Source organism: Phodopus roborovskii, unplaced genomic scaffold (genome assembly GCF_943737965.1).
Source record: "Phodopus roborovskii unplaced genomic scaffold, PHOROB, whole genome shotgun sequence".
NCBI lineage: Eukaryota > Metazoa > Chordata > Mammalia > Rodentia > Cricetidae > Phodopus > Phodopus roborovskii.
In genome coordinates this window covers 1,331,563-1,573,923 of record NW_026126567.1, presented here as the reverse complement: position 1 = coordinate 1,573,923, position 242,361 = coordinate 1,331,563, and the positions used below count along the sequence as shown (strand labels likewise).

The following is a 242,361-nucleotide window of genomic DNA, read 5'->3' as shown; positions in this document are numbered from 1 at the left end:
AGCCCCGAGTTGCCTGAGCAACGCAGTGAGGACTGAGAGGGGCGGGGTATGGTGGTGGTGGAGGTTAGAAGGGCTCTGAGGACTCAAGCTCAGCAGAGGAGCACTAAATACCTACTTAAAACCTTGTGTTCCCTCCCAGCACTGCCCCCCCCCCAAGGTCACGAAATGCAGTAGTTTAGCTGATAGTATTTGCCAGGCATCAAGAAACCCCAGGTGGTTCACGCCTTTAATCCCAGTACTCAAGGCAGAGGCAGGTGGTTCTCCTGAGTACGGGCCAGCCTGGTCTACAAATTGAGCTCTAGGGCAGCCTAGAGGCTAGAGAAACCCTGTCTAGAAAAATAAACAAACAAATGAAATGTGTGCACTGTGTTTGTGAGCACCAGGAGTCTGGGTAGCAGTGGGCATTGCTGCTGCTCATCACAGGGAAGATGGACACCGTGGGCACGCCCTCCGAAGTGGAGTGAGAAGTAGGGAGCCCCCGTGTGTCTGTGGATGGGATCCAGGCAATGCAGCTAAGCACTGCAGTGTGACTGGCCCTTTGCCAGCAAGCCAGCCTGACTTCATTTGTAAGAGTTCCTAAGCATCCAGGTGTGCCTCCGGGAAGCCGAGGCAACGTAGGAGGCCCTGCCTCTAAGGAAAAGAGAGCTGTCTTTGTCAGGAGCCACTATTCTACGCTCAGCAAGGAAGTGATAGCAGTCAGGGCTGGTGTGGATCAGGGCACGCGGCTACCTGTGGTTCCAGAAGGCCCTCCCGGCAGTCACATTTCATTCGGAGGCCCACAGCTCCTTGACTGCACAACCCTGGGGCCTGGAGGAAAAGCCTTCAGGCTCTGCAGTAGGATGGAGGCTGGGAAACTTTGTTTCCAGGCAGGATAATCTCAGCAATGCTCAATTGTGTCTCTGCTGAGGCCCAACACTGCTCTCTGCTGGTGGAAGCATGCCATTGCGTCGTCTTGTCTCTCGCCTTCCACTGCGTTTTAATAAAGTCCAGGGTTCACACGCAGTCGCCCAGAACTAGGGTGCACAGTGCCCTTTTCCAGGGTGTGGCCACCCTCTCCTTCGCTGTTGCACCACGCAGAGATCTGCAGCCCAAGCCAAGGCCACCATCCCTCCCTCTGACATTTTTATCTCTAAGCCGCCTGGTCCCCCACCCACCAGCAAAGCTGGGAGTGCCTTTCCCCACCTCCACACAGACTTCTTTCTGGCCTGCAAGCCAGGACTCACTTTACAGGAACCCTGAATGAATGCCTCTCTTGCCTTCTGTGCCGGCGTGCCCCCCCACCCCCGCCCCCATGAAATCCCCACTCTTGTGTTGGGTCTACTGGCTCAGGCTCAGGCTGAGACAGTGAAGCAGGCCAGTCTACAGCTTAGCACACGGTACACTCACTCCCAGTGTTGATCAATAACCCCCAGGAAAGGGGGGAAGAGAGCCTGAAAAATTGCAGAAAACGTGCTCCAATACCATAGGGTCTGACGGATCCAACCTTAGTCCCTTCAAGAAGGTATGGTGTTGAATATTTGTAATTCTAGCACTGAGACTGGCGGGGGGGGGGGGGGGGGGGGCGTGGTGGTGCCAAAAGTAGCTAGGTGTGGTGATGTGTGCCTTTAATCCCATCACTTGGAAGCCAGAGACAGGTGGATGTGGGGGGGGGGGCAGCCTGGTCTACATAGTGAGTTCAAAGCCAGACAGAGCTACATAATGAGATATTGTTTCAAAATATGTATTATGTTTTAATATATATTAGGAAGAAAAAGGAATCAGTTAATTTGAGTCAAATAGTACTGAAGTTTACTGATGGCAGTTCTCAGAGCCTTCATCAGTGTAGGAAGAATCCTGCTTCTAGAAGAGAAATAGGAATTGTTCCTTAGTCCATTTTCTGTTTCTGTAGCTGAACATCACAGCCTTAGTAATCTAGAAAGATCAAGGTCTGTAGATGGCTCAGCAGTTAAAAGCACTGACTGTTCTTCAAAGGGATCTGAGCTCAATTCCCAGCACCCACATGGCAACTCATAACTGTCTGCAGTTTCAGTTCTGACACCCTCACACAGGCATGTAGGCAGGCAAAACACCAACACATACAAAAATAAGATTGTTTTTTAAAAAAAATAAAAACAAATATCCACGGGTTGGCTTAGCTCAGGACTGTGGAACACAGCCCCAGGATCCACTCAACATGGAAAGAACCCAGCCCTGAGCTATAACAGATAATATGCAGCCTGTCCCCAACACACTTGCCCAGAGTCCTGTTGTCCTCAGGGCCATGGTAGGCTTTCATATGCTATGATTCTCAGCATAAATTGTTGCTTATAGGCAGGGTGGTGCAGGAGAGGCAGGCAGATTTCTGAGTTTGAGGCCACCCTGGTCTGCATAAGCCAGGGCTATCTTGGGGGAGGGGAGTTGGTGTTGTTTGCTGTTTTTGTTTTGAGACAGGGTCTGTTGTAACTCACCAAATAAATGGCCTTGAGCTTCCGATCCTCTTGCCTCTACATTCATGGCCACGCCTGGCTCCTTCCTTCCTCTTGCTTGCTTACTACCTATAAACGTGTGTCACCACGGCCAGCTGCTCCAATGGCATTCGATCACGGTAGCCAACGTGGACTGCAACAGTTTAGTGGGCTCCCATGGTAAGAAGGGAAGGGCTGGAGGTGTATCTCGGCAGGTAGAAGTCTTGCCTAGCATGCAAAGAAAGCCCCGGGCTCTATCCTTAGTGCCACAAGAATCAGACATGATGCCCCCCCCTCCATTATCGAAATCTGAGCACCGAGGAGGTGGAGACATGTGGATTGGGAGTTCCGAGCCATCTTCAGCTATATGGTAAGTTTGATGCCAGCCTAGGATATGAGACCCAGTTTCTAACTAAGTTGAAGGGTGGAGAGATGGCCCAGTCGTTAAGAATGAGCCACTTCAGAGGACACAGATTTAGTTGCCAGCAGGCAGCTCAGAACTCCAGCTCCAGGGGATCCAATGCCACCTTGTGAACACCCTGGTGTCTACACTCATGTAGCTGTACAGACACACACTCATAACTAAAACTAGAATAAACCTTAAATAAAATGCAAGTTAAAAGAAAGATGGGAAGAGCCTTGCCCTGTTTTTTGACAAGCAAACTGGATAGCCCGTGACAGAACCACCTCGTGGGCCGTGAGCTTGCTCTGCAGTCACAGTGGAAAAAAACCGTGGGATCTCGGGTCTCAGCCACCTGTCCTAGGCACTCATCAAGGCTCCAGATGTGAAACTGAAGCAGAGGGGCCACACAGCTGGCTCTGACCCCTGCTGCCTGCTGTGAAGCACAGCATGTCCAGTGGGACACCCCTCCCAGGGGATCTGTGACTGCCTCTGGGCTCTTCCTCGGTTCATTCATAAACTGCTAGATGTTAGGTCGGCACCTAAAGTATTACGTTGGTTTCAATCCTTACAAAAAGATAACTTCTGGCGTTTGTAAATATTGACACCTAAAAATAAAACCGTCTTATCACTGAACCACGAAGACAGATGGGATGTAGACAGACGGGTGCGGATTCCCTGTGACTCATCGTTCTTAAGGTCCCATCCTTTGCTGTGGAGACCCTGACTGAGCAGAGCTTTAGCCCTGGGAGCTTTCACGGCCATCTTCTCCCCACAGGGGACTCATTTATCTGAAGGTCAAGTGTCCATGGGACACATACCTGTAGTTCAGCACTCAGAGGCAGACACAGGAACATCTCTGCAAGTTCCTTCCTTCCTCCCTCCCCCCTCCCCCTCCCCCCTCCTCCCTCCCTCCCTCCCTCCCTCCCTCCCTCCCTTCTTTCCTTCCTTCCTTCCTTCCTTCCTTCCTTCCTTCCTTCCTTCCTTCCTTCCTTCCGAGACTGTGTAGCTTTGGAGCCTCTCCCGGAATTAGCTCTTGTAAACCAGGCTGGTCTCAAACTCACAGAGATCCGCCTGCCTTTGCCTCCCGAGTGCAGGGACGCCTGGCATGTCTCATTCTCTTCTGAGCACCTTTCTCCTAATGCCCACAAATCCTAGCACTTGGGAGGTAGAGGCAGGAGGATGGCCACAAGTTCAGAGCAGTCAAAATTTCATTTCAAGACCTTTAAAACAAAGTTTCAAATGACTGGCATCTTAAATGAACGCTGAGCACACCGAGGACACTGGCGTGGTCATACATGTTGGGACGTGGCCTGGGTCAGAGCAGCAGCTGGTGCATTCCGTAGCCTCAGAAGGGCCGTGTGCCCACGAGGGAGTCTGAGCCACCTTGTGGTTACTGGGAATCGACCTCTGGTTCAGGACCTCTGGAAAAGCAGCCAGTGCTCGTAACCCCTGAGCCCTCTCTCCAGCCCCCGAGTGGGAGTCTGAGGCTTCTGGCTCTCCATTCCTCTAGAGACAGACTCTGTCCTGGCAGGCGCGGGTACTCCCAGCGCCCCAAGGCTCAGTTCTCACCATGCCAGTGCGCTGAAGCCTGCAGGGCCTCCTGCTTGTGAGGAACCAAGACCCCTGGGGCCTTCAGTGAAGTGTTCTGTGACCCTTGGCATCTATTCAGGCAGGTGTGGGCTCTATGAAGTGGAGGCCCAAGGCAGGACCCGCGTCTTTCCTAGGCACCTCCGCTGCTCTCAGCGGCCTGGCTGCTTGCGGATGCCGCCCACCATGCTGCTGTTTCTGAATAGCAGACCGCTATTGAATGATGACCTAGAAGCCCCTAGCTCCCATGTTCCACAGATGCGCTTGCACCCAGCCATCCACCTCATCTTAGTACAAAGCCAAACATCTCTATGTTGCCATAGGAACAGATGTTCACCAGGCAACTGGCGATCAGGCACAAAAGTGCTGAAGAGGAGCCTCCACAAAAGCAGGCCTTGGTGGACTCGTGGGTGCTGTCCTTCCAGCAGGTGACGTCAATCATCCAGGAGGGCGGGAAGGGGGCATGGTGTTTACAATGCACTCTACAGACACCAAAGGAGATGGGGACGAGTAGACCCCCAAGTCAGCGACCCTGGACAGGCTCTAGTTCTCCAATCCTCTGGAGAATGACTATGCGGGGTCCCCATGAGCCGACTTGAGAAAGCACCAGGTAAACCCACACAGGACGGATGCCACAGGCCCACAGCCTATGGAAACAGTGTCATAAGCCAGGGGAGGTGGTGGTACATGCCTGTGGTCCCAGCATTTGGGAAGCAGAAGCAGTCTACACAATGAGTACCAGGAAGTCTGGGATACATAGCAAAACTTGTCTCAGAAAAGGAAACTTTTCCAGGCAGTGGTGGCACACACCTTTAATCCCAGCGCTCAGGAGGCAGAGACAGGCAGATCTCTGTGAGTTCAAGGCCAGCCTGGTCCACAGAGGGAGCTCCAGAACAGTCAGGGATACACAGAGAAATCCTGTCCCTAAAAGCCAAAAACAAACAAACAAAAAAAACCAAAAAGCCAAACAAAAACAAAAGAAACAAAAGGAAACTTTAAAATCAGGCCGGACCCTGTGTTAAGACCCTGACTGTAAAAAAACATAGCAAGCCCCAAGGGCTTTGTGATTAAGGGCATCTACAGTGTACAGCATACTGGCGAGTGAGTGTATGCACCCCTGTGTAAATGCCCCACATCGGCTACTCTTGGGTGAGCCCTGGAAAGAGATACGAAATGTGTCCAAACTCGAGAGAGACACAGACAGATAATAAAACAAGTCACTATCGTTTAATGGTATTCACTTGTGGTGGCACATGCATTTGATCCCAGAACTGCTGAGGCAGGCCAGCCTGGTCTACATTATCAAGTTCTACATATCAGCCAGGGTAACATAGAGACCCTTTGTCAAATTTTACTACCACATGATAGAACTGATGTGTCCCCTGAACACATATAACACAGAATGTGTACAATGACACACACAGACACACACACACACATAGAGAGAAACAAACACAATGGGATTTTTGATTTGTTTAGCCAACTACTTTTGGGGAACCAAGCCCTAGGGTGTGGTCTTGTCTTTGTGACTGCTTAAAAGTTGAGGGAGAGGGGTTGTATTTTCTACCTCCTTCCCTGCCTCCCTCGCTCTCTCCCTCTCTCCACTCTTCCCTCCCTCAAGTGGTTTGAGCCAAAGCATGGTGTGGTTAGTCCATGGGCAGAACAGCAGGGCACAGCAGCTAGATCATGGGGTTGTCTAATCTGTTCTGTATCAGTGTTTAGCCATATCTTATACCGAAATAAATTATTGAGACCCTTTAACAGACTCTCATGGGCTTGCATAACACACAACACAGTGTCAAATATTTTTAATTTTTAAGTAAATAAAAGGGAGGGGGTAGTTCAGCAGTAGAATGTTTCCCTATCACAACTAAGGCCCTGGTTTCTACCTTTACATAAGATCAAACCAAAACAAAAACCATACCCAGTATAGAGGCACATACCTCAGAGGCAGGCACACACTCTTAATCCTATCGTGTAGGAGACAGAGGCTCCTCCCCAGCCTGGTCCCACAGCTGCACCAGCCCCAAATAACACACAGAGACGCTGCATTAGATATAATGTTGTTAGCTTGTTATTAGCATTTCTTATTGGCTAGCTCTGTCTTAAATATTAACCCATTTCTATTACTCTAAGTATTTCCACGTGGTCTTATCTTACCAGAGAGAGAGGTCTGGAGTTCTCTCTGTCCTACATTTTGAATCTTTTCCTACCTCTCCCTGAAGTCTCCTTGTCTCCTCGTCCCGCCTATCTTGCTTTCCTATTGGCCAACAGGGCTTTATTCATTAACCAATAAGAGAAACATATTTACAGAATGTCATCTCCCATCAGACAGATGAGGTCTGAGTTCTGGGCCAGCCTGATCTACATATCGAGTTCCAGGACATCGAGGGCTACATAGTGAGACATTGCCTCAAACAGGGGTGAGGGACTGGAAAAACAGCTCAGTGGTTAGGAGCACTTGATGCTCTTGCAGAGGACCCAGGTTTGATTCCCAGCACCTAGATAGTGACTCCAGTTGTAGGGGATGCAATCGATGCCTTTTCATACCTCCGTGGAAACCAGGCATACATATATGCACATAAAATGGAATAATGTATAAAACAGAAGTTAATACAAACCCAACACAAACTAAGACCTCAACATAACCTTACCATATAAGCTGGAACACCAGGCAGACAAGATGGCTTTAACCAGTAAGGGCATGGCTCATGACCTGAGTTTCATCCCCAGAATCGACATGGTAGAAGAAATGATGCCGTGAAATTGTCCTCTGACCCCACACATCATGGCTATATATTTACTCAAAACACTCTTAAATCTTTATTTATTTATTTATTTATTTATTTATTTATTTATTTATTTATTGAGACAGGGATTCTCTGTATCTTTGGAGCCTGTCCTGGAACTCACTCTGTAGACTAGGCTGTCCTTGAACTCACAGAGATCCTCCTGCCTCTGCTTCTCAAGTGCTGGGATTTAAGGCAAACACCCAGCTCAAGCATTTTAAAAAAGATTTAAAAACAAACATTTCAAGAAAGACACAAGAAGTTCACATGCTTTATTTTAAAGATGTATTTTAAAACTGTGCAGTGGTGGTACACATCTTAGATCCCAGCACTTAGGAGGCAAAGGCAGGCAGATCTCTGAGTTCGAGGCCAGCTTGGTCTACAAAGTGAGTCTCAGGACAGCCAGGGCTCTTGCACTAAGAAACACTGTCTCAAAAAAGAAAACAAACCAAAAATGCATTTTAAAGATGTCTGTTGTCTTCCAGCTGAGTATGATGAAACACTGTTTGTGTGACCATTCCTCTGCCAGCTTCTCCTTGGCTGTCCTAGAACTCACTCTGTAGAGCTGGCTGGCCTCAAACTCAAAGAGATCCACCTGCCTCTACCTCTGCCTCTGCCTCCTGGGTGCTGGGATTAAAGATGTGCACTACGACCACTTGGCTAAACAGAGAAGAAAATCAAATGACTGAGAACACTTCAAGAAATGATCAACATCCTTAGCCATCAGGGTAATGCAAATCAGAACTACTTTGACATTTCACCTGGCACCTGTTAGAATGGCTAAAATCAATGAAACAAGTAACAAGCCTGATGGTGGTAGCTCACATCTTTAATCCCAGAACCTGTGAGGGGGGAGAGGAGGGACACAGAAGCAGGTGGACATCTGAGACAGAGGTTACCCTGCTTTGCACAGTGGATTCCAAGACAGCCTGGAATGCACAGAGAAAGCCTATCTTGAAAAACAAAACCAGTGACAGCTCAAGCTAGCAAGGATGTGATGTGGGGTACAGCCAGGACTACTCAGAGAAACACTGTCTCAAAACAACCAAACCAACCAAACAAACAAATGAACCACATCTCAAGCTGGGAACACTTAATCCATTGCTTCTGGGAGTGCAAACTTGTGCAGCCTCTTTGGAAATCTGTGTGGCGGTTCCTCAAGAAGAAGGGAATTGATGTAGCTTAAGATTCAGCTGTACCACTCTTGGGCACTCATGGGCATATACCCAAGGGATGCTTCCTTCTACCTCAGAGTCACATGATCAACCATGTTCATTTACTGCTCTATTTATAATAGCCAGAAATTGGAAACAACCTAGATGCCCCTCAACAGAAGAATGCGGGTGGGGGGTGGGGATGTGGTACATTTACACAATGGAATATTACTCAGCCATTAAAAAAAAATGACATAATGGAATGTTCGGTAAATGGTTGGAACTAGAGAACAATCACCCCGAGTGAGGTACCCCAGGCCCAGAGAGACAAGTATGGTAAGTATTCACTCACATGTGGATAGCAGCTGTTACCCCAGTGATAACCAAGCTACAACTTTAGAACCAGATATGTTGGGTATAGAGTAAGGGACTGGGGGGGGGTACAGACAGCTCTCATTTAAAAAGGGCTGGAGAGACGGCTCAGAAGTTAGGAGCACTGGCTGCTCTTCCAGAGGTCCCGAGTTCCATTCCCAGCAACCACACGGTGGCTCACAGCCATCTGTAATGAGACCTGGAGCCCTCTTCTTCTGGCCTCCAGGCATACATGTAGGCAGAATGCTGTACACATAATAAATAAATAAACCTTTAAAAAAGTAGGAGGGGGGATACAATAGCACGTTATGGATGGATGGGAGAATTAGGTGGCCAGTGGAGAGGAGAGAGGGATGATGGAAGGAATACGAGGACAGCTAAAACTAAGGACAACTTGAGGGATAGTATGGAAACGTAATACAATGGAAGCTTCCTAAAATATACACATATATTAAGGAGATTTAAATAGAATTGCCAGATAATGGGGGGGGATAAAACCCCAACTAGCCATCTCTTGTTACCAAATGAAGCTTCCAGTACTGGGGTTGGGTTACATCTAATTTAGCTGTTGGCCAAAGAGGTTCCATGGGAATCAGGATGCTGCTTTCTGAAAACTGACAGCGAGATCCCATTGCTGAAGACAACACCTACACAACTCATTGAACATAGGAGAAGTTGGGCTGGCACCTACCTACTAAAGCCTTTATTCTAGTGTCTCTGGTACAGGAAGAAGATACTCTGCACGCTACCAAAGAATCGTAAAGACCAACCCAGCCACAAAGCCTCTGATCAACAAAGGTGCCCCGCCTACAAGATACGTGAGGGCAATGGTTGGCACAAAGCTTCATGGAGTAACCAACCAATATCTGGTTTGACTTAAGGTCCATTCTATGAGATAGAAGCCACACCCGGCACTGCCTGGGTGACCAAGAATTTGTGATTAGTAATGACATTGTGCCTTTATCAGAGAAGCTTCCTCCTGTGGTTGGGAACAAAAACAAAGACCCGTGGAGTGTGAGAGACCGGATGTTTCTACCAAATCTGCCCCCTGCCCCCTTTATGGGGCTCGGGGAACCCCATAAAGAGGAGGTGGAGAATGTAGGAGCCAGAGGGCATGGAAGATACTAAGAAAACAAGGCCCTATCAACATGAACAAAACTTGTATGAACACAAGAGAGCCAGGCAGCAAGCACAGGGCCTCTGTGTATATACTGTCTGTCTTCCAGGTTAGTGTTTCCACGGGGTTCCTGAGTGTGTGAACCAGTGGCTCTGACTCTTGTGCACTCTCTTGGATTTCTTTCCTTCTGTTAAGTTTATCTTGTACAAATCAGATGTGATAGTTTTCATCGTATTACACTTAGCTGTATTGTAAAAGAAGTGAACTAAGCCGTAAGGTTCACCACTCGGGGGGAGGGGGGGGCTAAAGCAGGAGCACACTGCCATGAGCATGAATGAGGGTAGCCTGTGCTACATAGCAAAAAAAAAAAAAAAAAAAAAAAAAAAAAAAAAAAAGACAAACCCCTCACTGCATAGGACCCCACGGAACAAGCCAGCAGACAAACACAGCCACCATTCAGGAAGGCAGTGGAGGCCAGAGGCTGGGAGAAAGTAAGAAAGCAAATGCCTCACTAAAGACTGGCACACTGAAGCCGACACCTAGTACTCTCCCTGTTCCTGCTGGGGAATTGAACCTGGGGCTTCACAGAGGCTAGAAAGTGCCTTACCGGGGGTGGGGTGGGGGGTGGGGCTATCTCCTCATCTCAGTCCAGTAAGTGAGGCATGATGAACCAGAACGCTTGAAATCCTAACACTCAGGTGGTAGAGGCAGGAAGGTCACTACATAGCCTTGGGGATATAATGAGTTTGAGGTCAGCCTGGACCGCACGAGACCCCTCAGTCCCTACGCCCCCCAACCCCCCGCCAAAAAACAAAAAGCCCACATGGAAATGGTGAAATGGGGCTAGGCATGGTAGCACATGCCTGCAACCCCAGGGTTTGGGAAGTTCAGACAGAAGGCTTGTTACCTGCTTGAGACCAGCTAGTTCAGTTTTAACAGACTCACCAACAGGTGTTAGGTAAGTCTGTGGTGACACTGGAGCCATGGACTATTACCACAAGGAGGAATGACTTCTGGCATATAGCATATAGGCATTCAAACGATTGTTTTGAGGAAAAGAAGCCAGAAATGGAAGAGTGTAGGAGGGGCCCAGGAGCAATACACAAAGTGCTGTGTGAAGGTATGACACTTCACTGAGCGGTTCAATAAAGAACTGGAAGCCCTGCCGTGAGCTCCACACTGTCCTGAGTTACAAAGGCCAAACTGAGGCTGGAGAGTTAGCTCAGCGGGTCAAAGCACTTGCTATACAGGCTGACCTGAGCTCCGTCCGTGGAATCCATAACTGAGGGAGACAACTAAGTCCTCAAAGTTCTGTTCTAACTTCCGTTTGAGCAATGACACACTGACACACACACACACACACACACACACAAGAAAGAATAACAAAGTAACAAATATGTTCTAAAACCCAAACCAAACTGGGTATAGTGGTGTGCACCTTTAATCCCGGCAGAGGCAGGGAAATCTCTGTGAGCTCAACAACAAATAACAAAACCAAACAAACACAAAACTAACCCCCTTAAAAAAAAAAAAGTCAAAACAAACAAAAACCACCTACGGCCCTGACAGAATGGAATAGCAGGTTAGGATGGTCTGCCGTCTATGGTGGAGTCCTCCACTTTTGTGCAGTGCAAGTGAGTTTCTCACAGCTCCCCTGAACAATCTTAAACGAAGACTGCCCCACCCTAAAAAAGGCGACAGCAACAGACACTTTACTGGCGCCACCTTTTTAATAGGTCAGAGTAACTGTACAATTCATTATATTCTTCCTGAGAATAATTTATATCCCTTGACAAACTAAAGGGAAGGTATGCTTTCAAAATTGTCTAACAGAGTGCACGGTGTGACACTGGACTTGTAAAGAGAACCACACCCCTGTCTGTCCTGTGGGGGTCCTCCCTGTCTGTCCTGTGGGGGTCCTCTCTGGGAAGACAGACGCAATGAAGATCAGTTAGCTCTAGTGGCTGTAAGAGTCAACATGGCTTTAATCATTCTTATAAATTATATAAAAATGGAGAACAGGGATGGTTCTGGAACTTCTTGATGCAGTTGGGAGTGCTCTGGTACAAAGCATTTCTGCTCCCAAGAAAAATTACATTGCTACAAAAAACTGGCACAGAATTCTGGTGAGGAAAGATAAGAGTTTTTCCATCAGTTCTACAGACAGTTCACAATTCAATGCTTCAGTATCCACTGCAAAGAAATAGGTGGAGACAGGGAGGGAAGAAGTTTTCTTCCGAAAACACTTAGTCTTCAAAATATAGCTTTTATGCACTTTCTCTGTAAACGAGATTAGCATATTGCAGCCCAGCCTGGAGAGGGACCCTGGCAGGAGGAAGGCCCACCTCTGCGGCCTTGGGGAGCCCTCCCTCTTCAGACAGTCCTCTTCCACCTTGCAGCCACGGTCAGTAGGAACTACCACTCCCAAGAGCACACATCCCAATTCCAACACCAAGTGTTTTTTAAAAGCTTCTTAATGTACAATCTTCATTCTCAGAAAAATGCCATTTTGGATCCTGATGTTTCTGAATATTATTTAGAAAAATAACAAACTCAAAACCACACATAAGTGGTTAAACTTATATGAGAGAGACTTTCAGATAGCTGTCATTCAGTTGGAGTTGTGAGTGCAGGCGTCCGAGGAGGAAACGGTTACTTCCTCACTGCTGGTGGAATGCTAGAGAAGATCTCCAAAAGGGCAGAAAGCCGTGTCCAGTGTCCAGTGGCTCAATGTGGCCGTGTCTGCCCGAGCATCTTCAGTCTTGCTTGATCAATGACATCCAGGAGATTCTTGGCGTCCACAGCCAGGGCATGAGCAGCTGTCAGCATCTGCTTCTTGTACTCCTGCTGCAGACTGGTCATGACGTACTGCTGAGCCAGCTTCATCTTGCTGATGAGCTCACCCAAGTCAGAGTTCAGCAGCTTCTGCGCCATCTCAATCTGGGAAGACAAGAGAGGGTCAGGAGAACAGCGCTCAGGCATCTGTCCTGTCTTTCTTTGGGTCTCCAAGACAAAATAAAACTTTATTTCCCTCTAATAAACTTTCCTTTCCTTCAAGGCAACATAAGTTGGTCATGGTGGTGTGTCCCTTTAATCTCAGCACTCAGAAGGCAGAGGCAGGAATATCTCTGTGAGTTCCAGGCCAGCTTGGTCTATATAGCAAATTCCAGGCCAGTCAGGGTACAATGAGAGGGGAAAAAGGCAGAGGAAAAAGTAAGATTTCAACAGGGTGTGAACTCTGTCCACTTTGGAAATCAGTGACTGTAGTGTGGTGTTGTGTGCCCGCATACCTGTATGCGTGCACATATGTGCTGGCAGCCTTTCCAGTTTCAGCCCTCATGCCACCATGACTGGCTCTCCTGTACTCTGAGCTTGCTGTTTGGACTCTTCAGCGTGTGGTAGACTCTGCTGCATTTTATAGTCACAGAATCTGGAAGAGCCTGAGATAATCTAGTCCAAACATGCACACTCGAATGCAAGCACCTTAATACCAAGTGACCTGATGAGGGCCACACAGGATAACGGTCACGGCCAAACCTTTTCACTATGCTGTGTCTCTTTCCAGGCATTTTCTTGGATTTTCTTTAATATTAAAGTAAATTATGAATTAAGTGTGTGCATGCCATGTACAGGTGACTAAGGAGGCCAGAAGAGGTCTTCAGACTCAGAGCTGGAGTTATATTTGGTTGTGAACTGGCCTGTGGGTGCTAGAACTAAATGAGGTCCTCTGCAAGAGTGGCAAGTGCTCTAAACCACTGAGCCATCTCTCCAGCCCTCTCTCTAGGCTTTCTACATCTTGTCTTAGTAGTCTAAGCATAAGTGTCCTATACCTGCTGCTTCCTATTGCCAGAGTCGGGGGACGTCCTCACGCCACACTCTGTCTGTCCAGCTAGGCTGGGCTGTGGAGCACACGCTGCCCTGCAGGGCTCACAACTTTTTGCTAATTATTTGTTTGAGACAGGGTCTCTTTATGTCATCCTGCCTGTCCTAGTATTTGATATGTAGACAGGCTAGCCTCAAACTTACAGATTCACCTGTAAAGGTGTGCACCACCACACCAGCCTTCCTGGTCATTCAGTAAATGGTAAGTAGGACTGAGACATCTGCCTTTTTTGATGAACCCAGGGTAATGACAACTTTGGGCTGTGGATGAAGGAGGAAATTAGACCTGGTGGGAGAGGCCTGCAGGGAAATCCTGAAACTCACATGGAGAGCTAGTCCTCTGCCTCAGAAAGACCTTACAAAGAACAGCTGGATTTGGACTAGACTGCACAAGTAGGCAAGTTTCAACTACAAAGACTATGCCAAGCTGACCTTTACCTTGCTCAAGCTGATGTGTACAATCAGGGAAGGAGAGTGATAAATCTAGACAACTGTTCTAGAGAGATGGCTTTGATAGCAGGATGAAGGCTGAATGAAAGGATGGGACATGACAGGCTTCACAGTTCAGGGGAAAGGACAGTGCTGTAGAATGAGATGACCTACAGTGACCAGTGACATGTGGGCTAAGTAACTCACAACCACATGGAGTGTTGCCCACTACGCCCTCTTCACTGGGCTGAGTGGTTTTCTATGACAAGATGGGGCATGAGGGATGGATGTCTCAGGTGAAGACACTGCCTGGGGAAGAAAAGGGGAAGAACATAGAATCCTTTAGCCTGGGTTATTAGAAAATGCCAGTGTCAGCTGGGTATGGCAGTGCACACCTGTAATTCTGGCCCTGGGGAGGCTGGGAAGGAGGGGTTCAAGTTCGACTTCCAAGGCAACGTAGGCCACATTTAGTGAGGACCCGCCTCAAAAAGCTCTATGCTAGTAAGACGATGGACGTAGCATCTGGTAGTCCTAGGAGAGAGGTAGTCTCACAACAAATTCCCTGTTCTCTGGCTCTTAGTGCTGCCTACACAGGAGCTGAACAAGGATCACAGCAAGAGATGTGCTAATGTGAATGGCTGGGAAGCCCATGAGGCCGCATCCCTACATGAATAACTACAGGCAACTAAGGAATGCCCAGAGTGTGACAAGTAAGCCTTCCCCAGAAAAGGGCAGACCAATTTGAACAGCCTTGAAAACATACATACAAGTCACACACACACACACACACACACACACACACACACACATCACCAACAACAAAGAAAAAAAGTTTTCCACACTCCAAAATTTGATACCACACAAGAGAAGGAGAAAGCAGCCATTTTCCAGATGAGCAGAAGTTACATAGAGATGGACAGACAGGACCATTCAAAGCACACGACCCAAGCAGCCCCTGACTTACAGGTGAGAGGCTCTCAGCATACCTAGCAGGAAGAGGCTTATAGTAACCTATAGTAACCAGAGGCTCAGAGCTTACAGATGCAGGATGGGTATACAGTAGGCCATCCCTGGTGTCATGGTTACGTGGATGGCTGGGAGAGAGGATGCAAATATGATGAAGTGCTGACATGTGCATTACACTTGCACTGCAAACAGAGGATGTTTGAAAATTTGCATTATTAATCTGGAAAGTTTTTGTAAGTCTGAAAATCTTTTCAAAGTAAAGAGCAAGGGGATGGAGATATGTGTCAGCATTTCACAGCACTGAGGGCTCTTCCAGAGTCCCAGGCGCACTCACATGGCAGCTCACAGCCATCCCTAAATTCTAGGAGATATATCACTCTCTCTCCTGGCCTCCAAGGGGACTGCACACACACATGCAGGCAAAACAACATACAACATAAAAACCTTTTTACTTATTATTATTAAAGAAAAAAAAAAAAAAAACCCAACTCTAGGCAGGCCAGGTTGAAGGAGGAAAGGGGGCCAGGTGGTGTTGGCACACGCCTTTAATCCAAGCAACTGGGGGGCAGAGGCAGCCTGTTCTATAAGGTGAATTCCAGGATAGCCAGAGCTATATGGCAAAACCCTGTTTTAAAAAGCCAAAAGGGGAAGAGGAGGAGAAAAAGAAAGATGAAAGGAATTGGTGGAGAAGGGTTGTGGCGCCTTTCATTTAGAACTCACACAGATGAGATAAATGTACTATATGGACGCCAAGGATGAGCATGGTGGCAGCTACTTTGTCATCTAGCACTCTGGCCAGTGGAGCAGGAAAGACGTTTCAGTGTGTACCCGGTCTGGGATACATGTGACTGTTGTGGGAACAGTATCCCGGATGAATTTTGGGTCCTTAAAGCAACTGGAGACTCATTAAGAGGACGTTGGTATGTCGTTTACAGGGAAATGCTGAGACATGTGGATAGGAGGAGGTGGTGCCTGGTGGAGGTGATCACCCAGAGAGCTCCTTCTTGAGGGCGTGTCTTGTCTGAAGGCTTGCACTCTCCCTGTCCTTCCAGACTAGCATGCCGTTGTTCCGTCATGCCGACACTCTACAGGACAGACACAATGGAGCCAGGTGCGCATAGGTTGGAATCTCTGGAACTTAAGTTGTTTATCTCCGGCACTTTGCTGACTAAGCAGCTTTAAACCTGTGCTCTAGCACGATCCCACCCATCACTGTGCCTACCTCTCGATGCGTGCTGGCTGGGAGGATTGGAATGGTCTCATCCACAGTGGCTAGTAAGGTCCGCAGGGCCAGGCCAACTTCCTAAGACAAGAATGGTATAAGGATTAGGGAAAAAGGAAGATGTCAGGCCAACACTGCTATTTTCTCTCGGGCATGTTCCTTGCTGTTCTCCTTTCTGACGGTTGTGAGGAATTTTTATTTTAGATAGGGTACCACACTGTAGCCAAGGCTGGCCTAGACTCACTGTAATTTCCCCCTTCAGCCTCTCAAACACTGAGCCACCATACACAGGCCATATCTAAGGAACACATAAGTCTGTGTTTGCTGTGAACACTGAAGGGACCAGACCCTCACCAGCCCCTGCTTTAGCATCTGTGATGGGCTGCAGGAAAGACCTAACAAGCCAGAGTCCCTGACTCAGTACGTGTGCTTGGTTTCCCGCCTTCTAACCTGGCTGGAGCTGCCCCAGTCACTAGGAGGTCAGATGCCCTACATGTGACAAGGAACCAATCAGAAGTTAGCTGGTGGGCTCTGGAAACTCTTTACAGTAAAAGTGGCATGCAGGACATAACAACCAGGTGACCAATCAGCACAGGACAGGTTCTCCAAGCCTGGAAGCACACCAATCCTGAGATTGCACCCCTAGGGACTCCCCTTATGCTGCCCAGTAACTTCCCCGCCTTGTGGCTTCTTGGGGCCCTTCTCTTTCCACACTGGCATGAACGGATGAGGGGCCAGAGTTAAAAATAGCTAATTCGTTAAACAACAGTAAAACTCTTTGCTTTTCATCGGAGTGGGTCTCTGGGGTTTTGGGGTTCAGAATTTGGGCACAACAGTTATGAGGCTCCCAACCCTGAAGACTCAGATCTGACTATCCTTGGCTCTCATGTCCAGGGCAGATGCTCACATCAGAAGCTCCCACAGGTGTTGTGGAATATTACTTTAAGGTGTGTTACATTTGTTTATGCTGTGAAATATTTGTTTTAATGATGCAAAGATGTATTGCATTCTTTTATGCTGCATTTGTTTAACTCTGTGAAGCTGTGGTTTTTCTGCCTGTCTAAAACATCTGATAGTCTAATAAAGAGCTGAATACTCAATACCGAGGCAGGAGAAAGGATACGCAGGGCCGGGCTGGCAGGTAGAATAAGAGGAAGGATCTAAGAGCAAGATAGAATGAGTAAGACAGAGCAAGGGGGAGGATTTCAGGGCCAGCCACCGAAGAAGCCAAGGTTAAGAGTGAAATTAATACATACACAAGTAAGAAAAAGAAAAAGCCCAGAGGCAAAACATAGATGGGTTAATTTAAGCTACAAGTCAACCTAAGGCCAGGCATTCATAGTTAAGAATAAGCTGCTGTGTATGATTTATTTGGTAGCTGAGTGGCAGGCCCCTCCAAATAGAACAAGAGTGGAAAAACAGCACATAGGCAACATGGAAAGCAACTCTTTCCCAAGCAGACTGTGGCACCCTCGCAGTTCAGACATGCTGATAAAGGGCACGCCTTTGTTCCTGTGCATTGAATCTGCCTAACGAGGAGGTGCGACCACGGGGAGGCAAGGTGGACCTACTTGGGAGCTCATTTTGAATTTTACACACCACCCAAAACTAAGCAGAAGTAGTAAAGAAAAGGGCAGGGGTGTGGAGACATTCTCCTGTAATTCCAACACTTTTGGCATTGAGGAAGGAGGGAGAGGAAAGGGGGGGGGGGTGGAAAAATGCCTGAACGGAAGAACTATGTCCCAACAAACAATGGGCCAAGTATGATGGCTCACATGTGTACACCCATAACGCCAGCACTTGGGAGGAAAAGAAGAAGGATCTATGAAATCCATGGCCAACCAGAATGGGTTATACACTGAAACACTATCAAGAAAGGACTCTCTTGCCTCTCCCTCCAGAGTACAAGGATATCAGGTGCACAAGCTGGAGTTACAGGTAGTTGTAAGCCACCATGAGGCTGTTGGGAATTGAACCTGGTTCTTCTGGAAGAATAGCAAGTGCTCTTAACCACTGAACAACCTTCCCCTCAGCCCCAACTTTTTAAAGAAACTTTCCTTTAATTGGAAAAAAAAAATGTTTTCATTCAATGTATGTACGTCACCTTTTCCCCTCTGAAAATACCTCCCAGATTTCCCCTCCTTTATTAATTATTGTCATTCTTTTCATTTATTTATGTTCCTGAGACAGGTTTCTCTGTATAGTCCTTGTCCTGGAATTTACTCTGTAGATCAGGCCTTAAACTCACTGAGATCCATCAGCCTGCCTCAGCCTCCCAAGTGCTGACATTAAAGTCATGCACCACCACGACCCAGCCAATTATATCCACTCTTTTTTTGTTTTGCCTTTTCAAGATAGAGTTTCTCTGTGTAGCTCTGACTGTCCTGGAACTCACTCTGTAGAGCAGGCTGGCCTAAACTCACAGAGATCAACCTAACTCCGCCTCCTGTGTGCTGGGACTAAAGGTGTGTGCCACCACTGCCCAGCTTTATTGTCACTTAAAAAAAAAAAAACATTATTGAACTTTTTAATTTCATGTGCATTAGTGTGAGAGTGTCAGATCCCCTGGAACTGGAGATACAGGCAGTTGTGAGCTGCCATGTGGGTGGTGGGAATTGAACTTGGGTCCTCTGGAAGAGTAGCCAGAGTTCTTAACCGATCGATGAGCCATCTCTCCAGCCCCATTTCATTCACTCTTATGAGGGTCAAATGCACAGGTACTGAACACCAAACTGTAAATATGAATACAATGAAAATGATCCAACAACAACAAACTGTGAGAAATGACATTTATGCTTGGACCAGAAGACAAAAGTTTCTGCTGGCTATCTTAGTCTGATGCCTGACCTGCCAGCAGTAGAGGTGCTCTAACAAGTTACTGGGCAGTTCTGTCCTATCAGGGCCCTCATGGAGCACAAACTAAGAGGCAGCAGTGCCACTACACAACAAGCTGCTGCCCCTGAAGCACACACAGCCACGTGTATCTGTGCCCTGAGCACAGGGATTAAAGGTGTGCACCACCTGGCTGAAACATATTTGAATATATGTAGAAGTTTGTTTTTTAGATTTAATATTTTAATTATTATTTTTTCTTATTTTACATGTCGATCCCAGTTCCCTCTCCCTCTGTTCCTCCCATGGCCCCTCCCCCTGACACCCCCCTCCCACCCCATTCTCTCCCCCCACTCCACAGGGAGGGTGAGGCCTTCCAGGAGGGATCATCAAAATCTGTCAAGTCATTTGGAGTAGGGTCTAGGCCCTCCCTCCTACCTCTAGGTTAAGAGAGTATCCCTCCATGACGAATGTGCTCCCAAAGTCCTTTCGTGCACCAGGGACACATCCTGGTTCCATTGTCAGAGGTCCCGTAGACTGCCCAGGCCTTGTAACTGAGACCCACGTTCAGGGGGTCTGGGTTAGTTAGATTTTATTTTTATTTTATGGGTGATCTTACTGCATGCTTGTCTGTGCACCATATGTCTAAGTGCCCTTGGAGGTCAGAAGAAGGTACTGGACCCCTCAAATTGGAGTTATAGATGTTTGTGACCCAGTATGTGGGTGCTATGAATTGAACCTGGGCCCTCTAAAAGAACAACCCCTGCTCTTAAGTGCTGAGACACATACATAGTTCTTTGCTTTTCCAGCTTGGCTGTGGTTCATGTAAGAACTTTGGCCAGGCCTTTTAAGGGAACATGGGGCATTAAGTGCAGCGCATCTCCTCATCAGCTTTGCTAGCATTACAAAGAATGCCTACACCTAGACTGAGATTGTGTTCAATCCCACAGCTCCATCAAAACCAAAAAAAACCAACCAAACAAAAAACCATGTATGTATGTATGTACACACACACACACACACACACACACACTTAAGACACAGGCAAAAAGTGAGCATTTCTCTAAATTTATCTAAACGACCAAAAAGCACATGGAAAGATACTCCTTTGCATTTGCTGTGCAAATCAAAACCACAATGAGACAGGACCTCATACGGCAGGATAATCAAATCACAGAACACAGAAATGACACCCTTGAGCACTGCTGTAGCAAAGTAAAAAGGTACAGTTGTTGTGGAAAGGCTGGCTGCTTCACAAACAATGAAGCACAGGCTGAGGAGATGGCGTGCCTTGAAAGCATCCCATTTCCAACATCCAAGTTCAACTAACGCTGTGCTCAGTAGCATGTGCTTGTAATGTGGGTGCTGGGGAGGCAGAGAAAAGGGCTCACCGGCCAGCTAGCATGGCCTGTTCTGTGAATTTCAGGCCCATGATGGATGGCTTCTAAGGAATAACCCCTGAAAAATACACTCTCCTTTCCCACGTTCCAGTATCACGCACATCATCACCTGGGAAGCTGTTACTGTCATACCTTTGTTCCCTTATTTATTTCCCCCCTCTCAAGACAGGGTTTCTTTCAGGCTGGTCCAGAATTCTTGGGACTCACATGGTTGCTCTGCCTCAGCCTTCTGAGTAAATGGGACCACCCAGGACAGGATTATTATTATTATTACTTTTACTCACTCCTTAGTTTGAGAAACACAGGGGCAGAGCTGATAAAGCAGGTAGTTAAGTACTTGATTTGCAAGTAAAATGGCTTGCATTCAATCCCCAGGACATACTGAGAACAAGGTGGCCGCACCAGACACTGCAGTGTCCCGCTGCCTCAGAAGGGCGTCTAGGGACGGAGGCACTGCCACACTGCTTCCTTCAGTCGAACACGGGACAGCGACTTTATGCAACATTCCACACAACCTGTGCAACAGTAATCAGAGGACTACCAATTCAGGTTGCATTCCCAGCCTAGTACTTGCTGGCAGGAGCAAGTGAGAGCTACAGCAATTTCTAAGGATGCTTCTCAGTGACACCGTCACCATCTGGCGGTCCTTCACATCCAGAGCATCAGCTCTGGCTTCCCTGGAAAGGAGGTCACCCTCACCATACAGAGTGGCTGTATTACCTTCACCATAGGGACATACTCCTCCGGAGGAGCTGGCTGGATTTTGCTGGACATCTCGATGACAGCTTTCACTAGGCCCGTCACGTTCTCATATACCTTGTCATTGGACCGGTCCAGGTTGGCAGTGGGAGGAGGGCTGATTTCCTGGGGCTGAAGCTGATAACACAGAAGCTGGTCATTTCCTGCTCCCCAGAAGACAGTGAGGTATCACCACAATTAAGCTAAGGGTCTTTAAAAGAGATCAAAGCAGATGCAGAAGGTAATGGATTTTCTTGTTTGATGACAGTAAAGCAAGTCATCCAAGGGACAACACACGAGGCACTTAAGTCCTCCAACTTTGAGCTCAGTTAAAGGAAATGAGATGAAATCACACACACGAAAGTCTCCAGATTCAAAGTGCAATTAAGTGCCCAAGACTCCCAAGTCATTCACAAGGGAAACAACCCACAAATTTATTTTAAAGATTTATTTATTATGTATATAGTGTCTGTCTGCATGTATCCCTGCAAGCCAGAGGAGGGCGCCAGATCTCATAACAGATGATAGTGAACCATCATGTGGTTGGTGGGAATTGAACTCAGTACCTCTGGAAGAGCGGTAGTTTTCTTAACCACTAAGCTAGCACAACCCACAGAGTTTATAACCAAGGAGTCATTGAATTTCAGGACAGTGACTAATGCATCACTACATGATCACTCAGCATCAACACTAAGGATCACCACTGGTTTTAAGTTCTACTCAGCTTTGCTGCCTTCATACACTAACAGTTAAGTACTGCCTTCATGACGATAAATGTGGACTCACATGCACTTGCTTTAGGCAAACACCAGCTGCTTACATAGAGCTACTCATATTCAAGTAGCAGAGAAGGGACTTCCTGCCAGTCCTATGCTGACTGTTGGGTAAATCAAGGACAGCAGGACCCAGCTCCTCCAGCAGTAACGAGGACAAGCATATTAAGCCACAGACTGTAAACATGACGCAGGGCCTGGGCACAGAGATGCCACAAATACTACCTATGATGTCCTATATGCTGAGCACAAAATGGCACGGGGCCCATAGGAAAGGCTGAGTAGTGCTTCAAAATTTAAGAGAGACTAAATTGTATAACACAATCCAATTACGGGTCTGCTATGGTCCTCAAGCTATGCCAGTTTCTGGATGCCTTGGCAAGGCACGCTGGAGCAGACACTTGCATCTGAGTTCACTGCAAAGCTGGTCATCTCTCTGAAAAATGTGAAAGCTCTTTTTGGCATCTGCCTGTCATGAGAGATGACAAACAAAGCAAGTGTGTCCTCCCACAGGGCTATCCACATGCCTGTCCAGAGTCACATGCAGAAAGCCGGGTGTGATAAAGCAATCCAGACAGACACACAGATATGATGTGCTTACCCTCCACGGCTATTGTCGAACAGAAGGTGAGGAAAAGTTAAAGGAATTTATCAGAGAAAGGGAAAAAAGAAAAACAATATTAATAAGGCAGCAGAAAACTCCCATATAACACATGAGCAGAACACCTGGGTACTAGCTACAAGCCTGACGGGTACTCTCTGCTCACTGGCTGTCAGAAGTGCCTGCACCTGCCATCAGCTCTTTGCATAGCACATTACTTGACCCCTGCCATGCAGCATTCATTCCCATGAGATAAATGACCAGCATGCAAAAGCCTGTGAGTGGCAACCGGTAGCCGTGCAAGAGTCTAGAGAGCAAGCTCTTTGTGAGCAAGGGGAAGGGCATGTGTCATCAGTGATCTACCACTTGACAGGTGTCTTCAGTGATCTACCACCTGACAGGTGTCTACAGTGATCTATCATCTGACAGGTGTCATCAGTGATCTACCACCTGACAGGTGTCTACAGTGATCTACCACCTGACAGGTGTCTACAGTGATCTACCACCTGACAGGTGTCTTCAGTGATCTACCACCTGACAGGTGTCATCAGTGATCTATCATCTGACAGGTGTCATCAGTGATCTACCACCTGACAGGTGTCATCAGTGATTTACCACCTGACAGGTGTCATCAGTGATCTATCATCTGACAGGAGACTGGGGGAAACCATCCATCCTCAGTCACTGCACATGATCTCTCAGCCTTCAAGTCCTTGATGTCTAAGTTGGACTTCTAGGCAGGGGCTGTGTCTACTTCAGAAGCTTATCTTTACTCTTAACCACATTTCTGGAGTTATGTTTTGTGTGTATGAGTTTTAAAATCTTTTAAAGACAGGATTTTATTATGCAGCCTAAGCTAGTTTCAAATTCTCAATCCCCTTGCTTCAGTATATCAAAATGTTTGGATTATTGGTGTAAATCAGGCTCACATTTTTGTTCTGTAAAGAGGGTAGCTTTGCTGTTTTGTCTCCTCAGTTCAACCCCTGGCTATCTTACTGTGAACAGATTGGCATGGGAAGTACAGCAGCCTGCCACCTATGGACCTGTGTAAAAGCCACCATCTCACCATACACCTCACAGAGTCTTTAGTTCCGAAGTGTGAACACCCAGAGGTTTCCTGGGCACTGGGAATTACAGTGTAGTTAGTATCTGTTTCTCTTCACAGGCAGTGCACTAAAACTATACTAGCACAGGAAGGTGCATAGGCTTCCTGGAGGCTATCCAATGGAAACTTAGTGTAAGTTGCCTAAAGTCTCTCTTCCTTCTGTACAACATTCTTTGCACTGTGACCATTCTCTAGGACCTTCACAGTAGCATGCCAGAAGTCAAGACATGGCTAGAGAAACATTCATTACAGATTTTTATTGTCCAGAGGTGCTTCGTTTTGTTGTTTTTGTTGTGGGGGTTTCTCTGTGTAAACAGTCCTAGCTGTCCTGGAACTCACTCTGTAGACTAGGCTGGCCTCAAACTCACAGAGATTTGCCTGCTTCCGGAGTGCTGGGACCAAAGACGTGAGTCACCACTACCCGACTATTCAGAGTTTTGATAACTTAGAAACTCCTGGGTTGACAGTTAAAAAAAAAAAAAAAATCACCACCCATCAGAATAGTCAATTCCTACTCTGCTTAAAACCCAGAGAAAGAAAAGCACAACATGTGAGCTCAGTGGTGAATTGCCTGCCTAGCACAAGCACTGGGAAACAGTAGAACTACAAAAAGAAAAGCCCACAAAGAAAACTGGACACTTTTTGGACTAAATGTTATTTGTGTGAACTATTTGAGTTACAAATAGTTCAAGGCAAACTTTTTCTTATCAAAACATTGTTTAAAAACAATATAAAAAAAAAAGCCCAATATTGTTCCTTTAGGATGGGTTTAACTACCTGTACTAAGAAAATAATGAAAAAAGAGATAAAAGATACATAATCTTCATCTGGATGAACTTATCTATTTCTTCCTTTTTCTTTTTTGGAGACAGGGTTTCTCTGTGCAGCCTTGGCTGTCTTGGAACTCATAGAATCGACTGCCTCTGCCGCCCAAGTGCTGGGAACAAAGGTGTGTGACACTACCACCTGGCAGAGTCAGTCTATTTTTCTCACAAGATTTCACCCTATGCAACATCTTGTATGAATGGTATTCTTAGGTACACTTCATTATGATATTACTCTCATCATGAACTATGGAGTAAGATAAGGGCCAGCTATTCATTGTAACACAAGACAGTTCAAAGGTCTGCTCTCATCTTGTGAAAATGCGAACAGTTTTTTTGCTCTAACTTCTCCTTTCTCATTTAGAGCTAAACACACAGTATTAGGAAGATTTGTGGGTTTGCCTGTTTCTTCTTCAAGAAGATGCAGTGTTGTGGGTAGCTGCTGAGAAGCTGCTTGGTTTCATGGAGCTGACAACAGCTAGCAGGTGTTGTAGGACCGATCCCCTTAGCAGGGGTACCCTAGTCCAGCTGTGTTTACTCAATATAACTGCATGAGTATGCTAATCTGTACCATAGTAAATCTATGGGAATGGACATGGTGAGGGTCCCTCAGAGCCACAGACCAACCTGACTCTCACTGAGATGACATCACATCACTCTGATCAGTATGCAGTACATGGTGCCAATTACTGGCTCTGTGTGACCTTGATAAACTGTTCCACTTGTGTGAACCAAGGTTATTAATATGAAAGATGTGACCACCACCAACCGTGTGAAACTGATGGCAAGGCTCAATGGGGAAGTCTGTCACTGCAAGCGGTGGAGACAGCACCAAACGGCTGCTCATACTCATCAGATCTAAGGTGCCATCCATTACAACAGGCACCTTTTCCTAAAAGACAATAGTCACTCTATACAGCCCAGGCTGACCTTGAAAACAACCTTCCTGCTTTGCTTCCTGAGGGCTGGGATCACAGGAACATGCCCCCACATGAATGACGTATCATTTTGTAGTGTGCATGATTTTATGCACACGCATGGAGACCAGAGGTCACCCTTAGCTACTGCTCCTCAGCTGCCATTCATCTTGTTTTGTTTTTGTTTTTTACTATTTCGAGACAAGGTCTCACATTACTGCACTACTGTCAGGCTGGCCTTGTACTCACAGAGGACTGCTGCCTCTGACCCCAGAGTGCAGGATAAAGGCTTGCAACACCATGTCCATCTAGCTTGTCTTTATTTTTCTCAGACAGTGGCTCTTACTGGGATCTGAGGTTCACTGATTGTGCTAGTGTAAATGGCCAGTGAGACCTAAATATCAGTCTGTCTCTGCTCCCTACTACTAAGATTTTGAGCACATGTTACCACACCTACTATTTTGACATGACTCTGAGAACTGAGCTCAGATCTTCATGCTTAGGTGGCAAGTACCTCACCAACTAATCCATCCCTCAGTCCCTCATTAAAAAAAAAAAAAAAAAAAAAAAAGCAAGCAAGCAAATAAACAAACAAAATAAAAACAAAAACCTAAACCACCAAGAAACAAATCCTGCCCCTATTTTAGAGCTATTAAAATGCAAAACAATTTGTGTAAGACTGAAAAATGGGACCCAGGGAGAGGGAGCCTGTCATGATGTGGGGAATGAAGTGGTCCCACCTGAAGCGCTGGACGAGAAGACAGGGGTGAAGGCTGTAGGGTGGGCACTTCCTTCCTGTCCTCAGAGACAAGGGGACCCAGGGAAGCCAGATAGTGATGTTTGGTGACACAACCCTAAAAGGGACTAAGGAGTCCCTCCAAGAATCAAATGCTTGGTGTGGTTTGAGGAAGCCTCCAGCAGTCCTTTTATAAGCACAATCCTGAGCTGAAATGGAAAATACCTTTCCACAAAGCTGTATTTATAATTATGTGTAGAAAATAGTGAGGACCCACTTATCCCAGGCATCCTGGCTTCATGTTTAAAATGAGGAGTATCTGTCTCGTTTGTTCCCATCTGGGAGGGGATGCTGGTATAAAGCCCCTCAAGTCTAGCATGCTCAGAGAACAGCAGAAAACAGTTCAGTTAATACTGTTTGAAGCTCCAGAGGTTCAGAACAAGGGATGTTAAATCCTGTCTTTTTATGGTCTCCTTGGGGACATCCCTGACCACTACAACATAAGTGTCACATGCGGAGGACTCAGTGACCCCACCAACCTGGAACCAACTAAGCTGCACAGGCTTAGATGCCCACCTTGACACCCTCATTGTAGCTGTCCCCAGGGTTGCTGATGGTGGCCAGGTTGCTTAGGTGACCAGGCGCTCCAGGGCGTGGTGGTTTCTTTGGTGGAGCTGCAGGATCTGGGAAAGTAAAAGGGTCCTCATTACACATTGGGCAGACTTCCAAGCACCCCAACCTCATTACTAGCAGCACTGCTACAGCACACAGGATGCTCATGCTCTAGGAACGGGCCTCTGACGGTTTATGTTAGCACGCCCAGCTTTCCGGCACTCTAGGCACAGGCCTAATGTAGTGATCACCATGCTGGGTGTAGAGGGAGACTGTGAACACTATAGGGCATTACATTCAAATCCCACTCCTGCCAGACCACACATACTTACTCACACCAGTGTTTTCTTCACTTACCTGGTTTCCCCACAGGCTGATAGATGTGCTGATTTCCAGTCTGTGGAGAAGAAAAGCTCGGTCAGTGTACTGCTGTGTGCCAGATGTGACAGCCCACATCTCTTGCCCTGCTCTTCTTCACCGTGAACTCTCTGCTAGAGTCTCAGGATGCCTGACAGCCTCAGCTGGGTGTGATAGTGCAAGTAACCACTGCATTTGGGATACTCTCAGATCGAGCACAGCATCTCAAGTTCCCATTGTTCATTACGTGCTGGCTGCTTAGGGTTCCACTTCTCCGGCTGATCTCTCAGATCACAGTAAGGATACAGTCACAAGTACAGTAGCAGAAGACATGGCTATTTATACGAGTTGCTAGATGTCCCAGTGTCACTGACCCTGAAGCACTGTGCTGTCAGGACCCAGTGTCATCTAGGCCACTGCACAGGCCTTGTCGGGAAATTCAATTCTCAGACAGTCCTGAATCTTTTTATTCACTGAGGGATAAAAAGACAGTTCTACCTAAGACAAGTGCTTCTCCAGCTGTACTGTCTAAAACTATATAAATGTATGCTTCTATCTGTGACGGCAGGATCTTTTTATGTAGTCTAGGCTGTTTTTAAACTTGACTCTCCTGTCTCTACCTTCCAAGACCTGGGATAAATGCTACTACATCCAACTTCTGAAACTATACCTGAATTAATAATTAATGCCTGACAGAATGTGTGAACATCTGGGTTGAATGCCCAACACTGGAGAACAGGGAAAAAAATGTATTAAAGTCTAACTAAATGTGATGAAGCTCTTATTAGGCTATACATATACATATGTACATATACACCTACACATACATATATACATAGAATATCCTAGAGAGACCCCCCCCTCTCAAAAAAACAAGGGGGAGATGAAACACAGACCATTCCTCCTCAAGACTGAGATGGTCAGGCCTTGTTGAAGAAGTCTGTGTAGCCTGGTCCTCTTGCAGGATGCCTGGCAGAGGGAACAGAGGCTGTCTCTCACTCTGTTGCCTGAGCCGGCCATTATGGGAGAGGAGGTGCCTAATCTTGCTGAAACTTGAAATGCCATAGCTGGCTGACATCCATGGGAAGGGAGAGTGAGTAGATGGGGCTGGGGTGGGCAGAGGGACTGGGAGGAGAGGAGGCAGGGAAGGAAACCAATTGGCCTGGGAAAAATTATTTAGTTAATTACTAAAAGGAAAAGTGTGTCATTGGAGACAGGCTTTGAGAATTTATAGACACCACACCATTTCTAATTTGCTTTCTCTGCTTGATGCTTGCTGTTCCAGCTGCCACACTGCCTTTACCATATGGATGCTAACCCTCGGAACCATAAGCCCCAAATAAACTTTTCTTTATAAATTGCCCTGGTCATGGCATTTTATCACAACTAAAATGTAACTAGTATAGTTAGATTTTTAAGATAGATTCTACTATGATGCCTAGTCAGGGCAGAAAATCCTAAGCTTAATTGAGCCTTCCTCCTGCCTCAGCATCATTTTTTAAAAAAATGATTTTTAAGTTTTAAAGTGTGTGTGTGTTCGTGTGTGTGCGCACGCGTGTACTTGTGCATGTGTATTTATAACTGTATACATACGTGTGACAGGTACCTAACAATGCCAAAAGAGATCCTTTGGAACTGGAGTGACAGGCATGACATGAGGCTGGGATTTGAACTTGAGTCCTCATAACAGAACAGCAAACACTCTTAACTACTGAGTCATCTCTCCAGGCCTCTGCCTCAGCATCTTAAGATTCCAAGACAACAAGCATGTGTCACCACACATGGAGAAACTCTCTAATTTTTAGTGGTTCTGGGAAACAGACCCAGGACATTAAAGGGCATAGCTGTTTAAAGAGAACACAGATGTTTCTGTCCATACAACCAGAAAAACATATTGCTTGAACACACCTGTCATCCCAGGAGGCAGGAGGGAGTTTAAGGTCAACCTCAAATGGCGAGTTTGAAGTCTGTCTTGGTTACATGAGACCCTGCTTTAGAAACCCCAACCAAACCAGAAAAACAAAGTGTATAAAAATTTAGCAAAATCAGAACTGTGTGTAGCTGTTATTCTAGTCCTCACAGTAGAAGAGCTCAGCTTACTGCTGTAAGTCTGTATCAGCAATGGGGCAGTAGTCAAAGAATCTGGTACATGGCATATTTTGATGGTCTTAAGATAACATTCACATTATTTACACAAAGGCCATTCTATCTCAGGTCATGAATGTCAATATGCCTGGATGCCTTACAATGCAACAGCAAAGTACAGGCAGATGCTTACCGGACCCTGAAAACTCCCGTCCTCCCTGTCGATGCTGCCTCGAGAGAGCCTCACGTCAGGTTTCTAGGGATGAAAACAAAAGCCAAGATAATTTCATTTGGTATGTGTATGTTATTGTCAGATATTTGAACTTAAGTCTATCATTTTATACCCAACTCTCAAAGATAGTAATCCCACCTCAACTACAGTATCATCTACCCAGATGGTTCTCTACCCAGAACCATCTCTAGGAGAAACTGTCATTGTGCTGTTTGTGCTCCCAAGTGACGACAGGAATGTAACACGTTAGACACGTGTCCTACCAGTGAGTTTATGTCTACCACAGTGTCAAATTTTAGGCGCACTTTGGATGATTTCTATCTTCCTTAAATATTAAGTAACTTTCATTATACTTAGTGTGTATTTAACATGTGCATATGCACATGCCATGGAGCATGAGTAGAAGTTAGAGGACAACCTGAGGGAGTTGGTTCTCTCCTTGAACCATGTGGGTCTCAGGAGTCAAACTCCGGTTTTCAGGCTTGGTATCAAGTGCCTGTGTACACTGAGCCATGTGTGGGTTAAGGCCCTGCATTTCTTCTGCCAGAGTCATATGCCTGGTCAGAATTGCCTTCTGATGACTGGGATGGGGATCTGCTATGAAGTTTGGGGTCTTGCACTATTTTGGCTTGCTGCTTCTACCTGAGTCTCAGCAACAAATAGGTCAGCTCTTGATTCCACACGTGTGTTGCTAGAAAATACCTAAGGCTTTCAACACAGAGGCCTTCTGCCCAGGACTCCTGTTCTCTGGCAGGCAGCCTTTTGTTACTATGCTCTAGCTCCCTCTCTGTTTTTTCCATTGGGGCTGACTGGGTCTACTGTGTGTGTGAGAGGAACACAGAATAGGCTTTATGTAGACAGGACTTCCACATTTTAAACTTTACAAAAAGTCCTTTTTTAGTACTGTGCACAGTAATAAGCCAAGTCACTATTTTAAGCAGTGCTCAGAAGGAAAACAAGGTTTCTCATCAGACTGTAGCTCTGCCCTGGCTGCCAGCATTCTGGAAAAGGAGTCTGTTAGCGAGAGCTGTACAGCAGTGACTCACATGCACAGGCCATCTAAGAAAGGTCACAGTCTTGATTTGGGGATAAGAGAAGTACAATTGAACAGAGAGCATTTGCCATTATGAGGGCATGTGACCTCAGGCAGGAGATGCTGTCACCAAAATTATTCTGTGCAGGACTACGATCTGAGGAGAGACCCCTGCCCCACCCAAACACTTGGTAAACGATTCAGTGGCTGACAGTAGCAGCCACTAGCAATAACCTCAAAACCTAGTACCAGTTCTGGAAACCTAAGTCTTCCAAGCAATAGTCATCCAGTGAAAGAAAATTTGGAGACTTATGGACAGAAATAGTCAACTTCCAAGTAACAGAGTCTATCTGCTCACAATGAGGAGTGCAACCCACAAACACTGCCCAGTTCACCACAGGGGACATGGTGGATGTCTTCGGAAGCTTCCACAGACAGTTATTTTTTAGGATGCCGGAGTTGATAAGGCAGTCTGGGCCTGTGAGATGGTTCAGGAGGTGGAAGTGCTTGCATTGCAAACCTGAACCTGAGCTTAGGCCTTGCAGTCCATGGTAGGAGTTGAGAACCAACTTCTCAAAGTTATCTACATATCCATTGTACATAGCAAGCAGGAACAAGTCCACATTCACACGCACACACATACACAAAGGACAACATTCAAAAGAAATAAGGAAATTTGGCTTGTGTATTTTATTTCTTTACGAATACTATTTTTCTATTAATTGATTTGTATTTCGTAAGAGTACTGATCGATAATGATCTACACACTCGAGAAGACTCCCATTTCCTGCAGACACAGCACTCTAAGAGAGGCATACTCCATTTAGACTGCTGATCCAACAGAGGGCAGTTCTTGTACTGTCTTTTAGCATGGTCTCTTAAAGCAGCTGCAAACTCTTACTAGCGCCTCTATGTTCAGGGTTTGGGCACAGGTATAATGTGCTTCAAGAAGGTACATGGCTAGCCGGGTGTTGGTGGCATAGGCCTTATGTCCCAGCACTCGTGAGGCAGAGGCAGGCAGATCTCTGTGAGTTCAAGTCCAGCCTGGTCTGCTAGTTCCAAGACAGGCTCCAAAGCCACAAAGAAACCCTGTCTCAAAAAAATAAAACAACAACAAAAACAAACAAAACAAAACAAAAAAGAAGGGACATGGCTGTGTGGTGCAGGAGTCCACAGACAGATGCAGAGGGAAAGGAGGTGGGAGGAGTATCCTCTGCAGACAGACAGGCTCTGCTCTCTCCTACTCATAAGTCACCACACTCAACCCTCATTCCGCTCAGATGCACTTCTGCTCAAGGACCGGTGGGTGCATGGACCCAAATCCCAGTGGTGGCCCACCAGAGTGTATCTGTGCCCAGACACATGGAGGGTAGGAACAATCTACTGCTCACTGACTCCAGTGCCTGGCATCTTCTATACTAAGCACAGGGCCTGAATGGTGATGGGAGGGACACCAACTGTCCCAGGAGCCTGCAGTTTAGTGGTGAAAATACGGTCAAGAGTGACAGCATTTCAGAGAACATTTAATTGCTACTCAAATGGGCCAGTAAAGCTTAGTTGTCACTCATCTAACAGCTTCTCTCCACCACCCACTTGGATTGCTTGCCTCTCCTCCTTGAGTCCTTCCTCCTTCAAGGGATCTACACAGAAATGGCAGACAGCCATTTTGAAGACCGCAAGAGGCAGGTAGCAGGAGACATTCTGATTTTTTTTTTTTAAATATTAGGTTAAGACAGTGTCCATTCTGTGCTCTACCCTGCAAGTTTGCCATGGGACCCTGCATCTGTTCCCTCTCTGGGGCTGAAAGGCACCCCTCTCTCCAGATTCTTTTCAAAGTACTTAACTCTCTACTTCTCTGACCACTGCTTAATTCGCTGTCACTTTCTCCTCACCATAGGCAAATGGGCACTGCAGCTGTCTTACTGTCTTACTCATTAACACATGCTGACAGACCTGATGGGCCCGTGAGGCACCTGATATGGTTAGAGAAGTGTGAGGTTGGCAAGACTCAAAACTAATAGATCTGGTGAGGGTGAATATGGGAGAAGGCGAAGTGTATAAGGGAAATGACTTGAAAACCACAGAGGAGGGGGTGGGTGACTGCTACAAAAATACCGTGCCAGGATATAACCATGCAACAGATGAGCATCAATCAATCAAAGCTGTGGATGAACTAAGCCCAGCTCAGCAGGGGTTTGTGTGCAGAGAGAAGACAAGGTCACAGTTTCCTCTCACGATGAGCAGGACGTGTAACACACAGTCATGCTTATGGGAAATAGACATTTTTAAATGAAAGCAGGCAAAAAACACAAGGCCCAAGCAGGCAATTCTTCAGGAGGAAAACGAATATTGTACCAAGAACTGAAAACGAAGAAAGAAAATCCAAGGAGCTTTGACATGGGGTCCCACCCAGAGCCCAGGTTGGCCAGGAACTCACAGCAACAATGCCTCCGTCAGCTGAATACTAGGATGATAGGCGTGTGATTTTTTTCTTCCCTATATGAGGGTTGAACCCCAGTATCTTACACATATTAGTCAAGCATCTTACCACTGACATAAATTCCCAACCTAATTAAAAAAAAAAAAAAAAAATGGAAAGAGCAATTCAGTTGTGCACTTAGAAAATCTAAGTGGACAAAGAGAGCCTTCACAGGGTGACTGTTAGAAGACAGAGAGCAAGCTGGGTATGCTGGCTCAGGCCTGGGACCTCACTCACTCTGAGGGTAGAGGGCTGCAGGTTTGGAACCGTCTAACCTTCATAGTGAGTAAATTCAAGGCTATCTTGGACAATTTAGTGGCTCCCTGTGACAGCAGCAGCTAAAGTCCTAACAACAGAGTGCATCACACAGAAATGCACAGCTGGGTAGCTTAGTGTCGAGGACCTGAGACAGACAGACAGACAACACTTTGCTCAGGCAGCAAAGGCAGCCTCTTCCTCAGAGATTACAGAACCTATACTGGATGCATTAGAACTGAAAACACTTCAGCAGGCCTTGCTGCTACACATGGAGGGAGACTCAGGAAGGTGAACACTGAAGTCAGGCATCTGGGGTGATACTCAGCTCTGTAGATGAGCTCTGCACACACAATGCAGCTAGCTACTCACTGGAGAACCCTGGGACCGAGCATGTGCTTCAGAACAGGAGGTGTGGCACATGCACACAGTCTCCAAGAGAAACAAGAAGCAGAATGCAGGCACCCTCAGCCTTCTGAGAATTCCTCAGCTCCCTCAAGAGATCAGCTCAGGTCACATCTGGCTAAGCCAGGCCCATGACCCCACGTCATTACCCACGCCCTTCCCACTGCCTGGAATGTATTTCCTGTGCCTGTTTGCTCTGCAAATTCCAGTTTTTCTTTTAAGCCTTGGCTCACACATCATCTGCACTGTGCTGTCTCCCCAGCACCACAGGAGGCATGGGGATCCTCTTTTCTTTGAAATCTGGTGACAGCATTCCACAGTGATCAGCAGCAAACCTCTACTTAGTGTAGCCACATACACCACACCTACACTGAAACTTATCAGCAAATACTTTCAGTTTTTAAAATATAACAAATGCTGTGGTGGTGGTATGTGTGTGTGTGTGTGTGCGTGTATGTATGGTGGAGAAGCTTTCTGGACCAAAAGATGAAAAATAAAATAAAATAAAATAAAATAAAATAAAATAAAAAAAGCATAAGACATGTCACAGAACAATTGGTGTATTATTCTTAGATTCATTCCCAAATTGACTGCCCTGATTAGGAGAATTAAACCACAATTACTATTATTATTTTTATTTTGTGGCATGAGTTAAAATCTAGATCTGCTTAACTAATTGAAGATCCTGAAAATACAGGATACTCTTTTTTCTCCAGAGGGATATAAAGTGTAAATCCATGTGATGAGGCACAGGGCAGCTCAGCACAGTAAACCCCAGTCCCACAGAGAAGAACATGCAGCAATACTGGAGAGCCACTCTGTGTGGAATACAGGTTCCAGTGCTGACACACCACTGTTCTACATCTGCACACGTTCATTCACTCAGCCTTACCCCCAAAGTCTAAACTTTCATGTTTTACTTTAAAGGTATCTGAATTAGTAGTAAAACCTCACCAAATGGAAATAAACTAAGTTTATTTCTCTGTAATGTATTGTGAAGAAATGGATGACTCTGGGATTTTAATGGAGAATTAGAATAATAACTTGTGTCATACTTTAGCTTTCTAAGTGGTTGAAAAAAACCACAGTGAATTCTGAGGCACACATGGCCCCCAAGGAGTTGGACAAAAGATTAAGGACATGTTCTAATTGTACAGGGTGGCTGTGAAAACCAAATTATTTTATACAGGAACATTGTACTTTAAAATGCCATGTGAATACAAGCAATATTACTATTTACTATCCTTATTACTCACTGTTAATTTTCATAAGAACATGTGTTAAGAGACTATATACTGTCCTGAAGGGGCAGACAGGTGAAATGTGAAGTCTGAGCTACAACTGAAGTTGAAATAGAAGTAATACTATAAAAGCTTTCGTTGTTTTAACTTCAGTTTAAACAGAGCAGCCTTTGCGTTCAAGCTGGTAGAGCATGCTTTAACCTGTGTAGATTAGTGTTAGAGCAATTAACATGCACGATGCTCTGGATTCAACTGTTAAGAGACAACCCCCCCCCCCAAAAGAAAGAAAGCTATATACAACAAATAAAGTTAGAATCACCCTGATGAAATCTGTATAGCTGGAAACCACTGCCTTACATGCTCTAACAGCTTCCAGCCATAGATCTCAGGGAGTGTGGGACCAGGGCTAGATTCTCCCTCCCTGTGCCTTGTCTCGTAGCATAAAGTGCAACATTAAGGTGGTGTCTTAGGTTTCTACTGTGATACACACCACGACCAACAGTAACTTGGGGAGGACAGGGTTTATTTCATCTTATGACTCTCGGTCAGACTCCACCTGGGGGCAGGAACTGAGGCAGAGGCCATGGAAGAGTTCTACTTGTTCTCTATAGATTCCTCAGCCTGCTTTCTTACACCATTCAAGACCACCTGCTTAGGGATGGCACTGGCTGGGCACTGGGCCTACACACATCAATCACCATTAAGAAAATGCACTATAGACTTGTCTACAGACAAACTTTATGGAGGAATTTTCTCAACTGAGAGTCCCTCTTCCCAAATAATGCTAGCCTGTGTCAAGGTGCCAAAAAAAAAAAAAAAAAAAAAAAAAAAAAACTAACCAACGCAGGTGACTTGGTTAATCACTACTCAGCAAAGCATGAGGAACCAGGTTTGGGTTCCCCAGGTAAAACTACTTCGAAAGGCTTTGTGGAAGCAGCAATCACCCTTGTTCTTCCCAGCCACATTGTTTCCTAAAACCGGTGTGCCGGAGTGGAGGAGGAGCTAGTCTCAGACCCCGGTAGAAGGATCAGAGCTTTCTATCCTGAACGGACTTCTGAACGGGGTTGTCATGTCAGCAAGAGATGCCTGCAAGACTGTTCTCATCAAGGTCCAGATTGGTGTGTCAGACCCTGCAGCAGGGGTAGGAGGCAGACAGGACTTGTAGTCCGTAGGGCTGAGATGCAAAGTTCTACCTTCACACCAATGCTGAAGTCTTTTCTGTGTAAACAATGTGGCAAAGAAAAAACAAAAAACAGAGAACCCTCTGAGCCATAATACACTGCAAAAGTTTGGAAATGGATTCCTAAAATATCATCAAAAATAACAAGCAGCCCACGATGGCAAGAGTTTGGGACCGCATGTAAGGACAGTCTTGTGCTTTAGAAATGGAGTTCTGCGGTAACGTGTGAGGTAGACATGGATGGGGCTGAGTGTTCTGCAGTGTGGTTACCAGAAATCGCTCTTCCTTCTCCAGCCAGCGCTGGTCCTCTTCCATTTCCTGTTGCTGTCGGATAAGGCGCTCTTCCATCAGGTGAGGGGGAAGCACCTGTCCCATCCCTCGAAGGTCCAAAGCTGCCGAGTCCTGAAAAGCATTGTAGACAGAACATTCAGTTTCCGGAGTCCACTCTCATATTCCTACTTTGTGCTGCCGTGCTTTCAAAACTGTTAAGCCAACTCGTACTCCAGATACCTCTCTGAAGGCCACCATTTACTGTGTCTAATATTCATGTATATGGGTTGCTTCTAAGAAATGCACAAAAGACTGACTGCACTAGCATTTAGGAGCAGAAACATAAAACTAGCAAAGACTGAGTAGATGGGGCATTTTAATTTTTGTTAAAGATTTATTCATTTTATGTCCATCATTTTATGTCCACTGGTGTTTTGCCTGCATGTGTTTATGTGATGGTGTCAGGTCCCCTAGAACTGGAGTTATAGACAGTTAAGAGCTGCCATGTGAGTGCCGGGAATTGAACCAGGGTCCTCTGGAAGAGCAGCCAGTTCTCTTAGCCCCGAGCCATCCCTGCTAATCCCTTAGATTTTGTTTTTATTATAATTATGTGTATTATTATTATATGTTATTATTACATGAAGATAGGGTCATAGAAAAACTTTCAGGATTTTGTTCTCTCCTTCCAGTATGTACTGGGAATCACCTCAGGCTGTCAGGCTGGCTCTGATAAAGCACCTTTATTTGCTGAATCATCTCTTCAGCCTTTGTTTTGTTTGAAATAAGCCCAGGTTGTCCTGTCTCATCTGGAATTCTTGATATGGACTGATATAACTGGCTAAATGGGTTATCTAGATTTTAGAATTAAATTATCACAATCAAGCAATTTCAGATTTACAAATGACTGAAACAACACTATGTCCATAGCCATAGCCAACAACACTCTGATTACCTCCACACCCGGCTGCCACATGGACATCTCCTGGGGTCTATGATTCCACAATTCTGTCTGGTCCAGAAGAGATGCCTGACCTGGGTAAATGCTGCCTGCCATGGATGGGATTCCATGGGAACCCGGGTAGCCAGAAACCTGTGAGTGTTTCAGGAGGCAGTATTAGCTTCTGACAGAATAGCGATTCTGCTAGATCCAAAACCAAACAGTTCTTTTAAGGAAAACACACACAGGAAGTAGGCAGAGCAGGCACCACATCCAAGTTCTGGTCCCCTGAACATTATTTTCTGACTTGACAGAAGGACCTTGTAGATGTGCCTCTAAATCATGGACACAACTGGACACTCAAATTATCTGGTTGAGTCCAACATGATCACGAGAGTCCCAAGAGTCTTCAGGTGCAGGATGGGAACAGAATACCGAGAAGAAGAGATCAGAGAACCAACACTCAACTTTGAACTTAGAATAAACATGGAAGAAGGTGACCAGTAACTCAGGAATGCAGGGAGCTGACAGGCACACAAATTACGTTTCGTTTTGTATTGAAATTTGTTTTATGAGACAGGATTTCTCTGTGTAGCCCTGGCTGGCCTTGAGTGCAGAGATCCACCTGCCTCTGCTTCCGAAGTGCTGGAACTAACGGTGTGTGTCACCATTGCCCTGGCCAGCTTTTTTTTTCTTTTTTCTTAAAGATCATTGTTTTCTTAATTTCTATTATTTTAAAATTATATATGTGTCTCTATATGGGTGTGTACATCAGAATACAGGTGCCCACACAGGCCAGAGGCATTAGATCTCCTGAAGTCAGAGTTACAGGCAGTTGTGAAATGCCGACAGAGATGCTGGGAACTGAACTAAAGTCTTCTGCAAGAGTACCACACTTTGAGGCATCTCCGCAGTCCAGAAATGTTTTGCTGTTGTTTATTTGCGGGGGGAGGGGAATTGACACAGAGTTTCTCTGTGTAGCCTTGGCTGTCCTGGAACTCACCTTCTGGGCATCGTGGAAAAAGCATATAATTCTAGCACTTGGAAGCTAAGACAAGGGGCTAAGACTCTGAGGCCATCCTGGGCTTCGCAGTGAGTGCCTGTCTCAAAAAACAAACAAACAAACAAACAAACACACACAACTCTATCATACAGTAGAGCTGGATATAGTGGTGTGTGGCCTATAATCTTGGCACTTATAAGCCAGAGGTCCAGCTTTATCTACATAATGAGTCCCAGGTTAGCCTACAGTCACACATTGAGATCCTGTCCCGAAAATTCCAAACAGGCCAGGTGTAGTGATACACACCTTTGATTTCAGCACTTGAGAGGAAGAGGCAGGCAAATCTCTAAATCTCTAGGCCAGCCATGTCTATATAGTGAGACCATCTCAACCTCACCCCCCTCCCAAAACTCACTCCCAAACGAGAATAAAAACCACAATAAAATTCCAAAATGTTTTCCTCCAGTGAACAAGAGACTGGTGGTGGTGGGAGAGGCCATGTCTTTTATTTCGGAGGGATAACTATAGCAGAGAGGGAACATGGCAAACCCAGGCAGAAGGAAAGCACAAAGGCTCCTGAAATGGCTTCTCTTCAACAGCTGAATCAGAATGCAATCATATGGCCAGAGTGGACTGTTAGTTACTCGGTGAGATGAGACAGAGATAGATCCACAGTGAAATTCACATTCCCATCCTTCAGCAAAGGCTTGTCTACATTTGGTCTCTGGGAAGTGGCAAATGCTCAAAGTCCCCAGGGATGGCATGGAATTAGTAACAAATCCTATTGCACACAAGTGGTATGTCACCGTTTTCATTTTCTAATTGTATATATTTATTTATATGTGCCTGCTTGTCTGTATGTGGATCACTTATGTATAGGTGCTAGAGGATAGGAGTTACAGTTGCCAGCAGCTGTGAGCAACTGAAGTGGGCGCTGGGCACCGAACCTGCGTCCCCTGCAAGAGCAGTGCTTCTTTAACTGCTAAGCCCCCCCCCCCCTCTCTCTCGCTACATCATTAACAGAACTTTCAGAAATTTTTACCATAGACGTTTTCTAAACCACCCTCTGGGATTTCCAAAGCAGTGGGGTCAGACACAACAAACGTCCTCAGGTCTGTCCATGCTCCTGCATGCCTTCGAGGACATGAAGAACTGATAGTTATCCCAAAAAGCAGGTGCTGCCATCTATTTCTCCCAGGGTCAGCTGAGTGCTGACTTTCAGGAACCAGGTAGGTAGGCCTGGCTCTGTAGTGAGATATTCACTTTGTCTCCTTCTGTGGCACTGACCACGCCATTGGGGGTGGAGTCACGGGCGGAAGTGACCTGTGGAAGGAGGCAATATGGCTCTTCTCCAGGGTGACTGTGTTGTAAGCTACCAGTGAGAGTGAGTGTGCCTCCTGCCTATCCACATACCCGCCTCTGCTCTGATCCTTGTCCTGGTCAGAGACTCAGCTCTTTTCCCTAGCTGAAAGGCACCCCACTATGCATTCTTCCAGGAGGAGTGGGAGACTTTTTTTTCATGTTCTAAGGTCTAGACAGCAGGTAAAGTGAACTCAGGGACCTATCCGAATGGTTGCAGAGGGTGGTCAGAGTAAAGCAGTGACTGTCAGAACACAGGCCTACTCATCGCCCCTCAACTGGTTCCTAGTGGTGGGAATCTTCTTTGGCTGTACATGAGAATCAGTGTGCAAGGGAGTGAGGTGCTGAATACAGAGCCTGAAACTTACCCAGCACCCACTGCCTAGACTACTATAGATTTATGGCCTTTTGTTTTCTAGCTTCCCTACTATCCTAGCATCAGCTAAGCATTTTTTGTCCACATTGGCCCAAGAATCCTTTAAATAAACCTGCTCTCAGAAACCTTTGGAATGTCTTCAGTAAATACAATCACAGACAAAAAAACTGAATCCTCAACTACACATTCCACTTCACTTACATCAGATTCCATAACAGGCAAAATACACCTCTGCTAGCCAGGTAGCAGAGATCGGAAGGTGGTGACCTCTAGTGTTAGGCTGACAGCTAGGAAGAGCACGGATGCATTCTAAGGAACGGGCCAAGGTATGTGTATAAACACTGTGGTGTTGGTATTCATCAGCAATGGGGCCTATCCAGTTACAGCTCAATGTTAGTGCATGTCTTTCCCTTGACTGGCCATTCAGACCCTGGATGGCCACTCCAAACCCGGCACTCTTCACACACTCATGCAAGACATCCTCTCATCTACCTGCACTTACAGTTACAGTGCTTTATATTTTATTTTTGTCTTCTTAGAGGCAGGTAGGAGAGAATGAGTCTAAGTACTGCCACAGGTGCTGGCCTGCCGGCTTTAAGATATGACTGATGAATGTTCTGGGCCTGTGGGAGGTTGGAAGGGCATGAAAATTGAGGCAAAGCCCAAGGTGATTTGTTTCTTAGCTTCCACTCATCAAATTCAGTAGACAAACCAGAGACGAGAAATGAATTCAAGCGTCTTCCTACCACGTAAGCGCTGACAAGACAAGCAACATGCTGTATATCTGTAACAACTCATATACCTGGTAGTGATTGGTCTGGACCATGTGCTGTGGGCTGGGATAAAATCCTTCACTGGACCTTGGGCTAGGATAACCAGGTCTGCTGGGCTGTGAACAAATCAACAGAGCAACGTAAGAATGCGTCTTCTGATTCTGAATAAAACAATGTCTCACAATTAAGATATTGCTAACACAACTTAGTTGATTGAAAAGAACAATCAAAGGAAGCCAAGACACTTCAGCAAGAGAAAAGTCTTCAACAAATGACACTTCCCTACAACTTACCTGACAGTTAAGTCAAAATGCCTCACAGCCTAAATCTAAGAGGCCAACGGGCGGGCACCGGTGTCTTAGCTATGACACCAAAAACTCAATGGACAAAAGGGAAATCAAATATAAAATGTACATGACCAAAGTGAAAAACTTGTGTTCCAAGTGGCACCAGAGGAGGAAGACCAAACTAAAGACCAAGCACAACAGTTCCCAGTTATTTTAGTAAGTACTAAAATAACAAGTCCTCTGAGGAAGTGGACATAGCTAGCAACACAGAACAGACCCAAAGAGAATACAGACTGCCCCCAAAAGATGCCCAGCACCTTTGGGCAATCCAAACCACCATGAGTGACTGTATTATGACCTCCAGGATAGTAATAAAAAAGACACAATAAAAGCAAGGCCAGCGGTGGAGGAACAGGGCTAGTGTACTGGGCTGGGAACAAAAACTGGAGCAGCTGATATGCACAGCACTAGGCCGATCCCTGAGAAAAGGAAACACAGAATTACCATAACGTCAGCAAACCCACCAGAGAAGTGAGGATTTAAGCCCACACAACAACACGCATCCTTAAGGACACTGCTCATAACAGCCAGAAAGGGGAGGAAAAGTGATGAGTAGATAAAGACAGTCAAACAGCCCAGGAAGGGGGTGACTAAAAGACTGATGTAGTGCATTAACTGTGTGGGACAGGTTGCTGAGGCCAAGAGGGGGCAACAGGCATACGGTAATATCCACTAAAGTGAAGCCAGTGGCATGGGAAATACACGGTGTAACCTGTACACCCGGAATGGATCACTCTGCCAACAACACTGTAAAGCTATGCCACCATCTTTACTCTACTTTAAATAGGCTCAGAACAGTCGAGAGCAGCAAAAAAGTTCACAAAGATGACAATGGTGGAAACCCAATTCTTCCATGTCACAATTCTACTCTGCTAACAAATATATTCATACCTCACCAAATAAAAAATAATAGGAGAGAAATCAACCTGATCAAGGCAAAACCTCTACTAAACATCAACCACTGAGTAGAGTCACATTCTTAAATTATTTTTGGATTTATTTAACGTATATGAGTGTTTTACCTGCATATATGCATATGTACCAAGTGCATGTCTGGTGATGGGTAAGAAGGGGGCGTCAGATCCCCAGGGCTGGAATTATCGATGGATGTGAGTAGGCAACTGGGTGCTGAGAATCAAACCCAAGTCCTTTGCAAAAGCACAATTGTGAATGAATATTGCTTCCTAATACCACACCTTAAATCACTAAATGAATCTCTCTCTTTTTTGAAAGATCTATTTATTATATGTACAGTGTTCTGTCTGCATGTGTGCCTGCACGCCAGAAGAGGTCACCGGATCTCACTAACAGATGGTTGTGAGCCACCGTGTAGTTGCTGGGAATTGAACTCAGGACCTCTGGAAGAGCAGCCAGTGCTCTTAACTGCTGAGCCATCTCTCTAACCCAAATAGATGTTTCTTAAAGCCAAGGGCCAGTGTGTAATCACAAACTTATTACTAATTTGCTTTATTAAAGTCCGTGACTCTGGCTTGTATTTTTTGTTAAACTTTTTGAGACAGGGTCTTGATATGTAATTATCTTCTACATTAGCCCTGGGATGTGGGATGGCAGGCATGAACCACCACACCTTGCTTCTATCTTAGATGGACTATTTACCCACGTGTGATCTGGGCACATTCCCCCAAGTCATCTAGAAAGCACTGGTTCACTAACTTATGTAGATCATCTCAGTGTGATACATTATAGAAGGCAGGGCATCATTCAATTGTGAAACACTGTCCTCTAAGCAAACAGTCACCTTCATGAGGGCTGTTGATTATACACTCATATAATGGGTTGGGGAGAGTCACAGACTCTTACCTGAGATACCAGCCACTCCCTCTGCAGCCCCCTGCCAGGCATATATAATTCAGCTACAACTGCACACATGGCCTTAGAGTATAGTGTGGAAGGTTAACACTTCAGCTCCAAGCTGAAGCTTCCATGATCTGTGGGACTTGGCACACAGCTATTTCAGGGTTACTCATGCTCCTGTAAGCAGCCTCTCCCCACACTCAGTAAGACCAATGTATCACCTGGTCTAGCAAGCTGCACTTGACCACTGAAGCCCTTTCTGGAGTGAACAGATGTCTGCCTGTATCTCCCAGGAAGTTAACACAACAACTTTTAGCAATCACATGTTAATGTTGTTGTGATACCTCCAAAACAGCCTGGAAATTATCATGGTCAAGTTGCTAAATTACTTAAAATTAGAATTTTTGCTTGAAAATTCAAGTTTTACTGAATTTTCAAGTAAAGGCTTTATTGCCTTTACTTTTTGAGAAAATGTCCACCAAATGCACCAATCTGCATAACATGTTTCTCTAGTGCTGCTAAATAGGCTCAATACTGAGCCACTTCATCCGGGCCCTTCTGCCATAAACCGTGAGTTTCCCTTAGTGGAGGAGTATGGTGGTGGGGGCGAATATGGTGTTCGTTGGTGAAATTTGGTGACACTGACTGATAGTCCCACCCACGCCGCTGTCAAAGCAGTAAAACAGGAAATAACTGTTGGCGTGACTAGGAGCACACACTACAGTGTGTGAAGCTGTGTTCTAGTAAAAGTGCGATGAACTGGACCAGGCAACAATACTGATCTCTGCTTTAAACAAAGAACTGGGTGGGTGGGTGGGGGGTCCTGAAGAATGCCTCCGAATGTGAATTTGGAAACACCATCAGTGGCAGACCTGTGTACACAGGGAGAATACTTAAAAATTTATGAGCTACTCTTTTTACTTAAGATCCAAAAGAAGCAAAACCACATGAGCCTAATTTAAAATAAATCTGCCAAAATGAAAATTATTCAATCACAGATGGGCAGTGGTGGAACACGCCTTTAATCCCAGCAATGGGGGTGGGGATGGGAAGGCAGAGGCAGGAAGATCTCTGTGAGTTCAAGGCCAGCCTGATCTACAGAGTGAGTTCCAAAACGGTGACAGCCAGCACTCTTAACAGAGACAAACTCTGTCTTGAAAAAACAAAAACAAAAAACAATCAACCAACCAACCAAACATACAAAAAAAAAAAACAAAACAAAACCAAAAACAAACAAACAAACAAAAAAACCCAAAGACCCAAAACCCAACAGAGATTAGGAAAAGTTACAGATACCTAGGCACTGGCAGCCTGGACTCTGTGGCAGAGCTACTCTTAGCTTAGAGAGGTGCCACCTGGTGCATTTCCAACTCCGTCTCCAAGAGGCAGGAGTACTAACACCTCCATCCTATAAACTAAGAGAGTGAGGTTTAGAATAATGCACCCTGTCATTGTCTCTTTCCAGCCAAGCCTCAGATGAAGAGACTTGCTTGACCCCAGGCCTGAGAACTAAGTGATGAGATTTCTCTCACCTCCCAATATGGGACAGCTTTGTAGGTGACACAGGATTAAAGCAGGAAATTGAGAGGCTGAGGTAGGAGGCAAAAGACAAGAACCCCCAAATCAAATTAAGACAAAAGAACACAACAACAGATAAATGACAAACAACCCGCAAAGGGATGTGTTATGGGCTGAATTGTTGGATGAAGTGTGGAATCTCTTCTGTAGGTGAGGAGGTCTTGCTGTTCTTGTAGGCCGAGCTGAGCTCATCCCCTGTGCCCATACTTCACCTATGTCCACTTGAGGGAGTGTGGGGTCAGCAACTTCACAGCTCAGCATGGACTACCACAGCATTTCAGACACCATGGTAAGCACTAGCACAACACACCGTCCCTGTGTCCCACATGCCAGTCTTCAGAAGAAAATAAAATGGTGCCAAACCTTTTAGCTAACCACGCATACCATTCAGCAGGGAAAAATTTTTTTTTTTTTTACTTTTCAGAAAAAGATCTGAATTGGATTATTTATTCAAGCTGGTGCATCATGAAGGGGAAGTGAAGACCCTTTACTGTGTGTGAAGTGACAAAGGCCATCTGGTCCCCATATTCAGCCACTCAGCCCGGCTATTGAGAGAGACAACCCGGAGGCCCAGGTGCCTGTCAGGACAAAGACTCCAGAGCAAGTGCAGTGCCCTCCACCAACACCCAGCCAGCAGCCACAACCCAGAAGCACGACAGAAGGCCCTGCGAACCAAAGCCACAGGCCGGCAGGGCCGGAGGTGAAAGTAAAGCAAACCCTTAGCGCTCATGGGCTAGTCTGCTCTTTTAACCCTCAATGGACTGGGACATCTCTAATTCTCTTGTCAACAAGAGAAAGTCAGTCCCAACTAACCCTCCGGGGAGCGCCACAAGGAGGGAAGGGTAACTTCACATCAGGTCTCTGACAGCCGTCGGCCTCCCCAGTTTTTATGGGCAAACTGCACACTGAATAATTCTGTTAGGGAGGAGGGTGAATATATTACAGTGCATGCTCCTCCAATGACTTAGGGGCTGATCGCAGACAACAGTATATACTCCACAGAGTGCAGGTCAAGAGGACCCTCAGCGCTGAGGCAGGGGTGTCAGCTACCTTGGGTGGGGCTTCATCAGACCCTCCAGAGTCCCAGGACACTGTCGCCTGTCTTCTGGACTCCATCCTCATCCGTTCTTCTTGCTGCGCCTTCTCTTCCTCCAGGATTGTGCTGGAGAAACAACACACTGTGTTAGGGGGGCTGACAGCCAATCAGCCACCCACTCATCCATGGGCACCAGCTACTCTCAGTAGAAAGAAGGCAGTCACAGAGAAAGGAGTCTACATACACTACAGTATTGGGTTTCTAGCCCTACACAAAAGGATTCTAGAACAGCCATGGTATCAACTGGCAAGTGCACTTAAATAACAGCCATAGGTAGGAAAGGCAGCTAGTAAGAAAAATAAAACCTTGGTGACACAAAGGCCAAGCAAGAGGAACTGTAGGCACACTGGAGTCTCTTCTGTGCAGAACAGAAGGACCCTGAGAGATCCCAAGCACCACGGTATCAAGCAGCTACACGCCTCTGGCAGACTGCTTGAAAGCAAACTCCCACATAGCTTCAACTCACCAGCACATGGTGATCAACTCACAAGGGGCCAAGGTCTCCCCCAGCTCAGCACAATAGTACACTAACTTCCACACAAGAAAAGAAGGAAAACTGCAACAGTACTTACAGGTGCTTCTAAAGCACTGCCTGCTCTAAGCCAGAAACGCCTCACTTACCACCACCAGGCTGCACAGCGGCCTCCGTGGCAATGCGGGCGGCGTCTCAGTCCTGGCTGTGTGCCATCCTATAAATGCCTCAGAATGCAGCCCCAGGAGCGTGGCCCGTCCCCCTACTCCCCACTGCCTCCTTGGGGCTCAGTAGGCGGCAGATCTTTGAAATCTTCATCTTAACTGCGGCAACAATCGGCTCTTCCCTCCATGCCTGCAACCTGGAGCCCTAATAATGAGGCTCACTCACAGACTCTGGCTCTTGGCAGCCAGATACAGTAAATAATCACCCAGAACTACTCAGGAAATAGTGACATCAGCTGCATAGACTCCTTCTAATCTGGGAATCTGCCTGTCTGTTTAGAAAGACATTCCTGCCGGCTAGAGGCTGGAGCGTCTCCTCTCAGTCACCTCCCGAATCAGGAACAGACAGACAAAATTCATTCCATAGCTGGCCCTGAGTCAGCAAGCCATCACTGCATGCTAAGGAAGGTTTTATCCTCAAAGAAAAGACCCACTGCCTCTTTAAAAAAGTTTTAGTCACAAGACCCATCCTTCCTCCAAGAAGATGACTCTGGTTTCCTGTTGGCACCAATTAGAAGGAGCAATGGTGCGCGCGCGCGCGCGCACACACACACACACACACACACACACACACACACACACACACACCAAGTTTCCTTAAAATTTAAAAATTCCTGAGCAGCACAGGATGCAGCTGAGTGGAAGAGCATTTGCCTACAAATGTACAAGGCCCTGGGTTCAATCTTAACCACCCCTTCTCTTTACAGGCTATCCATAGCTCTGAAACCTGAGCAGCTTTTTCAAGTGTGTAAAACTATGACAACTTCCTATCAAGTAATGTCCCCAGCAGCCAATGGCTACCTTGCCCCCATAGTGGTCAAAATACAATTAGAGTTTAAGAATAAAAGGCAACCACAGCTTGGCAAATTTACCCACACTCTCTCTCTAAGCTGGCAGTGAATGTTAACAGGCCTGCTCCACAGCCACTGACACGCATCTTTGCGTGCACTGCTGCACTAAGAACGCATGACCTCGGCAAAAGCTAGTACAGCTTCACTGAGCCATGAGTTCCCCGGTGGGAACATGGGCAGTTCAGGTGGCAGCCTCCCCAAGGCTAAGGGAGGGTATGAGTAGAGATGAGTGGAGACCTGTGTCACAGCTGGTGGACACCACTTTCCTAGAGGAGGACTACTTGATGGGGGCCCAGTTTGAAACCAGAGAGGAGCATATTCTGGTAAGCTCTCTTTCACCAACACCAGACACAAGATCTGACACATTACAGCTTAAAGAAACCTGAAAAGCCCAACAAGCCCAACAGAATCAAAGCAAAAAATTTAACAAAACAAAACAAACCAAACAAACAAACAAAAATTAAAGTCTTTTCTTCTGCTTCTTGAGCCAAACTAAAACATAGGTATGCAGCAAGAAAGCTAAGTGGGACCTTTCTTTCAAGCAATGGGAAGTTCCCATGGCCTTCTAGGTTACATGCTTCATGAAATAGATTACCTGACCTACTGTCAACCCCATCTGCTGAGACCTCACACAGATGGGTGCTCTCAGCCTCCCCCTTCTGCCTACAGCTACTACTCCTTTCTCTGACCACCTTCAAGGTACTGCCTGAATATTCCTTTCAGCACTTAACCATACAGTGAGAGTTTTCTGTGTGGTCCAGCATGGGTTAAGCCCTCCTGGGCAACTAAAGAGCATCTGCACACTAGTGAGGCTCCAATGTGTGATCGAGCATGCCAGACTTCTGTCTCAAATAGTGCACAAATCACTGAGAAGCTGTTCCTTGCATCTCAGCATTCACTCTCATACCAGAAATAGCATGTCAAATGCTCCTGAGAATCCATAACTTGTTGTTCAGAGAAGCCAGGAATATAAATAAACCCTAAAGATCTGTTTGACATTGGGTGGCTAGGGCACAGATGGGGCCCTACAGAGTCACTCTCTGCAGCTGCTCAGAGTCAAGGCAGCAAAGGAGGACGTGTAGGGTCATGGAGGTCAAACTGTAGCATATTTTCCCAAACTCACAATATTCCACTGGAAAGCTTTTAGCTGCCTAATGTACACGGGCAATGAGCCCATGGTTTTTCCTGGATAGAGGTTTACAAGTTGTTAATTTGCAAATGGATGGAACAAGAAAAGCTGAGACTTGTCGCTTAGGAAACTTGAGGATTATGCCTGCCTATTTGTGAACCACAGCTAGAAAAAGAATCCTGAAAAGGGAAATGAGAATTTTATTTAATATTAAATTTATTTCTTGTTTTCCTCACTTGAGAAGAAAATAGTCACCAAAGCAGGCAACTCATTGTCAAGGCTACAGGGATTATAGGAACTGTGCTGACTTTCTTCTCTGGCCTTCCCAAATCCAATGACCGGCAAGTAAAGGAATCTTCTAACTTCACTTTCTGGAGCAACTGAACGGAGCAACCACAAGGAAGTGGTCTGCTGGGCCCTTGTTTCCAGGACAAGTCAACTCTCTAGCTGAGGATGTTTCATAACTCCCGACTTAAAGGCACCAGAAAAGAAGAACTTTTACCCTTCCCTTTTACCCTTTTATGGAGCTGGGGATAGAGCCCAAGGCCTCACATGTGCCACCCCTGCAGTACCTACCCAATGGGTTGCCATGGGTTATTGTGGTAAAAACTCTTCGTCAATTACAAAATATTTATTTTTAAGATAAGAAACACTTTGCTTTATTTAATATGGGGAAAGATTTTTAAAAAAAAAAAAAAAAATGAATTGAACTCTAACCACCAAAACAAAAAGTTGAGATCACAACATTTGCTTTGAATACAAACTCAGTCTGAGTCTGTAATTATTTAAGTGGGTCTGGAAAATACCCAGAGAGAAAGAGAAGCAGTAAGTCCAAAGGGAAGGGTTAGAGGGAAGCAAGGGCTTGCTCTGGCAAGTTCACGGGAACAGCAGTTCTGAAACATGATCTCTTACATCGCCTCACCACAAAGGAATGGGTTTGACCTTTGCACAAACCGGGGGTGTCCTTGCAGGAAACAAGTCTATAGCTTGCACTGGGCTTGTGAGAGCAGACAGACTGCTCCAGCAGTACTGGCACCTGGTAACCGTCTCTTCCCTGATGCCGGAACTTCAACTTTGGGAAACAGGCACTGCTATTCACTTGCTGTATTAACCTCCTCAAGACTGTTTTTTCCCAACTTTTGTTTTTATTATTATTTTATGTGTATGGGCATTTTGTCTGCATGTTTTACCATGCATGTACCTGTGGTGGCTAAAAGAGGATGTCAGATTAATTGGAATTACAGTTACACAAAGTTATGTGGGTGCTGAAAATTGAACTTAGGTCTTCTGAAAGAGAAGACAGTGCTCTCAGCTGCTGAGCCACCTCTCTAGCCTTATTATTATTAATTATTTTTAAAGAAAACCACTCCTGTTAATAACTTATTTGGCACAGTGTCCTCCTGGTTTCAGGTGTGTCTGAAAGCTTTTCAAGGACCGAGATTATTGCACTGGAACTCTGGGTGGAAGAAAAAAGCATGTGGTGGCTCAGAACAGTCAGCAGTCACAAGCAGCTGAGTAGAACCTCGCTTTTCATGTCAGTTAGCAAGTGGATCTGGATCCTTCCAGCTTGAAGAACCAGAGGGCTGAATTTGGAACAAACAGCTGATTGAAAATGCCGGGGGAATATATATCAGAAAGAAAAAAGTTGGAAAATCACGCTCGGCTTCTGAGTAGAAATTCTGGCAGTATCTCTGACAGACCCTAGAACTATCTATGTACACAGGAACTCCAAACAGTCCAGTAGGGGCTGAAAGAGGAAGAGACCTGACCTGTAATGTTCTCACTTGGTAATGTAAGAACAGCCAAGGTAATGTGTTCTAATATAATCTAAGCATCCATAAGAGGAATGTAATTGAACACAGAATTTCTACAGCCTGTTAGTCATAATGTCCATAACATAATTCATCTAGAATAAACATGAAAATCACACAGACACACACACATCCCTACCTACATCTTTTTGGCATATATGTGTATATGCAGTGTATGTGTGTACTGGAATGCATGCAGAGGCCAGATTCCTCAATGGTTCCTTACCTAGTGTGGCAGGGTTTCTTGAAACTAGAGCTTATTGGTTCAAATAGTCAGCGTGCTTGTTCTGGGGATCGTCTCTCCCTCTTATGTATCAGTTACTGAGGCTACCAATACTTATTTGGGTCTGGAGTTCCAAATCCTGGCCCTCACATTCATACAAGTACCTTACCATCTACTCCTTCCACCTCTACATGGACTCCAGGATTGAGTTCAGGTCTCCAGCTTGCATGGCAAATTCCATGGAAAGTTCCTACACTGGCTGAGGTACTCTGCCTGACCTAGAAAAATGTGTTTTAAAAAACAACGCAGGATGGGAAAGAGTGAATAAAGAACCCATAAAATATGGGGCTAGTGACGTATTACACGCGCGCACACGCATGCACACCCACAAATACATACACACATACAGATGAATAACAGAGCATAATGGACTAAGGTGATGGTAAGCCAGCCACTGCATTTTCTTTTTCCCTTTTGGTTTTCCAAGACAGGGTCTCTCTGTGTAGCCCTGGCTGGTCTCCAACTCATGGAGATCTGCTTGCCTCTGCCTCTGCCTCTGCCTCCCGAGTGCTGTGATTGAATCTGATTGCTAACTTCACATAGACAATCCCCAGAGTGAGTAGACACTGGAAGTTAACACAGACTTGGGAGAGGAGAGTGAAAGAGGAGGTGGCTTCACAGGGCCTTATCTACTCGGCCACAGAGACTCCCTCTGCTCTGGTCAGACTTCAGGACTTTCTTCTCCTTCCACAGCCCCTTACAGGTTCTCACCATGTAGACCAGGCAGACCTCAAACTTGCAACCTTCCTGCCTCCACCCCAATGTGCTAGAATTGCATGCTTGACTTTTCCTTTCCTATTCCTACATTCCTGTACTTGTCCATCTCTCCATCTAATTTAATTTCTCTACCCGGCTGGCAAGCTCAAGTATAGAAGAAATCACCTAGAAAAGACCCCAGCACTTCACTTTCCAGAGAGGAAGAGGCACAGTATCTAAAAACACTAACTCCTGAGAAAAAATTCAGTACATGGTATCAAGACAAACTAAAGACTGTGAGGGAAAGAAAATGGAAAGGAACCATGGGAGTCACAGGAAAGCAGTTTGATAACTTCACTGAGGTCCATTGGGGTTCAAGTGGCAGACAGCAAAAAAGCAAGTCACAGCTGAGATACTACTCCATTAGGCCAGAGGTCTCCTGCTGCAAACTGGATGGGCAGTGAGCAGTGCTCAGGGCAGAGATAAATACAGAAGAGATGAAGAAATTTGAGGATAGGCGGGTGCACTATGGATGAGGTAAGAAAACAGGGTTTTTGGAGGGTGAAGCAGGGTGAACTTTGATTCTGCCCTTTGGGAAATGTGTAGGCTAAGACAAGTCACATGACTCCTAAGCCTCAAGGAGTGTCCATTCTTTAGATGACTGTGTAATCCAAGTAAGCAGTACCTGTGACAGTCTGGAGTAGTGGTTCTCAACCTGTGGGTCATGAACATTTTGGGGATGGCACATCAGAAAATCATGCATATCAGATATTCACATTACGAATCCTAGCAGCAGCAAAATTAGTTATGAAGTAACAATAAAATAATTGTATGGTGTGGAGAGGTCCCTACAACAGGAGGAACTGTATTAAAGGGTCACACCCTTAGGAAGGTGAGAACCTGTGGCCTGGAGCTATGGAAGTACTCAGAAGTAGATGCTATGAAATTCAAGTCTCAGTGTTCTCAGACCACACACACAGCCACACTAAGGGCAAATAACCAGGAAGAGAAACACTGTGACTATTTAGGTGTGGCAGACCCAATGGAGGCAAAGAAGGAATTAGGTAAGATATATAATTTATGCATGAAATTCCTCATAAATCTGTTTGGCTGAAGATGCTGCAGGCAACTGAGGAGATAAGAAGAAGGATTCAATGGGAAAGAAACAACAGACTTTTCTTTTGGATAGTAACTGTCCCACCGATGATGGTATTGAGGAAGAACCTATAGGCATGAAGTCTTTCAAATTATTTAAAAAATGCACAGCACCTTCTACCATTATGTCTACACAAGCACTAGATTCAAAGCTTGCCATGAGGGACTAGTGGAGGACCATAAAGGGCTAGAACACTGCTTTATTATATTGTGTATAGTTATACCAGTAGCAAGAAAGACTTGTCTTAAAATTAAATCCCAGCATACTATAAAAAAGGGCACTGTATCTCTTCATTTTGGATCTGAAAAAACTTTGCTGTTAGTGTTGCCTATCAGGCTCACAGCATGTGCCCACACCTGAACATGTAAGGTTTTGATACACTGTCTCATCTCATCTTAAACAAAACAAATAAACAGTATGGGATATTACCTGTGATCCTGCTCCTACAAGAAAACTAAGTGATTTGTCAAAGCTTAACCTCACCCTTTACAGTTACAACTCCCCACCCCTACTAACTAGCTAGCATAGCAGTCTCAAAGGCCAAGTGAAGTTCACTGAGAATTCCTGAGGTGTCTTGTGGGTATGACACCAAGACACAATATGGAAGTAAGCACTTTTTGCCTGCAGCCACCAGGCTAAGTTGTAGTCCATACCAAAAACATTCTTCAAAAGGTCAGAGCCGATAAAGCTGAGCACAGAGCCTCACAACACAAAGCTACACAGACTCCAAAGCCCAACTCTATGTTGTAATCACAACCCAATCCCCAGTAGCCTCAAGCTGGGATCAAGCTCTGGATACAGCCCTCGTTTAGAGTAGGTTCCCAGCTGGCACGAAGTCACTTCTGTAGACTCCACTTTGTTGTCTAAGATGACTGGGGCTGGAGAAAGAGAATGTAGAAATACAGTACTTTTAAACTGCCAAGAAAACACACAGCCCACAGCAAATACCCTGAAGTGGGCAATGCTGCCATGCTGAGACAGGGCTTCCCTGTAGCTTTGGTCCCTGTCCTGGAACTTACTCTATACACCAGGCTGGCTTTGAACCTGCCTCTGCTTCTCCAGTGCTGGAATTAAAGGGGTGCACCACCACCACCAGGCTCCTATGCCATGCCTTCTAATACTCACTGTGCAAGAGCATGAGCTCAGCTACATCTGCCTTCCTTTAACCTCAACCTCAACTGAGTGCTCTCTGGTCTGAAAAAGACAGCACCTTAGCACCCGCTAGCCGTGTGATATCAAGGTAGCAGGAGTTTACACAAATGGCCTCGACGGCCTCCTAGTTGTAGCCTTTGCTCAGGTCAAGTGCCTAGCTACAGATTTTTAGTTTTAGTGTCCTCTTTTTTTGGGGAGGGAGTGGGGAGATTGAGACAGGATTTCTCTGTAAAGTCCTGGCTGTCCTGGAACTCACTCTATAGACCAGGCTGGCATCAGACTCAAGAGATCTGCCTGCTTCTGACTCCTGAGTACTGGGATTAAAGACATAAGCCACCATTGTCCAGCCTAATTACAGCTTTAATCTTTTAGTATATAAACCATCTCGGACTATAGTGGTATCTTGTTTCGCCAGTAGACTAGCAGTGGTGGCTGCATCCTGGGAGGTGTGGCTTCAGACCCTTTATGAGGAACAAGAGGGGTTGGCTTGCTCTCGTGGGCGGTAGTTGGAACTCCTACTGCATCTTCAGGAGCAGGAAGAGTATGGCGGTTATTTACTATTAATTGCGTAAATGCTTCCCTAATAAATACCTGTTAATCACATATCTTGGGTCATGTGGACTCATTTAAACCCCGCCTTCATGGGACAATGCTGACTCCCTAAGGAAGGGCAGCAATTTGGATTATGGCACAATATTGAAGTAACACAAAGTGCTCAATAACTGTCAGTGTTTGATGTTGTGACCCTTGATATCAACACATATGCTCTTTTTGAAGAGCTCAATGACAGCAGCAGCTCAAAGCACATGCTACCTTACTCAGTGGACACTGGCTTTTTACAACACAGAGGTCCTGGTAAATGGTTTTACACACCACTTACATTCTCTTTGTGTGAACAGGGATTACTAAGAAACAGGTGACAGTTTCCAAAGGTTAAAAAACAGAATAAAAGCTGAAGAAAAACTACTGTCACCGCACCTCAAGTTCTGCTACTGCTGGGAGCAATGTAGGTGGTATGTTCGCTTTGAAAACTGTCAGTGTCAACCTGTGGGGAGCACATGTACAGCTCCAAACTTGTGAGCATATACAACTAACAACACAGCCTCCTGTTCAAATACTGCTGTGTGTGTGAGCTTAGCCTCTCAGCCCCAAACTGAAAAGCATCCCAACTTCCACCATCAACATGGGCAAATTAAGAATAACTAGGGCATTCACCATTCAAAAACATCAGTGACATGGGGAGGGGACAGTACTACTGGAACACCAGATGTCCACACATGTAACATTCAAGCAAAAGCCACCTATAAACATTATACGCCCACCGATATCCGGAACACGTAAAGCAGGCACTGCTAGGACGGTGGTAGGGAAGGGAAGGGCCGCTCTGGTACTGCTCTAGACTGCAGATCTTTGGACACTAGTTCCCAGTCTAGTCAGCGATGGCACAAAGCTAGACTGGTAGTTTTGCTTGTCTATTGCTCTCATTATGTACAAAGAGCTCGAGGAACTGGCTATGAGTCAAGCGCACCCACAGATGCTCTTTATTATGTGGCATAGACACTTTATTCCACCATGTCACTGCTAGGAAATGCTCATTTTGAGTGAAGCTCCAAATGCTATTTATTATGGTTTCTTGGCACAAGAAGGATTTTCCAATACAAATGTTTAATGCACATTATATCTTCGAGTCACAAGACAACAAAATGCTGGGGGCATATGAGAAACTTTACTGACCATGTTAAAATACTGCCATACCTTATAGAAATGCCAACAGCTTATCTCATTCTGCATCTCCATGGAAAAGGAAACAAAGAGGATGGTTTCCTTGGATCTCAGGGACCCTAAGAAACCTTGCTAAGCCTTGGGCTAACATGCACCTGCAGGTGCCCTTTACTAGCTCTCAGTCACAGTGGGTGCACAGGTCAGTTATGGGTGTTGCAGTTATTACTCTGCTCAAAGGGTAGTCAAGAGGCTAGATTTGGGAAACATTTCTTGGTGGCGAAGGCCTACCTGCTTCTTAGTAAAGCTTTGGGTGTAATAAAAATGAAGCTAACCTCAACAAGAGAACTCATTTAATTATTGTGGCACACCACTCATGGAAAACCCAAGCAATAAGCTGTATAATAAAGTACACACTACAAATGTTCTATGTAGGCCATACTACAAATGTTCTAAAGGTTAAGTCCAGCTCCACTGTAGATGCGTTCACTCTGTACAAGATAGCCACGGCTACAGCAGAAGCATGTGTGCACTGTGCTCCTGGAGGGAGGTGAGTATGACGATCCCTGTCCTCAAGGAGCCTCAGTCTAGTAGGAAGGAGACATACTAGACTGTGAGCTCCTCGAGGGCAGGAAAGCGCTCCGTCATCTGTGCCCCATGCCCAGCATCTGAGCAGTGCAGGTGCAGCTGGCTGGAGCATGGCTAACCCAAGAAAGCTATGCAGACTTGAAGAACAGGCTACAGAGTCACAGAAGGGCCAGGGCCAGAGCCAAGAAAAAAAGAGAGTTCTGTTGGTAGAGGAGATATTTCACGTGTATGGAAAATGTGACCTTGGAGTGAGGACAGGGTCAAGATATTCTCAGGCCCTAAAGTTATCCTTTCACCTTCTGGGGGACACAAAGGGCACAAGAAGCCAGTGAAAGGTGCTTCCGCTGCAGCAGAGTTACTTTCCTAGCAAGTCATACCAAACCAGTTAGTGCTAGACAGATGAGAAGAAGTGGAGGGCACGGAGAAGGCACGCACTGCTTCTTGTCGGTACGATACCCTGTAGCAACTTACAGTGGGAATCTGAGACTTGTGAGGAGCAGGGCAAGCTGAGAGCTATGGAGGGAGGGAGAGGCAGTGCCCGTGTACTCATGGCCAGACAGTGGGGAATCGTACAGACAGCACACAGGAGGTGGGGCGGGGAACTGGCCAGTCCAAGAACAGGACACGGAATACCATGTCTATAAGGAAAGGAGATAGTAGGTAGTCAGGAGGCAAGAACATCAGGCTGGTAAAGTCTGCAAAGAAGGCCAGATCTGTCAAGATCAAAGAGCAATTGAATAAAAAACAACTAGCCAAACAAACACAACTGCTGAGCAGAGCAGTCGTAACAGCAACAACACAGACAACAAAAGTGAGCCTCGGGTTAAGTGGGAGAAAACACAGAAAGGCAGTGTAGAGCTGTCCCAGAGTGGGGAACCACACCCAGGGCTGTGAGCTGAGGTGACCAAGACAGTAGGTGGTAGCGAAATGGAACCTCACTGCATTAAGTGAGCACAGCTGCCACTATCTCTTCTATCTCTTCAGTGGGACTATTAAGTGTTCCAGGACGAGGACACAAATGTGCTTAGCAGTCACTGCTCACTGTATAAACTGCCCACTTCTCCTCTGGGGTCTGACCTCTTTCACACACTTCCTCAAGGAGCCTTCCTCTAAGACTGAACTCTTGAAGGCCTACAGCAGTGGCAGAGAGGGTAATTAGATGAATATTCTGGCCTGTGACAGCTGGAGATGTTTTTGAAAAAATTCAGCAAGTGAACAAAGAACCCAAACTCAGGGAAGTCCCCTAAACATAAGAGGTGAGAATATACTGAGCCAAAGTGGCACGTGTGTGGCCAAGCTGCACATGCTGCAGATTATATCATACCACAGCCTTACCACAGCTCTCTTTCAGTCACTTGGTACTCAGTCCTCACCCCAGCACCAAGCTACAGAAGTGATTAGGACAACTATCAGGGAAGTCATGCTAGGGACAAGATAAGCTGCCAGGTAGTCTGCAGATGCTTCTTTGAGGTAAAGCACAAATCTGGTTTCCGTGTGAGCTTTCAAGGGACTGGAAGCTCCTAGAGACCTGGTGGCTACTAGCACCTGGCACAAAATTCCTGAACAAACAATAGACATTTTAAATACACAGAAGCTGTTCTTCAAGGTACCAAAGGAAGGGCTCTCTCTCTCTCTCTCTCTCTCTCTCTCTCTCTCTCTCTCTCTCTCTCTCTCTCTCTCTCTCTCTCTCTGGGAGATGGGTTGATGAGGGAGGTTTATTGGAGGAGGAAACATTTCAGCTAGATTCTGAAGACTGAACAGGAGCTCATCAAGTAGCAAAGGGAGACCAAGAATACAGCACGTGAAAAGGTCATGAGCTACAGCAGGAGAATTATAAAACAGGCATATGCATGGTGCACAAAGTGCCAGGAAGGGGTTGTGAGAGATGAAATTGGAGATGCAAGCTGGGTCAAAATAATGACAGGCTTGATGAAGCCATGCTAAGTCAGAAGCTAGGGGAAAAACTGAATCACAATCAGCTTCAGTAAGAATTGATAATCTGATTCACTAACAGCTCTGGTAAAGTAACGAGAGACACAAATCAAATCCCAAAGTATCTGTGTCCTGAAGAAGCAGTTCCAACTTAGACATGCTGACAACCATCTCAGAGCTATGAGTGCAGAGGAGGAGAAGTAGCAAACCGGGCCCCACCCCAGGCCCCACCACCCCACTCCTACCTGAGCTGAGCTTTAAGTTCAGTAAACCTGGGCCGCCTGCTGGGGTCATAGGCCCAGCACTTCGTCATAAGGCTGTAGAGGGTGGGAGGACAATTTGGAGGCATTGGTAATCTTTCCCCATTTTCAATTCGCCCGATCACATCATTGTTCTTCACGCCTTGAAAAGGCTTCACGCCGTGCATCAGTATCTCCCACATACACACACCTGTGGAGTGGGAAGGAGAAAGTGCAGTGAGCTCAGCACCCAAACACAGGAGAACAGCAGAGCTAGTTCCTATGGCAGGAAGAACAGAAGAGCCACAACTTTCCCAGCGAACTATTTCTGAAAAGTCTCATTTACCAAGTAGTCCACTAGCTACTGGTTTAACCAGTGCAAAAACAAAACAAACAAAAACCCTAAAACAAACAAACAAACAAAAATCCCCACAGAAAACAAAAAACAAATCCCCAGTGAATTTTATAGGCCAGCCCCACCAACTTACAACCATGCTGATTTTAATGAGTCACTAAGGCGTAACAAAAAAATCCTGTCATTTAAGCCTTGAGCTGAAGAAAGCTTGGATTCCTCACCAAGATGCATATGGGTCATTATCATCTTGTTTACACAACATCACCTCCATCTAAAGGCACAGCTGGACCTTAGAAAGTGCACCCACTCTGTAACACTGGGAATCAAGGATCTGTCCATCACCATCTTATTCCCCAAACAAATGAACAAACCTAACAGCACTGACAGGAACACTGGGGGCATGAGACAGAGAAATAACACAGGAGGTGGGGTGCAGGTCTTTTCTTAGCATCCTTCTAGCCCTCCTGACGTCTTGTACCTTCTGGATAGGGCGCTTGTAAGGACCCTTCCCTTTGTCTCAGCCAGTAAGTTATGACTGTTTTACATCTCACCTATCTTCAAGCACAGGTTTACAAACAATGCTTTGGGAAGAGGGTTCAGACTGGGCAGAGTAAAGCTGACCTCTAAGGAGGCAAGCAATATTCTGTGTTCACTGGAATCAGATTCTGATATTGGCCCCAAATTTAATTCACAGAATCAAAAGTTCTAAAGAGTCCCTGACAAAAATAACATGCTGCTACTGAGCTGTTCCTCAGTGGGAACCAGGACAGTAGTATCAGCAAGTTCTAGCACAGCCAGTGCTACATACTTGAAAAACCAACCAAACAAACAGTAAACAATACTATTTTATATGACAAAATGGGAAAACACTACCAGTGTATCTATGTGATCTTGTCTTACTGTTTAGATTTTATTCTTACCAAAAGAACTTTTATAAACAATCATACACTAAAAGTAACAATACAACTCAAACTGACAAAGCCCACATGAAAACAGAAAGTACAGCTGCATTAAAAAATGTTCTGATGAATGCCAACTCTAAAATCTTAACATATTCCAAAAATGCTAAGTGCACAGAAATGGTGAAGCAGAGTCCCTGAGAAGGTGAGCATCTAGCCTTGAGGTCTGCACACCCAAGTCCATCTTGCACCTGCACTGACTGGACCCTGAGCCTTGCTAACGCTGCCATAGACCTAAATATATTAAAACCAACAGCATTCAGGCAGAAGAAAAATTAAGAATGCTTATTTTCAATCTGTGAAGTTAATTTTACTTACAGAAAAAGTTAAATAAACTTAATTATATTTCTCCTCCAGAGATAATTTCACTCAAGACTACCCACAAGAGCCACAGGTGAGTATCAGGGACAAAAGGAAACGCAGAGCACAGAGAGACACCTGCTACGAGTAGCTTCCTGAAAAGGTGGACATTTTAAGTTAGACAGGGTCCAGCTGGAGAAGAGGGTGTAAGAATCAGGCATTCCAGGCGGAAAGAACATCAGGAAAGGGGGTTCTGGAGGTGGTGAGAAGAGTCAGTCTCTTCACAGTCACAGAAAGCTTGTAGGCAGACCAGAGAACAAGAGGGAAGGAGTGTGTTTAAAGGCCAAGCCACAGGAGAAGAACGGCCTGCTCCCAAGCCTGGAGACAGGAGGCCTCAGTACAGACGCTCTGGGCCAGCTGTGCCTCGCAGAGCCAGAAGAACGTACATGTTGGGAGCAGTAGGAGAGCATGAGAGAGAAAACAGGAAGAGGAAAGCAGGCAGCTGTTCCCTCTGGGGAAGGCAGAGAAGAGCAGGGACAGTGACAGAGACCACACTGATCACAGAGGACACTGCAGCATCTGACAAAAGAGATGCTCATTCTGAAGACATGATGCTAGCTTTATTTTGCATAATACAGCAAAGTTAATTAAAAAAAAAAAAAAAAAAAAAAAAAAAAAAAACTCACCAAACATCCACACGTCACTAGCTGAGGTAAAACGTCGAAAATTGATTGACTCTGGAGCCATCCATTTAATAGGCAATTTCCCTTTGGAAGCTAGAAGATTAATTTTAGAAAATGAATTTTCTTTGTTAGCTGCTTTGAGTACCTAATAGAGCTAGTCAAGATTTTCAGCATCAAAATAAATAAAAAAAAAAAAAAAAAAAAAAAAAAAAAAAAAACATCAGCTGACCCATAAACATCCATTTGTTTGAGAGAATGACTAATTTACTTTGTACTTTGACAGTTCAGAAGTGGCTAGCTTGGGATAGGGACAGAAAAGTTGGGTGTCATTCCCCTCTTCATTTGAGAAAGATCTGTGTATGGTGGTAACAACATACAGTCCATTACATGAGCTTCATAGTATATCGTAGCACATTCACCTGCAGTTGGGACCCTTGTTCTACAAATGCCCCATGTAAAAAATATACATAGCACTCCTGCTGAAACAAATTATGTTCTTCCAAGCTGGCCCAGATACAGACCCTATGCTCCCAAGAAATATATATAAACACACCTTGAAGAGATTAAACATTAAATCCTAAAATGAATCATGCATGGGGGTAGGTGGGCGTGGGTCTATTCTTTATAAACAAGGCTCATACCTGATTCATGGGTTTACTTTATTAATAGAAGCCAGAGCTTGGCTCTGCATCCTACCCAAGTCCTCTGGCTCAGAAAGACCTCAGATGGAAATGCACAGCCTGGTTTGACTACTCTGTGCATGCCCCGACTGACTACGAAATCACCCCAAGGACTAAGGTGGAATTATCAGCTTTAGCTAAGAGGAGAAGGAACAAAGCTGGAATCGATGGAGGATCAGGACTGATGACACCTTCACCAATATGTGCAGAGCAGGACTATCGTTCTTGAAGGCAGGCAAAGAAGCATAGCCACAGTGGTCCCAGGAGTAAAAGATGAAGACTAGGCCAACTGTCCCACAAACAGGAGAAACGTGGTGGGGAGCACAGGGAGGGCGGGGCACAGAGCAGGAAGGAACCAGCATAAGCTCTACAGGCCTTCCTCTGTAAGTAGTAAGTCTCTGCGTAGACTTTCCATTCTTAGAAACAGGGCATTTCAAAAAGTCCCAAACCAAAGAAACTTAACTGGATTTGCCAGCTGACTATCTTAAATGTTCAAATAATGTAAAATCTTGGTCAGCATACAAAGGATCTTGGAATTCAGTTTATAGTGAAATTTTAGGACTCAGACTAGTTAAGATTTGAATTAGACATGAAATGTATTTCAAAATAGTGAAAAACATAGTTTAAAACCTCAAACTTTTTCTGTTATAGGATCACTGTCAAAATAGAAGCAGTTCCTCAAGTGTCAAGTCTCCATGGCAGAGAGAGGGTTGAGGGTAGTGAGAGCATTTGAGGTCTGGTCTGGTGGGAACCCAGGTCTCATTTCTCTGGTACTGCTGTCACTGGGAGCTGTGTGATCACCCTACACTCTTTCACTCTCGTCAGCAACTCATGAATAATCAGGTTCTCTGTATCCACGTCTCTCTCCACTGTTTCCTTTCAGCAATTCTGATGAGGGTGGAGTGCTGTCTCATGTGGACCTAACTTTCACTTACCACCCATCCAGTCTCTACAGTCTGTGTGTGCTCAGATTTTTACTCAGGGTTTAAATGCTTTGTTTACAGTTAGCATCCTTCCTATATTCTGGAGACTAGTATTAGTCACATATATGTGTAACAAATATTTTCTCCTGCTCTGTACCTTGTCCTTCATCCTTTACAGAGCAAATATGTTCAATTTCAATGTGGTGGGATCTACCAGTTTTATCTTTTAATACACTTTGGTGGCATGTGTACAGACATCTGCTTAATTCTAGATCTCAAAGGGTTACTATGTGGTTTCTTCTAAATTTTATAGTTGTATTCCTTATAACTAAATCTTAGGCTGTTGTGAGTTATTTTGAGGTGAGGTCTGGGTTAAGACTGTCCAAAAGTTGCACCATCTGAAAAGGCCATCCTTCCTCTAAACTGCCTTGGGTTTCAGTAAAACACATTATGACACAGCCTGCATTAAAATCTTGGTGTTTTTGTGTATACCTACAATTCTAGCATTTGGAGGCTGAAGCAAAAGGACTACATGTTTGACACTACTCCACGCTACATAAGAAGGCCCTGTCAAATAAAAGAACTCTTCTCCAAATATCAATGATTCATAGCCCATTTCCCAGTTGTTGTTCTGGTTTCTCACCTTTATAGTAAGTACTGTCTTCCATATATCGGGATAATCCAAAGTCTCCTAATTTTACACAATCATTTGAGGACACCAGAACATTCCGAGCAGCAATGTCCCTGATAAAGCAAAATTGGGGACAGTAAGCAACAACAACAACAACCACATCAACTTATGATTATTATACACAGATACACAAGTAGGTATTTTAAAAGATAGCTTATTCACAACATGAAGAGATTCACAAATACTTGTCACTTTGATAAAGTCACACAGTGAGGGCATGATGGCATCATACTGACAAGCAGTGAATATGTGGTCAGCACAACTGGAGATCTCCACAAACAGAATTCCCTGCAAGCACTTGTGAATAATTTCTATGATGCAGCCTGCTGTAATACTAGACATCAAAACAGTAACTCTGCTGTGATCCTTAGAAAACACATTAATTATAGGGACTTTAACTTGTGCTCCAACCCAAAGCTGTAAATTCCAACAAGAATGACAACAAATGTCACTCACAACATTTAGATATTCTGTAAAGTCTCAGGTCTGCTTGTAGGCCACTTCTACAGATTATCTGTTCTGTAAGTATAGGCTCTGGATTACGTTTGGGGAAGGAACATACGACTTGAAAGCATCATACAAAAGGGACAGACAGACCTCGGGAGTGCTTGCAGGGAGCAGCCTTAGACAGGCTCATTGCAGTCTGGGCTGCATGGAACTCCTCTAGCATCAATCTCTCAGGTGCTGGGATCAATGGTGTAAGGCAGCATGCCTGTATAAAAATCTCTCGTCTGCTAACAGGCCATGGCCCTTCTCTCTGAAAGGACATAATATACCTCGAGTCCCCCTCCAATTACCTCCCCCAGTACAGTTTCACTCTGTAGATCAGGCTGGCCTGGAACTCACAAAGGTCTGCCTCCTGAGTGCTGGAGTTAAAGGCGTGCAGCACCTTGACTTTTTTCTTTTTTTTTGGGGGGGGGGGTTTGAGACAGGGTTTCTTTGGTAGCTTTGGCTGACCTAGAACTCACTCTGTAGACCAATTTGCCTGCTTCTGCCTCCCTCTCAAGTGCTGGGATTAAAGATGTGTGCCACCACCACCCAGCAGGCTCAAATGAAGACCAAGCATCTTGTGTGGGTGCAGAAGTAACTTCCTTCCTTGTTTGTCAGTTAACCACTTAGTGCCGAAATGGAAACAACCAAACAGATTTGGTTGAGCACCTGGTCCCCAGGCTGGTTTGGCAATTTGTGGGACTTTATGGAGACGGGACCTAACTGGCAAAGATCACAAAGGCAGGCCTTCTTGGCTGGTCCCAGGCTGGCCCCTGACACTATAGACAGAACTGCTCCTATTGCCATTCCTTCCCCACAATGATGGCCAGAGCCCCCGAAACCAAGAGCTAAAACAAACCCTTCCTTTCTCAAATTGCTCAACCGCACAGAAGGCAAAGCAGCAGCTTCATGAATGCCTTACCTGTGAACAAATCTTTTGCTTTCCAGATACGCGAGTGCTGTACTAAGCTGATAGGCATATAGGATCAAAGATGCCAGATCCAAGCTGTACTTCCTTACTTGCAAAAATGACCTCAGCTTTTGAAATAATGGCCAAGACAAAAGAGAAGTAATTAGAGACAGAGTATAGATATTAAGAGCACAAAAAATACACTCAGCAACACTGTGAAGGTTCCCAAATGCCTTTTTACTTTATTTATTATTATTATTATTTTTTTTTAAATGAGACAGGGTCTTATTATGTAATCATGGTTGGTCTGGAATTAGATGTGTAGACCCGGCAGGCCTCCAACTTATAGAGATCCTCCTACCTCTGCCTTCTAAGTAGAATTAAAGATATGTACCAATATGTTCAGCTCTCTAAATGTATTTTAAATTGTATTATACTTTAGCTTTTCTTTGAGAAATAATAAAACAATTATTATTCATTTGAGACCCCTTTAAAACTTACAATCTTTGTGACTATAGACACACTTCTAAAACATGTAAAATATGGGCCTGGGGAAAAGAAAAAGAATGCTAAACAGTAATGCCCAGAGAATGAAAGGACAGTCATATTCACCCACCCTAGTGCACCTTGCTGTGCTCCAGGGAGTGTTTTAGGGGAAGACAGGAGGAGTCCGCTTTCCTCCCTAACCCATCGTTTTGATACAGGATGGATGCTTATCCCACTGGGATTACCAGTCCTTTTCACTGACTCCATTCATTCAGCTACATGCTAACACAGGACTTTATCAACATCCACCCCAATTTCTAAAAAACTTAGTACAGAAAAGGAAAGCATTTAGCAACAGCATGAAATAAAACCTGTAAACCAAAACCCTACATCACCCTTTGTCTGATTTGACACTAAGGAAACAGAGAAGGGAAGGAATGATGTAAAATGAATGCTGGTTTACCTCCCTACCCAGCTAAAAGTTTGATTCAGGGGCTGCAGGGATGGCTGCTCTTCCAGAGGTCCTGAGTTCAATTCCCAGCAACCACATGGCTGCTCACAACCATCTATTCCATCTATTCTGGTGTCCTCTTCTGGCCTGCAGGCAGCATACATGCAGGCAGAACACGTGTGTGTGTGTGTGGGGGGGGGGATGAGAGTTTGACTCAGGCCAGGTGGTGGTGGCACATGCCTTTAATCCTAGCACTTGGGAGACAGATCTCTGTGAGTTTGAGGTCAGCCTGCTCTTAGGACTGCCAGGGCTCCACAAAGAAGCCCTGTCTAGAAGAGTCTTACTCAGCAGCCTGGGTGGAGCACAGGATTTGCTTCTCTAGCAAGCTTCCATCCCACCTTGACCCAGGTGGAGGTGATGACTGGTTTACACGTTTTGAATAAAGTCAAACAAGGCCAGTGATACTGTTACTCATAGTTTTCAAAGAAACTGAGTAATAGGTTAGTCTGAAAAACAAGTGAATTCTCAAAAGGATTAAGAAGCTGCTTAAATTTAGTACTGTTTCTTTCATCCTCAAGCCACTAGGCTAGTTCTTCAGGCAAAGCCACAAGAGGGAAACAGCCTAGTTATCTGCTGCTACCTGCCCCAATAACACACCTAGATGGGAAGGAAACTGCTGAGAAGGGAACCATCTGGGAATGTAATGGTGAAGATTTTATTTCATTTTATGCTGAAGATGAGGATCTCACACTATACTGTCCAGGCTGACCTCAAATTCCTGGGGTCAAGTGATCAACCCTCTTCAAACTCACAAGATGGGGGAGGACTAAAGTGTGTTCCACCAGGCCCAGTTCAATGAAGAAGCGTGGCTTCTGGGTAAAAAGCATACATAATCCTCAACAATGTAATCTGTTATGCAAGTGAAGGATATCATACAGCAGGTACAAAGCTGTTGCCACCCATGGCTAGACATCCTGGGGTCTTGGTACCTCTCCAAGCGTGCACAACTCCATGATTATCCAGACGGGGTTCTCTGTAATGACTCCAATCAGCTTCACGATGTGAGGATGGTCGAACTGACGCATTGTTACTGGGGGGGGGGGGGGGGGTGGTCTCCATTAATCTCCCAAAGCTCTTTCAGTTTCTTCAGACTGGCTCATTTTACACACATGACTACATCCATAGAGACCGTGCACAATGCCACAGGCCAATCCTGGTCCTATGTGAGTGAGAGCTGGCACAAAAGGTACTTGGCACTATCAGGGCATAAGATAAAACCCACTCTGGGGAGAAAATGAGGTGAAAGGGAGGAGGGGTCCTAGAGCTACACCCAACAGGCAACCACAGGGACTTGTACTTGAAGATAAATGGCTGTGGTCTTGTTTGCCAAAGTGTAAATGGCAGCTCTCAGGGCCCCAAAGACCAGTTCCCACAGAGCAGTGAGGAATTATGTGAGAGAGAAACTAGATGTTGTCCGGCTGCTGTGTTCTACTGTGACCAGCAGTTCTTTTAAGAGGGACCCATGCCAAGTGATGTTCACAGAAGTCATAAGGCTTAACCACCCAACTGAGCCCAATAGGACCCAGAACATACTGCACACACGTGTATACCTATGTGTGACACATAACCATTCAGAATCTCTACAACTCTCTAGCATCATAACAAAAGCTTTGGAGGTTATAGAACCTCTAAAGAACCTCCAAGTACAACTAGTTAGAGGCAACCAGAAACATAGGACTTCAGATTGCTAAAATGGAAAATAACAAAATCAAAAGGCTGTTGAGCAAGGAGCAAAAGTATCTGTTTATGAGTGAACATGCACACATGAGTGCAGTTGCCCAGAAAGCCCAGAAGAGGAAGTCTGATTCTCTGCAGCTGGACTTGGTGGCTGTGAAACACCTGATGTGGCTGCTGGGAACTGAACCCAAGTCCTTTACAATAGTAGTAATGTGCTTAACTGCTGAGCCATCTCCCCAGCCCCAAAGTATACCGTTAAATTCTGTTCTCTTAAATTCACGTCACTGTTTAATTACTCTGGTATCTTGTGATAAATCTCCAAGTACCCATGGTATCTGCTTTCACCTCCGATTTTACATGATCGACCATCACAGTTATCACAACTTTATTTCCTTTGACATAATTAGCGCAGATAATACAGAGCACAGAATGAGGAGCTGAGGAGGGTCTTACAGTTACAGGGAAACTATCACACTGCACTAGAAACCCCAAGTTAAGTTTAGCCTGCCATTTATCTATTGGGCAGTAGATAAAGGACACGGGCTACCACCTACTTGTAAAGTAGACTCACTGCAACTTTGCCTGCCTGTGTGTTCCTTTACGTATCTGTGTTTCTGCAGCACAGTGATGGGGCTAGAGAGCTGGGATGGAGATCTTTACTATCTGGCCCACAACTCAAGTTTAACTATTCCTGGCCTAGGCCATCTTGCCCATCTTACTTGTAGCCTGTCAGCAATACTGCCTGTCACATTCCCTAAAGAAGCGGTGAGCAACCCTCATTTATTTATTATGTGTACAGTGTTCTGATTGCACGTGTGCCTGCATGCCAGAAGAGGACAACAGACCTCACTACAGATGGTTGTGAGCCACCGTGTGATTGCTGGGAATTGAACTCAGGACCTCTGGAAGAGCAGCCAGTGCTCTTAACCAATGAGCCACCTCTCCAGCCAGAAAGAAACAGACTTAATCTAATCTGGCTATTTGTACAAACACACAACTGAGAAACGCAGTGGTGCCTATAGGACCACAGCACAGCATATGCTTAGATACATGCACTTGTGAAAGAGAAAATGCACAACCCTTCCCGAGGTGAGGCAGGCAGGAAGACTGCAGCCTGAGCACTGGCTGGTCTGTCATTTTTGGCTTAGGAACTCAAGATAAAAGCCACTGGCCAGGTCTCATTTTATTCTCAAATCAGGGATTAAAGAATATGACTAAAGATACAGTTAACAGATGATCTTACAATGTGCCTGACTAGATGGGTAGGTGGCATGAAATGCAAAGTGGAAGAGATTCGCCCAGCGTTTATGCGCTGACCGTCACTGGAGTTCTGTCCCATGCTGGCTGCCTTCCCCAGGACAAGCCCTGCAATGGTCCCTGTGCAGTGATGAGTGTATGGGCCTTGCCCCCATAAAGCGTAGAGACTCCAGGGAGAGGCAGAGAACAAGCACATGTGACACTTGTATGCATTTAATCATGGACTCTGCAGAGGGGCAGAGTGTGGCCCTGCTGGCGGCAGTGGTGGTCAGGAGGCTGAAGAAACCCTATGAGAGGCGAATTCACATCAATGTGTTTGACGTGTAAAATTAGGTAAGATCCTGTTCTCCACCAGTGTCCTTTCAGGACAGAAGGCCCACGAGGCACAGCTCATCTGAGCCAGCCTCACAAGTGGGATGGACACACCTAGGCCAGAGGGCTGGGGGTGGTGGGGAGAATCACTACTAGATAAAGTCACCCAGGAAACTGTCACAGGAAGCCTCTCCTGGGGTTTCTGTCTGACTCTGCAGGGCAGGAAGCTAGTCATGATCCTGACTCATCTGTAGCTTATGGGCTCCGTCAGGACAGAACTGTGTCATCTTGGTTACCTCTGTACTCATGGGGTCTGGAAGGATCTGGGTTAGAGCCATTCATGCACAAGCACCAACTGCAGCTCAAAGATGCTGAATTCTAAAGGGAGCAAATAATAAAGAGACTGCACCATCTTCCTCTACATGCAAACGTGTCTGCCTATAGAAACCTGTCAAATGTAGACATTTGCAAGGTGAGTAATAATGTCTTATAAAGTGAAAGTATCTTTCTTATAAAGACAGCTGGATTCAGGCAGAAAGTCAAAAGGAGATCCACAAAACTTTAAATGAACTTACAGGCTTCTTGAAGGAACTTCTCTCTCACGCTGTCCGAAGTACAGTTTTTACATGTTTTGATTGCAACAGCCAAAGCTGGATTCTCCTGTGTCAGGGAAATTACAGAATCACACATACATGCAAAAAAGGTTCTCTGCATTAGTCAACACACACACACACACACACACTCACACACACACACACACACACACAGAGACAGAGAAGCACTATTTGTTTTATAACTGTGGATTTGTGGTCAGATCAGAGTTAAAACTGTAGAGCAAAATGGACATGCATGTGAAAAGCCACAGGCACATCATTTACGCATGTACCAGACGCTATTAAATGGGTAAGGTTCTGAGTTCTCGAGGCACAACAGTGAAAAACAGATGCAGGGATCCCTGCTTTGGGTCAGTGAGAAACACCAATGATAAAGCCAGTCAGTCCGCCAGTGTTAGAACAGAATTTTAGAAGACAAGAATAGATCAGACAGGACATGAGGGACAACGTGGTAGCAGCTGTATGAGGAACACTTCACTCAACAGATGGGAGGAAGACAAAGATCCCTAGAAGAGGGAGCCAGTCATAGCGCATGGTATGGAAGGGATGGTGAACAAGCAGCTCAAACGCATTGCAGGGGGAGTGGTGGACCAAGGCAAGAGCGGTAGAGTGTGTTAAGGGTAGAAACACTGAGAAAGGGGACCCTAGGATGGAGGGGGCAGGGCTGGGGAGGGTAGTCCCCAGTAAGTAACACTCCTGCAGCAGCCTCTCCATGAGATGGAGAGCATGAATCACAATGCCTAACTGAAACTGTGGATCTGACTATGTGAGTTTGGAAGGGGCACTCTGGCTCCATCTGCTGCTGAGAGATGATGTAAAAGGTGGCTACTGGTGGAAACTGGGAGACAAGCTGGGCAGTGGAGGTAGGAAGAGGTCTGGGCATCTGGATTTTCCCTCGAGGTTGGGTAAAGATGGCCCTTGGTGTGCTAGGAGAGAGTAGGTTCAGGTTTTGACCAGAGAAACTAATAATGTGGGAGGAGAAATCAGAAGTTGATGGTCTCTAACACTGATAAGCTGGGGCACCAGAGGCTGTAGGACAGTCTAATCCTTGGGACTATGCATCACTAGAAGAGACAGCATGCCAGGACCATGCTTCCCACCCCCCACCCCCACAAGCAATAAGAAAGCCAAAGAAAGAAGAGAAAATGACGAAGGAGACTAGAAAGGCATGGTCCACAGAACAGGAAGCACCCAAGAAAATAAGTAGTTCTAACAGTCAAAGTTTGTCTTCAAGAAGTTCAATGAAAAGAGCTTGAGAGATAAAAGGAACACAAGGGAAGGACGATCTGTGGCTTTGAGTGAATCAAGAATCAAGGTACAGGATGGATGAACACAGGCAGATACTACCTTTGTCAAACCATTTACTTACCTTACTATAACATGCCCCACCTTGTGTCACCAAGCAAAGCAGAAGAGACAGGATGACGGGAAGTGGAGCAGACAGGGCTCTACAAAGGCACGTCTCCTCAGCCCCATTGTCTCTACTGCCTAACCCCTGTCATCATCCTGTGCAGTGTGGATTAATAACCCAGGCAGAGGCAAACATCACAGTGATGCTGCGAATTGTCTTTGAATTCTTATACAACCCCTTGCTTCCTAAAAACAGCTAGGTGTGATGACAGCTGTGCTCTCTGGCCTCTCCTGGGGCTGTGGTTCCCATTGGGCTATGCTATTTTCCTGAGAATGGACTAGTGAGACCCACGCCCTGCATGCTGAACATGAGTCAACAGATGTTAGAAGACACAGTAGGTGACAAGCCATGCTGGTAGAAGGGCTAACCATCAATTGGCACCTTTTGTCCTTACTTCCTCTGTGAGCCTACACTCATTCCCTGAGTCAACTTGAAGGTATAAAGTTATTTTTAAGTGGCATGATCTAAACAGAACTTTAGAAGCACATGGTCAGGGTGAATTTTATATGCCCCTTTTAATAGATCATGAAGGAATGAGATGTGAATCAGGGGAGAAAGAGAAAGAGAGGGACAGACAGACAAACAGACAGAGACAGACAGACACTAGGCTGCCTTGACCTCACAACCCTGATTCCTAAGTGTGAAGGTGGCATGTGTGCCTCCATGCCTGGTCCATCAATGAGTTAACATTTAGGTTGTGGGCTGCCCTTTCCAATGTGTGGGCCTCACCCTGAAGACGCCCACAAAGAAGTGGTAACTGAGATATTTACTCTTGCTACCTTCTTCTGGCCTTAGACTAATGTTTACTTTCTCCACTTTTGAGTGTGCTAACTACACAGACCCTATGCAGTACCTTTACAGAAGCTGTATGTTCCATAGTCTTCTCCATCTCTGAGATGAAACCCTAATCATAGCTGTTTAAGGGTGACATCTTGATGAAGCTTTTGAACATTTTTATTATGTATATGGTGTTTCTGTCTGCATGTATGCCTGCATGCCAGAAGAGGGCACCAGATCTCATCATGGACAGTTGTGAGCCACCATGTGGGTGCTGGGAATTGAACTAGATTTAGGACATAGGATTGTCACACCCAAGATGGATTCATTTTTAAAAAGAAAATGATGGCTGGGGTGTAACTCAAGAGTATACCATTTCCCTAACATGCACAAGTCACTAGGACAAACTCTGAGAGCACGGAAATGGAAAAGGTGGTGTGGGGGAACGACAGGGGAGTTCACCAACTCTGCGATGTGAGTGAGGTGAGTAACAAGTCTGGAAATTTACTTATCAGGAGCTATAAAAGGAAATGGCAAACCACCTGGTTTAGTAACAGAAATTCATGAGCCTCATTTCCTATCATCTCAGTCAGGCAGAGCCATGCCCGAGCTAATTATTAAGACCCTGGCTTCCTTTTGCTGTATTTTACCCTCAAAAGGCAGAGTTAAGACAAGGAAAATATATACAGATACAGTTTTATCTTTATCTTTTTCTTTTTTTGAAACTGAAAAGAGTAAGTAGGAAAAATGTGTAATATAGTGTTGGGACAAAGTCTAAGAATAGAGCTGTGTGAAAATTCTGAGTGCTTGTGAGAAAACTCCAAGAAAATAAGACTTCTGTGTCTTCAAATCACAGAACTGTTCTTGGAATATGTTTTCAAGCTCCTCCCAGGTATAGTGGACAGAGTTTACTTCAGCTGTGTTACTCATGTGCCTCTGTGGGAAAGCATGTTTTTGCCATGTGTGGCTTATCCTTGTGATTGAACACCGTATTCATATGATTCTTAACCCTCAGGGTAGGAACTGTCTGATGCTCTGAATAAAGCTGGCCATTGAATGAGAATTTAGCCAACCTAGTTTAGGCCCAGCTCTCCCAGCTCCATACTGTCTATGAAAGCAATAAACCACGTGTTGTGCAATTCAAGTTAAGAACAGAGAAAAGGCATCAGAAGCAGAACCTTCCACTACATGACAGGACTAGCAAGGAGCATTTCCTTACATCTGGGTAAGGAGCATTTAAAAAGGCAGCTATAGAGGCTCTATGGAAAAGCATCTCTCAAGTTCTTACACCGAGGATGTAACAGGCGAATTCCTGTGCTGTCATGCTATTATTATGACATCTCTGTATCCATCAATATTCATTTAAAAAAGTTTCTTCACCAGGCAGTGATGGCAGACTCCTTTAATCCCAGTACTTAGGAGGCAGAGGCAGGAGGATCTCTGTGAGTTCAAGGCCAGCCTGGTCTACAAGAACAAGTTCCAGGACAGGCTCCAAAGCTACACAGGGAAACCTTGTCTCGAAAAACCAAAAACCAAACAAACCCAATCATCCAAACAAAAAAAAAAGGCATCCTCAATAAGTATAGACTGTAATTTTAAAACATAATTTAAAAAAAATCATCAATCAAACAAAACAAAACAAACAACAACAACCCAGGAGGGACACTAGTGAAGACTGGGAGACACTGGCTAGGAGCTGTGTAAAATAAAGAGTGCCTTGGAAAACTGGTGTTCACATAGGTGCTGCATGAGGAAGCTCCACACGTAGTGTTCATGGCAGCACTTAATAACCAAACAGGAGAAATAGCTTACACGTTCAATTAGCAGACCACAGACAAATGAGGCCTGGATTGATGGCTCACAGGTTAATAGCACTGGCTGCTTTTCCTGAGGACTTAGTTTCAATTCCCAGCTCCCACATGGCAGCTCACAACTATGTGCAACCCCAGTTCTAGGGGATTCAACACCCGCTTTTGACCTCCTTAGATACCGGTAAAGTACATGGTGTACTTATATACATGCAGGCAAAACACTCATACACAAAAAACAATTTTAAATAATTAAATATTTTAAAAAAATAATTTTAAAAAGGGTAAGTAAAAGGTAGAAAGCACATCTATGCAAAGGAATATCAAGGCAAGGAAGAGGAAGAAGACAGCACACTGTATAATTCATTTACATGAAATACCCTCAACAGGGAAACTGAGAGGCAGAAAGGAGACAGGTGGCCACCAGATGGCTGCTAGGAGCTAGAGAGGGGCGAGCGGCATGAACTGTACCTGCTGATGGGCTTCTTGGGGGTGAATAAAGAGTTCTAAAACTGACTGAGGTAAACTGTTGCACAATTCTGTAAACATTAGCTTTATATACGTAAGCAGTCAGTCTTGATTTCTAATAGTTATAAGGACTTACTGGGCTCAGGTACACGCCTTGATGTACGTCTCCAAACTGACCTTCTCCAATACAGCGTCCGAGTTCTATTCTTTCTCTCTGAATCTCATAATCCCTGGCTGCAAAACATGTCCCACACATAGATAAACTAGTACAGAGCTCCAAATGTGGGCACAGCATGATACACACATTCACCTAATTACCATTCATAAATGCATTCTCATTTGCAGCATATCAACATAAAAATGTCTGAAGAGTGGAAATCTCTTAAACACTATCTTAAAGACTATCAGCAATCAGTTATGGTATCAGGGGAACTACCAAACAATGAGTTTGGCTGAAGGTAGATTTTTTTTTCTTTTTAAAACCCATAATGCGCTTAGGAATCTCTGATTTATTTGGTAACGTATAATTTTCTAAATAATTGCTCTAAATACTCCATTATATGCTTAATTAATAATTGCTATTGGTTTAGGTATTAATATATGAAGGCTATAAACGTATTTAAAGCAATTATTTTTTAAACAACTAAAATTTGTTAGGTATGGAAGCAACATTAAACTGTTATGAGTAAACTGCATTTTAATAGTTTAAGAGTTTTCCACTTCACTTTAATCCTATCTCTAGATTATTTATGGAGCTAAAAGAGTTTAAAGAGGCAGTTTCTAGAAACTAATTTCAAAATTAGTTGACTCTGAACTGAATATACCAGCACAAATATTTGAGAGCATGTGTTCCAAAATCATGAGTTACAACAAGTTCTTTAAGTAGGCTGCTGAGGCACATGGAAATACAGTATCTGCTAGGAACACAGACAAACCAAACTCAGTTGGATTAGCTATTCTGTCTTAGGCTACTTCGAGCATGAGAATCACCCCATCCTGTATGTGTTCCAATTGTGCTATCACCAGCACAACAGCCAAAAGTTAACAAGACTCCTGGGTCAGACAACTAAATCTGACAGATCACCTAAGTTTTAAATAGTTGTTCCTTCCTCTTTAAAATCGATTTAGCCAATAATTCCACCAATTTAACAGTATGAGTAAACCAATGACAAGTTTGAAAATATATTAACTGAAACTGAAACACCCGCATCACTCCAGGGTGGCAATTGCAAGCAAATGCAGTTATGTCAAAGGATCCTGTTACCTTCATCTATTCCATAGCTTTCTGTATTGCAATTAAGAGAGAGAAAAAAGTGGAAGACCTTGCTTAGAAATTGCTGGTAGCAATTAGGTTAACAACAACAAACTTGGAGAGTACATTTCAATAGTATTTACTTAATTATTTTAAGCACAGATAAATAAAAAAGAAACAAAACACATATAACAACCAAACATCTTAGGAAACTCTGGAAAAGAAACATTTGAATTTCCTAGTCTATTATACTTAATAAAAACACAAACGTGGATTGTCTGAAGAAAAGACTAAAGGCTAGTCAGAATGCAAACACAAGTTAAAATGATTTTCCAAGTTGCTATTGGCAACCCAAACCTATGTACCACATCTCAGCTCCTGCCCAGATGCTAAAGGGGCTCTTGAAAGACAAGTGGACATTGGGTGCATGCCGGAAAATACAAGCCTCAGGGGCCTGTCTGTTTTCTCTTGATTTTGGTAATATCCTCTAATGCATAGAAAATCCAAAGGAGAACACTTTAAAAATGTTCCACAAGAGTACAGGACCTACTTCTTTTGACATTTTGCCTACAATTTTTTTTTCTTTTCTTTTAATTTTCTGAGACAGGGTTAAGGCCTAGATGTGGAGTTTAATTACTTAAAATTGACTGATTTGTACACCAAAGTGAAAATTCAAGGACTTATCCAATTCAGCCAGGCAGGGTCCGGGGAATGCAGATTTCCCTCTTCCGATTAGGTACACAGTCACTGGGAAAATTAGTATGCTGACATTCCAAACTAAAATAGGTCATCAAGGGTTCTGCACTGTGCTGTCCTACTTCATGCAAGCTCCTCCCAGTGTTCTGCTGAGGGAGGGCTAGCATTCACTCTACTAGTGAATGTAATGAGGATAACTCAAGGAGAAAAGCAAGCCACTCAATGTGTGCAAATACACTTTTGAACTTACAAGAATACACCACTCAATGTGATCATATGTACATCTGAACTCAAAATTATACTCATTTTCTATAAAGCCAAAATAATCAATGAAGGCTACATTATCATAGAACCAGAAAATGAGATCACACAAATTCCACAACTAACTGAATGAAATAACTTCTGGTATCTGCACTTCAGGCTTCTGATCTTAAGCTAGGCACATAGACTGCTACCTAAAAGGTGAAAGGCCATTCTGTTAGGCGCTCAGATGGCAGATGTGCTTTTACAGCTTCTCAGTGTGAGAAGCAGCTTACTCACTCGAGGGCATGGTGTATGTATCTTCCTCATCGATGATCTCAGCGTAGTCATCTGTCTCTGGAAAAAAAAAAAAAAACAAAAAAAACCAAAAAACAGAGAGGTTGGCCAAACTCAAACGCTTCACTACTTGGCCTTCAACATAATCTCAAACAGCAGGATTCTGTGCCCCAACCCCACACTGTGCAAATGGTCTCCACAGAATACAAGGATTCAGATTTGGCTCACATGTAATTATGGAAAGAACAAGGATCATTGTGGCCCAATGCATACAGTTGTTTATCAGAAGGTAAACAAGGCTAATAGTCCGTGATATGAACTGAGCATTGTAGAGTTCAAAGGAGATGTATGTTTAGCATAAAGCCCTCCCTTGATACTACCAAATGCACATCTGAACCAAGCTGGCCTGAAGGGAGTTTACAAGAGAGAAGGGTCTTCAAATATCCTGCAAGGAGAACAGTGATCCAATTTCTGAGGAGACTATACTGGGCTCATTTATTGCATTTATTCTGGGTTAAAAACAAACAAAACAAACAAACAAACAAACAAACAAAAAACCCAACCCATTCCAGCAATTTATCTTTTGGTGCCTTTTTACCCAAGCAAAAGATCTGATAAAAAGTACAAGAACAAACAGCGTATTAAACTGAGTTATTTTTGAGATAAGGTGGAAAAGCTCATGCTTTCACTAATTCCTTTTTTGTAAATGCAGCAACTTAACCCACCATGCTAATACTGAGAGCGTTGGCAGAACATTTATGTGGAGATAACTGCCATGCTAAGCAATACCAGTTCTGTGAAGGCCAAGCTGCTGATAAAGCTCTCAGAGAGCTGGCTTGATGCCTACACTACTGAACCCCAGGGGCTATAAGGCACCACTCTCGAGCACCACTGACATCAAAAGCAGGCACTCTTCCAGTGGTGAGCATGTTAGCCATCGCATGCACTACAATAGGGTAATCACTGCCACCAAAACGCTAAAGCTGCGGTTCTCAACCTGTGGGTCACCACCCCCACAGGACTCACATCAAACATTTATAATACAACTCATAACAATAGCAAAATTAGTTATGAAGTAGCAACAAAATAATTTTCTGGTTTGGGGATCACCGCAACATGAAGAACTGTATTACAGGGTTGCAGCATTAAGAAGGTTGAGAACCACTGCTCTAAAAGAAAGAATGTATAGTCAACACTAAAAGGGATTAAAAGTTAAAAAAAAAAAAAAAAAAAAGTCTGGCTGGGGTTTTCCATCAACAAATCAATCTCCTAAGCCCTTGATGACAGGTAAATATACTGTTTCCACATGTTTATAAACATTGTGTGTATACAGAATTAAAAGTAAAGTTTTGTTTTGTTTTTCTCTGGCTGTCCTGGAACTTATTTTGTAAACCAGGCTGGCCTCAAACTCATGTAGATCCACCTGCATCTTCTGGGATTAAAGGCACGAACCACCACACGCAGCTTTTTAAAAACATTTATTTATTTATTTATTTATTTATTTATTTATTTGAAGACAAAAGTTTCTTTCTGTATGTGTAGCCTGGGCTGTCCTGGAACTTGCTCTGCAGACCAGGCTGACCTTAAAGTCACAGAGATCCGCCTGCCTCTGACTCCCAAGTGCTGGGATTAAAGGCGTGTGCTACCGCTGCCCAACTTAATTTAAATTTAAAAAATGTTATATGTATGGGTGTCTTGCCTGCATGTATGTCTGTGAACCATATACATGTCTGGTGCCCACAGAGGCCAGAAAAGGGCATCAGATCCTGGAATTTAGTTACAAATGGTTGTGAGCTACTGTGTAGGCGCTGGAAATCGAAGCTGTCCTCTGGAAGAGCAGCCAGTGTTAATCTCTGAGCCATCTCTACAATCCCTAAACAAAGTTATAATGAACCGGAAAATTCACCTTCCCTTCTTGCCTTCCTTATTGGGTTCTCAGAGATTTGGCACCTTGCAAGACTGCTACTCTGCATTTGTGTAAGACAGCACATCTAAGAAAAACAAATAAGAGGTTGGAGGGGGCTGCACAGGCATCTCCAACAACCATGACCAAGTAGAGTTTATTCCAATACCTGAGACTAGAGAAGCAACACACCACTCAAACTGGTCTCTGCCAACTGTTTTCTTTTTTTTTTCACAATGTAGTAGACTTCGTCACCACCCCACCCTATAAAATGAATGCGCCAAGGCCACTGCAGCACAACATCCTGAAGAGTAGAAGGCCACAGCAAGTTCATTCCAAAGCCAATCCTCTCAGGTGACTACAGACTGCGGTCTGAATGAAGGATGTGAAATGAAACAGAAGATGGCACCAACAGCAATGACCTCAATTGAGTCTTACTATGTCCTAAAGCTCACATGGGATCAGATCACAGCTAGTATTAGTTTCTGCTACCATGCCTTGCTTCAAAATTCTCCTCAAACTAATTATCCCTATTCCTTGTTCTAAATTTGCCGTCATCCATTTGCCCACCTATCCCGAATAGGGTCTCCTGGAGCAGTGTCCCCATGTGCCCTTTTCTCCTCAGTATCCTCAGCATCTAGCACAGTGCCTAGCACAAAGCAGGTGGTGCTCAGGAGCTACATGCTAAGCAATGAGGGTGAATACACGGGGGCAACACATGAGGACCTAGAAATGTGTTCAGGGAAGCTCAGACAGCATGCAGCAGAGTACTCTACACCTATCAGTTTACCTGCCCTTGCCACAGCCATGCCTTCATGTGAACAAGAGAGCAGCACACACATTTGACACCAGGCCATGGTAGCAGGCACTGGGAAATGGCAGGCAGTCCTGATGCTGCTGTTCACGAGGGCTATGCTATCTAAGGACCTGAAGGTAAGGAGGTCTTGTCTCCAGACCCTCAGTCAGCCTTCACTCAACTAAAGTGCTCCAAGACACACTCATAAAATCCCCAAGAGACACCAACCTTGAAACAATTCAGAAGGCAAGAAATGGAAATGGCTCATATGTAGAAGGCTATTATCAATATGGATTTGGGAAAATAATACTGCCTACATTTCAGTTGAGTCACAAATCACAAGAGCCCAGGTATAATGGCTCACTCCTGAAATCTTAGCAATTAGCAAGTTAAAGCTGTAGGATCATTTAAGAGTTTGAGTGAGACGTCATCTCAAAAACCCCAAAACAGAAAAGATTTGTTTATTTCATAAAAAGTTATTTGAGTTATATACAAAATCTATGGGGACTTCTGAGAGCTGTGTGTTGCTTTATGGATTGACTCACATGAAGCATCCTGTAGGAGCAGAAACCAGGGAAACTCTGTATCTTTATTGACTGTGGGACAGTGTGATACTGGTAACAAAGGTGGTTTACATGGAGGCGGAGCTGATCCACACTTCCACTTGAGATTACTGGGACAAGGTGCCTGAGCTGACAAATGCTGGGCAGTACTGCGAGTAGTCACACTATAAGACTTCATTCTTGTCCACACACACAGACTAAGGAGGAGGGTGGGTTCCAACATGGCCCTGTGTCACAAAGCCTTGCCTCTAAGATGTCATAATCAGCTTTTATTATCTTTCAAAGTGTTTGGAGCCCAGAAAGAAGAAATGTTTTAGAACCTTGGGCAGACAGGTACCACACCAACAAATAATTCTAAAAGACCTTTAATTATGGATACTCTAGTTTGAGTTTAATATAATTCTGATAGTATAAGTGCTAGTTTTCTTTTGAAAATTTCCCCTCAACTGTTAAAAGTATAAAAACAGTGTTACCTCAGCGGCAGTACTAGAACAGGTGGGCCTTAGTGTCTTACAGACCCCAGCCAAGCCCACAACTCTGCTACTCCCTGTAAGATGGGGTATAGCCTTGCTCTGGCTAACTCAGCATCAGCAAAGTACACATAAATGCTTGCAATGCACCCTTCTGTGGAAACCACTGTTTGCACATAGGTGTCTGCACCTGTGCCTAGTAGTAATCCTCACAATGAGCACTGGAGTGTTTCCTCCTGGGGAGGCAGGGTAAGCAAGCTTGTGACAGGATGGGGAAGTGGAGAAGACCAACCCTGGAGCCCAAGGCTCACCCCTGCTCTCTATGCCGGTTAAGGGCTCCATCTGTGAATGGAGACTGATGAAGTACAGGAGGGCTGGCAGATAGTCTAGAACCACAGGAAACACTAAACATAGCAGGTGCTGATACCTGACATCACAGAGCACCCCACAAGTAAAGCTCCACAACAGCTTCAAATTCCACAAGGAGAACACCCTTTTCTGGAGTTATGTTAGCTACAAACTCTCTGCAGAATGTTTGCTCACTCTCTGCAGGTTTACATCTCCATCTCAAATCACAGAGGAGTAACAATGTCCACTGAAGGTATTTGTCACTCAACCCCAAGGAAAAGTACAAATTTCCCTCTATTTACACTTGTAAAACTTAATCTTCTGGAATAAATATACACATGTTGTGCAGGAACAACACAAAGCAGACAAGAACCCTGACACTAAATGTAATATTAAAATATTATCAAATATGGAGAAAACAGTAATCATTCCTATTGTTGGTATTTCCCTAATTATCTCTGCTGAATGACTGTTAAAGATCACGGTCTTTCCTTTTTAATGCCTCACTCATAAATTAAGTTACTGTACATGCACCATATGATAATCTCACAGCAGTAACACAAATGTGAAAATAAATATTACCGTCCCCACTAATTTCATCTGCAGATCCAGGTGGCATGCAAAGAAAGGAGAAGTAGGGAACACAGGGAGGAGAGACGGGAAGGAAGGAGAGAAGAGAAGGAAACACACTATTAAAATGACAAGCAAATCAAAGCTTAAGAAAATAACATCACCCCAAGGTTCATTCACAGGGTAACAAAAATTGTACTAGTACGTTTACTGTAATTGAAGCCCATTAAGTCAAATTTTAAGCTGCCAATGGATTGCATACAGTTACACAGTACTTTCTACCACACTAGATCAAAATAATCTGCTTGCCTTTCATTGTTAAATAGGCTTCTACTTTCCTTAAGGGTCATTTGTATCTTCTAGAAACAAGTGATAAGAAGAAACTCATCATTACCACGTAAGTGAAAGGGTCACCAGGAGATAAGCCTGTGACTCATATTTCACTGAGGTGGTGGATTTAAACCCCATGACAGACGTAGGCCATGCCCACACTACCATGAAGGGCAAGTGTAGTTCTCAAGGCTCCAATAACAATTCAGCCTCCCATTTGAATTCATACAAAATTACTAATTTTCAGACATTTTTGAAAAAATACTGTTTTAATAATTACAACAAAATTACTGCTTTACTAGAAACTCTCGAAATGGCACAGCTGTCTCATCTATGCATTCCTGAACATCTGCCTCCCACAATACAGAATGCAGATACTCAGCGCTCATATGGACCACGTCCCACATGCTCTATTAGCAAATTACTAAGGCCAGAACAGGTCTTCACACCCCTGTAGGAAAACAAGACAACAGAAATGCCACCAGGAAGCTACTTCTTGCCTTATCATGCATATAAAAGCCAGCAAATGGGGAGCAGATTATTTAAAGACAGTGGCCCAAATTGTGTCAATTATGAGACACAAAATCTGTCCCCCAAGTTATCACTTCTGGACAGTGAACAGCACACTGATATTCAGTATGGCTATGAACTGCTTGGGACAATCTAGAAGCATCTAGCTAAAGCTAGCTTTTGTGGGGTGCCTTGATTGACAGAAAAGCCTGTGCGAGTGCAGTACCGGTTGGAGGAGGTTCAAGGGAACAGAAGACCAAAGGGAGAAAGCGCCTAGCTTTCTTAACTTTATGTTGGCAGTGATTGACTCCTTTACAAAGAGGCAAGAAAAGAAAGAGAAAAACAGAAACAAATTATTCCAATACAAAAAAAACCAACCAGTTAATTTTAAAGCTACATGTATAAGAACAAATACAAAATTGAAATTAAGATCATTGGTAAACCTTATTTCTTACTAGATTGATCTGTAGCTTAAAAGACATTATTTGTTTTTACTAAAGATTAACACTAAATACAGAAAAACAAACAATAAACAGCTAAGAGCTCTTCCAGGCCAGTCAAGTAACAAATAACACAACTACAACAAAAAGAAGAAGAAAAAAAAAAAAAACAAACAAACAAGCAAACAAAAAACCCAACAGTAACAAAAAACAGAGACTAATAACTTAAGGATCAAGAACAGTCTATATGTTTATGAACATTTAACATCTATCCATAAAGAAAGAAATCTTAGAAAACTGTAAGAGCTTTATGAGCAATTACAGTACTCGTGATCTGAAGGATCTTAACATAAACTGGTGGTGAGGACATCCAATTACAGAAGCTGCAAGCTGCCATCATATATGCATTTGTTTGCCATTCCAAGTGCTTAAAACTTACTCAAGGGACTCACCCTCTATGTAAAGCAGTGAGGACACAGAGTAGCTACAGTATAGCAGTAGAGCACACACATCAGACATAGTGTGACACTGTACAGAGGCACAGGGTGCCATTGGCAACAATCTTGACTGGATGTGGCGGCCCATGGAGAATGAAGGTCAAGATGGTCTGGTCATCAAGAAAACAATAATCTCAGTACTCAACATAAAGAAGAAAGGAGAAGAACTGAAATGTACAAAGGAGGGGCATTTTCCAAGCGGCTTGGTGGAATCTCAGTCACTGACTACTTCCTCTTAGTGCTTGGTCTGAAAAGACACTCTCAGTTTCGGGACTTCCCAAGTGATGGATCTGGCCAGACAACAAGATGCTTCATTTCATGCTGGATGGATATGGACTGAGGTGGGAGGAGGGAGGCTCAGGATCCAATAGCTATGCATGCAGGACATTACTGCAATGAAATAGTATGGGCTGTACATGACAACATCCGTCAATACTAACTGCCTAGTTTTAAGAATTACGCTCTGACTATGTAAGATGATGTCTGAAGCCAGGTACAGAGGTGAATGCTTATAATCCATAGCTTTGGAGATGAGGCACTGGAGGCAGAAGGAACAGGACTTGGAAGGCTTGTCTAGGTTTATAGGACACCAAGTAAAAAAAGCACAACAAACAAATAAAACAAAAACATCAAAAATATACAAAAAAAACTAGATTTAAGTTAAAAAAAAAAAAAAACAAAACTAAGTTTTCAACTCACAATTCTTAGAACCTTTCTTTAAGAACGTATAGCGAAAAAATAAAAACATGAGAAGCCTGGTAGTCTGAATTCAGACATAAGCTCCACTACTCTCCCACTGACAATTTATACTTCTTGGAGAAAAGCCAAAGCTCCCTCCAGAGAAGAGCTGAGGGAAGAGCCACTGGACAGACAGCAATGCCCACTACCCACGTCTAGCTGTTATTTCTCTCTTGCTTTGATTATTTCTAAACTTGACTTAAAACAAGTAGTTTTTAAAATGTGTTTCTGTAGTAATACTGAGACTAACCTGCTTCATAAAAACACAGGGTTATTAGGCTTCTTAATTTACATGCTTTGAACATTTACCTTGAGTTAGGTATACTGTATATGTGATAGTGTTAAGCAAAATAGAGATGTGGACTTGGGTCTTTATACAGGAAAAAGCACTATGAGGACAAACTCAGCAGAAGGGATATGGGGGCATGTTCATGTAGATCTGAAACTTTCAATAGAGCAATCATTTGCAAAGACATCAAGAGTATAGGAGGTGGGCATGCCCACAGCAGCAAGGACAAGCAGGTTACAGAGTAGATATTCAGGTCACATCTCTGCAGAGGCCAAGAGGACATTGGCAAGGAGCAACAAAGAGTCAGAACAAGTTGACAGATTTTTAGGATGTGTGAGATGGGAGTTATAAGCACCAGAGAGTATAGATCTAACAGCTAATGCTCAGGCTCTGTCATTTATTCTTACTGACAAAAAGGAGGTAAGAAATGGAGGTAAGGACTGTATCACAGCTATCTCACTTCCTGGGAGCAGCCAGAACATCAACAATCAAGGAGGATGAGGTGGTAAACAGGGCTAGTATAGGAGGTGGAGACAATCAGGATAAGCAATGCACAGAACTGAAATGAGAGGCAGAGAAGCAGGAGGGGGAGAGAAACCACTCAGGGAATTGTGGAGGCTCAGGCACCGCTCTGCTCAGACACCAGGATTCAACTCCAACATGCTAGGCATGAGGTGCTTGTTGAACTTCCAAGAGGAGGTGGTAAGCAGGCAGGTTACAAACTGAATTTGCACTTAATAGGATGGTAGAGGGACTGGTGGTGGTGCACACCTTTAATGCCAGCACTTGAAAGGCAGAGGTAGGAGGATCTCTGTGAGTTCAAGGCCAGCCTGGTTTACAAAGTGAGTTCCAGGCAGCCAAAGCTGTCACAGGGAAACCCTGTCTCACAAAAACAAAACAAAAGACCCAAAACAACAAACCCGCTCCCCACCTGCAAACCCTAAAATGAGACAGGGGAAAGAGGGAGAGATACAGAGAGGACAGTAGAGAGGCACAAGCTTAACTAAGCCATAAAAAGACACAGATCCCGCAAGAATGGTCACTCAAAGACTCAGCGCTGGGTCCTTGGCATAAAGAGTGGCCAGCGAGGAAGGCATCTAGCAGCCAAGACGCACTAAAGAGGAGTTTGGGTGGATGTCATACTGTCCTAGTTTCATTTCTGCCACTGTGATAAAATGGCCCCAGGAAAGGCAACTTAGGGTAAGAGGTTTATTTTATCTCACAATTACAGACCATCACTGCAGGAAGTCAAGGCAGGAACTACTCGGGCAATACTCATATCCACAGTCAAGACCAAAAATGAATGTGTGCATGCTCAGACTGCTTAGCTCCCTTTCTCTATTTCTGTCCAATTCAAGACTCAAATCTAGGAAATGTTGCTGCCCACAACGGGCATGCCTCCTTACTTCAATGAACATAATTCAGGCAGTTTTCTACAGGCAGAAATGCCACAGGCCAACCTGAGATAAATAACCCTTCTTTAAGACTTGCTTTCAGGTGATTCTACATAGTGTGAGGTGGACAACTAAAACTAACCAGCACAGCCAGGGTGTGGTGGTGCATGCTTTTAATCCCAGCATTCTGGAGTCAGAATCAGGAGTTTATCTGTGAGCTCCAGGACAGCCAGAGCTACATAGTAAGACAGTCTCTAAAAGCAAACAACAAATCAAACTGGCACATGTATTAAAAGCCGTTTTCCCATCTCTCAAGTAGGTAAAGGAAGGATTGGCAATAAAATTTACACACTGCCCCTTTGTGGCCAAGGTATGCATGTCAACAGCTTCCAATACTAGGTGAGTCATTCATAGAGAGCATTACAGAGGATATGTTTGAAACTGGCTAGGCCCCAACCCACCGATCAATTTTCATTTATTGACTTATTTTTGGTGACAGGATCTCATATGTGCCACTGATGATGGTAACTTACTATGTAGTAAGATGAACATGTGCACAAACAAGCCAGCAGACAGCATCCTACGTGGTTTCTGCTTGAGCTCCTGCCCTAGCATCCCTCGGTGATTTTAGTCAGTGTTTTATCATAGTAATAGAATTAAAATTAGAGCGTTACAAACAACAGGGGGGACTGGCTCACAGACAGAGAGGCAGGGAAGAAACTGAACATAGGCATCTAGTTTCATTCTGGTATGGATACAACTAAGCAGAAACACAGGCAATATGGGATTTACATACATTGGGTGGCTGATAACATTTTTATATTTAGAGGGGAATGCGCTTGAAAACCATTTGCTTTGGAATAATACAGGATTACAGGCATATGTAAGAGCTGGAGGCAAAGGGAAATGAAACTGGATGTAAGCTTGTGGCTGCTGAATCTGGGTGATGAGTATGTGGTAAATAACTTCACAGTTCTGTCCTCTCTCGTTTGTACAGACTTGAAATACACCATGATAAAATATTTAAAGAAATGCCTTAAAGGCAAAACATACCATGAGGATTTGACAGTATCTATCCACCTCTACGGCTTATCTTGAATCACAAAGTCTAAAAGTAACCTATAATTTCTATGCCGTTACTGTTTTATCAACTGAGAAGCTCTCAGGTGGGATTCCTTTCAAGTTTGTCCTGTTCTCCCAAGTTAACACCACTGGTTGGATAGTGAGATGATGCTTAGGCAGCTTGCAATCTATACTGAAGTATATTAATTACTGTTTCATCAGTCCAGCCAGGAGGTTAAAGTTTGTAAGTCAAGAATACTTAAATTGTACTGCCTACTCTAGAACACACTTTTCACTTCTGTAGAGACAAAAATGCATATTTGTTTAAAATACTCTGGTATAGTGATTCATTTTTTCCCCCTGGTATGAAGGCTATTCGGAAAGACAAGAAACAAACCACAAGGTTCAAGAGGCAGATCCACAAGGACTACTTATAAAACCGAAGTCCTCATTGCTTAGCCTTTTGAAAGGGAAAGTGACTCAGCTCATCCAATGGTAGGCATGCCCACTTCCTCCTGTACCGCCTCCCACATATGAAAGCACCGAGTCCAAAGCCAGGGGAAGGAGGAGGAGTCCTCATCTCTGGTCCTCACACAGAACATTATTTCTCAACCTATTATGTTGATTTCTTTGCTTCTATGACCTCTTAGTGCTTGAGACCTTCAGGAACCACAGAGGAAAGCAATGTGGTTAAGCATCATCAGATATCACTAGTAGCAGGCTGATTTCTATCAAGATGGGGGAATGAACAATAAGCAATGTGGGTAAGCTGTTCTCGTAACTCCTGCCCTTATCTGAGCACACTATCACCAGCCAGAGTGGCTCTAGATGCCAGAGACATAGAAGCTTGTCAATAGTTGAGAGTTCCTCCTAAATTAGCCTGCCAGATCAGAACATTGTTACTGCGATCACCAAGGCTAGGATAATTCCTTTTTTTTTTTTTTTTTTTTTTTTCCAGGTTCTCACAGAACATGCCTGTAATAATAGCTAATGCCTATCACTCTGCAAGTATCACCAGTAATGCATCATAAGGCATATAATTTAAAACAATGAACTTTTCTCCAGCAGTACCAGGGATTGAACATAAAGGTTTGTACATGCCAGGTAAGTGTTCTATTGTTAAATTACATATCCAGATTAAACAAACAACAACAGCCTCACTTCGGCTTCTTGCAGAGGCTGGCCTCAAACTTGTAATCCTCCTGCCTCAATCCCAAACCCCACAGGAAACTGGGATTGTAGATGTGTGCCACCACATCTGGCTCCCAAATAAACTTCTTGTACTTGTTTGTTTCTTTCTATTTCGCTGAGACAGGGTTTCTCTGAGTGGTACTGGCTGTCCTGGAACTCACTCTGTTGACCAGGTTGGCCTGGAACTCAGAGATCCACTTGCCTTTGCCTCCCAAGTACTGGCACTAAAAGCTTGTGCCACCAGGCCTGACTCAAATGAACCTAAGTACTAATTAGCAATATTCTAAGTTAGTGGAAGGGCTCCCCACCCTATACCTTTAAAATATGAAAATATGCATGCCTGTAATTCCAACACTTGAGAGGCTCAGGCAGGAGAATCACAGTGAGTTCTAAGGCAGGCTGGGCTATATAGTAAAATCGATCAAGCCTAAGATTTAGAATGAGACCCCCATCTCAAAGTGCGGGGATAAGGGAGTGTTAGCAGCAGGATAAATAATTTTAGAAAGCATGGCACTGTCACAAAGGAAACTAGATGGTAAAATTAGGCCAAGTAGCTCCTTTCAAACTGAATAAGGGGCAGACTTTTGAATTTGAATGGAAAGGCCAGTACTTTATTAGTCCTGCTAAATGGGGGAAATTTCTACAGTGCAGTCACATGCTAAAGTATTACTCCCCTGCACACATCAAGATTTTGCAGTGATCAATGGTGTCTGATGAAAAGAGATTGAGTTCTGAGAATTCAAGGCCTGGGCTTCCAGCAGACTCTATTACTCACTGCTACATGAACCTGGCGAAGCCACTTAAATTCCCTAAGCATGTAAGTACGTACAAGTAGCAGCAAAGCAATCAATGAACAATAGATGCAGTATGCAAGGGAGAGCTACAGGGATGAAACACACTGTCACCCTGGCACTTCTCAGATCTGTACAGGTCACAACCACTCAAGCATGTTTGAGATGTACTAGGATTTGAAATGAAGCAGGCAGATACAAACATTTGTTTTGCTAAATACTTTCTTGGTAGTTAGAGTAAGTTTCAGTCACTAACTCAATATACCTAAAAGTATCCTATAGAAATAGAATTATGCATATAAAATAATCTGTTTTAAATTTTTTACAGGTGCAAAAGTACTTTTTAAAAAAGTCATCTCAAAGTAGTATAGAAGGCTCAACAGAAATTAAAAAAATACTTATGCCAGGTAAAAAGACCATTGCAGTCATTCGTGTGTGTGTGTGTGTGTGTGTGTGTGTGTGTGTGTGTGTGTATATATATATATATATGAGAAAAATTGTAACCTATAGTCTTGATTTTGCATGGCCCAAATACCACACAAGGGCCACAGAGTAACAGAATGGCAACCATAATGAACTTTTATTTACACTCCAGGTTTGGGGGTTCAATCAAGGGCCTACTTATTCTTAGAAAATTAAAAAAAACCAAAACAACAAAACCCATCGAACACAGCTATGTCTTCAAAACACTTGAAATCAGCTTTACTCTAAATGTCCTCACACCAACACTGTTCCAGCAGCAATCCAAGCCCAAGAGCCACATTCATAGATTCCTATGGATAGCAGGACACTAGTCTTACAGACTGGGCCAATGTTCTACCTAAGTTCACAAAAGACACAAAAACCAACTGTTATTCTTTTTTAAAAATCTGCTTAACTCTGCTAGGCGTTGGTGGCACATACTTTTAATCCCAACACTAGAGAGGCAGAAGCAGAGGGGATCTCTGTGAATTCCAGACCAGTCTAGTCTACAGAGCGAGTTCCAGGACAGCCTCCAAACCTGTCTCAAAAAAACCCAAAAACAAAACAAAACAAAAATCTGCTTAACTCTAAGAATAATATGCCTAGGGAAAAATATTATTCCATTAGGTATCTTTGTGAAACTCTGTCAATTTCATTTTTATAGAGAAATAGTTGAAATTTCAAAGGAAACCCTACGAAAAAGATGCTAGAGAACATTCAACCTAGGGAACTTCACACAGCAAGCATTTGCTGAATGCATTGAATCCACCTGGAGAGGTGTGCCGTGGATAAAAGAGGCAGGATGTAGCAGGAAAGTGAGCACACAGAGACCACAACCCACTGCATTGGCCTACACAAAGCAGGGTCACTGTGGCAGTAAATATGGAAGGTCACAGGCCCAACAACAAAAGGATTTTAGTGTAGAGAGGCAGCATGTCACTCTACACGGAAAACAAACAGTAAAGTCCAGAAATAATCTTGGCACTGTCAGCTAGGTATCACATTAACGAAAACATTCCCAGGTAGTCTGTGCACAGGCTCCAGGCTAGGTGGATACTGTGTCTGTGAAGACAGGATGTACAAACCTGAATTTAGGAGCAAGCAGTAGATGGTGTGATCAACAGGGCTAAAAACACCAGCTCTGTCACTGATCACCAGTGTCTGCCTGGATCTGGGGACTGTAGGGATGGTCAAGAACCAAAGTGCTGCCTGTCAGTTTTCAGGGATGGACAGACTGTTGTGTAAGGAAGGACAGAACAAGATAACGGGACATCTCCAGCAGAGCTAGACAGAAGAGAGTGACCACAATCCCTAGCATACTGTGAATGAGAAGCAACAAAGCTCAGGAAAAAGTGGGGAGTGGGAAGGCAGGCTGAGATAGATCACGGGATGGCAGGGACGGCTGCGCTAGACAGTTGGACAGAGTCTGAGCGCCATCTGTAGGCTGCGCTAGACAGTTGGATAGAGTCTGAGCGCCATCTGTAGGCTGCGCTAGACAGTTGGATAGAGTCTGAGCGTCATCGGTAGGCACAAATTTTTATTGGTTTTTGAAAGAAGTAACTCAGAGAAGGGAACACAATTCCTTCTTAGATACCTGAGGAGAATAAAACAAAGGCAGAACCCTAAGAAATTAAAATGGAGTTTGAAACTGATGCTCAGGTTTGCATAGTGACTCTTTTTGCTTACAGCACATTTTATAACCTCTTGGGCTTTATTTCCCTCATCTGGACACTAAAAGAGAGGATTTCAGCAGTCTTGTAGGGAAGATTTCATGACTTAATTCATAGAAAGGAACACAGATCATAAAACAAAGTAGAACACAATAGCAATCACTAAAATCTACCTCCTCAGGCATGGCAACACACACCAATAATCCTAGCATTTAGAGGACTCAGTAGGAACATCAAGAACTTCAGTATAGCCTGAGCTACAAAGTTAGATTTGGTTTGGTTTCAAACAAACACAAACAAACAAACAGCCAACTTTTTCTTTCATGCTGGCTGGAAGTAAAATGCAGAGCTTTGACACTGACAAACTTGATGGAAAATGAGGCTCTAACATGAAGAATGAGGATATAAGAACCTTAGGGCCGAGGACCTATATAACACCCAAATGAAAACAGAGGAAGTCTGAGCTCAGTCCCGTGTCTGGGCAACTATGGGGATTGTGGCAAACTCAGTCACCAGTACTCAAGCTTGACCTGCAGCCGCCTTCCCACAGGGCATACACATTTCAGTGCCCGAATGATTAAGTAGTACTCACACCTCACCCATCTATCCTATCCTACAGACCACACCGAAGACTCAGCCCCAGAGGCTTAGGGCTGCTTCTTTCCTCTGGACTCCTACTAAGGCATGTCAGCCTTTCCCCTTGCACAACATTAAAAACTACGAGGACCTGTTGAGTGCACAGAGTCAATATTATTCCCACCACAAACTGCATAAGGAGTTGATGACACCAAGTAACCCTTCCAGAAGTGTGGATTTTTTCCTAAGTCATGGCTTAGGCTCCCAAATGATTGGCATGTCCTGGATAACATGTAGTAGCCCTGACACTGTCCAGCAAGACCAAATCCAGAACCAAGAGCTTGTCTGCACTGAGCCAGGAAGCACCTGCTGGCTCTAGGCCGTCAGAGCACTACAGGGTTGCACATGAACAGAGTGGCTCTGCCTGGAGTGTATCACAAACGCAATCACCTGTGGAGTAAGGGGTTGTGGGATGTTTGCAGACAAGGGTAAGAACAAACAGGTACATTAGGCAAAAGTACAAAATTAAACTTCAAGAGAAACTGACTACAGACAGACAGACAGGAACTGAGTCTCATCTGTCACATATTGAACACACCACAGGTATTATTTTAGAACCATACTCTCTATGTTCACAGGCATAGTGGAGAACAGACAGCATGTGGTAACATACACATATGTGGACATTATGTGCATGTATGACAGTAGGGTATATGTATGTCAAGATACACAGCAGAGGCCCTAGGAGTGCCTTTTTCTGCCCCTCCCTAAAACTTTTCTCTCCTCCATGTTTTTAGATCAGGGAGGAAAGGTCACATATACTCTGAAAACATAACAAAAAAGTCACCACACCAACAAATAGTGAAGATACTGCTTATGTAGTGCTCTAACTGTATTAAATAACCATTATATTAACTGAAAGTCGAAAACCATTTTTAAAAAAAAATCACAAATTTTGAACTTCAAACATACAATACAAATTATATCTGTTAAGTCCTGCTGAACTGTAAAGATTAATTATAGTAACAATTTCAAAAGTTAAGGCTTTTCACTCTAAACACAACATGGCATCAAAACAATCTGAAGCCCTACATAACCTGTGACATGGTATCATCACATGCGACATCTACATCGACAATAAAGTCTACATGGACGGCTACTCCAGGACAGGAAAGCCACACGGGTGCTTTATGTTCTAAGCGGTGAACTGAACACGAGTGTCATCTGTCCCGTCCTCCCTGCAGCTGTCTCTTCCAGGTCTCTGCCCGAGGATCCTTACCTGACACAGAGACAGCATGTGTCCGCATGCCTTGCTTTTCACTGTTGGCCAACCTGCAACGGAGCAGACAAAGTGTAAGTGTTGTCCTTCCCAGGACCAAAACACCTGTCCTTGTCACACGGGCAACTGCATCTCCCTCAGGCTAGGAAGGCCACCCCATCCTCCAGAGATTAAGAACTAGATGGGTGGTTTGTTTTTTTAATTGGAGTCTCCTTTTTAAGATACTGAGTATAGACAGTCTGAGTCAATACTTTTAAGAGCAGAAATTAAAACAGACAACTGGGGTAGGGATGTAGCTCAATGACATAGCATTTGTTTAACACACCTGAGGCTCCGGGATTCATCCCCAGCATCACAAAAAAGTAAATTAATTAATCAATCAATCTAAAAAACCAAAACAAAAGAGAAAAGGCCACAGAAGTGCCTGGAGAAAGCTGTTCACAAAGGTGACATAGAGCTATATAATTCTATGTAATATGTAATGTAAAGGCTATGTAAGTTTTCCTGCTTAAAATGCTAGATTATAAAGAGCTACCCCAAAGTTAAAAAGAACCACCATGCAACTAGATCTGAATTATACTCTCTAAAACCTAAACTGAGGGTCAGGAAGATAGTTCAGAAGATAAAGGTTCTTGCCACCAAGCCTGATGATCTGAGTTTTCTCCCTGGGACCCACATGGTGGGAGGACAGAATGGATTCTTACAAGTTGTCCTCTGATTGACACAAGTGCACCAGGGCTATGTATGCTCAGATGTGTGTGCGTGTGTGTGCGCGCACACACGCACACACACAATAATGAATGTAAAAAATAAAAATTAATTTAAAACATAGTAGCATTTTGACCTCTTGAAATTTACAGCATATAAAAAATTATGACAGACACTCTAAGAAAGCACAAGATATTGCCCCAAAGAGACACACTATGTAGACTCTGAAGCTCACTGTCCCAAGCTGAGCAAAAACTGCTTATCTAGTTCCTGCTCACCCCCACAATTATGACTTTATAGGATGCAGCCATCAGAGAGCTGACTGCCAGGAGAATGAGGACAAGCCACGAGACTATTTTCCAAAGTGAGGTTACATGCTGATCAGATGTTAGAGGGAAATGCAATGGCATGTCCTCCTGGCGCAGAGGCCTATGTTTCCAAAAGTGATGTAGAAGAGAGCTGGAAGGTGAATAGGGCTGAGGCAAGGAATGAGGGTGTCATGCAGGGGGACACTGAGAAAGGCCAGAAAGGGAACTGGGGGTCATCTGGTAGAGAAACTGAGTAAGTACAACTTAGCAGAAGGGAATGTGAGGAATAGTAAAACTAAGGCTAGGCATCAGCAATTCAGGTAGGCTCTGGAAGGCCACGTGTCAGAAAAGAGCTTTATTTGGGGTACTCTGACGAGGGGCTGAAGCAGGCAGGAGGGCTCAGTACATGTATGGGCCAGAGCTGACAGGACTCTGCCTAGACCATTTTCTTTTTTCCATCGCAAGTCATACTTTTCTGACTCCAACACAACTCTGGGTCTGAGAGGGCTTGGGGTCCTAGCACAGCACTGACTGGGATGAGCATGCTAGGTAGTGCTAATTGTGAGGGACAGGAGAGGAGTGCTAGGAAGAAGGGGAGGCAGAGGGCGTGGCTACAGAGAAGAGGGCACAAGACAGAACAAAGACAAGCCCAGATTTAACCCTCCTTGTCCTAGGCTTCCACGTCTCCACCGCTTAAGCATCTGAGAATTAACAGCTTCTACCTAGCAGTTGCCTATTTGTATAAATGATGAGAATTTTTTTTTTAAACCTTCATGCCTTGGCCCCAGTTCCTAGCATGTTAAGAATTCAAAAGTAACAACGTAATTTTTTTGCATTGATATTTGATTTATTTGATCAACATACCTCTTATGAAATTTGTAACGAACAGCAAGCCACCGACTACTTTTTTCATTTTCCTAATTATGAAAGAGGGTAATACCTATTTCCATGTTTCTAAAAAGGTGATGACACCATGAAGTGAATGGCTAAGCCTAATTATTATAACCATCTTTAGGTTCCTTATTAAACTTGAAATAAGGGGAAAATAATTTTAAAACTTCTTGATTAAATATACATTCCATACATAACTTACAACTAACTTACTTAATTTATGTTTGGAAATTATGCTTTCTAGGTCCTTACATATATATAGAAATTTAATTTTTCAGGAAAACACAATAAAGCTTAATGACTTTTTTAAAAAATTTCGAACAAAACCAAGTAAGGAAACAAACAAATGAGAACTTACTTTGGTATTGATGGCAGTGCCCGTTCACCTTCTGGAAAGAAAAAGGAAAGACATGAGTGTTGTCTTAGAAGAGAGTATGCAGCTAAGTCCAGGAAGGAGGAGCCTTATTCTGGCTGTTCCGCCAAGCCATCACATTGATTACATTTTAGCTTTTTATGGATTTCCACCAAAACTCACAACAAATGTAACTGACTATTGGGTTCACATTGTTTAAGGATATGCCAAGTCCGGATGAAGAGTTCTGACAAGCTGATAGACTAAGGAACTTTTAAACTCTAGGTGCCCTGCCAAAAGCCCCAACATTCTGCTTTGATAAAATGGTTTACTAGTAACACTTGGAATCTAAGCAGCAAGTACAATGTGTATAGCTGCAGAGGAAATCAGAGATGAGAAGGGAAGACCCTACAGCAGTGGAAAACACATTTCCAGTGGTCTTAGAAACTCACAACCATACATTTATTTTCACTGCTACTTCACAAGTATAATTTTGCTACTGAGCAGTCTTAGCTACTAAGACCATTAGAATTTTGTCTTCCAATGGTCAGTACCCACAGGTTGAGAACCACTATTCTATAGGACACCAGAAAATATCATGTCCACATGGCCAGTTGAGACCCTCCCATCTATCCACACTAAATATCTAGCTCCCATGAGTGTCACGGTCCTCTTAAAAGATGCTCTGCCTCCAGTGGAAACTTTTCCTTATGATCCCTTACAGGATCCTTCCTGGGAACCCTGCACTTTGCTTGGCCATCTTAGTCTCTGAGCTCCTCAGAGCACACTGCCACACTACTCACCCTTCCCTGACCACCACTAGGGTATCTGGCCCTGAGGCAGCTCTCACAGGACTGTATGGTAACTAGCCTGAGGTCTATAGATTAAACTTAGTCCATGGCAAGCCACAGGGCATACTGGAAGAGCTAGCATGCCTCCAAAGCTCAGGCTCTCCCTGCATTCCACTGATACACTTGGATCATTTTCAGAGACTGCTTCAGAAACCCATAAGCTCAGGACACCGTATTCCTTTGCAACTATACTTAGAAAGCTCTCCTTCATTCTGAGGTGATAGGGCCTCACTTCTAGGACATTTTTATTCACTCAAACTTTTGATTTCATACCTTGACATGGAATTTATTTTCTTTTTCACCTATTCTAAGCTTTTCAAATGTGCAAGAAAACAAACAAACAAACAAAAAACAAACCCACAATCAAAACTTCAACACAAATTATAAGGGACACTTGAAAAAGAACTGGGAAGACAATCTCCAGAGCTGAAAGAACCAATGGTAACCCAGGAGCTACTCCTAAGGGTTACTCAAAGCCCTATACTGTCTCCGTGCACTCCAGCTGAGCTTCAAGTCTGCCGGCTACGAATTGTCCCTAGAAAAACAAGCATCCAGGCCACACACTCCTCTGGCTTTCACATTTGCCGTGAGAACCTGGCTGCTGGGGTGAGTGTGTCTACCAGTGAAGCAGGGGTGAACCTCACCTTTCTGTGGTCTGATGATGAAGGATTGTGTGGCTCCATTTACCAGCCGGCAGTATCCGTCGATCAGGTCAGCCATGTTCTCTGCAATGGTTAGGGATGGTGCCGTCACTGTCAGAGGCTAACGGGAAAATACAAGAAAGAGACATTATTGTTCTTTGCAGTAATCAAAGGGACAGCTGCACTATGACAGCACAACTCTGCATACACTTGAATACAAAGGAGTAGGAATGAAAACATTTGCTAGAATTAAGTGAAAAAAGAAGTTTGAGATTTAAGGACATCATTCCTGGGATTTGTGACAGAAGACACACTCATCGCATAACATAAAACGTACTGAAATGGAGGCTCACTTTTACAAAAGGAAGCAAGAAAAAATTTTTTTCTTTCTTTTTTTTTTTTTTCAGAATGGCTGGCCCCTTGGGTGTCCTCTAAGAATTCAGATAACAAGCTGAAGCACAATTTATTCCAGAGACTACTATATAATAAACCTTTATCAACCATATTTTCACTTTCTGTCAGAGGAAATTGGTGAAGTTTCATCTTTCTACATTCACAGCATGTTTGCCCAGAGGCTTAAAAACCATTTTCACACAAGGCAGGCTGTACTGGATAAACTGTCTAAAGACCTATTTCTAAGTGTTATCTGAAGACAACAAAAGCTGTATTTTATTTTCATATCCAAGTGTGTCCTGGTTCACATGGCTGTTCACACTCATTCCACATAAATGACTTATTGGGAAAGCAGCCTAAGTGGTGCACTGGGATCTCTGCAGGAAACGTGACACACGCTGTCTACACTCCATGCTAGGATTTGCTAATCTGATAAACAATGTCTAGATGTGAACTTCAGACACTAGTGACTTGGGATCGCACGGCAGAACACTGGTGAAATGGCCTAGTGAGGAGAATTGAGACACAGGCAGAGTTGAGAACGCAACAGTTCCAACTGCTTCTCAGTCTGCTCAGTCTGGAGCCCAGAGTCTTGTGTAGCTAAACAGTTCTTTCTTATACCACTTACTACTTTGTTTCTGCTTTTTTCCCTTTCTTCTTTATTAATGTCTTGAGATAGGGTGTTGCTATGTGCTCCATGCTGAGGGCTGTCCTGGATTCCAGAGGCTTAGGGTTACAGCAGTGAGCCACTATGCCCTGCCTGCCTGTCTTTTAATCACACTGCTGCAGGCAGGTGCTATTGTCACAAGGACTGCCTAGAGAATCTTCCAGCACTGTCCAGGACCAGCAGCACACTCAATCACCCAATTCTAACTCACTTCACAGCGGTCTCTGATTACATTCATAGCAATATTCCTGATTTTTAAAATCTACAACTCTACTATCTTATTAAAATCCTTATACATGAGGAAATTGTGAGTCTGGTTACTCATAAACACTTCATCCTTACCCCAGAAGTCATTTCTACACTTCTCCATAGATCAGCTGTTTTTTTAAATTAAAAATAATAAGTTTCTTCAGACAATATGTACTGATCATGATTTTCCCCTCCTCCAAGCCCTCCCACATCCTCTCCACCTCTCTACCCATCCCCTTACCTCAGGGGCACCAGCAATTTTGAGTTGTAGCATTCCTTTCCTGTCCTTGTCTTCACTATTTGAATACTGAATGGTCTGTACTTGGTTGAAGTCTGCTAGGTGTGTAGGCTTTGGGAAGGAAAAGTAAAACTCTTAGGTCATAGAAGAAGCCTCAATGCTTGGTGTCCGCTATTATGTGATTTTTTTTTTTTTTTCCTCCCTTCTGGACCCCATCACCAGCCTCTTCTCAAGCCAGACTTCCCAAGCCAGGGACACTCTCTTCTGATGAACAATCATGCAGTGGCCCTGTGGGCTTCCTTCCAGATTTAGTCATGCCTGACTATGGTAACATCTCAAGGAGACCCAGACAAATGAGGGGTAAGAGAAAACTCAGCTTCCACAGAAATGAAGAGAGCTGAGTGAACTATTGCTATAAACTTGATGGAATTCTCAATGGGAGCAGATATTTAAATAATTGAAAACATTTATACCAGTTAAAAATATAGTAAGCATTTACAAAACCATGCAGCACTTTTATGGAATTGGTGGCTTGTTAACAACACATGCATTTACATAATCTACAACAGGAGCTATGAGCAGAGGATGAAGAAGGGGCTACAAGGTCCTTAACATGACAACAGGAGCTACTCACAATGAAATCTAGGGCTTTTTGTTTGTTTGTTTGGTTGGTGTGTTTGTAGACAAGGTATCATCATGGAGCCCAAGCTGGCCTAGAACTCCCTCTAAGAGCCCAACTTGGCCTAGAACTAACAGTCTTTATACCTGATTTCATTTTCCAAGTGCTAGTATTTTAGAAATAATATGCCTTCCCAGTAAGAATTCAGTCCACATACTCAGGAAAAATAAGGAAATGTTCTTGAATAATAATACACATCTGGTTCTGGCTAATGCCCAAAGGGAAAGTGGTCTTAAGTAGAAAAATTTACCAGCTCATACAAGCCTTAGGCTTATGCATTCCACATATGCCATCATCCTTAAAAGTTTCTCAGGTCACAGCACCAAGTTACACTTTGAACAATTGAAAGAGACAGGAGGGTGTGAGAGCAGAACTGGCCCTGCTCCTTGCTATCTGCTACACTGGGCAATGCTAGAGAGCTTTCCTGGGGGGAGGGGGTAGTGATGACGGACAGCTAGCAAGCTGACCAACCAAGCTACTACCCAGGCCCAGAACCAGGACTTTGAGGTAGCCCTCCCCAACACCCACCTATGAACTCCTAGAGTATGCTAAGGGGCCGGACCTGCAGATCCAAAACGACAAGGTCTCAATGACACAAGGCAACAACAGGATATCCAAGAAGAGTCCCAGTGAGGGCCCAGCATCGAGTGACCAGCAGAAGCCAGAAGCAAGGATTACTTACAAAGAAAGACACATGGACTAGAGGGTTCACCACACTACAACTTCCATGCTGAGATCTTTAAAATTTGCTTGTTTTGGTTTTACTTTTAAATTTTGTTTTGGAGGAAGGTTGCAAGGGCAGGGGGTAGACGTGAGGGGATGGGAAGATGAGTGGAATAGGGATCCATGATGTGAAGTCCACAAAGAATCAATAGGAAAGTTATGAATGAATCCATGAATCAAAACAAAAACAAAACAAATGAAATGGGCAAAATGACAAGAACTATAAAAACGGTGGAATCGGGATGTAGGAAAACTACATGCCCACAATGACAGAAGTTTCCCAGCCTTTCTTAAAAGCAACCTGGCAAGTTCTTTTCAAGTTAAAAAAAGATTCTATTGGAATCTCTTAAAATACATGCAAACGCACATTTCTTCTGGGCTCTGAGGAGATGGTTCAGTGGCTAAGACTGCTTGCTGTGTAAGCATGACGACCTGACCTCAAAGCCCCAACACCCATGGAAAGAAAAGGCCAGGCATAGCCAGGCATGCCTGTGACCTCAAGAGTTGAGGAGGAGGGGTGTATAAGGCGGAGAGTGCATAGGCCAGTCAGCCTAACCAACGAGATTCAGGTTCAGTAAAGAGACCTTGTCTAGAGGGATTAAGGAGGAAAGTGACAGAGGAAGATGGCTTTCTCTGCCCTCTGCATGCAAACACATGGGCCCATGTACCTACCTACTGACATGCAAAAATGAATAAACGAACAAAAAAAGAATACTTATTTCAACACAGTCTTGGGGCAGAATCAGAAGTTCAGTGATTGAGACATTCCCAGGTGGCCATCATTGCCAGGTGGACCGGAAAGCAGGCTCACAGGCAAGACACACAAAAGCCAAGATGTGCTTGCTATGACCCATTTCCATCCAATAGACAAGAACAGTTGCTGTCACTTAAATGTATATGGGCACAGAGGAACCAGAAGATGCTAATGAGAAAGGGCAGATCCACAGCAGAGTGGAAATGGACAGCAAGGAGTACATGTGCAAAGTCAGACGCAAACCTGTGATCAGAGACCCGTCCCAGTGAAAAGGCACACCTGCTAGTATAAGCCCGAGAGGAAAGCCTCAGAGCCAGACTGCCTGACCGTCTGTCCACACAGGTTCACATCCTCAATACCACAACCCTGGCAGGCCTTGCAACTTGTAGCCATCATCATATAACACAGATTCCAGACATATTTTCCATGCATGCCTAACTATGAACTCCATCAAAGGGCTGCAGCCTGTTTGACCTTTGCAATTCCTGGCCAGCACCTGGCACAAGCAGGTGCTTAGCAGCATTTGCTGAATACCAGCCAAACAGGGTCACACAAGAGTGAGATAAACTGAGCATCTCTCTCCACTATTTTTCCACAATGAGGTAGTAAAGGCAACAAGAAAGTCAGAATTTAAAATTAAGGTATGTTTTCCTGGAATTAACTCATCATTTAAAGAGTAGGATGTCAGTACAAATATACTAAAATCACATCCAGAAGTTAGTCACAAGGCCTTACAAGGCTAGGTGGAAGGGCCCATCCATTGTCACTCACCACCTAATTTGTCTCATTCCTTTCCCTTCCAGGCTAAGGAATTCCAAAGGCAATAAACGTAAGTTTGCCTCTCACACCCCACCTGAGTAAGAAGACCATGCAATGAGTAAGTTTCTGTGCAGAACAGTCTTTCATTGGCATGCCCTATCCAGTCCTTAACATCATTCCTCTGTGGCCACAACCAATTCCATGAGTTCTCCCAGGAGCAGACTTACATTGCAGCCCTTGTCTGTCAGGTAGCTGATCCCTTCTTCTGGGCCAATCGCCAGTTCCACTGAAATAATCCAACTTGACTTTGGAAGATCAAACAGGTAGGAACAGAGGTGTCAGAAGGAAAAAAATTATTTTAGATCTGGAGCCATGAATATATCAAAGGACTTAGGTTGGGAGAGGAGCTGGATTATTGTTAATCTATCTAACCAAATAAGATAAAATATTTATAACTTTATTGACACAAGATCTGGTGGATGTGGACAAGACTAAATGTGATCAGTCTTATATCTGGGAAGCCACTTTTTTTTTTCTCTAGAAAGATTATCTCAACAGGCAAACTTGCCCTTGGAGAACAGCTAATCAAATTGTTGACTAGAATAAAAACATCTACTTATGAACAAAGGCATACTATTTAAAATATGATTTTGTTATCTAATTAGTATACTTTCTTACTGCTTTTCCCCTATGATTTAGTATCAAAACAGTATTTTTATTTGTTAAGAACTACAACAAATTAGTTTCGTTCAATCAGAAACACTGATACACATGGATAAGAAAAAGCAGAAGAAATCAAGCTATCCCCCATCTTCCAAGGTCTCACACACTTACCCCAAGTGCACACTTGAAGCATTCTTTGTCAAATCTGTACACTGGAGAGAGAATCTCAAAGAATTTCAGAATACTTTCTTCTCTATTAAGGTTGGCAAACTGCCTAAATGTTTGCTGGATCAGTTTTCTTAGTGTTTTGGCCTGAATGATGAAGTTACAGAAAAACATGTTTTCAAGTCAACCAAGAGAAAAAACTGCAATCCTACTCATATCATTTACATTACTACATAAACTCACTTGCCAAATAACTAGTAGAACATTATCAGCTGAAAAACCCACATTAATAAACTTTGCCCCAGTTTGAAAGGTATAGTTGATCAACACACAACTTCATTCCTCCAACACAAGCTTAGGGCAACAGTGTGGATATTAACCACATGGCACAGAGTCATTAAACCATTCACCACTGGGACACATAGTCCAGAAGTAGAAAGGGTAAACACACACATAGGGACTCACATGTTCCAATACTATTTCTGAATGTGCACAAATAATTAACTTTAAAAGGCCCTTGTTCTTGGATTTAAAAAGTAAAATTCCAGGACACTACTTTTTTGTAAAGATTCAGCAATGAAGAGGATCTTCAAAACTGTTCATTCAACATATGGAATAATATTACAAACCGTGGTGTGTACTTTAACAACAATATTCTACGAAGCCTATAAACCATATCATAGAACTAGTTGAGGGAAGCTGAAATCCTATCTTGTTATGCAACACAGAAAACAATCCGTATGCACAAAACAGACACTTTTAGAAGAGAGCTCATTTTTAGGCTTCATATGCATGTGTGTGAAATGGAGAAAAAGCACCATTTAGAGTGCTTTACCTTGCATGGACAACCACTAGCTTCTGCTTCTTTTACTCACTGAGTTCTGTCCTCACGCATGAATACCTAGGGATGGAGCAAGGGCTTCCCAGGGAGCAAACCCCTGATCTTCAATGTACGAGAGAGCAGGGAGGCAAGGAAACAGTGACGCCACATGAGGTCTCAGGAGCAAATGTAGGCATGAGCTTAGCTTCTGTGCTGCTAACCCTGATAACCACGAGTGAGTTGGGGTGCTATCTGAAGGAGGTTTGTGGCAGGAGGGTCAATAGCAGGGGGTGGAAGACAGACTCAGGTGGGGATTTCCAAGCTGCAGCTGCGAGGAAACCAGGAGGGCACAGCCTGCTCTAGTGGGAAGACTCTGGAGTCAGGGGAGTCTTGAAGACAATGGCCAGGGCAACTGGAAATGCAGTTACCTGATGAAGGGTGCAGTTATTGCCATGAAAGCCAGTGTGGAAGGCTGAGGATCATGAGCCGAGAGAACAAGGTCACGGGGGACACGTGCTTTCATGCATAAGGGACGGTGAGTGAGAAGCAGCAGAAAACCCACATCTGGTCACACTAGAGCAGGCCAAGCAGGCAATCAACGGAGTGGCGAGAGGATGCTACCGGCATGGCAATGGTGTAAAAGAGAGGCTTATAATGACGTGCATGGACACGCGTAGTTACAGGCACAGCATCTGTCAATCCAGTGGACGAAAGGAAAGAGGAGACAGCCAGGAGTTGACAGCTAGCTAATTTAACAACACTGGAGTTCTGATGGAAGTGAAGCAGAAAGGGAACAAGAAAATTCTAGCTCATTCAAGCAGAACTAGTCCTGGCTTTGGATCAGGCTTGAACTAAAGAGAATTAAACATGTGCAGTGCCAGTAGGGCCCAATTATAACATACACTGCACAGATAATGGTCTCTGAACCTAGGTGTTTGGAAGAGAAAAGTCGTTTGGGGAACACCTACCAAATACTGGCCTCTACTAAGACACTGACAAAGGTCACTTCCTGTCAGACTTAGAAATCAAGTTATCTACCTAAGAGTATTCCTTATGAAATGTTCACAAATGATTATGAATATACAAGAGTATCATTAAGACACACCACCAAGAACTGTTGCTCCTCAGTCATATTAATCTAACAAGTCATTTCTCATTGGTCAGTCTAATGATTATCAGATGCTACTGGCCTCATGGATGACTAGTTTCTCATGTGTATGTTAGGCTAAAGAAAAACTGCTATAAAACAATAAAAGGCTGAAGACCTATTACACAATCACACACTACTGCCCAAGCTCGGTACAGACACATCAGCAGTGCACATGGTACACCGTCTATCTCTAGGGACTGGAGTCAAGGGCAAGTGCCTCCGGCAGAGGTCAGTTTTCACTTACTATATGCTTCCTTGCATAGTTTTGAGACAGTCTTAATATGTGCCTGGGATGGCTTTGAACTTGAGATCCTCCTACCTCTGCCTCACAAGTACCCAGGTCATTGGTGTGAGCCACTATGCTGATGTTAACCCAAGTCTCCTGACAGTGTTCTAGGAAGCCATCTTATTATAGCAATTGAGAACTGACTAGTTCACGATCTCTCAACATTCGTAGTTTAAAACTGGATTTCTGTCATAATACAGAAATACACTAAGGTTTGATTGTTTTGACTGGCAATCTAGGTTTAGGTCTACTGTAGAGCTGTTAAGATGGTAGGCAGAATTTCCTCAGTTCTGCCTCTTGTACAGTCAAGAAGCAAATGTCACTTTGACAATTCACTGAACCTGACTTGACATAGAACTCACCAGTATCCATTACCTGTCCCCCTCCTATTCAGACCAGATACATATTCATGTTGTTAGTTTTCTCAACTGAGAGCCTGCTGGCCTATTCATGACTCGTGACCTTGACACCTTTGAGGAGGAAGGGTAAGAATTGCAGAGCAACCCTGATCTTTATTAGTGTTACCGGAGTAGTGATTTTAATCAAGCATTAAAATGTAAGGCACCTCGCCTGTTATTTATTCTCAGCACTCAAGGAATGTGTAGTCTGTTCTCTGTTCTTGGGACCATCACAGGTCAAGCTCTACCAGGATATGATAATCTCTCAACCATTCATTGGGAATATAACTACAAACAATCTTCTAGAAACTGAAATCTAAGGCATGTAAAACAAAATGACTTTGAGGGGTGAAAAATACAGAAATAGCTTGTTTATGGAAAAACTAACATAATAAATCTAGCCACTCAATATGGCTAACTCCAGAATAAACAGAGGCTCAGGTGTGTATTTCTTTTTGGGGGTGTTTCTGAAGGTGGGAATGGCTACAGCTACTATGTGTAATAGGGCTTTACAGAAGCACAACACTCTAGAGAAGTCTGTTGGAGGTGTCAAGGGAATTTATGTAGCATGGGGAGAGAGCTTGGCCTAAGGCTATAATCTCTCCTGATTAAGGTATTTAAGAAATCAAACAATATTTAAATTTAAAAATTAAGTAATTCCCTTTCCAATAAAAGATGTATAAGATGTTTCAGTCGGTAAAGGTACACACTGTGCTGGCCAGTTTTATGTCAACTTGACACAAGCTAAGTCATCTGAGAGAAGAAATCTCAACTATAAAACATGCCTAAAATTGGTCAGGCTCTGGGCAAGCCTATCAAACCTCTTTTTAATCAGTGATTGATGTAGTAAGACCCAGCCCACTTGGATATCACCACCCTGGGCTAGATTCTGTGAGAAAGCAGGCTGAGCAAGCCATGAGGAACAAAGCAAGGAAGCAGCATCCTCCATGGCCTCTGCATCAATCAGCTCCTGCTTCCAGGATCCCTCCCAGTTTGAGTTGCTGCCTTGGCTTTCCTCAGTGGACTGTATCAGACTCCGTAAGCCATGTAAACCTCTTCCTTCCCAAGTTGCTTGCTTTTTGGTCATGGTGTTTCATCACAACGACTCTAAGACATCAACAAGCCTGACAACAACTTGAATTTGATGCCTATGTCTCATATGGAAAAAAGGAGAGCCAATCCCACAAGTTTTATTGTGGTTTCCATATATACTCAACACACTGCCAGATGTAGCTCAAGATCCCAGAGAAAAGCATGCTGATAGCTCAGGACAAAAGAGGCCAAGAAAGGGGAGCTGGAAAAGGTCTGCAAAGTGTGGCAGCAGAGAGCTGGTACTCCTGGGGTGGCATGCAATCTTCTCAGGGTTATACTTAACCCTGTGTGCCTGCCCTCCCTCCCTCTCTGGATTCTCTTTTGTTTTGTTTGGGGGGGGGGATGTTTTTCAAATTTCTGCTCATGTTTCATTCTTTCATTTAAATAAGAGCTATCAAATTAGCTATATATCTGGTCCTAACCACTCACTGTCATTTGAGAATCACTGTTACGTGAAACACAGCCTTAAGCGAATACTTGCTAGAACATCTTCAATAGCAATGTCAAGTTGTAAGCGCTATGGCTTACCCTGTTTCAGTGTCTCCACAGTCTTCCTATTCCTGGGCTGTCTCAGGATGGGTAGGGGGACCTCTGCCCCATGCCTCTGTGGCCTTCACACTCAACAATCCAGATAAACGAAGGCTCTTCCTAATCCAGGAGACTACCAACACTCTCAAGAAACACAAATGCCATTTTCCAACTCCTTTACATAAAGTTGCCAATCTTGATTTAAAGTTCTATCCTCCATCTGCCAAATACACAACAACTTTTAGAGAGGACAGTGTCCCAGCCTCTGCCACACTTATATGAGTGGGCTCTGTAACAGACAGAGAGGAACTGGAAAGAGCTGGATTCTCAACAACCTGTTCCGGTGCTTTGCTAATAGAGCAGAAACTCAATGAAAAAATTAAAAGTACAACAGCATCCTCACACAAAGTTCCAAATACTACAAGGGCACACTTTCTTATCGCTCCCATTAAGACTTGCTACACTTTGCAGAACCCTCTGTATTTATTTTCTGTGTGGTATCACACAGAAGATATGTGTAGAAGGAAGCATGCTATCAATCCCCAGAAAGGGGGAGGAGGACAGACCTTAAGGTACCCGTGATGGGCCTGAAAGTGGGCAGCACCCAGGTATAGACAGACACAAGCCTTTGTCACAGACTACACTGGACAAAACAGCACCAACACTGTGACCTGCCAGCCCAACGACCAGCACTGACCACATTCAGAGAACAGAGTCCAGTTCTTCTGGCAAAAAGCTTGTGCCAGGGAGTGCAGTCACACACCAAGACACTTCACCATGCTTGGTAGCAGGGTGCTACCACTCCTTGGATGCTAGACACACCTGCAGAGCTCATCTCAGAGTGCACAGACTGACTGACTGACTCTTCCTACAGACATGATGTGTCAGAAGCTGGTTTTATGTTACAGATATGAAAACTGAGAAAGATTCAGTCATTTATCCAAAAGTCATGGGTGGTTTACACTGAAGCCAGGGCTCTTATGTGGCAGTTTAGCTGTGGGGCCAATTTTCTAAGTCATAATTTGACATTATTTCATATGCATGCTTTTGCCTGTGTGTGCCTCAGATAAGAGGATGTAAAAAAATTTTTTTTAAACAATAAAAAGTAACAGCAATAAGAGCTATTGTTTATGAATTGCTACCTGACAGGTATTGTTTGATATATGTGTTACACATTAACACCATCCCTATATAACACTATTTCCTGTGGAAATAAGAGGTCATGCCCCATACTGTAAGGCTGGTGAATGGAACCCTTCTTGGACCAAACTGTGTTTTCCTACTATAACTGGATGTTTGGGGATAGGCTCTGGATTGTATAAGAAACAGGACTCACAGCTCCTCTCTCTGCCTTCAATAATAGTCTTGCTGGAGTAGGACTACATGGAAGCTATTTCAAAGTTACCATCAGGAAAATCACATGGTAGGAAACAGAGATGGACCATTAGAATGTGCACGTGTAGAGTACAATGATGTAAATTGTGCACACAGAAGACAGTGACACAGACAGTGACAGACAACGTAGAAGTATAAACATACGTCACGCCCAGTGATACATACACACATAAAACCCAATGTGTACTCACGGGTATCCATCCCATAGAAATCAGTGATATATGCATTCTCCCCCTCCCTCCCTCTTTATAACACCCCCCCTATAGGACTCAGTGATGTGCGGGCAAGCATGTGCACACACACTGTCACTCACAGAGGACCCAGTAATGTGTGCATGCACACAGACACAGGATGCAGTGATACACAGGGACCCAACAATGTAAATGCATGCAAACACAGTGCTCGTGATTCACCATGATCCTTTAAGACAGTATTCCTTTTCTTCCATGTATCAAAACATTCCAGACTTTAAGAACCTTGGCTACTGGACTGCAGCACAAACCATTTCTAGTTTTGTACTTAGGTGGTTACTACTCACAATCATCAAGTAAGGCCGTGGTTCTATGCAGAAAGGTTAAACCTGTGAAAATTTACTTGCCTAAAGTTAACATGACTCATACAATCAGCTTTTGCCATTACAGTTTTACCAGGTAAGGGGGAAATGCACCATTACTCTTTTTCAAAGGCAAGTTTTCAGTAGGAAAGGGATACAGGCAGAGCTTCATATTTGATTATGATAAAGGAGACTCTAATTACCTTGACAGAATCCAGTAAACTCTTAGGAAAAAATCTCTTTAAACCAACATCTTTTCTGAAATATAAAAAGAGGCATATTAACAAATGTTAACAAATAATAACATACTTGAAAGAACACAAAAGTAGTTTATTCTTCTATTTGTTCAGGAAAGAACCAACTATAATCAAGCTCTAACTGACCTGCATACTCATGGGCGAGGATAAACTATTTGTAGCTATGCACAAAACAAAACAACAAAAAACATGATAACACTCTATTTCGATGGAAATCTTTGTTGGTTACTCCTATTATTATTGAAGTCCCTTCTGAAATACTGACACTTTGCAAATGGCAGCATGTAATAAAACTGTTCTCTCTTGGGTGCTGCATAGAAGTAATTCTTAGACACATCAGTTCCTCCATGTAACTATATTTTAGAGAAACCACCTGGACTAATTAAGACAGAAACTACCGAAACATGATTCAAGAATGGAGTTGTACAAAGAGAATTCTGAGTGCCTGTGAAAAAACTCCAAGCAAACGAGTCTTGTGACCTTGGTTTCCTCAAAAGTAGGCAACTGCTCTTGGAAAGTGCTTTTGTGTCCTTCCCAAGTGTAGCAGATATGACAGGTGTTAAGTTTAGGAACACTAATTTTATTTGTTTATGTGTCTTTATGGAAAAACATGCCATTCCATTTGCACCTTGTCCGCCATGTGAACTGTCTGCCACATATATCTTATCCTTGTGATTGATCACCTTACTCACGAGACTCTTAACCCTCAGAGTATAAATTGTCTGATGCTCTAAATTAAGTTGGCTATTGCATGAGACTTTAGTCCACCTCATTGTAGACTCACACTGCACCTAGAGCAATGAACAACAGACCCTTCAATTTTACCCAAAACGATGATTCCTTCTTCTCCTTGACTGTATTAAATAAATTTAGGAAGCCATCTGCTAACCGCATTTCATCTTCTCTATTTCACAAAACGAGTGGAAGGGGATGGGGGGATCAAGTGATTTGTCCTGGTTCAAAAGCTAAGTGTGTAGAAATGCTATAAATTCCAGCAATTTGCTAAGCGGGGTATAAACTCAGGCCTTCCATTATTATTAAAAACCTAAGAACACTTGGTCAAGAAACGGACTGGAAGGAACAGTTGGACTTGCTTTTGAAATTTACCATCTGCTCTGGGTACTGAACTACCAGTTTGTCCACTAGATGGCACTGTGTTCCAGGAAGATAAACTGTACATTTGAAGACAAGGGGTCAGGAAAGACTAGAGAATCAGAAAGGAATCAAGGAGGAAAATGCACCTCAGGTAATATACAGGTATCTTTTTCAGAGTCACGGGGTGTGGTGTGTGTGTAATAACTGAATGATGAAGTATAAACAAAAATGAGTTGTTTCACAATCACTTTATAATCAACACTGCAGGAACCATGTTAGATTGTAGGATGACCCTCCATTCAATCGATGGACTCCTCGCTAGCCCATTTACTACACTGAGAAGTCACTCCCTGCTCTGATCTCCTGGTTTGCTCTACCCTGACGCATGGCTTCTCTCTGGCCACGTGGGGTCTTCTTTCACCTTCCAGCACGGTGTCTAATCTGATTAGTGGCCCTGAAAGGAAAACCATCTACCCAAGCCTCCCCTCACTTGTTTGCCCCTTAAAAAGCAGAGGCTCTTCTCATATGAAGACCTCAGACACTAAAGCTCAACCCCACGACCACTGGCACACTCCAGGACCTCTGATACTTGTAAAGGAGGAAATACGTGTTGCGGATAAAAACAAATGTGGTGTGACCTTGAAGGCATTCCTACCCATAAGCCCTGCGCATCACGAGGAGCTCTGGGTCTGATCTCACTGCTGCCGGGCACCCTGCTGTAAGGTAGTTATGTGAATGCGTCCATTAAGGCTCTGAAAGGCATATTCTGGAAGGCCTTCTGGTCAGGAGAGCTTTGGGCCCTAGTGTACCTGTTGGTGAAGGGGTGACTGGCTCCAGAGCAGGCTAGACTTGCTGAGAAGTGCTATGATCCAAGAGACTCTGGCACAGTGAATTATCTGGATAGGTGAGAAGTGCATGGGAGAGTATGCTGATGCAGGCAGGGCAGATGGTGGGTCCCGCCCTCCGAGCGAGGCAACTGGCTACCCCCAGCTAGAGGGGTGAGAAAAACGGTCTCCAGTGAGTTACATATCGATGTTCCTCAGAGACAGGGAGGTAAGAACTCATCAAAATTAAAGAGGAGTAAGCAGGGATGTATGCCTCAAGAAAAACTTGAGAGTACTTTTTGTGTAAAAATAATCAGTTAATAAGTTGCTTTTTATTCCCAAGGTAAAGACAACTCCACTATTTGCTTAAATATCACTGTGTACACATATGTCTGTGTGTGTGTGTGCATGTGAGTGTGTTCTCGAGCGTGTGCAAGATGAACCTGCAGTTCTCTCCTCCCACCAGGTGCTTGGTGGCAAGGCGCCTTCCCCACACCACCACCCTCTGTAAATTTTGAAGCATACCCACAATGCTTTTTTTTTTTTTTTTTTTTTTTTTGTCCAACTAGTTTTGAATTTGTAATACTTATTTGTATGTTAGAACTCAGTTAAATATTTGGCAATAAAATAAAAAAATGAGTTGGGCGGTGGTAGTGAACACCTTTAATCCTGGCACTGGGGAAGCAGAGGCAGGTAGATCTCTGAGAGCCTGATGCCAGCCTGGTCTACAGAGCGAGTTCAGGACATCCAGGGTTACACGGAGAAATTCTGCCCCAATAAATAAATAAATGAACAAACAAATAAAATAAAAATAAAAACAAGCCTAAAAACTAGCAGGGGAAAAAACCTCAACAGCACTTCTTCTGGCATACTTTAGTTGCCAAGCTAGCCTGTGGTCTGCAGCTCCCCGGTCCGAGAAGCACCAAAGGCAGAGAGAGACTATCACAGCTATCTACATCAACGTCCTGTCATAAAACCTGGCAGTGTTGTGTATACCATCCACCCTCACTAGGCAGCCAGCTCTCTCTGAGCTGTGTTTGGCCCTGCTCTGCATCAGCTTCACTTCATGCTTATGCCCAAACCCCATACAATTGTCCCACATGTAAACAAACATACACAACATAAACACAACCATTAGCTTTTACTGTAACTCAACTATCTTAGTAGCTACTAAAATGTGTATACTGAAGGCATTTAAACCCACCGGATTGAAAAGCAAAACCACAGTAACAAAATAAACAAAAAACCTAACTCAAAGGACAGTTTGAGGACACTGGCTGAATTCCAATCCCCTAGGCCAGGCACTACGTAGGCCATTCGGCTCCTCCTTTACTTCAATGTAACTGGAGGACACACAGAGACGACAGGCCAAAAATATCAGGTTAGATAGAGTGAGGCTGCTCAACACTGCAGCACATGGCTACATGTACATTAGCAAACTACAAGTTCTGTCCCTGGTTTTAGCAGCTCCGTTTCCAGAGCTCAAGAGTCCCACATATGAATAATGCCTACTGAGTGGACAGGGCAGCGCAGACCCAGAATGTTTCCGCCACTCTAAGCAGAGAGTGCAAAGGCATATATATGGCTGTGTGAAAGTGGTGACTGCAGAATTTTCAGCAACCTTCCTGTCCTGTGCACCTCAAGGCTTCTCAGTTAGGGCAAAGATGAGTAAGAATGATACTGGGCATGGAGACAGTTACCATGGGGACAACCACCTCACTGCCAGAGTTCCTCAAATAGGAGAGCGGGCATAGAGGGGTGGAGAGCTGACACAGCATCAAGACAGAGAGAGCCCACATTAGAACTTTTCCTAGAAGCCCTCACAAGTGTTTGGCTCTGGAAGCAAAAACAGTTCCTGTGGCCTGTGCTCTACATTCACATTATTCCCACTGAAGCCACAGGGGCCTGTGCTCACCTGCTTTCTCCCGGCAGAGGCCTCATTTCAGTTGCTCGTCTTTCTTCAAGATTTCTTGGTTTGTCTGCCTGCCTGCCCTCGTTCCTTCCTTAAGAGAGTCTTCTTACACAGCTAAGGCTCGTGTCACATTCATAATCCTTCTTCCTAGGCCTTCCAAGTGCTTGGAAGAGAGCTGTGTGCCTGGCTTAACACTTTTTCTTGCCCTAGGTAAATACTAAGATAAACAACTAACCTGTTACAGTGTTAAAAAGTCCTAAAAGCTAGCATTGCTCCAACAACCAACTTAGCACTTGGGGTCTTCAGCCAGTGAGACTTCCTCCACAGCTATCTCAGCACCTCACTGTGCATTCAGACAGACTAAACTGATGCTATTCTCTCTGCGCCTGCCAAGCTTGCAGCCCTCACCTCCGCATTAACTGCCCTGCCATTCAGCAGGTGAGCTGTAGCCCCTACCTCATCAGTTCAATACCTGGCCTGCCTATTAACACCACACTGGCACCCAGGATGAAACAGGCAGGAGAGCAGTGTGTGCAGCAGGAAGATTCCTCTCCATGCACATGTGCTCGCAATGCACCAGACTTGCAGAGCTGTTTGAAGCCTGAGGTCTCATTCTGCACATGTGTTCATGTTCACAAACCACAGCACAGCACACCTTTGGTAACCTCATTTTAGACTAAGCATGGAACTAAATGAATCTTATGCCCATGTAAAACCCACTCCTCTTTCAGCAGTGTTTCTGAGAAGACTGCCCTGTCTAGTTACCTCAACGCTTGTGCAGTATTGAGTGTCCCACACCCCAAGCCCTTATCTCAGCTAACTGTAAGTCACAAAACTAGTCAAGGAATACAGAAGACCTAGTAAGAGTCAGGTGCTCTGTTAAGTATAAGGAACACAGGGGAAAGAGACAACAAAAATAGCAAGCCAAAATACACTACATGCAAAGATGGTTAAAATGCAGGGGAAGAGACATTTGTGTTCCTCAGTGGTGCAGCCACTGGGAAGAGGCCCAAGTTCTGCCTGTAAATAACTCGTTACCCAAGCACTTTTAAGTATTCCTGACTGGTTAAATCCTCCCTCTCCTCAAAAACAAGAGAGAGAAGTTGAGGTTGCAATTGGTAGGAGTCTGCCCTCAGCAACGCCACATCAGAAACCTACATTTTAATAGTGCATTACCACTTGCAGGGTAATTCTTTCTAAGCCTGCAGCCTCCTACAGCAGCCACCTTCTACTTCCTGACCCTCATTTTCATTTGTACATGAAGTCTCATGTAACTTTTACCCAGTCTGTTCCCCAGGAATGTGAAGGAGCAGGTGAGGCTGGACCCTCACTCCCTCCTTTTTGTCCATCTGCCAAAAGAAGATGCACTCCATACCATCATGCTGAGAGTGACAAAGAGAAAGCAGGGAAGCCTTTGTCTGTGGGGGATTAAAAACAGACAAAACCCCGAAGTATCCAAATCGTAAACTCTTACGATTAGTGGTTCATCTTAATCAAAACCGTTCTTTTTAAATGTGGTAAAAAACTGAGGAGCATGCTGTATTAGGCTGTAAATTATCACACTTATCTTCAATTCTTCTTCTAGTGATATCTGATCAAGTATATGGATTATTTAATGATTTTTCTTATGAAAAAGAGAGTATCTTGAAGGTGTTAATGAACAAGTAATATTTCAAATTTGCAGGGGTTTTGGGGGGTAATGAAAAAAATATATAAATTGTAAATGGCTCTGAGGTACCCACCAGCAAAAAAAGAGAAAGCAATACTGAGCCTGCCCTGGATGGAAGGAAGGGAGGTCCATTCCTGGGTACTGTGCAAGTCGGGCATGGCGAATGAGAGTCATAAGCATCCTCTTAGCCAACACCATTCCTAGGGCACAGACCAGCCTCTGCAATGCACATATACAATGGGAGATAAGAACTAAGCGAGTATCTGTAAGTATCTGTGAAGCACTGAGAAAATTAACTATTAATCTAGAAATATTATTAATAAATCTACCTTTCAAGAAATAGGGGGGTCCCCAAGACGACAGAAAGAATTTTTTCACCAAAATCGACATAAAATAACTTCTAAGGCTGGGGACAAACACCTTGTAACCCTTGCACCTGGAGATGGAGAGGATGAAGGTCATTCTAGGCTACACATTGAGTCCAAGATCAGCTTGGAACTAGCTTAAAAGGCCAAAATCAACAAATAAACAAATTAAACTAAACATATTTATAAGTAACCTACTTTATGAAAAAGGAAGCCATGAATAATGGTGATACATGTCTGTAATCCTGGCTTCTTAGAAGCTGAAGCAGGAGGATCCTAGGTTCAAGACCACTCTGAACTCTATAAGTGAAACCCTGACTTAAACAAACATACATACAGACAGGCAGGGGCGTGTGTGCACACACATGCATGGGTATGTACATGCTCGAGTGTGTACACATGTGTACTCACACACACAAGATAATATCTACAGACTGAGATATTCTAAAGATGGTTTGATTGATAGAGTTAATACAACATTTGCACAATTCCCTGGCTGTATACATAACCCCCATAGGAACCTCTTACTGAGATGCATGGTTGAAGCTGTATGTGCTGAGATAAATAACCCTCAATTTAGACACTGAACTGGGGACCGAGGGAGGCAGAAGTGGTGCCATCCCTGGCTCTCCTCAGAAACCATCACTGCAATTTTCAGAAATGAAGCCCCTGGAGCCAAATTCACCATCTACGATTAGTTAGGGGCCCTCGTAGGACATGATTAGTACTATGTACAAAGCCTAAGACAGCTATGGACACCCACACATGGACAAAGAGGGTACTGAGAAGGAAGAAGAAGCTAGCACCACAGAGCCTGGACTAGCAGTGGGAAGGCTCACAAGCATCTGTAACTGCCACTTTGGAGGATCTGATACCCTCTTTTGACTTACTCGGGTACCAAGCATGCATATGGTAGACACACTCATATGTGTGTATATCCAGGGAAGGCATTCATACACACAAATTTCTTTAAAAAAAATCTAAAAAAGACAAGACAAAATCAAAACAATAAAGAAATCACTATATAGAATTTCACAAAAAGATTTACACATTATGTTTGTATGACTGAACATGGAGCCTCCAAACATTGAGGCCCATGAGAATAAACCATTATGACAAGGCTATTATGACTACTGTATTTTACCACGCCTAAAGACACAACATGCAGGTAAGAAAGAAGGCTGAACATTACGGGTGGAGAGAAGGTTCAGAGGTTAAAAGCACTGGCTATTCTTCCAGAGACCCTGAGTTTATATTCCCAGCAATCAAATGGTGGTTTACAACAATCTGTAATGAGATCTGGTACCCTCTTCTGGCCTGTAGGTATACATACAGACAGAGCATTGTACATATAATAAACAAATCTTTAAAAGAGAAGGCTGAAGTAGGAAATAAACATACACATAGTAATTGCACAGGAAGTACTATGTATTGAACCCAGGCCTTGAAGATTGTGTGGAGACATATGAGCAATCATGCCTCTCCACTCTGTCATGTGTTTCATGCATTTAGGTAACACAATGTGGTGGTGGCAGTGGTCTTAACTCATCCATTAAGGCACACTCACCACATAAGGGCACTTATAAACCATGCTCTGACCAAATACAACTGGGATAACAGGAAACCTAAAATATAATATAAAAACAGCCAGACTTGGTACATACATACATACATACATACATACATACATACATACATACATACATACCCATAACCAGAACTCAGGGGAGAAAGGGGCAAGGGGATCATGAGTCAGTTTGGGCTATACTGTAACAACTTTCTTCAAAATATAAACATAAATACAAAGTAAGTAAACACACACATTGGAAAGGTAAGAACAGAAATAAATTTGCTGATTTAATTTCTCAAGAAATTAAAAAAAAAGTTTTACCTGTTTTGCACACATGTATTTCTGTGCATCGAGTGTGTGTCTGTTACCTTTGGAGTCCATACGAAAGTGTCAGATCCCTTGGTTCTGGAGTCACAGATGATTGTGAACTACTGTGGAGGCTAGGAATCAGACCAGGGCCTCTGAAGAGCAGTCAGTGCTCTGAGACACCAACTCATCTCTTCAGTTCCAATTTACAACGGTTTAAAATAGACATTTAACCATCATTCCTTTAAAGATGTATTTTGTATTGATGCATATATCTATGCGGGTATCTGTCCGAGTATATGCCACATGCATGTTTGTGCTCCTGAAAGCCAGAAGACGGTGTCAGATGCATCAGAGTTAGAGTGTAAGTGGTGTGAGGCCCTCCACCTCTGGAGGAGCAAGAAGCACCCTTAACAGCTGAGCTGTCTTTCCAGCCTGCACACTGAACATCTTAAAAAACAAGCAAGCAAGCACGCTCACCTCATTTCCATCCCTTGCCACAAGAGCACAACAGGAGACTACTAGATTAAGAAACAAAAGCATAGCAATTGATGCACGGGCAGGCAAGATCAGCCTGGTATAGTAAGATTCAGGAAAGCCAGGGATACAATGAAACCCTGTGTCAAAAAACTATTTAAAAAAAAAAAAAGAAAGAAAGGAGAAATGTGCATCTGTGAGTGCCACACACACAAGGGGGACAGGAACATACGTAACTGTCACCACAGACATGGGGCTAAATTGGCAAAGACTTCAGGATTAATAAAGAAAAATACAGATGTGTTAGAAATGCCAGCAAAACATGGGAGCACACACCTGTACTCCCAGAGCTTGAGAGGCTAGGCAAAGGACAGAGTGCTGAAGGCACCCTAGGCTACAAGCAAGACCCAGCCCACCCAAAAAGAAAGCAAAAGGCAAGAGGAATACAAAATTGATACAAGTGAGAGGTATTTCATTTCATCTGTAATAAAAAAAAAAAGTACATGAAACAGGCTGATCCTGTAGACGGTTGCTATTCCACAGAAGATAATAAATAGCCAAATACCTCAACAGGCATTACAGGTTACTGATCAGATGGAAAACAACATACTAGCCTGATGAGTCCTGCATTAACACATTTCCACTTTGGCAACATGGAAAAACTGGTCTAATTTTTTAAGCAAAGCTGGAGTTTATTAAGGTCTTAATTTTTAAACAGATTAGTACAGGTTAGTTAAGGCATTGGTCATGAAGGAAGGGAAGGGGAGGGGAAAGGGCAAAACAAGGAAGAGGAATAAGATAAGCTTAAGAAAAGGACAAGTGTACACACTCAAGCACGGGCTTCTTCAGAGAGAAGACACCTTCAGCCAACCGAAGGCTGGATGAACTGGCAGGATCCACGTCTAACCTCATCTGGTTTACATTAGAAACAAGGCATGAAAAACCCTAAAGTTCTTTATTAAGACTGAGAAGATGTTATGGTAAGTCCCCACCAGTTGACAATGTAACTTTAACTTTCTCTAATTAGAGAACATTTCATTACCTTTGAAAACAAACTAAAATCTTTTCAAATGTGCTCCAAATTAACCCAACTGATGAGCCCTATACTGTTACTCGTTTTTGCCAATGTTCTTTGGAAGAGTTCTACACGATTTGGTTTTATGCTGGCTAATCATCTGTGCTCTGCGCAGACGTGATTACAGTCAACTCAGGCTCAGTGCTGGGATCACAACATCCACTTCTCTCCTGACACCAACAGGCAAGCACCACAGAGGCCTTGTGGTCAAGCAGCAGAGGAGAGCTCGGCCTGACGCCACGCACTCTGCACATGCAACCACCACTCAGCCATCACCAATGCTTCGAGGTGGGAAGTGACACCATACAAACGATGTAACTGGAGAGTCACCGTGGTGGGACTGCAAAAGCTCAGGTGTTTACAAGTTGAAGCACATTCAACCATCAGAGCAAACAGTCACAGGATGTGAGATCCTTTCCTGCAGTACCCACATTTACTTGTTTGACCACCACATATATACACAAACTGACCACTTCAAACCATGTCATGCAGCCACGTCCTCTACGCAGGATCTGATTCACACTGCTCTGCCTCTTCCTGCTGTGTTCAAGTAGTAATGACCACAGTCCTTTGTAACCCCCCACAGTCCATTTTTCTGCTTTCTCACAAAATACCACACCACATTTGAAAGTGCCAGCTTTTGCTGCTTTATTCTCCTGTTACCTTTCTGTATTTCTAGAAGCCAATTTTCATCAACTGTAGTACAAACCTTAATTCATTCCTAACTGAGGAACTTGAATATAAAACTTTCTCCAAACACTTCACCCAGATGGACACCTATAATCCCAGTACTTGGGAGTGAAGGTAGGAAGATCAGAAGTTCAAGGCCAGCAGGAAAAATGATACCGTATCTCATATGACCATGATGACAAAAGACAACACAAAAACCTTTAATGGTTTCTCTTAATCCCAGCAATATGCATTTCAAGCACTATGGAGACTTTTAAGGCTAAAAAATGTAGCTACTTTAAACAAAAAACATAAAATACAGTGAATGTTAGACCTAAACTATCCAATGAAGGACAGTAAAAATTCTACTGAAAATGACTTCTTTTGTAATTAACTTATCAGTAGTGTATACAACGCATGTGACATGCCTTCATAAACATACTTATTGTCTGCTATGCACACACTGCCATGAACCTAATGGAAGACGTCATAAGCTCAGAAAATAGCAGATGCATGAGCTTTAGGCACTTGAAACACAATGAACAGCTTGGAACCGAGGACACTTACCAATAGCCAAAATCGCCCTGTTCTATCTACTACTAACACTAACTGTTTTGCAAAACGCTTCTACTTTTCTTTTTCTATGGCCATATCTGTCTTGCAAGCTCCTACTTTCAAGATGGGGGAATGTAAAACTCTTACACTATAAAAGTACTATTCTGACCTAGAAAATCTAAATAAAACCCAAAACCATTTTCATTACAACAGAGGAGTTGTAGATGACCTTTGATGTTATTTTAGTACATCATTCTAAATACCACGAAAACATCAGTCAAATACAGATGGAAACAATAGTGGTATATGACAGTAAAACATCGCTTCACTCAGCTACAATAAATATCAACTGTCTTGTTGAATAAATTTCAACAAGGTTAAATGTAAAATTTCTATCAAGACACAAGGTCCAGTTTCCCTTACACATATTTAAAACAACCAAATACAATAGACTAATATAAAAATTAATATCACCAGAAATTTTTTTTATATTTTACACTTTTTGATGCATGAGTAGCAAATAATTCTCATTTCTCCATTTGTTAAAATTTCCTTAATTGATCCACAGAGGAAGTGAATGATTAATACCCAATTTATAGGCAATTCATCTTTTGGGTGGGGGGTTTGAGACAAGTTTTTTTTGTGGGATGGTCCTGGTTGTCCTGGAACACACTGTACAGACCAGGCAGGCCTTGAACTCACCAAGATCCACCTGACTCTGCCTCCCAAGGACTAAAAGCATTTACCACCAATGCCAGGCTTTATGGGCAATTCATAATTTCAATGTAAAACAGAAGCAAAGTATCACCTCAGTGAAATTATTGTATACCTTTAAAAAGAAAAATACATTTGTGTATGCATACATATATGTACATTGCTAGGACCTACACATTATCAGCCATACGATATTTGTCAATATATTTAAATGTTTGTGAATAAAATTAAGGCCATCAGGATTTTTTTTTCTTAAAAGCCTTTTCTCCTCCAAATAAAGACTGTGAAGCCATCATTTCAGGCAACTTCTAAATAGAGATGAACTAGGAGGGGTGTGTTCAGAGTCTGAATGTTCTCAAGAGTGCGGTACTTACTCTAACACTTCGTAGTTGGACTTCTTCTCTAGGGCGTTGCCCCTCATCTCCCAGTAGGATCGCCTGAAATGAGGGAACACAAAAACTGACATGTATATATAAGAAATGTTTAGGCTGTTAAATCATAACTACAAAAGACAGATCCAAATAATAGTTAAGTAATGTGGAACTCTCTCTCAATTTAATCAAGATTTTACTGGTAATTTTATAAAGAGGAAAGCACCTAGAAAATAAAACAGTACATGGAATCAATGTAGCGTTACCACCTACCTAATTTCCAGACAACCCAACTTCAAAGCTATTTCCTGGTCTACTTGATCAGCTATCTCTAGCATGTAGTCACTCTTCACCTGAAATAAAGGAATGGGAAACAGGAATGTTTGCAATATGATCAATTACTAAATATTTGCTGAATGCTTTTTACATATTCACACTCTGTCAAAAATTATGCTGAATCTGGATACAAAATAAGTAATACCCAAAATAACTAAAGACCTAAGTCTTCCATGTGTATGCACACGCATGATCTGTGGTACCAGTATGCAGGTCAGAGGAGAGCTCAATGGAGCTGGTTGTCTCCTACTGCCTTTACATGGGTTCCAGGGACTGAACTAGGCTGCCAGCCCACTGAGCCTTTTACCAAGGCCGGCTCGTGCAGGTTAAGACTGTGTCTGTGTGTGGCTTTGAACAACTGACACACCGCACCACAACAACACTCTGCTGCTCCACAGTCTTCCTGCATTCCGACTAAACAGCTGCACAACTCTTCTCTGAGCAATAACCCATACTCTGAAAGCATGCGGGGCTCTCAGAGCAAGGGCCACAAAAATCCACGTACTTCAAAATCCAATGTGCAACCTCAAAGTCCCCACCAAACTGTCCACTCTACGTTACTAATTTGTAAAGTAACACACCTAAGTCTAACCTAGAGAAACCTCAATTAAACACAGATCGAACCAGATGTTGTCATCCCACAGTGAGTCTTTGTCTCAAAACACTAAAACGCAGACCAGCAAGATGGCTGAGCCAATAAAAGAACTGCTACACAGGTCTGATGACCTGATTTTGATCCCAGGAACCCTCGGTAGAGAGAGAAAAGGGACTTGTGAAACTTGTCCTCTGACCTCCACACACACATTATGGTATGTGATGTCCACAATCATATATATATAAACCACACATATGCAAATAACAATAAATTTAAAGTGAAACACACACAAAGTACGCATGACTGACACCAGTGTGTCTGAATACCTGTCAGCATGAAGACATTTGCAAAGCTGAAATGCACAAAATCACCTCACAATTTTGCATTAAGAGACAAAAATCTGTACTTGATTTTGAAGACAGGGTTCATGTACTCCTAACCTAGAGTGGAACATTGTCTGCCTTCCCTCATAACACATCTGTATTATCAAAATCTATAATTAATTACATTATGAGCAACACCAACACAAATGTTTACCAAAACTGGCTTCACCTTGCTATACACCACTTTCTTATTGGTTTCCTATTGGTTTCTTGGTCCTCATGGCCTAAAATACTCACTCTCTGGCTCTTTGTAGGAAAAGTACATTGACTACTTCCAAACACTTTCAACTATTATCTCCTAGTCTACCAGCTTCTATCTTAAGGATTTTGATCCCATTCAGCACACAGCCACCACTGCGCTATCTTTGCTTGCAAAACCTCCAGGTCCCGTGTCTGTCACTGCTTATCTACTGAAACTGCTTGGAGAAACAAACCAACCTGTACAGAGCCCAAACGCCTGTCTCTCAGCTTACTGTTGAGCAGTTGGAATAATGTAGTATGAGTGTCACTTAAACTCACAATTCCCATAGAGACTTCCTACTTTTGTGGAGGGAGGAAAGCCACAGATGATTCAGTGGCTTTCAATCACTTGGGGCAGGTTTCAAAGGTACAGCTGCGGACTTTCAGTGCCGTAAGGATGATAAACAGAGCATTAACCGAATGTCCAGAGGATCAGTTACTGAAATTTCTACACACTGTTCAAAGGTAGGAAAATCAAATCAAGTGCCCTAAGTCACTCATGCCTTCACATATGAGTTTTACTCCAAAATCCAGAGCAATTAATTCACAGCCTGAAACCATTTCTGCTCCAGTGTTCTCTGCAGCCAAAGCACAGTCCCATCCTAAGACTGTGCTGTAAGACTCAGGGCTCCTGACCTTCACTGCTCATTTCCCTAGTGAATCACTTTAACTACAACTTTACTAATCCTATCAGAATACACTGCTTTTATTTGTGAAATAAACCAGACTGGTCAAGCACTTCAGCATCTATGAATATAGTCATATATCACACAATGACATTCCAGTCAATAAAATGACCACAAAAACAGGGTTTGATCCTTAAGACCTGTATGGTGATATACCCTTATTAGTTTGTGCAAGTACTCTGTGATGTCTGCACAGTGACAAAACTGCCCAAAGACGAATTTCCGAGAATGTACGCCCACTGTTAAATGATGTAAACGGTACCGTACTTCAAACAGTACATATGCATACAGCTATTCCCCTCACACTGAGATAATTTATGACAATGCTCATTCAGTCTGGACACCAGCATGCTCACAATCCCATCTTACTGCCTCGGAGAAAGCCTGAAAGTTGTAGACTCACTATTTAAGGAACATCTACGAGCAGTAAGGCCCTGGGGATAGTATTTTTATATAAATCACTTCTGATCCTTGTAATTATTCAGGGCTGGTTTTATTAGTCCTACTTTATATACAAAGCTCACAAGACAATTTATAAAGGGTTTCAAAAACAAATTTTAAAGAGACAGAGCTTGATTAGCAAATGGGAATACTTGGTCTCCAGTGACCTGGCATTGTCTCCAGTCACAGTATTCAGAGTGAAGAAGGCACACGGCAAAGCCATCTAAACCTCCAGACATCACACATAGCATTACAGGTTTTGGAGTTTGCCCTGCAGAATTTCCATCTTGCCAAAGCAAGTATTCCACCACTATGTCCCCTTTCCTTCCTTTTGGAATTGTAATGCATATTCTGTGTCATTTTTATGCTTAAATATGTAATTTGCTTTATGAGTTTACGGGGGTTAAAATTAAGAGATTGCCCTGAGTCTCAGAAGACTCTGAGCTTTTAAACTGTGTTGACACTAAAAGACTATGGAGACCACTGAAGTCAGGTTAAATGCATTTTGCATTATGATATGGCTATAAGCCTATGGGGGCCAGGGAGTGGAATATAGTTGTATGAATGAGAATGTTTGAATTCTTGGCCCCCAGCTTGTAAAATTATTTGGGAAGGATTAGGAAATATGGCTTTGTTGGATGAGGTGTGTTACTTAGGTGGGCTCTGAGGTTTCAAAGCCCAAACTATTCCCACTTAGCTCTCTCTGCCTTGCACTTGTGGATCAAAATATAAGCTTCCAGCTATTGCTCCAGGGTCATGCATACCTGTGTGCTGCCATGCTCCCCACCATGATGGCCATGGGGAGCAGAAAGGGAATGAGATAGGGGTTGGTGGGGGGAACAGGGGAGGATGGGAGGGTGTGGGAACTGGGATTGACATGTAAAACAAGCTTGTTTCAAATTTAAGTAAAAAAAAAAAAAAATCAAACAAACAAAAAGAAGACATGCTACAAGTAATTACCTTTGGCTTTTTAAAAAAGAAGTCTCACTTTGCTTTATTATGAAACTTGGCATCAAAAATTATCAAAGTTCACTGACAGCAATTTCTGCACAACAAACTGACTGATGTTTAAGCATGGTTCCTGAACAGTGACCACGGGCCTACTGCCCACCCACAGAACAAGCACCTGTCACGATGTGACCAAGCACAACAAAACTCAAGAGTAAAAACGTAGTCACTTTTCATGAGCTAACACTCTTAACCCAGGACTTCTCTATATTTATAGTTTCTCAAATATAAGGTTTTATATTACTCTAAAACAAAAACACAAAATAAAGGTGACTCTAAGAAGCAAAGCAGTGCAGGAAAGAAAGTGTTTTTATACCTGTTGATAGAAGAAATTCAACGTCGGCTTATCTTCAGTAAACTGGTTTAGAAATCCTTTTGGCAAGTAACGAATTCTCAATTCATATCTGGAAGACAATTCACAAAATGCAATGATTAGAAATAAATCATTTTCTCAGTTTATATTCCACAACTGCCATCGTTATTTTGAGTAACTCACTGCCAATTAACTCTGAAGTACAGTTTTGAGATAAGACCACATCAGTGTTTAAATGGACAAACCTTGTGAGCCTATGCAGCAGGTGCTACAATTTAGAGCGTGAGGACAACAAAGGCCTGCACTTAGCCCCATCCTCAAGCAACCCCACCACAGCAGATTTACACTGCGGAGTGCCTGGTGTTTCATTCAGCAACATGCAAATGAGAGTATATGCAGCTAGAGCAGCAGTTCCAGCCTCTTTGGAGGATACTACATCAAAAGGTTAGTTTTTATCCCTAACACTGACTGTGGCCATGGAAACTGTTTCAACTTTTTGATGACTGGAACAATGCTACTATGAAAACTCATTTTTATTTTGTTTTCTATTTGTTTTGAGACTAGACTGGAGCTCACTATATAGACCAGGTTGGCCTCAAACTCATAAAAGAGCCACACTTCCCTCTGGGAAGTGCAGGAATTAAAGGTGTGTGCTACCATATCCAACTGATTTCTAAAATTTTCATGATGATACCTTCTTCTTGTTGTTGGAGGCACAGTTTCTCTGTGTAACAGCTTTGGGTGTTCTAGAACTCACTTTATAGCCAGGCTGGTCTTGAACTCACAGAGATCAGCCTGCCTCTGGCTCCTGAATTGCTGGGATTAAAAGTGTGTTCTACCACCGCCTGGTTAACAGTATCTTTTAAGGCGTTCACTATCCACACAACAGACCTCTCTTACTATACAACATCAGGCATGTATGGTGGGGGTAAACCTGCGATCCTGGTACATGGAAGACAGAAGGAGGAGGGCTGTGAGACAATCGCAGGGAAGCTGGGCTTCACAGTGAGTGCCTGAATACTAACACTGAGACCCTCTCAAAACAGAACACTGGCAACGAATCAGGTTCTACTTCACTTCTGCCCAAGACGGCATTCAGTAACTGCAGACAGGAGGACTTACTGGGAACTGCCTACTTATATGCACTGCTTCTCGTCAGCAGTAACGAGTACAGAGGTACGGTCCTTGGCTTTCTGCATCTACAAAAGACTTTCTCAGCATGTTTCAAAGCCACAAGAGTCTTCACTGTGAGTGCCCTGCCAGCTGTCGCAGTAAAGGAAACAGGCCCCCCTTCAAAAACTGCTAACTCTGGGTATCAGCTACAGGTAACAACTAGGAGCTTAGAAATTTTCCAGCATTTTACACAGGTGCTGTCTTTTATAAGAACAGAGGCTCTTAATCAAGAAGACGGAGCCATGTCACTAACTCACTGTCAGCCACCACATCAATGAGACTCAATTCATTCACTAGGATGCTGGAGAAATAAATGATCATGTACACACAACTGTGAAACAGCCATTTGCACATCACCATAAATGGCCTTAAGTTAGGTCATGTTAGCCACTACTCAACAAACACTTAAATGAAGGGTGCTAGCTCTCAAAAAGCTATGTCTTTGTGTGGGCTGGAAAACCAGACATCTATGTGCAAAGGACGCAAGCACTGAAAGTGATGGAGGGCACTCAGAGACTCTGAGGCAGCGGCTCATGACCATGGTCTAAAGGAAGTGACAAAGGGAGCTGCGCGGTAAAGGAAACAGGCCCCCATTCAAAAACTGCTGACTCTACACATCTGTTACCATGCTAAGAGCTAGTATGTTGCTTCTCCACGGATTTCCAAACACCAGTTAAATATATCATGCCCCAAATAAAGTTATCATTTGTTAATGCTCCAAAGCAATCTGTTCTCAGTAGTGGCAACGGTATCTTGCTTCCTGAGCTCACACCAACTGTAAGCATAAGATGTCTACAAGTTAAACAACTACTGAGAACAGAAGGCTATCTCAGAAAAGCTAAAGTAGACTCAAAAGATCTATTAGGCTGGGCAGTGGTTGCACACACCGTCAGTCCCAGCACTGGGGAGGCAGAGACAGGTGGATCTCAGTGACTATAAGGCCAGCCGGGTCTACAGAACAAGTTCCAGGACAGCTAGAGCTGCTACACAGAGAAATCCTGTCTCGAAAAACAAAAACAAAACCAACCAAACAAACAAACAAAAAACAGAGAAAGAAAGATCTGTTAGACCTGATACTAAGATTAGCAAAAAGTACAGCTACATTAAACACAGATGCAAAAGCAAATTTTCTGCATGGTCTCAGTGTTTCATTATAAAGGGGAAACAGTTACAGAAGAAACCTAAATATCTCCACCACAGCCTAATGACCCCGACAGAGCTCTGGGTAAATTTATTTTGCCAGGACAGGCTTCCTGGTATCATGCACTAAAAACATCTTGATGGGCCAGCAGTAGTAGAGTGCACCTTAAATCCCCACACTCAAGAGGCTGGGGCAGGTGGGTCTCTGTGAGTTCAAGGCCATCTTATTTGACATAGCAAGCTCCGTGTCAGCCAGGGCTACACAGAAAGACCCTGTCTCAAAATAATCAAAACAAACTAAGCAAAAAGAACACCTGATTGTGTAAATTTAAAAAAAAAAAAAAAACAAAGAACCTTAACATAATCGTGACAAAACAGCAAACAAACCCAAACCAAGAGCAGTATAAACCTAGTGGCAAAGTCAGTCAGGGCATGGGTAGACTTAGTGCACTGACCTGGCACCAAGGTACATCCTCTGGATCACGACATGTTATTGACAAGAGGAATGTGAGAAAAAATGAGGCATGTTTCACAATGTGAAGTGTGAATGAAGGAAGGCACTACAGTCTTACACACAGAAACAGAGGAAGGATTTAAACAAACAAAACCAGTCCAATACATTCCCATGTCATTTCCAAGCAGACAAATATAAACAATATAATGTTGGAACAGCATAAAAAGAAGCTTGTGTAGGAACCCACAACACATTCACTTCCCATTGCTTTTTCTTGACTGATTGTTCAGATATAGGGTCTTGCTATGAAATCCTGGTTACCCAGAAACTCACTAGGTAGCCCAGGCTGCCTTAGCTGGGATTAAAGGTGTGTATCTCCATGTCTGGCCACACAACTACATACAATCATTTCAAAAAGGATGAAAGCACCAACCAATTAATCTCTGAAGAACAAAGACTCATCTGGACAGAATTAAGGAAGGAAGGAAGGAAGGAAGGAAGGAAGGAAGGAAGGAAGGAAGGAAGGAAGGAAGGGTAAAAGAGCATCATAAAAATGTTTACTCTTCTCGACCAGTGGTGGCAGCAGTGGCACATGCCTTTATTCCCAGCACTCAGAAGACAGAGACAGATGGATCTCTGTGAGTTCGAGGCCTGCTTGGTCTACAAAGCTACACAGAGAACCCCTGTCTGGAAAAACAAAAACAAAAAACAAAAAAGTTTACTCTCTTCATTGGGTATGGTGCTACATGGCTTTACTCCCAACACATGGGAAGTATAAATGGGAGAACCTCTGCAAATTCTAGGCTAGTCTGGTAAACATAGTGAGTTCCATCCAGGATAGCCAGGGCTACACACTGAGAACCTGCCTATAAATGAGTGGATGGATGGATGGATGGATGGATGGATGGATGGATGGATGGATGGATGACTAAGCTGATTGTCCTGATACACGAGAACAAGTCAACAGCCAATATGGAAGAAACACTTAAATAATAGTCTAGTTGATAGGGAAAAATTCAAGGAAAATCACCCTACTGATAACACAAATATTATCAAAATTATCAAACAGAGCCAAACAAAACTTAGTTGGCAACAATGCATTCTATTATTATTATTATTATTATTATTATTATTATTATTATTGTAATAAACACTGGTTGCTATTTGAATCCTATTATACGTATCATTTTCTCTCTTGCTTATTTTAGTACAACACTATCAATATTACCTTACTCCATTTTCATTAAAGTATATTTTACTCTAGACAAACAGAGCCAGAAGCAGAGTGATGAATATGACAGTTCCTGAGGGAAAAAGGTAAACAAACACAGACTCTAGGCACTCAGAAATCAAAGCAATCCACCCATTGGTTCGGGGCAGAAGAGTATATTCCAGTCACACCCTTAGACAACACTCTTGATGTGTTATGAAAGCCATTAAGAAAGCTGGAGGCTCAAATGGGGCAAGTGAAAATGTTTAAAGGGTAAAAGCAGAGGAGGATGCAGAACCAAGCAAGTCGGAAAGAGACAGAGGGCTAGCTTCCTCAACAACTACCAAAGACAACACAAGAAGAGACTCAGACCCCAACAGAGGCTGATGAAAACACTTCCAAGCTATACTCAAGAGTTTAGTAGAAGACAAAATCTGAAAGGAGCCAAACTACAAAGCAGACAAAACCCTGGAGCTGGCCCTGCATGTAGAGAAGCAACACAGGACATTTCTAAGCAGATGAGACTCAAACATTGAAACTGGACACTCCAGGACCTTTCCAAGCACTGCCTTGAAAACTCTTGACCTCACCCAACAATCCCTCCTCTTCTCTGCCCACCTGTAGGCTTTTACACAGATGACTTCTGTGTTCCATTCAAGGACATGTGAGGATTTAATAGCGGGCACAGGCACAAGGATGGCGTGTACACACGCACATCACGAATACATATCACAAAGGAGGGAGACAAGGAGGGTTGCAGCATCTTTACTTCTTCATGCATATGAGCCTGCTTCCTCTGGTCATCTCTGCAATGGTTTCAGCAATATTCAACTCTTCATTCATGGGTTAGTAATTGTTCAAACATCAAATCCTGTTTCAGCAATAGTAATCCCTGCTCTGCTTACTTGATTGAAAGTAAAACAAATTGGCTTAGAAGAACAACAGAAAAGCTGGTGCTCAAGAGACTGAAATTCTCTAAGCATAAAGTGAGAGAATGATGTTTCCCCTAAAGTGTCTGTACAAAAGAAGAACGTCATATAACTGGAACAAGGAAACCTGCAGTTATTTTCATTTGACATTTAATCTTTATTTTGTTTTTGTTTTTTCGAGACAGGGTTTCTCTGTGTGACCAGGCTGGCCTCAAACTCACAGAGATCCGCCTGCCTCTGCCTCTGTCTCTGCCTCCCGGGTGGTGGGATAAAGGCGTGCCCCATCACCACCCAGCTAGATATTTAATTTTTAAACACTGAATTGTCTGATTAAGTTTTAGAAGTCAAATCTTTCTTCCCTATCAGTTGATATAAACCAGCCTAAATATACTCTTCAGCAATAGCTTGCTTACTCCAGTTGCATTCTCTGATATACTACACAACTGACAAAGAACTATATGAATTTGTATTTTATCTAAATAAGCTGGCTTTCCTGTTGATCCAGGCCCTTGTTTAAGCTACTGACCCTCTTGAGGGCATGCCTGAGGGTACAACATGAAAGAAGACTACTTTTTAAAGATATACTTCTCTCGAAACCATTTTAGATTTAAGATTTTTTAACTAAAAGAAAAATCATTTATTCATAAAAATAGGTGTTAAACAGGAAAAGGATAAATGACTGGGAATTGTTTTAATCATGTTAAAATAACTTCAGTTTCACTCCTGTTTGAGCTCACTCCCACTGCCATCCTATATGTGCATAAATGTGCACCATTCTTTTCGGATGAGTACAGATTACTGGACATGAGCATGCTCTCAGCCCACTGCTGAGACCACAGCTGTGACCTCCTCCTGGACAAGTCAGACCCCACTATACGAGAGGTCAACACTGCATCATAAAGCAGTAGTGCCATTTACAGCGGAGGTGCAAGCCAGGAATGTAGAACAACTGTGATCATCAGCAAAGACCATGGTGACAGAAGACAAGGAATGGGAAGAGACACATCCAACTACACGTTCTAAAGAAAGCGCTGGTTAGTAATTACTAGGCAATCTCCTCTATACAGGAATAGTGATAACAAGTAGCATAAAAGCGGACACACACATTCATCCTCTTGTGCATATTTTTAACATGAAGTAATCCAGCATGGTCGCATTGAAGGGACCAGACGTTCACCAGCTCCCTGCTTTAGCAAACAGACTCAGCGCCTGCGCTTAGTTTCCTGCCTTCTGACCTGGCAGGGGCTGCCCTAGGTCAGACACCCCCCCCCCATGGCAAGGAACCAATCAGAAGTTAGCTGGTGGCCTCTGGATGTGCGTTACAGCTCTAGGCATGCTTGACTTAGGGCAAAAGTGGCACAACAGTGATGTGCAGAGCATAGCAACCGCCCTGGGAGGGCCGATAGGCCACAACAACCAGTTGACCAATCAGCACAGGACAGGTCGTCCATAGTGCCCCTAGACACACCCCTCGCATATCTCAGTAAGTTCCCCGACTCTCGGGGTCTTCTCATTCCACCCGCTGTGATGAATAATTGAGAGGTCTGAGTCGTTAAACAACAATAAAAGACTCTTTTTGCTTTTGCATCAGAGTGGGTCTCTTGGTGATTTTGGTGTTCAGAATTTGGGCACAATAGCACTCCAGTGCATTAGAATCTTACTTCCACTCCTCTGGTGGGTGGGCGAGTTCGTATTTCTCCCTCACGCTGGAGACTCCCATATCCACATGCAGCCAGTGAACTTCCTCTGATCGCAGGTGACTAAGGCGAAATCCATAGCAGGCCACGTGCTTTACTTTGTGACTGTCCACTATCTTCTGAATAATGCCCTGGAAAACACACCCAGAGAAATGATGGTGAAAGACCAAAAACAGTCTAGTTAGTTATGAGAAATCTTAACAAGCACATCACATAAAAAGTCTTACTTAATCTCATAAAGGAATTGTTTCTCATGCAGCAGTATTTTTCTGAAAAGGAAAAACTTTGGGGGGGGCACAAAAAATTCTCTTCCCAATTCTTTATTGGGCAATAAATATAAGATATTTCAACAACTCCACCTTCACATCACTTCAATTCTATACCTTCTGAACCAAGATCTTCTGAAACGCCAGGTTATACCATTAATAATTTTTCCTTAAAAACAATAACAACAACAAACTATGACATGTTTGGTGAATTGGTATCAATTTGATGTGCTTTGTATATATCAGCATGTGGCAATTTAAAATGCCTCCGAACCCACTACTGAAGGCAAGCTCTAGCCTAGCCTTCTCCCCTGCACCTGCCGCCATGCGAAAGCCCAGGGAAAAGATACCCCAAAGGATGGCAACTGTAAGCTGTGTAGGGATGAGACTGAGTCACATGATACACTTTGTGTATAAGATGTATAACATCCCACTGTCCTATATGTCCAGTGATGAAGAAAACCACCAAATTATGCGCAAAAGAAAATACCAGTTTTTAAACTCAACAAGATGGCTCAGCAACTAAGAACACTTGCTGCTCTTGCAGAGAACCTGGATTTGGTTCCCAATAAAAACAACTGTCTGAAACTCCAGTTTCAGGAAAACTGACGCTTTTTTCAGACCTCCTCAGGCACTACAGGTACATGGTACACTAACATATACACAGATAAAATATTCAAAACACATTTTTTAAAAACCTTTTTTTAATTTAGCAATTAATTGACACTTTATAATGTAAGGCAAAAATTTAAGTTTTACACTTACTAAGGAATTTTCATTTACTATGGTCCAATGCTATTAGTAATATAATAAAAGCTATTCTCAACTGTTTTAGCCACCATTCTACTGCTGTGAGGAGATGCCATGACCATGGCAACTCTTATAAAAGAAAGTGTTTAGCTGGGGGTTTGCTTACAGTTTCAGAGGTTTAGTCCATAATCATCTCTGCAGCATAAAGGCAGAAGCTAAAGTAGTAGCTGAGAATTACAACATGATATGGGAGGGGAGGGGAGAGGAAAGGAGAAGAGGGGGGAGAGGGGGAGGGAGGGATGGACAGAGAGAGAGACAAAGAGACAGAGACACAGCTTAGAATGGCTTCTGAAACCTCAAAGCCTACCCCCAAAGACACACTTTCTCCAACAGGCCACACCTTCTAGTCCTTCTAATCCTTTCAAATAGTGCCTCTCCCTGGTGACTAAGCATTCAAATAAATGAACCTACAGGGGCCATTCTTATTCAGCCCACCACATCAACCCTCTATTTTATATTTGGGGATGTGTGTGTGTGTGTGTGCATGCTTGTATGCATGTACACTCAAGTGTGCATACAGAGGGAGGCCAGAAGGACATAGGAATCTTCCTGTTGCTCCCTTATTCCTTTAAGACAAAGTCTCTCACCATTTTAGCTATGTTAGCTAGCAAGAGAGCTCCTGGAATTTGCCCCTCTCCTGCCTCTTCTCTCCTCCCTTAGCACTTGGGTTACAAATACCATCAGCTATCCCTAGCTTCTTAAAAAGAAAGTAGAGATTCTAAGCTGGTTCCTCATGCTTGTACTGTTACTCACTGAGCAACTCCCAGACCCTCAACCTTCTCTATTTAAAAGGAAAAAAAAAAAACAGGAAATATAAAAACAGGGACAGTGGTACCTGTGCATGACAAGCTCTGAGACTCAAGCGGATGGGCCAGCTAGCTCCCTTTCAGACCTCCAACACAGGGAATGAAAATGCATGGAGCAAACAAGAGGAGTCAGACATGGTGTCGGAGGAAAACACCAAAGCAACAAGCTGCAAGAGTCTAAGTCAGACTCATAAGGAAGAAGGGTTCTCATCAAGACAGAAGAATGTCTTCAGTCTGCAGATCTCGGTGGGACTCTAGTGATGCTCACAAATCAAAAGCCACTTGTGTAAATTCTCGTTACCAACTTAAGTCCCTCACTACAAGGTGCTCCTGCTCCAAAATTCGCAAAGGGGCTCCCATCTCCCTGTCCCAACTCTGCTGATCTATACCAGTATACACTAACACTAGTCACCCGTATGTCACAGGTGTCACATTATCAACTCTGCAGGTCAATAACATAAGCATGCCCTCTCTTGTTTAAGCCACATACACACCATGTGCCAACCCAGCACTAATTACCCTTTTTTTATGTTCAACTAGTCCGTCCTTCCTTACCACATCTGCCAGATATAAGGCTCTGCAAAGCACAAATTATTTCTTACACTGATATTTGTCACCATTCACATGCTATGGGGAATCCCATTCCAATGACCTTGTTAAAAGGTCCTTCATATCCTTGTAGCTGATGGGCGCCTTTCAGGAGCCCACTTGTAGCACAGCGGACCTTAGTGAAGAACTTAGTCCAGGTCTGCAGGGAGCACTGGGAGAGCGCAGGCTTCTAATCATGGTGTTTTATGGGGCAGAAAAGACTGCTCACATTTGCTCATGCCTTCTGAAGAAACCCAAAATGACCACAGCCTGTGTTACAGTAACAGAGTGTCCCACACTACAGCGCCTGGATGAATCATTGTTCCAATTTCACTCTCCAGAAATCAGTCAAAAGCAGAAGGCATACAGAAATTTCACTTTTTCCCACCTCTCTGCTTTATGTCACACTTCTATACATACATCATTTTCCTCATGCTACCAATTTCTCTGGGCAGTGACAGACACTGTGAATGCCCAAGTCACAAGTTCCTATCTGCATTGCTGAACGTGCATACTCAGTAACCCAATGCGTAAAAAGAACTTTGTTTTGGAGAACTCAAGTACTGTTCACAAACTGCTTGACAAGGAATGTGTTCTCAAAGACACTGTACTGTTGCTTTGCAATGCTCCCATCACCACACAACACACACAGACACACAGACCCAGGAATCATGAAAAGTGGTTTTATGGATATACCACTGAAATTGACTGGTCTGTGGTGATATATTATTTGTGATTTATTGAAGCTTGCCTGAGGATTGAGAAGGCAAAGTCAACCACAAGCCATAGAAGCCAGGCACACGCCTTTTTTAATCCCAGCAACCAGAGGTCAGGAGGTGGTGATAATACACAACTTTAATCCTAGGACTCAAGATTAAAAGGTAGACACATCTGAGTTCAAGGCCACCCAGGGATACATGAGATTGGGTCAGTCTGAAAGAGTAACAGATCACATTCAATAGAAGGGTATAAAAGAGAGAAGCAGGGTCTTCAGTAGTCAGTAGGAGGCATTCATTCTCCAGCCACACTGAGGAGAGGCAGCAGTTTGAGGCTTGGTGAAGAGCTCGTGGGTGGATCAGCCTTTTCAGCCTTAAGTAGAGGTAAGAATTAGTGGCCAGAGGCTTTGCTTCTCTGACATTCAGCTTAAAGTTTGAACCTCAATATCAGTCTCTGGGTCTTTTATTTATTCGTGTTAGAGAAGTCAACTTTAACTTCTCATCCTAGCTTTACATGCCTTTAACCATCTAGTCCTATCAAATAAAACCATACTTAGCTACTCAGAAATCTCTATTTATGCCAGGATTCAAAAATACGAATTTTTTAGTTAAATACTAATAGGTATCTTAATAAAAGAATAAATAAAGCTGGGCAGTGGTGGTGAACACCTTTAATCTTAGCACTCAGGAGGCAGAGGCAGGCAGATATCTGTGAGTTCGAGGCCAGCTTAGTCTACAAAGGTACTTAGTGAAACCCTGTCTCAACCCCTCCCCCCCAAAGAAAGAATATTTAAAGTTGAAAATATGGAACTGATTGCATCATACTTTTACAACAACACAGCACTGAGTGCATACAGTCCTGCACCACTATGGACTGTTGCAGGTGGGAACAGAAGGTAGAAATGGGACACCTTTCTAGCTGCTGTCACTCATGATGTACCTACCACCAGCACAGGACAAAAGTGGCCATTGAAACCAAACACCTTGCTAGGTACAACAAACTGTACACCAGCAAACAAACCAACCATTTTACACAGGATGTTAGAGACTATCCTCCAAGCCACCTTGGCAACACACAAAACCAACCTTAAGAAGATGGTCAGTTGATGAACAAAGCCAACAATAAAAACTGCCATGTGCACACTGTTGACTGTCATCTCCCTGACCATACATCAGTGCAAGGCTCTCCTTTTTTGTCTGTATGACCTTGCTTGGTCTGGTGTGCTCATCAATCTTTTGAGTGTAAGACTGTTAGAACTAAGTGATAGCATCCCTTCCTGCATAGTCACTCTTTTCTAGATATTAGCTCACTGAAGATCCACAGCAGAAACATGGTTAGCAGTAAGGTAAGATCCTTACCCACAAAAGGTCTGAGTTTGGCAAGAGAAGGGCGTAAGAACACATGCAAATAAGCACCGACTGTTGTGTGAAAAGGCCTCCCTATCTCCTCACGCTTACTCTGGTTACAGAGGACGTACCAAAAGCCCCTGTTACTACTGCTCACCTGACTCACCCCACTCCACTCCTAGGACACGCAGTGATCTCGTCCCAATGTGCTTCTCCTTCAAGTTGGACTCACAGTAGCCCACATTTAAAAAAAAAAAAAATACCTTAAACACACCCCCACCTGTTCTTCTATCAGAGAGAAATTATGGAGCGATGACTGGTGAAGGAGAGACACCAAGCAAATATTACAAACCTTCAACTGCTCACCCAAGACCTTCCAGGCCTGTGGTGAAACTCAGAGAATCAGAGAACCTGATCCAAGGAACCTTTCCCTTTGGTTCCATCATTTTTTACACAGCACAACTCTGCTCATAGAACTCTCCACACCTACACACACACACACACACACACACACACAGACACACACACACGTACGTCACTGGAGAGTTTCCCACATAAATCGGGAATGCTAATTTTAAAGCAGTCACCAAATGCTATGATCTTTCCACCAAGAAATGGACAATATTAAATTAATTAGTGGTCATCTAACTACAAACACCATTTGGCAAACTATACAAATTTATTTATAATGACAGGTTCAAAAAATACCAGCCATTCCCAAGTGGCTCGTGAAGCATGCTAAATCCCAAATATGATCTAAGGATTTACAAAAGCTGCATGCACCACTTAAAAGTTTAATGTGCTTTGAATTTGGCAGGAGTAATACTCAATGGCTAAATGGTGTCTTCTCATCAGGCTGCACTTTGGAATCAAAACAAGGCAAAGATGTGGTATACCTCAACTCCACCCATCCACAACAGCAGGAGGCTATAGGAGGAGGTTTGTAGGTCAATATAACTACTAATTTTCTTTTCAAACATAAGCTAGAAGGGAAAGAGGCTGAGCCTCTGTCAGAGAGGCTCAGCTCTGCAGAGACAAAAACTGGCCAATGTCATCTTGAGCACATAGAAAAGAAGCTCCTTTTTGTTGAGCAAGACAAAAGTGATGCTTCCTTGGCCTTGACGTTCAGGAGCAGAACGTCAGGAGAGGGAGTTGGATCCAGTAGCTAGAAATATGTGGTGGTGAACCACTGGTCTTCTGCCAGAGCTGTACACTCTTAACCTATAGGCCATCTGTTCAGCCCTATGTTCTCTGAGTTTATGTTTATGTATATTGTGTGAGTTTGTGGGTTTGTAATGCGGTATGTGCAGTTGCCCATGGAGGCCAGAAGAGGGCACTGGAATCTCAGACACTGGATTCTTCTGAAGAACAGCTCCCTCTTTATAGTGAAACATCTCTTTAGTTCTATTTGAATTCTGAAGCAAGATACTGGCTCTTCCTCCCTACCTATGAAAGACCTAGATGGCATCAGCTACGGGAAAGCTGTTTCGTTTATATTAAAAAGTCTTCTTTCGCCTAGCAGCCTAGCCAGGTGTTCTGGATACTTACTGTACTACAGCTTCTAGGTCAGCTTCACAAACTTCACACTAACAGACTCTGCTTTCCTTAAATTTCAGGAACAAGTCTCTGCAAAAACGTGCTAAGGTGACCTCTTCTCCTCTCTCAACCCTCAAAGACTCTGGATCAGGCTTTATCTTGAGAGAATATTATGGTTGGTTTGAGCTTCTATCCAGGGCACTATTATTTTCTCCTTATTAGCAATAAAGTCTGATCACTCTTGTATTAACTGTGGGAGGGGGGATGTCTCCTGGAATTTTCCTTTGTATTTACAACATAGCACTGTCTGATCAAGAGGTTTAGCTTTTGTATTGTCTTGACTTTCCATGTACCTTCCTCAAGAAGTTTATGTCTAGCTTTGTATTATAAATGAGAAATCCAAGTCTTCATTTTATTTGTATCCCTGGAGACCACTGACAGATGACTAACTAGCATACTGTCAATAATATTACATCTCAGGGGACAGGGAGGCCAGAAGAGTGGCAGCATGTGACGGAGGTGAAGGGCTCAGCACATACACATATCTCGTCTGTTATGTTTGATTTCTTATACAGGTGTAGTTCATGGATCCTCAAAACAACTAAAACAAACATCTGTCGGTGTTGTTTTGTGAGCGTCTAAGGAAGAATTTCAGGCTTTAGCTAAAGCACAGAGTGAATCAACTTCTGGTGAGCTAACTGTCCTTTGCTTTGCAAAAACCTAAAATTCATCCTAGAGTGACCCTAATTCTCCCACCAAGGGTGCCAACTGTCATCTGCTTTGTGAAAGAAAAAGAGGCACTTTGGGATGAATTTGTTTAGCAAAATAGCAGGGAAATCCAGCCTCTGGTGAACTGACTGACCGTGGCTTTACAAAAAGCCTTTTTACTATTACCAATTTACACCTTTAGCAAGCAATTTCCACATATCAAAACCTCTTCTCTTGAGTTGTTTGAAGGAACCATTTGCCTAAGCAATTCCCAGCCACGAGACCTGCTAGTTTTCCAGGTTCTCCCATAACCAAGTTATTTGAATTGTTTAAGGATTAGGGTCCTTCTGGAAGGACCCTGAAAAGAATTAAACACTTCAACAAAAAGGTAAGGATCACAAAAGTAGTTCAAAGCCTAGTTATAACACTCTAGAATTCAAGCCAGATGCAAAGTCTCCATGGGGCTTTTTGCTACACATCACAAATCAACAGAATTCATCCCAACATATAAAATAGGGGGGAAAAAGTCTGAAATGTTGTGAGAATTACTGAAATGTGACACACACACACACACAAAAAAAATGATGAGCAGCACACTAGCTACAGGGAAAACAGCTCCAACAAATCTTACATCCAGGGCTGACACGAGCCTTATTATCTGCGTTGTGGCTTGTTTGTTTGTTTGTGGACAGCATGACTACATGGAAAGCACAATAAATCAAAGCCCCGTCAGCATGACTATGGATGGAAGTTTACACTAAGAGCTCAATACAGGACAGAGTAGGTAGAGAATAGAGCAAGAGAATGTAAAGACTTGGGGCCAGAGAAGTGGCTCAGCAGTTCAGAACACTAGCTGCCCTTCCAAAGGACCCAGGTTCAATTCCCAGCACTCACATGGCGGTTCACAACTGTCTGTAAACTACAGTTCCTAGGGATCTGACACCCTACATAGACATGAACACAGGCAAAACACCAATGCACATAGAATACAATTAAAAGACTGTGAAGACTTAAGACAGATACAAAAGAGACTGCACTTGTCATGGAGTAACAAGGCTCTGCCACGGTATTTTCTGGGCTCACTTTGTTCATGCTCATTATACCACATAAAAGTTCTTCCAAGAAAGCCTACTCTGCTAACTTTTCACATCACTGTTCCACCGTAGGCACTTGTGTGTCAGAATCCTGACTGGATAGTTCATCTGGTATCCGTTTCTAAGAGATGAAGGACTTCCTTAAGCTGCTAAAGATGCTCTGTGGCAGTCTTCTCCATCTGGTGTTACACAGGAAAACTGGGTAAATGGTGTCATTCCTTCTAGATAGGAGTTCTTTTTGGGTTTGGAGGACTTGAAGTTTTCTTTGTCACTATTCTAAAGTCACTACAATGCTCCTGGGTTACCAATTCTAATACTGCACAGCTTTGGTTACTGTTTACTGCTCTGAACTGACCAACATCTATCTATAGATAATATACCAATATCTGCCTGAAGTTCTGAACAAAGTATACGCTATCTGCCAAAAGGGCTCCTGGATTGTTTAATGATGAACAAAACAGAGAGTCAGAACTATATAATAATCATGGTTGGAACATAGCTTGCACCTAACCTTGGTTAGCATATGTACTCACACATACAGCAAATGCCCTGTGCCCATCTCACAGATCATACTACCAGGAGGCAAGAAACTTTCTCTCTCTCTTAGTTAATTTAAATATTTATCGTGTACTGTGTATAGGGTGTTCTATTTACATGTATGCCTGCACTGCACACCAGGAGAGAGCACCAGATCTCATTATAGGTGGCTGTGAGCCACCATGTGGTTGCTGGGAATTGAATTCAGGACCTCTGGAAGAGCAGCCAGTGCTCTTAACCTCTGAGCCATCTCTCCAGCCACAATAAGAGGCTTTCTCATACTAAGGTGCTACATATAAAGCTGGAGATAATCTTCAAGACAGGGAAGACTGCCCCACCATTTCCATACCCCTGAAATGAGTTCCTCCCATCCCACATCATGTTCCCTTTAATAATAAATCCATCTACATAGTCCACCAATGGAGTGATTGTACAGAAGTAACAGAAACGTGTAACTCACAGAAGAATCAATCTAGCTTTATATCAAACCTATTGATCTACGTGAATAAAATAGTAAAGGGACCAAAATTAACTATTAAATATGGTTAGAAGAAGAAAGGAGAAAGAGACTAAGCTAACCTTTGTCGGTAGAAACGTCTGTTCTCTTCTAAGACTGACATAGACTAAAGGAGAGTTGGGAAGACTAATGAATCTTTAACTCCTCCCCACAGCAAATGTCTCTTGGAAATCCACGCTGACTGCATTTTCTGAAGTCCTTATGCTACCCTAGCTTTCAGAAACACCCATTTGCCTTGCCTATCTCCTCCTTGAGTCTCTATCACGAGTTCCCCTTACAAACCCAAGAACCTTTGCAGTGCTAACTCTCCCACTTAGGTGCTGGGCCTATCTTTAAGCTTCCCCAGCACCCAGTCAGCCTGCAGAGGAGTATCCTATACGATGCCACATCTCTGCCCTTACAGAATCTATGCTGTAAAAGCAAAAGCTTCTAAAGGGGCCTTGCTATGGTTAGTGCCTTTTTGTATAGTTGAGGATACTTCTAGGAAGTAGGGCTAATGGGAGATCTATAGGTAGCTGGAGGGGCCGGGGGGGGGGGGAACGCATGCCAAATGATCCCAGCAGTCTCTTCTCTTTCTCTGCTCAGAGATGGAATGGTCTGCTCTATGTTATGTGGCCTTGCCAGAAGGCTCCAAGCAAAGGATCACTTTCATTATTAGAATCTCAAAACTAGGAGCCAAAATCAACTGATTCAGAAATTTCATTACAGTGATAGAAAGCTGACTAATATAGACCTTTTACATTCCTACAACATAACAGTGTTTAAAAAATCATATATTTAATAGTTTTATTAAATCATTTTATTTTACTAGATAAGAAGTTATTTAAATCACATTGGTTCTCTCTACCTTTGTAAGGGTTAAAATAATAAGGCAGAAAAATAAATTGCACTACATAATTACAATGTGACTTAGTTACTATTTTCCTAAGAAAATAATAGTCACATATTAGCAATATCCTACCTGCCAAGTGCTAGGGAAACAAACCCAAGGACTATGCTATTAGGCAAATGCTCTAGACTGACTACCTCTATCCCTAGCCCTTTGGCTATATAGACAGAAAAGGTTAATGTCTCTGCAACATGGAAGTACTAAGATGTTAACTAAAACTATCTCATCTCTTTTTTTTCTGCAGGGAAGAGGGTTATATGCCATTAAGCCGTAACTATTTAAAGATGTCATGAAAAAGACATACTTACCCTGACATCAGTAGCATCTCCATGCCTGATAATACTGGCCCAGGTGGTTGGCTCACTACTGCTTTCAAAATAATGAAAGACCTTTAATACTCGCTCCATTGTACCAGGGGACCGTTCCATGCCAGTACCCAGGTGAGTCTTAGCACTTGAACTTGGTGTATGATTCAAGTTTGGGTCAAGATAAGCAGCTGCCATTCTTTTGCTAGATGCTAGGTATCTGTCATATTCTGTTGAAGGGGAAAAAATGAAAAACAGGTTTTTCAGTGTACAATGAGTAGCAATTACAATCTGACAATCATGTTATGAACATTTTCTTCCAGTCTCCATTCTGCATCCCATGCACAGAGTATGCAAGAATAGGAACTTAGCATCCCACATATCACTGTGTTGTTTACACCCAGGGCCTGATAGAAGAGCACCTTACATGCCTGCTTAAAAGAAAAAAAAATATCTGTTACAGGACCAGGATTCCTACTAACAATGTCAAAACTTCATTGACTTACTCAAAAATAATGTTATGTTAACACCCCTTCCTTTTTGGTTAAACCTACTCTTCCTTTGTAGGAATACATCACTGCAAAGGCAAACTTATCAGTTTGCTGCCTACTTGTCGGGACCTTACTTCAAAGTTCTTTCTTTTCTTCAAATAAAACTCTAGACTTTATACACACTAAATATGGGCAACTAAAAACAATGAAAAAATGTAGTGCTAATGAGATGGCTCAGTAGGTAAGAGCAACTGCTCTGAAGTCATTAGTACCTAAGTTCAAATCCCCAGCACTCAAGTAACAAGCTGGGCACAGCTACACATGTCTGTAACCCTAGGATTGGAAAGCAAACACGTGCAGATCCCGGTGCTCACTGGCTGGCCAAAGGGTCAGCTTCTGACTCAATAAGATAACCTTTCTCAAGACAATAAGGTGTAAAACAATAGACAAAGACACCTGATACCCTGCTCTGGCCTCTGCATTCCCACGTGTACAAACAAGTGCAGGCATCCCGTTCAGATATGGTGTAGATTCTGTATCACTCCTAACCGAAAATGGACTTCCTGTTCCTCTGGTTCTTAAATCTATCTTTCCTCCCCTCTTCACATGTTCCCAGGCCTTAGGCATAGAAGCTGTGTTGTGGATGTATCTTGGGGGTCCCACCCATAAACAAAGAACTACAGGCAATTAATGACTGCTGAGCAAGGGAAATTAGCGTCTTCCAGAGCTGAGGTCCCTAACTGGTTATCTAATATAAAACAGTCAGCCCCCAAATCAAACATATACAGGTCACACTGAACAAACTCAGCAAACTGTATTTATATACTCATGCACGTGTGTGTGTAATATTAAAAAAAGAGGCCATCAATCTGAGAGAATAGGAGTATGGCAAGGGTTAGGACAGGAAAGGAGAAAAGTGATAATTTTAATTTAAAACGTAGACAACACAAACAGAAAAGTATATATGCCATATACATCATAGGAAGTAGAGCCAACACCCTTAATATTATAAGAAATTCACTTTTTTAGGAAAGATGCTACTTGTGTTAGCAAGAATATAGAAAACAGGAACCCGTGTACACTGCAGGTAGCAGGAGTGTAAAAAGGACTCAATTAAGTTTAGCAGGTCCTCAGATGGATAAACAGAACCAAATTCTACCACTAGTGTACTTCCAAGAAACTGAAAACATACATCCAAAGAAAATACTTGGCCATGAATGTTTGAAACACCACTGTCCAGAACAGCCACAGAGTTGAAGTGATCCAAACCTCAAAACTCTCCCCCAGAGACACATTTCCTTCAACAAGGCCACGCCTACTCCAACAAGGCCACGCCTTCTAACCCTTCTCAAGCAGTACCACTCCCAGGTAACCAGGCATTCAAACATATGAGCCTGGGGGCCATTACCATTCAAACCACCACAGTCCCTGTACTGATAACTTCCAGGACATACTGTTAAGTTCAAAATCAAAATATAAATGATGGCTGGGGAATACTCCCTGTATAAAAGAAAAAGGAAGCATCAAATCATTTGCTCAGACATGCAAAAGCAAGAAAAACATCACAAGCTGAAACTGGAGACTTGTGAGACTGGACACATGGAGCAGACAGCGCCAAGAAGGAACAGTGAGGAACGGACACAAGGCAAGGGTGGCACTTCTACACATACTAGGCATAGTCATCGCAAGTAGCATGGACAACAGCAAAGTTGGCAAGAGTCAACAAATAACCAAGGACTACTTGGAGCATGGCCTGTGTTTAGCATAGAGCTAGACAACTATTAAAATGGAAATTAGTCTTGCAATGCTTGAATATCAAGCAATGTATCTCAAAGAACTCACTTGTCGAAAGGAAGCACCAAATATTTTGAGCTCCAGGTTCAATGATGTGAGACACAGTTCTTTGCTATTAAAGGGAGCTAGCCCACCAAAGGTCAATATCCTGTAAATCTACCCTTCACCTTGTGAAACTCTAGTATACATGTCTATTAGCTCAAACCCTGGAATTCCTAAAACTTGACTCTCTACCACACCTTTCCCCTTTGCACTGATTATGAGCTATCCAATAGCATCAAATTAGGAGGTCAGACTCCCAGCAATATGGTATGATACAGTAAAATAAAAACTAAGTGAACTTCCCGCTCTGCTGTGTACTTGCTGGCCTTGCTTGAGTCACATCACACCCCTTTTTCAAAAAGAAACTGCTTGGCTTCTTACTTTCACTTTGTCAGTTCTTCCTTATCCAACAGATAATGTTCTTTTTACACTATGGGGCCTGGCCTGAAAAAGTCTGAAGAAAACAGACATTGACCTATGACCTTCACACACAGGGAAACTCAAAGTTGCTAGAATTGATAAATGAGTTTAGTAAGGCTTCTGTATTCCTAAGCACATTTCTGATCATTCCAGCTTTCTCTTTCCTCCCTACATTAGAACACTAAGGATTTCTAAGTAAGACTTAGTATCACTTATTTCTCAACAGCAGAAAAGTAATTGTATCCCAAAGTGGTTAAAGAAGCCAAAAGGTGGTAGTGGTGCACATATATAGACCCAAAAGGGAATGAATCATTTGGACCCAGGAGTTTAAGTTCAGACAGAATAATACAGCAGAGACCATTTTTGAGAAAATAAAATGGGTTGAGAGAAACCATTAGCAATGGAAAGGTACCATGGGAAATATCACACAAGCCAAAGAAAAGCAAGGCCAAAAGGATGGCGTTCCAAACATATACCTCTGTATTCCAAACCCATGGCCACGCCCAACACTGACTTAAAAAGGGCAGACGTTTTCAAAGTAAGAAGATAGCTCTATTCCAGCATGAACAGGGAAAGCCATTTTCCATGATACAACGTGGCTGCCTTAGGTAACACTTGACAAAATTGTATTTGTGCTATATGCTGCCCAAGAGGCGTCTACCATCAGTCCTTCCAGGAAGCCTCTTGGTGGCATACCTACATCTATAATTTGTCTTTCTGTTAGCATACAGGCTCCTCAGATCCTAACCTCTTGGACACTTCTGTGGATAGCTCCAGGGGAGATCCCAGTTACAGGAGTCCCAAGGGGCATTCGGCTACATTATCCGTATTTACCAACAGACAGACTCCTCTGCCTTATTTGTGTGGTTCTGCCTTTGTTTCTGGCCCTCCACAAAAACTAAAGCAGAAATACTAACTCTCTGAATATCTCTCATGAAAAAGACCTCCACTTCCTCCTTCACAGAACTATGGTCTTTCACAGATCTGTGTCCTACCACCATCCTGAATATGCTGGCAAGTCTCCCCTTTAAGCACTTCTGCTTATCAACCAGCTACAGAAATCAATTACTTTAAACACTGCAAAAATTTCTTCTTCAAAAAGCTTTCTCCATGGGTAGAGTCTTGACTCAGCAGTTAGGAGAAAAGAGGGCTCAGGTGCCGGGTATTGTGGCGCACACCTTTAATCCCAGCACTCAGGAGGCAGAGGCAGGAGGATCTCTGGTCTACAAGAACAAGTTCCAGGACAGCTTCCAAAGCCACAGAGAAGCCCTGTCTTGAAAAAACTAATCAATCAATCAATGAGAAAGAGGACCCAGGTTCCCAGCATCCACATGGTGGATCACAACCATCTATAACTCCACTTCCAGGGAGTCCAACACCCTCTTTGACCTCTGCTGGTACAACAGACATACATGGAGGCAAAACACTCATCCCATAAATTAAATGAATTTAATTTCTCAAAGAAGAAATCAAAGACTTGAAATTGAAATTAGGTTTATACCACTACTCTCAAACTATCTGTGGTAAAAGATCACACTGTTTTAATTTTCAACCTGTCACAAACCAATGTTTTTGTTTTTGCTGTGGTGGTGGTAGTGGTGCTGAGAGCTGAACTTATGGCCTGGCCTCACACTGGCTAGTATGGTATGCAAGCACTCTACTCTCTGCTCCAGAACAATGATTTTATAAAATACAGTAAAGAATAGTTTCTAGGGGGAAAAAAAAAAAGAACTTAAAAAGAAAAATATCAACACTGAGAATTAGGTTTCTATCATTAGAGTTAAGAAACAGAAAATGGCTGTAAGGTTTTCAAATGCTTACAGAAAGTCACTGGCCTTACGCAGTTTGGCTTGGGCACAGTTCCAGTGCCAACACTAGTCTGTAGGCCATTCTTAATAGCATGCTGGCTGGGCATCAGGGGCTCTAAATCCTCAACTAGACTGTCAAGCTGAAGTTCAGGCTTAGTCAAGAATTCAACTGCTTCCTGGATGTCTACTGGACTGTCTTCTTTGGATCTCCCTTGAATCAACAGGAAACACCTCAGGGTCTTACTGGTGTCTTGCTGCCTATGCAGCCCTAAGTCAAAATGGGAAGAGGATTGGAGACTCGATCAACAATTGCATACAAATGCTACAGAAGAGTATTTGCAGCCAATTAAGGCAATCAAGTTCTTTTCCTCATGAGGGCCTGGTATACAAGGCAAGAACAAGTGGCCTCCGTAGTAGTTAGTGTATGCAGCCTAGTGCTTGTATGGGACTTCCTAAGGGGCCGTGGACACAACTTTCTAATTGATATCCCCATCTCTGACCTCCTGCTGTCCCCAGTCTAGACTCCAGTGGGTCAGTGTGGTGTTTTGGAGAAGCCCAAGAATATAATGGCCAAGTCACCATGGCCATCCACACCAAGCTGAAAATACGGAACATGTGATAGAGTTGCTGTGTGAAGGCAAGTACAAGTTTCCTGGCTGCCAGAAGATCCACATCTCAAAGAAGGGGACTTCAACTTTCATGCGGATGAGTTTGAAGAAATGGTAGATGAGAAGCAGCTAGTCCCTGATTGGCTGTGGAATTAAATATATATCCCTAATCACAGATCCCTGGGCAAGAGGAAATCCCTAAACTCCTGAGAGCTCTTAGTGCACTGAACTCCTTTCCCCCACCGTATTGATTGTATTTATAAGTAAATCTCTAATCTAATGGATCTGCAGGGTTTACAAACCCTGCAGATCACACAAAGGCAACAAGTGACTGCGGCCTCAGAAGCAGAGGCGTGGGGCAGCAAAACCAACCCACACCCGTGCTTTAGAGCAGGTGGAGACTCTGAACCAAGGGCAAAGAGGAAGTGGAACAGGGTCCAGTAACCAAGGAGGACCTGCCTGCAGGACCATATATATATAGGGTGGCTCCATAATGGCCCATATAGTCCCCTAAGGCACTCAGGTGTTTGAATCCATTTGCTTCTTAGTTTTACCTAGTGGTTTATAAGGGAAATAATGAGTGGTTTCTTTAGGAGCCTTTGATCATATCCTACATTTTCAGTATCCTAAAACTAACTTATAGCACTCTGCTTTTAAAAATTCTGTTAGGAATAACAATGGTGAGCTGGGCGGTGGTGGCGCATGCCTTTAATCCCAGCACTCAGGAGACAAATGCAGGCGGATCTCTGTGAGTTCGAGACCAGCCTGGTCTACAAGAACTAGTTCCAGGACAGGCTCCAAAGCCACAGTGAAACTCTGTCTCAAAAACAAAACACAATGGTGCTCCAACACTGAAGAGCGGGTCAAGAGAGCTGAACACAAATCGCCAAGTGTTCACTCTTCATAGTTTTAGGAAGTCATCTACCTCACTCTGCATGAAGACACCCAACTGCAGCATCACTGATGCCACAGACCCTGGCAAGGACTAGTAGTTCAACTCTAATGTCTACAACATGCCCTGCAAAATAAGCACTACATCATTGCAAGTATAGACTGCAGGGCACTCTGAAGTTACAGAGCTTAAGAAACCTAATAGTGCTGCTCCAAAATCTGTTTTCATCCCCTACCTAAACACCTCTTCCTGGAAGTACGGTCCAAACCAGAACATGAGTTGACAGGATCCCTGAGTGGTCTGTGTGAAATTTCAAGCTTGTGAGCAGTAACCCTGGCTCTGATGCTGCTACGATGCATCACAACTTCCTCATTGCGTTTATTATTTCCCATCTGAAAGATATTTGAGAGAACACCAACACCTGCAAGATGCTTTTTAGCCATCAGGACTGACCTAACCCTGGACACCCAGGACACAGGTTGGTTTCACTCAGGCTGCCGTACACTTTCTTCGCTCACCATGCCTATGGTACCTGGGCCTGCTGATCACAGCACACATCAAGGGCTACCATTCCCTACGCCTCAGCCAAAGCCCAGCTACAATGTACAATGGCATGGCCGACAACCTCACGGATTCACTCACCTCGTCTCTTATGAGTAAAGGAATGGGCCAGTCCTTCCAACAGACGAATTCTAACAATATTTACCAAGCCATTATTACACTGTAGACATGCATACACAGACGGTAAGTGAACATTTGTACATGTGGTACTATGGAATATAACCAGAGCCTTGCATATCAAGAGGTCTACTCTTAATCCAAATAGTTTATTAAAAGCAAAAACAAAGCAAAATCAGATACACCCTAGAAGAGTCTTCAGTCTAGTTGGGAGAAAACCACAAAAGCTTACTGAGTGCTATAAAACAACTATATTTATAACTAAGAAGGAGTCAAGTCCACTAGAAAAGTCAGAGAGATAGCTGCTGGGGGTCCGACACTCAGGACACTGACTCAATCCTTTGGTGACACGAAAGCGTAGTTGAGAAAATTTTCCTACTTATTTTCTAAAACATCAATACTTCAATAACAATAATCTGATTAAATGACCACAAGAAGTTATGAACTTATATCTTTCATAACAGACAACCTAAGTAAATAACAACACACAAATATGCTGAACACTACACCATGAAAAGGAATAATATACTATGTTTGACATACAATTAATCCAAAATTCTTCAAGTTAGCCTCTGGCAAATATTTTTTAAAAAAACAAGGCCAGAAAGCAGTCACATTCTTTATGAAATATTACAAGAATGGCCTGTGGTTGGCCACTTACTAGCAGTCCTCCCCTCTGAACCCTCTTGATCTCGGCCCCTATTGGCCAGCCACATCACCCTCAGCACCACTGTCTCTATGTTCCTGCTAGGACAGCCCGCTAAGTACCGCTCAGTTCAACCACCTTTCTAGTCTATTCTTTCCAGTCCAAAGTTTTTCATGTTCCTCCCAACAACATGATCAGGCCTGTCACCGCAATACCCCACTTCCCATGCCAACTTCCTGCTTAGTCACTGTTCGACTGCTGTGAGAAGACACCGTGACCGAGAAAGCACTTTCTGAGAGGCCTGCTGCAGTCTGTTATTATAGTGGGGAGCAGGGCAGAACATAATGCTGGAGAAGGAGCTGAGAGCATTGCTAATCCACAGGCAACAGGCCTGGCACGTGCTACTGCAACTGCAAAACCTACTCCTTCAACAATGGGACACGTACTCCAAGTCCACATTCCCTAGCCCTTCTCAACAGTTCACCGACCTGGAACTGAGCATTCAAATATATAAGCCTATGGGGGAGGGGAGTTGGCGCAGGTTTATTCAACCACCACAGTTGGCTGAACCCCCAAACTAACAGATACACATATACATACATCAGACTGGGGTGTATACCTCACTGCTTCAGCATTAGCCTAGCACTTGCATGCCATGGGTTCAATCCTCAACACCACCAAAAATATATTCAAACACCATAACAGATCACACTGTTCTTTTAAAAATTCTTGTAGTCAAAAAATTCATGCAATCAGTAGAGGCAGAAAATATTTGGGAAAATTTAACATCTTTCTCACTATAAACAAAAAAGCCTTATGAAACAAAGAACTAAAGGAAATTTTTTAATTAATAATAATGATTTAGAATACAAACAAAACTAAAGCTAAGACATTTAACATTGAACACTTTCTTGCTGAAATCACAACAAAGAAACTTCCTCTGACCACAGTGAAAACTAACCCTGACAGTGAGCCAGGGGAGGGATGGGATGCAGGCGTGCTAACGCCCTCTACAGTGTTAGCTCGAGGACTGCGGTGCTCACAACAGAAGGGGAGGGGTAAGGAAAATTTTATTACAATTGATCAGCAACTTACATTGTTTCACCTCACGCCAGGCAAGTGAGAAAGTCAGGAAAAAACTCAGAGTCTCTTCCAGGCACACTGCCGTCCTATCAAGATTCTTTGTCCTGCACTCAGTTTCTCCACCTTCTACAATGGTCCTCTTAGGTGGGCCTACCTGACAAGCTACTTTAGACTGTCACAGACCCCCCCACCCAGATGTAACATTTCATGCCTTCTATCAATTCAAGGGTAGAAATCTGTGCCTTTACTCGTTAGCATTAGCTAAGTATTGACAAGTACATTCAGCAAATGCTGACTGATCACTAAATACTTGTAAAATGAATTAATGAATTGAGAGTAGAAACCATGATTCTTAACATGCAAACATTAGACAAGGCAAACAGTTCCGTTATATCTTATCATCTTTCCACTGAGGCATGCATAGCACAGTGATTAAAAACATTTAGTCAGATCCCCACTGTTCAGAACCTAGCTCTGCTTTCTGTGACCTAAACAACCATTGCTAAGTTTTTTTAGCCTCAGTGCTTCAACATCTCGTCTGCAAAACCGGGATACTAATGAACTCCCATCTCAGAGGCCTTTATGAGAAATTCATGGAGACATAAACACATGTTCGTGTGTATGTGCAAGCTCAGTGCACACATGACATTTAGAATCTGAGGAATAATTTTAACTGTTACAAGTACAGCTCTCTCTCAAAAACTCTACCCTTTGGGCTGCAGAAAAGGATAGCTCAGTGCTTAAGAGCACTGCCTACTCTTGAGCTTCCTGTCAACAGTTCAATTCCCAGTACCCACACAGACCTTCACAGCTGTCTGTAACTAGTTCCAGGAGATCTAAGACATCCATCCTGGCTTCCATGGGGACGAGACACACATGTGCTGCAGACATACATACAGACAGACAAAACATTGACAGACATAAAACAGTCAATGGTGGCATATGCATTTAATCCCACCACTTGGGAGGCAGAGTCAGGTAGATAGATACCTGTGGGTTCGAGGCCAGCCCTGGTCCACAAAGTGAGTTCCAGGATAGCCTGGCTTGTTACAGAGAAACCATGTCTTGAAAAACAAAAACAAAAAAACTAACCAACTGAGGTCAAGCAGATAAGAATGATACGAAATATTTAATGAAATATTCAAGCAAGTATAAAAGAATTGACAGTAGCTGAAGACCAAAGCCATGCCACAAAATGCATACATCCATCAGCTACCAACTGCTAAGCTAAATTCTACATATATACTTTTATTCAGAAGAAAATCATAAACAAATACAGTGCAATTAGAATGGCCAATTCAGTGACTATTAAAACTAGGTTTATCCAAATACAACATAAGCAAAGGAATGCTTTTTCTAAAAGAGCTTTTAAAATAAATTTATTCTATACAGAATACATTAACAAATATTAAAGTAACACCCATTTTTGCCAAGTATTTATCAGGCAGAAAAAAATCTGACATTATCCCAGAGGACATTAAATTTAGTGAGGAGGACAAAAATCAGACAGGTTAACTGTAAAACAGTATGCCCCAATACATGCTGTGCCAGAGCAGAAGTGCAGGCGGCTCTGGTGAGAACCCTGGAGAGAATCTGGCCAGGTTGAGGGATGAGAGCTCATTCAAAGGGATACCCTAATTGTAAATAGAACTAGGGGAGTCAGCAAATGAAAACAGGGCATCAGCATATTCCGAAGGCCTGAGCTCCCTCTCCCAGTGTACAAAACCCAAGTGACTACACTGCTAATGAGCAAGACAACAGCTCAAAGGTGAAGAACACGAGAGAAACGAGATAAAGCGTGGTCTGTGTGGCACAGTAAGAATGTGGGATTTTATCCAAATCTAACAAGCCACTAAAAAACATCAGGAAAATATCAGATTTCTGTTTTCACAAAACTACCTCAACAGGTATGTGAAGAATAATAAACATGTATGCACACAGTGAGACCAGACATAACAGAGAGATGAATTGATTAACTCAAGATATACACGGGGTATAGAATAAAATGATGAACTTGTGCACAGAAAGTAAAGTCAAAGAGGCATCCAGGATCGACAGTATGAATAAGTGCATGGGAGCCCAATGTATACTAAGACTAGAAAGATTTGGGACAGCTAGGAGTCCTATCTCTGAAAGGTAACTGAAGTTTATACATAATACACACCAAGAAGCATTGCCATACTAGTATTATAGAGAAGGAAAGATGTATTGAACAGATGGACAGATGGTCAAACAGATAATATTTAAATGTGTATGAAAAGTGTGACTTCAACTGTAGAAGTCAGAAGTACATAAAATCTCTATTACTGGAAAAGAAAATTAAAGAAACCAGAAAACATGCTTTTCCGTAACAATCAAACCTCTGATGTCACTATGGTAATTGATGAACAATGTACATCTGATAATTCGAAAATCCCACAAGTAGGGTTTCCCCACCCAACACTTTGCAACCTAATGTTCTAAGAACATTTACACTTATTATTCTTAACTCATACTTATGTCTAGAAAATCACAATGTAGGTACATATCTTTCTTAAATATTTTTAGGCTTAACCTTCTTGGGTGATCTCCACACCAAATTCAGCAATACACTAAACTGGTAAAGAACAGACCCCCAAGTGTGAAGGCTACCTTGAAGATCCACCTCAAAGTATACAAATATAGGTCTGCTCTACTATTTTTAGCCTGTCCTGGTAAGAATCTTTCACCTTTTTAAAACTGGGACACTGCTATCTGTTTTGAGGTTAATGTGACTAGTTGAATCAAATGCATGGTTTAGAATAACCATTTGCAGGCCAAGATTTGTATTTGAGCTTTTAACTTTATGTAGATACTATAATGGTTATACTTGAAATAAACAAGTCAGCTAATTCCTATACACTGGCATCTTTGTTCTTATCACTAAACAGTATTAACAAGCATGGGAACAGATCTCCTACCTTTTTGTCCTAATGCAAGAAAGGGAAACAAGAAATCAGAGAGGAATTTTAAAGACAGCTGCACTGTACAATCACTGTAAAAGCATATGCTCAGCTGAGAGGGCTCTGCAAGTAGAGATGGGACCTGCCGTGTCCCATTTCCCATTCTCTGCTTTAAAAGCTCTGCTCTCACCCAGACTGTCATCTACCAAAAGGTACATTTTAATTAAAAATCAGCTCTTAGTATTTTCTCTAATAGTCTTCAAACATTGGATACAAGTTGTTTTGATCAATTTCTTTGTGTTGAGCCAAAACACCATCTCTTTTCTGCCAAGTTGCTAACTATTCAACACCCCATTGGTCTAGACCTGTCAGGTAACTGGAGGGCTTTTACTGCTAATGCTTAGCACCATCATATTATGGAGGCGGCGTTCTGTACACAACCTACAAGTGCTTCAGGAAGGCTGAACTCTGCCTCAATTATGTTCATTTGCATTACAATGCCACAAACTATAACAGTAAGAATTCAATGTCCTTTAAACTTTGAGAGCTTCAATTTAACTAAACAAAATTTTTATTCTGAATACTTTATGTAATAAAAGTGACAGGTGCTTTATTCAGATACTATCATACTAACACAACTCAAACATTGTAAGCTTTGGTGCAAAAGCCTAAAAGGGAATGAATAAATAATAAATACAAATCAACCAATGAAAATTAATCTTGAAAACAGGAAGTGTGATGCTAGCACCTCCTATCCTAGAGGCACTAATATCTTTAGCCTAAAAATAAGCTTGTAGTTCATTCATCAAGGTGCAGCTCTTGTCCAATTGTAGGTTCCTAAGTAGATTAGCATAGTCTAAATACATTTCATATATCGACCTTCATTAAGTATGTTAATAGCTTACATATTCATCACTATGTTAAGCAAAACAACGTCTAGTTGAATTTGTCTGTCTTCAGTTACACACTAATTTTACAGCTTCTTTACCTTAACTATGCTTTCTAAATGCTGCCTTGAATGTTGGAATGAAAATGTCCTACTTCATATTTATACTTCTGTATGAATACAAATTCTTATACTAAAGTAGAAAATTTTTTTCACTCACAATATTTTTGACCCATGTTAATAATCTCAAAATAACAGAGCTTCAAATTAAATACACAATGCATACAGACAATAAAGAAACCCATTTTAAAACAACTAAGCCCACATTACCCTTTTCTCCTCTGGTCCTACAGTCAAAACTAATCATTTTGCTCTTTAAAAGCCTCTATGGCACAAAATAGACAACAGTCTCCTTACTAAAATTAAAAAGCAAAAATACAAAATAGTTTAGATTGCTTAAGAGCATTTCCACACAAAAGTTTCATTTTCTACTTGCAAAGTCACCTAACTGGTTTTATGTGCCAGCTGTAAACCTATACCACATCTTTTTTTTCCCTCAAATGTAGTTGTAACTCTAAGTTCTGAAAGAACTATTATCTAGCATTTTTAGTACAAAATCATGAGCTGACATAAGCACACACTGAACAGATATTTAAGTTGTTATACCTTTAGCCCAACACACTGGAAACGGACTACAGCCGCTTTTCTCCATTCAGATGGCACCTGGGGGTCTCAGGGCCTCTTGGCCTGCCCTCTCCAACAACATATACCCAGTGCTATCAAGACCAAACCAGCAGTCCGTACACACAGTCCCAGTTCATGACTCCAACAGCATTTGCCTGGATCCAAACCAAGACTAAGCTTCCCTGTGCTCCTTTTAAGAGCCTGAAGCACGGTTTGAGAGGTGCTTCTTCTGTGACCACTTCCAGCAGCTCCACGGTGAACACTTAGTTACTGAATCTCCTGCTTCCGCAACCTGAAGCAACCTGAAACACAGACCGTCCTCGCTAGATTAAGGCACTGAACAGAAGAAAACCAGCTAGTCATTCAACCCTATGGGTCTGTGTTTCTAGATTCATTAAGGGAAAGGGAGAGGGGGGAGGAGAAAAGAAGTCCGGGAGCCAGCACCTTATGAATATGCTAATCCCGCCCTTCTGTTCACTTCATCTGGCAGACCTCTGTTTACAAAATGACAGTCGACTCTAAAACTGAGTAAGCTGAAAATCCAGTCTGACCCAGATCAACTGTCCATGGATGGTTCCTCAACAATCCCTGTCTTCAGAATAATGCCTTTGGTACTTTACCAGCCAAATTTAGGTCTTAGATTAAAAATAATCAACTTTATGAAATAAATTTTGAAAAAAAAAACACATCAGGTCCAAAGTAAAAATCAAATGTGGGGATAACCCACATTAGACCAAATACCTCAGAGGTAAAATATTTTCCTTTGTTGATACTTTCCCAAAACACCTATTAATACACACAGACTATCTAGAAAACATAAAGCAGAATTTAAGGTAGCAAATTTATTTTAAAATATGCTTAAAGAATAATGAGGGGTACAAGGTTTCTTTTTCTAGCTTCAAGCATGATTTTTTTTTTTTTTCACCTCAAATGACAAGTACTATGTCCTACTCAGGCAGGACAGAAACTACTTTTACAATTTGCATCGGCAACTTATTTATTTATTTATTTTTTAATGCAAAACTACTTACTTTTTTCATTCAGATTGAGAGAGTCAAGGTCATGACAAAATCCAAGCTATCTGAACACATTCCATGTAAGCACCAGGGCAGCAGGTCCTGTCATACATAGTTCCAGCTTGCTTAGTGTGTGGATGAGCTTTCGGTCACACAATCCCACAAACTAAGCCTAATTCTTACGTGTAAATGGCCAAAGTTTTCCTATTGATGCATTAACTTCTAAAAACAGGAACTGAGCAAACACTTAGAACAGTAAGTTCGTTTGTACCCAGCAATATCTAGGACAGTTTTCTTTTACATGCAATAATAGATGTTCTTGACTCCAGGCTCCACTCAGACTCTTAACAGCTGCCAGAGCTCCAGTGGCCAGTCCTGAGCCCCCTGAAAACGCATTATTCCCAGGCATGAACTATGACCTTAGCAAGTAACAACTACAGAAGAACACTGCAAGCAGGCTGGAAGAATAGAAGCTAGCAAACAGAGCCACCAGACCAAAAAAGGATATTCTGGACCACCACAGAGGAGGCAGTCATGGAGGACTATTGCCATCCTGAAAAAAGCAAGCATACCAAGCAATACCACCATCTGCCTCACCACATAAGCATGGCTTGGAGTTAGGAGTCATCATCAAAAGCTGCACAAGGCATCCACGCCAAGGCTGCGAATACTGCAGTCAGGACCTTCAGAAACTACCACCAGCACAAGTTACTTCTACTGCCAGACTACACATGGCCCCCCTGCAGCTACTCATCTACAGCAGAGCCATTGTACAGCCTCCACCATGCAGACACCAGAGGCAAGGCCCTGCTGGGAGGGAGGGCCCTTTGTTCACCTGTCACCCAGGGTCTCTGAGCCAGGCACCTAACCCAGGAACCATTTTTCCCCAAACTTAATAGCTCCCTGAGGACTCCCGGTGCAGAGTAGAGTGGCCGGAGGGAGCTGGGGCTAAGGTACTGGTGGGGACAGAGGAGGAGACAAGTAGGACCCTGAGAAAAGACAATAGGGAGGGCAGGGAGGTTTTGACCCATGGATGGCATTCTCTCTGGGCCCTCCACTAACTTTGTATGTTCATTGTCCAAACATCCCCACCCTTAATGTGTCAAGTTTTTTAAGGGGTGAAAAAGTTGGACATAAAAGATGATTAATTTCTATTTTCAGCAGAGGGCAAGTGACTAAAGGTATGCCTAGTAGTCACTGAACTGAGGCAATAGTTACAGAAACCTGAGACATCAATGGCCCACTGAGGAGCCATGGGAGGGAGGGAGGGAGGGAGGAAGGGAGGAAGGGAGGAAGAGAGGAAGGGAGGGAGGGAGGAAGGGAGGGAGAGAGCCCTTTAATATTTAGGAGGTAGAGAGAGAAGGATCTGAGAGTAAGGCTAGCCTGTCTACATGGAGATCCTGTCTCAAATAAATAAATAAATAAATAAATAAATCTATAAACCTATAGATGTGATCAAAACAATAGCCTTAGTCTACAAGATGATCCCAAAGAGATAACTAACTGCCTCTTCATTTTGAGGATTCAGAGGGGTCATTCAGCTTGCCTGGTGGCATAGGGGGTTATTTGTAAGGTATTTATTAAATATTAAAAACAAATTATACTTTTAAATTGCTAACCCATGCTGGCAGTGGTGACGCTCCCTTTAATCCCAGCACTCAGGAGCCAGAGGTAGACAGATCTGTGAGTTCAAGAACAGCCTAGTCTGTATTCACATCAGGTATGTTTTCAAGGTCAAACAGAGAGTTATATTTTAGATAAGTCATGTTCAAACACTTCAGAGATCTACAGAATATGACTTTTAAGATGTTTTAATAACATAGATTCTTTTTTATTACAATGAGATGTATCTCCTTCTGGCATCACCCATCTGCTTCAGAGAAGATGCTGGGCACTGGGAAATGCCACATGGACTTCCCTTTCTTTGTGGTAAAGGTAAGCCACAGGGCAAGAAAGTCGTCCTGCCTTGACTGCTGACAGTATGCTGTCCAAACTGGACAAACAAAACACAAAAGAAAGGTCTGCCAAACTTTGCCAAGACAAGTTTGTACCCAGCAATATCCAGGACAGTTTTCTTTTACATGCAATAATAGATGTTCTTGACTCCAGGCTCCACTCAGACTCTTAACAGCTGCCAGAGTTCCAGTGGCCAGTTCTGAGCCCCCTGAAAACGCCCTTCAGTCAGCACTTCAGAATAGCCTGCTTCATAGAAGAATCTGTCAGATGTGTTATACCTGTAGGATGCCCCAATATTGCAAAGGAACCTTGGGTGACTAGCCAGGTGTTTCTGTCACTTCTCACATTTTTTGGGAGTTGCTTGCTTGCACTTCCTGCTTGTTAAGGTAATATATTTCCTTCTCAGGTCTCTGATGGAGCTGGAGAGTTTATAGTTATAGTTTTCCTTGTTACCAGCTTCAAAAAGGGAATTCATTAAAGAAATGTAAAGTGTATAAATAAAATTAAGAGACATAAAAAGATAGTTTTGTTAAGGTAATGCAAGTTAGAATAGAAAATAAATTAGGTACAACTTTCTGGACTCACCAAGACAGGGCAGGGAATATTTTCTGAGTTTGTCAATTGCTAATGGACTAGACATTGTTGATGTAGTTGTTGCCTGGGTATATTGTATATAGTGACTGTACTTATTGTGTTCAGTTTTTCTTGTATTAGTTATAACCTTTTTTTAATTTAGACAAAAAAAGGGGAACATAGTGATATTTTGTTTATACTCTTAACAAGAAAGCTTGTCTGAAGATCACCAGAGGGCAAAGCTAGCCACTAGTTAACCATAGAGGTCTGGAGGTCTGTACAGACAATCAGGAAGTGATAGACTGGGCAGCGAGAGGAACTGGTAAGGAGGGACGAGACAGGAACTCAGACTCTTTTCGGCTGGGGAGTTAGCAAGGTAAAGGTGGCCATGGCTTGCTCCTTCGTCTCTCTACCATTCAGCATTTTCCCTTATTTGCAATCAAACAGGTGCAGGAAATGGCTCATAACTTGAAAACTGAAATAGTGCCACACTTAGCACTTTCCTTCAGAACATAGTCGGTGCCTCTGCATTTCTCACTGTCCACTACCCACTGCCCACATTCTGGCCCAGGCTCCTGCAGGACCATATAGCTATTTAGCCTGCAACCTGCTTCCTTGGATTATACCTTAAGCCCAGCAGCTTTTGATACTCTTAAAAAGCATGGCATTCGCTTCTCTGTTTGAATCTCATCATAACTCAACAATGTTTCCAAGATAAGCACCAACATACTTAGCAGAGTCTGCAAAGCCCTGTGTGTAATATAGCTCCCCGTCTTCACCCTCATCTCGTGGTCTCTTTAGCAGTCACCACTGCACTGACCTTCCTGCTGCTCTCTAGCCATCTCAGCACCTCTGCACTGTCCTTCCTCCATCCGGTGTGAGGAACCCAGATCCAGAAAGACAAACATAATATATACTACTCATAAGTGAACATTAAACATAAAGCAAAGGGCAACCAGCCTACAGGCCACAGTCCCAAAGAACCTAGATAACACAGAGGACCCTAAGAGAGACACACATGGATCCACCTAGGAAGGGGAAAAAGAGGGGGGGGGCAGAATGGGAGGTGGGAAAAATGTACAGCTCAATTAAGAAAAAAATTAGAAGCAGGCACAACACTGTATATAAAGTAAATCTTTAAAAAAAAAAAAAACCTTCAAAATTCCAGTGATACAGAAAATAGGCAAGAGGGCTGGGCTGGGAGATGGCTTAGGGAGTAAACGGTGGTGGCCCAGGTCATCCGTAATTCCCAGAAGGACAGGAGGCAAGAACAGGAAGATTCAGCCTGGAGTAGGTAAGAAACAGCAGCAGAAACTAGAAACCTTGTCTCAACAAGGCAGAAGATAAGAACTCACTATCCAGACTGTCCTCTGATCTCCACATGTCTCTGTCTCTGCCAGCCTGTCACTCCCTCCCTCTCTTCTCTCTCTCACATGTGTGTATGTGCGCACGCATGCACACACACACACATACACTCATTTTTTTAAAAAAAAATTCAAATAACCAAAGCAATTCTGAGCAAAATGAGCAATATTTGATTTCACATAATATTACAGAGCCATAATAACAAAACCGGCACAGTACAAGACAAAACCCAGCATGAATATTAATGGATAAATATCAAACCTAAAACTAAGCCCATGCAAGTCATCTGATTTTTGGCAAATATACCAAAAATAAAAGTTGGAGAAAATACAGCTTCTTCAGCAAATGGCACTAGGAAAACTAAATAACCACATATGTAAGACTGAAACTAGATTCATATTTCACCCCATAGGAAAAAAAAAATCAATTCAAACAAACCTTAATGTAAGTCTTAAATGACTACAGGAAAACACCTACAAACACTAGTTTAAGGAAGGGCTTTCTGCAAAGCACTCCAATAGCCCAGGAAATCACAAGAGCGGACAATGGTATTGCATCAAACTAAAAAGTGTCTGCGTAGTAAAGGAACAACCAATTAGAGATGGCCTGAAGAATGGAAGACAATTTTTGCCAGCTATTCATCCAGCAGTGGATAAATGTCCAGGAAATAAAAAGTAAAAGGTTAAACACCAAAAGAACTAACAACAAAACAGACAAATGAATTAACCAAACACTTTTCAAAGTAGATGGTCAATAAATAATCAACATCATTACCCATCAGGGAAATGCAAATCAAAATTACAATGAGTTGACATCTCATCCCAATCAAAATAGGTATCAACAAGAAAACACAGTAAATGTTGGCCATGATAAAAACTAATGCAACCAGTGTGGAAATAACTATAGAGGGTTAAGAAAATTAAGCAACCATGCAATCCAACTACAACACTCCTGAATATATACTCAAGGAATTAAAGTTAGCATAGCACATGTTTACTATAGTATTAGTCACAAAAGCCATATTATATAACCAGCCTAGATACTCATAAACTAAAGGATAAAGAAATATGGGATACATACTTAACAATTTCATGCATCATACAGAAAAACAGATGTATATAACTTGTCAAGAAAACAGATAGAACTGGAAATCATCAGGCAAAGCAAAAGCATGCCAGACTAAGGGAAGGAAAACACTACACTTGCTCTCAGATGCAAAATCTGTATTTAAAATTAACCCTTCCAGAACAAGGGAGACTATTTGAGAGGAGGAAGAGTTTTAGCAAGAGGGAGGACAAAAGAATAAAGATGAGATCAAGGCTAGACATGATCAAAGTTAATGAGATGCACCCATGACATGTTAGTGGAACTCACCAATTTTGGTACAATGGCCATTGAGACGGTGCTGTGTGACCGTCTCAAAAGAGAATGGCCAGGCACTAAGGGCTCAATGATGACCCAGCACTATACATACATTTTATAATCTTTAATCCCCTAACACAGTGTAATATGCGTACTAATACCAACATTGCTGAGGTTTATAAAGGTAAGGACTACAAGATCAGACTCTGTGGAAATAGAAAGTCATATGACACCAAAGCCCAAATTATCTTTTGTCCCACCACCTTAAAATTCAAATGTTCACTCAGCAAGTACTCCTTGCTGGGTTCAAGTACTCAAGTACTCCTGTATAGTGGCATCCTGCCTTGCCAGTGAACTTGTGGTGGTGGCCACACCCTTTGGGCGTGGTTTCAGGTTCAGATGTGACCCATTATATGGTAGAGGAGGAGGGACTGGCTCACTCTCCCTTGGGTGTCTGACAGCATCAGAAAGGCAGAGACTGTACCTTCCAGAGCAGGAAGACCACGGTGGTTATTTACTCTCATCTGTGTAAGTGCTTCCCTAATAAATACCTAATTATCGTTTGTCTTGGGTCTGGTGGGCTCATTTAAACCCCACCTTCACTCCTGGAAATGAGCGACCTTGCCTTCTTCGGTGAAAAGTTTGCAGTAACTTAGTTTTCTCAGCAGTTAAACTCATTAGCATCTATCAACTGCCTCTGGTGGCACAGGCTGTAACCTCAACACTGGAAAGCTAAAGCTGAGAGAGGATTATGAGCTTTGGCCAGCCTGACCTGTCTCAAGGAAAAAAAAAAAAAATGTAGATTTCATAATTATTGTGAAAATTAAGTAACACTAACAACATAAAAGGATTTGAGAGTTCCTGGCACCTAATAATGGCTATTGTCACTTCAAGTATCCTGCTGTAGGGTTCCTCTGTGTTTGTGCAAAGAACTAAGCAGTAGAGACCACAAAACTAGGACAGAAGTTCACAGCTCACAAAAAGCAAAATCAGAGTGCCCACAGCCCTGGAATGTGAGAGGCAGACATCCCCTCTACGGGTGCCCAAAGCATGTGGCTTGATGCTCAGAGAAGTTCAGAAAATTCTTCTTTAAATAGAAGTAGGAGGTAGGAACGCAAGTGAAGAGTGAAGTAGCGTGGATTCATCCCAGTTCTCCGAGGCAAAGCATTTTATACAATTAAAGGTGTTTACTACAATCCAGAGGATCACAATACTCAGAGCAACAGCTCTGAGTGACTGTAAAGCTCAATCCTTGATTTCTTAAAAAGGAATCACAGACACTGAAAACTGGAAGCACATAGGAGCCCATGAAAGGGGATGTCATGGTTTGAAAGAAAATGGCCCCCAAAGGCCACACTATTGAGGTGTGGCCTTGTTAGAGCAGGCGTGTCACTGTGGAGGCGTGCTTTAAGGTCTCATATATGTTCCAGATACCGCCCAGTGTCTCAGTCCACTTCCTGCTGCCTGCAAGAGGCAAGACTCTCAGCTCCTTCTCCAGCGCCATGTCTGCCTGACTGCCACCATGTCCCACCACGATGATAACGGATGGAACTTCTCAACTGTATGTAAGCAACCCCAATAAATGTTTTCCTTTATGAGAGTTGCTGTGGTCATGATGTCTCTTCACAGCAATAGAAACCCTAACTAAGGGGGGGGGGGAGATAGGGCTGGAGGCATGGCTCAGCAGTTTAAAGAGTACTGCCTGCTCTTTCTGGGGTCCTGAGTCTGACTCCCAGCAATGGTGGCTCACAACCATCTGTAGAGAGTTCTGATACCCTCCTCTGGCATAAAGGTGTACAGGCACGCACATAGAGCACTCATATACATAAAGGGGGGGGACAGGGAAGATAAAATCACTGTCAATTGTTTTGCAAGCTGAACTACAGCGTTGCATTGCCTGGACACTCCCAAAAGGATCATTTAAAAGAAAATATAAAAATTCTCAGCCAGAACATTTTGGCAGGTCTTGGCAAGGTGGGCCAAATGAACCCTGGGACCACTCAGGCTAGGCTTGAGCGAGAGCCCTCTGAGCCCTTGGGCTGTTCTGCACAGACCAGCAGCCCTTTGCTTCTTGGCCCTGTCCACTGTCCTGCCATTGCCCCTTCAGAGAGGAGTTTGATGCCTGAGTTTGGCTGAGCAGCACTCCCCAGCCCTTCCCCCACCCTCCTCCAACTCTAACCTCACCCCAACAGCAGCATGGGTACAAACACTAAACTTCCCCAGAGCTTAGTTTTCTGTTTTCCCTCACAGCCAGCAGTGACCCAGCACAGATTGACTAATGGCTCCTCCGTGAAGAAAAATTAAAACAGGACCAGCAATCAGGTGGTCCTTCTCACTTTCCTATTTTTTTAATTCATAAAAGGGCATAAAATAACTTTTGGCTGTTACATGATATCAGGGATAGAAGTGTTACTATGGAAACAATGGGGGAGAGGTTCCAGTCAATGCTGTCCAATCCTACTATCACACCTCAAAAACGTTACATTACTATGCTTGAGTTAAAAGACAATGTTTCTCTACTCCTTTATATCCTGATGCTGACCAGATAAAGATGAACTTGGTAGACAGGCTGAAGAGACTGTGGATACCTAGAGTGGTCAAGACCTCTGAACCCCCCAAGAGAATAGGAAAAAATCAAGAGAAATATATGAGTCTTCCAAAACCAGACTCTGCTGTTTAAAATTCCCATGAATTTTGAAGATCACAAATCTTATGTAGTCATGGGTTGTTTTTAGTTGAGTGCCTGCCCTTGGTCTGACATAAATGATCAGAGACTGGCAAGGGAAGAAGTTGGAGGAGGATCACAAGAGCCCGTCCTCTACTGAAGACATATTTTACACAGTATCCAAACTTCTAATGCATAATTAGTAGTGGGTGGTGTCCTGTCAGCCTGACGTCTAGAACTATGGCTGTCTGTCTGAAGCTTTATCTGTTGTCAGTGTGTGGAGACCTGTGCACCCAAAGTCAAACTGCTCTTTATGCGTTTCTTTTCAAGGACTCCGTTACAACTAAAAACGGGTGATGGTCCTACTTATATTAGCAAACGGTTTAAAGAATTCTGTGGTTTGGGCTGTGTGTGTGTGTGTGTGTGTGGTGTCTATAGAATCACATGTTGTCAATCTATAGAACCCATCTTTATGGAAGATGTCACATATACTTTACAAAGAGTTTTGATGTAGTCATGTCTTAATCTTTATTGTGAACACAGAATTGAGTTAATTATCAGCAGGCAAAGTTTTCACTGAATTATGCTATGTTTAAATATGTCTAAAATAAACTACTTGGAGTCAGACTCTGGAAGTTTGAACCAACAACAGCTACTTAATTGAACTTGTCTCCCACAGACTGCTACTCTGCTGGCCATGGAGATTGTAGATGTCACAGAACCAGACACATACATGCACACACACATTGGAATTCTGGAATGCTGTCCTCATATATCCCCCCAAAGAGCACCAGCAAGATGGCTCAGCAGGGTAGAGGCATTTGCCATAAAGCATGATAGCCTGAGTTCAATCCCAAGACCCACATAGTGGAAGGAGAGACCTGACTCCAGCAAGTTGTCCTCTGACCTCTACACACAAACCATGACATGCATATATGCATTCACACATATAAATGTATAATACGGAAAAAATTTTAGGCAGAGCCTCACTATGTAGTGCCAGGCTAACCTCTGTTTCCCAAATGCTGTGACTAAAGGTATGCCCCACCATGGGGAGGGAGGAAGGGAGGGAGAGACTCACGTTTATCAACTGTTATGAAAAAAGAAGACCTAAGTTTTCTGAATCAAAGACAGAGGCAACAGCTAGCAGCAGACAGCAATTTCTCTAGAAAATCAGAGAAGTTAAAAACAAAGTCACCTACCAGAAGACAATAGCAAGCTTTGAGCTCCTAGGGTGTGAGGACAAAAGAGCTGAGCACTGGGAGTATGATGGGAGATGATACTCTTCCAGAGATACTTTTACCTTCAGTATTCACCTGCCAATTCTAGGAATAAGGAGGAAGCAAGAATTAGGGCCCCATACCCATAAAATACTCCTGCCAAAGGACAGGAAATTTAGGCAAGGTTTTAGCAGACTAAATCCTAAACGCAAATGTACAATGTGTCCTGACAAATATTACTCAGCAACAAAAGGAATATAGCACTGACACATGCCACACCACAAATGAACCCTACAAATAATGCAGAGGACCATGAACTGTGTAAGTCCTTTCCTATAAACCATCCCGCACAGACACAGGTGACGGACAAAGTGAATTAGCAGTGTCCTTGGCATGACTAAGAAGTGCGGACAGTGATCCACAGAGCAAGGGGATGGGGGGAGGGGTGCACCACACACAGTAGGAAAGGACAGCCAGGGCTACACAGAGGAAACCCTGTCTCAAAAAAAAGAAACCAAATAAATAGAAAAACTTAACAGTAACAGGGCTGGAGAGATGGCTCAGCAGTTAAATAATAGAAAAACTTAACAGTAACAGGGCTGGAGAGATGGCTCAGCAGTTAAATAATAGAAAAACTTAACAGTAACAGGGCTGGAGAGATGGCTCAGCAGTTGAATTACTGCTCTAGAAGACCCATGTTCAGACCCCAGCACCTATGTCTGGCGGCTCACAGGTGCCTGTAATTTCAGCTTCAGGGTGAACTCATCCCTCTGGCCTCCAGGTACCTGTACTCATATGGCCACATTCACATGCAGAAACAATCAAAATAATATAAAAACCACTACTTGTTATATAGAAACAAAATTATTCCTAAAGAAACTACAAGCACTGCAGAAATAAAAATCTATTATTTTTTTCCTAATCTTAAAAACACAAGAAAATCACCATAGTAGCATGTCATTAAAGTCATCAAGGAGGTAGCCCGACCTCCCACATGAGTTTTAAAACACCAGGATTTACCATGAGTATATTCTGTCAAGTCTCTGCTACAATGGTGGTAAGGTTCTGAGACCATCTGCTCCAGGCCTATTCCTATTTTTTGCATATAAATTTCATGGTATTCTAGAAAGACTGACTAGAAAGAAGATTCACCTGAATGTGGATGGCATCATTCTGTTGAATTGTGGTCCTAGGCTGAATAAAAAGGAAAATGCAAACTGACTACTAGCATTTATCTCTATTTCCTGGCAGTGGATGACTATAACCAGCCACCTCATGCTCCTGCCACACCCTTCCCCCAGCGATGTAATGAACTTTCAAACTAACAGCCAAAACAAACCCTTCTTAAGTTACTTTTTCTCGGGTATTTATTTTGTCACAACAACAAAAGCAAATACACATGCAATACAACAGGACTCCTAGAAGCCAAGGTCAAGTCCTAGGAGAAGGAAAACAACTGCTACAGGGTCACAGATACAAGACTGCCGACATTTGTCTGTGAGTCCACTGCCCCTTGACTCAATGCTCCCAAGTAAGCCATGCCCAGCTCTAGTGACAAAAGTCTTACTGACATAAAGCTGAAAACTGGAAGAGGCATTCTAGAGAAGATAACAATAACAACAAAGTCCATACTCCGCTTTATTGTCTTCAATCGTTTTAAGGCAGGGTTTAAAAACTTTGCAAGTCTAATAAATTCCTAGGGATGAGACAGAATCCTGGGTAGGGAAAGGACTGTTCATCCCAGCATCTGTTTAAGTTTCAGCTTGGTATTATGAATTCCAGCACAATTAACAACATTTTCTGTAAAGGCTACTGACACAGAAATATCGCTGCTTTTATAAAGGGATGTTTGAGATATGAAAGTTAAAATAACACTAAACCATGAGCCCTGTATTAATAACCTTCCTACTGCTGTGATAAAACATTATGACCAAGATAATTTATGGAAGGAAGAGTTTATGGTTCCAGAGGGTAGTCTGCCATGGCGCTGAAGTCCCAGTGAGCTGAGAAAGAAAACCTGGAAATGGTGTGTGGCTTTGAAACCTCGCACTTCCTCTAGCAAGGCCACACCTCCTAACCCTACCCAGGCAGCACCAACTCCTGTGCACCAAGTATTTATTCAGATACCTGAGCCTATGAGGACATTCTCATTCAAACTACCACAAGGCCTGAGCATATGTAATCTAGTCTAGTATGGCGCGTGCGCGCGCGCACACACATACATACATACATACATCCTCATACCCCTTTCCCAACTGTAAACCTAAATTATGTGGAAATCTCACAAACAGGACTATAAGATTTTATTTACAGTAAAAACATCTTAATTTCCCACCAGCCCCATGACCTATGGCTTGGCTATAATCCTATCTAGAGCACCAGAGCAACCCAGGAACCAAATGTGAACTCATTTACTTAAAAAAAAAAAAAAGGGGGGGGGGGTTCTTAGCCACCCTTTGGTGTGCAATTTCAAAAGTCACCAAAATCATCTCTGTGGGTACAGTGAAGCCACAAGATTGAATCTCCTGAGAAACCTACACCAAGGCTCTTGGGTATGCCTTTCCCTGAGTACCTTTCTATTAATTTCTGCTGAAACCTATTAAACCTCTTAACAAACTTCAGCTCTGCTTCAAACTGGCCTGTCCTAAAATCCTTTCCTGTGGTGAAGAATCCTATCATTGCTGAGCTGTAGTGTCTGAAAAGAACTCCTCAGGCTGCTGCTGGCAGCACAGCTATATCTCTAGTCCCGAGTAGGACTCCCTTGACATATGCCCTCAGTCATCAATGCTAACTTAACAGAAGCACTTGCAGTGAAATGTGTTCCATGTACTAGCACGATCCTAAGAAAAATCCAGTGTCCTCTCTAGAACAGGCCTGCTAAAAATCAGTAATTTTGATTCAATCATCAGAAAACATGATACAAACCCAAATTAAGGGAAAGCCTAAAAAAAATCTATATCCTTCAAAACCATCAATGTCAAGAAGAGAGAATGCAGGGAAACCTACCCCAAGTGAAAAAACTAAAGAAGCATACCCATATAGTGCCTGTGACTGGACTGGACCCTGTATCAAGGGGAAGAACTTCGGTTAGGACACACAAATAGGACAACTGCCACAATTCAGACTGTGCTGAGACAAATCAGGAGTAGGGTAGAGGAGAATCCAGAGATCAGCACATAAAAAAGGTACCAGCGGAGAAAGACCGGAAGCCCTGCCCAGCTAGACTTCATTCTGTGCAATTTATGGTGCAGAGACATAGGAAAATCCAGTGGCTACCCTACATACTCAAAACTACCTACAATAATATCACAGATCCACATGAAGCAAATGTAAAATTTTTTAAATTTGGCAATTACTTCATTGGCATTGTAAAAACATCCTTGCTGCCAACAAATATTCACAGAAGTTTTTTAAGAATAAAGTGCATGATGTCTGAAATTACTCTCAAAGGCTTCAATAAAAGTAGTACTTAAGGGGCTGGAGAGATGGCTCAGAGGTTAAGGGCACTGCCTGTTTCTCCAGAGGTCCTGAGTTCAATTCCCAGCAGCCACATAGTAGCTCACAGCCATCTATAATGAGGTCTGCAGGCAGAACACTGTACATATAATAAATAAAGTCTTTTAAAACAATAAATAAGTACTTAATACAAATCTATATAATATGTAAATGCATATCTCCATGGAGGGGAGATGGATTGTGTGTGCTTAGATGACAAATGTTAATGGCTGGCGAGACAGTATTACTATTTCACTTCCTGAGTCTTCTCCAATAAACAAACAAACAAAAAAAAGGTTTTCAAAATAAAAACTTCCAGAGTCGTGCATAATGGCACATGCCTGTAACCTGGGGCTTGGGAGATAAGAGACCGGTCTACCTAGGGAGTTCCCGGCCAGCCAGGGCTACATAGAGAGGCCCTGTCTTAAATTGAAAAATAAATTAAATGACAACGCCAAACAGGAGAAGGAACCAACTGGAAGGGTTGCTGTTAAGGGCTTTTAGACCTCGGAAGGGGGCAGAAGGACTACAGGTGACACTGGTGGCTGCTCCACAGTGCTCAATCCCAGGGTTTCATGCATGTTAGGCAAGCATTCTATAGTATGTGTTAATACATTTTATTTAAGGTCTTTCAAACAAACATTTTTTCCCCTTTCTTCTCTAGTGTGTTGGGGCACTGAGACAGGGTCTCACATAGCCCCATCTCTCACTATTGGAATCACAGGAGTAAACCACCACATCCAACTCCAAGACCTGCCTCGATTTTAGTACTACTCTGCATTTATGCGAACCTTTCAATGAAAATAGGTAATAATGCAATATTTTAGAAGAAAATTTAAATGATTAACTCAATGTGCAGTACAACAAACAGTAAAACACTAAATCCAACTGGTATCAGCGTAGTACATGCAGTTATTCTTCACTGGGACTGCAGGCAATAACAACTGCGGTATGACTGCCACCTGGCGGAAGCAACTGTCAGTATCCTCAGACACACACAGGCTTAAAGCCTTCCAAAACTAAAATTGATGCCGCATCTCCAGGGGGAAAATACCTTGACATAATGAGACAATGAACCATGTAAAGCAAGATCAAATTGTCGTCACCTTTCGTTCCCAAATACCAACTGTCAGAGAGCTATCAGCAAGTGCCTAGTATACATCACCAGTAACTGTACCACACTACGGCTCCATCAGCACCGCTCAGCTAGATACAAAGCAGGCTGCAAACAGAGGAGCACTGTGGACGTAGAACCATGCTAAGGAGCCCAACTTCAGTGTGCCTCGCAGTCTCCATGTTTCTTCTCACCACACCACACATTAATTACCGCACTGCTACAGACTGGTAATGAAGGCTTGACATTTAAGAACGATCTTATTTCCAAAAGTCAAATAAAGAACCCATTCAAACAAAAATCAGTTATACACATATTTTCTACTAATTCCTCTCCCACACATTGGTGTGGCTTTTAAAGCAACATTTTATAATGCTTATAATGCTACCTGGTTGCTCAATGGGGTACCAAAAACTACCAAAAAAAAAAAAATCAATAAACTTTCATGAAATCAAAACACTGTGGCCAACATCTTTAACCTCAGCATCTAGGAAGCAGAGGCAGGCAGAACTCTGAATTTACATTGCAAGAACCTGTCTCATCTCTGTAAATTTGAGTTCCAGCAGAGTGGCTACACAAAGAAGCCAAAGAAAAAAGAACCACGTCAGAAAGAAAAGAAGGAATGGCAATTAGTTAAGTGTGCCCCTGTGATTAATTCTTGGGTTAAGGAAGACCTACTTTTACTTGCTGTACATTTTCTCATTTCTAGCAATTTGAAGATAATTGTGCTCTATTAACAATAGCTGATTAAAAGGACTAAGAATGTTTTATTACATTTATCTCATGAATATCACAAAGAATATTTGTATTAAATATTTAAGTAAAAAACTTAAAGCTGGTAAAAACATCTCCAGAGCTACCACAGCTTAAGCAACATGGGAGAATCCTAATATATTTCAACTTCTAAAATACCCTTCATCTGTGCTAATTAAAACAGCCTCCAGGATGCACAACTTTCTTATACCCAGAGAAATACCTTTAGATCAAAATTAATCAGATTACACACACCAAACAAGCACTGCAAAATCACATGGTTTCAGAAGGCCTGTGTATGCTGAAAATTGTCCTGTGTAAATAATACAGGAAAAAGTTTATTTTGCTCCAACTAGAAAGAAAAACTGAGTTCGAACTACTCTGTTCATATGTCACTATCCATAGAATGTGTGAGTTGGTGAGTTGTGTTTAATAAATGTTACAAGAATAAGGACATCCTACAACAAATAATTCTCCCTTTTATCTTCTCTTTTGTTGACTTTTGTACCAGTTGCATCTTGTTGCTGTGATCAAAAGCAACTTAAGAGGGAAAGGGATCTATGACTCACTTTCAGGTCACAGCCTGTCACAGAAGGAGGCAACAACTATGGAACAATGTTTGCTGACACTTAGCTAGCCTTGGGGAAACAGACATTTATTTATCTATTTGTTTTGTGTGGGTAGGTATGTGTGTGGAGGTGAGCATGGTACTGTGAGACTATAGACAGCCTGGTCTACACAGCTACACAGAGAAACTGTGTCTCTAAAAGAAGATAATAAAGGGGGGATGGAGGGAGGGAGAGAGGGAGGAGGGGGAGGAGAGGGAGGAGGGGAGGGGGGGAGGGAGGGGAGGGGAGGGGAGGGGGAGAGGGAGGGAGAGGGAGAGCAGGCTCAGGGCTAGAGATATGGCTCAGAGGTTAAGAGCACTCACTGGCTGCTCTTCCTAATTTCAGTTCCCAGCAACCACATGATGGCTCACAACCATCTATAATAAGATCCGGTGCCCTCTTCTGGCAGGCAGGAATACATGCAGACAGAACACTATATATAATAAATAAATCTTTAAAAGAAAAAAAAGGCTGAATGATGGGAGATGTCATTCTGTATATGTTTCTCATACTGGTTAATAATAAAGCACTGTTGGCCAATAGGAAAGGAAGATAGGAGGGACTAGGAGACAAGGAGGAAATAGGAAGTAGTAAGGAGGAGTCAAGATGGAGAGTCTGAAGAAAGCAGTATGCCGCCGGCTCCCTGGTAAGAGAAATACATAGATCAGCAGAAATGGGATAATAATTAAAGGCAGAGCTAGCCGATAAGAAACAAGTAACCGGGCCAACAGTATAATATCTAATACAGAGTCTCTGTGTATTATTTGGGGCTGGTGCAGCGGCGGGACAAGACCAGCAGCGGCAGGCGGAAAAATCCATACTCGTTACAGATGGCGCCCACGTGGCTAGTAAGAACTTCCACTTAAAATTTAACAAAAGGTTAAAAAAGGGTTTTAGAAACAAAAGAACAGAGATAAGCAAGGTTTCTTGGTAACAGCATTTTTCTCGGTTGGACTCTGTTTTGCGAGAGACAAGCAGATATTTGCGCGGCTCCTTTAAGGGAGGATTCCTGACTCAGCATAAGCGGCAAAAAACCGCAAGGCTTTTAAGAAACTCTGCTAACAATTCATTGGTGTGTATGAGAGCTGGCAATGGCAGGGACCACATTTCCAAGCCGGCAGCATGGGGCTGGACTGCAGTGCAGACCAAGGCAATGACTACAGCTCTCATTGCTGGCGGTAAAATAGCCGCCGTCATCTTTGGTAAACCAGGCAGGAACAACTATGACTTTCATTTTAGCAATGTTGTTGTTTACCTGATAAAAGACTCGTGGCTATAAAAAGATTTACAGTAAAGACAGATTCACATTAAGAAAAGGCGCTAAAAGTTTACAGTGTGTTTTAAAAAATACATAGGCTTGGGAGAGAAAAATAAAATGGTTTTAAATAGACAAAGAGGAACTGGGTGTGGTGGCACACACCTTTAATCCCAGCAATTGGGAGACAGAGGCAAGCAGATCTCTTGTGATTTCAAAGTAAACCTGGTATGCAGAGTGAATTCCAGGACAGATAAGAGTTACACAGAGAAACCCTGTCTCAAAAAATAAAAAATAAAAAGTAAAAGAAATGGAGTAATAATAAAGCCATGTAAAGATGAAAAGCTCAGAGAGAATCTGGTTACTGTATGCTATTGTGTTGTCTCTGCATTGTTTGACTGCTGAGAAAATAACAACAACTGATAAAGGAAATGCTGCTGCATTAATTCAATTTATATATTTTAAAAATGCTTTGACTCCAAAATTTAAGTTCAAGGACAAGTTACTGGGGAAAAGGATTTCTATTTTTGTTTCCACAGGAAATAAAAAGCTGTGGATTCCTTCCAGACTAATGTGGTTTGATCAAGCCAGGCCCCCTGAAACAGAGTTCCTGATGATCCAACATTCAAAACAGCTTAAACAAGGCAGACTTGCAGACTACAGCCAGGATTTCTGCATCTTCTTAGGATCCCCATGACAGCGCCCCCTATCAGCAGGAAGTAGTTTGGAAAGAACGACGCCCAAATTCCCAAACATTGTTTATAAATGTTTGTTTTCATTTAAATGGACTTGGTTATAAATGGGTAATGATCACAGCCAATTATTTTTAAAGGTAAAAAGGGAATTATGGTATTGATATGATTACTTTTGGAATGGATTTTCATTTATTGATACAATTTAATGTCAATTTTGTGAGATGTGTATTTCTCCTCTTGTTTAGGTATTGTGTTTATATAGAAATATAATGTAGTACAGATTATAGATAATTACCTATGATAGTCAAAGCTTAGAGTTAAGTTAGTTAGGTTTTTCAAGATACACAGAGATGTATTTGAGATAGATAGGAATTCTTCAAACCTTTCAAAGACCTACAGAATATGGCATTTAAAGTGGTTTAGGGTTTTTGTGACAGTGAGACATAATTGCTCTTGGCAATACCACCTGCACCAGAAAGGAAGATGGACATCGAAGAAATGCATTATGAAGTTTGCTTCCAATATGGCAAGACTAGCCATTTGGACAAGATACTGCTCTTGTCTGGACTGTTTGACTTTGTGATGTATAAACTGGACATGCAGGACCCACAGGAAAGTGACTCCTGATTCAAGATGGTCATTGCTACAGAGATCCTGCTTCATGGAAGAGTCTTCGAGACAGTATGCAGGACACGGAGAAAAGTGACTGACAAACTGCCAATAAAGAAGACAGTTTAAAGTTTTCTGCTTTACTGGAGTCTGTCAGACACACTATGGCCTATGGGCTGAAGATGGAAGATTACAGAAGAACTTCGGGTGACTGAAAAGGCAAGATGTCTCTGTCATTTCTAGAGCTTATATATTATCCTTCTGTGGTCTTTGAAGGAGTTGAAGACAGATAGTTATAGTTTTCCTTAGTATTAAAGATAAGTTACTTTAGACACACAAAGATAGGATAGATGATGGAATATTTTCTTCAAATCTTGCTAAATGTTAATGGACTAAATAGTGTTAACTGTGATTATTTGATAACTGTTATGTGATATATTTTGCTATGTTAAGGTTAAAACGCTTTTTATTTAGACAGAAAAGAGGAGATGATGGGAGATGTCATTCTGTATATGTTTCTCATACTGGTTAATAATAAAGCACTGTTGGCCAATAGGAAAGGAAGATAGGAGGGACTAGGAGACAAGGAGGAAATAGGAAGTAGTAAGGAGGAGTCAAGATGGAGAGTCTGAAGAAAGCAGTATGCCGCCGGCTCCCTGGTAAGAGAAATACATAGATCAGCAGAAATGGGATAATAATTAAAGGCAGAGCTAGCCGATAAGAAACAAGTAACCGGGCCAACAGTATTGTATCAAATACAGAGTCTCTGTGTATTATTTGGGGCTGGCGGCGTGGCGGCAGGACAAGACCAGTGGCAGCAGGCGGAAAAAACCGTACTCGTTACAGCTGAACAAGCCACAAGAGCAAGCCAGTAAGCAGCACTCCTCCACGGTCTCTGGATCAGCTCCTGCCTCCAGGTTCCTGCCCAATTGAGTCCCTGCCTTGGCTTCATTCAATGATAACTGCGATATGGAAGAATAACTGACATAAACCCTTTCCTCCCCAAGCTGCTTTGGGTGTTCCACTACAATTGCCAATGATACCGAGTACTGAACATGTATTACAGGTATCTCACAGTGTCTACATAACAATCTCCAAAGTGAAAAATCTATAATAATCCCTTTTTCTGATGAGAAACTAGGTTTAGGTAGAAAAAAATTAATTAAAAGTGGAGCTAAAGTAATGGCTTAGTAAGTAGGTAAAGATCGCTTACTAAGAACCTGAGTTTGGATCCCAGCACCCATGTTAAAAAGATAGTTCATGTATGTATGTATGTATAGGAAAAACATAATATACATGTGGTCTGGTCCTATCTCAAATTTCAGGAATCCACTTGGGGTTTCGACCTATGCCCCAAATAAATAGGGGGCTATTATAAATAATCTAGGACAAAATCTGAAGCCAGCACTCATGAAAGTAAAACACCGGTAAAGAACACTCTTCTAAGGCCAGTCACCAGTACCAACACTTATAATTTGGAAACTGATGACTTCTCTGTTACGAGTTTATGTAAATGTGAAACAGAGAAATCTTGCTCCTAAGGTGGTTGTAAGAATTCAGTAAGTAACAATAACTCAGAGTGTTTACATGTCCAGAGTAATTTCCAAGAACTGTTCTATGACCAACCAATATCATATTAAGTACATAAAAAGAATCAACACACATACTTACATTCAGTATGCTGCTGTATGTCAGAGACTCTGGACAAGGGAAAGAAAAACCAAAAAGCAGAACCAAAAGGCACAAATACAGCCAGAGAAATGTACTCACAGCTCAGACGGCAGCAGTGCTTTGAGAAGAAATCAACAGCTGTTTTAAAAATATTCCTAGTATCTGTTTTCTCTTTTCATTGTAGTCCAAAGACCTGGAAGAGACAGGATGCACACATACATAAACATCTCTATTTTATTACTATTTACTTATTTATTTAACAGAGCTAGGAATGCTCAGTGAGTGCTCTAATACTAAGCTTCACCATCCACCCATTTCACTCCTTATAAAGTCCCACCATCTAACAGCTCTCTTCATGTTTACCATGTAAAATGCTAGACTGCTAGACAACAGACGAATTTAAAGACAAATCTGAACCCAGTGAAGAGGATAAACATGAATAACTTAAAATTATCAGGCAATTAAAAAGCATAACCTGCTTTAAAAAAAATGGCAAGGTTCAAGATACGAAACAACACACAAACCTTCTGCTTGTTCCCACTAAAACTAGAATAGAAAGATAAAACAAAGTTCAAAAATCAAACACAGGTCAAAGAACTTAAAGGAACAGAAACTTCAATAAACTGAAAAGGCTTCAAGACGGGCATCAAAACAAATAGGAATATTGGGGAACAGACAATATTCTGGGTGGGGGACAATTTTACAAGGGGAAGCACAATGACTTAGCACTGTAGGCCAGCCACTGGAAAGACTAGGTGCCCACCGCATTCCCACAGCAGGGTGAACAAAGGGTCTGAAGCAGCAGCACCGAGTATCGAGTGCAGTGACCTTGGGGTGTGAGGACTGCCCACCTCCCGACAGACTGCCAGAGCACCTTTCACACAGATGCTGACTGACTGAGCCACTGACTCCAGCTTCCCACCACATAATGCACTCAATTCCTAGAATCTGGCATCCAGATCTTTATCCTATAGGAAAGAAACCATTGGTCAAATAGGAAAGACTAGACAACAACACCGGATTCCCTGACAGAAGGCCTGTACAGAACTGTGCTAATGCAAAAACCTCAAAGGCCCACACACATGCTTAAAGCTTCCAACGAAGTTCTGAATCCATCACAAGGGAATAAAGACATGAGAGAAGACAGAAACAAACACAAGGAAGGGACACTAGAGAGGAAAGGTAACTCGAAAGAAACAGAAAGACACAAACTTTTAGTAACCCAGAGGTAGGACTCTGCCAGTATGAAACAAAGACAAAGGATGCTTTTTTGCATGAGCCTCTCCACCACCCATACGAGGTTTCTAGCTTGCATGATCTTGTTCATGAGGCACAACCACTGAGTTCATGTGTGCAGCAGTACAGTTATGTACACGCACCTGCCCCTCTGTGTACTCCTCACCACCGTCACCATGGATCCAGGTGGCAAGCAGGCCTCCAACGCCCACTCCTTACCATATTCATTTCTTCCTTTTTGCCTCTTTTGGTAGTGCATGATCCATTCTGTTTCTCTATCTCTTCATTTTCTCCACCACATACTTCCTTATTGAAATAAGACCTGCATGCCCAGTGGCATGTGCTCGCCAGCCTGGGCCTGGAGGACCCTGGCTGGCTATCTTCCCACTGGTTGGGCATTTGACGCCTTCGGCTCTGGCTAGATCTATTCCCCATTCCATCCCCTCCAATTTGTTCTCTTCCTCTCCTCCAAATTTTCCTTATTGTGTGCTTTTTTTTGTTTGTTTTGTTTTTGTTTTCTATCCTGGAACTCACTCTGTAGACCAGGCCTGCCCTCCACTCACAGAGACCCACCTTCCTCTGCTTCCCTAGTTCTGGAATTAAAGGTATGTGACCCCTGCCTGGGCATTGTGTGCTTTCTTTTTTAAAAGAGAAACAAAACGCTCGATTACTCCATTTAATACTACCTATGTGTGCATGGCGCAGACAGCATTTAAGGGGCAGGTCAGAGGCAGTGGACAGCTGCAGCAAAACACTATTTGTCGTACATAACTATACTGTTGTTGGTGTCCAGGGGCCGTAACTGCTACCAGAGCCATTCTGATCAGAGTTGCCAGGGCTACCACTTGGAGATAGGATGAAAAGCAGGCCAAGCGGCCTGAGGCCAGCTAGGTTCTGTATTCAAGTCTGTGGCCCAGGTTGCCACTAGGCCAGTACAGAGGTCCAGGATCTGGACCAGAGTCTACAACTTGGTTGGAATTTGAGGGCCACGCCACAGCAGGGGCCATAAAGATATAGGGGTGGCCTGTGTTACCAACTGGGGCAAATTGATGCAAATCAATGCTGCTTGTGGTATAACCTGAGAGGTTAACTAAAACCCTGAAAATAATTTCAGAACCAGTCACTGTGAAGAAAAGCAGAGGTTTATTAAGAAAAGGAATTACACACCCAACAAGGAGAAGAAGGAGCAGGGGACAGGTGCTTAAGCATCTTCAATACATGCCATTTTGCAGCTTTCAAAACTACATTGTTTAAAGGATTTAATTCACAACCAAGTCAAAGATCAAATAATTTTTAAAGGAAAAAAACTGATGTATTTATCTTAGAATTCTCTCAGTAAATGAAACTGTAATGTAATTTAGGCTGCACATTGTTCAAGTTTACCAGTAAGAATGGTATGCTGACAAGGTTAAACTCAAAACTGATACATACTTGGCCTTAAGCATAGCTAGTTATTTTAATTCTTTTTCCAATTGTTCTCAGAAAAGGTTTATCGCTGTCTATGTAGGTATATAGGATTGTTACTCTGACACAATCTAGATCTCCTAGAAAGACAATTTTATTAAAGGATGATCTTGTGGGCAGTAAGCAAGTCACCATGAAACCCTCTTCCTCTGACTTTTGAGCTGTTCCTATCACTTGGACTCCTTTGCTATGATGAACTAACCTAGAATGTGAATTAAAATAAACTCTCCCTCCTCCAAGTTGCCTTTTTGTGGTGATACAATGTTATGGAACTATCTCTTACATCCTAAGAGACTGGAACTTTTGCTGGACCTCACAGCCTAGCTAATAATAATATACTTTGAGATCACTTAAGACTGCTATTCTGATGTACACTCAGCCTGTTTAACATGCCTGTAAGAGAACAGTGTAACAACCAACATTCCTTGCCTTGGACTTCCCACGCAATTATTTTTACAATAACTAATACAACATAGATTTAATTTTAAGTTATCTACTGTTCCTTTGTCCCTGACCCATAGTAACATGTGCGCATATGTGTGTGTTATAGTAATAATCTGCTGAAAACAGCAAAGGAGTCCACAGTGACCCTGTACAATAAGTATCTACAATTAATGTTGAAAGCAGCATGGGTAGAGTCCATTTGCAGTGATGGAATCAGTAAAGTTTCAGCCCTGAAAAACTCCGTTAAACATTTCTGTAACGTACCTCTCATTCTTTCCCCTTGTGATGTTTCTGTGCTGCTCAATAAAAGAGTAGCAACGCCCTCTTTCACAAGGCAGCATTCGGGTAGACACAGACTCAAACAGGCCAGAAACCATATACTATGGACAGACAGACGGTAGGGAAAGAGGTAGAGAATTCAAACTTGCTCACTAGTGGTCAGACTAACAAATTCTGGTGCTTCTGAGGCTGCCTTTAACACATTTCACAGACCCATTTTTCTCATGGTATTTAATCACAGCAACAAAAAATGAAATATAGGTAATCCTGACATCAGTTCTGGTTTTTGTCATTTGTATAAAATCCTTGATGTTTAGCCACCAAGAACTATAAACCAGATCCCAGAAGATACAGGAGCTCCTCTTTTCTCATGTTCCCATCCTTCCTTTCCACTCTGCCTCAATCTGTGATACTCTCCACTGTCCAAAGCAAACTACCACTTCATATGGACTTCCTGCCTAGGCTTAATCTACCAACTTCTACACTTAGACCAGCTGTAACCTATATTCTGTATTCTGCAAGAACACAGGTCAGAGGTTATAGTCTTAAAGGGGGGAGGGGCAGAACAAGAATGTTGGTATAGCCAGGTGGTGGTAGCATGCATATTTACTTACAGCACTCAGGAGATGGAGGAGGATGGGTCTCTATGAGTTAAAGGCCAGTCTGGTGTACAAAGGGAGCCACACTGTGAAACCCTATCTGAACTTACACCCACAACCCTAAATCAATGCTGGTATGATTATGAAAATCACCTGGGCAAACCAAAAGTTCTTTAAGCTTCAAAATTAGTTTCTAGCCAAAAATATCATAATACCAGGCTGTGGAACTTACCATGGTCAGAATACTGTATGTCATTCCTCGTATGCTAGGGTCACTATAGGGAATGGCATGCAATTGGTACTGAGCCACTAACCAAATAAACACCTTAGCCAGGAAAAGAAGCTATAAATTTAACTGACTTCTGAAAACTGAGTATAACCAAATGTCACTCATTCTGTGTGACGAACAAATGACACAGAAACATCTTTCTAGTCTTTAGAGCAATGAGACTCAGGAAGCAACTAAGATTAGGAGCTGCCCTTGCTCAATACCAGAAAGATTCTGGCCTAAAAGTAAGTTTTTAATTATTTATCACTATTCACAAACTAAGAACCAAATCTATCCATTTACAAGCATTATGGAAAAAGTGTCTACCTAACAGATGAAGAAGAAAATCACTTTAAAGAAAGTTTAAATCTGGGAGCATCACCAAGGACTCAACTGTTTGGCCTGACTCCTTTTTGTCTTTTTTGAGAGTCTATCTTTACAGCACAAACTAGCTTTAAACCCACCATGTAGACCAGGATAGCCTTGAATTAGCAATCCTGTCTCAGACAGCCAAATGTTTACATCACACCTGGCTTTCTGATCTGAATTTCAAAGCAAAACCTATCCAAAGCCAGCAATCTCCACCACAGTTAAACTCTGCACTTCAGATAATGCCCCACCCGCAATACTCCACTGTGCTAAAGCCTGAAAATGTTAAAGAAACATTCTTAGGCAGCACTGGTGGACACACCAGTAACTCTAGATACTTGGAAGGCTGAGGCAGAAGTATTTCAAGCTCAACATGTAGTGGTAAATGACTGACCCCAGTGCTTGGGAGGTGAAGTCAGGAGAATCAGGAATTCATGACCAGCTTTGTCTATAGTGAGTTTATGGCCCACATAGGACCCTGTCTCCAAAAATAAAATATAGCAAAGCAAAGTTCAAGGCATGCCTGAACTACACATTAAGTTCAAGACCAGCCTGAACAACTCAGTAAAACCTTATCCCAAAATAAAAAGAGCTGGGCAGTGGTGGCGCACACCTTTAGTACCAGCACTCAAGAGGCAGGCCTGGTCTATGAGAGCTAGTTCCAGGACAGCTTCCAAAGCCACAGAGACATCCTGTGAAAAACCAAAAAAATAAAAAGTAAAAGGAGTGCTGGGGTACAATAACAAGTACCCATAAAGTCCTAGGTTCAATCCCCAGTACTTAAAAGAAGAAAAGAAATATCTTACTGAAGTAATAAATGGGCATAGTATGTTTCAAGACAAGGCCACTCTTCAAACATATTCAGAACTAATTGCTATCACAGTATATAACAAGGGTGATGTATCAGAAAAACACCAAATAAAGCCCTATGAAAAGACATCAAAAGAAAGATCCACTTAAAGATCAAATATAGCAAGTAACCTAGAGGACCTCCTGTGTCAACTGGAGAGGTACCTCATCAAGGGACACAGATCATTTGGGCTTCAAGGTCCAATTGAAACTGGAGATCGGCACCTAGGCAGAGGTACAGCCTACAAAGTGAAGGGCTCCAAGTCAAAGTAAAGAGGTAAGCAAGGAGAGAATGACTAAAAAGACTGTCTTCATGAATGGAAAAGCGAACAGCAGCAGAGATCATGGGAAGACTGGAATTCAGACCACCATCACATCAGCAGATTTAAACAAGACTCAGACCCTGGGAGATACAAACAATTGTCCTCTGCCTAAGAAGAACCAGATACACTCAATTCCCTTGACAAAGGATGATCCAGACAAGTCAACCCTATGATACAGCAACTGTTGAGAATTATCCCACAAAGACATTACAGTAGTTGTGACACAAATAACCCTATAAACCAGCACATACACAATATGCTCAACATCATAATCTTTCTTCCATGTATCTCTTCAGCCAAAACACGTGAACTCTCAGCAGACACATCTTCTCTGGGCTTCTTTCCATCCCTCAAGCAGTCCCTCCTCCCAAAATTAGTTCTAAAGTTCCCCTACCTCTGCTTGCCTTGTAGGCATTAACACTTGGCATGCTATCTGCATGTTCACACTATCGCAGACTTTTCTTCTGAACCTTATCTGTAAACCCAATCGCCTGACTGTTAACTCTATATTCATACTCCACCATTTGCAGCACAGAGATGTGGGAGCCACATCCCAGAAACTCCTACTTTGTATATAACAATCAGAGCTAACAAAGGAAGAAACTCTCACAGACTGGTAAGATGAAAGAAAACACTTGTTCTTAAGTTACTCAGTGTGGAGAAAGGAAATTAACAAAGATCCAAGACCTTATGTAGCCTCTGCTAAGAATTTCCAACACCCTCTTAGAAATATCCAAGGAACCATGCAACCAGAAATTGCTGAAAATGCCCAGCACAACTAACTCCACAGGTTCTCTTGGAAAATGTAATTCCCCAGCCCTATTACCTATACAAGAAAGGTCTAATTCCATGTATTTAGAGTCTACAGCAGTTTCTGTTTTCCTGACTAAACCTGAAGGACTGACTCTGTATTTATAAAGACCATCTTTAAATTTAGACCCCTTAAAGTAGCATTGTGGATAGAATGTCCAAAAGATGTCTCAACAATCAGTACTGATCTTGCCTTCCAAATCTTGACAGTTCACACCAAAGCCACATAATGAGATCCTGTCTCAAATAAAAATAAATAAATAACCTCTACAGTTCACTATCTCAGTTTACAATGTCTGATCCCCATGTAGATACTCAGGCCAATCCCTGACTCATATCTTCCTCCCACATTCCCTATCCAACCGTGTCAGCAAGTAACATTCTTCCTGCTGAACTGCCCAGCAACTGCCCTTCGATGCAAGCACATGCCCCTACGGTAATGAGCCTCTACCTCTGTTCACTGAAATAAATTCAAAAGCATCTACCACAGGTGGAGCTTATGTACCACTGCCCACCCCCAGTTTCCATTTTACACTAATGCTAGATCATTTTTACCTATTGAATTGTCACATTATAGCCTGTCAAAATGTTTTAGTCCCCCAAAATGAGACATTTCCCAGCATGACGCCTGTTCTTTATTCAAATTCCTAAAAGGTATGTCAAATATGACAGACACACTTAGATAATCATGCTCACTTGTATTTTTTTCATTTTCATTTTGGGAGATTTTATTTTAGTGTTTGTTTGTTTATGTTTGCTTGTTTTGAGATGAAGTATCATTCTGTTGCCAAGTCTGGTCCCAAGCAATCCTACTGCCTCAACCTCCTGAGTATCTGGGACTACAGACATGTACCACTAGAAACAACAGCTTCACTTTTTAATTTCACAGTAAATGGCACCACACATAGCTATGGCATATTCTCTACCAAAGGAATATGGCTTTCTGAACAAAAATAATCTGCTTTGCTAAGTCTCATGCACTAAAGGATTGACTCTCTGTGTGTGTGTGTGTGTGTGTGTGTGTGTGTGTGTGTGTGTGTGTGTATGTGTGTGTGTGTGTGTGTGTTTGCCTACATGTTTGGCTGTGGGCCATTTGCATCCCTGGTGCCTGCAGAAACCAAAAAGAGCCTCAGATCCCCAAGAACTAAAGTAACAGTTATAAGCCACCATGTAAGTGCTGGGAATTGAATCTGGATCCTCAGAATAATAGTCAGTGCTCTTAACCCTTGAGCCATCTCTCCTGCCCATAAAAGATTATTTTATTTTGTCCAAAGAAAGGTTGAAGCCTTTGCGTAACTACTAGCAGGGAACATTAAGAGGCAGGCACATCTTCCGATTTCTATGAATTCTAAGTCACTGAGGGCTAAAAATGGAGAAGGGTGCATGGAGGAAACTCAAATGCATATTGATAAGTGAAGAAACCAGTTTTGCAAAAGCTATAGTGTTTCCAATTCCATTGCACTGTGGAAAAGGGAAATAGAGGCCAGGCCTGAAACAGGAAGGATAATGGGCAGACCTCAAAGAACTCTGTAAAGCCATGGTATGATCTTGTAGAACTCGATAGCATGGGTATGTAGCACTATGCATTTGTCAAAACCCACAAAACTTAAAAAAATAAATAAGTAAAAGTTGTACCTGTTTACCTGAGGACCTTTAAAGGGCAGGATTCCAGACCTGTTCTCTGAAATGGTAAGCCATGCTAGTGCCAGACTTGCTTATGACCCCTTCTCCCCAACAGAAACCCTGGACACCGTATCTATCTCAGGTGAGCTTCTAAGGCAGGCAATCCCATGTGCTTTGCTACATACTAATGTGAGTGAGCAAGTGATGACCACACAACCCAGTATGGGGGCAGAAGGAGCCCACATGGGTCTCTCCAGGATTCTGCTTGTATGCTTTCCACTCCTGATTTTAGCTCTGTACCCCTTTACCATAATAAACAGTAACCCTGGTGCCTTCTAAGCACAGTACACAGCCAGTCAAGCCTCAAACTCTAAGGACAAGATTTTTTTTTTTAACTTTGTGAATAGTTCTTACAAATAAGTGAATCTGTGGTAGTTTGAGGAACCTCCAAATTTTATAATGCATAGCACTAGAGCAGTATTTCTCCCACTGCAGGGACGATCATTTAAAATCGTACACTAGGAAGAGTGGCGCATACCCAGCACTCAGGAAGCTCAGACACATTACATGAGTTGGAAGCCAGCATCACTACAGGGTGAGAGAACTGTCTCAAAAACAAAACAAACAAACAGCTGGGCATTGTGAAGCACCCCTTTAGCCCCAGCACTCAGAAGGAAGCGTCAGGAGGGTCTCTATGAGTTCCAACCAGTCACACAGTGAGACCCTGTCTCAAACAACAACAAAGTCAAAATACATAAAAACAGAATGCAACACAGAGGACTTGATGCTACAGCAGGAATGAGATGTGGCAATCTCAGGCTGGCTGCAGTGTGCACACTACTGTTCACTCTCCCAACAGTGAATACTAAGCACACTACTGCTCTCTGAAATACTCATTCATCTGAGAAGGCAAGAAGCTGCTCTTACTCAATAACCTACAGCCTTTAGCACTAGAGCCCTTCATGCAAATTCTATAAACCTGATAGGTAATGGATCAAAACTAGCAGTATTTTAGTTATTTTTTTAAAAAAGGAATTGGGATTAGAAGGATGAATCCAGCAAGTAAAGGCACAAGCCTGGTGACCTGAGTTCAATTCTTGAAATCCACTTAAGTGGAAAGAATTAACTCCATAAAGTTGTTCTTTGACAGCCACATGCATACCACAGCACATGCCCACAAACACACAAATAAAGACTAAACAATAGGCAATTTATGAATGTCTTCAAGATAATGTGGAAATCAGTGCCAGGAGCCAGAGCAAAGAGTTCAGCAACAGACTCATTGTGTCTCCTTCTGGCTATTGCCAACAATAGCAATGGCTCCAATCTCCTCTGTGCCTTTTACAGGAAAGCATGTTTCACATGCTGTCTCATACCCACCCCACCACTAACAGGCTCTGGCTGAGCTGTGAATCAACAATCAGGATTCTTTGAGCAATTTCCCCCTAATTCACATTGCCCTCTCTGGTTACCACCTGAAGTCACAAGAAAGAGCTCTGGATCCTAACTTTAAATCTATCATCACAGTTATAGACTACCTAGAACAATTAGGTTACTGGGGGACGAAATAAAACTTGAAAAGTTCTATGTTTTCCTATAAGCTGGCAAAAAGCAGAGTTCTAGGACAGATGGAATCAAAGACACCAACTCTGCCAAACACAGAATCAATCATTAACTGTCAAAAAACAATTTCCACATAGACAATACCAATTTAAACTAAGTCACTTCTGTTGCCTGGCTCCTCAAGTGTATTCATTCCTATACAACTAATACAACTTCCAAAGCAAAATGCAAATTAATCAGATTAAGCAAGGTGGGTTGTCAATTTTTTGCTAACATTGAGTCATAACTATGCCTAGGCCTGAAATCTGAAAATGACATCTGTGACTTCTATGTCATTGCAACATTCAATCATTTCTTCTATCTTTGCCACCATGACCTGTTGTCCCTGATAGACAGTCTGAGATAGCCCATCTCCAATCTCTCCTCACTAATTTCTACCCCAGGTAGGACTGGTATCTCACATCTCTGGAGGGATGGCTATGATCTGTGTTCCAACCCACTGACTGAAACAGCTTTTAACAATCAGCCACCAACTGTCCTACTTCCCTGCTCTAACCTAGGGGCTCACCAGAGCATCACAAATGTGCAGTTTTACATCTCACTGGTATATACTTCTAGCCTAATCCAAGAACCCAATACAGCACTTCAAAAGAGACACTAGCTCATAGCCAGTAAAATTTTAGACTAATCTTAACCTTTAGTTTTCTCAAATGTTCAACAACATGCTGAAGATACCTCAGTCCAATCAAAGTCTCAAACAGCTGGCTGACCTATGAGACATCCAAGTTGTGTCCTTCTACCTTTAAGGGTAGAGGCCCAAGGGGAATTAAAAAGAATTTTGTTTTAATTGCTGATTGATACATTCAACTTCAAACACACTTGGTGTGTTATGAGTATAGCTGACAGCTTGGAGTGCTATTTTAAAGGTAACTAGCTGGTCTTCCCTCAAGGTCATCATTCCATTTTGTCAACTAAGTACAGCCTAACACCAAGGAGGGCCACATCTCTTCTCTGGCCTCCCAACTAATGAATCTTGAGGTTCAGGAACCTACTCATTCATATACACTTGAGCTTACAGTTTCAGGGCTCTGTGGTGCTGGGAGAGAACATGCCTGTCTCAAAGCAGCAGCTCACAGTTTCACTCCAGAGGGGAAGGAAAGGAGCCAGAGAACTTCATGAGCTAGTTATCAAAGAGGGGACCAGGGGGCTGCCCTGCTCTCCCCTGGATCCTTAGAACCATGACTGTCTTTTCATGGTCAGAGCTTACACAAACGGAATCTCTGAGACACCTTCTTTATGAGCCCTATGGCTCCAGTGGAACCATCCTGACATATAAACCTGTTCCTGTCACCCTGGGACCCAAAGTTTCTTTCAGAATCAAGTGCAAACTGCTCCTAATATTGTCTGATAAAAGCTTCTCAATGTAACCCAACCTGCAGTACTCCAGACATGACCAAAACTTTCAGTCCACCAACACCCAGCTTCTCACACCCCCATGCCTTTGTATATGAGCAGAATTTCCTTTCCCAACTCCCCTTTCCAGGGAGCTAATCCCCCCCATTTGGCCTGCTCATTCCTGGGCTAAGCATTTTTCACATTTAAAAGGTTCTTTGTCTCATTTTTTAAAAGAAATAGGGATACATAATGGGGAGAAGAAAAAAAAGTGTGTGATAGGGACATGTGCTGCTAACAAAGGCTGCCAAGCCTTGAGCTCAGGTCCTCCTATAGGTCCTCTGAGCATGCTGCTGGGACCGCAGCAAAGCTTGGCACACCGGTCACTAAGCTGGGCCGGTGTCACTCCTCACAAACGTACCTTCAGGATGGCTCCCATCCAGGCACAAAACCACCTTCAACAAACATTCAGCAAACCAATTAACTAATGAACCACCTCAAGAACAAGCTAGTAAAGCCCACAGGGTTGAAAAGAATGAATCCTTTGCAGTAAAATACTAGCAGAATGTGGGAAAGACACTAACCTCATTTGCATATCACTTCCTATAGTAACTACCCAATAGCTTAAAAAGCTGGCATCATAAATACTGTACAGAAAAGGTCATCCTGAGATTAACAGAAACTAAATTAACTCACCAAAAGTCAGGGTTCAGGGCAATAGTGTTTCAAAAAAAAAAAAAAAAATTCAGTCACTGAGTTGGTGACACCATGAACAATAGCAGTATAAGCATGTAATTCAGCTGGATGGTGGTGACACATGCCTTTAACCCCAGCACTTGGGAGGTGGAGGCAGGCAGATCTCTAGTTCAAGGCCAGCCAGCCTGGTCTACAAAGTGAGCTCCAGGACGCTCACAGAGGTTACAGAGAAACTGTCTCAAAAATGCAAACTTAAAAAAAAAAAAGTGTTTAGATGTAGTACTCAGGTCTATGGATCTCAGAAACATTTCTTCTAGTCAGGAATGCTGGCTAGCATGTGTGACCTCTGTACTTTGGAGTTGGAAGCAGCAGGATCAGGAATTAGGACAGGCCTCAGATATGTAGTCCGAGGGCAGCTTAAGCTATAGAGTGAGCTCTCGTCTCAAGAAAGTGAGAAATGCTTCCCCTGGTTTATTCAGCTTATAATTCCAGGTGACAGTCCTTACAAAAGTCACACCCAAAAAGTCAAGAAAGATCATAGAATGCATCTCAGTGCTCAGTTTACTTTTTCCACTCCTAATCCAAGCCAGGACTCAGCCCAGGCAATGGTGCCACTCACAGCAGAATGGGTCTTCCTATCAAACCAACCAAGGCAATCCCCTAAGACATCTCTACAAGCCAACCTGATCTAGGTCATCCCTTGCTTCCTCTTTCTATAAACTCCAATACCATGATGTCTTCAATTACTACTGTCTGACACAGGAGTGATGAGGAATTTGATTTCTAACATTACTTAACAGAAAATTTTCAAGTTGTTACTTCTTGGGGGGAGGAGACAATGGACATCCAAAACACAACTAGGCTACAGCTCTAGAATAACTACTAAATGTTTTCTTTTTCTTTTTTTGTAAGCATCAGTCCTTGAGAAATCAACAAAGATCTGACAGCTTAATTAACAAATGCCACTGAAAGGCAGGCAGCTGCAGCCACAGCATGACCCTCACATGCCAGCTAAGTTGACATAATGCCAGCTGAGGGATTCAACTTTTGAGCTTCAGTGCAGGTAGACTAGAGTCCAAAAGCCAACAGTGCACATTAACACTTCGGCTTCAGCCAGGAAAAATAACACATTTTCAGGGGCAGATAGATAAAAATATATATATATATAAGAAAAAATCAATTAATGTGAAACAACTAACAAGCAGATCTGTGTTGGTGAGGGTCGTTATGCTGCCCCAGAACCTCAATCTGCCTATGATGAACACATCTTGACTCTGTGCAGTGCGCTGTCCATTCCAGAGTAGTAAACCACCACCTGCAGGCCAACCTGGCCTCACCTGACTCTGCACAAGCCACGGTTATTAGATTTTACAATGCTAAGGAATGATAACAGTGTGTTATTCGTGTGAAAATTACATGAAATTTACATCTCAGAGTTGAGGGATGAAGCTCATTCCTTTACTAGCACCCTTCTGCACTAAAAGAGCTAGGCAGTGGTGATGCAGGAAGTCAGTCTAGGATCTGAAAAGCCTGAAACAGTCATTGTGTGGCCTTCATGCAGGCAGTCTATTAACCAAGGCATAAGTGGGAAATAGGCTGACACATCTTCCTTCCTCTGAGTTCTCAAAGCTTTTTTTCTTTAAAAAGATTCGGTTTTTTAGACCCAGGTGTAGTGGCAAAAGCCTTTAATCCTAGCACTCAAGAGGCAGAGGTAGGTGGAGCTCTATGTGCTCAAGGCCAGCCTGATTACACAGTGATTTACTTTATTTTATGTACATATGCACGTGTAGCACGTAAGTGCCAGGTGCCTGAGAAAGCCAGAAGAGGGTATCAGATACCTTGAAACTCAAGTTTTTGACCATTTTAAGCCAACATATGGGTGCTGAGAACCAAACCTGGTTTTTGGTGGTGGTATTTGGTTTTTGGCTTCTAGATTTTAAAACAGGGTCTAGCTATATAGTCTTGACTTTCCTGGAAATAAACATATGTGTGTGTATGTGCACACACACACACACACACACATATATTTCAAAATCAGGCCAGCTTTAATGCACAGAGATCCACCTGCCTTTGCCTTCCAAATACTGGGATTAACGGTATTCATCAGTACCACACTCAGCCAAACAGGTTTAGCTTTAATAAAATATGAAGGGGTAAAGATAGAAAGACAGGAAATAGCCAAGGAAAGGAGTTCCTGTTATTTGCTGTAGCTCCAGGCTATGAAACACAAACCAAAAAACCCACATGGAGTTCATTGAGAAAGGGAGCAAAGGAAGGGATAGTGTTGACCTACTGTGAGCAGAAATGGAAAGAGAGAACAAGCAGGAGGAGTTTGCTGAATAGGAAAACTTGCACATGCGTACAGAGTTCCATGTAACGTATGACACAGCCATGCAGTGCAGGGCCCTTTGAGCTGAGTATCTGCCTGAAACCTGGTGTGCGTCCCCTGCCAATTGTCAGCATGAAGCCAGGATATCAACAGTCCCACCCTCACATCTGCTGAAGTTTCTTGTCTGCTCAGAGTCAAGAGCTCCAACAGAACTAAATCTGACATACAGGCTGCTCACATAACCCCACTACGGCAGCACATGCTTTCATCCCAACCTTGGGAAGCAGAAGCACGGCAATCAGCTCTGGTCAACCTGAGCTACATGTTGTTGTATCAAAAAAAGGACAAACAAAGCTGGGCATTGGTGGCCCATGCCTTTAGTCCCAGCACTTGGGAAGCAGAGGCAGGAGATCTCTGTGAGTTCAAGGCCAGCCTGGTCTACAGAGCGAGTTCCAGGACAGGCTACAAAACAATACAGAGAAACCCTGTCTCAAAAAAAAAAATATATATATATATATATATAAAACCAAACTCCTTATACAGAGATATTTCAAGGAAAAATGTTTAAATGGCATTGAACCATGTTTACAGCCTGAGTATATGGGACCTTATTGTGTTCCCAACTGTAGTCTTAAAATCAGTTATCTGAGAATCTGACCAAGACTATAAATGTCACCTAGACTGGAACCATTTCAACTCCCTCTTGACCCTCAGTTGACCTTCCCATCATATTCCCACCCACTGACCTTAAACAGCTCTACGACTTCACTGAAAAAAGGGGCACCTTAGAACTAAGCAATCTAACTTCAAATGTCACTAAAAATCACAGTATGGCTATTACAATAGTAGAGGCAGCTCTACTGAGAATCACATACTCATACACGCCTCCATGTATGTGAAATGTGAAGACTGCTGGTTTTTTTTTTTTTTTTTTTTTTGTTTTTTGTTTTTTGTTTTTTTGGTTTTTCAAGACTTGAGACTGTGTAGGTTTGGAACCTGCCCTGATTAAAGGTGTGTGCCACCATCACCCGGCTCGTGAGGACTGCCTCTTAATAAACTCCAACTCTACCTGGTACTGACTTATCTTGACATTCTCTGCCTGCCCACAACCAAAAGAACAGTTTCACCTGAATGCAGATCCCAGAAAGAAGTACTAGGCCCCTAAGGAGTCAGCGTGGGGCTAGGTGTCCCTGGACACTCCTGCAACTAACAGCAGGGAAGGGTTGGGCATCAAAGAAGGCCCTAGCTAAGGCCCAGTTTGTTTAGAGACCCACCGCCTTGATTACAGTGCTGGGTCATTAAGACCCTGGGCGTTCAGTGGTTCAATTCTTTCCCTCTCCTTTCTGACGAAAGGTGTCAAAAACTGTGCCTCATTTGAACAGGAGCACCAATGTCACGGCATATATGCTCCCAAAGCAAGTTCCTCTGTTATAGCTAAGTGTAAACCAAAATCAACAGAGTCAGCAATATTAAACAGTAAATAGGAATGAAAGCTGAAAGTGATGAAACCAGAGAACATATGATCGGATATTCAGGGTCTTAGTGGAGTACGGGGAGGTATTGGTTTTAAGTCCTGGTCTCATGTATCCCAGGCTAGCCCTAAAGAATGCAAATATCCCACTCCCTTTTGGATGCAATTTAGCAAACTGAGCAAAGATGCACAGATTGACTGAGCACTTTGAAAACTGACAAATTTTGAATGTAAACATTTACTTTTAATAACTGTTATCTTTTGAAAAACATTTAATTAGACTAAGCACTACACCATCCTGAAGTATGAGACAGACTGTATCATTTAATTCTCTCAACAAATAGCCTAGGGCTCTATTATTTGGGCCATTTAACAAACAAGGAAATGCAAATGAAAAAAAACAAACAACTGAGCCCAAAATCAAAGGCCCTAAGACTGCTTCCTTTACCAAACATCCTCAATGGTTATTCCGCTTCCAAACAGATTCCCTTCACCACCTCTACTTTCAAGAACAACTTTGCTATTCACAAGATGGGCCCACAAGCTCTGACATCTCCTAGCTATGTTTCTACAGCTGCAATAAAGACCATGGAGAATCTTTTATAGAAACAAAAATCAGCTGGGTGGTGGTGGTGGCAGCGCACCCCTGCAATCCCAGAACTCAGGAGGCAGAGGCAGGCAGATCTCTGTGAGGCTAGCCTGGTCTACAGAGCGAGTTCCAGGACAGTGAGAGCTCTTACAGAGAAACCATTAGAAGAAGCAGAAGAGACCTCTACAAACAAGCTAAACTGGGGCCTCAAGTGAAACAAGATTCCCAAGAAACATACTGCATGCACGTTAAAATATGAAAATCCTAATATAGCACTTGTACACGCTACCAGAGATGATTCTCCAACTTAAATGTATCTCCTTGTACGCAGCCTCCTACTTACTGCTTGATGAGGTTCCAAGCCTGAAGGCTGACCAGGGCCACCAACAGCCAACTCTGGACTGCCCAGGAAGCAGCCCAGCTTTTCTTCTGTCCTTCACCTGTACAGAACCTAAAACACAGCTCAGCTCTCTGAACCTCCCTTCAGAGGGAAGGACAACTAGGCAATGGCTCCTAGGAGTATCCCCAAGTTCTTGAAATATGAAACTGCAGGACCCACCCAAAGCAGAAGGGATAGTGAGGAGTGCTTCAGGTATGCTCTCAAGTCTTAACAACTGGAGGGGAGCTGCGTGTGTTACAGGGTATCCAGCACATCCCCAACACTTCTGGCCCAGCAACAAGAGAGAGAGGCCAAGCAACTCATCAGAGGTCTTTAGTTTTCCTGTCATCTGTGCGTCTGCTGTCTCTGACAACCTGTACACAGTCACCAACACCTAGGCCTGCCCTTGCTCTCTCCTATCACTCCATTCTGCCTCCTTCAAGCTATTCTCCCATAGGCCCTCAAAGTGGGTGGTATAGATTTCCCGCCAGCCAAAGCACTACACAGCTCTGCTCAGAAGTACACCCAAAGGCAGGGATGTTAAAGGGGAAAGCAATCTGGAATACAATATTTCACATCTGGTTAGTAAGTGACATGCAAGTGTGAGCACCCTCTTACAAGCATGGTCAGATCTCTGTGAGGCCAGACTAGCTACTTAGTGAGTTCCAGGCCTACCAGGGGCTACACAGTAAGACCCAGTCTCAAAACAAAACACTGACACTGGTTTGCTAATGGGCATACTTATAGGTCTCAAAAGACTGCCCTACAAAACCATTTAGACGCATAGCTTAACTTATATCAAACAAAAAAAAAAACTAACTCAAAATGGCACTGGCAAGATGGCTAAAACACAAGACTTACAATCTTCATTAGATCCCTGAATGCAGTTAAGGTAAAAGGAGACTCAACTCCACAGTTGTGTGCACATCTCCACATGCTCACCATGGCAAACATGTGCTCTCACACAGAATTTTTTTAATTAACTCAAAATGAATTATACCTAAATGTAAAACTAAAACTCTTTTAAATTCTTATGGAGAAACTTTGTGAACCACAATTGAGCGATTCTTTACTGTTTACAACAGCAAAAAAAAAAAAAAAAATCTATATGCCAGGCATGGAAGCAAGCTCATCAGCACACACATATCTCAAATCACAACCTGTATTTCAAATTGCTCTAAAGCAGAGACACACATCCTTAGTGTCCATCAGAGTTCCCTGACAGCAAGCTTAAGCAGCTTAAAGGGTATTTCACAGTCATGTAAGAGTATAGGTCATTGTTCTCAACCTTCCTAATGCAAGTTCCTCATGTTGTGGGGACCCCCAACCATACAACTACTTTCCCTGCTGTAATTTTACTAGTTATGAATCATAATGTAAATATCTGATAAGCAGGTATCTATCTGACACTGACCCCTAAGAAAGGGTCGTCCAACCCTCAAAGGGGTTTGAGACCTACAGGTTGAGAAACACTGTTCTAGATGAAGGTAATGTTTCTTTCTATACTGTCACCACTTGAAAACAGTGAAAGACGGAGCAAGGGCTGGAGTGTTAACCTGTGAGTTTCCTCTGCATGATACAGCAATGCTGAGAGAGGCATTCACTGAGAAGGACCAAACAACAACCTCTAGATCAGATTCTATACCCAAATGCTGGTTTCCCTTACCTGTGCGGGACCTGTCACCTGTCCCTCAAAACATTACACCTGGGCAGCGGTCACGTAGTGAAAAACTGAGCAAGGCAAGGTCACAGACACACTTGTACAGTGTATAACTTCCACACCCCTTTACACGGCTATAGGACATGTCAAGCCCTTGAAAAAGTGTACAATGAAGCCAGCTGATTAGCATAGGCTATCCCACAGCATCACAGGTCCTTTTATTTTTTCATTTTATTTTCTGAAGTGCGGGGGATTGAACCTAGGGCCTTGCACATACTAGGCGAGAGCTTTATCACTGGCCTATACTCTCTCACAGCATGGATCCTTCTAAAACCCAATCATTTTTGCATCATTTTGAATAACTGTCCCCTTCAAACCTGAGTTGACTCCTAATGTATAAGACTAATTCCTATAAAACCAATTTCTATAAAAGAACTTTCAAAACCATCAAATGACAGAGCAGCATTTTTCCTGATCCCAGTAGATCTGAGTGACCCAATTCTATAATAATTAATATACCTGGGTTCTTCCAGTCACGCAACAAGACTATGTGATAGACCCGGTTGGGGGGGAGGGGTTGCAGTGGGAAACAAAAGGGAACTTCTGTCCTCTTAGAGGACAATGAGTCTTCTAGAACAAAACACACAAAATCACTCACAAAAATGATCATATGGAACTTTAGCCAAGTAAAAGTAGAAACTGCAAGTGCCTACATTCTAAGCCACATGGTGATAGGAATGTTAACAAACACTGTGGCAGAAAGGGGACCCCAGACACAGACAACCCACAGGCAGAACTTCTCAAGTCCTTTTGAGGCTCAGCTTGGTTCAGTGGCACCCCAAAATGAAGAGATCATGTCTTAAAAGCAGGATGGAAAATTCCAGACTGGGAAGAATAAGTGTATTCACTTCAGAGAGCTTTACGGCAGTGGTTCTCAATCTGTAGGCTGAGACCCCCTTAGGGACCTGCATATCGGATGTTTACATTATGATTGATAATAGTAGCAAAATCACAGTTATGAAACAGCAATGAACTGTATTAAAGTGTCACAGCATCAGGAAGGTTGAGAGCCACTGCTTTACAGGGACACAGTGTGTTAGAAATTATCATTTCCTGGGGTTCTACAGAGGGAACATGCCTCTGAGAGAAAGTGCTTCCTTGCTTTCCATAAACTGTTCCCCTTATACACAATAACTCAAGAAAAATCACCCGCAAAAAGTCTTGAGGCTGTGTCAATCACTAAAGCAAGAAAGAAGCATCAATCACTACTCCACTCTTACGTTTGTATTTAACGAATTCTTAACTGACTCCAAATAATAAAAATTTTAATACAGTCAATGGTTAACCTGCATTACGCTGTGTAAGTCAGAAGCTCAAATCCTAAAAGTGTTAACAGAAAACCTAGTTATCTAAACTTCCCAGACACCATCACTCACATTCTGCAGACCAGTTAAGCTGTGTCCAGACCCAAAGGCCCTAAGTGGCTTTAGCTTCCCTCCTGAGTCCGGCCCATATGGGCCAAGCAACTCCAGCAAGTTACTCTAACTTCAACGTCCAGGTCTTCTGTGCACACTCAAGATGGTGTGTTACCTGAAACCCAGTGAAGATTGAAGCAGAACCTCACTCAGGACTGAGAAGGAAGACCAAGTCTAACTGAGAGTCCTGACCCTCTGTGAGGTTTCACGTAAGAGCAGTGACATACACCATTCCCCTATTGTAAGATCACATTCCAAGTGCGATTTCAGTCATTCTTCAGCGATGGGAAATACACATCACCTGAAAGACTGGTAAGGAAACATCTTCATGACCATAAGCTCTGGGCAACACTAGTGATGGTCCCCAGGCTTCCCCCAGCTCCACCAGCACACTCATGCAAACTCTAGTTCCCGCTTCCAAGAGTGTACAGGCAAATCAGACACAACGGCATCAGCTAAATTCCGCTCAAGCTGAAAGCTGAACCACAGACTTCCCTGCACTGTATTTACACTAGAACCCAGTACACATAAAATTTTTACATGTTACAGATTATAGGCTTTATATTAGCAATGACTTTAAGGAGTTCTAAATACAATCTGGCATAATTCCTAGAAATTAGTATAAAAAACTGGGATATATAAATTTAATTTCTTCTGCACAAGGCTGCTTTGCTTTTCATAGTCACAATATAAAATAAACTTCTGCCAAAACAATGTAAAGAAACAAAGCCAAAAAAGATCAAATACCCACTATTAGTGCAGTTCAGAGACAGTGGTCAAACACACCTTCTCAAGGTAGTCTAGTGAGACTAGTGAGCCTCAGAACCAGAGAAGCCTGGGGGGCGTGGGGCTTAGTAGCTATCGTGTATCACTACCACCACACCTGTCACTTAATTTGCCCTCGTTTTAAATTTCTTGCATCTCAGGTAAATTCTAAAGACATCAGTAAAAGTCCCTGAAGATCCCAACAGCAATTTATTGCTCATAATTTAAGGAATCTTAGTGGGGGAAATGGTAATGAAAACATGTATTCAAAATGGTAGACTCCACAAGTTTTACAGCAAAGTCCATAGAAACCAAAACTGTCTTAGTTATTTTGATCATTTGCATTACTGGAGACCAAAACCAGAGTTTTGTGAATGCTCTCCACCACAGAGCCACATTCCCTATCTGATCTGCTTCTCCAATTGTGATGACTACCAACAACAACCAAAATTACTCCAAATAATGCAGCAAAACTTTACCTGTAGGCTGGTCAGATGGCTCCACAGGAAATGGCATATGCCTGTATTTAAGCCTGGCAATCTGAGATCAATCTCTGGAACCACAGGAAAGTGGAAGGCAAGGGACTACACAAAGTTCCCCTGACCCCTAGACTTGCACACACATCATACACACATAAATAATTTTAAGTTTGTTTTTTACTTTTAATGTGACTGAAATTTAAAACAAGAAGTGACTTAGGTGAAAATTCATCTAAAGTGAAAATGTCTAATGCTAAAAAGATGTGCACACTACATTAACATGTTGAGTTGTATCTTTTGTTAACTCTGACAAATTTTAATAATTCTCCCAAAATTAAGACACCATAAGGGAGAAGGGTTCACTGCAAAAATTTCTACTTCTGTTACTCAAATTACCATCCTAAGGAAGGAGTGTTTTCAGAATTCGTTTTATTGTATTATACACTGTAATATATAAAATCCTTTCTTCCACAGGCTCAGCCATCTTTAAAGCTACTAGCTTTAACACAATTATCTTCTTGGGGGGGGTGCACTACAGTGCCACCGTTCACTTAGCACACAACTAATGCGCTAACTCCCCAGCCCACAACTAACTGTCTTTTGGATGTTTCTCCAACTTCCTAGTGAGAAGAGTTATCTAACCAGCTCCAGAACAGGGTTTTGAGGACTTGCGATTATGTAATTCCCAACAACAGGCTCAGAGCTCCGAACTACTTCACAAACCCAGTGTCCTGGCTACAGCCTCCTCCCACTCTTACAGCTGGAACTACACCCCCAACGCTTCCTTGTTTAGTGGGCTGCCAGCCTCAAAAACAATAGGTCCCATCTACTCTAGGGAGTTTGCCCCAGTGCTTCTTGACCCACACTCTGGATTTTGAGTCAAAAGGACTTACCTGTCCCGGCATCATCTTTGTATGACTCACACTGCACTGAAAGCTGCGGCTTATGAGCCCCTCCCAAACACAAGCCACCTCCTTCTGTAGATCACGAATAAACTGGACTAAATGACAACGTCCCGAATAAAATTCTTTCCAAGAAAATGTACTATAGAAGCGTTTTAGTAAGTTCAAATGCTAAGTGTAGGGATCGGCCCACCTACAACAGCCACAAACATAAAACAACTGCACTCGCTATTATACTGGAACTCCTCGTCCTTGTCCTTAAAGTTTCCGGTTTGGACTGTTTGGGCTGGGGGCGTGGCTTAGTAGCCCAGCACTAGCCACTTGGGAAGCTCTGGATTCCATGCCCAGTAAAAAATTTAGGTTTAAATACTACATGCATAGAAATAGCATCCATGGTGTGCCTCCACAAAAATATATAGCATGCTAATGCTATATGATTTCTTTTCGTGTCTGCATCCACATACCTCTGTACCATTGACCTTCATTTCATTCCTCGCTTTATAGACACACAGATACACAGACACACACACACACACACACACACGAGTGAGACGCTGGTGTTTCATTTCAAGTAGCAGTAGCCTATTATCACAGCGATGGGGGAAAAAAGAAAAAAAAAAAGGCTTCCATCCTCTAAATAGAAATGCCAGCCAGCGCTGGTCAAGATTTAAAACAGCCCGGCAAACTCTCACAGTGCCTTCAGCTCCAACCTATTTCAACCAGTCCCCACGATCACTACAGTATTGCTATTATCTTAGTCGCACTGCCGAAGACCCAGCTGCAGTCTAACTATACAAGAATGAGACACACTGTTGAAATGGCTTTCAAAAAAAAAAAAAAAAAGCAACTTTCTCTACCCAAAAAAAAAAAAAAAAAAAAAAAACCCTGCAATTAAACGACACAAGTGCGTGCACACTGACACCCTCCGCTCCTCGGAGCCGGTGCCACAAAAGCAGCCGGCGGGGACCGGCGGGGACAGGCAGTGCGCCGCGGAGGGGCTGGGTGGGGGCGGAGGGAACTTGGGCAGCACAATGACTCCGGGCTTCGTGCGGTCGCCCTGGGAGCCACGCGCCGGCCACCCCGCGGCTGCCCCGCGCTCCGCCTGCCACCTTCTTTTGTTTTTTCGGCTTCCGGGCCTCCCGGGTCCCCGCCGCGCCCGACCCGACCCGCCGTGCCGTACCGGACCCCGCGGCCCCCCGCACCCCAGCCCGCGGCCTCCTTAGCCCTCGGGGCCCGGCCGCCCTGACGAGGAGCGAGGGCCAGGGCGCGGCGGGGGCCGTGGCCGCCGGAGCCAGCGCAGCGGCCCGCGCCGCCCCGAGCCCGCGCCTCCGCGCCCCGCACTCACTCACCGGCCGCCGCTGAGCGCGCGAGGCTGGGGCGGACAGACGGCAGCGGGGCGGCGCCGGCACGGGCAACGCCGCTCGCTCGCTCTCTCTCCCACGCGCACGCCCGGCGCACCGCGGTCCAGGCGGGCGGTAGCGGCGGCGGTGGCGGCGGCGGCGGCGGGCTCGCGCCCTCGGGCCGGGCCGGGCCGTGCTGAGTCGGCGCGGGCCCGCGCGTGCGCCGTGGGGGGCCAAGGGCGCGCGCCCACGTCTCGCGGCGCGCGCCGCCTCGCCTCGACCCCGGGGGTGTGTGGGTGGGGGGTGCGGAGGGTGGCTCTCTGCGCAGGCGCGGTTCCGGGCTGCGCCTGCGCGCAGGGGAGGCGGGCGCGCCCGGCTCCGCGCTGAAGTGTATTCCAGCTGTGCGGGCGTGGCGACGTCCGCGGGCAAGCGCCGGGTCCCAGCTACTCCTCGGCCTCCCCTCACGCCCGCCCTGACCCTCTGCAGCCTTCAGCGCTCCGAGAGAGGTCCGTGAGCCTTCTGTCGACCGGGGAACCCGAAGGACTGCTGAGAGGACAGCGCCTGCTGCACCGATCACACAGCTGCTCCCCTCCCCCACCCCACCCCCACCGTCCCACTTAGGTCGTAAGCCTGGGAAAGCCTCACCCACCGGGCGGGACACTGTGTGGACGAGCCACTGTGCCGTGCCGGTGTGCTGGGATTAGATCCTGTTGCAGCGCCCGAGAGCTTGCAAGGAAACGTGAGAGCCTGGCGGGCACCTTAGCCTGAATCAAGCAGGTGGCGCTGGCCTGGTGAACCGTGCCTGGTGGTTGCCTTGAGTTTGTTTCTATGTGCAGGGACACTCACTGGAGAGACTTAAGCAGGAAGTGGTGACTGATTATTTGTGTTCTCCAAAAAAAAAAAAAAAAAAAAAAAAAAAAAAAAAAATCACAGGCATGCTTGCGGTACGAAATGAAACCAGAAGCGGAGGGAACTTTCCTTTTTAAATGGTTATCTTTTTTGATCTTCACCACAAAGCAGTGAGCAAGCGAGTCAGGCACTGAGTGAAAGGTGAACACGGAGCCACCAACCATTACAGTCCTAGGAACTGTAACTTACAAGTAACAGAATCAGGTATAATGAAACTATTTGGTTGTCAAAATTTTGCCATATCTTAGTGCTTTTTTATTGTTTTTTTTTATGAAGTGCATTAAGCTTGGATTTGGGCTAGTAGTGGTGATTATGTTTGGATTTCCCCGCCCCCAGGTTTATTTATATTATTGTGTGTATATGAATGTTTTGCCTGAATGTATATAGGTGTATCACACACTTGCTAATGTATTTAGAGGTCAGAAGAGGGTATTGTCACTCTTCTGAAGTTAAGGATAGTTAGGTGCCACCATGTTGGTGCTGGGAACAGAACCCAGGTCCTCTGCAAAATCAATAAATACTCTTTAACCACTGTCTCTCTAGCTCCAATGTTTGGGGTTATTGTTTGTTTTGTTTTGTTTTTGAGACATGGTCTCAGTAGCCCAGGCTGAACTAAAACTTTCTATGTAGCTGAGGATGGCCTTGAACACCAAATCTTTTTACTCCCATTCCCCCTGGTGTGGGGTTAGGTTGTATCGCCATTCCCAGCCTGTGGTGTTTATCTGATGTTTAAAATTATAAGAGATTGTGCCTCTGCATCAGCTCGGGGTCCTTGTACTTCGTGTTCACCCCACCCTAGTTGTCCCTAATGCCGGCTGAGCTCTTTGTGATAGGAGCCACCCATTGCCCTGCTGTCCCCCCATCTCTGCTCCCCTGCTCCTACCCTGTTGTCTCCAAAGCGCCTATTGTTCACATCAGCTCAACGCTGCTCCCGTCTGTTTCTTGATCGTCTCCATTCTGAACTACTAGATTCATGAAACCTTGTTTTGTTCACTCAGCAGTCCCTGGCGCATAATAAATACTTGTTGAGTGAATGAATGAAGCTTTGCATGATGTGAAACGAGAGATTATTATCAGAAGAGCAAGGCAGACTGGAAGAGAGTGACGACACAAAAGGGTTTGCATCAAAGATGTCTGTGAGGACAGGTAGCACTCTGTAATAGGCTAAACAGGGCCTCCCAACAAGAGACAGAACCCAGTTTTCATGCCCCTGAATCTGACCAATATGGTGCATCGTGGGTTATATAGTACAGATCACAGGCCATGCAGCTCTCTTAACCCTGCCAAAGGGGCCACAGCTAGCCTCCTGACAACAAGCTGCAAGCCACCAGGCTTGTGAGCGAGACTGTGCTGAGCTACCCAACAGTTGGTAGCCAGTATCAGTCACGCGGGGCCTTCAGAGACCAGTAATGTCCAGCTGAATCCAGTCCAAACCGCCAAATTGTTTCTTACCTGCTTCGTCAAAACACCATGACAGCTTCTAAAAGATGGCGATGGGACTGTCAGTCCCAAAGGGTTCGAGTCCATGATCGTCATGCCAAGGAGCATGATGCTGGAGCATGAGCCGAGAGCTCACCTCTTGATCCACCTGCGTAAGAAGAGAACGCTAACTGGGAATGAGAACTCAAAGCCTTCCCCCAGTGATTCAGTCCTGACAAGGACATATCTCCTAATCCTTCCCAAACAGTTCAACCAACTAATAACTGAGCATTCAACTCTGTGAGCCTTTGGACGACATTTTCACCTGAAGCACAACGGTGAGCAAATAAAATATAAATCATTTTAAGCCCCCAGACTCTGAGGTAGTTCATTACACAGCAGTAGCTTGGTGAGGCGGTCCTCTTTCTAGACTTACTAAAATCCATGCTCTTGAAGGCAGCTTTGGTTGTTCTTTTAAACAAATAAGAATAAGAAAATGTGGGTGATGCAAATTAAACAGGGAAACACTCAAATGGAAAATCCCAGCCAAGGAAACAGTAGCTTGTGTGCCCTTATCCTCTTGACAGACTTCGGGTGCCTCAGAGCTCAAGTGGAAGAATCAGGTGACTATCCATTTTTGACCCAAAACAACATCAAGTTCAGCTGCTCACCAACTATTGGGCCCTGGGCATGTGACAGAATCTCTGCGTCTTCGTTTTTTGTTTTGTTTTTCGAGACAGGGTTTCTCTGTGGCTTTAGAACCTGTCCTGGAACTAGCCCTTGTAGACCAGGCTGGCCTCGAACTCACAGAAATGCCCCTGCCTCGGCCTCCCAGAGTGCCGGGATTAAAGGCATATGCCACTACTGCCTGACTTTGCCTTTTTGGTTTGGTTTGGTTTGGGTTGGTTGGTAAATCTCCGCATCTTTAAAATGGAACTTTTACAGGATATACAAAAAAAAAAAAAAAAGTGTTGCTATGAGGAAGAAAAGAGCTATTATGAAACAGCAGAGGGTTTGGTGGGTCAGTGTGATGACATGGCATCACAGTGTGGCTGACCAGTCCTGATGGGGGTAGATGGACAGTCAAAGCCAGAGTCTTGTCAGGAAGGCTGTCCCCATACATGCCATCACAGCCTCAACCCTGCGTGCAGGGGACCACCTATTACCAACACCATTTCACAGGTCGTGGACCTGTCCTCTCAGGATAAAAAGAGTGAGCCGGGTAGCAGGGCCTGCTTCCTTCCAAAGGCAGAATCCCTGCTTCGTTCTGCCTGGGTAGTCAGCGTCACTCAACCCACCCCCACCCCCACCCCTAGAGCAGTCTGCTGCACTCAGATCCCTTGCAAGAAAACACAACAGTGCAACTTGGCTTCTCTCTTCTTCCTGCACTGCCCTGGCGTGGGAAGCTCTCAGGAAGGGCTTCCTGTATTCTGACAGAGCAGCTGCACATGTCCCCAGGCAATTCCTCTTGAAATGCCCACTGCCCCCCACCCCCACCCCTGACTGCCCAGAGCTCCCTCCTGGGAGAGCTCTCTCACAGCAGGACTGGAAGCTGATGTGACCAGGAACACTGAGATGGGTTACTGAGCCCATCACAGCACTGAACAGCCTGCACACTTGTCCAAAGAAGCTGGGATAAGAAAATGAAGAACTAGGAACAGGTGCAGCATCACAGTTTGGTCTAGCAATGACCTAACTTAAACTCGGGGCAGGCTGACCCTTAATGGTGACAAACTAGAGAGAAGACAGCCAGAAGGGAGCAGGAAGAGCATGGGCCAGCAGACCTGTGATTGCAGACCCACCTTCCTCACGCGACACCCCAGTGGACCGGCTGGGGGCCCTTGCTGCTCATTTTCTCATCTGTAAAAGCAGGAGAGAGGAAGGCTGCAGCCCAGGGCCTAGAGCTGGAAGTCTGTGAAGTTGCTTCAGCAGTTTGTAGAGCGAGTGCTTTGCTTCACTGTGGACTGGTACCACATTCAGGCGCAGCCATGCTCCGTGTGTCTCACCAGGAGCAGCACCACGTTCCAAAGAGGTAGGACTGGGAAGATGGCTTGGTCGGCAAAGTGCCTTTGACCCCTTGTAATCCAAGTAAAAGTTGGGCTAGGTAGCAACTTACTTTTAATTGCAGCACTGAGGGAGGGGACATTCCTGGAGCTGGCTGGCCAGCCAGTCTAGCTTACTTGACAAGATCCAGGACATGAGACACCCTGTTTCGAAACACAAGGTGTCAGTGCTTCATGAATGACACCAGAAGTTCACCTCTGGCCCCCATATGTATTGGCATGTCCATGAACACACACAAAAGTAAAGTTTAAAATTAAGGTGTGAGTCTGATCAATATGTACACATCAGAACGGATTTCCACTAAAGAAGGGTATAATAAAGGCAATACGTATAAGAACATGTTCTGGCCTGGTGTGCTGACACACACCTTTAATCCCAGAACTCAAAAGGCAGGGGGGACAGGTGGATGTTTGGGATCCCACGGCTAACCTGATCTACACAGTGAGACCCTGTCTCAAAAAGAGAAAATACATTTTCCTCTGTTTATGAAATAAGAATCTGTATATCTTACTTCTATTTAATGAAAAGCTAAGTAAAACTATCAGTTATGAATATCAAATCTTATATTAAGTATAAATAAGAATGGAGTTTTCTTTGAGACAGGGTATTGAACTTCTCACAGTCCTTCTGCCTCACCCACCCAAGTGCTGATATTATGGCTCTAAGCAGTACCTGTGGCTCCTTCCTACATAGCTGATGCTTACAAACATGTGTCTGTATCTCACAGACAAGAGGCTGAAGGGCTGGAGTGTCTCCAAGAACAGAACCCAGCTTGGCAAGTACCCACCAATATTCTGTCCAGAGCCCACTTGGTGACATCTTTGGCCTGGTTTGGTTTCTTTTTGTTTTGGTTTGGTTTGGGGTTTTTAAATTTTGTTTTGTTTTGTCCTAGTGGGCATTTTCTATGGCAGCTCACTAATAGCCTTTGTCTGATGTTCTGCCTATGGAAAGACAGGTGTTATAGGCCATTGGGAAGAAGATCCAAAAGAAACCATCATTGTCACAAAATACTAAGAACACTAACAACACAGTTAATATGACATGTGCCTGTCGTTATCAACTGTGGCTGCCTGGAGGTTGGTTATATCTGTCATTCTTCCCTGATGTCCAAACCTTGTGTTTTGGGAGGAAGCCACTGGTGTGGTCACACCTAACCTTGGAGCCCGAAGAGTGATGGAAATGTACCTCACATGGCCAACTTCATGCTTCTCCCCGATGTGTTCATCTACTCAGCCCTTTGTATCTGTACAGACTCGGAGGGAGGCGTTGCTTGCTCGGGGAATAATCAGTTGCTATCATACTTGCCTTTTGAGGTAATCACATTAACATCCCAAACACCTTCCAGTCTAACACTATCCGTTCCACATCGGGCCCGTGTTGGCATGTGTAAGGGACGGCAGTGCCTTGTGGCAGGAAGCTGCTCTGGTAACACATGGTCCTCTCCCCTGCGTGTGAAAAAAAGCCAGGTGGGCAGCAGGTGGTGGGAAGAGACTGATGGATCTGGCTGCAGAGTGTGAAGTCACTCCCACCTCCTGAGTCTGCAACATCCACTCTGTTTCCTCACTCAAGCCCCACGCACTCAGCCCCAAGCGCACACCCCGAGCAGATGCTAAATACCAGGGTGTACCTGTGTGGTGGAGAACAGAGAAGTAAACGGGTAATGATGACATGGAGCCACCCAAAGACACAAGGTTGGGAAGGACATTCCTGGCTGAGGGAGTAGCAGAGGCATGGGGTGACACGCAGACTTCACACGTGTCCCCATGCACGTGGCGTAAGACTGTGGCGAGAGGGCAGTAGAAGGGGAGACGGTGAGACCTGGCAGCAGAAGCCAACCGCAGGTATTAAGTCAAAGGGGCTTTACTACAGAGTGTTTCTATGGTATTTATTTATTACAAGAGGGCAAACACACAGGGCTCTGCTCGGTCCTGCAAGCAAAGTCCAGACCAGAAATAAGAGAATGAAGCTCCAAACATCCCCCTTGTATCTTCTCTCCTGTGCATGACCTCCATTCTCAAGGTCAGCTCGTGGTGGTAAAGTTCTGGCTGTGACCCCCACATTTAGCAAAAAAGAAAGAAGGAGAGGGAATCAAGTGGTACATTCTCTGGAAAGCCTCACCTGATTCTTCCCTATGCATCATTCCTGTGTCATGAACTTAATCACCAGGCCCTCAAAGCTTCAAGGTGGGCTAGGAAATGATTCTTGAAGCAGCAAAAAAACCCAAAAAGTCAGAAGACAAAATCAGACTAAAGTTACAGACATCCCCCCGCCCCTGTGCCGAGAGGAGGAATTTGCCACAGAAACGCAGTTTGGTTAGTCTAAATGAAGCTAGGGAAGTGGAGCAGGAGGTTAGGAACTCTCATGGAGTAAGGAAAACAGTGTTAGGGAAGGACCCAGCCACCATACCAGAAGCAGTCTTAAGTGCATCCAATTGGTAGGTTATGGTCACATAATGATGGCTTGGGGAGACTTGGGAGACTTTTCAGTGTAATGGAAGGAATTCTGCGCCTCTGAATGGAGTGGATCAGGGGGCAGTCACAGAGAATATTGTATCAGCTACTTTCTGTTGCTGTGAGAAACACCATGACCAAAGCAGCCTACAGAAGACTGTTTATTTGGGCTATGGTTCCAGAGGGCTATGAGTCCATCATGGTTGGGAACCATGGCAGGCTTAACAGGAAGCAGACAGAGAGAGAGACTATCCACATTTAGCAGGATCCCGAGCTTTCCAGGTTCAGCTTCTGCTCCAGCTTGCCCTGGTCCTCTCGAATTCTCTTCTCCTACCATCTGTCACTCTTCCCTCTCTCCCCTTCTTACCTTCCCAGACCGTTCTGCCGTTTTCCCTATACATATAATGAAATAAAAATTAAAACTAAAATTTATCAAATGTATTTGTCAAAACCTGTCTCTGGGCTGGAATATGGTTCAGTGGTAGACCCAGCATGTGTGAGGCTCTTTTTTTTTTTTTTAAGAAGAAGAAGGAAAAAAAAAAAAGAAAAAGAAAAAAAAGAATATTTAAGCCAGGCAGTGGTGGCACATGCCTTTGATCCCAGTACTCCAAAGGCAAGGGCAGGAGGATCTCTGTGAGTTCGAGGCCAGCATGTTCTACAGAGTGAGATCCAGGACAGCCAGAGCTACACAAGTCTTGAAAACCCAGATAAACAAATCATTCCCAATTCATTTGCTATGTGCTGCTCTTCGGTGTACTCTATCAAGTTCACTGCACTGCACGATGGAAATGCAGCCAGAGTGGGTGGGCAACTCTTCCTTCCATGCTCTTCGCTCAGAACCATCGCCCTGGAGCCAGAGGTGAACCAGAAACACAGTGGGAAACCAGCAAACACTGTCAATTCACACTCCCAGCTCATCAGCTGGGATTACAGTCAGCTCTGGGAAACAAACAAGACAAGCATTTAAATCAAAACCCATTTTAGGCACACACATAAAAGCACACACCATTGTCACTCACTGAGCACTTGTAAACCCAGCCCTTGAGAGCCTGGGAGGCTGAGGCAGGAGGATTGCTGTGAGTGTGAAGTTAACCTGTGCCACGAAGTGAGTTCCAGGCAAGCCTCAGCTACACGTGGAGGCCTGTTTCAGAAAATAAACAATTTTAAGGGGGTGGGGACTGGAAACAAAACTCTAGTATAAAGTGCTTGTCTAGCATATGTAAAGGTGCTGGGTTCAGTACTACAAGAAAAAGTCCACTGTAGTCCTACAAAATGAGCTTCACTCTGTGTGTCTATCAATTCTTTGCCGGCTTCCTATGCCTGGGGTCTTGGTCACTGAGGCTATCGTGTCTGTCTGTTAGACAGCTGGCCCGTTAGTCCATATTCTCTCACTGTTACTTTCCAGTTAGAAGGCATCACTATCAAATTTTATAGATGAGAGGGAAAAAAAATCAAAGCACAGAGAGGGTAAGAGACCACCAAGGGTCAACACTAATGCCCTCTGCCACAGGGCCTTTCCTGAGGCATGGCATGTGCCTGCTCTGTCCTAACCTGAAAGACCCCCAGAAGCTGGCAGTCAGGCATATGGCATTCAGTCACGTCACATTGCAATCAGCCTCCATGGCTGCGTCTGCTCCCCTTCTCCAAATGTCATCTATTCTTTTGTGTTCAAACTGCTGTCTGTCTTCTCCAGTTCTGTGCTATCTCTGATTTTTGACCATGATGAAGCCCTTTTCTGAGGCTTTATCTGAACAAGGCCAGTGGTGCCTTATAACTCTGCCAGGTAATTAATGCAAAGACAACCCACAGTAGCTCACTTGCCTGTGCAGCAGCTGTGGGAGGTGCTCTAAGGCTGTGTGAGCTCTGGGGAAAATTACAGGGATGAGGTCTGCTCCACCCCAGAACACAGCACCAAAGCTCCTGATATCCTTATGAACTGTGTTGGCGACCAGAGAGAGGCACTGAGGCTAATCAAGGACCTCCCTTGTGTCAGCAAGCTAACCCAACAGTGAAGGCACCTGTTACAGAAGATCCAGGAAGCATCCACTAGAACAGGAATCAGGAGTAGCTGAATGCTGTGTCCATTTAGCTCCCTTGGCTGGACCTGGAGTAATGAGGAACTGTGCTTGGCCTGGGTCCCACCAGCCTGGACCTGTGCTTTGGTGGCTGGACAGGAGCCAATGCCCACTCACCTGTATTCAAGCCTCTTGGAAATAAGTCTAGGCCAATTGCAATTATGGCATTCCCCTGTTCCAGCCATATGGCTTCTCTCCTCTGCCTCAGCTCATTCCCATGACAAACCGGCAGACTTTGAAGGCCATCATGTTGACCTCATAGCATCTATGTCCACAGCATTGACAGCCAATTGTGAGCACACTGAGTTGGAAACTGAGGCAGAGCATGAAAAAAAAAGGCTCAGTTGTGGGTTCCGCAAATTAACACAATGACAGGTGTGAGTCAGGGAACTCTGGGCAGAACCTAGTAAAGATTGGAGGCTATCTCCTGCTAAACCCAGTGTTCGCTGAGTGATTGAAGGTTTCCCATTTCATCACAGTTATGTGTACAATGTTATCTTTGACCTTGACTCTGCATTCCCTGAGTTACCTAAACTATAAAGTCTTTATCATAAGAATCAAGCTGGGTGTTGGTGGCAGATGCCTTTAATCCCAGCATTGGAGAGACAGAAGCAGGCAGAGGCAGGTGGATCTCTGTGAGTTCCAGGACAGCCTAGACTACAAAGCAAGTTCCAGGATGTGCTCAAAAGCTACACAGAGAAACCCTGTCTCAACATCCACCCCCCCCACCTGCCACAAAAAAAAAAATCATAGGTAGAAAAACTACACGGGTTCTCTAAAATTGGGTTCAACAATAGAGATCATTTTGAAGTTTCAAAGGAGGTAAATAACGTGTTTTGGAGCTGGCTGTGTTGACACATGCTGCAATTACAGACCTAGAAAGGCTGAAGCAGGAGGATTATCAAGAGTTTGAGACCAAACTAGAATACAAGGAAGTGCCTCACAAGTGTGAGAACCTAGGTTTGAATCCCCAGCACCCACAGCTGTGTGTACCTGTGATCCCAAAGCTGGGGGCAGAGACACGATGCCTGAAGCTTACTAGAGAGATAGCTTGGGTAGCGATCTGTCTCAAGGGTAGATCCCTGTCTCAAGGAACTAAGGTGGAGCTGGATTGAGCAAGATGCCTCACATCCTTCTCTGACATATGTGTGCACAACAGCACACACGTGCATATATCACACAAAATGCACACATATACGTACACTTTTTTGGTTTTTTGTTTGTTTGTTTGTTTTTAAACAGGCTGTGTTATAGGATCCTGGCTGTTCTGGAACCGGCTTTGTAGACCAGGCTGGCTCTGAACTCACAGAGATCCACCTGCCTCTCTGAGTGCTGGGTTTAAAGGCATGCACCACCGTCACCCTGCACAAGTAAGCTTTTTAAAATAAACAGCCAGGTGTGACTCTTGCCTATAATCCCAGCACTTGACAGGCTAAGGCAGAAAGATCATTGCAAATCCCAGGCCAGCCTAGGTTACAAAGCAAGACATAATCAACGTGTGTGTGTGTGTGTGTGTGTGTGTGTGTGTGTGTGTAAAAGTAAAAGTGAGTGTCCTATTCCTGGTGTTTCTCTTCACAGGAACACTGTCTGGCAGGAAGCATTAGAAATGTTTGCTGGCTGGAGGAAAGAGTGCATAGATGTTAATTAGTCCAACAAAAATACCTGTCCCTGGTCTGTAACCCACCAACTGTGCCCAATAGAATGGCAGGCACTCCTTGAACATTCTATAAATGGTCCCTGTGGATACATTCATACAAGTTTGTTTCTAAATTGGCTGCCCAGAGCCGCCTCCACTAGAGACAAACTCTGGGTTCACCAGGTTAGTATAATTGCCACCTCCACTTGGAGAAAACCCAAGTGACTCAGAGGGTGGAAAAGCCACCCATGCCTTGAGGGACAGGAAAAGTGCTGGACCATGGCCAGCACCCACAAGGTGTGGCTCCCTGGCTCCCTGTGCATGCAAGACTCAGCTGAGCTCATTGCATCTCACACCCCAGTCCGCTCTCTTCAGCCTCACTTGCTGATCTATCAATGACAAATTTGAAAGGGTGTAGGCAGTCAAGCACTCGGAGGCAGAGGCAGGTGGATCTCTGTGAGTTCCAGGACAGCCTCCAAAGCAATATAGAGAAACCTTGTCTCTTGTCTCAAAAAAAGAAAAAAGAAAGAAAGGAAGGAAGGAAGGAAGGAAGGAAGGAAGGAAGGAAGGAAGAAAGGGTGTAGGCAGCATTTAGTCTGTGACAGTCATTCACTAGTCCCCTCTAGTAGCTCTCTGAGGACAAGGACAAAGCCTTGGTTTCACACAAATGGCAAAGCCAGCAGCGGATGATCAATAACAAATCATTTTGCCCGCACAGGAAAAGTCCCAGCCTCCAGCAAGAGGATTGACAGCAGGTTGGGTGTTGAGGATCAGCAAAGTTCTAGCTGGTGTTGCAAACTAGCTGGGGTTTTGTGTCAGTGAGTCCAGACCCCCTGATCAGTCTCAAGAAGCAGGCCAGGGAAGGCGCTCGTGATAAGGGTATGATGAAGGATCTCAATCCCATGATAGACACCCGGCAATGGTGAAGGATGTGCTCTGAGCTTCCCAACAACACTATGATGTAATTATTTCTCTGACTCCCATTTTACAGACAAGGACATTGAGGCCAGAGCCCAACTCCTACCAGAGGTGGCAGCACCCATAGCTTCTGCCTGTGCATGCTGCTGTGACTTCAGTCCAAGAAGCCTAGCAGCCTTTAAAGCATATCGGTCTTAGACTCCTATTTTAAAACAGAGCAATGGCTGAGAGGAAGCAGATAAGAAGGCTGTGCTTTCAGAGCTCAGGTTCAGCCAACCCTCCTGTAGGTGTAGATCGGGGTGACCGTGAGTGGGAGGGAGGTGGCAGCATCCTGAGAGAGGCCTTCAGGAGGGTGGGGGCGGCTCTGCTCTCTCCGCTCTGTTCTACACACTGGAGGCGGAAATTACTAACCAGACATGAAAATGCACAGGTCATTGCAGACAAATTTAATCAACGCAAGGAAACAGACCAAAGGGGGAGAGAGAGAACAGGTGGCTACAAATAAAAGAGAGGCAGGGCAAGGCTTCAAGCCTCATGGCACAGCGGGCTGCACACTGTCAGTGCGCATGCGCATGCCCATGAGTTCGGTATTCCAAACAAACTCACTCTTCTGTGCAGTGATGAAAAGTCCATTTAGTGAGTGGGTATGAACAGCAAAGGAAAGAATAGCAGGAGAGTCCAGGCAGGAAGGAAGCTGGGCTGTGGCCTTGTGGGAAGGAACGGACCATGGAGACCAGCCAACACAGCTTTGCAGGGCCACAGCTCAGGGGTGTGGTCCAGCTTTTGGCCCTGAGCCTTGAACCTAAGTCTCAGTGTGGGTAGAGGATCAGCTGGCTGGGTCAGCAGTTCTCAAAAGAGGCAGGTCATCTTCATGGGCATAGTTACTACTCTAAGTGTGAAGGGTGCCACTGAGAAATTGGGACGTGGTGGGCCCAGCAAAGTATTTCTATGGGAGGCCTAGGCTTCCTGGTTATTCTCCTGGAGCCGGAATGTCCAAGGAAGTGCCAGCCAGTGGAATGTGCAGACTGCAGCGTAGCTGAGCCTGGCTATAACCGCCACTCTGTGGGACAGGCAGGGCAGAGCTCCAGGAAGTAGACAGTAGCTGGTCAGTATACATCTGGAAAAACTGATGGGTGGGTCTGGCTTCTGAGGCAGGTGACCCGGGCTATCCATAGAGCGCCTTGGGCTTAGAACTAGAAATGGGAACCACGACATTGACTGCAAGCTCAGCAGGCCCTATCTTGAAATTTTTCATGCTTTTATCTTCTGCACATTCTAGAACTTCAGACAAAGAGTGTTAGCAGCTCTAAGAATGGAGAAGTGGCATTTGTGGGTCTGAGAGGATCCTACCAAGAAGGTGGCACCTGAGTGGAGATGGAAGCAATGGCAGAGTATACCAGGAACACGGACAGGCCAGGGTACCACCTGTAGCACTGGGCAGACGGAAGTCGCTGCCAGACATGCCCATCACGCTGCCAGCATGCTCCCTCCTTCTGAGGTGCGCTGAATGTGGTGGTCTTCCCGAATGATGGTCTTGATGTCCCCAAAGCCCCAACTGATAAGAGTCAGGTAGGGAGGCAGCTCATGCTGGAACACAAGCCTGTGAGTTAACAGTAGTCAAAGGCCTGACCCATCTGAGAAGCTACCTGTGTGGCTGGTCAGCAGCCTGTCTGACCCAGGGAATTTGCACTGGGAGACAGTGAGAGAGGTCTGGGGGTGTGGTAGTAGAGTCTGGAGCTGAAATACAAGGATACAAGAAAAGCCAGCCCCCAAGACAGGAGAAGCCAGGCTGCTACAAAGGACATAGAGAAGTCAGCTGGAGGAAGCCATGAGTCAGCAGGAGGGGTGGAGATCTCAGCTGTGAGTCAGCTATAGCCCGGAGCCTGCTGATGACAGGAACAGGAGCAGAGAGGAAGAGAAGCTGGAAGGAGTCATAATGACATTGAGTCACCATCAGTTAGTTCTATTGCCCACGGGGGCTGGCTGGTCAGGCCCTAAGGCTCTGTCCTGTGACATTCCTGGCTGTATGTACTATGCTCTGGTCCTGGGAACCAAGAAGCACAGAGTTCTAAAGAGAAACAAGGCCCAGAGCAAGGGCAGGGAGTAGACGTCGGAGGTCCCGCCCCAACTCACCTCCCCGCTCCTTTCTCTCCAGCATGTCCCTTGCCAGATCCATCCCATGGCTACCGCCAGCCTCTCTGCCCCTCTGTGGCTCCCTCATCCCTGTAAATGACACTGCCATGCCACCACCAAGGATGAATGAATGGTTCAGTGGCCCACACAGCTCAGCTTTCCTCACATAAGCTGAGAACGGGCTGGTAGAAGCCTACGCAGGGACTCACTGAGTGTAGCACAGCTGCCTCCAGGATGTCTGTCTCTGTGCCCTCCAGTAGGTCAAGCTGGATCTCTCCAACTGTGAGATCACTTCTGTGAATCACTGCCACAGCTCAGAATAAACCAGGTCACTAATTCACGCATTCAATATTATCGGTGGCAACATGGAGCAGGAACAGACACACACTACAGACGTGTGTATATTGCCTACACAGAACTACCGATTACATAGGGTCAGTTCAGGCACCAGAAAGAAATACAGGGAAGTAAAAACTGTGTCTGGAAATACAGCACAGTGGAAGGTAGAGCACTTGCTGGGCATGCGCAAGTCCTCAGGTTCAATCCCCAGCACTCACAAATCAAACAAATATACCAAGAGAAGGAAAAAAAATACAGCCTTGTAATAGCGAGGGCCTGAGGGTGGTATAAGGTTCAGAACAAAACCAGAACACTGCGAAGGAGTCAGCCACGCAGACTAGATAGTCAGCTCATATTCACGCATTTCTAAGTGATGAATTAGAAGGATTTCATTCTTGGACAGCATCTACAGTGGCTTCATGACAGAATGGAAACTTCCCAGAAAGTTTTCACAATGAATTACACTATAACATTCAGATACAAAGGAAATATATGCAATTATAAGACCAAAACTATTGACATTCAAGTGATCCCAGATGACCCTGTCCGTCCCTTGGCACACAAAGAATTCTAGATCAATGCCTCGTTCTCTCTTCTTCGTTCTTCAAGGTAGACTCTATGCCCAGGTGGATTCTTTAAGGTCTTACAGCTGGTGGAAAAGTAAATAAAAGGGAAAAGAGAAAAGAATTAGGGATGCTTGGGGGTGTCACACAAGAGCCATCAAGGATGAAGGTCTTTGAGAGATTGGAGAAAAACAGGGACTTTCACCAAATGTTTATGAACTCAGTGTCATGTTTGTGGTGAGAGAGAGATGTGGAGGAGAGGCTGAAAGGGCTGGAAATTGCCAGCAGGTGCTGGACTGCTCTCTGGGTCTGCGCCCTGTGAGTGACAGACAGGGTTGTGAGTGTTGTATCTCTGCTTTGACCAGTTGTCCATCACTGGGATAAACTACCTGGGAAAATCGGCGTCAAGGAGAACGATACCTTTTTGGCTCATGGTTTTGAAGTTTCTTATCTATGTCACACAATCACTCGAGCCACTCAGTCCTATCACTTAGGGCTTTGATGAAGCAAAAGCATCATGGTGGAGAAGAAAGACGCTAGGTGCATGGCAGGAGGAAAAGAGAGAGACATCGAGAAAGAAAGGCATAGAGAGACAGAGGCACAGGTAGACATAGAGACAGGGAGGGAGACAGTAAGGAGGAGGAGGGAAGGAGAAAGAAGAAGAAGAAGAAGAAGAAGAAGAAGAAGAAGAAGAAGAAGAAGAAGAAGAAGAAGAAGAAGAAGTGGCTACCATTGCCACTACCAAAGACAAGATACACCTTTTGCATTGGTTACTTTTTCTATTACTGTGATAACACCTGGATGAAGACGGCTAACAACAAAGCTTATTTGAGCTCATGGTTTCAGAGAGTTAGAATCCATGATAGCAGAGCCAAGACATGGCCGTAGGAAGCTGAGGGCTCTCATCTTGAACTACAACCCACCAATGAAGTCAGAGACCCATGATCTTATAAAAAAAAAAAAGTCCTCTGGCAACCAGGCCTTAAACACACAAACCTACAAGAAGCATTTCAACTCCAGACCATGACACACATGTAGCCTCATGTGTGTGGTTCATGGTTTTGTTGTTCAAATTCACAGTGCACAAAGTATAAGGGCTCTGGAATCACTCGAATGCCTTTCCCAATTTGGAGTCACACCTTCGTTGTTCGTGTTACCTGGGCCACTGAGCTTCATTGGGAAAAGACAATGACTTCAATGCATAGGTTAGCCAAAACTACAGGATTTCCCCCCAGAGTTTGTCATCTTGCCTTATGCAGGACAGCAATGAGCCCAGGTAGATGTATTTGCTTCTCCAAAGTCTCTTTGCTGCTGGTAGCTGAGCGCTTTGCTGTTTTGTCTAGGGTAGACATAAGCTTAGAGATAAAGTTGCCATCTTTGTATGTATCTGGATGTTCATGTGTATAGGAGCCAGAGGTCAACCTTGGATGTTGTTTCCCAAGATAAACTTCCACCTTATTTATTTTAGTTTTTGAGACAGGTTCTCACTATGTAGCTCTGGTTGTCCTGGAACTCACTCTGAAGACAAGGCTGGCCTCGAACTCAGAGATCTGCTGGCCTCTGCCTCCCCCTACCCCCCGCAGAATGCTGAGATTAGAGATGTGTGCCCCTATGCCAGGATCCTTGTTTTATTTTATTTTATTGTTTTATTTTAGACAGTGTTGCAGATTAGGATGGGCCGGCTGGCCAGCAAGTCCCAGGGATCCTTTAATCCCTCCCTTACAGCATCAGGGTTATAGCCACCACATCTGGCTATAAGTGTATGCATACATGTTTTCTGTGTGTGCCATGTGTGTTTATGCATGCGGATGCCAGAGGTTGATGTTGGGTGTCTCCCTCCTTCTCAATTATGCTCTGCCTTATTTTTTTGAGACAGGGTCTCTCAATGGACCTGGAGCCCGGGGATTCAGATAGACGGGCTGGCCAGTGAGCTCCAGCATTCTCCTGGCTTCACCCCTCAAGTGCTGGGATTACACGTGCACACAGTGCTGCACCTGGCTTTTCACGTGGGTGCTGGGACTCAAACTCGGGTCCTCCTGCTTGCTCAGCAAGCACTTTCACAACTGAATGGTCTCCCCAGCCTCCCGTTGACACAGTCCTTAAAACATGCCCCTGTTGTGCCACAACATTGGCACTCCCCATCATTTAAACATTCGACATAAAACCTGAGCATGTTAAGACGATTACTGTGACTTCGGAGAAACAGAGGCGATGAACTGCAAGGTAAGGAAGAAGCTGACACCATTCGAGCCGAGTCAAGGCCATAAGTACTTGTCTCTCATTGCTGAAAACTGTGAATATGGGGTTGATGCTTTTCCTGCAGATCAAGCCTTTTTGTCATCAGCACTGAGTGGAGTGGAGGGGACAGGACCAGGGTACAATCAGAAGTTTATAGAGAAGCCACACTCTCTTTCTCCCATCAGGGGTCATAGTTAGGTGTCACTGGGGTCCTGTTGGATTTAATTTACAGACAGATGATGGTACCAGTGAAAGAAGAGAGGCTCTGAAGCCAAGATTTCTGCTTGTATTTAAGGAGAAAACTCCAGGGTTGGGCTCCTCTGCTACTCCCAACGCTAGGGCAAGGCTGTCCCCTGCCAGGTCTCATCCTGCTGCTGAAGGGAGATGGGCAATGTGCCTTAGCTGGGGGGGGGGGCAAAAGAGATCCACCAATGAATGCATTGTTTTCCAGGATGGTGTCTTTTGCTGTCATGCCAGTTGTCAAGAGGACAAAAGCGTAGAGGATATAACAACATGGTGAGATTGGTGAGGTGGGCAGATGATCACACAAGGAGGTTCTCCCAAGAGACTGCCCATACATGGTGTGTGGTCCTCACCCAGCGCCAAGGCTCAGGCTGCTCCCAGCTCTGCCTGCAGAGCCTGCCCAGCCAGGAGATGTCACAAAGGGCAGCCTTCTTCCCTCATCATCCATCCCCTTTTCTCTCGGCTTCCCACTCCACACCCATCCCACCTTTACTTGGGATGGTTTGAGCTTACTGATTTCTTTGGTCAGTTTCTGGCAAGTTGTAATGGTTAACCATGACTGTCATCTTGGTAAGTCTGAGACACTGAGAGAGTTGTACTAGAACACACTTTAGGGTGTGTCCATGAGTGCAGTCCAGGGGCACTGGTGTGCTCTACTGATGCTTTTAAACTTGTTGAAAAAGAAGTGTGTATGGTGTGTGTGTGTGTGAGAGAGAGAGGGGGGTGATGTGAGGAACTAGCTGGTGGGTGTTGCAAACATAGAGCCCCAGACTTCTGTCTCACTGGCCTACGCTGCTGAAGCCCCACCATGGCTTGCAACTGGCGCAGTTGGTACCAAATTGGTACTGCACCTCTAGCCATATTGCCTCTGGCTTGGAGGTGGCCTAGGCTTTTTCATTCTTCCCCAGCCTCTCATATACGAGCTATGGGAGCCCAGAAGGGCCCTCTCCCACACCCTGCAGCCTGCTCTATTGTATCTGCAGACAACCTCCCTATTGCTCTACTCTGATGCTCTCTGGATGAGTGTCCCAGAAGCTGACAAGATGCATGATCGTCTCTCTTGCACACAGAAATACCATGGCAACCGCAAAGGAAGCCAGACTGTAAGTTGCCAGTCCAGAGTGGCAGACCATCTGGGAGGCCACTCCTCCAAATGTTGCCTGTTCTAAGCGCTCATACGTAGCAGGCGTGACATTCAAGTGCCATGAGAATAAACAATGGTGGACGTGAACTCCCTCCCCACTGCACATTTTTCTACCCTGATATAATGGAGACAATGAGTAAAGGAAACTAAGCAGGGAGTGAGTGAGCACAGTAATAGGAGATTTAGATCTGTACAAGGGAGGGGCCCCTCATACAACCAGTGGCCTGGTCTGTGTAGCCATAATTCCAGTTCTAAGGTCATCTTAAAAGCCTATTTTCAACACAGGCCAAAAACATGTATATGTGCATATATTAGTGAATGCCTCCATAACCTAAACCCCTGGTGCATAGGCTCCCACGAGCTTGCCTTTCCTTCCAAGGACAGTAGTTTCCCTAGACACATGTAATATCTGCTAGGAACTACGTTAGGCATACTCACATGCGTTTTATTTTATTTTATGTGCGTTGGTGCTTTTGCCTACACATGTCCATGTAATGGTATCAGATCTTGGAGTTACAGTTGAGCTGCCATGTGGGTGTGGGAGGAATCGAACCTGGGTCCTCTGAAAGAGCAGTCAGAGCTCTTATCCTTTGAGAAATCTCTCCAGCCTATACTCACATGTGTCATCTCAGTCTTTGCAAGAAAACTAGCAGCTACAATCAAGGCACATGAAGAGATGCGGAGCGCTGCTGGAGTAGGCATAAACTCTTGTCAAAGTCGTCCTTGGTACTGTCCCTGGTACTCCTAAGGAGTCCTGCCATGGGTAGGGACCAGCGAGTAATAGGAGTTGGAGCAAGGCTGTTTGGAGTAGTGTCAGCCAGGATATACAGACAGCAGCTGTGGTTTTCCTCCAACAGTGTCAACAGCTCCCTGTCCCCACCTTTCATATCCCATAGAATTGTCTTACATCCCTCAGCCTGGACCTAGGTGCAGGGCCTACTCAGGGCATGCCCTAAGATGCAGGATGCCAGGTCTCTGTTTGGCTCTTGGACAGAATGGATAGGAACACAGCCAAGCCAACCACATGGGGGTCAGCCAAGGCACAAAACAAGCAGAGTCTTAAGATGTAGGGAGTTACAAAAGAGTCGAGTGGGAGTCACGTAAGGGTCCCAAAAGCAGGTAGGGGGCGTTTCCAGAACTGAGAAGCCAGCGCTGTGGTAAAGCCAGGGTCAAGGGTGGACTGCGGGGACTGAGTAGGATTGACCAGCTGAGGAGGACTGTTCGCTTTCATTTACTGTCTAAACCCATGGGCACTGAGATGCAGGGGACACTAGGAATGAGTAGGCACAGAGTGCAGTAGCACATTTAAGAGAGCGTGTGGTTAGAAGAGGCTGTGGACCAGGATAGAAGGGGTCATGTGGAAACGAGAGCCAGTGTAGTAAGACTAGGTAGCACTGGAGGAGTGGTCTGAGCGATGTGTACCCAGGGGCCATGAGCTCAGGAAAGGTCAGGCTGACCAGGCTCGGAGCTGTCAGTCAGTCTTCAGAGACTGCCCTTAACATTCTTTTCCTTTCTTTCTTTTCTTTACTTTTCTTTCTTCTTCTTTTTTTCCGAGACAGGGTTTCTCTGTACTGCTTTGGAGCCTGTCCTGGGCCTCGCTCTCTAGACCAGGCTGGCTTTGAACTCAGGTCCACCTGCTTCTGCCTCCCAAGTGCTGGGATTAAAGTGTGCGCCACGACCACCCGGCTTTTTTCCTTCTTTCTTACCATTGCCCTGTAATGTACCATTGTTAAAATTGCTGCTGTTGTCATTTTGTGGTACCAGGTATTGAACCTAGGGTTTTACAGATGCTCAAGAAGCCCTCATCTACATTTGGAATCCAGTTCTTATTTTGAGTTAAGGTCCTACTAAGCTTCCTAGACTGGTCTCAAACTTGCTATCCTCCTGCCTCAGCCTACCGGGTAGCTAAGATTATAGGCCTGCTACACTAGGATGAATACAAATATAAATACATACATACATACATACATACATACATACATACATACATACACCATATATAGTGGGCATTCTTGGTCCTTCTGACGCTTCCCTGGCCTCTGCCCTGCCTGCTTAGAAGGTCTCAGTTATCCCCACTTCATATTCCCAGAGCCTGTGTGGTGCTTGCTGCTCCAGGCTGGCCTAGGCTTTCTCTGGGAAGCCTCGGTTCCTGGCTAGGACCCTCAGGCCCTGCATGCATGTTTCAGAACTGCCTTGGAACTGGAGATTCCTCTGCTTCCCACCTTCCAATCAGCAGCAGATCCCATCTGTTCTCCCCCAACTCAAGGGGGGATCATGCCCTCCAAAAGAAGCCCTCACTGCCGTGACTGCCAGTGCGTGCTTGGAAACAGGGTCTCCATTACACTAGCTTCTCCCAGCCTCACAAGACTAGTGTTTCACAAGAAGAGGAGACGTATGGATGCCATGCGACAGAGGAAACAGACACGGAGACACTGGAGGGAGCAGCTGCAAGAAGCCCCTGGGATGGAGACCAGAAGAACGGAGACCAGAAGAACGGTCCTCCTGCTGTGGAGCCTCTGACAGTGTGGACTTCTGGCTTCCAACACTGTCGGCAGTAAATGTCTGCCCGTTAAGCTCATGCTTTGCTGGAGATGGACTGCCTCCCTCATACTGCTTCTTCTCCCTGCCCATCTCACGTCTATCCAGTGCAGGTTTGTCCCTCTTCTCTTTCATCTCCGGCAGGCCAGGAAAATCAAACCACCTGGAGCCAGCCCTCAGAGGGCCTACTATGTCCTGGCCCCTGCCCAGATCTGTTCCCAAGTTCCGAGGGTGAAGCCCCCGTGGCCACTGGGGGAATGCCATCCACTCTGCAGCTCCTCCTCTCTGTCCCTCTGCTGTGGCCAGCCCAATGTTCCTGACCCGATTTAATTGCTTCTGGTCTTCCTGTGTCCCCAGTGTCTTTCCCTGTCCCTAAGGCTAAGGGATTTGATAGCAGGGGGAAATATTTGTCCCATTGCAGGAAGGTGGTACTTTTGATTGGTCTGGGACACAGATGACTTCAAGAACTGGCTTGGGTGGTCAGATGACCTGGGGTCAGCAAGGAGAGACCCTGATACTGTGGAGAACTACAAACCCTGGTGCAGGCCTTCGGGAGGGCTCTGTGCATGCGTGTGGAAGGGACCAGAGGTGTGGGCCACTGAGGTTTCAGCTGTAGTGAATTCACTCTTGTAAGCAGTGGAGGAAGAGGAGCTGCCCTGGGCCGGGCAGCTGCCACTTCCTCCTTGCCTGCAGACCGCTGACCACAGGCGGCACTTTCTCTGAGATTACTTCCCCTGAGGTCTGCAGGTCTGCCTGCAGCTTCCTGTGGCACTGCCCAGCTCCTGTCCCTGCCCCGCCCTCTGCCCTGCAAGCTCCTTGTTTGACCTCTCCACAGCCCTGCAGAGGAAGCTGAAGCATCCAGGAGATCTGTTTCTGCCCACAGAAGATGGTCCTGGAATGGAGGCCTGGTGTATTCATTTCCAGGGAGATTCACCACAAAGTGGATTAGTTGGCTTAAGCCATCACAGAACCAGGTTTGAGAGCAAGGTATTCTCGGGGCCCCTCTGAAGGTACTAGGGTGGGAGTGGGGAGGTGGGGGTCCTGGGGGTCGAGGGGGGTCCTTCCTTGTTCTAGCTGCCTCTGCTTGCTCAGCTCTGCCTTACCTTTTCTCTCTTTGTAAAAGGACACTTACCACTGGGTTTCAGGGAGATGTCATTGTGAGATCTACCTGTCTCTTCAAAGAAGGGTCCATTTACCAGGAGCCATCCCCAGACACATCTTTTGATGGTATGTCATTCAGCCCGCTCCCATAGGGACAATGATCTGATCCTGAGTAGTGGGAGAGGGCTGAGAGACGCTAGGCAGAAGCAAGTGGCTGTTGACTTGCTCCAAATTAAAGTGTGTGTGCGTGCGCGCTGGGAGGGGGGCTGTGCCCACTTCCAATAGCTGCAGCAGCCTTCTCCAGAAAGAGCTTGGCGGGGAGGTCTTTCTTCCTCTCTTCTTTTCACATGGTGACCCTGCAAGCTCCTGGGTTACTTTACTTCACTTTTACAGCTGTGTAGCCAAGCCAGAGGCTTCCTGCCCCTCCCCCAAGCCATCTGCCTCCTTTATAATCCCAGGCCCCCTCCCGATTTCTAGTCTCTCTCCTCTCTCTCTCTCTCTCTCTCTCTCTCTCTCACACACACACACACACACACACACACACACACACACACACACACACACATCCTCTCCACCTTCCCCGCCCTGGAGGAGGGCAAACTACAGAGAAAGATGGTAGGAAGGCCCTTTTCTGAGCCCTGCAGTCTCCTGGCTCCCTGTGGGGGTCCCTGCGTGTTCCCCCAGCCACCCTCCCCAGAGGAATTCAGGGGCTAAAATGAGGGCACTGGGAGTCCTTGGTGAGAACAATGTGAGGGCCCTTGGTTGTTCTTGCCACCACTGCCAGCCACAGAGGCGGCTGCTACCCTGAACTCATGGCTCCTCCTCCACGTGTCCACATGTGCCTGTCCTCGGTGGGAAAGTCCCTCATATTCCAGGCAACATGTCCTAGCCTAGTCTCAGTGCTCCAACTTGGTTCTTTGCTAACATGTTCTGCCATTTTCAACTATTTCTACCCTTTCTTTCCTTCCTCCCTGGGTAAAAGGACTCAAGGTCTTCCTTAGTGGGCACCGCTTGCCTGTGGCCCACAAGGTGCCTCCCCGAGGTCAGACTCTGCCTACTGTAGGTTACTCCACGTTATATATAAAACACTTGGCATCAGGCTGTCACTTGCCCTGAGTGAGTCCATTTTATAAAACAGCACTTTTGAGTTATACCCATTTGAGTATAACTGCCAAGGTCTTTTTGTTGTTTATTTGTTTTGTTTGTTGCTTTTTTGTTTGAGACAGGGTTTCTCTGTGTTGGCCTGTAGGGCTGGCCCCCAAACTCAGTGACCCATCTGCCTCAACCTCCCTGGTGCTGGGATAAAAGGCATGTGCCACCACCACCCGGCAGGACTCTGCAGCTTAAACAGCCACCAAACTGTCCAGTACAATCCATCTGGCACAGACAAATAAATAACATATTTACCATGAGCTAGGGATAAAGGTTAACTGGTAGAGTGCCTGCCTGGCATGCATGAAACTCTGGTTCCTATCCCCGGCAGAGCATAAACAGGGTGTGGTACTATACACCAGCAATCCAATCCAGTAGAGGCCAGAGGATCAGAGGTCATCCTTGGTTATATAGTGAGTTGGAAATTGCCTTTTTTGTTTGTCTGTTTTTCCAGGTAGGGTTTCTCTATATTGCTTTGGAGCCTGTCCTGGAACTCACTCTGTAGACCAGGCTGGCCTTGAACTCACAGAGATCCACCTGCTTCTACCTCCTGAGTGCTGGGATTAAAGGTGTGTGCCACCAACACCCATCGGAAAACTGTCTTAAAAAGAAAATATTGCCAACTATGGATTTATCAAATGAGCACAGAGGAACATCAAACCATATCAGAGGGTCTGAAGAGATGGTTCAGTAATTAAAAGCACTGTCTGCTCTTCCAGAAGACCTGAGTTTGATTCCTAACACCCACGTGGCAGTTAACAACCCTCTGTAACTGCAGTTCCAGGAGATCTGATGCTCTCTTTCTAGACTCCACAGGCACTGTATACAAGTGGTACACACATCCATGCAAGTAAAACAGCCATAAATAAGGAAAGTAAGGAAGGAACGAAGTAAGGAAGGAGGGAATGGAGGGAGGGAAGAAGGAATGAAGAGAGAAAGAAAGATAGATAGATAGATAGATAGATAGATAGATAGATAGATAGATAGAAAGCATACCAGAAAATTCAGGCCCAGAGCTTATCAAATACTCCAAACCAACAAATGATGTAGCCACCCTTAGCTGGGATGATGAAGGGAAGGTCACCGGGAGGCTGAGTGTGGCAGATGCTGATCTCTCATCTGTCACTCATCATGAGCCTTGGCTAGAAAAATCGTCACAGCAAATAACCTTGTCTGTTCCTTGCTCCAGCCTGTGACACACAGCCCACCTCAAACTGACACACAGAACTGCCTGCCCCCAGGACCTGCCTTTGACAGTCTCCTGCCTGGGCAGCTCTGTGCCTACAGACTGTAAAACTTCTTATCCAGCCTCCCACAAGTCCTCTACTTCTGCCTTTGGTGCAAACATGAAACCTCTTTGACCCTGTGTGTGTGTGTGTGTGTGTGTGTGTGTGTGTGTGTGTGTGTGTGTGTGTATTGTAATACTTGATCTGAGAATTATTAGATATTAAGGCTGGAGTCGGGTGATATTGTCACATACCTTTAATCCCAGCATTGGGGAAGCAGAGGCAGGACAATCTCTGAGTTCAAGGCCAGCCTGGTCTACAGAGAGAGTTCTAGGACAGCCAGGGCTACACAGAAAAACTCTGCCCCCCCCCAAAAAAAAACAAAGGAAGAAAGAAATAAATTAAGGTTGGAATAAAAGAACCTGTGAAGGAGTCTGGGGCTATAGCTCAGTTGGTAGAGTGCTTCCCTACCACACCCAAAGGCCCCCAGGTTTGATCCCCAGGTACTCTAACCCTAGCACTCTGAAAGTGGATGAGGGGGAATCAGAAATTCAGGGTTGCCCTTAGCTACACAGGGAGTTTCAGGGCAGCCTAGGCTATGTGATACGGTCTCAAAAAAAAAAAAAAAAAAAAAAAAAAAAAAAAACCCTGGGATGGCCAATGGTCATAGATACCAAGTAGTGCTTGAACTGAAGCTGATGAAACTGTAGAAAGACCTAGATATGCCTGTATATTGGCTAGTTCCCAGGGTGGGCTCTTCTCCAGTGGTCACGAGTCCTTGACTGCCTGCCCTGCCCTGCCCTGCCGTTTCCTGGAGTAGTTCTGGTTTGTTCAGAAGGAAGGAACAAGAACCCAGCCATCTCCTCTCCAACGGCTTCTCATCTCCATTCCCCAGCAGCACCGCCTGGTGACTGTTGTCTAGGGACCCTGAATGCAGTGAGATAGTACCTCTCACTATGTCACTCTTCAATACTCACACTCAAGGGGTTGGCTAGTCACCCCCAGGAGATTAAGGAGGGACCTGAGGTCACTGCTGAGCCTCAGTTGTTTGTGTAAAGGCGGTACCCAGAGGCACAGGAGACAGTAGATTCGTACCATGCCTTTTGGGAAAGGGAAGTGAAGTCACTGATAGGGGTGTAAGCTTGAGTAGCCATGGGTAGAGAAACAAGCCAACATGGCTCCTGACCACCAAGCTCAAAACTCAGGGTCTCTTATAGAGTACGCCAGTGGTTAGCAGACCAGCATCCTCCATGACCTCAGTGCCCAGAAATAGAGGATGCTGGGGATGCAGGACTTCTTTCCTCAGCCCCATCTTCCTTAGATCCTCTCAGCCTGCTCCCACAGGAAGCCCTCCCGGCAGATCATTTCCTACAGAGGAAATCGCCTTTGTCCTGGAAGTGCAAATCTGGCTCCAAGAGGCCAGGCCTCTTGAGGGCTATTGTTTGGTGCTTCCTCCTTGGCAGCTGGCCTTGGACTCCTGGGCCCCTCATTGCCTGATTGTCTAGTCCTGGCTATCCCAGTGGCTGGCATCCTAGGCACAACCAGAGAAGCTAGTTACACAACTGGGACTTAGTTCCTGCCCTCTGGGACACGAGGGGTAAGAATTTTTCAACGCAGAGTCACACAGAATTCTGTGCCCAGAATCATCTAGGATCATGCTGCAAAGCCTTTCCCAAATTCCTACACTCAGATACTGTGAGAGATAATACAATGATTGCAGCCGAGTGTGTGCACCTGCTGTATCTAGAGAACAACCTCAGGCATCATCCTCAGAAACATGTTCCACACTTTGTCTATTTTATTTTATCTGGGACACGATCTCAAATGTGTTATGTAGCTAAGGACAACCTTGAACTTCTAATCCCCCTGCCTCTATCTCCTGAGTGTTTCTCTCTTAGTGCTAAGATTACACGAGAATGCCACCACACCCAATTTATTCAGTGCTAGGGACTGGACTCAGAGCTTCATGCACCTTTCGAGACAGAGTCTCCCATCGGTCTGGAGCTCACCAATTGGGTTAGATTTGGTTGGTAAGTGAGCCCCAAAGATCCTCCTGTCTCCACCTCCCTAGTACTGGGGTTAGGAGTGTACCACCACACCCAGATTTTTACATGGGTCTGGGAATCCAACTGAGGTCCTCATGTTTACAAGGCCTCGATAGTCCACCCACCGGGCCCTGTTCCCACCTCCCAAGCACTATGCTGTTTAACCTGTGTGTATAAATAGCTGTTGGAGGTCTTGCTTTTAATCATTTGGGGTACGAGCCAAGAGCCAGGATGGCTGTATCATATGACAGACAGCTCTAGTGTTTAACGCCTTGGGACTTACCGCATTTCCCCCAATGTCTGCCTCAGGTTTATTAGTCCCCACATGGTGTTTTAGGCTCTGTTCCTCTCTGTCCTTGCTAACACTTGTCATTTTCTCCCCTCTGGTAGCTGTTGCTATCCTGATGGGTGTGAGGCAGTATGTCACTGTGGGTTTGACTTACATTTTCTTTTTCTTTTTTTTTTTTTTTTCTTTTTCTCTGTATTGCTTTGGAGCCTGTCCTGGAACTCGCTCTGTAGACCAGGCTGGCCTCTAACTCACAGAGATCCACCTGCCTCTGCCTCTCGAGTGCTGGGATTAAAGGCGTGTGCCACAAGCGTCCGGCTTGATTCCCATTTTCTTGTGGAATCGTGGAGAGGTTTCTTGTTTGTGTGGGCTGTCACATATCTTCTTCAAAGAAATGTTTCTAAATTTCTTCCTGTGTTGTAATCCGGTGTTTGTTTTTTCTGGGCTGGCTGTTGTCTGAAGCTCCTAGGCTGCAAGAGTGGCTACTAACATACTCTGCCTGACTTCTGCATCTTCCCTTCTGAGCCCCAGTGCACCCTGTCTTCAGATGCCTGATGCATGGGAGCTGGTGAAGAGGATACAAAATAACATGCTCACCCTTCCCTCGGTGCCTACCTGGCTGTCTCCCTCGAAGCTTCCTTTGGCTGCCTCACTAATCCTCAAAGTTCTCGATCATGTGATGCTGATTCCAACCTAGCATGTGCAGGAGGACCCCAGGAAAACATCAGGTCCTGGTACAGCCATGTGCCTTCTGTCTACCTTGGTCCCAGTATAGCCAGCGGGCAACAGTGAGTTCTTGTTTTATTTTTCTGAGGTAGGGTCTCACTACATAGGCCAGACTGACCAAAATCGTGCAATTCTCCTGCCTCAGTCTCCCATGTGATCGGATTACAGGCATGTGTCACCATGCCCAATGATGGTTAACCTTCAACGTCACTCCCTCAGATACAGATTAACCCTACAAGACACACCTCTGGGTGTGTCTCGGATGTTTTCCAGAGAGGTTTAACTGAAGTGGAGAGACTCACCGTGAATGTGGGTAGCAGCACCGATGGCCTCGGGTCCCAGGCCAGAGAAAAAATAAAATAAAAAAGAAAAAGAAAAAAGAAAGGGATTGAGCACAACATGCATTCATGACTCTCTGCTTCCTGACTCCTGACACAGCAACTTGTATAATGGAAAACATTTAATTGGGGCGGGCTTACAGGTTCAGAGGTTTAGTCCATTGTCATCATGGCAGGAAGCATGGCTACATGCAGGCAGACACGGTGCTGGAGAAGGAGCTGAGAGTTCTACATCTGGACTGACAGACAGCAGGAAGAGAGTGTGACACTGGGCCGCCTGGCTTGAATATTTGAAACCTCAAAGCCCACCCCTAGTGACACACTTCCTCCAACAAGGTCACGCCTCCTAATAGTGGCACATTCCCTATGAGCCTGTGGGGGCCATTTTCATTCATACCACCACACTTACCAAGGTGGACAAATATTCCACAGCATAAAAGAATATTCTACAACAATACTGCCCATGGGAGGTTGGGGGTGGGAACTACTTATGCCACGTTGTGATGCTGTGGGGCAGAAGCAACGGGAGGGAAACCCAGGGTCACAAAGGCTGCTCCCAACTTCTCCATTCTGTAAGTAGGAAGAAACAGGGAGGAAGAGGACAAGAGAAGTAGGAAAGAAGATGGGGGGGGAGGTGGGGGAGAGTGAGAAAGACAGACAGACAGAGATAGAGACAGAGAGAGACAGAGAGCAGAGAGAGAAAGAGAGACAGAGAGAAACAGAGATAGAGACAGAGAGCAGAGAGAGACAGAGAGGCAGAGATAGAGAAAGAGACAGAGGGAGAGACAGAGGGAGAGATAGAGACAGACAGAGACAGAGATACAGAGAGAGAGAGAGAACTTTTTGCTGATCTGGGAGCAGAGAGTAAAAAAAGCAAGTTCAAGGCCAGCCTGAGTAACTTAGTCAGACCCTATCTCAAAAATTAAAAAATTAGGGTTATGTTGGTGGCTCAGTGGTGGCTCAGCATTTGCTGCTTTTGCAAAGGACCTGAATTTGTTTCCCAGCACTCACAACTTCCTTTAACTCTAGTTCCAAGGGATCCAACATCCTCTTCTGAGCTCTGCAGGCACCTACACATGTGACAAACACACATCCATAGAAATAAAATACATTGTTGCAGAATATTTGTTTAGCAAAGATACTATGTAAAGATGTGTCGTAGAATATTTGTTTAACTATATAAAGACGTGTGTCATTTGTTTAATTATGTAAAAATGTGTTGCTATTTTTCCTTGCCTGCCTAAGGCATCTGATTGGTCTAGTAAAGAACTGAATGGCCAATAGAGAGGGAGGTATAGGTAGGACTTCTAGGCAGGGAGAGTAAGTAGGTGGAGGAATTTAGGCTCAGAGAAGAAGAAAGAAAAAGAAATGCCAGTAAGAGCCTAGGGGACAGACAGACAGACACAGAGGAAGCAGAAAATTAGGACATACAGAATGAAATGTAAAAAGCCCTGAGGCAAAATGTAGATGAATAGAAAAGGTTAAATTAAGAGAGTTGGTGGGGGCCTTTCTGCGCTGCTCTGGGACGGGTCCATATGACGTTGTTCTTGATTCCCATCGTAACTTAAAGGGAAACGTACACAATGTCTGGAGCCCTTGATGTCCTGCAGATGAAGGAGGAGGAACCTGCTTAGGTGGCACTAACCTTGACCAACCTTGACTTTCAGATGGAGCAGTACATCTATAAAAGGAAAAGTGATGGTATCTACATCATCAATCTGAAGAGGACCTGGGAGAAGCCGCCGCTGGCAGCCCGAGCCATCGTTGCCATTGAGAACTCCGTCAATGTCAGCACCATCTCCTCCAGGAACACTGGGCAGTCAGCTGTGCTGAAGTTTGCTGCTGCCATGGGGGAGGGAGACCACTCCGATTGCTGGCCGCTTCACTCCGGGGACCTTCACCAACCAGATCCAAGCAGCCTTCAGGGAGCCACATCTTCTGTTTATCACTGACCCCAGGGCTGACCACCAGCCCGTCACAGAGGCATCTTACGTCAACCTGCCCACCATTGCCCTGTGTAACACAGACTCTCCTCTGCGCTACGTGGACATTGCCATCCAGTGCAACAACAAGGGAGCTCACTCAGTGGATCTGATGTGGTGGATGCTGACCCGGGAAGTACTCCCCATGCATGGCACTGTTTCCCGTGAGCACCCATGGCAGGTCATGCCTGACCTTTCCTTCTACCCAGAGGAGATTGAAAAGGAGTAACAGGCTAAGAAGGCTGTGACCAAGGAGGAATTTCAGGGCGAATGGACTGCACCTGAGTTCACTGCTGCTCAGCCAGAGGTGGCTGCCTGGTCTGAGTGTGTTCATGTGCCCTCTGTATCCATCCAGAAGTTTTCTACTGAACACTGGAATGCTCAGCCAGCCCCTGAAGACTGGTCAGCAGCTCTGACAGCACAGGCCACTGAGTGAGTGGTCCTGAACTGCTCTGTAGACACCCAAGTAGAGGGGAAAAAGGTGGAAGGAAATTAAATTTGTATCAGAGAGAGAGAGAGAGAGAGAGAGAGAGAGAGAGAGAGAGAGAGAGAGAGAGTTACTGGGACAAGCCTAAGCTAAGTTCAAGCATTCATAATTAATAAGTCTCTGTGTCTCTATTTGGGAGCTGATTATTGGCCCAAGGAAAATTTTATCTACAATACATTGGTGGGGGGGGGGCTCAGTGATTAAGAACACTGGCTGCTCTTCCAGAGGACACACGTTCAATTTCCAGCACCCACATGGTGGCTCACAACTATCTCTAACTCCAGTTCCAGGGGAACCTGACTCCCTCTTCTAGACCCTGAGGGCACTAGGCATACAGTAGTGCACACACATTCATGCAGGCAAAACACATCTAAATCAATTTTTTTAAAAAAAAATATATTTAAGAAAAATAAAAGACAAAGTCTTGGGATCTAAAAAAAAGTGTCTAGAGCACTTGCCTAGCTGCAGAAGTCCCAAATAAAAAGTGTAGAGATGGGTTTTTATTAACACTTTACAAAGGTAGCACCGCTCAAACCCATTTAAGCAGGTGTGTGGCTGAAATCACAGAACACAGTGCCTGGCAGGAGGAGGGTGCCCAACAGGTGCAGTGTCTTCTTTAACCCTCCCTGGACTGCTCAGCATGCCGGAGCTCAGCAACACAGGCTCCAGGCTATGCCCCTGGGCTGAGCCCAAAGGTTCGCACAGTTCAAGCTCAAGCAGTGGCTGGTGCGTGAACAGAAGACCTGACTGGATATGGCTACTTTCCAGATTACAATGGAAAGAAGGCAGGCGCTATTTGGGCCTGAGCCTGGCTTCTTGGTTCCACCTTAAGCTAGCTCAGAGCCTCTCTTGGTTTTCTGGCTCTTACCTACAGAGACAGGATTTTTCTGTGTAATAGCTCTGGCTGTTCTGGAACTTAACCTGTAGATCAGACTGACCTCAAACCCACAGATTCACCTGCCTCTGCCTCCTAAGTGCTGAGATTAAAGGCGTGTGCCACCACCACCCTGCAGCCATTGGAAATTTATCTCTGGAACCAAACGAGAAAGCTGGAGGAAGCCCAGGGCTGGGGTAGCTGCACAAGAAGGCCAACCAAGACGAGGCCTCCTCCAGCTCCTGGCTCATCGAGCTCCTGGTTCATGCCTTCTTCATGCTGCAGTTCCCAAACTCTCTAGTCCCGCTCCCTCCCTGCCTGGGATCTGCCTGCCTCTGCTTCCTATTTGCTGGGAGAAAAAGCTTGTGCTACTTTTCTCAGCTTCTTTGTTTTGGTTTTATAAGTGGAATTATATACTACTTCAGGCTGGCCAGGAGCTCAGTATGTAGTCCAGGCTAGCCTATATCCATACATTCCTGCTTCAGTTTCTTGAGCACTGGGATTACAGATATGCACTACCATGCCTAGCAAAAGACACACATCTGTCAAATCAGGTGAAATTTCTAGGTTCCCAGGGGAGGGGGGGCGGGTAACAATAATGGATATGAACTTAATCATGGGGGCCCTGATTCCACATCGACTGCCCCCAGGCCAAACAGGACTGAGTAGGTGACTTAGTGGGATAGGTAACTGGCCGGATAGTGGAGATGGGAGAGGAGGGAGGGAGCCATGTAGCAGGACACTTGGACCATGAGGAGAGGCATCCCAGAGCCACAGACTGATATGTAATGTGACCTAGGCGGGGGTGGGGGGTGGGGGGTGAGCTGGCAGAAGCTATAACTGATGGACACATGCAGGGCCTGGGATCAGACCGCTTCTCCAATGGTCTCACCAGCGCCTGGCAGATAGCATTAAAGCTTGAACAGAGGAGCTGCGTGGTAGGGCCACTGAGGGCCAGTTCCCACCATGATTCAGAGGCAGAAGGGTCCCATTTCTCTAGGGGTTTATCCTGTTTCCTGTATTGGTGCTCCCCTCTCTGTACAGGTCCAGATAGCACAGAGGCACAGACACCAGCTTGCATAGAGACCAGAGGACCCATCGGGCCTGGCATCTGCTCTGAAGCTGAGTAGCCAGCTGGCACTTGGCCAGAATGCCCTGAGATGTTGCTTCCAGAGGTCATTCATAAAACATCCGAAAGGCTGGCACAGTTCCCTCCACCACCCACTGTTACCACCGGGTCCTCTCTGCCCTGATGGATGGCTTCTTATTCCCAGGGGCCATAGCTGTAGGGTGTCGGCGATCTGTGCTCTATGGTTGTAGATCCCAGGCGAAACCCAAGGACAGCCAGCCTGCGGTGGGCTGCGGTGGGCTGCGGTGGGCTGCGGTGGGCTGCAGTGGACAGTAGGAGGAGGGGCTGACAGGTGAAAAGAGCACTGGCAACCAGCAGGGTTCACATTAAAGCCAAGGCTGTTGCAAAGAGCTTTCAGGAATGTAGGAAGCCGCCAAAGCCAGCCAGAGCTCCGAGAAGACTTCTGGGAGATGGCGTGACGCTTACACTGAAGAATAAGATGTAGAAATGTTGGAATAATGGCCAGGCACTTCCAAATCAACAAGAAGCCATAGGCACAAGGACTCCAATCCAGGTGAAAACTGGATCACAGCCAGCTACATCATCACCTGACTAGTGGGGTGGGGGTGGAGTGGGGGGCAGTGCAGGGGGGGAGTCAGAGTAAACATCATTAAACCAGCTAGTGGGGGGGAAAGCAAGTAGAAAACTGTAGAGGGTCAGGGTTGATCTCCAGCACACACTTGGTAGCTGCATTCCAGGGAACCGGACACAACCCTCCTATGGACTCCATGGGCATCATCAGACATAAATACATGCAGGCGCTCACTCACACACACTTTAAAAAATTTGGCAGGGGAGAGGGGTGTTTCAAGACAGGGTTTCTCTGTGTAGCCCTGGCTGTCCTGGAGCTCACTGTAGACCAGGCTGGCCCCTGAACTCACAGAGATCTGCCTGCCTCTGCCTCCCAAGTGCTGGTACCACCTGGTAGTTGGACTTTCCTTTGGGCCACCAGCTCCTGAATAATGACATGGAGACTTCTTATTATGAAAGCTCAGACTGTAGCTTAGGCTTATTCCTAAGTAGCGCGTATAGCTTATATTAACCTATTTCTATTAATCTACATTTATAACATGGGGTCGCCTCTCTTCCGTCTTGCACCTCCTGTTTTCTGCCCATGTCTCCTGTACCCCTAGATTCCCCTCTCCTTCCTTTCTCTCCCCAGAAGTTCCACTTATACCTCTTACCTAGCTATATTGACCATTGAGTTCTTTACGAAAACAATCAGAAGTTGCCTAGGCAAAGATGCATCTTTACGGTGTCTGAACATTCTGCAACACTACCCCTTTAAAAAAAAAAAAAAAGTCTTTAAATAAGCTGGGTGGTGGTGCACATCTTTAATCCCAACACTTGGGAAGCAGACACAGGCAGATCTCTGACTAGGCTATGGAGTGAGCTGCAGGATGGCCAGGACTACACAGAGAAACACTGTCTTGAAAACCATTAACACACACACACACACACACACACACACACACATGCACACGCATACACATGGTCAAGAGCGTACAAATTTGTAGTGGATGGCTTGACTACGTTATGATGAAACAAAATTTGCATGCCCACAACATGGGTATACCTACTGCCACCTAATGACAAGACTTAACAATTGCAGGGGAAGTACAGAGGAAATGGTTTCCAGAGTAGTAAGTAAAACCCTAAGTTAAAAAAATGACAGTAATCATTGGAACCTGTCTCAAGCTGTCCAGGGAATATTTGTTGAACAAATAACTCATTGCCAAGCTGTCCTGTCAGCTTCTTTGGTCTCACAATCTCTGTGATTCACTTTTCCCTTTCTGTGAACAGTAAAATAGTTCTCCTCTTTAAAATTAAAACCAAAATTAACTACATGCAATTGTGTTTTGAGACAGGGCCTCAGGTAACCCAGGCTGGCTTTGAACTTATTATGTAGCCAAGGACGATCTTGAACTTCTACTCTTCTGCTTCTACCTCAGTATGTGCCACCACTGGCAGTTTAATTAATTACCTCATTTATTTATTGACTCAGGATCTCTCTGTGTAACTCAGACTGGCCTCCAGCTGAGACCTTCCTGCCTCCAACACCTCTCAAGTGCTGAGATTACAGCAGTGCCACTGCCAAGCACAGCTTTTTTTGATTTTGGGAGACAGACTCTCACTGTGTAGCCCAGGCTAGCCTCAACCTTGTACCAATCTTCCTGCCTCTGCCTCCCAGTGCTTAGATTACAGGTGTGCCCCGCAACACGCAGCTCAAAACCACGTTTTGTTTTTTGTTTTTTAAGTCAAAGTAACAGCTAGATGCTTCCCTATGTGATATCCCCAGGGTCCTGATGCAACAAGAGGGCTCCATAGACGCCAGAAACATGATTTTGGACATTTTAGCCCTCATAAGTACAAATCAAACAAATCTCTATTCAAAGAACAAAAATTCCTGGGCTAGTATGATAGCTTGGTGGGCTTCTTGCTGCCAAGTCTGACGATATGAGTCTGAAACTCAGGACCAACTTGGTGGAAAGGAAACCGATTCCTCCGACCTCCATCTGTGCGCTGAGGAATGTGCCCCCCCATCCACAAAGTAAATTAAATAGTTTAGAAATGTAAGTGGCGTTCATTTGTGCTAATGAATTCAAACATGATGGAAATCCTAAAGGAAGTAAAATCCCATCAGTTAGAAATAACCAGTAAGCCGGGCATGAAGGTGCAGTCTTTTGAGCATGGCAGTTAGGCAGAGGCAGGAGGATTGTTGTAAGTTTGGGGCCAGCCTGGTCTACACAGTGAGTCCTAGGCTAGCCATAACTACATAGTGAGATCCTGTGTGTGTGTGTGTGTGTGTGTGTGTGTAAGAGGAGGGGTAAGAAGGAAGGGAGGTGTTGAGGGAGATTTTCTCTGTCTATCTTGGTCCCACTGGATGGGTTTTTCTCTGACCACTGAGTCCCACAGCCACTTAATGAACTAACCACTCTGAGACTTATTATTAGATACAATTATTTAGCCAATGGATTAGGCTTCTTACTGGTTAGTGCTCTCTCTTAATTATTAACCTATTTCTGTCAATCTGTGTATCTCCCTATAGCCTTGGCTTACTGGGGTGATTCCTGGGTCTCTTGACTCCCTGGCCGCTACCTGACATCTATCCTTTCTCTTCCTTTCCTTGCCTATTTGTTCAGAATTCCCACCTAGCTAAATTCTCCCTGTCTATTGGCCAAAACAGCTTTATTCATCAAGCAATAAGAGAAACATATATCCACAGCATACAGAAGGACATCCCCCACCAGGAAGGAAGAGAGGGAGAGAAATGGAGAAGGAAGGAAGGAATGAAAGGAGGAAGGAAGACGGCAGGAGGGGAAGGAGGGAGGAAGGAAGAAGGAAGGAACCTGCACCATTAGATGAATAGGCTTTTTGGATAGCATGTTCTGCAAACACACACACACAGAGAAACAGGTAGTGAAAACAATTTCACAAAACCAGAAGAGTCATGAAGTTGGGAAAGATGCAGGGAATCAGAGAAGGGTTTGGGAAGTGGGTATGAACATAAAGATGAAATCTTCCTGTTCCCGCCTGGTCCCAAATAAACACATGGACGCTATTAATTATAAAACTGTTGGCTGATGACTAGGGCTTCTTACTGGCTAGCTCTCTCTTTCTTAATTATTAACCTATAAATAGTAATCAATGTATTTCTACATGGCCCTTATCTAACCAGAGAAAGCCTGGCACGTCCTATCTTCCCCGTCTCTACACGGCATCTCCTCCCAGCCTCTCTCTCTCTCTCTCCTCTCCCCAGCATTCTCCTCATCTTCCAGTCCTGCCTCTCTTCCTGCCTCTACTGGCCAATCAGTGTTTTATTCATCAACCAGTAAGAGAAACACATATACAGAAGGACATCCCCCATCATGAACATGTTTCATCGTATAAACATACACATTCTCAGGAATAGAAAAGTAATAAAACCCACAGTGGTATAGAGGGTGCTAATTTAAATTTAATTTTATTTGAATTTAACAAGGGGGAAAGAAAGGCACATCAATGAGAATACTGCGTTCCCATAAGATACTTATGTTTTAAAGGGTTTGTTTATTTATTTCTAGTTGATGTATGTGTGTAGGTTTATGTGCATGTATAGTTGTGAGCTGCATGTTGGTGCTGGGAACAGGACCTAGACCCTTTGCAAGAGCAGTCAAGTGCTCTTAACTACTCAGCCATTTCTCTAGCACCTTAATAGTTCCTCTATATGAAAGTTTCCCCCAAAATATCCATTTACATTCAAGGAAGCCCGAGGCATGTCCAAGCCCGAGGCATGTCCAAGATGAAGTCGTCATGGCTTTCATATAGAAGGTGTCCCTGGTGTTTGTACAGACTGACAACTTCCTGTGAGAGATGAGTCCCAGCCCTGCCCTTGCACAGTCCCTTTGGAAACCCTTGCTAGCTGCCCCAAGCCCTCTCCATTCTATTACACTCACCACCACCAGCCACACCCCACCCCAAAGTGGGTTCTGGTCTTATTCCCAGCCTCACCTCCCTCTTCAGCTCCTTCAATTGAAGCAGCTCAGCACTTGCCTGCTTTACATTTAAGACAGAGAATTTAGCAAGCGTGCAGTAGTTTGGCACCTAGTATTTCAGGCAAACCCCCTGGCCCTTCACCCTGAAAACTCACTGTTTCTGGCTAGTCCTCAGGCCATTGAAAACTACTACTCCAGGCTAGCCCCCTGGCCCTTCACCCTGAAAACTCACTGTTTCTGGCTAGCCCTCAGGCCATTGAAAACCACTACTCCAGGCTAGCCCTCAGGCCCTTCATTCTATGTGAGAGCATAAGTTCCCTTTCTGCCTAAGCAGGTTTAGGTCATTAGCAGTTGGCGGGGCTCTGGAATTGTAGGATAATTACCTGTCCCCTAATTGGCAGCAGATGCAGGCCTTGGGGCATGGAAAGGTCCCCAGTGAGTGGCTCTAGATAGGGTAAGGCAAAAAGTGCCAAATGAGCACATGCTCAGGACTGGAGAGGATGAGTTGCTCTCAGGTCCTACATGTGGTCTACCTGGTGCTTACAGCCTCCATCCCATGAAGGGTGTGGACCTCTTTTCAGAAGAGGAAAATGGGGGAGCATGGGTGCATCTCATGGTGAAGCAGTTACCTACCTGCCCAAGGCCTGAGCTCCAGTCCCCAGCACTGCCAGAAAAGTAATAATAAAAGGAATCTTTTATAATAAATATAAAATATAATAAATAATAAAAGGAATCCATCGGGCTGGGTGTGTCTTGGTGCTTTACCCCAGGCTTCTGAAGGCTTCCCCACCAGGAGAGATAATAGCCACACTGGAGCTGGAAGCCGAAGGTACAGTTCCAACTGCCTGTGGAGACACTTGATGGGAGATGTCATTCTGTATATATGTTTCTCATACTGGTTAATGAATAAAGCACTGTTGGCCAATAGGAAAACAAGATAGGCGGGACTAGGAGACAAGGAGGAGAGAGGAAGTAAGAGGAGGAGTCAGCATGGAGAGTCTGGAGAGAAGAGAACCGCCATTCCTCTGCGCTCCAGTAAGACCACGTGAAAATACATAGAAATGGGTTAATAATTAAGACAGAGCTAGGCGATAAGAAACAAGTAACTGGCCAACAGCATTACATCTAATACAGAGTCTCAGTGTGTTAATTGGGGCTGGCGCGGCAGCGGGACAAGACTAGCGGCGGGAGGAAAACCCTTAAAGACGCTCCCCAAACACCAGGCATCCCCCAACACCTTGCCTGTGTCCCCAGAGGCAAGGCCCAGTACTGGAAGTCTTGTTGACTATGGAAGGGGCTTTAGAAAGAATTCCCTGGGTTGGTGTGCATGTAGATTGGGAGGTGGGAGTCGAGGGAGGGGTTGGAGTCAGAATGACTTAGGTTCAAGTCCCAGCTCTGCCCCTTACTTTTGAGGTGTCAGGAAGATCATTGCTTCTCAGAACTGTGGTCTTTCTCCCTGGAGATATGTTAGTATAGTACTTCAGGTAGAGTGATTGACAGATGGACAAAGATCCCAGCAGGTGCTCAACCACTGGGAGAGAAGGAACAGAACAAGCCTGTGTTAATCCCACCGATCGAGAATGAGAACACCACCACAGTGTAAAGTCAAATTCAAAGCAAGCTCTAATTAAATACTGGCCTGGTGTACGAGCTCTGGCCAGGTTGCTGGGAAATGGCCCCAAGTCACAGTTTGCAACAGTTTAAGAAGGAAAACCCAGGCCTGGTGTTGGTGGTGGCGGCGGCAAACACCTTTAATCCCAGCACTCGGGAGGCAGAGGCAGGAGGATCTCTGAATTTCAGGTTAGCCTGGTCTGCAGAGGGAGCTCCAGGACTACAGAGCCTCCAGAGCTACAGAGAAACCCTGCCTCAAACAAACAAACAAGCAAACACAAATCCCATAATTCATTGCATTCCCCACCGGGTCCAATCAGGGACAAGCACACATCCTGATGTCCCTCCAGCCTGTGAACGTCCTGCCTACACGTGATCAAGCACATCCGGTATAGATGGCCAAACAAACTTGTTTAGTGGAGTGAAAAGTATGTGGCTGCCATCTCGCATAAACAGCAGCCTCCAGCATTTCAGGAGCTGTCTGTCCTTGGACAAGGAGCTTATGGGTCAGAGGCATTTCGGTTTCCACGATCTTTTAGGCATAGTGATTAAAACTTAAAACGTAACTTTGGCTCTCACCCTGAACTCCTTCAGATTTTTTTGCTGTCAGAGCTGTGTGTGTGTGTGTGTGTGTCCGTGTCCCTGTTTCTGCAGGATGATGCTTGACTCTACACCCCACGTGGTCTATGACTTGGGATGTCATATGGTAAGAGGACAACAATACAAACAAGGACCCCACTGGAGAAGCAGAGCCTCCTGGAAGGATGGAGGTAAACTCTGGAAAGCCTGTGCACACACACAGAGCACAGATCTGACTTTCTGTATGGCTGTATGGCCGGGGCCGGGTTGTGGCTCTTGAAAGGCTATCATGCCAAAACCCGGAGTTCACAGCAAAGTGAATGACAGAAAGCCAGCATAGCCGTACCTCTGACCTCTGCAGAGCACTGGCCTTTATCATGCAGATAAAGCACACACCCAGCCCAGGGCTGGCTAAGGGAAAGGTATGTACACTACTATCTCCACACTGCTAGACTCTAGGAGATGCGCCTAGAATGGTGGCTTCACCATTCACCCTCTACCCTGAACCTCCCTGCCCCTAGCAGCTTCTCTTAAACTGGTTTTAAGCGCAAACATACAGGGACTAGGAGGCCCCAGGTGCAACTGTCCCACTTCAATTCCTGCCTTGAGACAAAATACCCCAACCAAAAGGCAACTCATGGTGGAAGTGGCCACCCCAGGACACATTGCAAGCTACAGTTTCTCATAGAGGTGTAGCTCGATTTCTAATTGCTCTTAATAATAAAAACCCTGAGTCAGATACAGGGGTAAATGCTGAAAGGTCAGAGAAGCAGAAAACAGCCACTAGTTCCCACCTCTACTGAATCCTCAGACCGAATGGGCGATTCTGTCCTTAGGAATCTTCAGACAGAATGCAAAGAGCTCCAGTCTCCTCCCGCCTTGTATTCTTCTCTCCACTCAGCCACATCAGTCCTGTCTCCACCTCCCTAGTGCTGGGATTAAAGTCATGTGACTCCCAACACTGGGATTAAAGGTGTGCGCCACCACAGCCTGGCCTCTATGGCTAACTAGTGGCTAGCTCTGCACTCTGATCTTCAGGTAAATTTTACTTGTTAAAGCACAAACCAACTATCAGCACTCGGAGGGGAAGCTGCAAAAGCGGCAGCTGGAAGTGCCAAGAGCAGGGAAAAAATAAACCCTTTATGCTTGGTGTTCACCTAGCTTTGTCTATTCCTATATAGACCAGGGAATGGTGCCAGCTGATGGGAGATGCCATTATGTATATATGTTTCTCATACTGGTTAATAATAAAGCACTGTTGGCCAATAGGAAAGGAAGATAGGAGGGACTAGGAGACAAGGAGGAAATAGGAAGTAGGAAGGAGTCAAGATGGAGTCTGGAGAAAGCAGTATGCCGCCGGCTCCCCGGTAAGAAAAATACATAGATCAGCAAAAATGGGTTAATAATTAAGGGAGACACGCTAGAAAGAGAGAGCCTTTCCTGGCCCCCTCCGACCTCCTTCTACAGGTCACTTCCGCCCATGGCTCCACCCCCCAATGGGCGTGGTCAGTGCCACAGAAGGACTACAGCCAGCCAGGAGTGGGCTGGGAGTCCCGACATCAGCTAAGGAAATCGACACAGTCCCCTACAGACGTGCCCGCCCGCATGCCAACCTGACCTTCATAACTGCTCAGAGCGAGTCTCTTCACGGATGCCTCTGCGTTGCATCGCGTTGACTGTCAAACCTAGCTACTGGGGCTGGAGAGATGGCTTAGCAGTTAGAAGTGCTTACTGCTCTACCAAGGGTTAGAGTCCAGATCCCGGCACCCACAGCAGGCAGCTCACAAACACCTGTAACTATCTGTTGCGGGACATTTAATCATACTGTGTGAAGACGTGTTTCTGTTTTACCTCATCTGCCTAAGGTTTCATAAAGAACTAGACGGCCAATAGCTAGGCAGAAGAGGATAGCCAGGATTTTTTTGTTTGTTTGTTTTGGTTTTTTCCCCTTAAGATTTATTTATTTATTTTGATTACGGTATCCTGTCTGTATGTATCCCTGTACTCCAGAAGAGGGCACCAGATCTCATTATAGATGGTTGTGAGCCATCATTTGGTTGCTGGGAATTGAACTCAGGACCTCGGGAAGACCAGCTAGTGTTCTTAACCACTGAGCCATCTCTCCAGCCCCTAGGCAGGATTTCTGGGGGAGAGAGATGAACTTGGGTGACTAATCTGAGAGGCAGGGATTCGCCAGCCAGACTAGAAGGAAGTAGGGTGTGCGGTACTGAGAGGTAAGGAGCCGCGTGACAGGATGCACATTAATATAAAAAAGTTGAAGTTTTAAGAGCCCTAGATGGGAACAAACCTAAGCTAAGGCCAAGCTTTCATACTTAGTAAGAAGTCTCCGTGTCATTATTCGGGAGCTGGGGGTCCAAGGGAAGTCCAACTACATATAACTCCAGTTCCAAGGTATTTAATGCCCCTTCTGTCATCAATAGGCACCCATGCACGTACACACACACACACACACACACACACACACACACACACACTGTTGTGGGGTATTCACCAGAGAAGACTGCTCAGACTTGGATTTAAGCTAGATCTTGAGGTTCATCCTTAAGTAGTCAAAGCTGCTCCGAAAACAGTGACCTTTATGCCCAGATGACAGGGCTCCAAAGAGTCTGGCTTATGGCAGGTGCCCTGGAGGCAGCTGAAGGTTGGTCCTTTGCAACAACCGCTTCGGGGGGGGGGGAACAGAAGGTGCCCAGGGTTTATTGGTTCACTTTTAAACTATAAATGGAATCTACACTCTTGGATTAAAAGTCACCCTGTGGGGAGTTGTGCAAGGCAAGCACTATGGTCCCTTCCCAACTCAGCCCTGCTCTCTTTCAGAGCTGAAGCCTTCCGGGACGCGCCATCCCAGTGAAAAGCTCAGGAAGGCTTCTCTTCCCACTTGGGCTATGGCCCTGCATGGTCCACAGGAGGGCCTGTGGGCAACACACACTCCGTGACTGTGGCCCAGGTCTCACACGTCTCCATTCACTAGGCCCTCTCAGCCTTATCTGTGCCTCTGTCCCTGAATGCCCAGGAGATTAGCAATCTATCTGTCAGGAGAACTCCAAGTCAGCAGAGCTTGCCCGTGGCCAGGGACTGCATCTATCTGACTCTCTGCCAGACGGTCAGAGCTGGCACAGACGCCCAGCTTTGGACCTTGGTGCCTTCATTCTTGGTGCGTTAGGCGGCTGTACCCTGGATTACCTGGGCTCGTGATCCCCTGCAGATTTAGACAAGCAGGTAGGTGCCTCTAAAAAGGCTCTTCGAACCCAAGAAGAACCTGGCCTGCATCCATCCAGCCCCACTTGCTCCCTGGGTCCATGCTGGGTCCTTGGAGCTTGTTGTAGGCCAAGGAGCTTGCTAGGTGACAAAGGGAACAGCAGAGGGTCCCCGACCTGGGCTGGCACCCGTGGAAGAGGACTTAGACGCGTGGGGGAGGAGCTATGTCTCATCAGCCCGTCCTCTCCTTCCCTTCACACTATTGGGTCCACTAACCACCCAAGGCATCTCAAGGGCTACAGATGGGCTCAAAGTGTAGCGACAGCTCCACCAGCAAGGCTGGAGGGCAAAGAGGGACCCAGGAAATCAACCACCCCCCTGTGCTGGAGTGAGGCCACCGACTTACATCCTCAACCCTCTGCTTCCTGACTTCCTCGGTTAGGGAGGAAGTGGCCTCGAGCTGAGGGGCGTGTATAAAAGGGTACTTTGACATTCTCTCAGGGAAGGGTGTGAGGAAGGAGGGTGGCTGTGTATTTTTGGATGCGGCTTAGGAATCTGTTCCTCCTCTCCCCCTCACCCCCCCCCCCAGCACTATGGCAACCAGAGCCTCCAGCTGCCTGCTGGGGTGGAGTGGAAACTCAGGCTCTGTGCTCCCTGTCTTCTCAGCCTGGAGAAGTACAAAATTGCTGCCCTGGGCACATCGCATGCCCTCTCTGGGCATCTGTAATAGGAAAACAATACGGACAGGTGGCTGTGGTGGCACATGAGGCCAACCTGCCCTTGGCAGGACTTGCAGGTTCTCACAGACGGCAGGTGCCCAAAGCGACTGAAGGAGTGAGTGAGGGGGGAAGCTGTGAGAGTCCCTAGTGGGCCCTGCAGTCAGTCTGGAAGTCTCTCCAGCGCCAAAGTGGCCTTTTAGAGTGAGCTGCACATCTTAGTAACGAGCCTGCCTTGTTATCCCTACCATGCACCGTTCCGGCTAACAGTGTGAGGGTTTCAGGTTCAAAGCTCTACTCTGGCAGTCCTAATAGGCTAGGCTTGGCCACTATCCCAAAGACCAGTTAAAGAGATTGTGGCAGAGGCAGAGGGAAGTGATCTAAGCAGTGTAGCCATGTTGGGAGGGACAGACAAAAGGATCCAGTGATTCCCCACCCCCTAGCATTAGTCTTCGGGTTGCTGATAGAAGCTTTGGGTTCTATCAGGAGGGACAAAAGGTGTATGTCACTAAGCAACCTGGTCTAGGTGTGGCCCTGTCCACCACTGTCTCAGCTCAGACCCTGCAAGGAGGTCCGGAGAAATCCTTATTGCTTGGGAGACAAGCTGGCTCATAGGAGATTACCCCTGCTCCAGGGTGCAGCCTTGCCCTCTCTGACAGCTGCCCTCAGCCGAAGGTGGGGTGTCCTGTGAGGCTCTGTGGGCCCTGGAATCCAAGGTGACTATAGGCTCAGGATCCCTGCTGGAGACTTTCAGACACTTTTAAGGGACTCTAGGTCAGAACGGTGTATGGTGTCTCAGTAACTCCTGTCCCTGGGACTTCAGTCTTGAGGAAGGATGGGACACAATAGAAAGACTCTAAACAATTAAGGTGTTGTCCTCACAGGTAAGCAGGCAACTCAACGGAAAGCAGACAGAGGCAGAGAGGCCACACCTTCTTCACCCTGCTTTTAGTTACCTGTGGATTGGCGAGGAGTCAGTGGATTTTAGGAAATGTGGCTTTCAGGCCAGTGAAGGAAGCCCCGTGGGAGGCAGGCATAGCCAATCCTCAGCCCAGAGCTTGTGCAGTTCTGAGAAGAACCAAGTCAAAGAGGAAACCACCTGGGCTGCTGCAAAAATCGCTGCCACAGACAGAAGTTCACTCTTGCAACTGGAGGAACAGAGATGTGAGGCAAAGGACTGGGCCTCCCTCCTGCCTGAGGCTCTAGGGAAGGGTTCTGCCTCTTCTAGCTCTGAGCGGGTTTGGGGACCTCCCTGGGCTGCGGCTGTCATTCTCATTCACACACCATCTCTCCTCTGTGGATTGTGTCTCTCCTCTTCCCACAAGGACACCAGCTATTGGACACAGGACCACCCTAATCCAGGGTGCTCCATCTCAGCTCAACCCGCTGAATCTGAGAAGTCTCTAATTCCACATAAGGTCATGCTCCAAGGTCATGCATGAGTAGACGTGAGTTCTATCGACCTACTTTTGTGCTCAGGGGACATTGAAAGGGCAGTGATCACACCAATTGGCCAGAGTGAGGATAGGTGAGTCCTGGGCAGAGTGCAGGGCCCAAGGTGTGCCCTTTAGGCAAAGGCAGTGACAGAGAGATCATTGACCAGGCCTTGTCCACCCTCTACTCAAGGCTCCGTCCACTGTCTGGTACACAGGTTCTTTTGTTACAGTTATAGGAATAAAGCTGGTGGGGGTGGGGTGGTCCTGAGTGGGGTCCCAAGGTAAGGGACCACGTGGGAGAGAAAGCAGGTTCCATAGCAGGTGAGTGTGACCCAGGCAGAGGGAATAACACGCCAGGCAGACAGAGCTTGAGTGAGAAGTTTATTTAGGAAGGGGAGTGAGGGGGAAAGAAAAAGACATAGAGGCACCAAGAATAGAAGAGGAGAGAGAGAGAGAGAGAGAAAGAGAGAGAGAGAGAGAGAGAGAGAGAGAGTAGAGCTGGAAAGAAAGCAAGAGCAAAAGAGAAAGTAAAATAGATCGTAAGTGGGCAGGGGTCTGACTTTTAAAAGGTCCTTTACACCTGCCTGCAGACTAGTACTCATGGAACCCTGGGCTGACCAGGCATTCTGCCAGGTGACAGGGGCAGGCCAGTGTAATGCCTGAATCCTTACAACGGGGAACTTTGAAATTCAGGCCCAGGCTGTGGTTGAACTGTGGATTCGGAAATAGGTGTGTTTTTTTTGTTGTTGTTTGTATTGGTTTTGTTGATCTTTTGAGACATGGTCTCACTATGTAGCCTTCGTGGGTTGAACTCACAGATAGCTGCTTGCCTCTGCTTCCTCAGTGCTAGGATTAGAGGTTTAGTAATTTGAAAGAAAAGGGTTCCCAAAAAGAGTGGCAAAAAGATTGGGAGATGTGTTGTTGTTGGAGTAGGTGTGGTCTTGTTAGAGGAAGTGTGTCATTATGAAGGTGAGCTTTGAGGTCTCATGTATGGTCAAGCCACACCCTGTGAGAGTCTACTTCCTGTTGCCTGCATTTCCACACATAGCAGCTCCTTCTCTAGCACCATGTCTGCCTGCACGCCGCCATGATGGTAATGAATTAAACCTCTGAAACTACAAGCTGCCACTTCAATGAAATGTTTTCCATTATAAGAGTTGCTGTGAGCTGGGTGGTAGTGGCAGCGGTGCATGCCTTTAACCCCAACACTTGGCAGAGGCAGGCAGATCTTTGTGAGTTCAAGGCCAGCCTGGTCTACAAAGCGAATTCCAGAACAGGCTTCAAGGCTACACAGAGAAACCCTGTCTTGAAAAAACAAAAACAAAACAAAACAAGAAAGGGTTGCTGTGGTTATGGTATCTCTTCACAGCAATAGAAACCCTAACTCTGACAGAAGGCACGCACCACCACACTTGCCTATTGGCTAGTTTTAGTTGTCAACTCGATACAACCTAGAAATATTTCTGTTTATTTTTATGTGTATGAGTGGTTTGCCTACATGCTACATGTATGTACATACATGTACCCTGTACTTGCTGGTACTAGTGGGGACCAGAAGAGGACACTAGATCTGGAACTAGAGTCTGCAGACAGTTATAAATCTCTGTGTACAACACCTAAGTCCCCTGGCAGAACAGTCACTGCTCTTAACCACTGAGCAATCTCTCCAGCCCCATGGAAAGAGAGAATTAATGATGAATTATCGAGATCAGGTTGGCCCATAACCATGTCTGTAGAGGTCTGTCTTGATCTTTAATTGATGTAGGAAGCCCCAGTGCATTGTGGGCAGCACCACTCCCTAGCAGAGGCTCCTGAACAGTGTGAGAAGAGAAGAAAGCTAGCTGAGAGAAAGTGTTTGCTCTCTCTGCTGCTGACTGTGGAGGTGGCCCTTTAAGTGCCCATCTTGACTTCCTCACAGTAAGAGGCAGTAACCTAGGATTGCAAGTCAAATAAACTCTCTCCCCGCTAAGTTGCTTTTTGCCAGGGTACTTTATTAATGCAACAGAAATGAAACCAGGACCACGGGCCGCCCAGGCACCAGCTGTGGTGGTTTGTATGGGTATGGCTCCCATAGATTCTTTTGAATGCTTGACCCATAGGGAGTGAGATGATTAGAAGGTGGTACCTTGTTGGAGTGGGTGTGGCATCATGGGAGGTGGGCTTTGAGGTCTTATATGCTGAAGCTATGCCCAGTGTGAG

The 242,361-nt window shown here is 44.3% G+C and overlaps 2 protein-coding genes, 1 non-coding gene and 1 pseudogene across 3 annotated transcripts in view; 3 read left to right on the top strand and 1 right to left on the bottom strand.

Moving 5' to 3' along the window:
• Positions 1–11,577: 11,577 nt before the first annotated feature.
• Positions 11,578–152,532, bottom strand: Ptk2 (protein tyrosine kinase 2). The gene is given in 33 exon segments (XM_051202695.1): positions 11,578–12,806; positions 16,366–16,446; positions 21,318–21,473; positions 26,868–26,974; positions 27,261–27,300; positions 29,539–29,601; positions 36,441–36,572; positions 37,393–37,530; positions 40,918–41,004; positions 45,679–45,790; positions 57,983–58,187; positions 60,277–60,366; positions 62,520–62,620; positions 63,979–64,094; positions 65,893–65,993; positions 68,785–68,869; positions 73,424–73,521; positions 74,552–74,572; positions 75,776–75,832; positions 80,435–80,452; positions 91,652–91,704; positions 93,917–93,947; positions 95,406–95,523; positions 96,953–97,060; positions 100,092–100,169; positions 100,699–100,839; positions 107,118–107,172; positions 118,777–118,839; positions 119,047–119,126; positions 122,779–122,866; positions 129,343–129,509; positions 139,501–139,727; positions 152,433–152,532. Coding segments are annotated over 33 exon segments (3,330 nt in total). The 3' UTR covers positions 11,578–12,593.
• On the top strand, positions 144,389–144,526 carry LOC127235452 (small nucleolar RNA SNORA70). Its single transcript, XR_007835712.1, has one exon. It is a non-coding gene; the product is annotated as a small nucleolar RNA SNORA70 (small nucleolar RNA).
• A 26,500-nt stretch (positions 152,533–179,032) lies between the features above and the next one.
• Psca (prostate stem cell antigen) overlaps positions 179,033–242,361 on the top strand; it is a 1,185,392-nt gene continuing 1,122,063 nt past the window's right edge. Inside the window, exon 1 of the mRNA XM_051202694.1 lies at positions 179,033–179,038. The gene's annotated coding sequence lies outside the window, so the exon portion shown is untranslated. The remainder of the gene's footprint in view (positions 179,039–242,361) is intronic.
• Positions 225,238–226,072, top strand: LOC127235400 (40S ribosomal protein SA-like; annotated as a pseudogene).